This window comes from Anopheles funestus, chromosome 3RL (genome assembly GCF_943734845.2).
Source record: "Anopheles funestus chromosome 3RL, idAnoFuneDA-416_04, whole genome shotgun sequence".
Taxonomy (NCBI): Eukaryota; Metazoa; Arthropoda; class Insecta; order Diptera; family Culicidae; genus Anopheles; species Anopheles funestus.
In genome coordinates, this window is record NC_064599.1 from 19,473,719 (window position 1) to 19,752,929 (window position 279,211).

At 40.1% G+C, this 279,211-nt stretch overlaps 17 protein-coding genes and 2 long non-coding RNA genes across 28 annotated transcripts; 6 read left to right on the forward strand and 13 right to left on the reverse strand.

The window, feature by feature from the left end:
- Positions 1-989: 989 nt before the first annotated feature.
- LOC125772427 (uncharacterized) lies at positions 990-11,002 on the reverse strand. The gene is made up of 3 exons (XM_049444131.1): positions 10,443-11,002; positions 6,830-10,366; positions 990-5,527 (listed from the first exon to the last, which is right to left on the reverse strand). Exons 1-3 carry the CDS (start codon positions 10,457-10,459, stop codon positions 1,984-1,986), a joined length of 7,098 nt encoding a protein of 2,365 aa, XP_049300088.1. The 5' UTR covers positions 10,460-11,002; the 3' UTR covers positions 990-1,983.
- Positions 11,003-11,006: 4 nt separating this feature from the next.
- LOC125772428 (protein artichoke-like) lies at positions 11,007-15,028 on the reverse strand. The gene is made up of 2 exons (XM_049444132.1): positions 14,681-15,028; positions 11,007-14,610 (listed from the first exon to the last, which is right to left on the reverse strand). The coding sequence occupies exons 1-2, from the start codon at positions 14,698-14,700 to the stop codon at positions 11,007-11,009; spliced, it is 3,624 nt and encodes a 1,207-aa protein (XP_049300089.1). The 5' UTR covers positions 14,701-15,028.
- Positions 15,029-15,319: 291 nt separating this feature from the next.
- LOC125772432 (uncharacterized) lies at positions 15,320-28,378 on the reverse strand. Its single transcript, XM_049444135.1, has 6 exons — positions 28,150-28,378; positions 24,160-27,815; positions 23,911-23,923; positions 23,556-23,663; positions 20,504-23,486; positions 15,320-16,062 (listed from the first exon to the last, which is right to left on the reverse strand). The coding sequence occupies exons 1-6, from the start codon at positions 28,164-28,166 to the stop codon at positions 15,442-15,444; spliced, it is 7,398 nt and encodes a 2,465-aa protein (XP_049300092.1). The 5' UTR covers positions 28,167-28,378; the 3' UTR covers positions 15,320-15,441.
- A 683-nt stretch (positions 28,379-29,061) lies between these two features.
- On the forward strand, positions 29,062-30,309 carry LOC125767748 (uncharacterized). Its single transcript, XR_007418818.1, has 3 exons — positions 29,062-29,188; positions 29,283-29,472; positions 29,555-30,309. It is a non-coding gene; the product is annotated as an uncharacterized LOC125767748 (long non-coding RNA).
- Positions 30,310-61,924: 31,615 nt separating this feature from the next.
- Positions 61,925-68,248, reverse strand: LOC125767733 (origin recognition complex subunit 4). Of its 2 annotated transcripts, XM_049434577.1 has the most exons (3): positions 67,976-68,248; positions 66,720-67,903; positions 61,925-62,071 (listed from the first exon to the last, which is right to left on the reverse strand). In XM_049434577.1, exons 1-3 carry the CDS (start codon positions 68,165-68,167, stop codon positions 62,065-62,067), a joined length of 1,383 nt encoding a protein of 460 aa, XP_049290534.1. In that variant the 5' UTR covers positions 68,168-68,248; the 3' UTR covers positions 61,925-62,064. The 2 variants fall into 2 exon arrangements, with proteins under 2 accessions (XP_049290534.1, XP_049290535.1); XM_049434578.1 differs by lacking the exon at positions 61,925-62,071 and having other exon boundaries at positions 66,605-67,903.
- LOC125767742 (uncharacterized) lies at positions 65,391-66,459 on the reverse strand. Its single transcript, XM_049434598.1, has 2 exons — positions 66,071-66,459; positions 65,391-65,991 (listed from the first exon to the last, which is right to left on the reverse strand). The coding sequence occupies exons 1-2, from the start codon at positions 66,248-66,250 to the stop codon at positions 65,554-65,556; spliced, it is 618 nt and encodes a 205-aa protein (XP_049290555.1). The 5' UTR covers positions 66,251-66,459; the 3' UTR covers positions 65,391-65,553.
- Positions 68,249-70,045: 1,797 nt separating the features above from the next.
- Positions 70,046-72,640, forward strand: LOC125767743 (uncharacterized). The gene is made up of 2 exons (XM_049434599.1): positions 70,046-71,608; positions 71,729-72,640. Exons 1-2 carry the CDS (start codon positions 71,209-71,211, stop codon positions 71,827-71,829), a joined length of 501 nt encoding a protein of 166 aa, XP_049290556.1. The 5' UTR covers positions 70,046-71,208; the 3' UTR covers positions 71,830-72,640.
- Positions 72,641-72,738: 98 nt separating this feature from the next.
- On the reverse strand, positions 72,739-84,175 carry LOC125767724 (uncharacterized). The gene is made up of 12 exons (XM_049434561.1): positions 82,885-84,175; positions 80,475-80,907; positions 77,550-77,619; positions 77,415-77,472; positions 76,945-77,344; positions 76,398-76,470; positions 75,884-76,130; positions 75,482-75,784; positions 75,226-75,398; positions 74,695-75,135; positions 74,545-74,619; positions 72,739-74,475 (listed from the first exon to the last, which is right to left on the reverse strand). Exons 1-12 carry the CDS (start codon positions 83,251-83,253, stop codon positions 73,986-73,988), a joined length of 3,132 nt encoding a protein of 1,043 aa, XP_049290518.1. The 5' UTR covers positions 83,254-84,175; the 3' UTR covers positions 72,739-73,985.
- Positions 84,176-88,735: 4,560 nt separating this feature from the next.
- Positions 88,736-94,315, reverse strand: LOC125767734 (probable inactive tRNA-specific adenosine deaminase-like protein 3). The gene is made up of 2 exons (XM_049434580.1): positions 94,077-94,315; positions 88,736-91,906 (listed from the first exon to the last, which is right to left on the reverse strand). Exon 2 carries the CDS (start codon positions 91,806-91,808, stop codon positions 90,639-90,641), a length of 1,170 nt encoding a protein of 389 aa, XP_049290537.1. The 5' UTR covers positions 91,809-91,906; positions 94,077-94,315; the 3' UTR covers positions 88,736-90,638.
- Positions 94,316-94,415: 100 nt separating this feature from the next.
- LOC125767737 (E3 ubiquitin-protein ligase RNF113A) lies at positions 94,416-95,722 on the reverse strand. Its single transcript, XM_049434592.1, has 3 exons — positions 95,572-95,722; positions 94,790-95,504; positions 94,416-94,717 (listed from the first exon to the last, which is right to left on the reverse strand). The coding sequence occupies exons 1-3, from the start codon at positions 95,639-95,641 to the stop codon at positions 94,552-94,554; spliced, it is 951 nt and encodes a 316-aa protein (XP_049290549.1). The 5' UTR covers positions 95,642-95,722; the 3' UTR covers positions 94,416-94,551.
- A 97-nt stretch (positions 95,723-95,819) lies between these two features.
- Positions 95,820-97,753, forward strand: LOC125767732 (iduronate 2-sulfatase). The gene is made up of 3 exons (XM_049434576.1): positions 95,820-96,219; positions 96,284-97,493; positions 97,565-97,753. The coding sequence occupies exons 1-3, from the start codon at positions 95,998-96,000 to the stop codon at positions 97,699-97,701; spliced, it is 1,569 nt and encodes a 522-aa protein (XP_049290533.1). The 5' UTR covers positions 95,820-95,997; the 3' UTR covers positions 97,702-97,753.
- Positions 97,742-106,698, reverse strand: LOC125767726 (H(+)/Cl(-) exchange transporter 3). 4 transcript variants are annotated; one of them, XM_049434562.1, is made up of 13 exons: positions 105,439-106,698; positions 102,706-103,066; positions 102,242-102,277; positions 101,579-101,742; positions 100,673-101,509; positions 100,390-100,604; positions 100,114-100,322; positions 99,909-100,049; positions 99,732-99,841; positions 99,559-99,659; positions 99,314-99,477; positions 99,025-99,238; positions 97,742-98,947 (listed from the first exon to the last, which is right to left on the reverse strand). In XM_049434562.1, the coding sequence occupies exons 1-13, from the start codon at positions 105,544-105,546 to the stop codon at positions 98,857-98,859; spliced, it is 2,751 nt and encodes a 916-aa protein (XP_049290519.1). In that variant the 5' UTR covers positions 105,547-106,698; the 3' UTR covers positions 97,742-98,856. The 4 variants fall into 4 exon arrangements, with proteins under 4 accessions (XP_049290519.1, XP_049290521.1, XP_049290520.1 ...); XM_049434564.1 differs by lacking the exon at positions 105,439-106,698 and adding an exon at positions 103,790-105,405; XM_049434563.1 differs by lacking the exon at positions 102,242-102,277.
- A 1,106-nt stretch (positions 106,699-107,804) lies between these two features.
- On the forward strand, positions 107,805-109,009 carry LOC125767744 (pigment-dispersing hormone peptides). Its single transcript, XM_049434600.1, has 2 exons — positions 107,805-108,074; positions 108,278-109,009. Exons 1-2 carry the CDS (start codon positions 107,973-107,975, stop codon positions 108,485-108,487), a joined length of 312 nt encoding a protein of 103 aa, XP_049290557.1. The 5' UTR covers positions 107,805-107,972; the 3' UTR covers positions 108,488-109,009.
- Positions 109,010-109,238: 229 nt separating this feature from the next.
- LOC125767740 (bax inhibitor 1) lies at positions 109,239-111,719 on the reverse strand. The gene is made up of 3 exons (XM_049434596.1): positions 111,428-111,719; positions 110,724-111,177; positions 109,239-110,288 (listed from the first exon to the last, which is right to left on the reverse strand). The coding sequence occupies exons 1-3, from the start codon at positions 111,487-111,489 to the stop codon at positions 110,082-110,084; spliced, it is 723 nt and encodes a 240-aa protein (XP_049290553.1). The 5' UTR covers positions 111,490-111,719; the 3' UTR covers positions 109,239-110,081.
- Positions 111,720-114,087: 2,368 nt separating this feature from the next.
- On the forward strand, positions 114,088-171,958 carry LOC125767735 (G protein alpha o subunit). 3 transcript variants are annotated; one of them, XM_049434581.1, is made up of 9 exons: positions 123,443-123,615; positions 133,428-134,031; positions 135,967-136,009; positions 137,515-137,656; positions 138,395-138,555; positions 164,285-164,413; positions 164,492-164,621; positions 165,351-165,504; positions 165,609-171,958. In XM_049434581.1, exons 2-9 carry the CDS (start codon positions 133,914-133,916, stop codon positions 165,794-165,796), a joined length of 1,065 nt encoding a protein of 354 aa, XP_049290538.1. In that variant the 5' UTR covers positions 123,443-123,615; positions 133,428-133,913; the 3' UTR covers positions 165,797-171,958. The 3 variants fall into 3 exon arrangements, with proteins under 3 accessions (XP_049290539.1, XP_049290538.1, XP_049290540.1); XM_049434582.1 differs by lacking the exons at positions 123,443-123,615; positions 133,428-134,031 and adding an exon at positions 114,088-114,614; XM_049434583.1 differs by lacking the exons at positions 123,443-123,615; positions 133,428-134,031; positions 135,967-136,009; positions 137,515-137,656; positions 138,395-138,555 and adding an exon at positions 153,032-153,112.
- On the reverse strand, positions 138,674-153,055 carry LOC125767731 (probable cytochrome P450 49a1). Its single transcript, XM_049434574.1, has 11 exons — positions 152,940-153,055; positions 148,691-148,954; positions 142,671-142,917; positions 141,358-141,474; positions 140,588-140,664; positions 140,046-140,241; positions 139,769-139,934; positions 139,501-139,670; positions 139,352-139,430; positions 139,041-139,274; positions 138,674-138,932 (listed from the first exon to the last, which is right to left on the reverse strand). The coding sequence occupies exons 2-11, from the start codon at positions 148,929-148,931 to the stop codon at positions 138,819-138,821; spliced, it is 1,641 nt and encodes a 546-aa protein (XP_049290531.1). The 5' UTR covers positions 148,932-148,954; positions 152,940-153,055; the 3' UTR covers positions 138,674-138,818.
- Positions 171,959-172,219: 261 nt separating the features above from the next.
- On the reverse strand, positions 172,220-174,184 carry LOC125767739 (cyclin-dependent kinase 5 homolog). Its single transcript, XM_049434595.1, has 2 exons — positions 173,292-174,184; positions 172,220-173,208 (listed from the first exon to the last, which is right to left on the reverse strand). The coding sequence occupies exons 1-2, from the start codon at positions 174,010-174,012 to the stop codon at positions 173,060-173,062; spliced, it is 870 nt and encodes a 289-aa protein (XP_049290552.1). The 5' UTR covers positions 174,013-174,184; the 3' UTR covers positions 172,220-173,059.
- Positions 174,185-174,540: 356 nt separating this feature from the next.
- LOC125767721 (dnaJ homolog subfamily C member 13) lies at positions 174,541-186,209 on the forward strand. 4 transcript variants are annotated; one of them, XM_049434551.1, is made up of 15 exons: positions 174,541-174,634; positions 175,532-176,447; positions 176,516-176,656; positions 177,459-177,659; positions 177,969-178,817; positions 178,887-179,669; positions 179,736-180,301; positions 180,380-180,548; positions 180,630-181,757; positions 181,837-182,034; positions 182,107-183,443; positions 183,513-184,932; positions 185,008-185,130; positions 185,193-185,451; positions 185,529-186,209. In XM_049434551.1, exons 2-15 carry the CDS (start codon positions 176,253-176,255, stop codon positions 185,660-185,662), a joined length of 7,503 nt encoding a protein of 2,500 aa, XP_049290508.1. In that variant the 5' UTR covers positions 174,541-174,634; positions 175,532-176,252; the 3' UTR covers positions 185,663-186,209. The 4 variants fall into 4 exon arrangements, with proteins under 4 accessions (XP_049290508.1, XP_049290506.1, XP_049290510.1 ...); XM_049434549.1 differs by having other exon boundaries at positions 174,576-174,704; XM_049434550.1 differs by lacking the exon at positions 174,541-174,634 and adding an exon at positions 175,030-175,364.
- Positions 186,210-206,850: 20,641 nt separating this feature from the next.
- Positions 206,851-211,563, reverse strand: LOC125767747 (uncharacterized). Its single transcript, XR_007418817.1, has 3 exons — positions 211,445-211,563; positions 207,513-207,749; positions 206,851-206,991 (listed from the first exon to the last, which is right to left on the reverse strand). It is a non-coding gene; the product is annotated as an uncharacterized LOC125767747 (long non-coding RNA).
- Between the last annotated feature and the right edge of the window lie 67,648 nt (positions 211,564-279,211).

Genomic DNA, 279,211 nt, shown 5'->3' on the forward strand with positions numbered 1-279,211 from the left:
TTACACGCTAAATTGTTATTATTCTCAATACCAATAGTAAACATTCGATGCTACCATAGCATTGGTTTCTGTTTGATTTAGTGTACAATTGAATAAATTAATTTCGATTTCTGTTTAAAATATATCTTGCACGGCTAAATTTTTGTTTTTCTTTCAATCTTACATACTGTAAATATGTAGCTTTATCGAGTTATCGTTGAATAAATTTTCAAAATGACCGTGATTGAGATTCTGAATATCTCCCATTAATATTGTTGATACATCTGACATTATTGAACTTTGTCAGCTGTGCCTTATCATAAATGATTTAATGATATGACGTTATGCATTCATAAGTAGATTCGTAAAAAAATTATCTATACAGAGTTATGTATTTATTAATACAAACGAACAGAAGGCAGGGATCTCTTCGTTTGGGTTGAAAAACAGAAATAAATTTTTGCTAAGTTTCGTATTATTGTTAAACATTTCAGCTAATTTTTAATCTGTTTTTTGTTTTAAACGGAGAAAATGCATTTTTTCTTCATTTTTGTAAACCAAAGTAAACCAAAATTATCTAAATAGTCTACCTTATCTATACAGCAAAACATGTTCTTATCCTTACGATTTACCATAGTAAAGAAGGAGGAGGAGGAGGATAAAAGTCAAGAGAAAAGTAAGAGAACAAAAATATATCCCAAACTTAGCGAACAATATTTCTCACCATGTAGCTATTGGCGTTGGAAGAACTCCTAAAATTCCAAGAAAAAAGAATGGTTGACGCGTAATTTATCCCACAAAATAAGAGGAAAATCTTACACGGTAAATAGTGCAGCGGGAACCAGTGCAGCGAGAACCAGTAGCTACAAATCAGCACACACGTTCAATATGTCCAACAGAGGAAAAAAATCAAAAGAAGCATGCAAGCACCCAAAAAACACTGCTCATAATTATCCGTCCATAATCGTATAATAAATAGATGAATTATTATCGAATTTCTCAAACGTTTTTCTTTCTCGTGTCGCCCCATTACCTCAAGCTCGATGCCTATTTTCGGTGATGTTAACCATGAATATCCAATCTCTTCCAGCATGGTCTGGCCATTGCATCCGGGACACCTGCCAGGCATCCAACAACATTACACACGGCCTAGACATCGGCATGAATCTTACCTTAAGCTCCAGGGAAGGTACCATGTTTCTACGAGCCAAAAATTCATGCGCAGCATCGTACCGTAAAATCAATTGTTTCATCAGTTCGGTTCGGATTTTTATTTCCTACGGGAATGAAGAAAGACAGAAGGGGAGGTAGTTCACATATTCCTCTTCACCTGCTGGCTACTGGAACTGAAATGGCACCGCACTCCATTCATAAAACGATGGACCACACGAATGGCGGAGCGCTCGCAACCTTACCACAGGGGAGTCACAACATTGGCGATCAGCAAGGGTGGTTCCATTGGTGAGTTCGTTTTCTTGGGACGCTTTCTTCCTTCTTTAAAGAAGGTATTTTTAGCCCCAACATTCTTCCCGCATTTACAAACGCGCTACGGGAACCGTGATACAACACAGATTCTTCACCGAACGAGACCGATCAAGCGGCAATAGTAATGACCTGTCAATAATTAACCACCAGCGGCTAGGCCAGGGGGGATGAAATATTCGGTGCTTCCGCTTCAGTAGCGGAACGATCGCCAATGAAAAATATGATGAGAAATTTTGGCATCATGTTAATGTGTAGCAGAGGAACTTGTGAAAATATTTCAAAATAACTACCGACTATTACGCGACATATTTGAACAAAAGATATAACCACAAAAGCTTACTTTCAGTAAAACAATGTCCATAACTATTATTTTAAAATATTCTCCACCAGCACACTTGATACATCGTGCAAAACAGCATATCATTTCTAGAGAACAAAAAAGAATTATATTTGCATTTCGTCCATTTTACATATCCATTTCATTAAGCTTGATGATGTCCACCGTTCCTCGATTTCAGTTCAATTTCCAAATCCACTCATGTTTGATCTGGAAACGTTAACCTTTTGTTCATAGAACGACTTCAAACCCAAACCATCCAAATCGATCAAACGAAGTTTCGGGAACTTGTCAAACAACTGCAACATCTTTGTCTCCTTCACAGGATTTCCACCCAAAGCAAAGCTCTTCAGCATCGGAAACTGTCCCATCTTGTTAAACTCAACCTGCGTAAGTGTGTTGTTCGACAGATCTAAATGTTGCAATGCCTTGTGTTCGTAAGTATTCACCGCTCGTCCCAACGACTCGATGCCTGCCACCGATGCATTGAACACAGTCAAACGTTGGAACTTTTCTGCGATTATCGACAAATCCACTTCAGCAATTCTGTTCAGTGTCACATTGAGCTCAAGCAACCGATTGAAACGGTACATGGATTCCAGTGAGGTGAAGCTGTTGTTTTGCACCGAAACTGTTGTCATGCGATAGTAGTCCGAGTCGGGTCCAAGTTGTAGCGTAGACAGCTGGTTATCGTCCGCTGTAAGAAACTCCAGATTTGGGGAGATCTTCAATGAACTCAACTCGTTCGTATCCAAATTAAGGGTGATCAGTGTACGTTCAATACCCATCTCATACAAATCAAAGGACACAAATCGATTGTTTAACAAGGACAACTCCTGTAAAATTAGCTGTGAAGCAAATGTACGAACATCCAGAGCAACCAACTTGTTGTATGCCAGACGGATCTCCTTCAGTCTCGGCATGTCTGCAAACAGAAATGGATCGATATGTTCAATCGAGTTGTTGGAAAGTTCCAGAAGGCGCAAGGAGTAGAGTTGTCGGAAGGTGCCATTGCTTAAATTTGCAAGGTAATTGTTGCTCAAGTATAACTCTTCCAACTTGTACAGTCCATCAAATATTCCAACAGGAAGTTCAGCGAGCGAAGTGTTTTCCAGGTCGAGCAGCGTCAAACCAATCACATTCTGGAACACATTTACATCAAGCACTTTGAGCGGGTTGCTCATCAGGAACAGTTGATGCAGGACAGGTGTACTCTCGAACAGGTCTGTTGGTAGTTCGGAAATGTTGTTGTATGATACATCGAGATAATCTAGATATGGTAGATGCTTGAACCAGACTGGTTTCAGTACAGATAGATTGTTATCGATCGTGAGCGTGGTTAACTTCCGGTTATTCCAGAAGAAATGATCCGGCAGCGTGGTAAAGTTCATTTCCTTCAGATACAATATCTTCAACTCTACATTGCCTTCCAGTATGTCCTTCAAATCTCCTCGATATGGACCAATGTACAGCTCGGTCAGGTTCCTCAGGCTTCGGAAAGCATTTACACTTATCGATTCTAGGAACGTATCCTGAATGTCCACGGAAACTAATCCTGGTGCTCCCGCAAAGAAATGCTCATCAATGGATGTGTTCTTATTACCCGTAATGCTTACAGTTTCCAAGCTCGAAAGTGACTGGAAATAGGTACCATTAAAGCTGATTCCGGTATTACTCAAATATAGCTTAGTCAGGTTCTTCAAGCCAGCTAAGAATGTTGGATCTACTCCTGCCATAGGATTTGTACTAAGTGACAACAACTGCAGATTCTTCAATGAATTGAAGCGGACACCATTCGTTCCCGAATAATTCGTTTCGTACACGAACAGTTCTGTTAGATTGGGTAAATGGGCGAACAGATCGTTAGATTCATAAACCGGCATGTTATTTACATATGCCAGTTTGTTCAGAGATATCAACCCACGGAAGCAGTCTTGTTCCATCCTTTGTATCATATTGCCGTCCAGGTCCAATGTGAGCAGATTTGTCATTCGGCTAAATTGTCCAGCCTTCAGCTGTTTTATATAATTACGCTGAAGACCAAGGTATGTTAGGCTGGTGGTTTTGTTGATAGCTGGCGGGACGTCCTCCAAGAGATTCGATTCCAATTTTAGGGTGATAAGATTGGGCACTCCTTCCAAAGCGTCTTCATTCAATTCTTTGATAGCATTGTGCGACAAATCAAGGTACTCGAGACTCGTCAGATTCAAGACACCTCCATCGATACGATCGATTTGATTGCTATCAAGATACAGTTCCAATAAACTATCCACCATACTAAAGGTATTCGGCTTTACTTCCTTCATCTGGTTCTCTGATAACACGATATACGTCAGATTGGTTTGTTTGCTGAAAAGCCCCACTGGAATATCCTTGATGAAGTTATTTACCAATGAAAGAGTTTCTAACAGTGGCGCATCGTCTAGGAAATTTTCATCGATGGTTGTTATCTCATTCATGTCCATGTTCAGTATCTGTAGCTTTGCCGCTCCTTCTAGCGCACCCGCCTTAAGGTGTTTGATCTGATTGTCATACAAATAGAGTTCCTTCAACTCACTGCAATCCTTCAATAAACCTCCCTCGAAGGATGTGAGCAAGTTGGTTTTCAGATGCAACTCTTCCAAGCGTTCCATGCCATCAAAAGTACCGGGTTGTATCTCCTTCAGAAAGTTTCCCGTTAACCATATACGCTTGATTGCCGAGTTGTTCGCAAACAGTTGCACATCTAACTCGCGCAACAGGTTGTGCTCGAACGAGAACCGCTCCAGATAACTGAGATTCGCAAGTAAGGCTGGCTGCAACGCGGTGATTGTGTTATTATCCAGATTTATGTACTCCAAATTGGGATTGCCCCCGAACAACGTATCATCGAGTTGAGAAAGAAAGTTCTGCTGAAGTTCCAGAATCTCCAAGTCGAGCATAGGCCTGAAGACACCGTCGGGTAGGGACTTCAAGTTGTTTTTACTCAAATTCAGCTGCTTTAGGTAAAGTACAAATTGAGCAAACGCTTGAGAATCGATCATCTCTAGACGATTGTTTTGCAGATATAATCGATTCAAACCCAACAATCCGTCGAATGCATCGGCCTCCAAAATCTGCAAAAAATTACTGCTCAAATCCAATTCTTCTAATGATGTCATGCCAGAGAACGTGAATTTATCCAGCTGCTGTAGAAAATTGTCCGCCAGTGATAACTTCTTCATGCGACCAACATCAGCAAAGATACCTTGTGGGAGCGATCGTAGCATGTTACCGGAAAGATCCAACTCCAACAGACTATTTATTCCCAAAAACATTTGCCGATCGATCGTTTTGATATGGTTGTTCGCTAGTCGGAGATCTTCCAAACGCTTTGCCCCGAAAAACATGCCACCGTATATATTCTCGAGTCGATTGTTGTCGAGGTAGAGATACTTAAGGTCCGTTGCGTCTCGGAACGTTTTCGGTAGAACCTCGTACAGGTCACATCCCGAGATGTTGAGCGTTCGAACACCGCTATCCTTCGCAAACAGGGTCAATGGTATGATAGGAAGGGTCGAGTTTTCGAAGTACACATCACTGAAATATTCAGTGTCGAAAGTTATGGTCAGAGCGTTCGTATGCTCCTGTGACGCGAATAATAATCCGTTGTATCGACATGTCGACGGTTCACAGGTTAGTTTTATTGGTTGTACGGTGCTGTACACTTTGTGCAGCATCGCAAGCAATAGCAGAAAGCCCCACACACTAAAATGAAACATAAGAATACACGTCTTAACCATTTCTGCTGCAAAACCACAAAACACTACCGGTTGAAACGTACCTACGCTCGAGCCCCATGTTCTACACTGGATTCAACCAACCAACTACTGGGACACACGCAATTCAACTGAACGCGACGAGTCCTCCGTTTGCAGATTTTATTTCGCAAACGTGCAGGTTTCTGCTGGGTCAATGGACCATTTTGTACAAGATTACTGAATTCGATTCAACCTCTAACTGTCCTACAATTTCGGGTATTATGCCAATCATCACAAAGCCACGTCGACCGATTGCGCCTTATCAGCATTTATTTTATTATGCAATGGGCACCAAATGCATGGCATGATTTATGCAACAAAAGGCGAATGTGTTGTTTTGATACAGTGTTGAAAATTCCACCGACCCCGCATGATAAGGCACTAATCTCGCAAAATATTGTAAAACAATTTTTTGCTTGCTGGAAATGATCGTCCAGTGTCAAATGTCAAGGGTGTGATGTTACGGTCAATTCGCAATTTTTGGGTTGCAATCAATTGGTGATTGCCTGCATAATATTTATTTATATGACATATAAAAGTAGTTTTAAAAAACATATTTAAATTCCCATATTCGGAAACATTTTCGTAGAACGTTTTAGTTAAGGCCGATTCGTCAATGAAGAAGACAAAAAAAACTGTGCTTTACCGGTTCAGTACAATATTTTTCTCCATATTTGTGATGTCTTGCTACGTGTAATAGCATCTCAGTTATATTATAATAGATCAAATATCTGATCTTTGAAAAAAAATTACCTACGTACATATGAATCTACACAACATTGAACAAAAGAGTATAAATAAATACTTAGAGTATTGATTAAGTTTACAATCAAAATTTAATGTGTCCTTAACGAAGACGGGTACCATAAACCAGGCAAATGTAATGACAACCTATTACAATTTGAAACTTTGTGTAAGTTTAGAAATTGCTAAGTAACGTGATATTTCTTGTAAAAAACAACTAAAAATCATACCTTATCGAAATTTATTCAATTATAAAAATTATAAGCTCATGTTATAAATCCACTATTGATTCGCTATTCACCTACCAGAAAAAAATCGTTTCATAGTTCTTTCAGAAACTCAATTCATTTTAAAAAATCAGAGACGTAGTTTTAAATATTTTCCAAAGATATATCATTCATATCATTTCTAGAGAACAAAAAAGAATTGTATTTGTATTTCGTCCATTTTACATATCCATTTCATTAAGCTTGATGATGTCCACCGTTCCTCGATTTCAGTTCAATTTTCAAATCCACTCATGTTTGATCTGGAAACGTTAACCTTTTGTTCATAGAACGACTTCAAACCCAAACCATCCAAATCGATCAAACGAAGTTTCGGGAACTTGTCAAACAACTGCAACATCTTTGTCTCCTTCACAGGATTTCCACCCAAAGCAAAGCTCTTCAGCATCGGAAACTGTCCCATCTTGCTAAACTCAACTTGCGTAAGTGTGTTGTTCGACAGATCTAAATGTTGCAATGCCTTGTGTTCGTAAATATTCACCGCTCTTCCCAACGACTCGATGCCTGCCACCGATGCATTGAACACAGTCAAGCGTTGGAACTTTTCTGCGATTATCGACAAATCCACTTCAGCAATTCTGTTCAGTGTCACATTGAGCTCAAGCAACCGATTGAAACGGTACATGGATTCCAGTGAGGTGAAGCTGTTGTTTTGCACCGAAACTGTTGTTATGCGATAGTAGTCCGAGTCGGGTCCAAGTTGTAGCGTAGACAGCTGGTTATCGTCCGCTGTAAGAAACTCCAGATTTGGGGAGATCTTCAATGATCTCAACTCGTTTGTGTCCAAATCAAGGGTGATCAGTGTACGTTCAATACCCATCTCATACAAATCAAAGGACACAAATCGATTGTTTGATAGGGACAACTCCTGTAAAATTAGCTGTGAAGCAAATGTACGAACATCCAGAGCAACCAACTTGTTATCTGACAGATAGATCTCCTTCAGTCTCGGCATGTCTGCAAACAGAAATGGATCGATATGTTCAATCGAGTTGTTGGAAAGTTGCAGAAGGCGCAAGGAGTACAGTTGTCGGAAGGTGCCATTGTTTAAATTTGCAAGGTAATTGTTGCTCAAGTATAACTCTTCCAACTTGTACAGTCCATCAAATATTCCAACAGGAAGTTCAGCGATGGAGGTGTTAGCCATGCTGAGCAGCGTCAAACCAATCACATTCCGGAACACATTTACATCAAGCACTCTGAGCGGGTTGCTCGTCAGTAACAGTTGATGCAGGACAGGTGTACTCTCGAACAGGTCTGTTGGTAGTTCGGAAATGTTGTTGTATGATACATCGAGATAATCTAGATATTGTAGATGCTTGAACCAGACTGGTTTCAGTACAGATAGATTGGAATCGATCGTGAGCGTGGTTAACTTCCGGTTATTCCAGAAGAAATGATCCGGCAGCGTGGTAAAGTTCATTTCCTTCAGATACAATATCTTCAACTCTACATTGCCTTCCAGTATGTCCTTCAAATCTCCTCGATATGGACCAATATACAGCTCGGTCAGGTTCCTCAGGTTTCGGAAAGCATTTACACTTATCGATTCTAGGAACGTATCCTGAATGTCCACGGAAACTAATCCTGGTGCTCCCGCAAAGAAATGCTCATCAATGGATGTGTCCTTGTTACCTCCAACGCCTACAGTTTCCAAGCTCGAAAGTGACTGGAAATAGGTACCATTAAAGCTGATTCCGGTATTACTCAAATATAGCTTAGTCAGGTTCTTCAAGCCAGCTAAGAATGTTGGATCTACTCCTGCCATAGGATTTGTACTAAGTGACAACAACTGCAGATTCTTCAATGAATTGAAGCGGACACCATTCGTTCCCGAATAATTCGTTTCGTCCACGAACAGTTCTGTTAGATTGGGTAAATGGGCGAACAGATCGTTAGATTCATAAACCGGCATGTTATTTACATATGTCAGCGTAGTCAGAGATATCAACCCACGGAAGCAGTCTTGTTCCATCCTTTGTATCATATTGCCGTCCAGGTCCAATGTGAGCAGATTTGTCATTCGGCTAAATTGTCCAGCCTTCAGCTGTTTTATATAATTACGCTGAAGACCAAGGTATGTTAGGCTGGTGGTTTTGTTGATAGCTGGGGGGACGTTCTCCAAGAGATTCGATTCCAATTTTAGGGTGATAAGATTGGGCACTCCTTCCAAAGCGTCTTCATTCAATTCTTTGATAGCATTGTGCGACAAATCAAGGTACTCGAGACTCGTCAGATTCAAGACACCTCCATCGATACGATCGATTTGATTGCTATCAAGATACAGTTCCAATAAACTATCCACCATACTAAACGTATTCGGCTTTACTTCCTTCATCTGGTTCTCTGATAACACGATATACGTCAGATTGGTTTGTTTGCTGAAAAGCCCCACTGGAATATCCTTGATGAAGTTATTTACCAATGAAAGAGTTTCTAACAGTGGCGCATCGTCTAGGAAGTTTTCATCGATGGTTGTTATCTCATTCATGTCCATGTTCAGTATCTGTAGCTTTGCCGCTCCTTCTAGCGCACCCGCCTTAAGGTGTTTGATCTGATTGTCATACAAATAGAGTTCCTTCAACTCACTGCAATCCTTCAATAAACCTCCCTCGAAGGATGTGAGCAAGTTGGTTTTCAGATGCAACTCTTCCAAGCGTTCCATGCCATCAAAAGTACCGGGTTGTATCTCCTTCAGAAAGTTTCCCGTTAACCATATACGCTTGATTGCCGAGTTGTTCGCAAACAGTTGCACATCTAACTCGTGCAACAGGTTGTGATCGAACGAGAATTGCTCGAGTTTACTCAGATTCGCAAGTAAGGCTGGTTGGAGCGTGGTGATTGTGTTATTATCCAGATTTATGTACTCCAAATTGGGATTACCTTCGAACAACGTATCATCAAGTTGAGAAAGAAAGTTCTGGTGTAGCAGAAGAGACTCTAAGTTTCTTAGCGTTCCGAAGACACCAGCAGGCAATGTCTTCAAGTTGGTCTTACTCAAATTAAGTTGCCTTAACCATCGTAACTGAGCAAACGCTTGAGAATCGATCACCTCTAGAGGATTGTTTTGCAAAATTAAGTGGTTCAACCTTGATAATCTGTGAAATGTGTTGGCCTCCAGAAATCGTAAAACATTGCCACCCAAATCCAATTCTTCTAATGATGTCATGTTCGCGAACACTGATTCCTCCAGCTGCTGTAGAAAATTGTCCGCCAGTGATAACACTTTCATATTACTCTGCTCAGCAAAGATACCTTGTGGAAGCGATTGTATCAAGTTTCCCGATAGATCCAACTTTTCCAGGCTTTTTAAACCCATAAACATCTGTCGATCGATCGTTTTGATATGGTTGTTCGCTAGTCGGAGATCCTCCAAACTATTTGCCCCCAAAAACATGCCATCGTATATCTTCTCGAGTCGATTGTTGGCAAGGTAGAGATATTTTAGGTCTGCTGCGTACCGGAACGTTTTCGGTATTATCTTGTACAGGTCACATCCCGTGATGTTTAGCAATTGAACACCACTATTCTTCGCAAACAGGGTAACTGGTATGATAGGAAGGGTCGAGTTTTCGAAGTACACATCACTGTAATAGTCAGCGTCGAAAGTTATGGTCAGAAGGACCGTGTGCCCTAGCGATTCAAAAAATAGCCCGCTGAATCGACATGTCGGCGGTTCACAGGTTAGTTTTATTGACTCTGCGGAGCTATGCACTTTATGCAGGATCGCAAGCAATAGCAGAAAGCCCCACACACTAAAATGAAACATAAGAATACACGTCTTAACCATTTCTGCTGCAAAAACACAAAACACTACCGGTTGAAACGTACCTACGCTCGAGCCCCATGTTCTACACTGGATTCAACCAACCAACTGCTGGCACACACGCAAATTAACTGAACGCGACGAGTCCTCCGTTTGCAGATTTTATTTCGCAAACGTGCAGCCGACTGATTGCGCCTTATCAGCATTTATTTTGTTATATAATGGGCACCAAATGCATGGCATGATTTATGCAACAAAAAACGAATGTGTTGTTTCGATTCAGTTCTGAAAATTTCACAGACAAATGCATGATAAGGCATTAATCTCGCATGATAATGTAAACAAATGTTTTGCTTGCTGGAAAAGATCGTCCAGTGTCAAATGTTAAAGATAACGCAATGAACATTACTGTTTGACTGGTGCCAATACGTTGTTTGCCTCTGCCAAATTTTAATGTATTGTATGACACACATTTTAACAATTGTATTATATTACCATTTATTCTGATTGTTCGGAAAAAAGCAACTTATCATAAACTTGTTAATAAAACAAACTATAAAACTAAAAATTTGCAGTTTCTTCATAACTGTTTCTTTATTAGCTACATATTTCACACCTTATCGCTCACTTTATTCGCAGCAAATACCGTCGACCTCCTTCGAACACACATCAGCAGCACTATCGTATTTTTCATCCCGTGATTTGTACCAAAACTCAACATGAACCTTCTGTACTGACTTCTTCAAACTGTTCAAAAAACCACACTTCCAGGTCGTACCTTCCAGGCCGATTGTTTTCAGATACTTGAACGTCCTTATCAGATCGGACACCGAAAATGAATCGAACTTGTTGCCTCCTAACACAAAGTTCTCCAGATTCTGGAACACTGCGAAGTTACCTACGTCCAGTGTCGTAAGGTTGTTGTTTGAGATATCTAGATGCATTAGGGACGTCGGTGATTCAATGCCATCGGTCTTGATACGCTGCACGAAGCTGTTCGATACATTCAACATATATAGGGGTACTATTTCGTTACACAGTTTGCCTAGCTCCAACTCGGCAAACCTGTTGTAGGACACGTCCAGTTCGGATAGCATTTTGAGCTTGTAGAATGTTTCGAGGCTGCTGAAATTATTGCCTACAGCCGAAATGGTCGTGAGTGTGCTGAATGCTGCCGACTCCGTCAGTTGCACCTCGATCGTAGACAATTGGTTGCCATCGATGTACAGCTTCTCAAGCGTAGACGATACCTTCAGCGATGTAAGAGCATTTCTTTCTAGTCCCAGAATAAGCAGCTGATCGGCAAACGCCATCACACTCTCGTCGAAAGAGGTGAATTTGTTTTTCGAAAGATCAAGTCCTTCTAGCGGTAGTCCGGCAAACAGCTGAGGATCCAAGGTGCTCAGCTTGTTTCCAGCCAGATGTACTCTTTTCAGCTTCTCCATACCATCAAATAGAGCCGGTTCCACCTGCTCGAATAGATTGTTATCCAGCGAAATGATTTCCAGTGAGTAGAGACGACGGAAAACACCGTTCGGAAGCGTTTTCAGCTGATTGTTGCTCAGATCAAGCTCGTTCAGTGCGTACAGGTTATCGAACATTCCAACGGGCACGGTGGATAGATTTGCATCAGCTAGTCTCAAGCTTTTCAAACTGTACGTCTTTGCGAACAAACCTTCTGGTAGCAACCTGATCGGATTTTCCGACACATCCAACTTCTCTAGTAATCCCAAGGGATCGAATACTCCCGTCTCGAGAGTAGATAGACTATTTTTCAGCAAAACCAGCTCAATCAGATACGGCACATCCGCGAAGAAATCTTTTGGAAGCTTCACAAACTGCTTATTGTCGGAGATTGATAGCTTTTTGAGCGATCGCGCTGAACGGAAGAAGTGAACCGGTAGACTCTTGAACATACTTCCCTGTATGAAAAGCTCTTCAAGATTCGGTTTGTTTTTCAGCAACGCTTTTGGTACGATCACGTTTTCATACGAAAGTGACATCGATTCTAAACGTTTCAGTCCCACCAAGCCGCTCAAGTCATCGATGCTTACAAGGTTATCATTGAGGTAGATTTTTTTGAGCATTCCATTATTACGTAGAGCCGGCGCATCAACGTTGGCCAGCCGGTTCTCCGATAGATCCAACTTTTCCAGAAGCGAAAGAGAAGCAAACGATAAATTACTGAGTCTAGGGAGACTGATATTCTTTAGCTTTAAATCTTCCAGACTTACTAGCCCTTGGAACGTTGCAGGTGTTAATAACCCCAACGCATTGTCACTTAAAGTAAGTGTTTCCAGCTTTCTAAGAGGGGTGAAAACACGCTCCAATGGACCGGAAAGACGGTTTCCAGATAAATTTAACTTCTTCAGCTTAGTATTTTTGGCAAACGTAGATTTCGACAAGCTGTGGAGTAGGTTATTTTCCACAAATAGCTCCTCCAGCTTGGGGAATTTTTCTAACTGAAGAGAACTTATTTTATTGTCGGCCAGGTAAAGTTCTTTTAGTTGCATGTTTTGCGTTACAGCAGTAGATTTAATTCTGTTTTTCTCGAGGGTCATCGCTTTCAGCTTTGGAAGTCTAGTTACTGCACGTGGAATTTCTGTCAGTTTGTTGTTTTCGAGGTTAATCTTTTTCAGTTGTTTCGTATTCGCGAATGCATTGTCCGATAGGCTGCGGAGACGATTGCCCGATAGATCCAGTACGTCAAGCTGGGGAAAATTTGCTAAGCTGGTCGAAATATTTTGCAACCGATTCGCGCTGAGATCCAACTCAACTAGTCGCTCAAGTGGCCGGAACGTTTCCGGATCTAGCTCGGACAGTTTATTGCCCTCCAGGGAAAGTAAACGCATAAACTTTTGATTAGCAAACAGATTTTTTGGTAAGGTCTTCAGCCCACACTTATCCATCGTCAACAGTGTCAATTGAGGGGTCTGTAGAAATGCTTCGTCGAGCGTTCGAACCGGATTATTATCTAGATGGATTTCTTGAAGTTGATTAGCACCATCCAAACATTCGCTGCTTAGCACGCTGATAAGATTATTGTTCAGGTACAGCTTTTTCAAAAATCTCAAATCCCGGAACAGACCTCCTTCAATCATCATGAGCCCGTTGTTATTCAAATTTAACTGTTCGAGCCCTTTCAAAGGATCGAAAGTTCCTGGGAAAATGTGACTTATCTGGTTGTTTTCTAACAACAAAAACTCCAATTGTTTAAGATTTCTAAATAATTCCGCTTCCAGGGATTGTAGCTGGTTGTTCGCGATATGCAGTTCTGATAACATCTCCACACTCTCAAACAGATCGGGATGCAATTGGGTAAGAGAATTATTGTTCAGCATCAGTGTCTGCAACACTACAGCATGTCGGAACAGATCTTTCGGAAGCTCTTTCAAGCGGTTGCTGCTCAAATCCACAATAAGCAACTCCGCCTGGGACAGCAACGTTTCTGGTGCAAGGTTAGTTAGCTTATTTGCTTCCAAGTCAAGAAAATTCAACTCGATCAACGGTTTGAAAGCATCCGGGTGAATTGAACTAATGCGGTTATTGTGCAGTCTCAGCTTACTTAGCTTTGGCATCCCCACAAAGCTATCTTTTTGAATCTTCTCTATGTAGTTAAATCCCATATACAGTTCATCTAGCATTGATAGATCCTCAAACAGTCTATCCGGCAACTTCACGATACGATTTTGAAAAAGGTGCAGATCCGTCATTTGGCTCAAACCGGCAAACAACTTCTGTGGCAGCAATTCTATTTTGTTGTTTCCCATTCGAAGCACCTTCAAATTTTCCAACCCTGCAAACGTAAACTCTTCCACCACATCGATGCGGTTGTTTCCGAAGTAGATGTACTCAAGATTGGTGGCATTACGGAACATGTAGTTATGCAGCTTCGAAATACGATTCTCGTGCATCAGTAATATTCGTAGCACGGATACTTCACCGAAAGTGTCGGGTTCGACGCGTTGTACATCTGCCCTGTACATATTCAACATTTTCAATTTATGTCCGTAGTCAGCGATCAGGGACGGTGGAACAATCGATAGACGCGATCCATCGAAACTTACGTCAATGGTAGCGCTTTCGTCAGTGAGATTAAACTTGTACGAGTGTATGTCCTCTTTCAAACTCCGTTCATCCAACTCAAATTTGCAATCATCGTTGTTACAGCTAAAAACCTTTTCACCTGTTGTGCTGACAACCAGAAGGAGCACCGCCACCACTTCTAACATACTGTAAAAACACACACAACAAAACATTCTTATCAGTTGTTATTCTTTAAATATTCGCTACGCCACACTACCTTCTCCAGAAGCTTCCCATCCTATCCGATAGTTTGTCAAAATCTTTAAAACACTGGCACTTGCTCGGCTAGCTGCCGAAACGGAACTGAACCGTCTTCCAACATCAGCAGTGCCATAAATATGCAAGTATCGCGCATATGATTTTAAACAAATATCTGTTCAATTTTGACCGATTTTATGTAACCAATACTTGGTCATTATTATCAATAGTTTCGGATTGCTTGCTTTTTGATCCACATGCTTTGAACTGATCAAGAGTCATCTATCTGTACTGGTCTTGTTTTGACTGAGACGATTATTTCGAACCTGTTTTGGGAGTCGAAACACATCTTAACGCTTACCAGGTCATCAGCAGCTGTAACCCTTTGATATTTGTCCAAACGAGTTCCATTTACCACGGCTGTGTGTTACGTTGACGTTCTGTATTTATGAGCGATATAGAAGAATTTATTTCTTTCTTTCCGATCTTTTTCAACTCAGCCGCGATTACTTCTTACATAACTCACTATTATTTATTCTACATAAACACGAACTGTCGGTTCGTGATCTCTTTCCGCCTAATAGGTCATCAACAAACCAGCTGATTAACGCTACAGTATCACAAAAAAAACTGCAGTATCATGAAAATTGTTTATTTATTCATTCAAATGTTAATTTCTTCTCTCTCTCTCGCTCTCTCTCGCTCTCTCTTTCTTCCTCTTTCTCACTTCTCCATATCTCTTTCTCTTTTGCGCTCGCTCTCCCTCTGCATGTTGTCTCTTCATTCGCAGCAAATACCGTCGACCTCCTTCGAACACACATCTGCAGCACTATCGTATTCTTCATCCCGTGATTTGTACCAAAACTCAACATCGACCTCCTTCATTGACTCCTTCAAACTGTTCAAAAAACCACACTTCCACGTCGTACCTTCCAGGCCGATTGTTTTCAGATACTTGAACGTCCTTATCAGATCGGACACCGAAAATGAATCGAACTTGTTGCCTCCTAACACAAAGTTCTCCAGATTCTGGAACACTGCGAAGTTACCTACGTCCAGTGTCGTAAGGTTGTTGTTTGAGATATCTAGATGCATTAGGGACGTCGGTGATTCAATGCCATCGGTCTTGATACGCTGCACGAAGCTGTTCGATACATTCAACATATATAGGGGTACTATTTCGTTACACAGTTTGCCTAGCTCCAACTCGGCAAACCTGTTGTAGGACACGTCCAGTTCGGATAGCATTTTGAGCTTGTAGAATGTTTCGAGGCTGCTGAAATTATTGCCTACAGCCGAAATGGTCGTGAGTGTGCTGAATGCTGCCGACTCCGTCAGTTGCACCTCGATCGTAGACAATTGGTTGCCATCGATGTACAGCTTCTCAAGCGTAGACGATACCTTCAGCGATGTAAGAGCATTTCTTTCTAGTCCCAGAATAAGCAGCTGATCGGCAAACGCCATCACACTTTCGTCGAACGAGGTGAATTTGTTTTTAGAAAGATCAAGTCCTTCTAGCGGTAGTCCGGCAAACAACTGAGGATCCAAGGTGCTCAGCTTGTTTCCAGCCAGATGTACTCTTTTCAGCTTCTCCATACCATCAAATAGAGCCGGTTCCACCTGCTCGAATAGATTGTTATCCAGCGAAATGATTTCCAGTGAGTAGAGACGACGGAAAACACCGTTCGGAAGCGTTTTCAGCTGATTGTTGCTCAGATCAAGCTCGTTCAGTGCGTACAGGTTATCGAACATTCCAACGGGCACGGTGGATAGATTTGCATCAGCTAGTCTCAAGCTTTTCAAACTGTACGTCTTTGCGAACAAACCTTCTGGTAGCAACCTGATCGGATTTTCCGACACATCCAACTTCTCTAGCAATCCCAAGGGATCGAATACCCCCGTCTCGAGAGTAGATAGACTATTGTTCAGCAAAACCAGCTCAATCAGATACGGCACATCCGCGAAGAAATCTTTTGGAAGCTTCACAAACTGCTTATTGTCGGAGATTGATAGCTTTTTGAGCGATCGCGCAGAACGGAAGAAATGCACCGGTAGACTGCTGAACGTACTTCCCTGTATGAAAAGCTCCCCGAGCTTCGTTTTGTTTTCCAGCAGCGCATTTGGTACGATCACGTTTTCATACGAAAGTGACATCGATTCTAAACGTTTCAGTCCCACCAAGCCGCTCAAGTCATCGATGCTTACAAGGTTGTCATTGAGGTAGATTTCTTTGAGCATTCCATTGTTACTCAGGGCTTGAGTATCAACGTTGGCCAGCCGGTTCTCCGATAGATCCAACTTTTCCAAATCCGAAAGGGAAGCAAACGGTAAATTACTGAGTCTAGGGAGACTGATATTCTTTAGCGTAAGATCTTCCAAGTATCCCAACCCTTGGAACGTTGCAGGTGTTAATAACCCCAACGCATTGTCACTTAAAGTAAGTGTTTCCAGCTTTCTAAGAGGGGTGAAAACACGCTCCAATGGACCGGAAAGACGGTTACCAGATAAGTTTAACTTCTTCAGCTTAGTATTTTTGGCAAACGTAGATTTCGACAAGCTGTGGAGTAGGTTATTTTCCACAAATAGCTCCTCCAGCTTGGTGAATTTTTCTAACTGAAGAGAACTTATTTCATTGTCGGCCAGGTAAAGTTCTTTTAGTTGCATGTTTTGCGTTACAGCAGTAGATTTAATTCTGTTTTTCTCGAGGGTCATCGCTTTCAGCTTTGGAAGTTTGGTTACCGCAAGGGGAATTTCTGTCAGTTTGTTGTTTTCGAGGTTAATCTTTTTCAGTTGTTTCGTATTCGCGAATGCATTGTCCGATAGGCTGCGGAGACGATTGCCCGATAGATCCAGTACGTCAAGCTGAGGAAAATTTGCTAAGCTGGTCGAAATATTTTGCAACCGATTTTCACTGAGATCCAACTCAACTAGTCGCTCAAGTGGCCGGAACGTTTCCGGATCTAGCTCGGACAGTTTATTGCCCTCCAGGGAAAGTAAACGCATGACCTGTTGCTTAGCAAACAGATTTTTTGGTAAGGTCTTCAGCCCACACTTATCCATCGACAACAGTGTCAATAAAGCCGTCTTTAGAAACTCTTCGTCGATCGATTGAATCGGATTATTATCTAGATGGATTTCTTGAAGTTGATTAGTAACATCGAAAGATTCGCTGCTTAGCACGCTGATAAGATTATTGTTAAGGTACAGCTTTTTCAAAAATCCCAAATTCCGGAACAGACCTCCTTCAATCATCATGAGCCCGTTGTTATTCAAATTTAAAAGCTCGAGCCTTTTCAAAGGATCGAAAGTTCCTGGGAAAATATGACTTATCTGATTGTTTTCTAGCTGCAGCACGTTCACTTTTTTAAGATTTCTAAATAATTCTGCTTCCAGGGATTGTAGCTGATTGTTCTCGATGTACACTTTTGATAGCCTCTCCACACTCTCAAACAGATCGGGATGCAATTGGGTAAGAGAATTATTGGTCAGGTACAGTTTCTCGAGCGATTCAGTTTGTCGGAACAGATCTTTCGGAAGCTCTTTCAAACGGTTGTTGCTCAAATCCAGAATAAGCAGCACTGGCTGCGACAGCAACGTTTCTGGTGCAAGGTTAGTTATCTGATTCGAATCTAGTTCAAGAAAATTCATTTCGATCAACGGTTTAAATGCATCCGGATGAATTGAACTAATGCGGTTATTATTCAGTTTCAGCTTGCTTAGCTTTGGCATCCCCACAAAGCTATCTTTTCTTATCTTCTCTATGTAGTTGAAACCCAAATAAAGTTCATCTATCATTGATAGATCCTCAAACAGTCTATCCGGCAACTCCACGATACGATTTTGAAAAAGGTGCAGATCCGTCATTTGGCTCAAACCGGCAAACAACTTCTGTGGCAGCAATTCTATTTTGTTGCTTCCCATTCGAAGCACCTTCAAATTCTCCAACCCTGCAAACGTAAACTCTTCCACCACATCGATGCGGTTGTTTCCGAAGTAGATGCGCTCAAGATTGGTGGCATTACGGAACATGTAGTTATGCAGCTTCGAAATACGATTCTCGTGCATCAGTAATATTCGTAGCACGGATGCTTCACCGAAAGTGTCGGGTTCGACGCGTTGTACATCTGCCCTGTACATATTCAACATTTTCAATTTATGTCCGTAGTCAGCGATCAGGGACGGTGGAACAATCGATAGACGCGATCCATCGAAACTTACGTCAATGGTAGCGCTTTCGTCAGTGAGATTAAACTTATACGAGTGTATGTCCTCTTTCAAACTCCGTTCATCCAACACAAATTCGCAATCATCGTAGCGACAGCTAAAAACCTTTTCACCTGTTACGCTGACAACGAGAAGGAGCACCGCCACCACTTCTAACATACTGTAAAAACACACACAACAAAACATTCTTATCAGTTTGTTATTCTATAAATATTCGTTACGCCACACTACCTTCTCCAGAAGCTTCCCATCCTATCCGATAGTTTGTCAAAATCTTTAAAACACTGGCACTTGCTCGGCTAGCTGCCGAAACGGAACTGAACCGTCTTCCAACATCAGCAGTGCCATAAATATGCAAGCATCGCGCTTATGACCTTGAACCGACATCAGTTTTATTTTGGCCGATTTTATGTAACCAATACTTGGTCATGATTAGCAACAGGTTTCGTCTGCACGGCTTTTGTTTCTCTTGCTTTGTACTGATCAAGAGTCATCTATCATTTATGGTCTTGTTTTGACTGAGACGATTATTTCGAACCTGTTTTGGGAGTCGAAACACATCTTAACGCTTACCAGGTCATCAACAGCCGTAACCCTTTGATATTTGTCCAAACGAGTTCCATTTACCACGGCTGTGTGTTACGTTGACGTTCTGTATTTATGAGCGATATAGAAGAATTTACTTCTTTCTTTCCGATCTTTTTCAGCTCAACCGCGATTACTTCTTACATAACTCACTATTTTTTATTCTACATAAACACAAAGAACTGTCGGTTCGTGATCTCTTTCCGCCTAATAGGTCATCAACAAACCAGCTGATTAACGCTACAGTAACACAATAAAAACTGCAGTATCATGAAAATTGTTTATTTATTCATTCAAATGTTAATTTCTTCTCTCTCTCTCTCTCTCTCGCTCTCTCTCGCTCTCTCTTTCTTCCTCTTTCTCACTTCTCCATATCTCTTTCTCTTTTGCGCTCGGTCTCCCTCTGCATGTTGTCTCTTCATTCGCAGCAAACACCGTCGACCTCCTTCGAACACACATCTGCAGCACTATCGTATTTTCCATCCCGTGATTTGTACCAAAACTCAACATCAACCTCCTGCATTGACTCCTTCAAACTGTTCAAAAAATCACACTTCCAGGTCGTACCTTCCAGACCGATTGTTTTCAGATACTTGAACGTCCTTATCAGATCAGACACCGAAAATGAATCGAACTTGTTGCCTCCTAACACAAAGTTCTCCAAATTATGAAATGCTTCCAAGTCATCTACATCCAGTGTCGTAAGGTTGTTGTTTGAGATATCTAGATGCATCAGGTGTGGGAATGTATCAGAGTATTCGTTCGTGATATGCTGCACGAAGCTGTTCGATACATTCACCATCTGGAGGTATCGACTCGTATAACATAATTTACCCAGCTCCAACTCGGCAAACCTGTTGTAGGACACGTCCAGTTCGGATAGTCTTTTGAACTGAAAGAATGTATCGAGGCTGCTGAAATTGTTTCCTACAGCCGATACGGTCCTCAGAAAGCTATCCCAGCCCTCCAGTTCGAAGTCGATCGTAGACAATTGGTTGCCGTCGATGTATAGCTCCTCAAGCGTGTAAAATACCTTCAGCGATGTAAGAGCATTTCTTTCTAGTCCCAGAATAAGCAGCTGATCGGCAAACGCCATCACACTCTCGTCGAACGAGGTGAATTTGTTGTTAGAAAGATCAAGTCCTTCTAGCGGTAGTCCGGCAAACAGTTGAGGATCCAAGGTGGTCAGCTTGTTGCCAGCCAGATGTACTCTTTTTAGCCTAACCATACCATCAAATAGAGCCGGTTCCACCTGCTCGAATAGATTGTTATCCAGCGAAATGATTTCCAGTGAGTAGAGACGACGGAAAACACCGTTCGGAAGCGTTTTCAGCTGATTGTTGCTCAGATCAAGCTCGTACAGTTCGTACAGGTTATCGAACATTCTAACGGGCACGGTGGATAGATTTGCATCAGCTAGTCTCAAGCTTTTCAAACTGTACGTCTTTGCGAACAAACCTTCTGGTAGCGACCTGATCGGATTTTCCGACACATCCAACTTCTCTAGTAATCCCAAGGGATCGAATACCCCCGTCTCGAGAGTAGATAGACTATTGTTCAGCAAAACCAGCTCAATCAGATACGGCACATCCGCGAAGAAATCTTTTGGAAGCTTCACAAACTGCTTATTGTCGGAGAATGATAGCTTTTTGAGCGATCGCGCAGAACGGAAGAAGTGCACCGGTAGACTGCTGAACGTACTTCCCTGTATGAAAAGCTCCCCGAGCTTCGTTTTGTTTTCCAGCAGCGCATTTGGTACGATCACGTTTTCATACGAAAGTGACATCGATTCTGAACGTTTCAGTCCCACCAAGCCGCTCAAGTCATCGATGCTTACAAGGTTGTCATTGAGGTAGATTTCTTTGAGCTTTCCATTGTTACGTAGAGCCGGCGCATCAACGTTGGCCAGCCGGTTCTCCGATAGATCCAACTTTTCCAAATCCGAAAGGGAAGCAAACGGAAGGTTGCTGAGTGCAGGGAGACTGATATTCTTTAGCGTAAGATCTTCCAGACTTACTAGCCCTTGGAACGTTGCAGGTGTTAATAACCCCAACGCATTGTCACTTAAAGTGAGTGTTTCCAGCTTTCTAAGAGGGGTGAAAACACGCTCCAATGGACCGGAAAGACGGTTACCAGATAAATCTAAAGTTGTCAATTTAATGTTGTTTACAAATGTAATTTCTGATAGGCTATGCAGTAAGTTATTTTCCACAAACAGCTCCTCCAGCTTGGGGAATTTTTCTAACTGAAGAGAACTTATTTCATTGTTGGCCAAGTAAAGTTCTTTTAGTTCCATGTTATCCATCACGGCAGTAGATTTAATTTTGTTTTTCTCGAGCGTCATCGCTCTCAGCTTTGGAAGTTTGGTTACCGCAAGGGGAATTTCTGTCAGTTTGTTGTTTTCAAGGTTAATCTTTTTCAAATGTGTCATATTTACGAATGCATTGTCCGATAGGCTGCGGAGACGATTGCCCGATAGATCCAGTACGTCAAGCTGGGAAAGATTTGCTAAGCTGGTCGAAATATTTTGCAACCGATTCGCACTGAGATCCAACTCAACTAGTCGCTCGAGTGGCTGGAACGTTTCCGGATCTAGCACGGACAGTTTATTACCCTCCAGGGAAAGTAAACGCATAAACTTTTGATTCGCAAACAGATTTTTTGGTAAGGTCTTCAGCCCACACTTATCCATCGTCAACAGTGTCAATTGAGGGGTCTGTAGAAATGCTTCGTCGAGCGTTCGAATCGGATTATTATCTAGATGGATTTCTTTAAGAAGAGTAGCGCCGTTCAAACATTCGCCGCTTAGCCATTCGATAAGATTATTGTTAAGGTAAAGCCTTTTCAAAGCTGTCAAATTGCGAAATAAACCTCCTTCAATTAACCAGAGCCTATTGTTATCCAGATCCAACAGCTCGAGCTCTGTCAACGAATCGAACGTACCGCGGTGAATGGTACTTATTAAGTTGTTCTCCAGCAGCAGCACATTCAGTTTTTGAAGATTACTAAATAGTCCGTCTTCGAACGTATTCACCCGATTGTTCTCGATATGCAGTTCACCTAGCTTCACCAAACTCTCAAACAAACCGCGAGGCAGCTCCTCAAGAGAATTATTGCTCATTCGTAGATCTTCCAGTTCAACAGTTTGGCGGAACAGATCTTCCGGAAGCTCTGTCAAGTTGTTCACACTCAAATCCAGATAGCTTAGTTTCACCTGTGACAGGAACGTTTCCGGTGCAAGTTTAGTTAATTTGTTTGACTGTAGATAAAGATTGTTCAAAGCTAACAACGGTTTGAACGTTTCAGGTTCGATCGATTTGATGCGGTTATTTTGCAGCGCTAGAATTTTTACTTTGGGGATCCCAACAAAGCTATCTTTTCTAAGTTTCTCTATGTAGTTAAAGGCCAGATACAGTTCATCTAGCATTGATAGATCCTCAAACAGTCTATCCGGCAACTCCACAATGCGATTGTGATCGAGGTGTAGGTCCGTTAGTCGTTTCAAACCGGCAAACAACTTCTGTGGCAGCAATTCAACCTTGTTTCTGGACAGTCGAAGCACCTTCAAATTCTCCAATCCTGCAAACGTAAACTCTTCCACCACATCGATGCGGTTGCTTCCGAAGATGATTCTCTCGAGATTCGTTGCATTACGGAACATGTAGTTATGCAGCTTTGGAATGCGATTTTTCTGCATATGCAGCATTCGAAGTACGTATGCTTCACCGAACGTGTCGGGATCGACGCGTTCTACATCTACCTCACGCATATCCAACACGTCCAGTCTGTGCCCGTAGTCAGCGATCAGCGACGGTGGAACAATTGATAGACGCGATCCATAAAAATTTACGTCAATAGTACCGCTTCCTTCAGTGATATTAAACTTATACGAGTGTATATCCTCCCCTAGGCCATGCTCGTCCAACACAAATTCGCACACATTGTAGTCACAGCTAAACACCTTTTCACCTGTTGTGCAGACAACCAAAAGCAGCACAGCGACCACTTCTAACAAACTGTAAAAAAAATCCAACAAAACACTCATATCATTCACAACTCTGCTAACATTCGTCGTATAACACTACCTTCTCTTGAAGCTTCCCATCCTATCGGCGACTTCCTCCAAAACCTTCAAAACACTCGGGCACTTGCTCGGTTCGCTGCCGAAACGAAACTGAACCGTTTTCCCACATCAGCACTGCAATAAATATGCAAGCATTACGGTTATAACCTTGAACCGATATCAGTTTTGTTTGGCAGATTTTTTGTAAGCAATATTTGATCACGATTAGCAACAGGTTTCGTTTGCTTGGGTTTTGTTCTACACACGCCGGCCTGTCATGGGCCATTTATTATTTATGGTTTTATTTTGCGACTGAGACGATTATTTCTATAGAAACAAAATACAACGTAACGCCTAACAGGTCATCAGTGTATTACCTTTGACATTTGTCTAAACGTGTTCCGTTTACGGGATGTAGAATGCGATTAAAAGTTGTGTGTTTATGAGCAAGCAAGAAGAATTTATTTCTTTCTTTCAAATAATTCCCAGTTCTACCACCATCACTCCTTTTATAGCTCACTGTCATTTATCCAACATAAACTTGAAACAAAGAAGGTTCTTATTCAGTATATTCATCCCAAAGCGATCTTCTTCGTGTCCTCGTTTTTCCCCTCCATATTATCAACAAAACAGCTGACTAACACGAGCAATGGTACATGTTGGACTCTCGGTACTTCCATGATGCCAAAACCGGACATCTCTGTCCTGTATGTAGCTTTCCAGCTCATCCAGAAAAGCAGGATCCCAAGCAGTACCATCCAGTCCTATCATTTCCAAATCCTTAAAACTGTTCAACACCTCCTCGATGGAGAACTTTTCGAACGCATTTCCTCCAAAGATAAAGCTTTCCACGGCCGGGAAATATCGGTAGGCATCCATCTCCAAACTGCTCAGCTTATTGCCGGACACATCCAAAAGCTCCAGGAACGCGTGTACTTCTATTTCCGCCAAATCCAATTCGTCGATAGCGCAGTGAGATACGTTCAATACCTCCAATACCGACATCGTTTTCGATATTCTGCCCAACTCCAGTACTCGAAGCTCACCATTGTACGATACGTCCAGCTCCTCGAGATTGTTGAACCGGTACAGCGAGTCCAGTTCAGTGAACTTATTGTTCGCAATCGATAGGCTGTGCAGATTGTACGACGGAGAGTTGTCTACCTCGATCGCCATTAGCTGATTGTTTTCCACATACAGTTCCTCCAGATCTTCTGTTACTCGGATCGAAACGAGCTGGTTGTCGTCCATGTCTAGCTCAACTAGCGTCTTGGAGAATGTCGTTTGCTGAAGATCGAATGTGGTGAATTTGTTAGATGAGAGATCCAACAGTTCCAGATCGAGTGAGTCGTGGAACAGTTGAGGATCAAGACTAGTCAGCTCATTGCCGCTCAAATCAATCGTGCGCAGATTCTTCAAATCATCAAACAATACCGTATCGAGCGTTTTCAGATGATTGTTATCCAGCGAAAGAATTTTCAGTGAGTACAGATTTCTAAACACACCATTCGTTAATCCATTTGCTAACTGATTCTCGCCCAAGTCCAAGTTTTCCAGATCGTAAAGGTTGTCAAATATACCCATCGGAAGGGTACGCAGCTTCATGCTTGAAAGGTCCAGCACCTCCAATCCAACAACCTTGGCAAACACGTCGCGATCCAGCTCTCCAACCGGATTGCCCGAAAGGTAAAGTTCATCCAACCCGTCCAACGAATCGAAAATGCCCTTCTCAAACTGCGTCAATCCATTGCGCATGAGCACCAGCCTTTGCAGGTTAGATAGATCCTTAAACCACTGTTTATTCAGCACACCCAGCTTACTATTATTGACGATCGCCAACGTTTGCAGCTTCTTGTTGAAATGGAAAAATCTACCAGGAATTGGGCTAGCAACACAATCGAACAAATACAATTCCTTCAACCGTTGGTTGTTCTGTAGCAAATCTTCGGTGAAATCGATTGCGCCAGGTCCGATAGAGATGGTCTTCAGATTACCCAAATGTTTGAACGTGTTCGTATCGATGCGCGATACCGGGTTGTGATTGATGTACAACTTTTCCAACATTTCCAACCCTCTCAGAGATGATCCCTCGAGACGCTGAACACTGTTTTCGTCCAGATCTAGTTTTTCCAGCGAGGACATACCATAGAATGGACTACCACTTACATCGGCCAGACTAACGTTCTCAAGCGACAGTTTCTCTACCTTCCGCAAATCACGGAAGCTATTGGAATCCATTGTAACTAGCGGATTGTCCGCTAGCTGAAGATCTTTCAGTTTCCACAATCCAGCAAAACTGTTTACCAACGGTCCCTCCAAATGATTGCTGGAAAGATTTAACTTCTCCAAATTACCATTACGTGCGAACGTGCTCGCAGGAATGGTATGCAAATGATTCCGGTCGAGATGCAATTCTTTCAGCGACTCCAACCGCTCGAAGCTTTGCGGAGTGAGCACTTGGATGAAGTTCTCCGACAGATACAACTCCTTCAAACGCTGCATCATGCTCCAGCTCTGCGGGTCGATATCATGCAAACGGTTACGTGTGAGCGAAAGTATGGACAATCGTAGCAACGATCGCAATGCATCAGGTACGTCATCGATCATGTTACCATCCGCATACAACTCGTGCAATTGTTTCGCCTTGCTAAACATATCGTCCGGAAGATCGCGAAACTTATTATCGGATATGTCGAGCAGCTCCAAGCGGGGAAGATCGAGTACGGCTGGTGATAACTCTGACAGATCGTTATCAGCAAGATAAAGCTCCTCCAGACAGGTGGAGATTGCCGCAAACACTCCATCCGGCAGTTGCTGGATGTTGTTGTTTTCCAGCGAAATTTCCTTCAAACTCTTCTGATTAGCAAACAGCTTAGCCGGTATCTCATCAATAAGGTTCTCTTCTAGTGACAGTGTACGCAACTGAGTCGTATCGTCCAGGAACCGCTCATCAATGCGTCTAATGATGTTTTGCTCTAGCTCCAACTTTCTCAACCGCTCCAGCCCCTTCAACGTACCCGGTTTCAGTTCCTCAATCTGGTTTTCGTTAATGTACAGCTTTTCCAGCGATGATAAACCGCTGAACAGACCTCCCTCAATCGATGACAAACTGTTATCCTCCAGGTCTAGCGTCTCCAACCGTTTAAGGGTATCAAACGTGCCCGGGATAATCTTATGAATAACGTTTCCCTCCAACTGGAGCACCCTCAGACTGGTGGCACTTTTCAGCAGGTGCTTATCGAGCACCCGAATTTCGTTATGCTGCAGTGATAAATCTTCCAAGTTTCTCAAGCTGGCCAGCACGGCAGGCTGCAACTCCTCGATGGAGTTATTGTTTAGCTTCAGTATCTCCAGGTTGATGTTGCCCGCGAAAATTCCATCATCTAGCCGCTCGATGTAGTTGTCAGCAAGGACAAGTTCACGTAGATGTCCGAGCGGAACGAACGTATTCGGTGATAGGAGCTTCAAATTGTTTCCTTCGAGATCAAGCTCGGTGAGTGCGACAAGCGGTGCAAAGGCTTGTGGATCGATCGATATCAACTCGTTCTCTTTCAGTATCAATTTTCGCAGGGCCGTCAACCCGAGGAACGTGTTACGCGACAACCCGGACAGATAGTTGTGATCTAGATGCAACTCCCTCAGTTGTCCCAACTCTTCAAACAACCGATCCGGTAACTCCTCCGCGTGGTTGTGATCGAGATTAAGCTCCGTCAGCTGATGCAATCCGACGAACGTTTTGCTCGCGAACTGAGCGATCTTGTTTCGCGACAGCCGTAACGTTTCCAAATTATCCAACCCACGGAAGGCAAACTCACCGACCGTAACGATCCGATTCGCACCCAGGTTGATGCGCAGCAGCTTCGATGCACGTACAAACGCATCATCCTTCAGCACCGTCAGATGGTTCTTCTGTAGCTGCAAGTACTTCAGCTCGTGCGCATCATCGAAGGTGCTCGGTTCGAGCAGCTCCACATCACAATCTTCCATCTTGAGCGAGACCACATTTTCGTTGTCGCTAAACAGTGACTGCGGGATGATCGGTAGCGACGAGTACGCTATTTCAACCTCGACGAACGAACCGCTACCATCGCCACCGGTGTTGATGAGCGCCTCGGACACCTCGTCCGGTGTGTCCAAGTAAAGGTTCCACAGCTTGCATTCGCGCCCATGCCGATGGCAGCTGAAGGTGGACTGCCCCGGGAGAGCAGCTGTCACTGTGCCCGCGAACAGCAGCAACAGAACGATCAACCGTGGTACACCTACTGCAGATGCTACGGCGTTACTGCAACGAGACGGTAAGAACGGGTAAAAATAGAAAGCCATTTCATCAGTTGAAATTTCTTTTCCTTATTGCACAATCGGAATAATTAGATTTTCACCATTTCACTTTGCATGATATGGCACGGCGGAAAAAACAAACGGTGCATACAAGTTCCCAACAGGATCAATGTTCGTAGTTGATTGGAAATATTTGCAAAAACGAAATCAATTTACATGAACTAATTTTTTTTACATTAAAGCATTATTAAAATTATACTCAATTATTGTTATACACAAAATTACATGCACAGAAAATTCCATCTTGTTTGTGCTTAAGATTACCACCAACAACGTACTTTTGCTTGAAGTTCATCTTTATCCACTCATAATAAAAAAAAAATCCTCAAAAGTTCACTTCTCTCGGCAAAATTACGCTTCACTTTTGATACACCCTTCTAATGTCTGCTTTTACGATGCTCGTTTACCGAGCATCAGAACGGAACTGAGCGGCCACAGTTGATTTTGCTAGCATTGTAGCAAAATATTTTGTCACCATATCCCAACAGGAAAACACAATCGAGTGTCTGCAGCTGACGACGGCCACAGCCAGCGCTACCGTGGTTTTATTTTAATCACCATCTCATTTCGCATTTTCAATTTTCTATCATACGTCGCGAGGTTTTGTTTTATTCTGGTTACCTTTCCTGTGCGGACGGTACCTCCTGCTAGGCGTGTGCGGTGCAGTGAAAGTACAACGGACCGCGTATACCAAGCGACGCGTTACGAAAATTGGCTAACTGCATGAGACATTTTTGCGTTGTTTCGTGTATTTATTGTTGTTGCCAGTTTGCCATGAAGGCAAGCGGCTGTCCCCACAGCTGTGTCAGTATCGTTGACCTTTTCGTACCGGATTTTAGCAAAATTGTGCGTCGACAGTGATACATTTTTGTTGATCAATCGGTCAAGCTGCTTCCGCGTCAAGTGTTACGTTCCCGTTGCGTCCCAGGCTAACGCTCAAAATGGTGCATGTTTGTAAATAAATGGACCAGACGTTTTGGGGTGGTTTTATACGCACGTACCAGAAACCCTCGCCCAGGGGAAGTTGGAAAGCACAAGCAGGAAGACAAGTGTAAAGGTGTAATGCGTTATTTATACTCACTAACGCCGTTGTTCTATTTCGGGCCGGATGGGATCAAAGCCGTTTATTCGCATGGCCGGTACGGTTTTAATGAATGCAAACGCGTGCTAGGGTAATGTTTGTTTGCCAAAAAATGAATAAAATAAAAACAAAACCCAAAACGACTTGTCCGTCCAACATCTGCCACTAATTATCTCCCGATTTAGGGTTCTAATGCACTGCTACTAAATGGGAAATTGTTGGAACAGAGGTGGACTGTAAGCGATGACTTTATTTGAATTGACATTTCCTTAAAATATTCTTACAAAAAATAATTAAAATCTAATACGATGTCTTACATTCAACGCACAGCCATTGTCATTAGCGAAGAAAACGATCATCTAAACGATCAAGACAATGATGATGAAGATCGTGCGTTCCTGTCGCGATGAAGATATTATTTCCTTTTCGCTTAAAAACAGCACCAAAAAAAATGCGAGCTTTCCTCCCAGTTCCTCACGGATTTAGAAGGAAATGATTTGTGTTTTGAGTGAAGCGATGGGTAAGAATTGAATCAACACGATTTTTTTTTCTTTTATTTCATGCGTAACACCCTTTTGCTCTTGATTGGTTCCTTTGCAAAGCCCCAATCGGTCACTTGAAGCCATCCTACCATCAGCTCAACCGTTCGTACAACCCGGTTGGACATCCTCTTCGGGACATAACCATCAATAATGGGTGCCCGTAAATCGTCAACAGCATAAAAAAAAAACCCTAGTAAGGCTTCACTAGCAGCGGGGCACAAAACCAGAAGTGGGGTCAAAGTAAAAAAAAGGCGAGACGATCTGATAAATGTGTTCCACCGTGTCCAACAGCAACTATCCGGTCAGCTTTGCACGATTAGAGGCATCGCATCTCCCCCGTCGTTTCTGCCAATGGGGCCTCAACGATTCAAAATCATCATCATCATCATCATCGTCACGGTGCAAACTAGCCAGCCATGGGGGTTTTTTGAGAGATGAATAGAACTCGCGGCAAGCATCACGCGCACACCGGCAAAAGGGTACTATTAAATGGTTCACCGTCTAGGCCCAAAAGGGGCACAAACACAACCACGCAAACAAAAGAAAGGGAGGCTGTAATTTCCCGGTAGCTACCGTTTTCGTTTTGGGGTCTAATGTTTTATCGTTCAGTAATCGAAATCCATCATCAAATCAAAGAGACTCCATTAGGAGCTAGGACGCTCGCACATGGGTTCAAGTTCACCGCTACTGTTCTTATTGCGATTGATGAGAATGTTGGGTTGAATGTTTGAAAATAGGACTGTTTGAATGTTACACAAGTTTTTGAAAAACAAATTTAATTTCGTTCCGGAAAATAAAACAAACTTTTAATACAAAACGATAAGAAAAATTAGAGAAATAATACTTTCATCAATAAATAATAAAAATACTTTCAAATAATACTAAATAATACGAAATAATACCTTCAAAAGACATTCTGTTTTTTATTTTTGTTTTTTTTTATTTCAATTTGTTGTCTTTAAATATATTTTGATAGACTTTTGAAAGATTTTCTCTCTGCTATTAAAATCCTTGCCGTCTCCCAACATTTGGGTGGATACGATTTAAATCCATGAAGTGACCTTTTTGGAACAGTAGCCAGTTGGGTCGTCAACCGAGTTGTCCTGCTACAACTCGCAATGGCCACTAGCGTCTGTCGATGGTGGTGTACACAACCGTAAAGCATCCATTTTCTGTCGACTCATGCCTGTAACCAAAGGCACCCATTCTAGGTTTTACCGGGCGAACTCCTTCATGGCACTCACATTCGTTCAATCAATTACCCGGACCGTCCGATCAGTTCGTTCGCATCTCGTCCTTCCATGTTCGGCGACCAAACTCAAATCCTCCCCCGCCTACGGCAATATCATTCCCTCACCAAAAACCCCTTTAACTCCTTCTTCCCCATTACAGCCATGATGCACTGATTTTCAATACTTTCCCAACCTGGCGACGATGATTTATCATCGTGGCTGCGATCAAACTCGCTCGCTTTTTGGCTTTTCTTTTCTGCGATCAACATCCCCCTCGCTTTTTCCCCCCCATGCATACCGACACGTTACGATTAAACATGAATGAATGTAGTGCCTTCTCTATCCACCTTCTTCTGTTCGGTTCGGTCGAAAGAAAGATCGAGTGCCTGATAGCGCGATAGCTCTACCATCGATCGTAACGAGCGTGGTCGTGAATGAAGCCCACCATATCGAAGACAACGACGATTGGTTTGGCTTTGGGACTGTTCCTTTTTTTATGTTGCTTTTATTTTATTTCCCCTGTGCCTTCAAACAGGGAAAGAGGCTGCCTTTTATTTGTTGGTTTCTTTCTTTATTAATGGAACGCCACATTTTCCCTACAGCCGATGGGCGAGGTCGTTAAGTGACCGGAAATCGTCGTCGTCGTCGTCATGGTCGTCGTCGAAGTGTTGGAACTGTTGCTGCAACGTCAGGAACTTCTCACTGCATCGAAGATCATCCCGCTGACAGAGACTGTACGATCTGATCGAAGATGGCCCTGGCCGATCACGAATGAGTCGCCGTCCATGATGAGTTAGCGCTTTCTTAGGACTACCAGAGAGAGTGAGGGTGAAAAAAAAATGAAGACAGACACCCTTTCTGTCATAATTGAGCAATCGATGGCGTTTTGTCCTGCTGATGGAAAGATGAGAAATAAGGTAGTCCTTTCTTCCGGTGCTATGGTGTCTAAGAAAGGAAAGAATACTTGAATCAATCACAGCAAAATGCTAATACATTATTGTCACTACATTTGTAGCTTATAAAGACATTGAATAATTTAGAATTCAGACTTCAATGATTTCTAACTACATAAAATCCAGTGCGGCAATAGTGATCCGTGTCCTTGAACTTATCATCTCTTTTGCATGCCGCATAGCTTCAATTATACTTACATTTCACAAAGAAAATATTACTACAACTTGTACAATATTCCGGTTTAGACCCAAAGGCGGAAACGGCAAACATTGAGCATAGCAGTGTTGCGCGGAAGAATCTTTTACCTCCGGCACACCACAACGAGACAGAGAGCGAAAAGCAACAAGCAGAAAAAAAGTAGTGCGCAACCGAACGAACGATGCGGATTCGACTTCCGGCGTGCCTTTGCTCAGCTGAAATCAATTAAGTGTAATTTTACTGAATTTCAAGTTCATTATTTTTCCTTTCATTCATACGATACCCAACCTTCGCCCGGTTGACTCGTACGTACGAGCGGTTTTCGTGCTGGATGATGGAGTGGTTCTTTCCATTTCCCATTCACCAAACAGTACGTTGTGGCGTATCAGTGCCGACCACAACCTTCGGAGAACTGTGCGCCGGATCGTGAACAGGACGGATCTGCCAAACGTCACTCAAACGGTTTTGCAGATCCTTGAAATGAACTGTTGACTGTTGTTGGAGGCGAAAGGAACAAAAAAAAATAAAGAACAATCAACTACAAGTACTGCGATGCAATACGGGGAAAAGCGATGATTCGATTACTCTGTCTCGGGAGCACATTTTTTCACCACGATCAACTAGTCTGTCTCGGGTTCAGACAAATCGGAATCCAAAAGGTAGCTTATCTTTTGTTTCCCCTCGCTTTGCTACCAACTTAACCGCGTACCTTGTATGTGGATACGGGGCGCTATGTTCCGGAAATAGCAAACCAAACCCGAAAGAACTAACCTCCAATAATTCAATCGCTTCGAACGATTCCACCATCACGAAACACACCGTGCACAAGTTCACAGCCACTAAGCAAAGCGCGCGGAAAGCGTCGTGGTCATCCAGTAGCAACCGAGAGCGTCAGCGTCCAGGCCTGGCTCTTTTTATGCATTATCATTAACTTTAAACTTCTGAATCAAAATATACCGACTTTGGCTCATCATCATATTTAATTGATTAAAAGAAAACTTCAAACTCCTGGGCTTCCGCCCCTTTCTGCTGCAATCCGGCAGACCGGCCGTGATCTAGGGAGCTATGGTACGTGGTCTTTTCTCTTACCTATGCCAGCTTAATTTTGTTGCAGACCTTGTGCCCACTTGGACGCCCCCTTTTGGCCGTGCCTTCAGCTAGTACGGTCAGGCCGGCCGTACCAGCATCTGTCGGTGAAGTGCCAGGTGTGATCTGTGGTGGAAGGATGAGGAGGAACTAGTGGTAGGGAGGATGAGAAGGAGCACCATTCACGGTTTGTGTAGTGGATGAGCTGTGAAAGAAGCTTTTGCTGCCAATGAAGTAAAGTGGTAATACACTATTGCTGCATTTAGAACGCAATGCAACTCGGTTGAGCATTTGTAGCTGACTGTTCAGTAATAATATTTTTTTATTTTGCTTAAAAACCTTTGTTATCTAAAGATTTTATTTACACACATTGTATTCAAAACATAAAGTTGACTTTTTAGGAATAAATTCTGAATTGTATCGATTTTGTATTTTGTTAAATTTTACATACATACAGGTAGCCGCCGAGAGACAGTATTAAAGCGGACCGCGAAAATCCCGAAAAATCCTCGTATATTCAATATCCGGTACAATTTCGCTGAAATTGATATTTTTAAATTCAGCATCAAATTAAATTTAAACTTATTTCCTTGCATTTAACGATATAAAATCACATATAAAACCATATTGATATTTTTAATTTCAGCTTCAAATAAAATTTAACCTTATTTTCGTAACTCCGAGAGCAACTCCACCAAGATGCGTGGTGTGACAATTGTGGCTCTATATGGACTAATCCTACTTAAGACCATCTCATTTCGATATTACAGTTCATTCGAAATAGCATTTCGCTTTATCATTTACTATAAATTTCAATAAAATTTGCACCAATTTTCTTTTTTTTTGTCGTTAAGAGCCAAGACAAGAGAAAGAGAGAGAGAGAGAGTGATGTCGTAATCAGTGTCCTGAAATTGGTCAAAAAAATTTAATACTATATGCTATAAACTTTTTTGCTCTCCAAAAAAATGAAAGACCGAACAAATAAGAGTTACGTTTTAGTTGTAAAAAGAAATGTTGTTGATAAAAATTCAAAATTGATGACACAAGATCACTGATGACACAAGATCAGTCAGTTCGACTTCAACCTGCCAATTTCACATTTTCACATTTCTACATTCCATCTCGATCTCTTTCCCTCATTCGTCATAACCATCTTAACTACCTACCAATCAGCACTATATCATAAATCTCTCCTTCCCTAATTATTCAGCCTACACTTTGTCTGCAAGAACATTTGAAGACAAATAAAATAAAAAAACACTTAATCTCTTTGCTTGTGACTTACTTACAGAAAAAACTGGGTACCAAAAGTTCAAACACGAATGACAATAAGAGTCTAAGGCCAAAAACCCCATTTCAAAATAGACTTTTTTCTTGCTGAATATTTCAAAAGTTCAACCAAGGAATAAGACATCAAGAGCATTCAATATTCATGTACCTTATTCAAATTGGTAATTGATGTTTTTTTTGAGAACGGTTTCTTTACGTTTTGTTACAGCATTTGAACGAATATACCGAGATTAGGGGATCTAACTTTGACAAGAACAACAGCATAACAAAAACGACTAAATGATCTTAGAACAAATTGAAACTTCCATTGAATCTCTAGTCGTAGATTGCCTTTAAAAAATGTTGTAACTCTTTTAACACTCACAAGTCGAAAGAAATGTTTTGTTTGTCTGTTTGATTGTTTGTTTGCAAACATGGCTAAAGCCATGCGCTAATCTTGACCCAATGTTACGACCCCAAAAAACATACCAACTCACCCAATTATCCCTGCAAATCATTTATCAAGCGTAAATTATCCTCTTTACCGTTCCGCGCAGGACCTAGCACACTGGTACCCTGGCCGATCATTGAACTTCCCAAACCCTTTTTCCGTTGCCCACCGCAAAAGCCCGGAAGTACCATTCGGCCTGAACCTTTGAGCAAAACCTTCCAAAAGAAAAAAAAAGTACCGTTTGACGAGCAACGGGGGTTCGGGTGCGCAATCAGCAAATTACGATTGGTTGAAGCACGGGGCCCCGGCTATCGATCGATTGGCGCAACTAAACGGGTGCAAAGCGTGGGAAAATCGTCCCCAGATTTCGAACGTAAAAAAAGGCACACAGAAACACTTTTTGGGGCTAAAATTGCGTCGAAAAATCTGTTTCGCTCTGTACTGAGGAAACCCCCTACCCAAAAAAAAAAACACCAAACTACACACCAACCAAAATTATCGATCAATTCCGGAGGCCCTTGGCCCGGGGATCAGTTGAGCTTTTGGGAAATTTCTCCTCTCCACCTGGTATCTCCTGGTATGGAGTAGAGGGATTTCCCATCCATTTTTCCCGACACCACTAATTGAGCCTGCGCGAGGGCCAACTGTTCCGTGCGCTTAGGCCCGTTAGTCGAAAGAAAAGTACGTCCACAACGGTGGGCGTACCTTGGGCAGGATAGAGAGAAGAAAAGCGCATCTGGAACAAACGCCAAAGCATCATTTCTCACCCAAAAATCATCTGCCACATCGCGCTATACATCTTCCTATGGGTGTGTGTGTGTGTACGCACACATCTTTTTCTCCCCAAAAAAAAATCATACGGCTGGTTGGGGTTTTTAGTGATTACTGGAGCTGCTTAGTCCGTACGCAGATGGCATTCGGTTCCATACTACTACAGCACTAACCTTACAAGACTTTTCTTTTTTTTTTTCGCAACCACTCTCACTCATCCGAATCTCACTGCTACGAGCCAGCAGCCATCCACGGAAGCAACAGATTTAACCTAATTGATCGAATTGGTGCAGAAAATCGCTAATAAATAATTCATGACAATCGAACAATCGGTCGGTACGCATGGGTAGGGTGCCCGTTCGGCACGACTTTCGTTCGACTTTCGTGCGCCTTGTTACAATGTGTTATCTGGTTGATTGCTTTCTTCACTGGCAGCAGTAAAAACACCACCACCAATTGACTACAACTTCGTTCGTGGACGGCTCACGAGGAGGATGGAAAATCACCCCAAAAGAAGGGGAAGGTTCCCTACCAATGGTGAATCTGGTTAAGCAAAGACAAGCTTCCCTTCTTCGTTCCCATTCATTCATGGTAAGAGCGAGCGCCCTGTTAATACTGCACGACTTCTAACATCGAAATCGTACATCCGAACACTCAAAAGGTGTTTTTGGAACGGCAACAAACCCTGAAGAGGTAGCGCTTTTTTGAAACTTGAAAAAAAGTCTAAGAAGCTGGTTCGGTTCGGTTTCTCGCCTCGTTTTTTTTTCGGGACCACAAGAATAAAAATCGCTAATTAAATCAATTTTCAAACGACGACGGTGGGAAACATTTTCTCACGCACCGTTCGCCTTCATGCGCCCGGGCAAATTACGCGCCCGTCTATGCGTTCCGTTGCGTTTTGGCGCTTTGCCACCATTTGCTGACATTGGATGCTACTGTGCGCGTAGAAAGAGAAAGACATTCGTACAGCAGTGTACCTTTTTGAGACGTCGAGCAAGATGAGCAAACGAACGAGTGGTGGAGAAACCGTGCTTTCCATTATTGTGACTTGTGAAAATGTCTGGTATTGGTCGGTGGCTAGAGTCTCGAAGGTGAGATGAATAAGACGAACAGGGTAAGGCTACTGACGAAGGTGTACTGAGGCGGGTCTGAAGCTTCAAGAAGAAAAAAAAGGTCAAGAGAACCGATAGTGATTGAAAAGTCAAATCAACCAACAAAGCGCAAGCTAACATCTCGCAACATTCGAATGTGATGGGGAACGGTTGGTTAGTCTGTAAAGAACGGTCCCCGTACTACTCGACGCTGACCCGAGCGGATCCGTACGGCTGGCTGGCGACGATAATGTGCGACTACGACATGCTGAAACCCCATTGCGAAGAGCTGTACGATTTGTTTTCGTATCGACACAAGAGCCCACAAAGAACGGGTAAGTAAGTGGAACGACTGGTGGCAAGAATGGCTGCGTGCCGTGGTTCCGAACGAGCCGAGAGCGAACCTGGGGGCACAAGCGACAAGAAACAAGAGTCATTCTACGGGCTTTACGTAGTTCCGTACTGATTTGGATTTTCACACGTTGGTACACCAACGAGCCGTCCGGCGGCCATCGTCATCGTCGTCCTCCGGTTCCGTCATTGTTGCCGAGGGACGGTTTGCTTTCGAGCAATTTTCGAATGGGACCGCCACTCCGCACAATTGTCTGCTACCATACTGGCGCCACGGAAAAGTGTTTTCAGTTCAATGCTGCTCTTTCGTATGTTGTTGTATTTTTTTTCTGTTATTGTTATGTTTGTCTGTTATTGCCTCCAAGCTTGTAACTTCGTACTTATTCCATTGGTTGTGGAGTTGTTGCTGGCTAGGAGGTTTTATCCAGTGTATAAGGTATTAAATTTTCTTGGTTTGTCGGCTTTGTACAAAATATGTCCACTTATTGTGGTTCTCTTGGACTATTTAATGAAGGACCTAGCTTCTAGCCTCATTTATTGGCTTACGGATAAATTAACAACTGAAAAAGTACATAAAAACTAAAATTCCAATTATAACTAAATAAAACTCTAAACCAAACCTTCTTAATAATCTATCTTCCTCTACTTTTCTATCTGGAAATGACCATCCGGGATCATCTTTTACAAGTCAATCTAGACCATCCAAGCATACGATCGCCATCATTGGTTTACGACTCTCCTATGGTATGACTGCTTATCAGTGGATTGAGCAGCCAGTGTAAAACCTTGGATTTGAAATTAACAAGACAAAAACCAACTTGATGGTGGCACCATTATCTCCCATTACTTACGTAGGGCTGATGTACAGGTGTGCGGTGATGTGACCGCACTTTTAAAGTCGCAAAATAACCTCCCTTATCTTTAGTCATAGGTCAGAAATGACAATAACATTGAAGATATTTCTAAAATGTGAGAAAACTTTCCAACTCAAAATACGTCTCGCGACGATTGAAGGTGGGACTGTATAGAACCTATATAGTTCTCACATACCTGTGAGAATATAGAGAACTCTCATAAGACTCTGAAACATAGACTTGAATCTAAAACTCATAAAGCCTCCAAGACACGTTCGAGAGGACGATGCTCAGAAGGATGTTTGGCTCCATAGGGTAATGAAGGAGACGATGATACGATGAGCTCACGATCGTACAACGAATGAACGATCGCTAGGTCCCGGTTGTCATGTCATGCGAATGTCACCAAGCTAGTAAAGTCCCTTTTGGTCGCGATAGATGAGACGTGGTAGGCTCAAACTGAGATAGAGTGACTCCAGTTATCTTTTTCATAAAATATTCATAATTAATGAATGTGTTTCTAAGTATAAATGGACAGTAAATACAGTATAAAGCAACACCAACACATCCACATAAGAGATTTTGTGTTTGAGGTGTCTTGTCGATCTTTTTTTTACATTGAAGATCGTGTATGCAATCTCATCTACACAGGTTCTTACTATCTACTGATTAACCATTCGAATTCTCGATAAAATAAATTGTAGTCAGTATTCTAACTCTAGTCGTATCGCATCTGTATCCTTTTTTTTGCTTCTGAAACAGTCGATTTGGCTGCCATGTATCTAAAGATTTCAAAGTTCAAAGGATAATACATGGAAGATAGAATTTCTCATCCCAAGAACTTGGCCCTCTTTTTGACCAGTACTGTTTCAAAAGCTCTTACATTCTCTTCATACAAAAAAGGAAATTTAAATGGATTAATCCATGATCCTTTTCTCTTTGGGTTCTTGAAATAGTTTCTCCAATTAGATGCTATTTTATTTCAAAAAAAGACTGTGAAAAACTTTATCAAATGCATGTAGAAGCACAGTACCATATGCTTAATATCACAATCTATTACACTTCTTAGTCTTCGGTTTATACAGAAAAATCTAAATAAATAAACAACCACACATATAACGCATTTGTGTGATTATTTCTCACTGTACTTTAAATCTTACACTCCAGCCCTACTGTCGTTTTGTTGCTGCCAATAAAAAATAATTCGAATCAACCATCGAATATGATTGATCATCTCCACTATCTACCAAGAATGGATCACATCCTGTAACCTGCACTCCATCTATCCACCAAAAAGGATCATAAAACAACCTTTCACTAATGAATCACGCAACCTAGCGCGCCCGGTGTTGCACCACAAGTGCTTACGGCACTCCACGATACACCCGATTCCCATTCATTGAACAAAAGATTAATGAAGATTTGCTTTGTCCAAACAAATTCGGTTTCTCGTTTCGGTTGCGGAACGATACGGCTGTAAAGGATTAGAAGCAATCGTCGAAAATCTCGCCGCCACGGTTCGCATACGGGTGCACCGATCCGCGACGAATTGCACGTGTTGATTGATTTGACTTCTGAAAATCTGTATTTCCTTCCCGATCAATCGTAGCAAAAGCAACAAAACAACCACAAAAAATCCAAGGCTCGAAACAAACGGGAAAACCCGTGACGGTCTTTCGCGTCTATCGCGTTAGATTCTTCACGCGATCGGATCGCAACGGCAGCTGGCCGATAATAAACTTCATGAAAAGCGTGAAATTTTGAGTACAAAAGTTTCAAACCATTATTAATGATCATCGATTCCCCGATCGCCCTGTGCCACCCTCGATGTGAGGGCTTTCCTTGGTGCTTCTGTTTACGCCCGAATGCTCCAAAAAAAAAAACGGGTCCAAGACCGAAACCTGGCAGGGGGTTTCCATTTCTAACCGAGACCAACGTTTCGTCTATCGGATGGAGCGATCTTTCCCGAGCCGCGATGTCTTCCGCCTGATTCGCTCTGCCAGTGGCAACTGGATGCTTGAAAAGTTACTACCCCGTTTGATGCTTGCCACCCCAAAACCCTTCATAATAAGCTGGACAGCGTCCAGCCGGTTGATGGTTCCTTTGGGGGCAGGCGATGCTGAGCAGCGCTAGCCCATCCATCCGCAACCACAGCATCCGGGTGTTCGGATTTGTTTTTACTTATCGCCCCAAGTGCTCCGGGGAAATCAAATTACCTTTTGCGATCCCCGTGGTGTGTAGCCTCCGGACTCGATCACTGCCCTCGCGTTCCACCCCTTCGTGCTGGAAACGTTCCCGCTTCCTTCCATTAAATGGGAAACCTTCTCACTATCGACGATCGCCAGCTAGGGTTGGGTTTCTTCTTTCCTTATTGCTGGTGTCCTTTCCAGCTCCCGTCCATTCTTGAAACCCCGGGCAACATCACATCACAGGGAGTATATTTTACGAAAAACCCACATCACTTTTCGCCGTTGGGGCGAAACAGTTTGAGACACGCCACGAAATATGTTCTAGCACGGATTGAAACCTTCCATTTTTTTTTTCTACTTCCAAATTTGTTTTAGCCCATTTTAAGGGGTTTCTTCCTATTTCTTTTCTTCCTGAACAAAAAAAATCTCCCTCCAGTGCAATGGCGACGTAACGAGTGAAAAGAAATCTAAATTACAGCTTCCGGTGAGAACGCAACAATGTTTGAAATAATGAAGCAGAGTAAATCTGGTTTTATTATATTCTGACCAGCTTGTCGAACTTGTTTTTTGGTTATTTTTTGATCGTGCGAAAGCTTGTGGAGAAGAAGAAAAAAAAGGAAGATTTTTTTTTGAGAAGCCGATGGTGTTAAATCTAACAGGTTTTGTAGAATTGTTTTTGTTATATATGTAAATTATTTGTACTTGAAAAGTTTTCATAAGTTTAAACAATTTTTTATTGGTTTCCTATAAATTAAGTTCACTAATTTATCTTTTTTCAATTCTCGATCAAAAGTGTCATAACTTTCTCACGGTTTATTTCATTTTTTTCTCTTTTCCTGTCAAACTAAAAACTCTGGTGTCGAAAATAAAAACCCTCTTTCCTTTTGCACTACGTAACATAAATCTTCATTTGCCAATAGTGAAACCCCTTTCCGATAAATCGTACCGTAAACTGTATAGAAACGATCATTATTCATCGGCAATGACGATCGCTTCGTTCGCCTTCTGGTATAATCTTCATCAATGAAGTTTTCCATCATCAAACTGCTCCCGGTTTCGGGAGGAAAAATCTTGAACAAAATCAAAAGCAACAAAACAAAGAACATCGGCCCGGGTCGTCCGGGTGGAAGAGCAACGCTAATTGCGAATAGACGGTGCAGAGCCTAAGTTTTTGTCATAATCAAACATGGATATTAAAAGGTAATTATTCTTCCCATTCAAGGAAAACGCAAACGTCCGTAGCTGGACGTTGGATGGGCCGGGTAATTGGGAACGGTAGGGCTCGACCGCGTACGAGTAAAGATCGTTCATTCATTTTGTGTTCATTCATAAACGTAAGCCTTACAATGGGACTTGGATGAAGAACAAAAAAAAGAGCACGAAAGGGAAATTTGTTCTATCCTCATTCGCGATATTGGCTTTATTTTCGTGCCTAAAGACGTTTTGCGGTCAAAACCCCGAAAGGCAAACTACATTAAGGTGAAGCAAACCTATCGGTTAATGATACGCACCGAAACGGTTCGAGAGCATAACTTTGCCGAGGGAATGAGTACGCACAGGAGTGTTGTTAATTGTATAATATTTCATTCTTATGATAAGCAATTAATCCTGCGCACTGGCTAAGAAAAGAAAGTCATTAGGAAAGAAATGGAAATCTTTCACAACAAATCTTTTCACTCGAGCGTTAAAGAAGCGCTTTGGGGCATCTTGTTGTGCCGTAACAACTGCAATTGCTGTCTACTTTTATTAAGGTAGCACATCAAATAGGACATCATCTAAAGAAGGGCCGCCTTCTTAGCCAAACCAACGTACAGGTCTTTTGATTTCAATCCATCAACACGATCTATCTTCACGAGCATACAGCGATCGAATGGGTTACCTTTTCGGTGGGCATTGAAATCTTCAGTGACATCGCAACAAACAAACATTGCTCCATCTGAGGAGCAGTTGTCAAAATCGAGATCTCTTCCTTCACGTCTGCTAGAGTGATCCAAACGTGAAGAGGTCGTGATCGTTACCATTACAAACCATTTTTTTGCTACAATGTTTCACCATCATTTGCTGCGGAACGAGGGAAGTCACCGTTGGTTCGAACGTTACTCTTGTACATCAAACTGTAGAAGCAAAATCTTTCCAATGACAACATTCTTGACGATTGCAGAAAGCGTAGGTGCACGATCACGACCCACAGATGGATCAGAGTGACATTTGAGACATTGTGTCATAGCAGATATCAGTTCCCGCTTGTCAAGATCGTAAGCTGGTGGATCTGAGTGAACCATTTCAAGAGAGCATTAAAGATTGAAACCATTTTCAAAAGAAGTCGTTATTCATAGTAGCACCTTCTTATGCCTGTACATTACTATGTGATCTCAGCAAAGATACCCAAAGTAAAGATGTCCAAACTTTAAAGACATTGTATATCCTTCCGAGAAAAAAACCGAATCTTGTTTGGACACTACAGTAGCAAACAATTCATTTCAAATTGCTTATTCCTAGCAATTTACTGTCCACCTTGCCATAGTGAGACACCCCACACGAGAAACACATTAACTCCCGCTGATCTCAAGCGCCAGCGGGATTTCTGCAAATCATGTTCACACGATACGACACTTCCCATTTCCCAAGTGCCATTTGCTCATCGAACTGAAATCGTTCAATCACCAACATACAGCAGAGTCCAAACCAAAAACCAGCATCACCGGCATACCCATACCGACCGAACGCTGACCCCGGTTCGGGTCATAAACATTATGGGCGGGAATTATCTCGTAAACAAATTGTAAACGTGCCACACTTACCCGGTTGTCTAGTTTTACGGTCCCACATTACACTAAGATGCACACAACCTGCAAACGACCGGGGTGCAATAAAATCAGTGTGAAGTATCCATTAAAATACCATTTTTCACGAAAGCGCACTAATAGCTGCGGGCCCCTCGGTAGGCGTGTGTGTGTCTTGTCGGGGAACAAACAAAAAACCAGGGGTTCACCCTTTACAGCACGAGGCACACACGCTTCGTACAGGTGCCGGCAGGTGTCCTACGTGGCAAGGTCACAAAACAGGGCGCCGGTACGGTCAGATCCGCTCTAATCGTACCCGTATGACAAATGACGATCGGATGACAGTGTAAAAATTTCCTTTCCATCAGCAGCTTCAAGAACCTAAGCTGCCTGGCAAAAACCGGATCCGATTTCACACCGATCGATCGTCGCTATCGTGTTGGTCGGTTGTAAATCAATCAAAACGTAGCTGCAAGACTACGATGCTACTGGAACTGAAAACAAGCTCAATCAACACGAGCTCCCTGAAGTCCAAAACCATGACGTTGCAGGACCACGATCTAGGTTTTGCCCTTTTTTTTCAAACGCTACTCAAACTTTGACTTGCTTGGGTAAATATTGATTTGTGTGCTAGCGAGAAGCCGTAAGCAAAAAATCTTCATCAGCTAATGATCGTACCGGGGAGATGAAAGCTGGCAGTTTTATGGTGCATAAAGTTTTACGATCGGACATAATAATAAAGAGTCGGTATCGATATAAGGTATGACAGAATGATCTTAGCATAGTCACGCTGTAGATGCGATTTCACACTCGCGTGCGATGAAGTTGACGACATTTGGTTATGTTTCGAATTTGCAGTAAGCTTGATTTTTTAAAGACTTCAAAAATATAGTTCCAATTTCAAGGATTCTTAGTCTATTATTAATCAATATTCGAAAGCAGAAGACACTTGGACACCATGCGATAGTGAGGCAGAAGTGGCAATCCGAATTCAATCATTTCATACAAACACACTTCACTCAATTCGATTACGAATGATGATCGTCTTCAAAAAAAACTACATCCACTTTCGCGACATGTAGTGTCTGATGTCTCTATCTCGTTAGCACACATCCCAAGTGTCTAGGGTAACTCAATCGCCCAAAAGGTGATGTTTGACAGCACCGAAACACCGGCGCATGTGTGAACTTGTTGAATGTCAAACAACCGAACGCCGTGCAATCGGGAAACCGTTACAGGAGTGTGTGTACACACTTCAGGCTGCATATAAGGGGACTCATCTGGTACGTCAACATCCCCGTGAGCTGTCATGTAGCACATGTAGGGACAAGACAATGCGCTCGAGAGTGCTTCTGGGGTTATTTCTTGATCGGCTACATTGTTTGTCTGTGTCACTTGAAAACCAATCGAGAGGCCTGTTTGAAGGTGTTGTTGAAGAAGTGAAGTGCACCCGGCCCCGTCGGTTGACGATCGTGGTCTAGCGTCCACTAGAGTCTTTATCCAATATGGGAGAGAGCTTCCCTGTAGCGATCGAAACGACACGATAGCAACGGTATGTGAAGGATTTGAAAACACGGACCATTGACGGTCCAGTCCAGTTGACCTTATTCCCGATAAATGATCAAAGTGCTTGCAAAAACTGTACCAGCTCATCCGTGCGTGGCATTGGAACCGAAGAAGATTACAAGGCACCGCGGGTTTTGGGTTCAGGAAGCACACAACAAATCCCTTACCGGTCTATGTGTGAGCTCGTGCTTGAGATCCCTTTAGAACCGAAACCCGAAACACAGAGAGAAACGATCGAGAGGTTTGTTACTTCCTTCGTTCTGTACTACCCTCGCACTCCACTCTACGCCTCCAGCTTTAAGCCGATCGATGGAAAGGATTCGGAACATCAAACACGGCTTCATTCATCTACCACCAGCGGAAACGATTCTAAATTCTAGAACGATGCGCAAAATGTAGATCAATCTATGGTGTCGGCACAAAGCACGGCCTCTTTTCTCTAGCTCTATCGTTCCGTTCGCCAGTATCCCTTTCAGAGTCGACCGACCGGGTCGAGTCGTGTCGGTAGGTCCCTTCCATCTCCGTGTACGTACCGATGCCGTGATGATAAATTAGCTTTTAACAAACTATGAAAAGATTAATGAGCGAGTATTTGCTCTTGAAACCGAACAGTCTTGGTGTAAGATTTGATGTGTTTTTTTTTCGATCTTCTTACGCACGGTTAGAGTGTCTCCGGCAACTCAGCTAATATGGGGATTTTTTTTGTTTTCATTTGATCATGTTCAAACTAAACCACCGGTCATTGCACCGAACCGAGCTCAACTTAGGTTAGTGATCTTAATTAAGTGATCAATTTGTAGCGTAAAACCGTCCGTGCTTTGTTTGGTTCCATTAGCTTCGTTTGATTTATTTCAATGCTTAAGGTTATGGAGGAAAATATTTGATATTTTGCACTTTAGTTTGAGAATGTAATTTTAAGTCTTCTAGACATGATTTTGAATTTAATATTCCATTTTTAATGTTGTACTTGGGAGTATTTCGTAAACGCTATGACATCAATATAAGGTAAAAATACTTAAATCAAATCAGCATAAGCTTACACTTTATTAATAGCATCTTCCATGATCGTTCTGATTATGGCAGATGTCTCTTTCTAGAACTTCTCCAACAGAGGAAAATGACAGCTCAGTTTTCATTTCGGCATAAACTTATTTGTAGGTTCGATCTACACTCCAGTCCAGAAAACGAGAAGATCTTTAATCTTAACACAGAAAATTGATCGACTATACGTAAGTTTGCAATTTCCAAATGACTTAACTTAACAAATAGATAATAATAATAACATTAAACCCTAAGAACATGTTGACTTACAATAAGCACATTCTTCTCAATATCCTCTTGTATAATGCTTACACTGCTCTAAACTAGCATCGAAATTACTCAATCAAGTTGGTTACGATCATCATAATTATGCTCGTTAAATGTGAATGGACGGAAAACAACGCTGTGTACGACCCACGTCCCACATCCCAAATTCACCTTGGTTTCGAATGATCGATACAACACCGGTTTTCGTCACTCTACGTAGCATCATTTGTTTTGGATCTACATAAAACGTACCGATCGGCTAGCGAAGACTTCCATTTCGATGTATGCAAGGTCCTTTTGCGGTGGAAAGTAGTAATGAAACACAAAGCGCCACATGATTTACATCGCGCCCCTTGTCTCAAACGTACCGCGATCGCGACGCGTTTCCCATGCGCCTTAAATCTTCCGTACCATTGCTACAAATCATAAAAAGGCACCCAAACTCATCTACCAACCGCACTCTCGCCGCACTGAAGGAATCATTAAGGAAGAATAAACCCCAAAAACCCGTACGCCCAAAACGCAAGGAAAACGGAACACGGAACGGAAAAGATTCTTTATCGACGCACGGGCGCATCAGTTCGTTTGCTAGCCTTACCGCAAACGCTAGTTGTTTCCTTGTTTTGTTGGTATCGCGAGCTAGTGATACCCTTCCTACCCGTCCTAGTGTGCCGGCAAGCACCTGAGCCCGGTGTCCCGGAGCCAATGGCGCCAGGGATCGGCTTTGTTTCTTTGATAAATCTTTCAAATCGTACCCTCAGGAAGAGGGGCCGGTAATGGGATGAGGCCGGCACAAGGAAAAAGATCGCCGCCCGAAAAAAAACCCCGAGCCGAGCGATCGCATCGCTCGTTCCCTTTTAGCACCGTAGGGCATACGGGCCGGAACACATTAAACGCAATAAAGAGTGACGAACGGATTATCCCGGACATATTTTGTATTACATTTGGATAAGGTTTAGCGCAAATGCGATAAATGCTTGTAAATGTTTTAATTGGTGGTAAATTAATTACCATTTTCGGAACAAAAGTTCCAAGCAAATGAAAGTCATCTTCTTGTGTAATAATGGTTATAAATGTGACATTTAAATAGGACCAGTGTGCATTATTATTATTCCCCTCAGACAACCTTCTTCATGACCTTGAACAACATCGAAACCAACCTTAGGCTGAACGGGTACCGGTGCGAATGTTTTGTTGCCGTTTCTTTTCATCTTCATTTTCTAATTTGCAGCAGTTTATGCACACCATCCACTATTAGCCAGCTAATGATGGCTAATCTGATTAAGAGATCATGAAATTGACTACACGAAGCGTGCTTTTTTGTTGTTGCTTCCATACTCCACCGTACAGTATCGTGCACTCGCAGGAAAGGGAGTTAGCAGATGGTAAGCAGTGAAACAACTCGACATTGCACGGCGTCAACGAAATGAACATCTCTCAATCGAAAGAACATGCGCTACCGTGTATACGCTGCAAGATATCGAACGATCGATCTACTCACCCGATAGAACCTACCCCACTAGTCTCTGGCGACCAAAGTGTTCGAGCGCACCGTCCGAAGAAAACGGATCCACCACGACGGAATGATCAGGCAAACGTTTTGTAGCTGTATGCTTCGTACGCTGCCGTCTCATCAGCATAAATTTCCATATGTTGTAATTTATATGATACTTACTAATCACAGTAATTTACTAGATTTAATTGTATCTATAGAGTGCTACTGGTTCTGCGGGATTTCTCTCTCACTCTCTCTCTCTCTCTCTCTCTGACCCAAGACCAAGTCTGTTTCCACCCGTCCGTAGCAATGGGAATGGGAAGAGGGTAGCCAAAGGGGGCGAGGGAGAATTGGAGGATTGGAAGAAAGAGGTAAAGAAGTCGCGCGGGTGTGCCGGTGAAAACAGCGCAGCCAAATATCGCATAGTCATGCATGCATGTAAAAGCTTAGACACGTCTCTTCGAAACCCCTGTTTTTTTACTTACTCAAACGGCTCCGTTCGAACCCCCCTTTTAGGTAGTGAACGATGCTACGTTACCTACGGCACGTTTACAGAACGAGAGCGAGACAGCGAGTGGAATGGATTAGGCGCTACCACAAGTACAACCTGACCGCCCACTCGCGAACGATGGTATCGATCAATCGATCGGTAAACCTTCGCAACCGGACCATCTCTCTATGCCATTACCTAGGCCGGAGATTTCACGATCGGATCACGATCGTATCGAAAACCCAATGATGCCAATGTTTCGTTCACCCGTAGCAAGCGCATGTTGCTTCTCTCGTTTTACTATGCACCGATCGTGCTATGAAACGAACGACTTCAATGCGCACCCGTTCCAGCAAGCGACGAACCCCCCGCAGCAAGTGTGGAAGCTGGTTTGGGAAGTGTTTTGTATCGGGTCGCTTAGATACAGGGCTGCTGAAAAAAAAGGGATAGAAAAAAAAACTCCAGTAGCCAAACACAGTAGCATTCGTCGGGTGGCAGAGTATTAAGTGTTGCGGTGTACGTTCGCAAAAAGGGCTGAAGGGTTTCATTCGTCGCTGTGTCGTTAACTATGTGCGGCCCGGTACCAACACCAGGCGGCTAATTTATATTTTTATGAATATTTATGGATAATTAAAATCAGCACAAAAACAGCTACTGGTGGGGTGTAAAAGTCGTCTCAAAAACCCGCCCGTACACATTCCCGGGTTTAAATGCAAAAAAGTAGTGATTCACTGTTTGATGCACAATTCGGAATAGAAAATTAAATTTTACCATTTAATTGTCCAACCCAGCCGGTGTTGCCAGTGCGCGGGAAGAAGCGAAAGTGTAAGAGTAGGCATTTGAAAAAACAATGCCGTTGAGATGGGTCAACTTTTGTGATGAAGTAAAAAAAAACAACCATAAAGCCAACCTGCTCGAATGCAACCTGCATCGCTTAGCATCGAATGCTCATTAGAACATTTTATTGGTGGCCATCGTGTAGAAAACTAATTCCACAGCTTCTTTCATCATTCGTTCGCGCAGCGACAGTTGCAGTCGGGGGGTTTTTCTTTTTGTTGTTTCGGTGCCGAAACAAATTGTTCTGATTTTAGGCTACATTTTATCACCTCAACTGCCCGAAGCGTTCGATGCGCCGTTCTTTGGTGGCCGTAAAGTCTCACTGTGCCCTCCAAAAATTCTACCCATAAACGTGGAGTTATCATTAAAAAGCATGCCTGGTAGGCGTCGCTGCAGCATGTAAAAAGGAAGTAGAATGGCAATGTAAAGCAATTATATTTGTGTTTTATGATGCAGCGGAAAGCTCACTGTTTATGTGCCATTTTATTGCTAATTTTAACAAGTTTTTTTGTTTTTTAAACTTAAACAAACGATTTATGTTTTAAAATTAACACTAGAAGGTTAGCACTTGCTTGTTAGCACGCAAATCCAAGGGCGGAAGATGCAATGTTTCGTTTGAAACCGACGACATTAAACAAATCCTTTACAAATGTTAACCGATGCCCCGAATGTTGGATCTTTGGGGCATATTTATCTGCAGGTAGACTACAAAATTTTGCTCAAATCTTTTATCCCCTACAAATGAACGAACACAAACGCTGTCTGTGTCCATTATAAAAATGTATGAAAGCACACAACTCCGGTGCCCCGTCACGCCCAGTGGCGCCACCAACGGAGGGCTTTTTTGGCTGCGGCTTTCCCGGAGGCTTTTGGCTGCCGTCCGACGCAGTGTCTCGGTACCAGGGAGAGAGAAGCTAGAAACCCAGCACCACAGCTCCAGTTCCTTGCGGGCTATCCGGGCAGACGAATTCGTGGTTGCCCGCGGGCCACCCGAAGAAAGAAAACGATCCTAAAGTTTGTGACTGCCGGCGATGCCGACCGATGGTTCACGGTTGTGGCCTAATGATCGCCGTTTTCTTACCGTACGGTCGCTCACTTCTGCATTACACACCTCGCGGTCTTTTCGCGCCAAAAGCAAAGCATCGCCACCTAATGACGGCATGGATATATGCAGGACCCTCGGAGCAAAGAAAAAAGAAAAGGTACGGCGGTACCGTTAGCGCGCGATTGAGATCGAACCGGTCCGAGTGTGAAACCCATTTCCGGTCACCGGTATAAAGTTTTATCAATGAAATTTCCCCAACGTCACCTTTGCTGTATAATTCGCTCGGCTTTATGCATGAATGTTAGCGCGTGCTCGGGCACCCGCACACAGACGCACACACACAGGCGTGGAATATACATATTTTTAAAGAATTATAAATGAAGAAACGCGAAACCTCCTCCAAAAACGCTAACGATGTGGGGAAAGGTGTGCGCAGAAAGCAAACCACAAGCTCGTTGCACGCTTCCGCGAAACAGGGAAATAAAAACAAAAAACCATCCCAGAGCCAGATGAAACACACCTCCCACCAAATAAGAAAAAAAATAACCACAAAGGTCCACGGTTTGAAGTGTATCCTAATTAAAAAATTACAAACCAAACGAAACGCCGCAAAACGCCGACGGTTTTGCCGAGAAGGATAAATCAGAATTATTTAAAACACGGTCAGAAAATGCCGCCACATTGCGCCACCAGCGAAGATTTGATCGGGGGAAGCTAAAGACGGTTTTATGACGGCTGGAATGATGTCTGTAGCGGTTTCCGTTGTGCCTTTTTTATTGGTTTTGCTTTAAATTATAACTTTACAAACTGCTTATGTTGCAGCAAAGGAATTAATGCTTTTGAGAAGTTTGTAATAAAAAGAACAAATATTCATAGAAAAAAATAGAAAGATTTTTCAACTTTCACATCTCTTTAATATTTATTTGTTATATTAAAAGTTTGGTATTATTAAATGTGTATACGAATCTTTTGGAATAGTTACTAATTATTTATATTTATTAACTAAAAATTGTTCATTTCTCTTACAGAAAACAAATTTAGGAAACATTTTTTGCAATTAATTTTTATAAGTTCCTTAAAAGGAAAAATTATTTTGAAAATTATTTCTTACATTTTAAAATATCATACTCAAAGAAAATACAGTTCGCTGAACAAAAGTTGTTGAAACATTTATAATGATTACAATATTTGTTTTGTCGCACATTAGAGTAAAGCGCACGCAACGTTTATAACGAAAAATTTTAAAACATCAATTATTAAGCTATTAGAAATGCTGACAAAACCAGCCAATCAACGGCTGTATTAAAAAATTATCATTTATTAACCCAAAGTAATCAAATTTGCGAATGTTTTATTCCACTTTACGATCACGATCGTTCGACACTCTCATTATCTTATTCAATCTTTACGATTGTTTTAATAACACTTGTGCCATAACACACTTGCTTAAACCCTGTCATTTTTCGCTTTATTGATTAAACCCCAACGTACCGTCGATCGGATACAGGGGTTTTTCTCCATTTTGCACCCCTGCCAAAACCTGGCTGTGTTGATCTATCTCGAAAGAAAAACAACAAATCGTAAAAGATCCCATTACCAACACCGTTTTATGAGCAATTCTACCGCTACTAGATAGGGGGAAAGCAAAGAAGCCCTATTTACAATCGTAAATAGCACTTTAATGATCTCATGAAGAAACCAACTTTTGCCGTTTTGACCCTTCGCGTATCCGTTCGGAAAATCATGATTTCAGGTGCATTAAAACAAAAAGTCAACTGGAAAAAAGGTGTTCAATCGATCGAAGCTGTTGCACGTGAAACGGATTTCGATCGGATCCCTTTTGTTCACGGGAGGTATCGGGCGCGGGAAGTGTATGATCTACGTTAGATGCGTGACAAATTCTAACGCCTGAACGCTCGTTCTTCCCTTCAGCAATAGACCTTTCTCATCGGTCAGAAAGGACAAAGAGCGCACGCAATGAAACGGGGCGTATGGTCGTCACACCCGAGGACACGAGTACTCGACTGTCGGTGGGACGGAAAAGGTAATCTCATCGATTACAAATTATCGACCGTAGCCACCCAGCTAGTCATAAACTTCAGTGAGAATGTAATATTTTACTTCACCAAGCTGGGTTTGGTTTTCTTTTTCGTTTTCCTCCCGCTATAAGGCAGAATTATCCTTATTTAGCCAACTCAAACGAGCTTATTCTTCTGCCGGCAGGTTCCACGCCTTTAGCCGGCTAAAGCGTCTGGTGTCCCTGGGAAGGAAACGAAAGTGTCAGCGATCCATCATAAAATATATCGCCTAGGAGAGTGTTTTTTTCTCGCTTTGTTTCGTAAAAAAAAGTATAATACAATATTTTACGGAAATTAGAAATCATTCTTTGTCCACCCGTTTCTTTTGGTCTGTTGAGTCTTTCGTATAAGCGACGAACCTCGTGAATTTTATGAAGCTTTTTTTTAACTTTTCGTCTCATTTTTACCTGATCGTGTAAAGCCTCTAGGGAAGGTGGGTAAGACGTTTCTTTGCCTTCCCGTGCCACAGGATACGAAGATTAGCAGCAACCGGGTGAAAGCACACGCATTGGGAAGAAAAACACGCAAGCAACCGAACAAAAAAAAACAACGAAACCATGAAGACGTGGTGTACTTGAGACATCTCGGTTTCCCGATAGCAGGTCGCCGTACACATCCTGCCGTTCGATGATGACCGAAAAGTAGATTTTTAGATTAAAACCCAAACCGGGCACGAAAATGAGAAACACGAAACGGACTGGACCGGGCAATGTGAAAACGGGAAATGATGAGGGGAAAACTTCACAAAAACACAACCCGCTGGTTCCAACAACACTTTAATCGGATTAGGTGTTGTTTTTACCTTGTTGCGAAGCCGTTCATTGCATTCAAGCAAAACAACACCACCGGAGACATTGGATTGGTTATGGTTTTGATTGATTTTTGTTTTGTTTTTTTTCTTTTCCATTTTTTTTTTTTGCAAATGTCACTTTGCGTCAGGGTCAGACCAGGACCTCACGCAAGTTTCCTTTTTAATATGATTTTTTTACCATTAAAAAAATGTTAGCATATTTTCTACTTACAATAAACACATATTTATTTCGACTGTTTCTTTTACTTCGTTTCTGAGCCATAAAAATGGCTAATGGTAAATGGTAAATGGTAATGGTAAAATTTGTGTATTATTTTTTTTTATTTTAAACACTAAAGCCATTTTATTGAACTGTTGAGAATAATAAAAAAATTGTATGTTTAAAGTTTTGTAAAAAAAATATTTACTATTAAAGGACGAACAGAAAATATTGAAATATTTTAATAAATAAAACTAGTAAACTAGAAAGCTTAAAAAGAGATAAATAAAAACTATAACCAAATATCAATCATGATTCCTTTATCCTTCATCACATTTAATTTCGATGGCGCCTTACACGCTTTTCTTCTGTCAATCGAAAATTTCCAGCCTTCGTTTTTTTATAAATTTTCTCTCCTACCATCACCCGATGGAAGACGCTCGCATGATAATTCGTTCAATTAAGCACTAAAATTAAATCCCTTTGCTAGCAGACACCTGATGAAACAACCTGCTGAAGCAACTACCACCCGCGTGGATGAGCATCCCAACACTGCACTATGTAACCTACGATCACGATCACATGACACTGACATGATCGGTTGACTGCTGTTTTTGAACTACACCGACATCAATCACATGATCGTAAAGAAAGATCCGAAGGGTAACAAATATACCAACACCCAACAAAAAAAGGAAAGGAGCTAAACAACAATTAAAAGAAATTCGTATGAGAGGAAACACTACGTTACACAAATTGTAACAAATAAAATGTCAATGTGCCACCGGCTCAAAGAAAGGATCACCCGACGGTGTGAAGGCGCCAACCATCAATCTGATTGTTTCGGAAAGCTTTGACTTCAAATTGTTCCTCCTTTTATGGGCCGATTGTGCCGCTCATGCTGCCCAAAAGGACGAGCCGTATTGGGAGCCGAACGACAGAAAAAAAACCTCGTCAGTCGGTCCTTTAAATTAGTCCTGTCAATCAATCAATCTCTTTGCGTACGGCTTTTTTTGCATCAACGTACAGTGACCGTATTGTGTGTATCTCTCTTTGCTGTGCTTTCTTTCTGCTCACACTGACCATTAAAATGCAATACGTTCGCAATAATAAACTACGATGTACCTGACCGATTTCCGTCCCTTTTCCCCCGTTACGCCTTGAACGCCGTAGTAAGGCACCGAAAACCAAAACACTTGAACGGTTTACACTTCACAATACAAATCCTCCAAAAAAGAAACCCATTCACATCAAGGATGCTGAACTGTATCTAATGATAGAAGGCGACCGGATGGTACCACGTTAATCCGCACTCGAAATCGAAAATCCTTTTGGCTGGACGCAGTCAAGGATGGCGTCACGTCGAGTGGATATGTTTTAGCTTCCTTAAGAAAGTGGTCCGACCGGCCGGATGGGGTGAACGATGATGAGCATAAACGATCAACTCGTTTTGCCCGTACACAGCATCCACCAGTGGTGCTAACAACACTAGCCGAAAAATTTGTAAAATCATTTCAGTTGTTATAGGATTTAATGTTCGGGAAGGAATAGGATTATTGTGGGAAAGTATGAGGCATCTAAAAACCCGCAAAACAGCCATCCCCGACCGTACTAAAAATGTATGGCCGTACCTTTCCCTTATTGACTGCAAAGTAATCAAATAAAAATGCAAAATTAACAACCGCCCGTCGTCATCATCATTATCACCCGTACGATCGTTTCCAAATCGATCGTTTATGTCAAAAAAAACCCACCCCGTAACCTTATAAAACGCTCATTAAAAACGTCAAAATTCGCCGAACCATTTCCAATGGAGGTTCGCTAATATTGGGCGCATCGAAGAAAATGATCACATCAAAAAGATGCGTCAGAAAAAAAACTGCACGCGTTGCAGTGGTGTTATTATTTAATTTTATTCTATCAATCCTATGCGCATCCTACGCTCCTTTTCCCGATGCACGCCGGTGCAGCGAACCTTAATCGATTTAATGTTGATCGTTACGGTCGAGCTCCGTCTTTTTCCTGTCCAGATTGGAGGCTCAACCGACCCTGCTTGCCGTCAGCCGCTCGGCTAACGCCTAGCACCGATCACAGATTTCTAGCCGCCGTTAAGCTGTTTTCAATTAAAATGTACATGTTACGGGGAAAAAAATAATGAGCGAACCGTTTTGTGCATATAAACGATCTTATTTAAATTTTACAACATCCCTACATGCTGGGTAATCAGTGGCAGGATGGATGGAAAAACCGTTCCATTTGGGGGGAAAGGTGATGAAATACAACGAGCAAACAGGGCTTTGGAAAGGGTGGAAAAGTACGCTTCCTATATGCTCCCTCTGTGTTGTCTGTTCCCCGGTACAATGGAAAGAAAAATCAATTTCATTTTATGTTTTATAACGTGAAACATGCATCCTTGCAGTGAAGGATGCAGCGGCCTGTTTGCACCTCACTACATGAAACATGAGAGAGAGAGAGAGAGAGAGAGAGAGAGAGAGAAATAAATTAAATTCACGATATTTCCTTATCAAAACTCATCATTTGTTTTGTTTGCGATTTAATTTCTAAACGAAAAGCAACGAACCTTCAACGGTTAAAGGCCCTCTAGCGGCGAGTAGCGAAACAGATAGCGCCCTCTATTAGATGTCTGCTTCAACTAACTTTGTGGACTTTTCGAATTTAAATTTTCGAATTTTTGGCAACGATTATTTTTTTTAGTTTATTTTAGTGCTAAAACAATAAGTGCTATGATAAAAAAAATTATTTTATTTGAAAACATTAATTTATTTCAAAAGATTCAAAATGTTCCTAGCCGCAACGCACCACAATCATTGTTTAATTTGGTTTTAGTTTTAATTTTCAACATCATTCTCAACATTTGTGTTACAGAAACTTCCGCGACAGGGAATAGTGAACCATTGCGTTACCAAAGAAAACTTACCGTTCAGTTTGCGTGATATGTGCCCGTTAATGCAACGAAACCGTTTGAATCGTTGTTCTCGTGAGTGATATAGAAAAAAAACCCCAGCGGATCCTTGCCCATTATTGCAGCTGGTACGATGGTCTCTCCGCCATACGGTGTTCGATTCCAATCAAATTAAAACGAGCTGCACAACACAAAACAACTGCAACCATACAACGCACCTCACGTTACCTGATATTGGCTTGGTGCAGAATGGTTCCCCAGATGTCTATGGTTGGTGGTACCTTGCTCCACCAGTGTGGGTAGCTCCATCCTCCATAAAAGGGGGGAATTTTCCACGTTTGCACGTACCGCCCAAGGAACCGGTTCTTTCCAACGCAAAACTGATATGATAGATACGATAAAGGACGGAAACCTTCTTACATACTACTGACGCAAAAACTCGCTTCCTTGCAAACCCATCCATTACTCCATATGAAACCATCGTTTGTGGTACTAAAAAAAAACGCCACCCCAATTCCCCATCCCTCTATTATTCACGCCGAGCCGTCTCAGGAAACCTGGGCACAGGTATTCGATCCTGTACGTAGCCGGGAGTTTCCGTAGGCACTTTTGCCCACCACAAAACGGGGCGAATGACGTTGAACATAATTATTATTTTCGCACCACGCACCACACAGTACGTCTGTGACCTGTGCGGAGTAACCGTTGGCAACCCAGTACAAACCGACGACCTACACCAAACTGAAACGCCTCAATCTGGACGCGGACGGGTGTATCTTATCGTCCGGAATCGTGTCCGCATATACTTGTTTCTTTCTGCTTTATCCTACGCACTACGGGTGGTGAGTGATGCCACGAATGGTTCACCTCACGCTGTCGATGGGCATCCGTATCCTTCCTGCAGAATGTGCACGTTGGCGGCCATGTTTTTGGATTCGTCATGCAAATGGTGTTGTTTTGCTTTAAAGAGATTTTGTTTCTTAATATTGTTACAGTTTTCTTGTTGAGGGTATAAAGTTATAATAAAAAGACAATTTTTTTAAACAGAATTATCTATATTATGAGTCTAAATAAATATTTTAGTATGTTCAGTACAACTACTGTAAAATTTCCTTTAAATGGTGGAAATTTCAATTTAAATAATTCTTTTGTCAACACTGTTGGCAACTGGTACAGTTTTGTGCTAAACCCGGATCTTTATTCCTATCGAATTGGTGTCTAAAACAGGTTACAGGCGTATGCTGTAATTTCCTTTATTTCACGTTTTTCTGAGCGATCGATGGGACCTTTTCCTATGATAGGGATTCCTTAATAATCTTCTAACCGGAATCCAGATTATGGCGGCGTTGATCTTCACATCAACAGATCCGGTACCAAATTCAATCACAAAACAAAACAAAATCAAAAAATGTCAGAAATAGGCATGTCCGTAGACTTACTGCGGTTGTTGGGCTAAAGACCTCAAAGGCCTCAATAGTTCCTAAAATAATTTAAAATGTGGATGTATTTATCTAGATTTACTGTATAAGTAAAAATATCATATCACGACAACATTTTCATAACATTTCTACTTGACAAGTAAAACCCTGAGAGGACAATGATTTACAATATCTAGGAGTTCCCGTAACAATAATTCGAGCATCTTGATTAGTTTAATCATTGAAAATTATCTTTGTTATGGTAAATAGATTTTTTCAATAAATTGTTTAATGCAATCGTGACATCGAAGGTATTCTAAAAAAAATAGAAACACAAAGCAATTATCTCCCTACATGGACATATGTAAGTCTTCTTACAATCAAGGATATATATACTTTACAGTTTCTATATCATTAGTTAGTATAAGACATCAATAAGATTGATAAACAGGAATCCAAGCGTTTTAAAATACCTATTTCAAAGTTTTTGTCAAAACGAAGGGTATAAATCAATTTTTTTATTTATAATTAATAATTAATAATAATTAAAATAAATTTCCCAACGTTTTAATTCATTAATAAATTATGTTCAATATATCCGCGTTATGATTAAGCGAGACATTCTTCGTTTTTTCATTTTTATTTATTTCAATTTATAATAATTCGCTCTACCTAAACCGCGTGTACTTCACCCCCACCGGGGGTTGTACTCCCCTTTTTTGGTATTTTCCATCTTTGAAAATGGCCGCAAAATCTTGCCTCGATCCAGCACAACAAAACACGGTGCTGCAGCAGGTCAGCAATGGCAGCTTTCTTACCGTAAAGGCCGTCGTGCGTACGTAGCCTCAGTTTCCTCAAGGCACAACCTTTTTTTTTGTTGTTGCAAAACAGGCGATATGCTAATTTGTTTCCTACCCTGCCCCCCCCCCCCCCCCCCCCGGATACCCTCCCCAAACGGCGGGGGAGATTTACTGGACGGTTGTGCGCAAGCCCTTCGATTGGGCGGTTCACGCTCTAGCGTTTGCATTGGCATGGACCCCGAACTGCAGTTTTCCCGCTTCAGCACCTTCAGCAACGGTCGGCTCGATAGCGTATCATTTACATATTTGATAAGACCTTTTCTGCTGCGTGTGCAGCGCAATTGCATACACATCGGTACACACGCTAAGATGGAATGAGGAAGGAAGGACGGAGGGAATGAGAGAATGGAGGACTCGTTCTAGGTTTTAAGCTCTTGCCTGGTGACTCCTCGTTGGTACCCCAGAGCAAATGGCGAATGAAATCGAAAAACGTCTTGAAAAAAAAACATACAACGAGAATGTATTATCGTTATTGTGCCCCTTCGTCACTTTTAATGCCAAAAGGGGTTTAAAAATTACTTTTATGTACTATTTTTTTCTCTTACTTTCAAGAAAGATAAGATGGTGCTGATTAGATTTTTGTGCTAAAACGCCAAACGAGGTACATGTTCTGGTTTATGGTTGTAAAAGCAAAAAGAAAAGAACCACAAATGAAACATGACGCAGTGGGATATCTTTGCGATTTAAATTGGAAAACAGTTGAATTTAAATTGTGATAAGTGAAGAAAACATTCAGTTACTTTTTAAGTATAAGATATAAGCGTTATTTAATGGCATATTTTATCACTTAAAGGGTTTTATGTCCTTAAAATTTCAGCAGAATTTTAATCATCAAATTCTCTAAAACTCTCGTCTAGAGATATCTTTTTCGTCTCTCAAATACTTTTGTGACTATATAAATATGATTCGATAAAAATATTTACAGAATTGGAATTTGAAGTATTTCTAAACAATACTTGTAAAACTATATCTACAGAACTCCACGCTTCTGCTAGCTTCTTTAGTACGATAAACATCCAATTAAAAAGAGTCTTCCATACTTTTGCAAGAAATCAGAAAAATTAAACAATTGTGATCAGTGTACAATGAATGTTTAGTAAACTTTCACCAAGACGTTATTTTTAATCTGTAAATTTTTATACATTCCAAAAAGTACGATATATAAGCATTGTGTTAAACAATCTTCGGCTTGCGTGAAAATTGGAGTTAAGCGGAACGAATTTGTCTTCTCAATCTCCGACGGTCTTGGCTTAAGATAAGAGAAGGTGCCCTTTTCACGGTTCGGACAAGTAAATGCCTGCCAACCACTGTCTTCCATCAATTGTAGTTCAGGTTAAGTTATAAGCAAATATGCTCTGGATGTACTATATGAAAAAATAGACAATCCCAACTTGGCATTGTAGGTCCAAACTGAGACGAATTTTTGGTACGTTTCGTGAAGAAGTCTGTCTTATAAATACTAACAACGGAGAAATAAATTTGAAAAGTACAAAAAAATAATACATTAGAAAAAATCTTTACATTCGAATGAAGTGATTAAAATTATCAAATAAATTGAATTATCTAGTAAGAAATAATTATGTTTCCGTCTTTCACAAAAAAATATATTTTATTATACAATGATTTGGGAGCTAATACTAATAATTATTCATTATTTTTTCATTATTCTATTCTTCGAACTGTATGATGCGTTTCTATTTAAATGTTTTCTTTTCTAATATTTATGTCTTTGTGTTCAATTTTAAATGTTGCTCTTCTTTTTCAAAATCATACTATTATACATTAAAAATGAATATTTTTTCTTCCACTGTATCAAAAACAAATCTTCTATTCATAATATTAATCCCTTTTCGCTTTCACTTTCGTTAGGTTATAACACTGGACTATTTTTATCGAAACCAAAACTGATCCAGCTAATAAACTTCCGAAAAATATCAAACCCCGTACCTCAATATGCATCAATATGCAACACATATACGAATTTTTTTTAAAGAAATAAATGCAAAAATGCACACAAAAAGCCCCTTTCATCACCAAAAACAAAAACCATCAACACACGCATTCTTCCGAAATCCGAACGATGCATCTCGTTGTTAGCTCACCTTTGAGCATAACCTCCCGATGCCCCCAAAAAAACCATTGAAGGGAAAGAAAGCAAATTTTCTACCGAAAAAAAACCGTACACTGATCGGCAGCTCACGTCAATGCCGGAACACACCAATTTGGTGCCCAATGTTGTTTCTCCATTCCCAGAATCCGAAATCGAAACGAAACGATAATGATATGCTGCATAGAAATGGCTTGCACGTTTTGGTTGCTACTCACTTTTTCCTCCTCCCTCTGCAGGCTCAGGTGGAATGTTTGACCCGTTTTTGTTTTGTGTTTCAGAAGGTGAATATAAAAACCTAAAATAAAACATAAGTCTACCAAACATTCTAACTGATACACCTTTCACAACGAGCAGCAGCAGCCAGAAGCCCTAGAAGTCTAGACGTTCGGCTTTTGGGGTAGCATGTTTGTGGATGAATGTGATTTGCATGTTTTGCTGTTTCAAAACAGCTTTCTTTGAAAACATGAATAAACACGGTGAGTTGGGTGTTTTTTTCGTGAGGATTTTCGAAACAAATTAGCTACCAATAGACTGTGCTCCAGTTCTTTTTCATCTTTCTATTCTAATTTTGTTTTCTTATAGCTTTAACTTTAATTATTGCTTCTAATTTATGGATTTTCTAAAACATAAAATCTAAAATTCATAATTATGGACTTTCTGTTAGTTAATTTCATTTAATTTTTAAAGAACTTTAAGAATTTTTAAGCTTTTTTTTCCTCTATTCAATTTTCTTTCATATCAATATCCTTACCATATGTTCCATCTCAAGCCTTACACACGCTCGGTTCGTGCAATGGAATCGTTTAATCGTTCCCAACACTTTCCACAATTCATTGACACGTGTTTTTTGACTGCCGAACAAAAAAACCGCAGACTTACCACGTGCCGGTTCCAAACAAAAAAAAAATGCATTCCGAATAGCATTTCTTTCTTCCCTTTCGAAACATACCTCCTTATTTAGCCACCCCGTTCCCAACATTACGAACGGTAATGATCGAGCATGATCGAAAGGACGGAATGGTACGGGCATTCAACGAAAACCGAACGATCCAAACAATCGTGCCGCTGAACAACTATCATTGGCAGCATAAACTATCGTCGTTTACCATAAGCGATCATCAACGGGCGGCTGTACGGAATGGCAACCCCGGCAGCCTACCAATTCCGCACGTAATCACATTCAATTTCGTACTAATAAATGTCGATCGTTTTTGCATTAAACGGTGGTCATCGGCGGTGAAACATCCCCATTTATGAAGCACCTTACGATCGGAAGAAGCGGCACAAGGTTGAAGTGCTTCAAACGAAATGGCTTAAAAACCCGGCGCATTAATCGCACTACCGAAACAGGATAATATTGCATTGTAAAATGCGTTTTAAATAACACCAGCAATTGGGATGGTGTTAAAAACACTTTTTATTCTCCCCACCCTCCAGTGAAGATGTGTTCTTTTTCTCTTCTTTATGTTAGGGTATGTTTGATTGAAGTATGATTTACGGTTTAGTTGATGTGATTTTTTTGTTGCTGTCAACAGTGTTGGTTTTTGCGGTGAAGCTGATAAATACATGTAGATATATAATTCCCCTACACAATTTGCTGAACAAAGACAGCTGTTACCGCAAGAAAAGAACTGTGCGTTAAACCACAACGTTCAATTAACGTTAAACCGAAATCATTGCTTCAATTACTTAACGAAAAAATGGGTCTGTATTATAGGGTAAGGATTAAATTAAATCTTCATTTTCACCTTTTTGGTAAAACAAAGTTAATTGTATATCTTCATAGTCACGTGTAATTGAACAGTGGATAATAATATCATAATCTTTAATTTTGCAAATTTCCATTGCATTTTTTTTTTTGTAATCAATTGTTTGTGAAAATTACTTTTATTTACTTGTTCTTTAAGTTAGCACGTTTCACAAAGAAACGATGCATGAATGTGACCATGAAAGGGAAAATCATTTTTATTGAAAAATGATTGATTGAATCCCTTTTTTCTATTCTTAATTTACTACTAGAAAGTGGCTTTTTGTTTCTATTTTGAAATGAATGTTTTTTTTTATAGTGAGTTAATACCTTTTGAAACAATTTAGACATAGATAGTAAAAATAGAAATCTACTTACTTAATTTGTTTTCAGTTACTTACATACTTTACTTAATTCTAGTCCTACGACATGCCAGGCGTCTCCATTGTTGCTATCAATTTCTGTTGAGTGATAAAAGTACAAGAGAAAGGTTTTGTTATAAACAGTAAACCAATTTGAATATGACAATTTAATTTTCATGTAAAGGAATACAAAACCCAAAGGAGTTTTACAAATTATTTGAATTCCACTTAGGTTAGGATTATCCGAAATGTTGCATTACTGTATTCATAACACGTTTTATTATCGTTCGTTTTCATAACCACGATTATAAATAAGGTAAGTTTTAGTAATATTCTTAAATGTTATAGAACTTAGATAATTTTGGTTTACATTTACTTATTCTTTATATTTATTAAAAATTTACTACAATAATGTAGCTATGTATTACAATGCTGAATAAAATTGCAGTATGTTGAATTGGATTAATATCGTGTCTTTCTTTATTTTAATCCTTTATCTTAAATGTGAAGGTGAAATCAACCTCGCAGCCGACGGAACAATTCAGCTTCAGCGAGTCATGTGATATTTAGTACAAATGAAAATTTGCAGTAAAAATATGAAACCAACAATAAATATTTGTAATTCCTGAATTAAATTGCAATAAAACTATAAGTGGGAACAAAATATCTGTAAAGACTTGCAGGTGATTGAGAATAAATTAATCAAAAATATGATTATTGTATTTATTGATTAATGAGCTTCAGTGAATAGCGCAGAATAGCATTTTTTTAAATTTCATACAGTACAGAAACTGTCTATACTTATGTAACTAATAAAGTTAAAATCATGTTTTTTTGTATAGTTTACTACTACTTTCAATTTTTAGTCTTCTTTAATCACATAAAATATATTAAAACCATCTTGTTTAAACAGCACACAACGTAATTTGAATGTGGCACAAATACAGTATTTATAAAATCTTCTTAAACTTCACTAGAACAACGAAGAAACCAAGCGCTTTCTTACGCACGTGTGTTATAACTACGACGGTAACTGTAACCGTAGTTCATTTTGTATACAAGCCACGCCTTCTTTTCCAAAATGTTTCACCACTTACAGCTCTTTTGATATGCATTTTACAACGCGGAAAAATATGGTTGGGATTATTGTAATTTATCGATTTTATTACTACAAATCATTGCTATGATATTATACTTTTAGCATTCTTACATGTTAGGATATAATTTAACAAAACTTATATTCATTCTGAGCTGTAAAATGAAGATTAGTAAAATTTCCAAACCGGAAACACGCTTTAAATATTTTAAACGAATGCCAAATGCATTACTCACAAAGTTCTAAACCCAAATATATTGTTTTCTTTCCGCCATTCTAGAAAAGCCAAGAACGAACGCACACTCTTTACGGTAGACAATTTGTCTGAGCCCATCGGGGTAACATGACTCGGTCACTTCAAGGCAATTGGTCAGCTTTACCCTGGCAGCTGTCACAGTTCGCGTTGGTACGGGTCGCAACGCACTGCACCAACCGTGCTTAATTGCAAAATCAGTGCCCCCCGGGCAATAATACCGAGAACCTTCCCCCTCGACTGGATCTGGATTCTACGCGACGCTCCACTGCCACAAACCTAACCAATTATAGACCCTGGTCTGCGACGACTGGTGACCGCGTCGGCAGTAGCACGGCCAACCGTATTTGCCTGCGGGGTGCATTTCTGTGCGGTTTCCGAAATCGTCGCAAAAACCGGAATGGGGAGTGCATAAAAAAACACAAACTCCATCTTACTTCTTGCGGCAGCATCAGGTTTGTGAAGAATCGGTAATGAAGCAAAAAGCAGGAACAGAAACAACAGCAATGTGTGCTCATGTTGGTGGTTGGTGGTTAGCGCCGTGGCTGCTCGGGGCGGTCTAGTGGATCCGTCCGGGCGCGCTATCGGGAGCAACGAATCGACACGGCACCGATGACAGTGACACTTGGGTGATCGTGCCATTCGGAGGACCCAGCGACAAGAACCCAGAAGGGGCAAATCGTTCTGTACAGTTCTCATGACCAGCCAGACCTAGAGAGCCGGGTCAGAGAGGTGGTAAGTTGATACAAACGGGCCAATTTTCTGCAGAAACAACAAAAAAATGGAACATTTTTTTATTCCTTTCTTCCTCGTCACTCGTCACAGTTCGTGCAAAACTGTCCATTCGTCAGTTTTCTTAAGCTACTTGCATAAACCCGTGTCAAACACGCCACAAATTGGCTATCGATTAGATAAAAGGATGTTACGAGAAAATTAGACAGTTCATTTGATTGTAATGTATTATTTCTTGATGGTACTAATTCCACAGTTTATCGTACAGTAGAATGGTTTGAATCATTCAAATAGTCACAATCAATCAACGAAGTGCAGGAAGTGATGTAAGGACAGTTGCGTCACTACAATTTCAAATAAAAATTGTTCAATTAGACTCTTGTTGGTAAGACCTTTACTTTAAATAATTCATTTTGTGTACTTCTTACCGTTTGCAGCTTATATAACGCATCGAAAATAAATAAAGAGCAACAACGGTTAACAATGGTTAACGATCATGTGGATGTGAATACACTTCGACCACTTTCGATAGTCGAACCAGAAATTTTGATCAATTTAGTTATACTTTTTCAAGATAGAGGTATTGATCAGTATGGGAGTTTCATTTGTAATTGTAAAAGAGTTATTTACCAAAATTTTAATGAATTATAATGCGTATGTTGATCGTCTCACTTCTATAATAGTATACACCGATCATCTTGCGATCAAGTCTAACCAAATGATTAGACAAAATCTACAGATTCTAGTTACTAGATTCTAGTTACATCAAGCTGTTCCGGATGTGCGTTAGTACGTAAGTCCATGTGAGCGTGAGAACGTGAGTACGAAAATCAGTGTGAGCGTGAGAATGAGAGTGCGTAAGTCCGTATGAGAGTGAGTGCGTAAGAGCGTGTGAGCGTGAGAATGAGAGTGCTTAAACCGTGTGAGCGTGAGAATGAGAGTGCGTGAGACCGTGTGAGCGTGAGAACGTCTTAGTAAGTAAATCCGTCATAACATGAGTACGTAAATACGGAAATCCTTGAATGTGTGAGTACGGGGATGCGTGAGCACGTGACTACGCTCCAACAATTATTTACAGTGGATGACCTACACTTTTGACGGCCCTAATAGGACGTTTGGAGTGTTGATTGTTTAGTTTAAAATGTGTCCTCTGTACCAGATGGAATCCAGGGTCTTATCCAAAAAAAAACTAAAAAAAACTGATGAAACGATGTAAATATTAATATTTTAAACGCGAGATGATTTATATAAAAGGTTAACAAGAAGTATATAATTTTTAGTAGAAGCTGCATGAACAATATGTCACCGATTTAAATTTATTATATAAGTATCTCGTCTTTATGCATTGAACAACACGATGTATCTTTATTCAACGTACACTCATACACACACACAGTAAAATAGTATAATGTTCCGTACGCCCATCCGGTGCATTTCTAACCATTCCATTTCGTGTGATTTATCCACTCCAATTTGACATTCGTTTTGACCGGTGATGGTTTACTGCTGATACTCGATACGTTCCTTGTTCGGATCCGATCTATCCAACCGATACATGTAAGCACGGCTGCTGGCCGCATTTATCTCGTTCCGATCGAGTGGAACATACTGGATCAACTCATCGCCATGCTCACCGAGCATCTTTTTCAGCTGCTGCACCTCCTTGTCGCGTGCGAGTGAGCCAAGCTTTTGCAACAATTCGGGATCTTCTTCGAGGGCTTCATCCAGTACCTCCCAAGAGATGAACTTTAGATCGGACCCAAAGAACAGATCATCCGACAGGATGTCAATGATGTGGTTGAGATCGAGCGGACGAATCTTTTTGTACGATTTACCCATATCGTCCGGAGTAAGGGAACCTGCCGTGGGACGCTTGGACGTTTTCATGTACCGCTCGAACCAACTCGATCCATTCTCGTCGGGGGTTGATGCTTCCATCTGGAATTTTTTGGAAGTGAAACAAAGGAACATAAGAAGACGCCAAACTGAGCACAACAGTACCATCCATCGCACGTACGTGAAATCCTCCTGCACGTCGACCAATTCTTGGCACACTTTTCGACTGCTTGAGGAAAAAGTTTTCCAAATCGCCACGCCTGCCAATGCGGGGCACACTTTTGGAAAGTTTGATAAAGAATCCGGGCGATTCACTACCGAATGTGCAGTAGATAAGGGCAAAGAAGATAAGCAGCTTCATTGTTAAAATGCCTTTGCTTTCCGAGCCAGAGTTGCACGAATGGCCCTACAGTAAGACTGTCTATTCAACACACCATCGGAATTGTATTTATATCCTCCTTTCTGTCCACAACCAACAGTTCATCGTTCCGGGCCCGTATCAAATTATGCGGATGCAAATGAGCTGCTATGCCCCGGTGCAGTCGACAGACGCTCCTTTTTTTGGATGATACAAGAGTTTCCTATGCGTAAGCATGTTTTTCGTGTTATATCGATTTTCAACTCTTCACCAGACGATTACAAACGCCATTAAAACATATGTATCGATTAATCTTTCGTTTCTGTGCCATTCAGCATTCATAATGCGTTTCCTTCAATAAAACAAATTAAATTCTTATTTCTCATAAATTCTTGAAGCGTTTCCTTACTGTTCTTGTTGCATTGCTAATAAATAATGGTTTATAATTTATTTCAAACGATTTCACACTTACACGAGCGAACTCTGTTCCCACTGGCTGACTTCGGTTGGCAAAAGCTGTGTACGCTGGACCGCCTGATGTATTTGTCCGTGCGTTAGCAGCAATCGATGAATCTGGTATTCCTTCTGTACCTTCGATAAGCTTCCACCCGTTGCCAGTGCGATAAATTCCAGCTGTTTCAAGTGTTCGAATGCTTTCAACACAACTGGTCGCTCGATCCCTTTCATGCTCGAGCTACTGTTGGCCCACTTTGCAAAGCGTGTAAGAATCATCTCAAAGTTAAATGGTTCTCGATCATAAATCTCCGAATGGTGCTTCATTGCAATGATCAGACACATCTCGAGCACTGATAGTCCCGAAAGCAGTTTCACTTTATCGTCCGACTCATAGTTCTCTCCTAGTTGCTGAATTGATTCAACGGTAATACTGGGATGTTCCTCATCCAGCTCGTCAACCAGCTCAAACAGGAGCGTTCGAAAGGGTCCTTCTAGTACATCGTATTCATACATCCGACGCAGCACCGTTTGTACATTATCATTTTTCACAAGCTTATCGATTTGTCGATTCCATTGCGTAACCCATTTCGATTCAAAGCTAAACTGTCTCGGATTAAACAGATTGCGCAGCAGTGTGAATTCCTCATTGTTAAGTGCCTCATCTGGAATGGATGGATGTTCGGCGTCAAACTTGCGCAACTCCTGCTCGGTGGGAAGCTTTAGCAGACTTTCAAACAATTCCAAACGTCCATCGAAATCATCTTCATTCGGGAGGAGAAATATTTGCCGATGAGAGAAGCGTGATTTAACACGTTTTTCCAGCAACTCGACCACATCCAACCGTGCCGTAATGCCAAGCACACAGATCGGTGCCTGGGCGGACTGTGCAACATCGAACAAGTTGTACAGCAACGTTTGGTTGTGATGCGAGCAGAACAGATCAAATTCTTCCAGCAGGAAGATGACACTTTTCGATTTCTTCCTATCACCCGCCTTGAGACACTCGAGTAAGAAGGCTAAATTTTCCGCAAATGATCCAAACACCTTTCCGTCCACGGCATTTTCGAGATTCATTTGTGCGGTTGCAGATTTCAGGGCTAGACGATCGTCGATGTGAATCAATCCGTTCAGATACACGATCAAGCTGTTGCGGTGGAACGTTTTTGTAGCAAGCAGCTCGGCCAACACGGATGTTATGAGCTAAAGTTGGGAAGATACTTGTATTATTGCGTTTCCTCTCAAATAAACCATTGCTGGTAGATGTATACTTACGGTAGTCTTTCCGATTCCTCTCGGGCCCAACAGTAACGCGCTGTTCGATTCACCATGTTCTGCGGTGCGCTCTAGCAGATCGTGAATATTTTGCCTTTCCGCTTCGAAACCGTGAAACGAAGCACGATCGGTGAGAAGGCGTGATTTGAGAAATTTGCGCGTGTTTCCCACAGCGTCTCTAGCGTCCGGCATTGCTTTTTTTGTGCGTTTTACTGGATTTGTGTATTTGATTTCGTTTTGCTTGTAAACAAACCTACGGTCGTTGTGACATTTGGCGCCAAAATGTGATTTTCGTTCAAAAATGAAATGACAGTGGTTTCGTTAAAATTTTCAAAATGCATTTTCTGGTGCATTTTGTTAATTACAATACCAAGTACTTGCAAGAAAGCTTAATAATAAAAGGATTATGTACATAAAACTTTATGGAAGTAATTTACGGATTCAAGAAACCTAAATAAAGCTATTTGTTATTTGAAAAACAAAACAAATTCTTTCGATGAGTTCTGTCGGAATAACAATTCTATTAAGTTTTCAACCCGCCGGTATATCCACCTTAGATCTCCAACGCATCATTTGACAGCCAACGTAGCAAAGAAAAAAAATAGAAAACATTTTGTCTACGTGTTTTGAAAGCGTAATCTTATCAACAACGGCAATATCAATCGAATAATATCGAACCGTAAACAAATTTCTGTGCTAGGTAAACAGATACCGTTTCTTAAACATTGATCAGCCGGTCATATCCACTTGCATGAAACGTTAGCAATAATGTGCGTCTCTTTTCCTGCAGCCGATTCCGTTTGGACCGACAGCAAAGAGCATCAAGTATTAAACAATGGTTGAACTCAGTTCCAGCACTGATCCGTTCCAGCATGGATTCCCAAATGCTGTCTTTATCATCCCGGCAATTGTCGTGGTGGGACTTGGTGGTATGTACCGTACAAATAGTTAATAGTTGCGTCTAGATCTACTGCACGGCATGTCTCAGGTTAATGTCACTATTCCGACCGGTGTATCATTTAGTGTGGGCCGGTGCAATAGTACAATCTTCAATGCACCATTAAAACGTGTATTAAACATTGGTTAATTTTAGTCCGAATAATTCCTATCGAGTAGAATAAGTACACTTAGTAAGTCATCAAAGCTTATAGAACTGAATATGGAAGACGGAAGGGTCAAACTAAAGTGTATCTAATCGGTGTAATTTGCTATTATACAGTACGGATTATCTTTATCTCAAAATTAAACAATAAAATAGAGCTGGTAGATAAGATTTAATAAAAAATAATCCAACATACCGCTCGCAAGGTTGAAATATTAATGTTAAGTTCACTTTTAGCATTAATTCAACTCATTAAGTCGATGCGCTTACAATTACGGTGTACGCACTGACCTTGAGAGTATAACATATTGTACAAATGGTTCCTTCCGATGCACCTAAGATAGTCGTCAATATTCTACGCATCCCTCCAGCATTACCATGATTAGCGCTTCAATGATGCAATTGGTACCACATCATCTGCTCGTGTGCTAAGTCGCCGTACACAAACGAAGGTAATTGTTATCAGCTTCGAAGGCTCCATTTCTGCTTCAACCTGGACCCATTGCTTTCGGTCGCCCAATGCCTTATCTGAGCAGTAAGCGTTTGCCATTCGATCCATTAAAACCTCCTGCCGGCGAGAGATCTCCGTCGTTTTTTTTGTTTTTACCGATTTTTTTTGCGTATCCCGGTGTACCTTGTGAAGTTCGGCCAACATGGGAGACGTGGCAGAAGAACTGTTTAACGCGATGGGTTCCGAAGGTGCTGTACCGGCCGATGGTGCAGTACCCGGTGCGGAGAATCCATTCAATCCGGATGATTTTAAAATGCCCACCATGGAAGATTTTCTCAGCATGCTCGATAGCATGGACAATCTGTCGGATGAGGAAAAGGAAGAGCTAAGAGCCGGCGTACTACAGAATTCGATGCGTCGCAAGCTGCAAGCGGGTCTGTCCGATTATTTCGTGTTCTTCATAATGATTTCGATCATGCTGGCCGTTTTCGGTAAGATATGTACAAATTCTTAATTTGACTGCAACTGAGATCGTCGCCCCCGAGTCATGTGCGTTTTTTGTGTGCTTGTGTAGTTTCTCTGGAAGCAAAGCAAATACAAACTGTTTAAACAACAGTCGAACCTTTTTTTTTTGGAGACAAATCGCAACCGAATGAGAGTTTGAAGCAGGTCTGCTAGTTTGATTTTAGTAACCGAATCGGTTACCTCGGGTAGTGAAATAATAAAACAAAGAAACAAAACCCGTTCAAACAATGGAACCAACGAAAGCTTCGCCCGATCTTAATCTGAAGGAAATTCTTGCCAGCGTGACACCAGAGCAACGGGCAGAATTTTTAAAATCGTATCAACAATTGCAAATGCTTCCCGGTCTGATAGAAAAGATGCGTGCAAAAGCCCTGAATGATCAACTGTTTTACAGAAACGTCTTTTTCTTCGGTGCCATCTTCATCGTGCTGAGCGTGTTCGGTAAGAAGTAATGCGAATGTTAACGAACATAACAACAGAGGCGTACAGACAGAGGAAACCTAGCAAATGAAACACGTTCAGCGTCTGGTCACATTAGCTAATTTGCTTGTTGCCCTGGTAGACTTGGGGTAGTTTTCCAGCAGGTTCCCGGCTTTAGTTTCAAGTGTGGCTTTCGCACGTTTGTTATCTGCGATAGTGCAACGTCGCTTTATATACATGATGGGTACGGTGCGTTCCGAACACGCGGTGTGACACGTTAGCACCTTTCGTGAATCCACTGTCGGTCAATATTTTATTACGGTTAAGGAAATTCCCATCGGAAGGGGACAAGTGTGAAGGTGGTGATCGTGTAAAGGGCAACGCGTGGTCTCTAGCTTGGAGATACTCACTTTGGCCACGTCACTCACACGACGGGTGACGACTTATCGAGTGATAAGCAACGGGTTTTTTTTCCTTTTTTTTTCGCTGCTCTATTGTTGATTGTACACTATCGCGCGTTTTTTTATCTTCATCATCTTTACCATCATCCCCACCCGACGGAATCGATGTTGTCGGTGGACAGTTTTACCAAGCTTTTGCCACCTGTTTATTAGTGTACGGGTGGGTCTGCTACTGCTGTGAAGGTTTGTAGCAAACGAACGAGATAACGAACGTGTAACGTGCGCTTTATCGTGGCAGTCGTCCTTAGTTCTTGTTCTGCTGCATCTCATCAACATGACGGCAGCCGACTATGAGGAAAATCCTTTCGTCGAGGCACTTACATCCGATGCACTCAGTGAGCTACTGCAGGATGATGAGAAACGATCGCTGGCACAAGAGTTTCAGGACAATTTGCGAACACTGTCCGAAATGTTCGTTAACCTGTCGGAGGACGAGAAGCGCCAGTTTGCGAAACAGTTTAAGCGCAAGTTTGTGAAATCGTTATCACAGTTGAGCGAATTTTCCAAACAGAAGAAGATCGTTCAAAGTGCACTGGGGAAGGATGATGAACCAGGCACGGTGGTAGAAACGATTGTCAAAAAAGTGCCCTTGATGGATATACTTTGGACCGAACAGTTCGGACCAACGCCCTTAGGGTATGGGCTTATGGCAGGTTTACTTACACTCGTAATTGGTGAGTTGCGTTCGGATTGGGGATGAAGCAATTGTATCGATCGACGATAAGAACTTGATTAAGCGTTAAATGAAGGATCGGCAATTACAATTACTAAACCGCTATACCCTTTCTTTGCAGCATTCTTTGGCTACAAGCTGTACCTATCGCTCACGGAGAAGGAACGCAAGCGCGAGGAAAAGCTAAAGGCAAAACAGGAAAAGGGCAAAAAGAAGAAATGATTCCCTGCCGTTGGGAGTAACACAACCACTGGCGGCAACAGTGATCGCGCATCACGTCGAAATCATCAGAGCCAAAAGCAGCAGCTGGAGCCGTCAGTGAAGCACAAACATTCCAGAGGAAAAAGACTTGGCAAGGCCTAGCGAATCCATACCGCGTAATAATTCAAATCGGGCACGGGCACGAGGAATAGGAAAACAGAGCAAGATAAAAAAAACAAGAAGAGAAAACACTATATTTATCGACCGATTGTTAGTCCCCGTTTTGCAACAGATATATGTATATTTACTCCGATAGCGATAGTGATCATTCCCTTTTAGCCCGAATCCCCCTGGGAGCGACGTTGTAGTTTCCGCTTTCCCGGGAAGACTGTCCCGTTTTTTTTTTTGCCAGCAAATCGTTCCCTTACTAAGGTTTACTCCAAATCCTGTTCTTCAGTACTATTGCCGTAAAACACAATCTAGTACAACGTTCTAAGTAGCAGCTATAAGTGTGTTCGACATACCGATCAATATATCTTCTTTAGCCCAACGACACAGGCAATCATAACCTGTCTGTCAATACAGATACAGATCCGCTAACCGTTCCGATCATTCAATTTGTAGAACAATAGCGAAGGGAAACGCTTTTTTTAGTTTTGAATAACAGATTACTGCAAGGGACAATTGCGACATTTCAATTTACAATCCTTCTGACACAGTAGTAGCAGTGGAATACGAAACGCAATCAAGTTGTGTGTGTTTTCTCGTTTATGTGCAAGATAATATATTTTATATAGAGAATGGAGAATGCGAAGAAGCAGAACAAGGTAATCACTACGTTTATATTGAAGAAATATAAATAATGTTTCAATGAACAACATTGTGGTTAGACGTTTTGTGGCGAAGCAAACGCAAAAAGAAAGAACCATCTTTACAATAAACAACAATATTCTTTATTTACAGAACATTTCCTAGTCGTTTCATTTTGTCAACTTCTTTCCCTACGAATAAGTGTTTTGTTTTGTTACAAAAATTGCACAATAGTAGCATTGTAAGGCACCGCTTTTCATCGATCGAACGCGTTCAAACGATTTTTTTCGCTTTTCATTTGCAAAAGCAAACTGTCCAGCTTTACGTTGTGAAAGATCTTTTTTTTCTTCTCTAAATAGCCACACCAAAAATGGTTTGTTTTTCTGATTGTTTTTTTTTAAACGTTTTGTTTCTCTATAAAATAGGTAAATCATTTTAACATTTTCATTGCCCTGTACGATCATTGACACCATGTACGATCGTTGCGCTCTTTAACTTATACGATATTACGTTTCGTACACGAAACACGTGTTTTTTTACGATTCAATAATTAGTTATAATGTACATAAAAACGACAGTTAAGCAAATAGTGTCATAACGTTAAAAATGTTCCGGACCTGCATGTTATCGCCTTCAACTCTAGACAAAAAAAAGAAAATAATCCAAACTACTGACTAACTAAGCTGCTTTGTACTAATGTAGTGTTTATGGATTTTGTTGTATGTAAAACAAACGCATCCGATATTCTTCTACCAGTGCAAATATCGGTGCATTATAACTCGATCACGTTTCTTGCACTTTACCACATACCACAAACGCAAGTGTATCTTCAACTCCCACTCCTCACTGTGCTAAATGCTTTGAGTGTACGAACCAGTCGTAGATCTTATGTTCATCTTTTGCTTCACATCCACATCACACGCTGGATGATGGGTATAGTGGATGAAAGACGTAATGAGTAGTTGAATAAAACATTCATTACAGTACACGACCCCTGAGTGGTGTCTATCCGCAACGCTACGATCGCGCTTACCACCGTCTATTCCTCTTCCTTTTCAGCAGTACCGAGCAATATCATGCTTACGGATTTATGATCATCCATTTCCCAATCCTAGAGGGCTTGTTTCTCTCTATTCACCTTTTTGCACCATACATACACACTATCACTAGGCGCTGCCGTAAACGACTTAACCGAACGTAGATCCAGATTAAAATATAGCATACGAAGAGAAAAAAAAACATATACCTAAATGATAACCTTTAAAAATAGGTTACTCTACAGCTAATGGGTAAAGTTGTCCGCTTCACTAAACAAACAAAAAAAAAAGCTCTTATCCAATATTCTCTCTTACATACACGCAAACCACTCAGTTCGCATCGTCATCGATCGAACAATCGCCTGCAGTCCCCGTTACACTGTGGACGGCTTTCATCAGTATGTTTCCGTTTGGTTTCAGCTCGAGCTGAAACAGTGTCTCGTCCTTGATATTGTTCAGCACATCCTCCGTCAGCAGCACCTGTATGCCGTTCGGGCCCTTAATAAGCAGCTGCAACTTTGCAATGCCCGATGAGGACGAGATTGGTGACGAAGGGGATGGTACGGATAGCTGCACACCGGAACCGGTACCATTGGCGCCGGGATGTTTCCCACTAGTACGTGTACCAAATGTGCCACTCCACAGTGCCGCATCGGACGTGGTAGAGTTGGGCGTATTGAGCGCATTGATTGCTTCTAGAAAGCCGGGAATTTTCGACAAATTTTGCACCAGCTCCGGGATGGTGTTCGAGTGCAGATAGATGGCATGGTAGATGTTAGTTTGGAAGCTTACGTAGATGGTCAAACGTGGCGTTATGGCTCTGTGGAAAGGGGAACGCTGTTAATTAGCAAAAATTGTCCTCACTAAACGCACGCTTCCAAATACTCACTTCGAATGGAGAATGTTAAACATCCGTATACCATCGGCAAGGCCACAAATTTTGCAAAGATCCTCCTTGGACATTCTGTTAAATAGTGAGATAAGATAAAGGTTAAATATGTTGCTGTTAACTTCGTAACTCTAATTATCATCATCTAACCTTAACAGATCCGAACCGGAAAACTGTGCGAATGTTTTCGCGTACGCCGACAACCGGTGGACGGCCAACCATTGGGCCAATGTCCCCGGGCTCGTTTCCTTCGTAATGGTCGGTACGTAATCGTCCAGTTCGCTCGGTTGCTGCGGAGAAAGCACACCACCCATCGGCTGATCGCCCAGCGGCGATGCTTTGCAGAGTCCGTTCGTTGAGCTTACGTTACTGATCCCAACCGGATTGCTCTGTACACCGGCGGCGGCAGCGGCTGCCGCAGCAGCAACAACCATTGCGGCCGCTGCCGTCGTTGTCGTCGTCGTAGGGTTTGCCCCGGGGCTAACAACGTTACCACCGTTACACAGCACACTCGACATAATGTTTTCGAACTTGTTCAGCTGCCCCGGTGAGCTTGGACCGGCCAACAACGGCGACACGTTACGCTTAATGCTGCGAAGAAACGACGAGCGAGAAAGAAAATGTTTATCACCATTATGTTGTGGTTTGTCTGTCTTAGGGCTGATGTATTGTTACACTTACTGATCGGGACTGAAGTTGCCACCGAGCGGCGTAATGACTGAATCGGTCGTAATATCCGTCAGTATTGTACAGTCACAGCTGCGCTGATATTTCTCCTGCTCCGCGACCGGACGCTTGAGTATTTTCTCACGATCCTGTTTGTGTTTACGATCGGCTCCTTTTAATTTGAACACCTGCGGGGGGAGAATTTCCAATTTTAGCAAAGCAGCTATTCCGGCATTGTGTGGCGAGTTTTGTTGTCCATCCCGACCCTTACCTTTATTTGACAAGCCGCCGCATGGAGTGGTCTAATACCGTCTTTATCGTCTATACCACCAGCCACCCCATTGCTGTTGCCATTATGAATCCCATTAGTATCGATGTACGTTTCTACCTGTATCCGGAACGGGACACCCTTCTCGCCGCCGTGCTTTTTGGGGGTAAATTCCGTTGAAATGCAGTTCACCTTTACGTACACGCCGACCTCCTTCATCGGGTCCCAAAACACCTCGATCGTGTTCAGCAAGTTACTGCTAGTAGGCTGAACCTGCATCAATCCATACGAAAGAGGAATGTCGACCTGTGTGTGGGTTGGAAAATAAAACACCAAAAACCAGACGGAAACTCATCAGCTTTTCAGGGGTGCGACAGAAATAGTAAATACGGCGATCGGGCTTACATCCAAAATACGTTCCCCGGGTCGGGACGCTTGCCACAGCTGCATCTGTTCCCGCTCCATGTACTGTAGCCGACGCTCGTGGAAGCATATCTTGATAATACTCTTCAGAATCTTACCCCGGAACGGGGACAGATCGCCAAGCTTCTTCAGCTTGATCTCGTAGCTCTGGCCCTGGTTAAGGTAGGTGAGAGATTCTTCGTTGTTTTTCGTTGCTATCGAGGTCGCGGCTGCTAGCACGTACTGGAACCTGTTTTTGGGAAGGACAACTAGCTTTAATACAGAAATGATCGACACAGTGTGCTAGGTACGATTGCAGTTGATCGTAACACATTTGCATACGAGATACAAGGCTATGCAGAAAAAAAGTCGTTGATGAAGAAAGAGTTATTGATGAAAGTGTAGAAAATGTGTTTTGATTTTCGTTAGCACGAGCTCGTCACAAAATTGTTCAATCAAATACAAACATAATGTGGCACATAAGTTGGTGGTGATGACTATTTGTACGTCTACGTACCGATTGTGATCGTCGTGTGTTTTGTCACTGCGTACCGTTGATAGCGCACCATCCTGTTGCAGCTGCAAAATGCCTGCAAATGTAGATACAAAAAAAAACATCAGTGATTGATACTCAAACCAAATGAAATGAAGCTTCCGAAGGTTATTAGCACCGATGAAGCACCTACAAAACCTGTCTAATGAAACGTGTACACACATACATGTGCGCGTTCACTTAGGTGCTGCTCAAGCTCGGCATAATCCATTATGTGGTATAATGTGGGATTTGAATTAATAAAGAAAATATCTAACACCTGACAACAACTGCTAACAAATGCTATCGTAACCGGCTCCTGCCCTAGCGCTTGAGCGATAATTTACATGTGCGTGATAACTTGTCAGCTAATCGAGATTGAGTGGTACATGGAGTGTATGTCACTGTTTGTGCATAGTTTCTAAATTTAATCTTCTAACAAATCGGAAAACGCCACACACGCCGTATCAAACTGGGTGCGAACGTGGTGGCTTGGTGTTTGTGAAAGTGTTAATGCCGAATTTCCACATACCTCCACCGGTAGGATCATTTTCCAATCGGTTGCTTTGCAGGAAGCTCTGAAGATTGCTCAACCCGGCACCGATAGGCGTTCCGTGATGATCGCTGCTACTCATCAAACTCTGTCCAGCACCGTTCATAGAGCTTTGACCCTGCTGTTGCTGATGATACTGAACCACCTGTTGTTGTTGCTGCTGTTGGTGAGTGTTTGCACCATTTCCACTGTTGGTAGGATTATTGACACCACCACCTAACGATTGTTGCAAACTGGAAGGTGCGTGGTGTTGCGTTTGCTGCGAATGATCCTGAGAACTTGCTGCTTGCTGATGCAGCGATTGCTGTTGGTGGAGCTGATGCTGCTGCTGTTGATGAGCAGACTGTGAGTGTTGTTGCTGCTGTTGAGGTTGTGGAGGCTATAGGAAGATGAAGAATATGTTGCCATTACTCAGTACATCATGAATGGTACGGTTCCTCTTCACTTACCTTCTGTGGAGGTGATGGTAGTTCTTGTTTGAACACTGGAAAATTCAACAGTGAGTCACTGCGAAGAGAAAGAGTGAAGAAATTATGCATTAGAATCTAACAACTTGTCAGTAATCATTGCAACCTAATACCTACCTAATATATCCGTTACTGGACAGCTCGTTACTGAGGTCCAAATCAAGATCATCTGCCCATCGCATACTTCCTGTGAGGTAGAAACATTGGAGAAAATAAACATTAGTATTACTGCTATCAGACAACGTTTCACCGGAGTGCTAATCTCTATATGTCTGAGGATCCTGCACGATCGGGAGCAAGAAAATCGTATGATCACCTAGTTCATTGTTGTTGGTCGTACCGTTACAGGTGGTGTTTGTGCCGAGATTATTACCATTGCCGATGTCGTTCCCATTGCTGGTGCTGTTGAAGCACTTTAACCGTTTCCGGACGTAATCTTTGTCCATTGTATCGCCACCGAACCCGTACGTTTCACACATTTCCGTAACCGACGCGGCGTGATCCTCCACCGAGATGGATGTTTTCCCTCGCGAGGAAGAAGCTGACTGAAGGTGTCTCTGTATGCAAGCCCGGAGAACTCACGTTGTGTGGCACGGAACTACTATAGGCTATCATGAAAAAGCATCGACGCATCGAGAGTATTTCCACTGTTCGTTCCAGGAGGCACTCACACTTGACTGGCGCTTAAATGGTGGCAGGCTTACGGAGCACGACAGCAGTGTGCGGTTTACACGTCCAATTCAGGGAGCAACTCACGGCACAGCAACAGTAGTGTGTGCTCCCGTTTTCAAGATGTTAGGTTCACTTTCGTCAACCTCAATCCTGCCACCACACAGATATGGGGTGGGGACAGTAGGCAATCGCGAGCCCTTGTTAATCCACCATTACCAGTGCTGCTCGCCGTGTTTCGCTTGCGTACATTCTTGTCGGTACACAATTTTGCCGTTCAACTTCATCACCCGGTGTAAATGTGATGACGCGATTCCCGAACCTCTCGTTGATATGGCTACTACTGGAGTATAAACAACGAGCGCGCTGTTGGTTGGTTAATCCCATAGGCAAACAGTAAATATTCCCCGGACCATTACAAAGATCGTAACAAGGTTGTGGCAATCTTTCAGCCTTCGTGTACGTCTAACCAGCGTGACAATGGATCGAGCAGCTTGAACAGATCAAATGGCTAACAACTTCCTGCCAATAGGCACACTACTGGAACCTGGAATTCTAGTACTACTGTCTCACATGATCTCAGCTGATCTTAATTAACATATGATCACTTTCGCGATCACATCACTCACTTCCACCGGATTCGATTGGTCGCTTTCACAAACAAAATCTTTGCGCCATGTACGATTGCGGACAGTAAGCACAAATACACATCACGGAGTAGACTCATACTACACTTCCTACAGCTTCTTATCGATCGTACACGATCACACAAAGTCAACGAGGATCACAAAATGGAACGATGATATTCTGTTAGCGATGCACACAAATACACACACAGAAAAACATCCCTTGCTGGCAGCACTATCAATCGTCCAACGAGGGACAAATCACTGTTACAGTGCGTTACCTCGTCTTGTACGTAAAGCGTCGCGTTGTTCGCATTGTAGGTGTATGGAACTCATCCCCGCGGGTCGGCCAAATTTCAAACACTCCCTCCTTCCACTCCGTGGGGCAAAAAAAACCGGACGTGGCCAGGTCTCGCACTGTCGCAGCTGTTTGTCGAAATACTTATCTTGATAAATTTACACTTTATCAACAGCAATAAATAAATCAAAAACACACTGCCTCGGGGCGGACCTGGCTGAGGGTAGGCTTACTACGAGCAGGTTCCTCCGTATGTGCTTGCTTCCCTTAACATGAGTAAAATAACAGATAGATAGATACAGCCACAAATGGTTTCTCTGCTCATTTGAAGCAAAGCAAAGCTGTTTGAATTGAGCCTAGTTTTTGGTTGCAAACAATTCAATCCGACATTGAGGATATTGTACACTTAAGCAATAGCAGTATGTTTCGGGGGTTCTTCATTCGTTTCACTTTGTTATTGTATTTCGTACCACTCGTCTAGACGAAAAACTCCACCATAGTAGCACTCGAGTGGCAGTGGCACTCTTGACTGAGGATTCGAGTGGTCAACGTTTGGAGCAAATCATCAACGCCATCGTTATCAGCTGCTGGTCCCAAGCAGCACCAACCGGTGCGCTAAGGCGGCTGTCAGCGATGCCTTCATGACGTAAAGTTGACCTTTTGCATCCAAAAGAAGAGGAACGCATTACTTCCTTGCTGTGTGTTAGTACTATAGGCTTGTACGCTGTTGTTTCTTCTATTGCTTCTACACGCCGATCATATTTGCTGCACAACCGTACCAACATATACACGCGCACAAATCATCGTAACCTTCATCAAGCAGAGCGAGTGGATGAATAAAATTTCCTGCTTCCAATGGCTTATCGGGGGTAGATTAAGATGGTTGCCCCAGGGGTCGAGAAGAAAATAATGGCAACTCATTCCCGTCCATCACACCGGTCATCCGTTGAAGCGTAATCGGATGTTCATCCGATTCATTTCGGAATCGAAAAGGGATGCTTCTAACACGATCATGTACAAGATCATCTATCTACTATACATCGATCGATCATAGCTCATTCAGGTACAACAGAAATCAACACGGTGGTGATTTCTGTGCGTCAGCACACATATTTGCATACATTACGCTACAATGAAATTTTTACTAACCGGTTCTATATGGCTATCCTCCTATCGACAAGCGGTTACCAGGCCCTAACACGGCACTCTAGACATCATAATAATGGTGCTATTTTATTCCTCCCTCATATGAATTGACTCGAGACCAATACAAATAAAAATAAACGATCATCAGACTAGTCACCTATCTCATACTCGATACTCATTCAGAAACGCACTAGACGAAACAGTGAACGGCTGTTTTATCTTTTATCATACCTTTTTTCCCCGATACAATGCTTAATTAAAAATAAAATGAAATAATTACCGCACAGTGGACGTGACACTTACCCTTGCGACGTGCGTCACGCTCCTTATCGATGTTGGCGATCTTCGTCTCGGTTCCATCGGTGTCCTCCTCCTGGGGTGACATCCATTCCATCCGACGCTTCCGGCTGGGCAGTATGGCGTTGTTCATGTACATGCCGCCATTGTCCTGTTGCTGCGGCTGCTGCTGTTGTTGCTGCTGCTGTTGAGATGTTACTGGAGCAACAGCTCCAGCCGCTCCTGTAGCGACGGCGACTGCCGTTACGGTCGTCGACGCGTTCGTCGTATCGTTGGCACCACTGCTCGTAGCGATCGTGGTGTGCATCTTGTTGTAGTCGATCGGCCACGGTTCCTTCGAATCGGGCGGCGAATCGACAAAGTTATTCTGGTAATCCTGGAAGTTGTTCGGCGATCCACTGTACGTGTCCTCGTTGTCCAGATTGTAGCCGGGAGAAATCTGTACGACAAAAGCAATAAAAGGTAATTAGTAGTTCTCTTGCAAGAAAAGCTGGGAACACTTTCATACCGGCATGCGATTAAGAGGTATATTAAAACGATATCAGCTGATCGCGCTCCCAATAGGTTATTGTGCAAGCAATTCAAACAATCGATGCTTCGTAGTTTTGTTTGCAAAATACAAACGCTGAATTCAATCCCAACCGGTTCTTACACAATTTGACACTAGGTCAGTAGGAATCCAACATATACCTGTCTGTTGGCGATGAGAAAAGTAGGATATTGCTTCTGTTTTTTTTATGACCTTATAAGAGAATATTGGTACAGCTGATGGATTTGTGCTAATCCTATCGCTGGTAGAACATTCTACGTCGAACTTTGAAGCGGATAAATGGGGGTTGATTATACAGCTGGCAGTAACTGTGTTAACTCCATAAGATCCATATCCGGGTGCTGCCCGTTTACGTGAATTGTACTTGCAGAATTACTTATTAAAAATTTGATTTCTTTTACTACCGTCATTGGTCAGTATTTCCACAAATAATTTCTACACATTGTTAAGCCTAGTGGCAGATATATGTATTAATAAATAAATAATTAAATAATTTAAAAGACGGCTTTTGTGACTAATTTCATGCCACGGTATCGCGCCCAGTTTGTATATTTTCCTATTTCGTACGAGATGACAACCATTCCGCAGCACAAATGCTCGTATTGTTCGTGTTCCGATATCAAGGCCAATTTGTGTGTGCTACGACTGATAAGCTGCCTAATTTATGACATTCTGAACTTGCGTTTATTGACCTGTTTCCAGTTTGTCAAGTTGTTTGTTCTTCTTTACCTTCAATTTTGCAGAAAAATGAGTGGCCAATCTAGATATAGACACGGGTGATTTTTCTTTTTTTGGCGAACATTATCAATGGACCGATACTGTCAAGATTATGGTACTGTGAGATGCGATGAATCTAGATGCTTCTGTAAGCACATTTATGGAATGCGCAAAAATGGGATTGATGTAACAATTTGTGTTGGAAAACCGAAATCGATACCGTGGTTAGAAACAGATGAGCACAGCATTTTCCATTGTCGCTTGAATTGTTGTTCAAAGGCGTAATGAATCATTGACAGTGAAGTGTCCTAGTCGTACTGTCTATTGCATGCAGTATGCGATAGCGGTATCGACCAACAAAAGGAACCAAATAATCAGCATTCTACGCTGAAACCACACCGGAAACATGCACTCCACATATTTTTCTCACTCTCTTCTCCAAATGTTTGTGTCTGGTCATTTCTGTTTCAGCAAACACAGCAAGTACTGTGATTAGTAGGACTTTATTTCGAATGTTACAGAATGGTTCTGAGTTTCGAAACAAAACTTTCACGCAAATAACGCATTCTTCAACATTGTCTTCATCCCGATCGTGGTTAGTTTCAAGCCATAGGCGTTGACAGTCCTAATCTCTTGCCACAAATAACAAAAGACCTAAGATAAGATAGGGCTCACGCCATAATGAAACCTCCATTTAGACTGTTGCAATGGGCGGATGAGCAACCGAGGTGTAGTAGCAAAAGAAATTAAAAGAAGCGAGAAAAAATACTGCATGTTGGCGTTATGAGGGCCTTGGTCAAATATAATGATCGATTAAATGAGAATCAAGGATAGGGTGTCGGTGTGCTCAAGGAGTAAAAATAACCAAGAAGAATTAGCAACCCTATCAGAGCATGAACAAGGCCACAAGAGAATTATTAATCAGATCTATGCAGACCTTGAAACGATCGTTCATTTCACATGCAGACGATCTTGCGAGCTTGTTGTGCTGTCTGTACGATCATCTGATGTCCTGGAGACATCTTATTCTCCCCACGTCCCAGAAAAGGGGGTCCATCGTTCGCTTTATGGTAAGCAACCATACCGTCGAAGGATAGCAGGCTCCCCCACCCAATACCCTTAGCAAAGCGAAATGTCGTCTTCGGTTACCTGCTCGAAATCCTGCTGTCCCTGACGCCGGGCCGGTTGTTGCGGTGGCTGCTGCTGATCGTGCTGCTGTTGGTACTGGTAGGGACCGGAACTTCCGGAGTATTCCATTTGTTCGAACTCTTCCTCGAGCGTGCGGCTCAACAGATGAAAATCTAACGCGTCCAGCTGTTGCTGATGGTGGTGCGTTACGTCGTTACGGGTTCGCCCACCGCCGCCGGTTCCGCTGTACCGTTGCTGTAGCGTTTCCGGTCCCTGTCCGTACGCGGGAAAGAGTAGCTGTGGCGGATGATGGTGATGATGGTGATGACTATGCTGTTGATCGAAGGGACTGTTGCATGGATTGCTCAACAGTGATATGACCGTCGCCATTCGCGTAAATCAACGCAAAAGCTTATGATTTTTCGAGCTGTCCAATTGACGATCGTGTGTAGTAAAATCTTGTTTTACGTTCCAAATTTTACCTTCACAAAATGAACGGAAGTTCAGCACGATCTACAGCTTAACAGATTAAAGTTGTAAACTTCAAATTGGTAGATTTTTGTTCGCCCCTCAGGTGTCACTGCTAGCATCTACATCGTGGCCATGTACACAGTATACTTAAAAGCTAACGATCGCAAACACCGGCACTGCGTAACGCTTTGTAACGCACTCGCGTTTAGTAGGCACACGCACCTTAGTAACTCGCGTGCGAAAACTGCAGCTTGAGGCACAGAATGTCAAAATAGGGAAATGCCCTTTCGTCGATCGCTCGACTGATCGTGAGTGTGCGTGATGTTAATGTTACGTTAGTAACGCAACGAGAGAACCGCAATTTGATGCGACTGAATTTAGCTGACACTACCGAGACGTCTTCAATTATGGATGTTGGACTGATGGGTGGTAAAACTTAAGCAAACACCGTTTTACGCATTAACACATCTAACGTTAAATTTAAAACAAAATTGTTCCCACTCTATTTCTTTTCAGTTTCTTTTTTGTAACTGCACTACGATTGTTTTTTTTTTTTCTTTTCCTTTACCGCAACTAGATCTCGTCGTTTTAGCGGCAGCGCATTAGTGTATGTTTTGTGTGTCAATATATATATTGAGGTACATATATGTTTAATGGCGAAGATCGAACAGAACGGAAGGGCAAAGCCAAAAAGGATGCGTAACGGACATCCGGTTCGGGGACATACACGAACTAAACACACATTCGCACGCTTGTTTTTCCGCGTCCACACTTCGGCACATTTACAGACACACGCACACACCCAGGCACGGCCGCGTGCGGTTTTCCTTCCCGTGGGCGAGTCAGTTAGAACATAACGAAGAACGAATTGTACAGCTTCTTGATGCCGGTGGTTTCGCGCTGACGGTGACTCTGGAGCAGTGGATTCTCAATCTCTATCAGCATCTTGTTGACCATGTACGATGGTACGATGCTGCACGGTCGCTTAATGATATCCTGCTCCATAAGGCACATACACGCGCAAACGAGAATTACTGCTGGTTAGTTGGCGAATTGTTCACTACTGCTTTGGCCACTCCACTTTAAAACCCGGTCCTCCGGTGAGCTTTTCCTCGGACGCAATTTTCGATTCGCGACTGTAAACGGTTTGCACCCCGAAATGTTTGCTGCCACGTTTCCACCCAACAACGTGGAAATTCGGTTTCTACGGTACACGCACACTTTACCAGCTGAACGATCGTCGCGGTTAGCGATCGAGCTTGTCACGGATTTTAATAACTTTCACCCAATCGATGTGGGACACACTTTTTGGACCGATAGTCGCATTAAACAGGAACACAACCCACACGCTGCTATGCTTCACTTCCCAACCAATGCCTGCGTATCGTTTGCCGATCAATCTGAATATGTAGCGCGAGCGAAAAATAAACGCGCCTGCACGGGACGACGTTTGTTTCGTAACTAAAAAAGCGAACGACCAGCAACACTCGACCGGTCCGGCGAGACCATTAATAGTTGTGTGACTGCCGTACAGGGTAGAAATCGTCGATGAAACTCGGCTGCTTGATACCGCGACCAACACGACCACTAGGTAGGTAAATGTGCGTCGTCGAACCTGTTGTCGTCCCAAACGGTACGCCGATCAATTAACGCGTACGCGACGATCGCTTCTTCTGCTTCCTGCCCCTGCGCTGCAACACCAGTTCTGTATGGGGATGAAACGAGAACAACAAGAAAGCATTACGCGACTGTAGCATACGACTTTATTATACGGGTGTCGGTGTGTATAGCAAACAAAAAAAAAAAGATCCCCCATCGGACACGAATGTGTTTCACTTCACAATCGCTATACTTACTGCGTATCGTCGACTATTGCTGTCGCTGCTGTGCACACAAATACGCACACAGTTTGATTGGTTCGCGAGACAAATTCTGCGCTTGCGAACGCGTGCGCAAGATTAACGCAATCCGTGCGAGTAAATTTGAATTCGATTCGGATGCTTTACGCACACTATAAAGCTGTACTCACACACAAACACAAGTGCTTTGTGCGAACAAAAATGTGATAAGCGTTGACGCGCAAATCATCTGTAGTGGACCGGTGCCGGTCCCTTCCCCAGCGCCTTGTTACAGGCGGCGGGTGCCGTTTTTTTCCAACAAACTTAACACTCCGCTTCGTTGATAAATCTGTTCTTTTTCTGGTCGGAAGTAAATGGGGCAAAAAAAACAGTCCTTCTCGTAACACTAAGCACTAACAACCGGACACTAGGATCGCGAGGTAGGTGGATCTGGAGGTACAAGTCCTTTAGCCTGTGTTCCTGCCTGCCACGCAACAGCAGGCTACACTAGTCGTTAATGTAGTACTCCTGCACGGGGCTGTCACTATCCATAATCACAGTCGTTGTTGCCTGGACGGCCTCGGGAACAGGATGGAAAACAAAACCGGACAGGTGCTGCTCAAAACCGCCGCCCCAACAAACTCTCCTCCTGCGAGGTAGACTTCTTGCCACGAGAATAAAAGCTTTCACAGCTTAATAATCTTCCACACTCCCAGGGCTTTCTTCGTTTCTGTACAGAGTAACGCTTTCGTAATTCCTTCCCTTTAGCCACACCGTTTACTAGTGTCACGCAATCACCACCAACAATGTGTCCTTTAGCTTTTGGGGGAAACTTATTCCCATTCGAAACAAGTCCCGGTATCACTTAGCACGATGACGATAGGGAACGCACGGCCTCTTCTCGCGACAGTACGGCACGGTTTGTCAAACGATAGCAAGCGTTCACCGAAGACGACGATATTTTCGGCATGTTATCTCGTCCAGTACGTAGCGCACAATGGGACGACCCAAACCGGCCGACCATCGGTCAAACTAGTCACAAACCATCGGACGTTTGTCGTGGAATCGATCGCGCAAGCAGGTAGTGAGGTAAGGATGGAATTGACCCTTGTGCGGCTACCCGTCCCTTCCCTCGATGAGCTGCTAATTTCACTGACGTCGTCGGACTGTGGTCGGTTGCTTCTCCCGCTATACGACGGCCGCACATGATCGCACCGGGGAAGGACAACTTCACCGATGGGTGTACCAACACACAACGCAGGTCTGCCTGCTACTATTAGCACTGGACTGTCCGGGAATTAGTACGCGGTGCTACTGCCACTGCTGGATCTTCTCTCCCGGGTGGCCGTATCTGCGTTGACCAGCGTCGGTCAACAATCAAGCGTTGTTTTGCTTTAAATTGAAATTTATTGAACCCAATAAACATGCCCCGTCAGCTCCGGGTTCCACCCCCGGGGAGGGGGAGTATGATGAGTCCTGGCGGGTTTGTTTGCGGTGTTGTGTCTTATTTCTTCTCACTATCACCAGGGCAACCACGTCACAGCGTGTGTCTGTGCGCTTTTCGCACACAACGTCAGTCCTGTAAATCCTTTCCGTAATCCTTTGCTTCCCGGATTGTAGCGAGCCGCGTGACGAAACGTGATTGCACGTGGCGCCATCTCGTAGCAATGCTACCGAACTACACTACACTTGGCGCAAGTTTTACAATGCTGTAACGTGTTGCTAATCTTCATCTAGATCTGAACAGCACAAAGCACAATCATTTCTTGTTATGCGTAACAAACAACCCTTCTCGATCAATCGTTGCTTCCTTCCGTCATCTTTTTTTTGCTGTTTTCTTTTAAATTCATGTCACGTTTTCACCTCCGAAAGCTGATGATTTCTGTGAAAAAGAGAACAAACAACGGCCAAGAAAGCTCTAATTAGTGTATGAACGATTAATCCCTTTCACGGCACCAACACATGAATCATCGTACGATTCAATTGGGTAAATTGAAGTGAAAATTAATGTTAATTAATTCACCTTACACTGAAGAACAAAATACTAAACGGACAGCATCTTACTACGCCTTTTTGTCTGACGTCACGCTGTAGCCGTTGCGCCCGATTCCGATGTGATCGATCCACGAGGATCAACGTGACTGTGTACAACGGGAGATAACGGCTGGCTGGGATGACTCCAGCTACGAGCTCTACACAACGGCCACACATCGATTTCCAATAGAGTGATAAGTTTATTTACCTCTGTAGCAATAACCAACACCGATTTAGGGGAGGAATGGGACGAACCAAAATGATGAAAACAAAACGATTCTTTCATGTGGCTTAGCTCAGCTCGTAGTGGCTTTAACGTTTACACTACACGACCGGGATGAGCGTCTTCCCAAACGGTTTCGCACAACCTGATATCGGACGCTGGTTGATAACGCATCTGTGTCTGGCTTAAAAATTCACACACGCGTCATCAAATTAACACCTTCTGCGCTGTCCTGCTCTACCTTCGTGTCGTTTGGGGCCTACACGATCAAGGGGGCTATATTTTGATTCCACGGGGCAAGTTTTTTTGTTTTGTTTTTCAGGCATCATTAACAATTCACACAAATTGGAAATAGAGAAGGAAACCCCCCGCCCAAAAAAAAAAAGAAACCTCCAACTTCTACAACATTCTTTCGTCGACAACTGTGCCGCGTCATCTTTTAATCGGTCACGTGATCTTAAAAATTTGCTCACAACACCCGGGACCACACTAATCGCGTGGGGTTGTCGTTTTGTAGCGCTAATTCGATTTCACTCGTGACGAGTATTATTATTTCGTAATGATGTCCTCACACCCAACCACCTGCCTCCGCAACCTGCCTTGCTTTGTGCATTCCCCAAAAATCCAAGCTTGAATGGAATAAATAATGACCTGACACCCGAAAAACTGGAATACACAACAGCTACATACAGTCGTAATGAGCTAGTGTACAAAGAGGGGAAGAAAAAAAACTTTCCAATGTGATTTGTAATGTTATTCAGTTCTTCCTTCCTCCTCCCCCCCGGCGGTGTAGTGATTGTGCCCTAAAATGACCTTTCCATTCCTTCGACCATTAATCAGCCAAATTTTCGTTCCGATCCTCTGCTATATATGCACAACCCGCAATCCATGTTTTTATTTCGTTAGAAGTATGGTTCCACCGGTTCCAATATTGGATTCGTCATGTTCCGCGTCACTTCACGGATATCTACACACAGGCCAGTAGTTGACAGCGTGTATGGCCCTAGAGAAACGAGAAAAACAACTCACTTTACATCGCAAATGCTTATACGGTGGTTGAAAACCTGCTGCCGGAGCGACCCCTTGGAAAAGGGAAGGGACCAACGGATACCCTCATCCACCTTCAATCGGTTTACTGGTACTTCCCGTGGACGAGATGGTATATCGGTTTCGGAACCTGTTAGTGAACGACGGAACACGTAAACAACGCACAACATGCAAACGGCGGGAAATACCAGCTTTCAGGTTTCCACTCGAACACGTACACGCACCAGGAGCTTGGGTGCGAGACCCGTGTGAATGCATCTGAATATTGGGTCGTCGGTGGGATCCTTCTCCACCGTTTTCACCGCGCCACTGTGACCGGTTCGGCAACGCCGGGGGAAAAAAACACAGAAACAGCATTGTCAATATCTCTAAACCCGCATGCGCTATGTTACCAAGTTGAACCAAAAAAATAACACACATCTTCATTAGGTGACACCGGGGACATCTTCTTGCCCGAATGTACCGAACCATCGGCAAAAATTGTTATCATTTTTCCCTCTTTCGAAGGTGCAAACGGGTGGCTTTCGCCGAAATAGACTGGATTATACTGGATCTTCATATTATACCTACTCTACAGATATACCTTTACTGTGTCAATCAATCAAATCATTGTTTCTCAATCAATTTGCATACGATAAGCTATATTAATTGTAACGCTTCGCTTTGTGCTATTGTCTCATATACATGCTAAAAATTCTTTCTATAAATAACAAGGTACAAATTTATAGACGAATTCAACCAACAGAATTCAACGTCTGCTCCAGATAGCTTCATCAAATGTAACCGATTGCATACAACATAAAAAAAAACGAAAATAAACTCATCAAACCGATTGAGATGAATACGCAAAATTAGAAATAATGGCACACCGAAAACTATAAATTCATTCACATCGTAATGACATTATGGTTCGATCGAATTGAAAGATTTTATCAAACATCAAAAACCCATTCAACCGTTCCGCCATATTTGCAATGGTCAAGTTCATTGTGAGATAAAAGATCCCGGACCGCCTTGAGAGCCTTGAGATCGTGGTCTTACTGTAGCGCACATTGAGCCGTATTCTTGCACCATTTCGGAAGGGATTGGGAGCAGTTAGTTTCACTGTCAAATAAATTTCAATACAGTTTTGCGCTTCCCGACAAACAACCACCTCACACAGCAAATTGGCTATTGGTTGCTGCCACTTAGAACGCCACCAATGTATCCATGGGCTGGACAGCCATCCGATCGCGATCGCACCCCAGTCCCCGTGGAAGCAAACAACATACAGTGAGTAGCGTTGAAAGTGTTACCAGAAAATTCAATAAGCAAAATAATATTGGAAATGTTTTATAAGGAAAGGTAAATATTTTACCATTTTTTTTTACCTACAATAAGATGCAAATGAAAGATAATATTATACATCCACTACCACGCACAAGTGTAGCGTTAATTGGTTTTGCTTCGATTCCTTCCTTCCTTGTGCAGGGCAACAGTTTATCGTTTAGTGTGCTCAAAACTCTTCACGATCGTATGCTCCCGCTGCTGTCTGCTCTTTTGCCAACCGTGTCTCGTGTTGAAGAGTCTCAATAAAATAAACGATGATGAACGGACCCCGCATACTTTTTTAAACAGTTTGTCTCCCTTTAGCTGCACACCCCTCGCGCTTGGAAACCGCACCGCAAACGAAACGGGCACGGATCTGCCCTGTCCAATTGACCTCAATCGAAAAGGACGCGTGATGATGACTGGCGATCGGACAGTTTTGCCAGGCGACCATCTCCAAACCGCACCGGGGTCCAATGGGGGGTTTCACCGCCACAAGTGTGTGCGTATAAGAAACGCCTTTCAATGGGTGAACATTCTTACTACATCGCCGCAGATGGCGAACGATCGTTTGTGAATATCACGTGTGGGATTCGCGGGACTATCAACGACGATATTTTACGCTGCAATTAGGCTTAAGCTCAAAAAATCCCCGGCTAAAACAGGTTCCGAAAGTGTCGACGATCATCGACATTGCGAACTGAAACTAAAGATCACGAAACTTTTGCATCGAACAAAACAACTTACGGAGTTTGGAGATGTATATTTTTTGCTTTCTCATTTTTGAAGACTGGGTTTTTTTTTCTTATCATCGATACAATTCATGTTAACTACCATACAGCTTAAGAGTTGCATTAAACAATCCGGAACACCTCGTAGTGATGGTTTAAATCCTTCACCGTGTGCAGCTTCATCAGCGTCCCCAAAGCGCCTCGCGCCGTTGGATGATGATAGAATACACGCCGCACCCGACTATGTACCAGGGCCATGGCACACATTATGCAGGGTTCGTGTGTAAGATAGACATCGTACCCGGTACACAGATATGGTCCGTATTTGGCCAGATTATCTTCTGGTATCGGTACACCCCCATCCATTGGTCCTACACGGTCGGATGTTCCTGTTCGTGCCGGTTCGGCTCCAAGGCAAACGATTTCACCATAACGATCGCGAATAAACCGCTCAAACTGTGGGTCGATTCCACCGTAATGAAAGCCATCCTTCCTTAGTGCGCTAGTCTTGGGTATATCCTTACACCGATCGTTTGCCTTTCGATGCCATATGCCACCGTTCTGCGATACGGCTACCATGTCGATCAGTACCATCGGGCAGTGCCAGATTGGATGCTGTTCACTGCGTCCCGTTCCAATGGCTACAATGCGTGCCCCAAGTTGTGGGTTCACGCACACACCGAATGGGTGACCTTCGAAGTGTTCTGACAGCTGTAGACAGATTTCCATTACCCGTCGGTGCACCGTTGCTTCCTGCGGTCCGAATAGTGTGTCCGTGTAAAGTGCCTCATTGTGGTGGTTCGGATGAAATCTACACGGCCACCTCCGATTCACCGTTTCGTACTGCCACCGGAGCAGCGGTAACACGGCAGCAACCGAAACAATTCTTAGGCTCTCGCAAAGCCCATCAATCACTGGCGGCTCTAAGCCGTTCGATGTTAGAAACCTTGAAAGGCGTGACTCGACCGAATCAACTTCTTGGTCATCTTTGCCAGATAGATGCTGCAATAACTTATCTACCGATGCCAATATGATCGTTCCGTCGCGATTAACACGCTTCAGATGCTGCAGTTCATCGATGGGAAGTATTCGCGAGAGTGCCGGCACCAGTTGGGAAAGTTGCCGTTTCTCTTTGACGCTTCCTACGTACACCTCAACTAGTGGTGTTGGATTAGTATATTCATCCCCCAGGATCGAATGTATACGGATAAGATGATCGGCATCCCGCACGATGGTTGGTGATTCCTGTTCTTCAGGAAACTTCGGACGCTTTGCTTCCGGTTCATTCGACATGGTGAAAGGTGCCTCACACAAAGCAAACCTTCACACACTTTGGGCTCTTTATTGAACACTGATCCACATACACACAAAACCCTCACAGGTGGTACGATCTGCAATAACATAAATCAGAAGGAACACAACTTCAACTTGTTTATTTGGCGTTTTGTTTTTGGGGTATATCAATCTACCATTTTAAGCTACATTTAAATGCTAATTACCTTTGCTAAATGATCATCGTACAACTCTCGTACCAATTCTCATAAACGCTTCAATGCTTACAGTATCTGATCGAAGATCTTCAAACTCAATGATCATACTATCTTTTACAATTTTATCAGTATCTTTATTGCAGTGTCTTGTACTTTCAAATGCAATTGGGTGCAAAAGCACTTGGAGTTGTAATCCGTTGCCAATCTAATGACGTAACGCACTCAGGAGATCCTGGGAATTCCCAAGCAATCTCCAAACAATAAGTGGCTTAGTAGACTTATGCCTACCACTTAGCCGGAAATTTGTAAACTATGGATAAACTGAAGGATCGGGAAGTTTTTATTTGAGACTCAACACACGATCTCCAGTATATTCGACTGAGCGTCAAAGAACGACGCCATGGGACCACACGGTTTAGTACTAATCGTCTAGCGGTGAATATCCTGTCGGATTATCTATTGCGATCGTATTGGAAGATGTCCTTTTTTAATTTGAAAAATTATATTTTACAAACAGCCAGCTTTGCTGTTCATCATCCATTCACGCTCATACTACTATCGTATCGGACTATGGTTGACCCTCATTATCAAACACCCATTCCTTCATATCGCTAATGGAACTCGTATCTGTTTGGGAAGCATTTTATTAAAAATGTGCAAATATTTCTATCGCCCAGATAAGAGGGCTTACACATGCCTAGAGCTCTATTGATATGAGGGATGATTCCAACCGCGCCATCATATCTTCGTTCATTCAGGGAACAGCAACGCACATCACACCTATAGACCTATAGAAGTATCAGGCCGGCACATCAAGGTTATTTCAACGCCGAGAGTGCCAGAGGGATGAAATTGGGTCAAGGTGTTTATTTTTTCGTTTGTTCTTTTTTCTTTTCGAGTCTTGCACGACAGAAGGGTGTTTCAAATCTCATCCCTGAGAGTAGGATTGACTGACCGAGTGCGGGTAATTGAAGTCAAGGAGTGTCAGAATGGCAGGCCAAGACCTCCTAACTTAAGAATGTTGTGCCACATAAGCCGTTATTTAACAGGGTCATTCTTAGTAACCATTCCTGTTAGAAACGTACTAAAGGATCATCTTCGAAATAGGATCTTCTTGTATCTATGTAAGTGTATAATTACTTCCGTACTAAATTCAAATTTATAGCATATTAACGACCTTCACTATCTACTTATGAAGAATTGTGTAAAATATTTCATTTCATGCATATGATCAGAAGCTTCTTAACCTCGTCATACACACGATCGCATACGGAGAGGTTCGTTGACTGAAGCTGCTACACAACACACCCTTACACCGGTTGTGGCACGCTCGGGTTGGCATCAATTAACAGCGAGGCCAATTTGAATCAATTCCCGATTCATTAGCAATCAGCAGCAGCAGTAGCAGCAGCATCCGCCACCGCGAGACTATGTATTGCTGCTGGCCTGTTGATGTCCTTCTGCTTGCGCCACCAATACGCGAACCATTGCCAATCGATCGGTAACGGCATGCGTGTGCGTATTCGTTTCAGCTAGATCGCGAACCCGTTTGGCCACCACGCATACGCCGACACTGGAGACGCGTATCGGGATGGGGAAATGTCTTCAACGTACGCTAGTTGATGTTTCATGTTTGCGCGCAAGGTCTCGCCAAAGTGGTAGCAATTTCGGATAGCAACGCAACAACATTCTACTAGGAAGGAATGTTTGTGACGTTCGCACACTCCCCACCCTCTTAGTTGGCGCATTATGTGAGAGCAAGCGGACCGTATGCGTTGAAACGTTTGGTAGGATGCTGAAGGTCATCAGAATTCGCTACACAGTGCATTCCGCAACTGAATCGCACACTGTGATGCTGCCCGACGCTGCCACGATTACCACCACGGTAAAAGTGGTTGATCGTTCCATTGTTTACGGCACGCACTTCGCGGACACAGTTTGTGATTGTTGTTGATGCGTATTTTCACCGTCACCGATTGCGTGTACCCCTTTTCCCGACAGACAGGCAATAGCGCACGAGGTAAAAGAATTCAAAACAAAGGCGATAAGAGCGGCCAGACGGCAGACTTACCGGAAGTGTGTATCCGTCTGCAACTGGGAGGAGACATTCAAGTTAAACTATTTCACGTGTCACAGTGGAATCACGACGGATTTACGGTACTACCTTGAGGCTTTTAAGGCGAGGATAAGATCAAATTAAAAACGATCAGTGCGTGTTACGATCGTATTACGCGGCTATTTTTACATATGGTTAGTTGACGTTTTGTTTTTTTTTGCTTTTTCGCAATTTGTTATCAAACTTTTGACAGGTGGGATTTGTTGTGATTTTTACTTTTTCGAGCAGATTGCTCACTATGGGTCAGGTGGATGTGGACATAGCGAAGATTGTAAATATTTTATGCAGTAGATATTTTTAAATTAATAAAATTACTGAGTCTCGTTTATTTGCTCTTCCACATCCTTTTCCGTTTAAGTGATCGTACACATCGGTACAATCAGTTCGAAATCATGCCTTCGTGGTAAAACTGTGCAAAAGCAGCTCGATCTTAATCGCTATCCGAATCATGTTCTTCCATCTCTCTAGTTTTCAATCGTGCGATCAGCTCTTTCGCTGGATTAAACATTCCATTCGTCTGTACCCCGCAGATCGCACAACGGGTAGATTTCTTATACTGTGCCAAAGCACACCGTTCACAGAAGTAATGTTTGCATCTAAAATAGAAAAACATTTGTTGTAAAACGATCGTACAACTACCGTGCACTGCACATGCGAATGTTACTCACTTTGTAATAATTGGATCGACGAAACTTTCCCGACAGATGTAACACTTGAACGGTAGCTCCTCATCGTCCGAGTGGATTTCGTACTTGGTGTCATCTCCATCGGAATCTTCGTCGCCATGGTTGTGTCCCGTACCCGGCCCTTCCTGCTCCATCTGCCAGCCGTGCTTGTAATCGCTTCGATCGTGCAAAAACTTACAGCTATCACCGAACCCGCAATATCCTGTTTCCTTGTAATCTTTGCAAATGTCTGGCTGATAGTCCCACCGCACGGTAGAACGAATGTTGGCCGGTGCTCGTATCGGTCCTTTACGCACCATCCCAGATGCCGCATTACCCTGGGCACTGTCTTTCTTCTTGTAAAACTGTGTGTAATTGTTCAACCCTCGGTACACCTTGTCATCCTCCTTGCCCTCCAGCTCTTTATTGATGTCGATGCTCTTCTGGTAGATTGCTTGCGCATCACGATCCTTCTCGGTTTCGATTTCCAGTTCCGCCGTTGCACCCTGATCTCGGGGTCCTTCGGCTTGGGCAGAACGCTTTGATTTGTAGCTGACAACAATGCTTTCCTCGTCCTCGCTCGAGTGAGATGAGTCGGGGTTTGATGATTGATTTTGCCTTTTCTTCAGTGCCGAGGTACTTTGAACGTTTGGATTCGCTTTCTTACGCTTATCTTGAGTAACAACAACGGACGAGGCTGCTTCTTGCTCGGCTTCATCTGTGAAGAATACAATGGGGAAAATACAATGCTGTCCGATTGCACTATCACTCCGTATGTACCGTACCCGAGTCTGATGACTGTTTGCGCTTCCTCGCGCCCTTGTTTTTGATATTTCGTTTAATAAAAGTAGACATAATACGCGATTAATTATGTGATACCGCTGCGCGAGCCAAACCACTCCGTTGCCAGTATTTTGTAAACAAACCGCATTCGAGCAGCTTGTTTGACATCTGCTCGAATTATTTGACAGTCGAAAAAGGCTGTCAAATTTGAAAATAATCCGTTGCAATCCTTTCAAAAAGGTTGAAAAACAGTTGCTTTCTCAAAATTTGTGCTCCTTTCCTGCATAATTCATTACATACGAGGGATGATTGTGATATGATAAAGAAATTGAGCATGTTTTATACCACAAAATCCGCTGAATGACAGCAAAGTTTTCCTGCGATCGCGCCAACCACAAACCTTGCCAGTTGTAATCGGAACGTAAACAATGTGGTGTAACAAAGTGCCGTTTCTTCTGTTCGTGTTTTGTTTGATAATTTTAACGAATGAAACTCAAACACAAATCGTTGATCGCCCTAACGTATTGCTGATAATTTTGGACGACTTCCGGCCAGCCATCAACTATGGTTACGGCGATGTGAAAGCCATCACTCCGAACATAGATCAGATTGTTAAGAATGGGTACTTTTTTGAAAATGCCTTCGCACAAGTAAGTGAAATGTATTGGAAAAAGTTGCTTGAAAATGTAACTGGATCGTTTTCCATCTCCCTAGCAAGCGCTCTGTGCGCCAAGCCGTAATTCGATGCTTACGGGTAGGCGCCCGGATACGGTGCGCTTGTACGACTTCTATAGCTATTGGCGCCAAACATCCGGCAATTACACCACTCTTCCGCAGTACTTCAAACAGCAAGGTTATCGTACCCATTCCGTGGGTAAAGTATTTCATCCCGGAGCTTCATCCAACTTTACGGACGATTTTCCTTTAAGTTGGTCCGAACCTGCGTACCATCCGTCGACAGATGAGTACTCTAATGCACCCGTCTGCATCAATCTGGTAGATGGTCAACTGAAAAGAAATCTTCTGTGTCCCGTGGTGCCCGAAATGCAACCGCTCCACACTCTACCGGACATAGAGAGCACTGAGGAAGCGAAACGATTTCTGCAAACTGTTGGACAGGATCCATACTTTCTGGCCGTGGGCTATCGGAAGCCTCACATTCCGTTCCGAATCCCGATCAAGTATCTTGATCAGCACCCGGTATCGAAGTTTAAAACACTCGATCTTGACTATCCACCGTACGGTTTACCCACTGTCGCTTGGAACTCTTTTCTTGATGTGCGCAATCGTGACGATGTCCAGCAGCTTAACATTAGTTTTCCTTTCGGGCGAGTTCCGGATGATTTCAAGCTGCAAATACGCCAACACTACTATGCCGCCGTCACATATGTGGATGATTTGATCGGACAGTTGCTGAAGGCAGTCGATCAAAGCCGGACGATCGTTGCACTAACGGCCGATCATGGTTGGGCACTGGGAGAACATGGCGAGTGGGCAAAGTATAGTAACTATGATGTAGCCGTACGAGTGCCGCTTGTGATTAGTGCTCCGGCACTACAAGTGCGCAACGATCATCAAAAGATCGAGAATGTCGTTGAATTGCTGGACCTTTTTGCAACGCTTGCAGACCTTGCGGGACTTCCGCCGTTACAAACGTGTGACGTTAAACGACCACACAAAGCTACAACGTGCACGGAAGGGAAATCTCTCCTGCCTCTATTACTATCAAATTCTTCAGAGTACAACGATCGTACTGAGTGGATCGCTTACAGCCAGTATCCTCGCCCGGGGGTATATCCCACGATCTTCCCAAACAGTGACGAACCGAAGCTAAAGCATATAAAGATTATGGGGTATAGTATGCGCACGGAACGCTTCCGATACACCGCATGGATAAAGTTTGATCCGGCAAACTTCAAAAGAGGTATGGAAACATATTTAGCGATTCAAAATGGTACATATATAATTTGTAATCTCACGTTATTACTCTTTTAGACTGGAGTACAATATACGGCGAGGAATTGTATGATCATTTGATCGATCCACAAGAAAACATGAATCTCAGCGATCGAACACCTCTAATGGAGATAAAGGACTTTCTACGAATGAAACTAAAGGAAAAGTTTCCATAATACGACCATGAACGTACCCTCCAATCGAACTAACAACACCTTTTACAAGAAAATTGTTTTATTACATAAATATACAATTTTATTATAATGTTGCTTCCACTTTCTTAAACTCTTTCCCTTTCCATTCGCTATCCGTTTGTTCGCTACTGCGTCCGTAACGTCGATGACGATCGAAATTCCTACCACGTCCATAACGTTAATTACGATCGAGTAATGTAATTTGCCTATTTGTGTTGTGTATGTGTGTCTGTTTGTATTTTTTTTTCTTTCCAGCACTATTAGCACTTATGTTGCATTTCCCACTGCCGTCGGTTAGATTGCACATTGTGTAAAAAATAATATGATACCTATATTTCATAAGTCCTGGACGAGATAATATAGAGTCAATTACGTGATTTCTTGCACCATGATAACCGTGACACAAATTTCTCGAAGTCTATGATATTTCCTCAACCCAACTATCTACCGGGTTGGATGGGACACTGTGTTTAAACTTCATACTGGTTAGCTCTACTTTCCGCAACTTCCAACGCGGTAATCACAAAATTAAAGCGCGAGATAATACAAATATTAATAACAGCTTCGCGTATAAACATAATCGTTCGTATGCAATTATTTCATCATGTTAATTTGTTCTATAACCGTGTTCGATATTGGCCTGTTCTGTCTAGTGGCTAGCTATCTGGTGACTTTAATTACTTCTATCTGGATAATCTTGTATATAGTGGCACACGGTTCAGTGTACAACTCTACTCAGAATCGAAAAATCCAAAGAATAAATATCCAAAAAAATGATTCAACGAATCGAATAAGCTCCACAAGAAATTTTAATACCCTCATCGCTATTTTCAATTGACTATTGCTGTCTTGCAAAAAAAATGATTCTCTCAATTGTATATCCCAAAAAAAAGTAATAATAATATTGCACGGTAATACTATTGGTTTCCGAATTGTTAAATAATTTTGTCTTTTTTCTTTATCACCTCTCTAGGCGCGGGGCAGAATGTAAACACAGCGGAAACCTAACTTTCAAATAATATTTACCTACATCGAACCCAACAGTACAGAGTTGAACAGGGATGATACGCTGCGAAGGGAAGGGGAAAGACAGAAGGGAGGCCAGCATAATATCTATCATTATAAATAGCTAAGCGCTTAGTTAAACAAAACAGTATTCGGGTCTTCATTGTCCATCTGTTTCACGTGCCTCAGGACATCTTTTTTGGTTATTACACCGAGTAGTCGCCTGTGTAGGATACAACAAAAGATCGGTATTAGATCGTTTTCCACACTCATTTTTGCAAGCAAACTTTCCCCACTTACCCATTGTGGGTGACCAATGTTTGCCTCAGGCCCAGCTTGCGGAACATATCGACGACCGTTTCCATCGGTGTCTGATCCGTAACGGTGATCGGGGCCATATCGAGAATTTTCTTCAGCTTCAATGGCGACGGTCCGAGGTTTTGGACCGGTTGGGCCGAGGTGAATATCACCAACGATTGGCCAGTGATACCATCAATGATGCGCCGTGCGTTGGCTGTAAAAAAGATTGAAGTTGATGTAAGAAAAACTAATGGCATATCAAACTCATTGTAATGTGCTGTATTCATACCCAATGCTAGGTTAAGATCCCTTCGCAGCACAAAGCCAACTAAATATTGATTCTCCTTAGACACAACCACCGGATAGCCGTTGTGTTCAGTCTCTTTGAGTAAGGTCTCAATGTCGTCTACCGTCATCGAGTCCTGAGTGATCACCGCTAGTGTTTCATTGCGTCTAAAAGGAACGTAAAATAAACGAAGGGAAATATTTAATTTCGTTTCACTGTCACACTAGTTGCTGAAGGAGTAGGCTTACTTTGGCTGCATCACATCCGCCGCCAGTGTTGTGTGCTGGAATTCATCCTTGCTGTCCAAGAACGGATACCCATTAAGCGCTATGTGTGCATCGTAGATGCCCTGTACGAAGCAGATATAAATGAAAGTTTTAATATTTAAACCCGTAACACGGTGCAGTAACATCGTTCTTACCTGTCTGCCTAGCGCATCACCAACCCACTTCGATGCCATGGCCGCCGCCATCAGCGGGACGATATATCGGACACCACCGGTTAGCTCAAACATAATAACCACAAGGGACACTGAATAGGGAAGCAAAGAACGTGTTAACACATGGAACCATTGTTCATTCTACGTTGCAAACGTTACCAGTCATTCTTGTGACCCCTCCGAGCACGGCAGCAGCACCGACCATCGCGTACAGCCCAGGCGTAATGCAATTGTCACCAGTCGAACACTCACCGGAGAAGATCCATATTTTTGGATAGTTGTACGCCAGCTGTTCCATTCCTGAAAATAAATTAGTTAAGTGATTATTTCCTTACGAATATAACTGCTAACGCTGATTTCTTACCAATTCCAACCACACGACCAGTGATCGCACCCAGCGCCAGCGAAGGAATGAACAACCCGCACGGTACCTTCATGCCGAACGTGAAGATCGTCATGACTAACTTCATTGCCAGCGCTAGTATGAGCAACCAGACGGCTTTATGAACGTTGGGACCGGCAGCCGCTATTTCTATGGCCGAATTGACATCGGTAAAGTTCCGATTGTAGTCGCTGAAACCAATCGAACGCAAACAATGAAAACATTTTCCCCTAAACGGCCAACAGCTGGTACACTTACCACAGTGGATCTTGATTGGAGATACCGCACTGGCTGAAGAGGAGATAGATTAACTCGCTCGTGTTCATTCGCGTGTAGGGATTGGGATACGCAATAACCGCGGTAATGAACGTTACGATCAACACCTCAGTTACGGGGTATTGGCCAAGCTTGCTGTACTTGCGGAACCGACACCACCAAAGGTTTGCCTTGATGAAAAAGGTTGCAATGAAGCCCTGTGAAATAGCGAAGAAAGAATTACTATTTGTCCCTCCCATCAATTTTGGATGTGTCCCTCACTTACCCCTATAATACCCAATCCGATGAACGGTACAAGCTCGAAGAAAATCCACGGTTTGTTGTATTCCACGTAGAACAGTACCGAATGCTCGTTACCGAATGGATTAATCGATCGCAGAATGAACGCCGCAATCAATGCACAGAAGAACGATCGCCAGAGTGTCTTCAGCGGGAAATAGTATGACACCTCCTCCAAGCTAAACAGCACACCACCGATCGGTGCCCCGAAAGCCACCGACACACCAGCAGCTGCAGCGGCCGATAGGATTTCCCTCTTTTTCGCCTCATTACGGCCATACTTCGGGAAGAGATAGGACAGTATGTTGCCGATGCAGCTTGCAATATGCACCATCGGGCCCTCCTTACCAAGGCTCAGGCCCGCCGACACCGACAGCATAATGCCCACCGATTTGATTATCAGCGTCCACTTGCCCAGATAGCTGCGGATGATGAACCCGGACAGTATTGTTTTGATCTCCGGTATACCGGAACCACACGCGTACGGTGCGAACATGCGTACAAGCGATGCGGCCAGCAGCGCAAACAGCATCGCCCACATGATGTAGAAGAAGTACGATATCACGTACGCACCGAACCCTTCCCGGGAGGAGGTAAAAATCTCAGACCATGCGTACCACTGCGAACAGTTGCCACTGTCGAAGGAGGTTTCGTTCGACGACCAGCAGCACTGCTCCCGGTTTAGCCAGAACGCTTGTGGACAGATGCCGAACTTTAGGTCCGTCATCCAGCTCGCACCGATATCGATCACACCGGCTACGCAACCGGTAAACAAACCGACCAACAGTACGCACACCCATCCGGACCAGGCATCATGTGCGCCCTAAAATGAAGTAACAAAACGGCAAGTTTTTAAACATATTTCTTCAACACAACGTGAAGTGATTCATACCTTTAGAAGATCCCAGAACGAGTCCTGCCGCTTTTTGACGATGTATCGATGACGCATACGATCGCGCGCAATATCACGCTGCCAGTCAATTGTGTGGAAATCATCGTACTGCCCGATACCGGGAATGTCGTCGCTTGTGTCCGTCATACCGGCAAATGAGATACCTTTTTACCGAAGGGGGAATAATATGGAAAACATGCAATATTAGCAATTCTTAAAATTTTTTAATAAACACATCATACAGGAACGTACACACAACAACATAAGTTAAGAAAAACAATATTCCAAACAGTGTTCCACAACAAGCAAAATACATTAACCGCCGTTTGTTTTTTTAAAAATACTTTTCTATTTTTTGTTAATCATTTGTTAAGGGTTTAATGGTTCAAACATGCTTATTAATGTCATAGGAATTCAACCATAGGGTTTAGATTTAAATGGTACATTTAAATATTATTAGCACAACCCACGTAGGAAGGGAAGGTGTCGTTTCTGGTGTTAGCCAAGCCGCTTACACTAAGAGTACCGATCAGTTAGGCATTAAAAATATAAAAAAGGTTTCCATCGAATTACACGCACACAACATACACAAAGCAAAAGGGGGCATCCTTAAGAGGCCGCTTCAATAAAAAAAAGTACGATAAAGAAGTACAGTAAAGTTACCTTCAATTTTACCGGAAAACGAAACGGTTAATGTATCTGTGTGTGATCGACAAAACAAGCAGGAGTTAATTAAAGATCTTTCGTTTGTTTAGTAAAACAATTGCAATTAAAATTTCTGACTACAAAAGACTACATAGGCAAACAAAAGCAGAAGAAAGATAAGATAGTATGATAGAATAAGTAATTTAACAGATTTGATTAATTTTTTTTGGGAAAATTAATTTCTAACTGGGTTTTAAAGCATTTTTTGTATTTATATTTAGTTTACTTTACTTTTTTTTAACTAAAATGGTTTCTTTAACCGTAGAACTACTCTACCATCTGGATCTTCACGCTGGTCGGGAGGAAAGTTTGACCCCCAAACCCACACACACACAAAATCAGTGGTTTGTAGAGGAAACGTGGTTTCACAAAACATAAGGACACTCAACAACCAACGTGGAGGAACGCGACTTTTCCATTACCTTCATGATCGGAGTGATGAAAATCGCGTCCGAAGCGTGTATGCGTGGGTGACGATATGCCACCACCGTCTCCACCATTACCGGCGGAAGTAGCAGCACCAACAGCAGCAGTGCCAGCAGCTGAAGTAGCCCCCGTTCCTGCACCACCGTTGTTGCCACTGCTGCTCGGTGCACCGACACCATCCTGTCGGCCACCATTCGCTGCATATGAGTATGGGTAGTTCGGGTTGGTTAGGCCACCATTACCGGGCGTAATGTCGATCATGCCGTCCTCGTCCGCCTCGTACACCGGCACACCCGGAGTCGTCAGCGAGGTGGTGATACGTTCCGATCCGGACGATGAGGAAGAACCTTTACCGGTCTACCCGCATTCCATACGGGTAACGAGAAAGAGAGCACATAAGACGGGAAAATCAGTGTTTTATATGTCACAAAATTTTGTTGCTGGCTTTTTTGCATTTCGAAATACAGTGTTTAACGCGACCGGAAGCCGGAGAACAGACATGGAAATGTGTTTAATTGAACCTAATTTTGTTTTGCCTGCAATTTGATTTGGCAAATATTGATGGTTAATTAATTCGTCGCGCGGATGTACACCGTGATTGGCACTACCATAAGGCGTGCAAAATAAAGCGACTTGGTAACCTTTACCCACTTTGGACAGACATGGCACAAATCGTCGGGAGTGGTTCATAACTCACTACACTCTCTCAGCTGTTAGCCAAATTGACACTAACGAGTGACACATTTTTTTTTTTTTGGTACAAAAAGGGATTGATAAGCCCACGATAGAATAACAGCAGAAGCAGCAGTTTGCTACGATGGGAAACTCTTTCCTATAGGTGTATTGTTTTGTGGGTGTTGTTATGTACTTTCAAACAGCCTACTGCACACTTCATATTCCAACGAAACAGCCATGACGTCAAACGTTGTCACGCTGTTATGAAGCGCAATGCACGCACATTGAAAACACATTTCGCTACACTAATCTTCCAAAACCATCTCACTAATCCACCCCGAAAATGAATGCCACTGCCGATGGGTTTCATCCGGAAAATGGTCACATCGGGTATTATCCACTAACCCTCTAGCCACGGGACAAATCGTTGATGCTGATAGTGCAGTTGTGTGTTCCGGCCAGCGACTGGGTTTGCTGGGTTGGCAATGTACAAGCGCGATGGTACTAGAAATTGCACCACACGCACACACCCGATACGGGGACGAAATGCTCTAGTGGTTTCGCGGACGGTCACACAAAAATCAATCCCAAACCGGCAATTGCGCATGATCATGATTCAATGATAGAGAGAAGAAGCGAACTGAGAGCCAACAGCAACAGCATACATCTTGACCGCTGCAATCGAGAGATGAGAATTAGATCGCTACCAACAGTGGATGAGGATGCAAAGGGGGAAGACCAGGAAGGGATCAATCCGAATCGGCTGTGATAGGGTTGTGCGCGTGTGATAGAGCGCGCAAACCAATAGTAATGCGTGATGTTTTAAAGGATGAAGCAAGATGCAGACAAAACAGAGCATATCTCATCGGAAGCACATGTTTGTAGTGAATAAATTCTTTTCTTTTTTTTTTTGCTCGATAAGAACAGAGTAAGGTGGGAGTGTAAAACAGCAAACCAACAACAGATACCAAAAAGAGATATGACAGTGAGGGTGGGACATGAAGAGAACTTTTTTGTTTATGCATAATAAAAGTGCATTCGATGCAGCATAAGAAATGCATTTGCTTCACTTCTCAATCTACATTATTATTATGAATTGAGTGGAATGTTTTAAAGGTGTTATTTACTGTTTGATGCTAACTTTTCTTTACTTCTTTACCAAATGCATTAGTACGTTCCGGACCTATGGTAAACTATATGGTTAAACATGTTATTTGTTTATTTTTGGTAACCCAACAACATTCTGAGATGGAATTCTTATATCCTTTAAATATTAAATAAACAAACAAATAATTATTACACAATATACTAAGTTTGAAATACCCCTTTTTAGTAAACTTATCTGACGACTGTAAACATCTTCCTCGTTTACTTACTATTAACTGAAGCACTAAGCAGCTATTTATCTACAATTTATTCAATTTGAAAGATAAAAATGGCAACACCCAAAGCGAATTATGTCCAATTACATTACACATTTGACTACCTTTCTTGTTAGTTTGGCATGGGTTGTAAATTAGCGCTTAAGCTACAGCTGGAAAATTTTACATTGCTGATAAAGCGAGAAACGGAACAGTATCCCTACCATTGTAACCACTTTCTGATAAGCGGGAACAATCGGTCTTGTTTTGTACCAAAGCCGACAGACATGTCTTACATACTGTATCTATCAACATCATCATCTGCCGTACGGTTCTGATCTAGTAGGCATCATTGCACGAGTTAACAAATGGAATGCTTTGTATGCTGGGTAACAAACACACATCCAAGCAGGGAGGGTTTTTTACCCCAAAAAAGGGAAACGAGAATATAAGTAGGTGGGGGTTTGGGGGGGTTTTTTGTTTGCTCACGGATGCTTCTCACTTCACCGCCTTCTTCGCTAATGATTGCAGCAAACACCATCGTTTCTCGTGCATGAAGTTATCATCCGGACAAACAGACGGAAAGCACCGCTTTTCGGTGTGTGTGATCCGTACCGGAGGATCATTCCCTTAATAAATCGCACGCTGATACAAACCTACAAGTAAAAAAAAAAGCGGAGAAAATGACCTTACCTTGCTTGCAACTGACTGATAAGACGTGTGATCAGCACTCAGTGGATGATTCGTGACTGCGGATGATATCGGAAGATTGCTGGTGCCTTTGAGGGGAAACTTTTCCATACTGCGGTCCGGCAGGCCGGTGTCTCTCGTTTGTTTGTGTGCGGTGTGGTCCGGGAGAATGGCCGCCACCGCTTTCCGCTCGATTCTACACTATAATAACAGAAATCCGCTGCCACGTCACAATACGACGATCACACGCGCGAACAAAATTGCCACCGCACAAACTACAGACAGGCGCTCGCGCAAGCCCTACGGGAAGATCGACCTGTAAAGCGTGTGTGCGTGTGCGTTACGCTGTTTAGGGAATTATGTTCCTGTGTTCCTTCCGGTTTGCTATGGTTCTCCTTATGAGTCACACACGAAAGATGATGTACGCCCTTAACTCTTCGTTCGCGCGGGATACTCTTCGTTTACACGCAGAAACACTCGACGGCAATCGTAAACATCGTAATTCAGCGATAACGCCCCTGACCGATATATTCTAGCCAAACAAAAGCACGTATAGTGCACCTTCGGTTTGTTGCTGCTCGTTGGAGCTCGTTGGAACCACAAAAGAAAGAAACTTCTCCCACTTTGAGTGAATCTTTGAAAGCAACAAAACGAAACAAACTAATCACAAAACAAGGAAACAAAAACTACCCTATACCACATTTAATGATGAGTCAATGGACACATTTCACTGCCAACTGAAAATTCGTTCACGTTCGATCAAAGAAGGCCGTCGGATTACGCGCTGATGATGATTGTTGTTGCGCGTAGCTGGTATCAATTTCGTTTCATTCTAATTGCACTTTGGCACACGAATCTGCGCTCGCGAACCTGATCGGTCATTGACGATAATGAAACCAAGCTGATGGGTGCATTCTGTTGCACCTGTAATAGATGCAGGACGCGAGGAGATGATAGGGCGTAAGAACGATCGGATCTCGCCCTCAGAATTCCATCACACACTAGATGCAACGACAGCGACGCAAGTGCTGGAGAGTAATGGTAGCGCGCTCAGCAGGTGGTTTCTGCATGTCCCTGTTTTCGGTCACGTTATTAAACGAATCTTAAGCACTACGATCTAGCGAAAGGGATCCGCTTATGCACACAAAAATCCGTGCCAAATTCCGTGCAAAATTTCCACGACGAAAGGTTTTCTCCTTTGCTTTCGCGTTGATCGAAGTGCCTCTGTGCAGAGGTGACGAAATTAAGAACCGTTTGACGTTTGGTTCAATTGACAGTAGGGCACCAGTAGGGGTGGTTGTTTACATTTTGAAACACGCTCAGGGTGTATTTGCACCTGTATGGAGATTAATTTGGCTTGAATAAAATTTAGTAAACGGTATACTAATTTAACATCGGTCGACGATAGGAATAGAAACGAAAGGATAGTGTTCTGCATCGAAGATACTACGATTTAAAAATGCGTTTAATTTGAAATTATTCCTCGGGGTGCAATAAAAGCCTTTTTTTAAGGATAGGATGCAAACCACCCATACCACCTACACTTGCTTTTCGTTCACAAATCGATTATCATATTTAGTGACGCAATGGAAATTAACTCCAATTCCATCATAAAGCACGAGAAATTTCTTCGATTGCGTCAATTCCTATCCCCAAAATTGCATAATGACGAACGGGTTTCTTCGTTTCCGGTCTATTTTAGTACTGTCTTCGCCATTTCTTCGCCCAACTCTTACCCTCCCGACGAACAGACCGAACCGAACGACCCCCCACCGGCTGATGGAGCCTTTTTAACGGTCTTTACGCGAAACCGAAATTGGGTGAATTTATGGACCCATTTGTTGTATGTAGATCCCATCTGCTGTGCTGAAACCGTTACACGTTCTGCCTGTGGTCGATTTTACCAGATACCTTATCGATCCTAAATAACTGATCCGATATGATTAAAATTGTGGTATTACACAGGGTGTAAATCGGAGCGCCTGGGAAAAAAAGAAAAACCAAATTTAATGTCCAACAGCTAGAGTATTTACCTTCTGCGTGCTTATACCTTCAGGACGAAACGATGTTGCCTGCAATTGACAATGCTAGATGAGCGCTGGGAAATTACCTTTTTCGCAGGCAAACACAATATCTTGCGGTCCCCGTACCATGGCAATAAAATTTGCGCGCTCACAGCAGGACTTCGACTACAACTTGTTGACGAGTCGGTTTCAACTGGTATTCACAGTGTATGGTGGCTTGTGTAGAATCGGGCCCGTTTCAGGACCAAACTGAAGGACACTGGGTGGTGGAAGAAATTGGAAGATGCGTCAGGGCAGATGTGCCAGATGCGTAGGATAACGCCAGATGCTGTACGGTGCTATATAAACGTGGTATCTAAACGATTAATACCATCAGTTCTTGCAGTACCAACAGACCATACAAACCTGTGCAGCTTTGTGGATATTTAGCAGGATTAAAACACAGAACACAGAAAGGATATACAAACGGTTTAAGCTATTTTGAACAAATTGTTACCAGGATTACCGTTAACCATGGCTAAAATCGGTGCAGCATGTGTTCTGCTGGTTTGTCTGTGGCTCAGAGCGAGCTCTGCCCTACCAGCTTTTGAAGATGACCGGGATTTGGATAAAGAAGTGAGTTTAAAAGTGACGCTGTAAACAGAAGCTAAAGTTCTCGAAATACTAACTACAGAAATAGTGTGATCAAACAATTTGCAGTGTTAGTTTAAATTAAATTAATTTAAATTAAAATAGTTTAAATTTTCAAAAGCATGCAAATAAGATTTTGTTGAAAAGTACCATCTTTACTAAGTGATCGATTTTTTTTTCATTCTCAGCTCTATATTCGTCAGCTTGCCGAATGGCTTGCTGATCAGTCGACGGATTTTCTGAACGATCTGACCAACTTCCCACCTTGTAGACCGTGTAGCTACGAACACAGGCAGCCCATAGCCGTCGTCCCGAGGGCAACGTACGCAAAACGTAACTCCGAGCTAATAAACTCGCTTCTAAGCCTTCCGAAAACGATGAACGATGCCGGCAAGTAAAGTGGCCACTAGGCCACATGGAAAGGAGGCTTACTGCCTGTCGGAAGATTTACTCGATGGAGCAATGCAAATGATACGAACAGTACTATCATCATATCCTTCCTTTCATCGGTGCATACGACGTGGGAACGATTTCTTTTTTTCCAACAACCCGTAACGAAGTGTTAAAACAGTTTTCTTCCCAACCTTTTTGTTCCGTTCCATCTCAATACATGCCGAACTTATTACTGGGGACCATAGAAACATAACAAAAAATTGATGAAAAAAAAAACAATCCATATTGATGTTACCGGAGAGTTGATGGTGAAATATAAGTGATTTGCTTCTACTACTACCTAACCTAATCACTAACTCATCACTACTATCTATAAAACATACTGATATCCGCAACACGCTAATAAGAGCGATGCGTTCGTTTATCCTTTTGCTTTTGCAGCGATTTCGCGTGGACACACACAGAGAGAGAGAGAGAACGTTGTTTGTAAAAATAATAATAAAAAAAGAACGATGGTTACAGTTGAATCCGAGTGATGTACCTTCAATTAAACTGACCTGTTACATCCATCCAGTCCAAATATAGTAACAACGACGTATCTACCGCCCAGCGTACTCCACCACATTGCGTAGGCTTAAATGGAAACCTAATCGGAAATGATAAATTTATCTTCGAAAAATCTAAAATTAATCATTCGGTATTATTAACGACCTTTTTTTGTTTTCTTTCCGCATCTTCGCGTTCCGTACGCATCTATTGAAATTAGTAAAATATTTTATTAATCCATAAGCGGATTCCATCGAACAACATGAACTTACATCTATTATGATCCAACACTGACGGACTATACGAAACTCATCCACCAGTTAAGTTTGCCCTTGAAATGTTACAAATACTCCACACCGCTTGAGCACGTTTCCCTATAATTGTTTGGATCCCTGACGCCTTCGAAAAGGAGGGGAAACAATGCTGAATCTCGACTGCATCTCCAAAACACTGCGATTGAAAGATATTCCATTCACGGTTTCACGCACTCAATTCAACCTGATGGAGATGAACTTTGCCCAAAAACGTAAGTGAGCTGAAAAGTGCACTAACTGTTTTAGCCAACAATAATTCCTTGCCACAACTAACGAATACATATGTTTGCGAATTTTATGGGTGTACACATATATTAAAACGTGCACGCAAGATAGCTTCATCGTTTCGTGAGATCTTATCTTTCTGTTTTAACACCATTTTAAATGATTCACGTGATAACCACGAGAACGAAACAAAGGGGAAAATATGAAAACATATGTAAAGCTTATGTCGATCTCGAAAGTATACCAGTATTTCACAATATTGCCAAATCGAAAGTAAATATGACCTATTGCATCCAATTTTGCTAAATTATATTGTGAACGCTTGAATAATGCCACCATTTTAATTTAAAGCCAAATAATTGCAAAATAACGATATCTGCCGCTGCTCATCACGTATTCGGTTGACAGTGGCAGTGCAAGATATACCAAAACAACTGGCCCCTATAACTTAGGCGAGAAAGTAGGCTATTGGCCATGCTTTATCGTGGCGCCTCCATCGACAATGGATGAGTTTTTAGTTCTTTCGCTTTCTGCGCTCGTTGTTGTCCTCTCGCTGTGCAAGAATAACCAGCAGACGGCGGAAAATGCTAATCACATCATAGAACAGGTCCAGGGAATGGCCGATGAAATCTTTGCTTCCCATGCGATGCTTCTCCATGATCATGTGTGTGTCGAACAGAACAAAGCCGGCCATCACAATCAGTCCGAGGTAGAGGGAAATCTAAAAGGATGCGAACATTAGTCATAGTTAATTTTTCAGTACCTTTGTTTAATTTTTAAACTATTGAGGGAAAAAGTTTTTAAGGTAAATTTCAAGATATGAATCCTATTAACAAACAAAAATGATTTGTGATTTGCACAAAACAAACAATAAACAGTTTGAAGCAAACAGCGGAACTAAGCGCGCCTACTAAGATCCAGAAAAGAGATATATTGTTGCATCAGCTCTTTTATAAACATGACGTGGTGCTTTCCAATTGAGACGTGAAGGCCACATAGGTACACAAGACACTTTACTTTACGACGTCAAGCAAGAAGTTTTAGAAATCAATGAACGAATCGATGACGCATTTTCTTTTGTTTAAGGTGCCTCAATTATTTACCACCGGGAACCAAACAGATGTGCAGTGCGGGTGATGGGATGGGGTTTACTTACGTCTTGCACGATGTAGGAGCGGAAGAATAGATTTCCCAGATTGATCAGAGCCATCGTGCTGAGAGCGCTCATTAGAATGCCACCGAGGTACAGGTACTTGCCGCGCTTGGCGAAGAATGCGGACGCCGTCAGGCAGGCAAAGATTGTCGTTGTACCAACAAGCGCCGTAACGACGATGGCCGGGTTCATGTAAATAACCTGCTCCAGCAGCAATCCCAACGAATGTCCGGTGAAGAGTCCAATTCCCATTAGCATGCTAAAGCGCAGTGCCAAATTTTTGCCATTGTCTGGTGTGAAAACCATTCCAAGGATGAGCGCCAGGGAAGCGATGGCGCTCAGCAAACCCGCCTCCCAGATGCCCGACAGATGGATCAGCGAACCGACGGTGGCTGTGGTGCATGTTGCAGCCAAACATCCGTACACCTTGGACAGATGCTGGCGCAGACTTGGATCCCTGTGGAAAGAAATGTGGTAATACAGAACCGATCAGTGACATTGTTTATATACGCTTTTCAGCAAACACACAACTCCACACCCATCACAAGACCTTGAGAAAGCTATCCAGACGGAGGGTCAAATTGATTAGGATAGATTATCAAAACGAAATGAAAAACACACCACCAACCGGTGCCAGATCATTCGAGATCTTTCACTAATTTACAACTGGTACGTCACGGTGTGTGAAGTAACGTATGTGTACTTACAATTTTGCACCCATTTGTTGCGATAGTCGCTCGAACGAAAAGTTTGCAAATGACGTGGCCATAGTGGGAAAAAATTACCACGGATCGACGATTGAACTGTACTCAAATTTCAAAACCAAACCACTCTTCGATGTACTCTTGGATGAGGTTGCTTTGATAACGATTCTTGCAGTAAACTTGTGTGTTTTGGCTTTTCAGGCAGAAATGTTTTCGACTCGAGAGTTCACGGACAATTACGTCTTTTCACTTCCTTGGATGGGCTGTTTCAATGTAAGCAAAGGGCAGGTTGCACCACAACTGCCCTCATTCGTCAAATTGCAGTGAAGGGTGACGTTGACAGTTGTACGCAATGTATAAAATCGGCAGCATGCAAACAACTGTTTGTATTTAACACTGATGAATTGTTACTTAAATTTTTACAATTTAAAGCTTTCTGACAAGCGAAAAATATTTAACAAACAACTTATTTAATAATTCCTGCATTCAGATGGCCTTTATTTAACGAAAGCAACTGTCAAATCGATCGATGACTCAACGAAGACCATTTTCTCCTTCTCCCGTCGCGCTTCCCGTAAATTTAAACTCCATATGTCAAACCATTTGTCCGCCGAACGTTATTGGTGAACGAGTTTTCCGAAACTTTCCGATGGTAAACCGAAGCAACAGTTCTACGGGTTGAGACACAACAAATCTGCAGAAAAACCTTGATTTTTGAAATGTAACCGTCTTGTTATCATTTTTACTGCTTTTCCTATACCACCAGCGAACGAAACAAACCAAAATCTCGTCCACAAGAGAGGTCTTGTATTGGTTGCATAGGAAAAGAAAAACAAACGATCGGTGTGTGAAAGTGTGATTCTGGTGAATTTTTGTTTTATCTGTGAAAAATGTTCCTTTTTATGAATCATTGATGAAATGCAAGTGTAAAGTGCGTGTCTGAGTGCGAAATATAGTGCATTTACGTATTGTAACGTGGATCAGCGGGAGTAGAAAGGTAAAACATATCTTAAAAGTAATGCATACAGTTGTTTTCCCCCTAGAGCGTCCCAAGAATGCATTCGGTGCATAGCTACCGTATCTGCCGCAATTTCCCACCGTATGGTGCGGTTTGATTTAAACATTCGTGGTGTTGCGTTTGATTCTATTCTCATTTTAGAACAGGAATATATGCGAACTTTTGGAAATAAAGGTTTGTTTGATATTTTCATTCGAATCAAAGGAAAAACATTTGCGTACCTCACCCCCGCTGAGAAGTAGGCGGATGTAACATTCTGGCGTACGCAAAACCGTGAAGGTTAAGCGATAGATTAACCCGTGTGGAGTCGGCGTAAGAGGGTAGGGTTAGTGAAAAGGCGATGGAGAATCTGCTGCACATGCAACACCGCCGCACACTCTCGGTTCGTCGTTCACTAATCGTGAGAATGATTCAATCGCGCGAATCAAGGCTAATTGTCGTGAGAACAAATCAAACCTCGCTGCGTGCACTGGAGAGCGAGTGATTAGCATTTTGCTTCGTCTATTTCTTGACCCAGCTTTCCTCCCCATGATACACCACCCTGATCGGTGGTAAAGGTGGGCGGATCATCCACGTGGCCATCGGTGCAGTTGCGTACGGCGATGAAGCATGGGCACGATTTGTTTTTCCCCGGTTCTCGGACAAAATGCATCAGTTAAATTGATTGACTGCAAAGGAAACCTCATTACGATACTTAACGACAAGCATCGTGATAATACGAATGTTGCTACGGAGGTAAATTAAAAGAAGCATAGTAGGCTGGTTGATTAAACCCCAAACTCGTATACAGCATAGAACAGAAACAGTTAGCTTGGGGTGAAACACTTGTACAAACATCGATGCCGCAATTAAACCGGCAAAATTCTTCTTTTAAAATGTATAATTTTCAACTTAAAAATAGTTCTCAAACTAACTTGCAAGATATGATGATAAAAGATGAGCAGCTTTCCATTGCCATGAAAACAGCATTTCCCTCCACCCGACTGCTAGATGGCTTTGCACATAAAATGCAATTAGTGGTCAGAATACGAATTGCTACCAACCCCCAACAGGCTAATGACGGAGTTGCTACCCGTAGCCCGTAAAAGAAAGGTCGTAAGAAATGAGAGAGAAAAAAACCATCTAATATCAAACACCCACGGTTGGGGCCGAATGAACACTGTGTGTGAACTGTCCTCTATTCGTATCGACCGCATCCCGGCCTGTTGGTGTAATATGTAACAAACCTCCAAACCACATGTATTTGAGGGGTGCAAATAAGTTATGTGAAACATTCGTTGTATCACCGGTTTGTTTATTAAAAGTTACTGTAACAGAATTATGCTATTTCGAGGCGATCAATTAACAATTCCGTCCAATATTTGCTTTCGGTAAGCAAGCTGTCCACTGTATGCTTTGTCCACTGTTCACCACAACAACTTATTTATACACCCTAGCATTAAACTCCCATACACAAATTCTAATGATTTTTACTGTCCTCTCTCATTTTTGCAGCTTCACAATAGTCCAGCCCGACCACTATTGCTGTGTTTGAGAAGGGTTTTGCTCCCGAGTGGTAACCCTACAAATGTATCTGTTGGTCAGCTTCATTGAATCCGTCCCTTACAGCAAAGCATGAATGATAACCACATTGATGGTTGTTCAAAACCACCCACTTACACAGGTGATGGAAACGTGATGGGTGAAAATGGTGTAAAATGATGATAAATAAATAAGATTACCGGTGCGCAAGAAGGAAGTGAAAAAACAAAAAAGCAATAGCTGCGCTACAATTTCCATGAAGTTGAAGTAAAGTGTAAATTATAACAAAAATCAGTTTTGAAAGTGAAAATTATATTTTTAAACCTTGTTTTAATCGTTTTTTATTTGCGTAGTAACTATTTACGCGATAAGAAAAAACCGAAACAACTTTTACCCTGTGACAACCATTGTGTAGAAGATCCTATTGTCCTTCTGTGGTTGTATCAAACCGACAAGCAAACAATTCGCAACGTTTCACAAACGGTGGGACCAAAAAGCGCAAGTGACCAACATTTTTTTAGAAACAAAACAAAATGGGCTGCACGTCATCGGCAGAGGAACGGGCTGCCATTGCCCGTTCGAAACAGATCGAGCGCAACCTGAAGGAGGATGGCATCCAGGCGGCCAAGGACATTAAGCTGCTGCTGCTCGGTAAGTCGTTTGCCTGTGGTTTCTGGTACCACTATTTACTAAGCCATATCGTTTAACATCTCGCACGTCCTTCGCGGTACGATGCCGAACGGAGCGAAAGCGAAACTGTTCTGCTGCTGATATCTGTTTCCATAAAATCGGACGACGAAGAGTGTTCGGTGTACCGGTTGAATCGTATCGAGATAAGAAGGAAAGGAGGCCCCCATTTTGCAATGGAAGGAGCACCTAACTCACCAAGGGGAGCGGGTCTGGCCTCTAGTTACATGTTTCCACCCCACTGGGAATAGTGGTGGACGGAGGATGTTGTGAAACCATAATCGATCTACGGTGGCAATAGGCTAGAACGAGATAAATGTCGCTCAGCTTTTAGACGATTGTGTGGAGAACGTACAATGAACCTGAAATATTCATACGCGGATTCGGAGCTGTAATACATAATTGGAACACTGATTTATTAAAGCACTAAAACCTGCTACCCGCCTGCAGCAGCGTTTATTTGAATGGTTTTAAACAATCCTATCTTGCACGGTGCAGGAGGAGGATCCACAAGGCTCCGTCATTTTATCATTACTTTAGCGCAACGTTTACGATTACGCTGTTTATTCGTTTATCGTTTTGCAAATGAAATTGGACTGTTGGAATTACGATTCGAAAAAAGTGAGCTTATCTGTATGCTGACACACCCATATGGTTTTTGTTTAGCTTGTATATTACAATATTTATTTGTCCTTTTAGGGGGATGTTTCGCAGTGAGAAAGGTTTGCCCAAAATTGTGATATCGGGTTATTGATCGGGTTTTGTCGTCGATATAAACATACGAATTTCTGTGTTCAATGAAAGGTGATAACGATTTACGAATGTATGGCCTGTTTTTTATATGGTAATGCAAACACAAGGGATGCTTTTATCTTGAAGATCAAGTAGAACAAAGATTGCTTTTTATATCATGTTTACATCAGTAAACTAGTACTTCAATTACAATTTGTCTAGATCCGGTTCTTTTGATGAATTGTTCAATTTCACGTGTTTAAATTCTATATCGTGTATTATTATTCATTTTATCATTTTTAATATTGATCCAAACCATTCTAATAATTGCATATGTGTTAGCGAGAAATCCGGGTATCAAATCCAATACCGTTCCTCCTTAAAAAGGGCTGACTTTCCGGTTACTTGATAGAAATAAGGCGATAAAGGTCTGGCATGACATTCGAGTAGTTGTTAAGCTAAAAAAAAAAGAAGCGAATTATCTATTTATTTATTTATTTATTTACCAGGTAACAACTGGTTTAATTCTCTTATTCTTTTCTTTTCCAACATTGACTAAACTTGTCGTTTTATTTCATGTAATAGACTTGTAACATATTTGTTATTATTGGGTGTACAAGTAACTTCCCAACTTTTTTTCATCAATGTCTAATGCTTTATTGTAAAAAAAGTTTTAAATGCATCGCAAAGTTTTTTTTTTCTTTTTCAAATTTTTAGAAAATTATGAATTCCAGACTAAAATAAATTCGCGTAATTTTTGAGCAACAAATTCTAAATAATAAATCCTTATTCTAAGGATATATTATTCAAATAGTTTTTGATTGTGATGCAAAGTTAGTGACTTGTGTTTAATCTCATATTCGGAAAAACACATTCTCTCTTCCCCGCCGAGCCGAGTGCCGCTCGAGATCGCTTAGATGTTTTACGCCGGGGGCCATATTTATTGAAGTTTCATTTGTTTGTTTAATGTTTCTGAGCAAATCGCAATCGATCGTGAACCCCCCCACACCATGCGGCGGCGGTGAGTTAGCAAAGTATGCCAAACAAATCAATCCATCTACATGTTGATCTTACTCGCCTGACTAAACGGACTGCTGGTTCACGTCGTGCATATTGCACCTTCCCTGCTTCGTTGCCTCTTTGCTTCGCCTCTCGCCCTCTTTTGCTGGATGCATCGGCAGACATGTTGCAAATTGCATCGCCACAAGTTTGGTGGTTGCTGCTGAAATATCGTCCTACACGTCAACCAAACCTTTTGAAGCAGTTTTTTTTCCTCCTTCTCACATGTCTGTTTTGTTTTTGTTCGTTGCTGTCTTTATGGATGTTTGTTGGATGGCCAAGCCATCGTCGGCCTTGTCATCGCCTGGGTAGACAGATATCAATTTCATCGTGCTGCATTTGATACGATGCAGCGATGGTTGAGTTTTTGTTTTATTGTTTTCTATAGATTGTGTTCTTTAAGCTAGCGTTAAGTCTTTAGATCCCAAAAGCATAAAGGCAGTTATGAGAACCATATACGTCTGGAGGGGATAAAAATTGTTGTGTCCTTTTGCATTTGTTCAGCGAGGTTTTAATTTAAAAAAACTGGAAGCTGTTGATACTCTCACTCGCAAACAAAAACCCTTTAAAGCTTTACTCGTTTAAATAACGCCTAAACTGACGGGGGGAAAATCGCTTTCCATGCCATGTACAACACCAATGAGTTAGTGTTTGGCAATCCGCCACCCATCCGTAATGTGTTTTTCATCCTGCACATGGAGAATTTTCAAACGGGAACGGAAAAGTCGTTCGAATGTATGCAGCTTGTTGCATGTGCTGGATTGTTTTTTTTCCACAATCAAATTATCGTTAAACAGTGGAATGCCGTGTCTCCTCACATCGCCTGGTGGTCTGGCATAAAACGGAAAAGCGCCACACCAACAGAGTTCCAAACAAAAGGTTGTCTCAACTGGCCGTAGATCACTATCATCAGGATGGTGTTTTTTTCTTCTTCTCCATTTCAGCCAAGAATTTGGGTTGAATCCAAACAAACTTTAGCGAAAAAAAAAAAGAACACAGTAGTAATCTCATTCCTATCACAAATTATGCAGAAAGTTGAATAATAAGGGTGAAAAAAATTGGGAAATTAGGGAAACACCGGGGTTTTTTTTCAGCCGCTTTAGTAGATGAGAGCACTTCTTGCCCGAAAAGTGGCACCGAAAAATAGTTTACCACAAAGAAAAAAAAATACACATTTCGCATAACTTCTAGTTGAAGCATAATTTTGTCTTGTGCCGCTTATTTTACGATCGCATTTATCGCAAAGTTTTAGTGTCGTTTTAAGTTGGCAATTTTTGTCCCCCAAAGGGGGGTGTCTACTTGTTGATATTATGTTCCACCGGTTGTTCCGGAAATAGTGTCGTAAAATTTGTTCAAGCAATGTGTGTGAGAATATGAATATTAAGCTCTAACAAATTGGGTTAAAATAAAGCATAAATTTAGAATAATTTTTCATCGTTTCGTAGGTGTATACATTCCTGTAAATTTGTTGGTTTTTTCCCCCTTTTGCTTTGTTTGATGATTGACTCATCCACTTTTGTACACATCCACTTGCCACATCAGTCACGCCTGCGGGTTATGATCATAGCTAGTTTATCTTTCAATCGATATCATTAATGGGAAGCTATTAATGGGTGCTTTTATAAAACTGCTTGAAATGCAACAGAAAAAAAAAACATGATCACGATAACCTGTTACAGTTTTATGGTGGCCTCAAATGCTACTTCAATTGTATGCCTCAAGAGAGGGTTTGATAATGTTGCACTTTTGCAAGTTTATTCCTACTTAAAGCTGTTAATTTTTTTTTTAATGAACGAAAAGTGAAGCAAAACCTTCAACAATAAGATCTTCAGTTCCATTGCCGGGCAGACCTGATTCTCTTCTTCGGACACACTTTTCTATTCCTCACGCCGTATATCATTCCAGCTTTCTCCATCCGCATTGTGTATGTGTGTGTGTGTATGATGTGTTTGCTGAAAGCTCCCACCGTTTATGGAAACCCCCCTGTTTTTTTGGCTAGCTGAGGGCACAATCAGAATAGTTCTTTTTCTTTATATAGCTCATCACCCCGAAATCGTCTCAAACGAACACTTTTGGTGGTGGAAACCCCTGATTTGATTCACAAATTTCCCGGCACCGGCTGGCACCGGGGAAAAAATGAACAAGAGAGTTGCCGCATTGCCGGTTTGTGTTTTGTTCGTGTTAGACCAAAACAAAAACCAAAAAAAAACGCGATCTCCATCCTCTCTGGTTCCTATTCCTAAACGCCCCAAAAAGGTGGGCTCATGGCAGTTTCTTTCGTATCGTTTTTTTTTATGCCACTGATGATAAGCCATGTTTCGTGCTTTCCAAGACGCAAGAAAAATGGTTTAAAGAAGATCCAAGTTTGTGAGTTTGCTTGCATTTAGGGGACTTTTTCTCATTTGCTGCTTTTTTTTCATTTTCCGAATAGAAAAGAATAGATATTTCAACGCTTAACAAACACTGTAACACCGGTAAAATTGTAACATCCAATTCGACGGCTGTTTATATTTACCCGCCAGCCTGCCAGATGGCTTGACGGAAATTGTCGGTACGATCGCGGAACATGTCGCACATTTTTCCCGGTCGCCGGTACTTATGCTGTACCCCGCGCAGAAAGCATCAAACAACAATCGCAACCGGAGGAAGGTAAGGTTAGGAGCGGTGTGCATCCGAACCCAGAAGGGCCATTTGCCTTATCTCAATTGCTCTGAAACACACACACACAAACAGAGCAGCAAATCCGACTCGCGGTTCACCCACAATGGGAGGTGGGAAAGCGTCATCCAAGAGGCATCCCGGTTGTGCGTACTTTCGTTTAACCTTCGCGCAACAAACACAGTGATTGTTCTAATATTGATCTAATTACCTACTGCACGGACGCCGCCGTCTCACGAAATCCGGGGGGGCTGGTATATACTTTTTTATTGGTGTACGAGTTCTCACAGCGAAGTGAGCGTTCCAGCTCTCGCATCTGTAACATTGCACGTTTACGATCACACTAAAATGTGATCGAGTAATGAAAGAAAGTTTATAGAGCAGCAATGGTGAGAGGAAGGTGCGATGCAATAAAAGTACTAAAATCATAACCAATATTACTTTCTTTTCGAAATTTGGTTAGGTTCTTCATGCTTGTAGTTGCAATGCTTTTACTCTCGCCACAACTGCACGACTGGAGAAAATTAATATGCAAGTGTGCAAGCTGGGAATTACGTAATCGGTAGAGATCTTGATCATTTGCAGTTAATGAGGACGTAAGTAAATTAATTACACATGATCCAATAAGAGATCTCCATGTACAGTGATTCTTCTGTTGAAGATACTCACCATTTATCACGGTTATTATATTATGTTTCTCAAGGGTCAATCGAGACGCTACAGTGATCACAGAAGATCACGAGATCGAATCTAATTCGGTGTTGGGTAAATCTGATTCTCAATCTCTAAATGAATCTTCGAACTCTGAAAATGAATCATGAATCATTTCACGAATTTTCAATGATTCAATATTATTGTATCTTTGAGGATTCTTGAATCTCCGAAGATTCATGAAACTATGAATGTTATTTTCAGATTGATCAAATTCTCAAAGAGTCATTCATCTCTAAGGATTCTTGTTTTTACGCCTTTTTTACTTCGACAGCTAGATTTGTCGACTAGACTAAAGATCCTTTACATAACCCTCCTTTGAGACTCTTTATTAAAGGGTCATATTAATGACACTTTTTCTCAATCGCTCTTTTCTAATTGCTCTCAAAACTATGAATAATATAATGAATAATATTTAATCATACTAATGCTTAAAAGGATATTGTTGCAATGCGGATTGCATACTTTACAAATTTTTCTGCAATGTATGCAATTTGCGTCACAAGATACGCATGTTTAATGCCCAAAAACCTGTTACTAAATGCTGTGGATTTTATTAAAAACTAGTTAATAGGCCCGGTTACATGGCTACACAACAGATCTACGTAATGCCGAGGTATATTCTATGGAGTTTTCGTCACATCTGCCAAATTGCTAACCCCTTACCGATAACAAATCAGATCAGTTTAACGCAGTATATTAATGGATGTTTTAATGGTTTTTCAAAATTTGCAGTGGTCAATGGTGGCCCGGTGGCCCGGTCCTGGCAATATTATCCAGCTTTTGACTTTTTTTTTACTATCCAGCCATCTTCACCAGCTTTTGACTTGAGGTACAACTTGAAGAGGTCTTGGCCAGCCATTGCTAACTTTCCTTGGCTTTATAAACCCGTAGCGAGACAGTCTGTCCTGCGTACGTAAGTTTAGCCCGGAAGGGATTTGATCGCCCGTTCTGTGGTGTACAAACCCGCGCCGCTACCATTCAGCAATTCCCGATCAGCAATTAAAAATAACAAATCTTCGTTGAATTGCTTCAAACTAATATTCTGCTGTTAAAATGTAGTTAATTTTGCATTCTTGAACTTTTGCTTAGGTATTTTCACTTGACCAACACACTCTGGAAACAGTACCACTTGTACCATTTGTTGAGCCAGCCTACTACGGAATATTAAGCATCGTCCTACCTGAAACCATCGTTCTGAGCATTTAATCGTATCGATTCACATTTCTATAAGTTGAAGTAGGCTTAGATCCTGTACAACAACCAAAAAACGACACCAATCTAGTGAACATGCAGGGTTTGTTGATTGAGCTTTCATATTGGGCAAATTAAAGTTTTACAACAGTGGCTTAGAAAAACCGGTATACCAACACTGCAGTAACGCTGCGTTACTGCACGAGTAGAATTTATATAGCGATTTTATTACTAAACAAAACTGTTTACTGCAGTAAGTAAACCTCGTAAATATCTCATTTTGTTCCACTTGATTAAATAAATACTGATTTTTAATGTCAAAATATTTTCTCAAATGATTTTTTTTACGATCACCCCACCCTCCCGGAGTATGTTGTGAATGAATCTGCTTGGGCACGGTTTCTGTCTGTCTACTCTCTACATTCTGTGTACATTGCACATCATCATGTCCATTGGACTGACGAAATGCTGGTGCAATTGTGTTGATAGTGAATTAAAATAGGGTGAAATCAAAGCGGAATTCCGTTCACCGGAGATGGCAGCAAAGCAACAGCCCCGTCACCATAAACCGTGAAAGGTGTTGGGGATTTGGCTGTGCTTGATACTATTGCTGTTGGTGTGCCGTAACTTGAGTAGACTTGGCAGGGCAATAATGCAACCAGATGTGATCGTTTGTTTGGGGGTAGTTCATACACGACAAGAGCAAAACAAAAAACTGGAAAATATTTTGTTTTTTTTTGTCGTATAAAATATTTTTTTAAATATTAAAATTCATAATGTAAACATTTTTGTGAAAATTGTATCACAATCATTTTGTTATAGGAAATGAAATTATTTACTCGGTGCGGATAAAAACGGTGACGCACTGTGCCTATTAAGAGCTACTGGGGGTGCAATAAGGGCCACCCAGCTTACTAGATAGGAGGTTTGCTGCTGCTGTTGCTGCTGCTGCTGCTGCTGCGGTTCATGTGATTCATCCCGCTTCTTCAGACCTTTCCCTCCCCCCTGTCTCCCTCACAACTTGTCCATCTGTGTCCTCCGACCGTACGACTTCCGTTCGTGAGCACCGTTTCTGCCCTTCTCATTTCACGCTCGCATCTCGCAATGCGATATCCGGCTTGTTGAAGGAGTATTTGGTTAGTGAAGATTGTTGATTTTGTTGCTGTTCGCCTGTATGGTGCCCGTATGTGTGTATTTGCGCTGTACTTGCGTGTGTAGCGATAGCCTACTTTGCAAAAATAAAATAAAAATTCACCGTGAAAGGTATCCAAAAGGTGTTCCCTTCTTTAAAAAGTGTGTGAGAGAGAGAGAATATGTATTTGTGCGTGTATTGGAGGGTAGTGTACTTCCGTTCACCACCTTCCAGCATTGTTCAGTCCGGTTCCCGCTTGGTTCCTGACCGTAGAAAAGCGGTTTGTGACACTGCAATTTTGGTGCGTTGTGAGCATGCGCGCAAAACCCCCCCAAAAAAAAATGAGCGGAAAACTCACTTTTCCGGATGATGGTGGACCGTTTTTCCGGGAGCGTGAACGTGGTTTTCGAGCGAGCATGGGAATAGTCGAGATGAGAGTTTAATGCCAGCTAGTTCGGAGGCAATGTAGATAGTGTTTCGGAACATTGCGTCAATGCGTCACGTTGGACAGAATGTAAAAAATCGTTTGCCAAAGCTTTCTCCGGAGGAAGAAAACAGCAAACTGGGCTCATTTGGAGCTAAATTTTATGAGCTTATTAAATGTTTTATTTTATTCCCAAAAAGGGGACATCTTGTCACCACAAAAATGTTGATACTAACCGGTAGATATTGCAGACATCATTGCAGAAAGCTGGAAATTAGTGTTCTCCCACTGTCTACTCCAATATTTCTGTAGTACATATGAGAGGAGAGTTTCACAGATCCGGAGAGAAGTCTGATGATTTTGGGGGAAGATTTTTCTAGTGCGAGAGAACGAACTACCCCCACACAAACACACACAGACGGGGAGATTAGCACGAGAGGACATTTGTTGAATTAAAACGGCATCCGTTTGCCTACCGTACGGGCGTGTGTGGTCGAGCAGGCGATTTTCCTGGAGAGGATTACTCGGGTCAACTGTAGTCGATTTTCTTTTAGTGGCAAGTGATGTAGTATTTATATTCTTTTATTAGTGATTGTTTGAAAAAAATAATTCTGATAAAAGGATTAGTGTTTTTAAAACTGTTTCTCCAAACGTAACGTGAAGGGGTTTGATAAAAAGTTATCACATACAACAGAGGCACGGCGTTATAGAAGAGCGAGAGAATGTGCACAATGGACAAAAAAGATTCCAACAGAACACAGAACCACCAAAATGAAGTGTTTCAAAAATCAAGGGTTTTTTGGAAAATAAAGGGGCCCTTTTTACTCACCGCGAGAGCGTTGAGCGTTTTGTGGCCCGAAGTGAGAGAGCATCACCTTTCGTACTCATCTCGCTCTCGGGGTTTTGGGTGCGCTTGTTTTCAGTGGGATAACGCACACTTGGTGATTGTTGGCGATCTGTGCCGTGCCCCAAAAGTCCCCAGTGTGGTTGATGAGCGCAGGAACGAATGGTACCAATTTTCTCAACCAGCAGCTCCTCTGGGTGGTGGTTCGACGGTGAGCTTTTTCTTTCTTCCAGCAGGCCAAAAAAGGGCGGCTCCTGGGGCACATTTCTTTTTTGCGCGTGTGTGTGATGATCCTTTGAAAAGTGTTTTGTGAAATTTGGCTATTTTGGTTTGTGACAAAAAGAGTGACGTGAAACATCCTGGTGAAGGGAGCAAAGAAAAAAAAAACACCTTCCACCGGAAGCGAAGGAAAAAAAACGCACACACTAAACCAACGCCTGTTCTCTACGCCAGTAACGTTCGCGTAACGCTTTCTCCGTGCGTTACGCGCCCGTTTGTTTGTGTGCGCGCGCGTGCCTGCGCGCACGTATGTGTGTGTGTTTTTGGAGGAAAATTTTGCACAGAATCAATGTGATTATTGCCTTCATCGTTTATCGTTTCGTATAGACCGTGTGTGGTGCAGGTGTTCAGCGTGCAGCGAACCAAATAACCATGGAGTGAATTGGAGGTGTGCGTGTGTGATTCATAATTTTCCAGATTTCCATCCACTTGTTTCTTCCCTTCCCCAAAAAAAACCCCCCACAACTACCCTGGGTGCGCTGTTGCTTGTGAAAACAAATCTGGAAAAAAGGCAACACCTTGCTCATACGGCACACATACCCGCCCGTTTCTGTCTGTGTGGTCACGCTGGTGGTTGTTGGTAGTGTTGTGCCTGTGCTTGGGTGATTTTTCATCCCAATCCCTAACGCGTGTGCCGTGCGTGAAAACACCCCCCTCTCGTGACGTGAAACGTATGTGCGTGTGTCTCGCTGTATTTTCCGTTCACACTACGAATTAGTGTTCTACTTTTCGTAACGCTTATCATCATACGCACAATGATGGCAATGATGATGACCGACTTCTCTAAGTGACAAATTTTCTACACCCCTAAAGGAAAAAAAATAGCAAGAGAAAATTCGTGGAAAATAGAACCGCTTTTGGGTGGTGGTGTGTGCAATCATTAGGGGGAAGGGGGTTGGGATGTCCATCAACAACCCCCTTGAATGCAGAGGAAAATTTAACGGTCCAGAAGCGGGGTCTGGCAGCGTAAAGATGAAGTGCTAATGATGCATAAGACATACGGATTTATAAGAAGCTGTAGTTAATTGTGGAAGGATGAAAAAAGAAGCAAAAAAAACACACACACACACAAAGCGTATGCGTAAATGGGGTGGAAAACCGATGATGAAAAATTGTGTTGTGAAAAGGAGCGCTACTGTGGAAGCATAATGAGGAAAATGCGTTACTCTACGAGTCAGTTTGTTAAGAGGATGGTTTGAAAAAAAACATCGAAGCAATCTGGTGTGTTAGTGACCAGCAAGTATGTGACAGTGTGCGTTATTAGTGCATTGTAGCCAATGCGTGTGTGTGTGTGCTATTTAATTTTGCTTTTGCAAGTCAAAATGTGTAAAGTGCAATATTTGCTACTATAAAATACGATTTAAACATAATTTTCCAGTGTATCCCGTTGTGTGCCAATTTCTCAATTAACGCGCCTGTGCTTGCGTGTGTGTTGGTGTGTATGTGTGCGCGGTTTTTGACGTTCCCCACCATCCCGCAGCTTTCGACGCGCACAGCAGCCAAAACGCAGGGCCAGACGCAGACAAGGGGGGATACGAATCATTCCATCTTTGTGCCTGTCTCGCTGTAGGCTGGTGTGTGTTGGTGTGCGAATAAATGTGCGCGCAAACGCGTCGTTCTGCCACCCCCTTTTTCCACCCCAAAAAGAAGAAGAAGAAGAGGAAAATACGAGGGCTTTGCTCCTTCACAATCAAGGAGACACAGATACACACACGCGCGCGCGATTTTACTTGTATGTGTGCATCAGGAGCGGTGAAAAAGCGGATGAAAACGAAGTAGCTGGAACATTTTTAGTGGTTACCTTAGTAACTTAACATTCACGCACACACACACAATGCTCATTGTGGTATTGGGGTTTGGTTCCAATAAAAAAAACATAACCACTGAAACAATCGGACTGGATGATATCTTGATAAGAATCTAGTGTTAACAACATAATTTTTATCTTCACGTACACACGCACACAAATACACGTGTGTAAAATGTTTCATTTTCTACAAAGCTTTTGGGGTGGGTTGGGTTGGGGGGTTATATCGATTTTTCCGCTCTTCTCAACACACTACTACATCCATGGTAGGCAATGTTTCTTCTCGTGGACTGCCAGTTATTTCTTGCGCTCTTGAAGCTTCCGTCATCTGAATCCGGTGTTGCCACACAGTTACCTCTGGTGTGTGATGCTGCTGCTGCTGGTCCAGAGCATTATTCGCTCGCACTACTGCAACATTCTTCACAAACACACACACAGATACACTCCAATCGGGGTGGTGTGTTATCGCTGGTGTACAGCCCTGGAGCAACAGCATCGATGGTTTTTGGGGACCGAGTCCTTGGTGTGCTGTGGATTCTTGGGAAGTAGGCACTGTGACGTTCAAATGCTGCTGATAGCAGAAGGATACTTTTGAAGGACGCACAGGATACTCTGATAAGTTGCAAACTAACGTGCAATGAAGGTTACTGGAAAGTGCAGCCATTGCTCCAGATGATACTAGATCCGGAAGAAACCTTGGGAATGCCTTATCATGTCCAATTAGCTCTTGTTTCTCCTCCTAAGGGAGATATGCACAACATAAAGACACCTTATCTTTTTTATCAAACATTTCTCAATATTTGGACTATTAAAGAAAAAGATATTAATTTGTAGCTGAAAGTTCTCCTGGAAATAGTAAATGAGAATTTTTGAGTAATCCACGATTAAACATTGAACATATCCGTGTTTGCATGGGGATGAGTTGAATGTAAGGGCAATACCTTGGAGTCAGATATTCCTGAGACCTTCCTGAGAAAATGCACATTCATATACAATTCTATCTCTCTGTAAGACGAACCATGGCTTTACCCTGCCATGTCCAACTACTTTCGTATAGGGCACTTCTCCATGAAATCGTAATACGAACGATGACTCGTTCTTCTTCTGGATACACTAGTGCATTCAGCAAGGAAACTCAACTTCACACCATTAAATCCAAACGAGAACTGACGCTGATGAATGATGTCTGTAGGAAATGGTACCGAAAAAAAAACCTAATCTACGGAATTTCCTTTCCAAGCTAATTTTTCAAGGATTGAAGACAATTCTTCAAGAAAATGTACTTGAGGAAATAGAAAATTAAGTTTTGTGTTTTGGGGAGGTTGTGTACTACCTTAATTGAATAAGTTCCTCAAGTCCTATTTTTTTAGATTTGAACATATTGCAATTACTCAACAAATACAAGGGTACAATTTTCATGAATATTTTATTTCCATTTTTGCCTCCAAACTAAAGAGGTTACTCTGGAAAATCCCAATGGGATTCTTAAGTGCAAATTGTAGTTACTATTCTACAGGTAAAGATAACTCAATTTACTAAAAAGATTTAATGAAAAAAAGCAGCAGCAGCAAAAAGAAAACAACACACCCAGGAAATAATTCATTTAAAATATCGACTAAAACAAAATGTAATTGCTTCCGATGTCGAGTGAGCAATATAAAAAGGGGTGGGGAGGTTCACATTTTACACTTCCCACTGGCCATTTTGCTTAGTTATTTATTTATAAATCGTCTACCCACGTGCATCGTGCAATAGATTGAATTTTGTCTCCAAAGTGCACAGCGTAATCGATTTTCCGGTGTGTTGTTTGTGTGGATAAAAATTGCTTTTTGCTAGCAAATGTTGACCCAACAGCCAGGGAGCGAGCGTGACGGTCGATAAGCTGAGATACCCATGCTTTCACCACCAGTTTGTGATAAGGTGTGGCTCTGCTCCAAATTTCCAAACGCCGTGCAATGTTCCTGTTGCATTTGCCGTTTGGTACATTTTCACCTGTAGAGGAGGTCGTGTGGACGAAAGGCGACGAAGGGTACATCCGCTGTCCGACATTGTCCAGAACCACAGACACGTACATGGCGACGTGAAAAGACGACTTCCGCTCCGGAGGGTGTTTTGTACAACGGTGCAGTGGCAACCAGTGTCCAGGGGCGGCTGGCTCGTGTGTGTGTGTTTATAATCGTTTCGTTGGTCAGGTTATCTGTTTCGTAGTACGGGTCGGTGCATCTTTTTGTGTTGCTTTTTGAAATGTGCAATGCAACAGGAACATGAGTTCGGTGCCAAAAACCGATAGCGCTTTGACGACGGTGTGTTTTGCACCTTTGCCAGAAACAGGCTAAAGTGATGCTTTGTTTTTGGATTAATGCAATTGATTCAATTCTGTATCAGAGTGTGATCCTTTAATTTGTGACTCTGGATCACCGATGGAAATATTATGTTTTTTTATACATTATATATTATGAAATAAAATCTACGTTTTCGAAGAAAAAAACATCAACTCCACTTTCCACGAATAAACGATGAGTTCAAGGTTTCCTCCCTATTTCCACGTTTGTTATCTGTAATGGAAGCGCACAATTTTCTGGAACATTTAGTTGCTTTGGCAACATACTACACCGTAAGCGAACTGTGCTCAACCACCAGTACCAACCAGAGTGGACGAATGTTGTGTGGAAATTCCCACCAGAAACATTCATCTATTGCGCTTGTTAAACGTCGCCATTCCCGTTACTGGTTCCGAGCTATTTCCCTGGAATTTGGCGTCGTGGCACCAAATCGCGACAGATACGCAACACCTGTTGTACGATGTACGGGAATCGTTGACAACATGATGGTTTTTGTTTCATTTGCTCGACCATTGGTCATCAAATTGCAGATCATTTCCATGTGATGCATGACTGAGTTTGATATCGTTTCTGTTGAACGGGTTTCCTTGGTGGTAATTGCCTCTGCTATTTTTGTTCACGAAACGTTTCTCTATTCTATTTTATATCCCTTTCTCACTTGTGTAATGATTTTTCTATTTAGTCTTTTTTCTTCTTTCTAAAAAAATCTTTCAGAATAAGAGAGAGAGAAAAAACTCTAAATGATATTCATCTGCAGAGATTGCTGAAAGTCGTTTTAAAACATTCGTTTGTTTATCTTTTCAAGCCGTAAATCGAATACCCGTACCCGTAAAGATCTGATCCCAAAACATAAAGACCCCCCATTATTTGGACCCTTCCATTTTTGTTGTTCCCCCGCAAACGGCCAACCCTTTTCTAGTAGCTTAATCGTGTACCTACAGACCGTTTTGTTCTAGATGGATAAAATAAACACACACACAAACACACAGAAGCACCGACGACAATGTGTGTTTGAACCTCCGTACGGTGTGTGATTCGTTGGGTCGACATCGAAAGCGTTGTTAGAATGTACTTGGGTCCAAAAATTTGTCCGTTTAACCCCAAAAAAAAGGGGTTCTTGTAAGGGAAAATTTATCTGTGTTTGTTCTAGGGTTTGTGATATCAAATCACCAAAGGTATACTAAATTCGTTAAAGCAAAAACTGATGTTGAAAATGTCTCACAAAACTAAAGATTTGGACAATAAACGAGAGCGATATGGATGTGTCTTGGAGAATGAGAGCGAGAGCGAAATAGAGAGAAGCATTTTCTTTTGGGATGCTGCTGCTTTTCTGAAGGCTATTACGTGGGATGGTTTTTCCACACTGTGAGTCAGAGATTTTGCTGTAATGAGATAAAAAGAAGTACTACAAATACACACACGCACCCCTCAGCTCAGGATGTTGTTGCGCTCGTGTGCGTGTGTCTGTAATGTGGAGTTTGAGGGGGCGAAAAAAAGCTCACACAACTTTCACTTCCATGCTGGTTTCGTGTATACAAGCGTCTGTGTGTGTATGTGGGTTTGTGTGGACATTGGCTTTGGGACTTCGTCCTTTGAAAGTAGTTTCACTTTATTGGTTTAACTCCCGGTGCTCTCTGCTCATCTCTTGTTATTTCTTGTTATCGTACATCAGCAGAGCAAACATGGAAGTGGTAGGGGGGTAAGGTAATTTTCCTTTCACACCAGCATCCCCCTCATCCCCCTTTCACCCAAAAGTTCCATTGTGCGGAAGTTCGCCCTTCCCAAAGGAAATGCGTCCTGTTTATCCCATTTACGCACACCTCACACGGTTCCAATCACTTGCCACACAGCAGGGTGGATCAGCATCGGTTGAAGCAAAATGAAAGCAAAAAAAAAAAGGAAAGCTTTTCACACGCGCAGACAAAGTTGTGAGTTCTTGTACTGGCAGCTCAAGGTCAAAATTGAAAGGCATGTTGCGTTACTTCTTGGGAAGCCGAGAAGAAAGTTTCGTACTGCTACAATGGTGGTTTTCATACCTGGTTTAGCGTTTCGAATTGAAATTTGCACACACTTACGCATGACCTTTACGTACGGCACTCAAATTTTATAGTGTATCCATTTTCACCTTGAGCAGAATTCGCTAATGATAAGAAGCAAACGAACAAACTGTACCCAATTTCGGTTCGGGGGTTTCATTTCTGCTTGATTACGCGGTTGCTTCCCACCGTTGTGGGATCCTAAAAATAAGCTCACGGTGGTTACTTTTGTCCTCGCAAAGAGTGTTCCGTGAAAGCTCCACCACCACCACCACCAACGATAAATGCTGCAGTCGTAATAAAACGGAAGCACTACGCCACTGGCCTACGAAGATGCCAAAGGAAGCGAACGGTGGCTGCTTACATGAGCAGCAAATTATGTGCGTCTTACTTTACGCGTTTGTATATGCGGTCCGTTTTTTTTTTTAAATAAGTTTGGCTTCGAGGGCGATGCCCGCAGGAAGCAACCGTGTATAACGCGCCCGAACACAAGCACAAAATACCAAAGCACAAGTACCAGCCACCAAGCGTCTCCATCTGCCAGGGTTGGAATAAGGTTGGGATGTATTTTTTTTTGCATAATTTATTATTAGCGCTTCTTGATGCTGCGATTGGTACCCGAGCGATTAATTTTACAAATTGAGTTCGTACCGGCATATCTTGGGTATGGATTTTAGAAGTAAACGTAATATTTTTCTTCTTCTAATGCAGCTTCGATTACCCATGATAATTGTATTTGTAAGATGTTTTTTTGTGATAATGTGTTTATTTTTAATTATTATTATTTATTATTTAATATTAATTATTAATTATTATTTAATTATTAGACATTATTAGATCGCAATTAATTTTTAACTCCTAATAGAAAATTTAAATGTGGTCCCACCAACATCCTTTAACTTGAAAACCTTTTTTAAATCATACTTGTATTGTAAAACCTCACTGTTTTATATACATATCTACGTAAAATGAAACAAAAAAATACTAAATGCACCAAAAATAAAACATCCGACATAGCGGATGAAGATCACACATATCGGACAAATCACCAGCATTATTGTAGCCTTAAGATACCTTCATCCTTTCGTGTTCTTACGAGTCCCCCCCGGGGGTTGTCCAATTTGACCCACTAACGTCAGGTATGCGACGCACTATTAATAACTTCATAACCTGCCAATCAATACCAAGCGACTAACCGACCGGGAGGGCTCAATTCGATCTATAAATGGAATAGCTTACGAATTGATCGATGAATTAATATTAATCAGTTTGTGCTATTAGTGTTTTGGATATGGAAAAAATTGTTCTCACAAAAAAAAAACATTTTTCTGTCTCAAATATTGGAACGTAAAAAATCAGAATAAAATTTTTGGTTTTTGTTAATAAATAATACTAATTTAATAATACTTGCCCAAATACTTGACCAAATAATTCTTCATATTAGCATTGTTTTTTTTTCAACTCATCTTACTGCCGGCGTCAGAGTATCGATACCTTTGTGTCTGTGTATATGAGAGAGAGTTTGTGGTGCTGTTGGAAATATAAAACTCCCGTTTGGCAAAAATTGCAACGTTCATGCGCAGTAGAAAGGCAACGGTGGTGTGAGCCGTTTAACCGAATAGAATAGACGACGGGGTTCACTTGTTTTATCGTTTCTCGCACCTTAAGCGTGGTTGGGGGATTTTTGGGGAGCAGAAATGAGAAGAGAACGGTGAATAAGCGACAAAAATATGAATTATATTTGCATGTCGTTGGGTCCTTAGTAGTGCCGTGAAGAAACATCAACGTTTCTTCTGGACCGACCGGAGAACCTAACCGATGAATGGATGGGTTTTTTTTTCGGGTTGCTCTACTTTTTATACCGTTTTTTTTTTTTTCATTCTTCTCCATTCAGTACAATTTTCAATTGGAACCAACAAAAATAATGAGCCTTTACAAATTTATGCCCCCAACAGCTCCAATTTGGGGGACGACTTCCCACTCCGGACGAAAATGTGGCGTGTTTTGGTGTCTTTTGCACGCGAAACGGGTTGGGTTTTGTGGTGACTTCTTCTGTCTGTCAGGGTGTATGTGTACGTGGGTAGTTGTTTTAGGGAAAGGGTGACCCCTGACGGGTGAATAAAGAACTCGCCCTAAAATCATTATTGATTGAGTGAAGTTTTTAGGTTAAACGAAACGATGAAGGCACGACATGCTAACGCCTGGTATACTTAATGCGGTAAAGCTAGTAGGATGCTTCAGGGTTGTTTTTAATTACTTTTAGTTGTAGTATTTAATTGTAAGCAAGAAAAACACACACATAAAGCATGATCAAGTATTTAAACAAAAGCTGAGCTCTACTGAGCGAAAACAAATAAATTCGCCAATTGTTTTATATTTCTAAATGGCGAAGCAAAATTCCTTCTCACCCGAGATAGAAGAAATCGAAAGCATACTCCATCATCATCAACAAACTCCCCCATGCCTTCCGTTAATCGATATCGCACTTGAGATAAAAGCCCGTTTTTCCTTTTGGGACGGATTTCGTATTTCTGACACCGGTCCGTCAAACCATATACTTGCTCTCCTGTTCGTTTCTTCTCTCCATGCGGCCATTTGGATTGGGACATCAATAAATCATTCATTAATGGCCACATGCAACCGAAAAGAGCCGGCAGCAAAAAGGATCTGTTTTCGTGGTGGTTTTTTTGTTTGGTGGGAGAGGGAGATTTTGTTTGATGGCTACTGTTGACCGGCTAGTACGGGGAGATCATTTTCGAGCAGAGTGGCAAATTTTCCGACAGCATTTCATCACATCATCGTCATCATTTTACGGCTTCACCGTTTGCCAATATGGTCCGGTGTCCAGTGACACCCATAACGTTGGTGATGGGTTTTTTTTCCTCTCAACACAGTTGCGTACGAACTCACTGACCACATAACGCGTGCTACAGGAGCATATGGACGAAACATCGGTTTACAGTGAAGTGAATATATTGGCGAACATTAGTTTTGCTGACGGTGGTGTACAAATCATAATCTTTCAAAGATGAAAAACAGTTTACTTCAGTGGAGAGGGGGGAGAAAGTAGGAAAAACAGTTTTCACAAAACAAGGAACAGACCCACACACAAACACATTGGTATCAAATATCGTCCTTTTCTGTATGCCGTCTGAAGGACATCAAGAGTGCTCGGTGTATGTGTGCAACGAGACAAGAGAATGTTTTTCAGATTTTATGACAGCTCAAGTGTCCGTGTTCGATCGTTAAATATGGTGCAGGATCTACAGAAGGGTGTTGTACCTATTGGGCAGCAAATGGGAATGTTTTTTGTGTGTTTTAAAGTGTCATAAAACATTCCCTTATTTGCTATGTACTTTCATCATAGTTGAGAGAGAGAGAGAGACTTTATAGCTAAGCAGTGGAATAAAAGATTACCTTAAACTTAGATGAATAAGCAATGCAATTTATGCAACTGTGGAGTATTCTGTTTGTAACTTTATTTTGAAGCCCAATTAAATTACTTTTCCAAGCAATACTTGCAATATTTATCTAATTTAAACACATTTTTTCCCTGTAGAAAATTGTAGCTCATAACAAAACACGGCGCCGGTTAAAGTGAAGCGAACAGATCGACACGTGCGCGGTGTGTGCGATCGTAGGAAAGTGTTCACTGGCAGAACTCTCACGGTTTTGGGGGCCCCGGCGTGCCTAGCATATAAGTCCTTCGGTGTAGCAGTTACAGTGTCGCCACAGCACGGGTGTTGGGTGGTGCCTCGTGACATATTTAGTGTAGCTCCGGGTGTGGTTAAATAATAATAAAAAAAATATATCTACACGACGCAACAATCCCGTCGCAACTTAAGCCGGCAATTTAAGCGATCGAAAGTAACGTGTGTACGTGTGCTCGAGCGAGCGTTTAGAGCGTTTAGTGCCAGCCTGCGGTACAACCGGGCGGTATACATAAGTTTCCAAATTTCAAAGCTGTGATTTTCGTTTGGCCAAACCCTTTTGGCCGAACCGACAACAAACCTTCAAAACGTTCTGCACGGAAGCGATACGCATTATGGGGTGCGCACAGTCGGCTGAGGAACGGGCTGCCGCCGCTAGGAGCCGCCTGATCGAGCGTAATCTCAAGGAGGACGGTATCCAGGCGGCCAAGGACATCAAACTGTTACTGCTCGGTAAGAAAAACGAGAACGTGTGCGAGCGGTAGTGGCCACCGACGGCTGTGTGTGAATATTTTATAAAGTTTTCCATTTTTTTTTTTACTTATGTTTCATTGTTGAGATGGAATCTCGCTATATAAAAGAAAAAGGAGCATGAGACCATCTCGTAACCGTGTCATAATTAATGTACTTTGAATTAGTTAACATCCTTGTTTGGCTTGTGGCCAATATTTATTTTAACAACATGGTTGAAATTGGGGAAGAAAAGAAGTTCTCAGGCCACGTTCACACGATACAATGTGATCACAAACTATGTTTCCATCACTTTATACCCTGTTCAGTTTATTCGCAACCAGTGTCGAGTGGATTACTTCCAATCGAAATGGAACGATTTGGTTTACGGGAGGGATGAAAATCGTGATCTCAGCTCCCCCAGACCTGGGAACACCCGGAGACGGTTCCCGTTTTCCACTCCGCACCCGGACGGGCAGAAAGGTTTATCCTCATAAACATGTTCGATGCATTGGTGAACAGTGATTTTCTAAATATAACCCTAACCCCGAATATATATTGAAACGATCGGTTTGCTGATGATTCGTACCCTCGAGCTACTGTTACTCTTCTCCCCCTTTTTACTGCGGCACACGCACCCTTTATCGAGGAATTGGTCTCTCCAGACTGCTTCATTCAGAGCTATTGTAAACAATTTGTACTGCGGTGTTTTTGGTATTACTCGGGTCCTCTACCAGTCGATGTGGAGTTTCACAATTGGAAAACACTTACAGCTTCCCCGTTAGCTAACTGGGTTATCGACGCAGCTCAATACCCACTTCAGGGCAAAGGAAGGAATACTTTCACCTACTCAACACGCTACAGTTTTTTTCCCACTAGATGGCGCTGACGATTAAGAGCAAATTTTCTTTCACCCAGCATAGTATTTGCACCCCCCAAAAACTGTTGTCGGTTGTTGTTTTTATATTGTTTTTCTTGCTGGTGCTTGTATTGTGTTACTATTATTGCTGGCCGTGGCGAAAATGTCTGTTTAAATATTTATCTCAGCTCACTCTCCCGCGTCTCCTGGTAGTTTCGGTTAGGTGAACCGGTATCACTGTGCCGGCCGCATTTGATCGCATTCATTTCCCGGACCGGTCTTTTCGGATGCTTGTGCTTTGGCGAAACTTTTCATCCCACCGTATGAATGGGAATGCTGGTAGTCACACATACAAGCTCCATTTTAAGTAAAAGGTATATCGGAAAACGGCGAGGAACTCCGGAGTGGAAAATCGAACCATTGATCAGCCATTGAATGACGTCAATTCGGGTCGTTCGGTTTCATTGGATTTTTCTTCCATGCACGGGAGTTATTTATTGTTTGAAGTAAAATTTGTAATATACACTTTACCCCGTGTTCTGGCACTTTGGTTTACGATCACAAATTCAAGTGCAATCACAATGCGTGCGCGAGATAAATATTCGTTGTTTTTCTTTGGTAGCTACACTGGAATAGATTCTTTGGAGGCTTGATTTTTTCAAAAGGTTATTAGATGTGGTATATATGTAAAGGGAAAATTTTTCATCCCCCCTCAGTGAGGGGTTTTTCATATCTTGTTGCTCCCATATTAACTCACTTTGGCTTGGAAGCTTTATTGCGCACTTACGGGTGTTAGTTTTAATAATGTAAAGCATTCCAACATGCGCTGTGCGTGGGTAGCCACGAGTGTATGTTGCCGGTAGCGGGGAAAACATGTAAATTGGATTGTTTCTAAGATATTTTTAAAACCAGATACAGTGTAATATCGAGCGAAGGAAGCAATCATGCTTCCATTAGGTTGGGATTAATAATTTTCGGTTCATTATTCGTTAGTTAAACGAAGCTTTTTTAATTTTAAATAATTCCCTCTGTAATATGTTTTATTCTAATTCGCTTTGTTTCCACTAATATATTTTCAGGCGCTGGTGAATCGGGAAAAAGTACAATCGTTAAACAGATGAAGTAAGTATTAGCATTTGAACAATTTAAGTAAAAAATAAAAATATTAAGTGTACCTCCGTCCATCTCATTCACATTCCATTTTTTGTTTTGTTTTGTCGTTGAATCTATAATGAGCTCTTTCCGCACTTTATATCCCTTTGTCGTAAAGAAGGACTTTTTTTCTTCCTTGCTTTAGTTTACCAGTACCAAACATTGCTTTGTCTTTACACTCTCCCTTGAACCGCATATAAACTATTACTCCCCCTTTTGCTTTATGTCAAGTGAAGCAAAAAATGGCACGAGTGAATATGATTCACATGCGATCGTATATTACACCCCGCCACAAATGTTCAACGGACCTAGGTCCCCGCCATGCTTGTTATTCTGTCTGCCCAGGTTCAACCATGGTCGCTGAATATGGAATATTTAACGTAACTTGTTTCGGTGTTACATTGAAGCAGTTACCGCCGGAGGAAGGCAAGTGTAATGCGGGGAAAGAAGAAAAAAAAAACACAATCAAATAAGGAAACAACAATCTTGGCTCCCGGGTGCCGTCGCAAAATGGTTGTTTTTATCGATTTTAGCATGCAACACCCTTCCATCCCCTTTTCCGAGAGTGGCCAGAGTGTGTGATGGTGATTTTTTGCTTCCGTTTTTCCAACGTTTCGTTCCGATGTCAAAGTTCGCACAAAGAAGAAACCTTTGTTTTGTTGACTTGCTGCTAAACTGTTTTTTTTTGTGTCTTTAGGACTTTTCCGTTTGTTTGCCCCTCTATACCCGCTCTGACCTGCATGTCCTGTCATGCAGTAATGGCGCGACGATTCCACCCGGCTTCCATTTCTATTCCGCTGGATCGTACTCGATCAATGGCGGGTGGGTGTGTTTTCTTGTCATGTTCATCTTCATGCAGCGTACCAGGGAGTTGTGGTTTACTGCTTCTACGATCTACTTTCTAACTTCTATCATCTCCAATCGTGCGCTTGTGTCGAGAGCGCTTGCATGAAAAAGTCGTCCAGTAGAGATAGTTCTTGAACGGTCTCTCGCCCATCCGCCAAGAAAACCCCACCTGCTTTTAAAACATAAACTACACCACCCTTCTAAGCTACATTTTCAAGCTTTAGCCACCGAAGGGGTGAGCGTTTTTTTTTCTTCTTTTCGTTCCTTGTTGAAGGACACTCCATAAGTAGTTACGTTGTTGAGTGTGCAAACGAGCAAACAAGGCTACAATCTTTCACTTGGGATGGTGAAAGTGTTTAAACAAAAGCATTTTCCCCGCGTATCTATGCTGACCTCTTGAAATGGTATACCCTCCCATCGTGCATATATATATTATTTTTAGCTAGCAATAAACCGACACATCCTTCGTATGAGATTTTGATGAACACATTTTCATCCCTATCACAATAAATTAAGCCTCGGCTGAAGTAGCTGTCAAAGGCGTGCATGTAAAAACCCCGTGTTATTAGCTTTTTGAGTGACAAATTTTCTCACACCTTTCTTTCCCGTCCTTCCTTTCTACTTTGCAGAATTATTCACGAAAGTGGCTTTACGTCAGAGGATTTCAAACAGTACAGGCCAGTAGTGTACAGCAACACGATACAATCACTAGTTGCAATACTGCGAGCGATGCCAAACCTTAGCATTGCGTTCGGGAATAACGAACGAGAGGTAAGGCGTTTGTATTTTTGGTTAATCATCTAATGTTATTTTCGTACCATAGTTTTTAATTTTAGCGATATCCATCCATCCATGCTTCATCCGGTGAACGGAGCGGTTTAGCGGTCACATGCCGTTCCCGTCATTACAAATCAATCATTTTGATGCCCTGTGACTTCAGCGTGTTGTAAAGGACACATTTTTGATTGTACGTGATTTCCAATCGGTCGCTACTGTACTGTGTACTTTACGCAGTGTTCTTCTCACGATCATGCAAACGATAAAGACTCCGCGTGAAATTGGAATCCCGTCGCTGCGGTTATTGCTAGGTGCTGCAAACCAACACCGTGTCGTGTGCCAACAGAACGGTTGATTGCGCTTCAGTTGTATACGGTGGCAGAACGTCAACGCGCGAGTACGAGTTGGTCGAGTACGGTTTTGTGGTTTTTCACCTCGCCCGTAGATGGTGAAAGTGAGGGCAGCAGGAAATCGATGCACCGAGAAGATGCGTTCGTGACCGTCGGAACACGTGGTGCGCGCTGCATACGTTTACCGTTTAACCAATGCGTTTATCCTTCGTGCGGCTTGGAACTGGTTCGCCTAGAACCTAGTGGTGTTGGGCCACAAGTTCGTTCGATGTACGCGGGGACGTTTTTTTTTTGTTTTCTTCTCTCAAGTGACGAAAAGCCTAAAATCTTGTCAATTCTAGACACTAACGATTGTTCCCCACGTCTCAATTTCTCTGCACAGTGTGACGCAAAGATGGTGTTCGACGTAGTACAGCGGATGCACGACACAGAACCATTCTCGGAGGATCTGCTATTAGCGATGAAAAGACTGTGGTCGGATTCTGGCGTGCAGGAGTGCTTCTGCCGCAGCAACGAGTATCAGCTGAACGATTCCGCAAAATAGTGAGTACAAAACAGTGACATTCTTCCTGAGATATGATACCTTATCGACTCGATCCAAGTTACTACATAGTTTTCGTTTAATGTAAAACACTAATGGAAAATGGTCACGCGTCAAGTGTTATCATGTCTTATCGTACTTTATTTAACATTTACCGGTTTATGTACATAGGCTTAGATTAATGTTGAGCGTTCCGGACGGAATATTGGATCACATGTTTTTTTTTTCATACTGGCATGCATTCCGATACTTCCTGTTACCTTTCCTAGCTACTTCGCTCGGTTAGCTTAAATTTCAGCGGTTTGTCGGGAATGTAGGTAGGATTCACCTTGTACGTAAGCTTCTCATAGTTGTACTCCACCTGGTACCGCCGGAACAGCTAAAATGAAGCGTTTTAAAGAAAATCGCCCAAAAGTAGGCAACCCGCAAAACAGTGTCTTCAGCATTTGTTTCTTCAAACGAATCGTAACTTGCGCACGCCACTTACCTTCGAGAGCAGTATCTGTAGCTCACATTCAGCAAACCGTCGACCGATACAGGTCCGCCGTCCGTATCCGAACGGCAGGCTCACGTACGGATGGATCTTCTGGCCGGCGTGTGGGCAACCGGAATGTTCTTTAAGTTCGCCCCGCTTTAACCATCGCTCCGGAATGAATCGATCCGGTTCGGGGAAATACTGTTCCAGATTCGAAACGACCAGATGAGGAAATATGACGTGCGTCTGAAGCGAGATTATGTGTGTTTTAATAGCAAAAATTAGTCTCCTTAGCAGCAAAGTGTATGATATGCTTCCCTTACCCCCTTCGGTATATGGTAACCACCGATGACGGCATCTGTCTGTAAGCTGCGCCCATTTCCGATAACAACCGGATACATCCTATGGAAAGTGACGATAGTGCAACTTTATTTTATAGAACGCAAGGATGTGGCGTTGAAAATCCACTTACCGCAGCGTTTCCTTGATGCAGGCTCTGAGATAAGGCATGGTTTCGAGCATCGATATCGTAAACTTTGTGTCCGGCGACGGCATGCTGCGCTTGATCTCGTTGAACAGGATCTCCTGCTTGTCCGGGTTTTGGCTGAGCTGGTAAATCGTAGATGTCGCCGCAACGGATGTCTGGCAAACGGAAAATGGGAACACAATCAAGTATGGTTTCGAAGCAGAAGACGAACAAAAAAAACCATTACCCATTACCCATCCACTTGACTGCTTACCGTATCTACGCCAACCATAATCAGATCGAGCGCAAGCACTGCCGCTATCTTCGGATTGTTTGTCTTTTGTAGAATTCGTTCGACGATCGAAATACACTCTTCGCTCTTCTGTTCGGTGCTGCTGTTCATCTTCTCCATGGCGATATTGATGTGGCGCATGCAAAGTCTGGTTTGAAAACGAAACGATACACGTTAGAGGGCGTTTGGTACAGTACATCAGACACACAATCTCGGGGTGTGTGGGCCGATCAATTAGGGGTGGTTGGATGCGACCTACTCTCGGAATGTATCCAAAGCACCGATGTAGTTTTTGTACGACGTTGTCTCGTAGATGCGCCAGATTGGCATCCGCAGCTCGACCTCCGCCACCGTCCAGAAGAAGGTGTTGATGGAATTAATGATGCGTTTCGACTCGTCGTTCCCATCCTTCGACACACAGCCGAGACGTGTGTCGAGTGCCACTCGTCCGATTGCTGTACCGGGCGATAGAACAACAGTAAAACTATTAGCTATAAGCACTTTTTAATAAACAAGCCAGAAAAGTGTTAATTTCGCTGCTAATTTAGTAAGAATGAAGCAGCTCAGGGGTAATATTGGCAAGCTGCGAAGTTAGTTGTTTTGATTTACTGCCGGAGATGTGTAGGATGCAAGAAATCTGAGCAAATTGCAGGAAAGTCTGGCGTAATTAATCCTCCTATTTTGTTGTTGTTGCTTTTAAGCGTGAGAAGGCTAGCGGGTGTGTTGTGTGTCCCTGTTTGAATTAGCTGTAGCCTATTTTAGCCTCAAAATCGGATAATCGAAGCGTAATGGGATGCTTACACTCTAGCGCCCACTTGTACAGCTCGTGCAGAAAATCTCCCGGCAGCTCGTTATTTTCGTCACGCATCTCTTGGATCCTGCCGGGAAGGAAACGGAAGCATGGAAACGAAACGCAAAGGGAAACTTAATTATTCATACGAAAGAAATTCGCAAACAACTTTTGTGCATATATGTTTTCGGCTGAAAGTGATGAAATGGAAACGAATGGTAGAATGGAGCAGAATTAAGAATAAGATTTTTATAATGCCAGATAGATGGTTTTTGCGAGAGCGAAAAACTTGTACAACTTTTGTCCAAAGTCGCAAAACTCGTCATCCGCCTGGGATGGTTAAAACAGGTTTTAAAAAAGGTAGACATTCGTAAAATTCATTTATTTAAATTGTACCGTCGTGTTAAGGCCGCGTTGTGTGTGTGTGTAGCTTATGTCATTGACGTCAGACTAAAGAAAAAAAAACTAGTTTTCCTAACGATAGCATAAAACAACCCAACATAGTTGTCGTCATCTCTTTTCTTCTAAAGGCTCGTTTAACGCTGACTACGCTGTGTCTTAGTGTGGTAACATTTAAAACTTGCCGACTTTGAGACCTCTTCCAAGGATCATCAAGGTATGACCTCGAGGGTATTTATACGATCACTCTTTTGGGGGTTTCTTTTTTCTTTGCGAGGCATGCGAAAGATCTTCGCAAACTTATGACACGATGAAGCGTTGTCCATTCAGCACGCTCTATCTAGACTTTGGACGTCAAATGAAAAAAAAAATAGATTCTTACCTGTCCATGAAATCACATGATATCTCATCTAATGGTGCGATGTATTTTTTCGCCGTAGATGGTTGCAGCATCACCTGCTGAACCTGTGCCCGAAAAGCATCCCATTTTTCGCCGTGACTATTTACAAAAAAAAAGAGAAAACAAATTTAATGGAGTCGTTGGAAAGGAAGCGTAGTCCAGATGAGAGATGAGAATACTCACTCTTTTCAAAGAGTTGAAACAGAGTGAAAGAGTGGTTATAAAGATTTGAAACATTTACTCACTCTTTTGAGAGTCATAAAAATATTATTCTAAACTAATGTGTTGATTATTCCTTGGCGTTTTTACTCACTCACTCTCTCTGCCGACTAATGACTCACTCCTTGCCGTTTTACTCACTCACTCTCTCTGTCGACTAATGACTCACTCCTTGCCGTTTTACTCACTCACTCGCTCTGCCGACTAATGACTCACTCTTTTGCGTTTCAACTCACACAATAAGAGTGAGTAAGTGTTTTGTTATTCTTTTTGACTTTAAATCAGTCAATAAGAGTGATTAAAAATGTTTTGTTATGCTTTTGGATTTAAATTACTCAAGAAGAGTGAGTAAGTGTGTCGTCTCTCTTTTTGGATTTCAATCACTCTACTACAGTGATTAAAATGCAATTTCGTATGAAGCTAATTTATTTGAATTTAATTATTCGAAATTATGTATTACAAGTTTGGCTGTAAATTGTTTGGCGTAAAACATATTTAAAAGTAAACAAAAGTTATGTTGGAATTCATGAAATATGTTTTACGCCAAACAATTTACAGCTAAACTTGTAATACATAATTTCGAATAATTAAATTCAAATAAATTAGCTTCATACGAAATTGCATTTTAATCACTGTAGTAGAGTGATTGAAATCCAAAAAGAGTAACGACACACTTATTCACTCTTCTTGAGTAATTTAAATCCAAAAGCATAACAAAACATTTTTAATCACTCTTATTGACCGATTTAAAGTCAAAAAGAATAACAAAACACTTACTCACTCTTATTGTGTGAGTTGAAACGCAAAAGAGTGAGTCATTAGTCGGCAGAGAGAGTGAGTGAGTAAAACGGCAAGGAGTGAGTCATTAGTCGACAGAGAGAGTGAGTGAGTAAAACGGCAAGGAGTGAGTCATTAGTCGGCAGAGAGAGTGAGTGAGTAAAAACGCTAAAGAGTGAATAAAAGAGTCATAAAAACTCCTTTTGCTGAGTTGAAACCATAAACTCCTTTGCAGGATTAAACTCACACACTCACTCTTACTCAGTGTGCACATCTCTAGTCCAGATGGTAATACTTACACACCGATCAGCCCCATATTGTCACCGAAGAAATCTTTCCGCAGCTTCGATTTGTAATTCCGAAGCGAAGGCATTGCCGGCCGGTGTGGTTGTACTTCCTCCTTCTTGAACGTGTCCCGTATCAGATCGGCATCAAACACAAACAGCAGGTCCGGATGTCCGATCAGTCCGTTTACCTTCGCGATACGTCCATACTGCCGGTGAAGATCCTGCATTACCTTGTCCAGATCCTCGATCTTGTACTGACCTGCGCGGGTGGGAGCACCGTGAATGGAGAATGTTTAGATGCGGGGGGAATTTCATTGAAGGAGTGGCCACTTAATGCCACACACTCCTAGCGCATGGTTTCACTATTTTACTTTCCTCCTCAACAGCTCAGTGCCGCGGATGGAAGGTAAAGTGTTTAATTTGCTAAAGTATTTGCACTCTTCCTTCTGTGAAGCGGGCTCGTTGAAGTTTACAATGGTCATGAATCATCTTCAAAGCGACAGCCGTAAAAACTTTGCTTTATGCTACTTTATCATCGCCACACGCTTAACGAGCGAAGAAGAACCGAGTCGTGGCATAGGATTTAAGCACGTCTAATGATGCGATCAAGGGTTGAAGCACAAGATCATTTACCTGATACCTTCTCATTAAAGCAACTCGCTCGAGATTAGAACAATTACAGCTTTTTTCTATTTTTTAAACCTACCAATAGAGCATCCTCATAGGGGGATTGCTAAAGTGTCCGGTAAGTACTTCCAGGTCGCGTGACATTGTACGATAGCGAAGTACGATCACATTATGAGTGGCAGAAAAACGAGGCGTTGGATGTAAACTACGTGCGCCGGGTTTAGTATTCCACCGGCATTATGCTAATTAATGCGTGTTTGTGGTCGCGACCACAAATTGGAAATCTAAACCCGCACACAACACCTGGCACATCGTGAGACACACAATGAGTATTCCGGCATTAAGTATTAAGACCGTGGGATCATCACTCCGCAGCGAAGTAGCTAGCATGAGCACCACAGGAAGCAATGTTGGTCGTATGTACGCCGGACACGAACATGCTCGACTAGTTTGGTCGTACCCTAACGCCAACCAAAAACGGGTGGTCATTTGACACATAATATTTTGGAAAATAAACTATACGCGCCGGTATGTGTGTTGTCGGGCGGGACAAACCCGAAAAGAAAGATTCGCCCATTTTTGATGCCCTTCGCCACGCATGTTATGCCACCGGCAAAAAAAGGGGCACAATTGTTTGTGGCAACAATCATTTCTTCGCGATGGGGTGTTTTTTTGTGTGTGTGCTGCAAATATTATTAAGCCGTGCGTGGAAAGAAGGCGTTAATACCGTTTTCCGGCAGGCTATCCGTTTTAAAATTTGGGTGCTAAATGGCGGGTGCAAATATGGAATTGAATTAAATGTCTTCCCCACGCGGGGTGTCCCGGTTGGACACGGTTAAAACATGCTAACTGTGTTGTAGTCAATTAGTTGTCTATTTGCGTCATGTTTGCTGTTGAAACTAATGTTTCAAACTATGTTCGGAAAACTTCTCTATTTTGTCCATGAGCCATAAGTTCACCGAAAAATCCTGATGATCGCTTTGCAATTAGAAACTAGTTAGAAACTGTGTGCGAGAATTATGTAAGCGAAAAAAAAGAAGACAAAACTCATTAGATGAAGTAATTTTTCGTTCGTAAAAAGCAATTAGTTACTAAAACAACAGCGATAGAAAAAAACACCATTTCTGCCAACTGATATATGAAAAAACCCCCACTTCGGGCTAGTTAAATCTGACGCAAGAACGTGGCTAACATTCATAGATAGTTGGTGTGTGAGGTTTCTATTGGCTTTAAACAAAAATCATAAAATATGCCAATCCCGTGGGCAGCATTGGCAAAAGCATCGTACCACAAGAGGAGTAGTACGTACCAAGTGGAGCTTCTTGCCGTCTGTATGCAGTGGCTAGAGAGACAACAGACCACAACAGCGGTGACACACCTTTGCTTGCCGCGAGTGCTTAAAAAGATTGAAGTGTTGTGCCGGAGGGATAGAAGTAACCATTCCGGTGGTGTGGTCTTTACAGATAATTGCCAAATGCCACCACCGCCCTGTCTCGCACACTATAAATGCTTGTTGACACGGTGGGACTGTGCGATAGTAAACACCCGTACCTTCAAAAAGACTTGTTGCCACGTGTTGAGGTTAGGGTTCTGCTAATGGTGCTTTTTAAACAGCTTCTTTGCTCTAACGCCAAGGTAATTGTACACGACTCGTTTTAGGATGAGGTAAGAATATGGCGTATTTAACACATCTGCTTTCTTTAACGCTGGTGTACTTGTTTGGCGATGTGGTAGAATTCTGTAGGTGGTGGCGTGATAGTTGAGGTGCGAATTAGAAGTTCCGGCATCGTACTGTAAGCTAATGGTCACTTTTGCCAAAAACCATTGTTTGAGATATGCTAAACAAATTAAAGAAGAGTTCCTAAAAACAGAACATTAAAATCTCGACGACACCCATTGCCGGAGATACTAGAATTAATTCTTCAAAGTGTTACAACGACAATGGCGCAGCTCAAAATTTGTTGCTCGTCTAATTACGTAACATTCAGTTAAATACCACACACACGGTACCTGTGTGCGGTAACTAAGCGAGCACAAAATCCGTGGACTGGGTCTTGGAACGAGGACATATCAGCTACATTAGGCCACTTTGCCAACCCGTTCATTGATTTCGTCAAATGCCGGTGGCAACATTTCGATTTGAGAGCACCACGGCAAAGTTTTGCACGAATAGCCGAGAAAGAACTGAAGTGGGTTCACTCTCACTTTCTTCATGTGTTATGCCCATTTGACCCCTTAACGTACATCGCCGATGACTTCCAGAGATGATGGCGACATTTGTACGTCACCCATCCAGTGGAAGAGGCTTTGGTAAGAGAACTATATACTTTTCCAGGCGCTTTCAAATCATTGAAGCTCATAACAGTCCCATTTCGAAAGAGGCGTCAATGAGCTAGCTAATGTGTGATGAGTTAAAGATAATGATGATGTCTTGTCGGGGAACACCGTTCGCACCTTTCATTGATGGGTTATGGGTTCGTCGGAACATCGGTGACCTGCAGCGACCCTGGTTTGTGCATCCGACGAAGATGGTCACAAACCAACCTGTCACTGATGTTATATGGTTCCCGCCAATCCTCAGGATATCTTGGCAAGGGTAAGATTAATCGATAACAAATTACGCTACCGGCATCGTTAGCCCATCGGGGAAACTGTGTCATTGGGACGCACGGTATGTGTACTCGACCCCGAGCCCAATTTACCGTACCACCCGGCACTGACTGATTACATGATCCGTGTAAACAACGCGCAGCCACACAAAAGAAGAAATTGAACGCATCCCCGCCTCGAACAAAGAAAGGACGCAGCTCAGCTCCAAATAAAGCGCGCAGTGTAAGATGTTTGGCCGATTCCTCGCGGAACAGTGCTTACCCCGTGGGCCCCGCTCTGTTTGAACAAAAATTCGTCAAGAAATTATGTAAACTGCTTCCCATTGTAAGTGCACCGACGGGGGTGACGGTGGGGTCACACGTAAACGGTACAGAAGGCTCTCGATCCGGTGGCACATTTCACAATCACCGGTGGAACTTTGCGGTGTGCATTTCTTTCGGTCTCCCGCAGTCTGTCCCCAAATACCCCTCTGCACAACGCTTTATGAGTGGTTTATTTGTGACAAACCACTCGTTGAGTTATTATGCCTTCAACACCATCTGTTGCGGGTGCCGCCGGGTTGGCACATGCCCGGGTCGTAATGTCTGACATTGTTCCATGACCAAACCATGACCACGGCATTCTACTGATGGAGGAACCGCGAGACCTCGTTGACGCCTTTTGATGCGGGTTTTTCTTTCAACTCCTTCTGCTGCTCCACAAAATCTCTTCAGGAGGCAGCGCCACCGACAGTGTGCTTGATGCTGTCACCTTAAGTAATAAAAGCGATAAATTTGTCCAAATGGAGAAAGAAACTGAATAACAATACGTATGGAGGTATACTACATGGTGAGTAGTTAGGGTTTTTAGTACATTATTTAGTACAGCAAAGAGAAGAAAGCTTAATAAATTCATATGTTGTGGTGTTTTTTTCTCGTTGCGATGCACGCTTTTGTATGCAAGCTGTCCATGTAAACATCACTTCCACAATGTCGAAAACCAGACCCCAAACCAAACACAGTGCGAAACATGGTTCGCACGGTACTTCATGCTCTGCCCCACGCTGCACGCTGTTATCTCATCGATCGTTTGAAGTTTTACTTCGGCGGTGTGGGATAGCGAATCGTTCCGTTACGGGAGACGCTGTGACTAACGTGTGGTTTCTTTTGTGAGGCGGTTGTTTCGTACCTTATTTGCCTGTTGCTTAATTTTCTGCAAATTGATTTGCCAAGTTGACCGCACCAACAAAAACAGCGGAATTGAAGCTAATGGGAAGGGAAGCTGTTAGTGAAGTAGTTTGACATATTCCTGATGATAACCGAACTTAACTTTCGCCGGTTTTTCTTGCGTATTCCTTGTTTGTAAAGTGATGGATAGGGAAAGGATTACTGTAATTTTTACTTTTTTTGTGTGTTAAACAAACAAGAATGCATTTCGAAATGTCGAAATTAAAATGCAATAATCACTAAATTCAAATGATTGCCATCTTGATCGTTGTTTGTGCGAGTGAACTTCTTAATTGTCTGGGCGCAATTTGGGAAATTTTGTACCAAAATTCACCTACGAATCGAATGCTGCATTCAGGGCAATGGCACATGTGTTTCGGTGTGCATACCTACATCCATACGCACATCCCCATGTCGATGTAATAACGCCTGAATCGTATTGTGAAATGAGCTCAGTCGAAACTGACTGCGTATGGTAATCAAATGAAATGGATCATATTTTCCTCGATGATGATGGTGGCGCCCACCACTGCAAGCATGCACAAAAAGAGTAGGCAAAAACCACATAACTAACTCGTTACATGAGTGCAATCGAACGTGTGGAATCAAACGTCCCAGGTTGGTGCAGTCCAAAAGAGGGGATTGGGTAGGGTTTGTTTGCTCGTTGTTGTAGCATTTTCTACCATTACGACTACGACTCGGATGCATTTTCCGGTGCGGTGTGCTGGATTTTCCACCCACCCGATGTGTGATCGTGTGATTGCAAAATCGAAACCACCCACCCTGGTAACTTCCATCCAAAACAAAAGCGATGAAATAAAAAACAGCACACGTTTCCTTGCGAACGGTGGACAGACAGACCGGCGCCAGCGATTATTTTGCTTCCTCCCGAGCCGGTTGCATACGCTGGTTGCAACGGTTTTCGTGCTGCATAGTTCCGTTAGAGCCCGTGGAACACACACACTTTAGTCTCACTTTCTTTTGCGACTTTCTCGTTCGTGTAGCACAAACGAATCACAAGATGGCAAGATGTGGACGGAACAAACCAAATGATTACGAGATGGTGTGTGGTTGATGGTGACCATGACCTTGGGCACATGGTTTTCATTTTTTTTTTAAATAAGGTACCGGCGAACTGGTAGAAAATAATTTTACACGAAATATCCGGTTTTGTTAAGGTGCACCTTTGTTAGTGGATCACTTTTTTTTGGGCAAACAAAACCCGTTTCCTATTTAGATATGGATCGGTGTCATCTATAGCCTTCTTTATGCAGGCGCTTGTTTTTTATTTGTTATAACACATTCTGGATTATTTTCTCAAAATTGAGAAATTTAGATTGAATAAATAATGACCGGTTTTTTGGCTACCAACAAGATCATTGAAGTTGTTGTGAATTAAATGAATTTTAATTAATCAAAATTCTAAAAATAGTCAATGTTTTAGTTGATACACTTCTTGAGGTCCACAATGTGCACAACACAAAATCTTCTAAGACGATCGTTTTTGAATTGATCTTTTCCTGTGATCAACTTCCAAAATGTCTAAACAAAATTCCAAAACATCCTTTTTGTACCAGTTGTAACACTTACCAATAATTGGAGCAAAGCGCCACGAGTTCCCGATCATCGGCAATCCCTTCGGGCCCGGCACATCGGTGTACGGTCTGGAATGGGAGAACTGTTCATTAACCGCCTGCTGCTGCTGTTGCTGCTGGATCGTGGGCTCTAGTAGGGCGGCCGTAGCCGTGGTCGCCTCATTGGGCAGCACATTCAAAGCCGACGAAAAGGCGGATCTCTTCAGTAAAGAGTTTGCTATTCTCTGCCCAACCATATTGTACGCGTCAGAGGATCTGCCTGTCAGCGAAAAAAAAAAAGGGAAAATGAATTACTGTCCGTGAAATTGATAAAACTGTGGGCGACGCAAAGTTCATACCCGAAGGAAAGGCTAATCGAAAGAAAGGTTAAAAGAAGTGTAGCATAAATTAAATCCACTCTCCATCTCCGGCATTGACCTTCGCCGTGGATTTGACATTCCCCACCGTGTTGTGTCAGTCGCCTCGGTGGCATTGCAGATCTGCAGCCGATTGATTCGAACGTCCGACCGGTTTAAGACGATGTTTTGCTTCATTTTTTTTCCCGCCCTGTGTCTCACGAAATTCGTATTTCGAACATTTTTGGATGAAAAATGAAAGCTCCCACGGGTTGTGTTTGGCAAGCGAGTAGGAACGTGATTTGTGACGCTTTTGAGCTGTTGTGAAAATGGGAAATCATTCATTACCGATCTTCCGTCTCGATGGTTGCCATTGATCGGTTTTCTTGCACTTTTCTTCGTGCTTCATTGCTTTGACCCTCGGCAGATATTATGAAACCATCGTCCGGCAAAAGGCACCTTATGATCGATGGCGTATAAAATAGTACGAATGGTTGTGTGAAGAAGTAGCAGAAAAAATGCTAGAAACATTCAGACGTTCGTGTTTACTACGATAAATCATGCTTTCCTATCGGCAGCCGGGTATCACGCCTATTTGTATAGATATTGACCGGTTCGTTGCCGGCATGTTCTTGCCATCTTCCTTCATAAATATTCTGCTCATTCATGTTTCTAATTTAATATTGAAAACTAGCCAGCCTCACTATGAGGTAATCGTAGTTATTCTTCATGTATTTTTTTACACAGCAAATTATACAAAAGGTTTTAAGGAAAATAAAAATGAAACTGATTGAAGCAAAAGGTTTGATGTCTGCAGGGAAAAGTGAGTTGCTTAGCTTCACTCAGTCCAGCTGCAGGATGTTGTAATTCGAGCGATCGGTTTCCGTTTTGTCGGCAGTCAATAATGATATTTCACGCATTTTTTTGTAAGACGAAGGTTTGAATTAGCGGTTTATGTGATGGTACGGCCATTACTGAGCTTTTGATTGTTCACGATTGCGGCTGGGAGCTCCCTTAAGTTCCTCTGCACGAAATTAATAGGCATTCCTAGTTTTCGTCTTCGGGCGATTGTTATGTAAATCTGTTTATTGCATGGCAGATTCCAAAGATGTGAAATGTTAATGTCAATCAGCATAAAACTGGTGTGAAGTATTGCGTTTTGTAAACCTTTAAATCACTATAATATGTCATTTTGATGAGATATTCGTGCAATTAATTGCCCCTCGAATGTAAGCGTTTGGCGAAGAGATAAAAATTATAATTTTAGATTAAGAATATTTTTTATAACATTAATTAGTGAAGAACAAATCATGTGCGAAGTTGCCTATCATAACCTGTCATGCATATTTTTTTTAATTTAAGCTGTGAGAATGTTATCTCTCAACCTTGACAGAATTTATCTTATCCATATGGATATCATTCAGAAATCTATCTTTAGAATGTAAATGAAAAAAGCGCATCGTAAAGTTGCTGCTGAATTTGAAGGTCTTTTGAAGGAATAAAAGAATGAGCAATAAATTAACCTTAATTTTTGTTGCCAAATATCACTAAATTGCTTCTCCGTGATTATGCACCAAAAAGTTAAAACTTTTTTAGTTGATTATTTATCTTACAATGCTTGATTCAACTTACAGATTTTTTGAAGGTCCGCACATAAATGCGGGTTAATTATGTTCTTTAAAGGTCGTTTGTAAAAGAATGGAAGATCTTTTGTTTTAAGCTGAGATTTGGAACATTGATAACTTATAAAAACCCGATTTCGATACCGTGCTCAGTAGAATAAATAAATGCAATAGTTTTTGGGGTTTGTTTTAATAATCAAAACACAAGACGAAATTCACCAGAGATTTAAAAAGCAATAAAATTTTAAATAGTCCCCGAGAGGGTTTGAGAAAAACATCACGTTTGGAGCACAAACTTCCCCATTCAGCGAAAATATCAACTGTCGGCGAAACATTCCATGAATATACCAAAGCTCACACATTACCCTGTTTCACGGTTTTATTCCTTTCCCAAAAAAAAAGATCCCCAAGACGATTTCAAGTTTGCGTCACCGGTGGGACGGTCGGAAATCGAGAGTCTAAACGAAGCCCTTTTCAACATCTTTTGGCACGGAGACAACGACACATCATCACACCCGTGCGTACACAATCCGGGCGCTGTGTATAATGCTTGGCCGGGACCCTTATTTCGGCATTCGGACCAAACCCTGGAAAAGCAAACAAAACAACGCAAGAATCCGTACGATGTTGTGTGGAGAGAAAGTTGTCGTTTCGAAAAATGTTGGGAATATGTTGGGAAAATTGAAAGGAGGAGGTTTGTGTTGGAAGCCCTCTTTCGGGCAACGGGTAAGGACCGAAGGTAAAGTTGGAAGGTTGCCGAATTAGCCGAGCCGGTAGACCAAAGTTCAGCCGGTAAACTTATTCACCGCTCGGATGGCCTCGAGATACGAGGTGGGAGAAGTTTTTGGACGTTTTATGTCTAAAATATGAAAAGCTAAAAACAGAAAAACACACACCCAAAACAACGATACATTCACAAAACTAAGATGAATGTCTGATGGCATTGTACGTAAAAGTTTACCAACCGGTATCTCGTTATAAGACACTAGCCTTTAATTGAGCTAAAAAATGTGCAACAAAAACCTAGGACAAGTTGTGCCACATGTTGTGAGCGGATAAATCTAGACGTGTATGTGGACGAATTAAAACTGAACCTGACCGGCTCCCGGCAGTTCCCAGTCGGACAGCAAGGCAAGAGATCGTACGTGCGGGGCTTGTTTTACATTTTGCGAAAGTAACACAAGACTAGCTTGATGGCAGAAACACTAGCTGGCAACATAATTGCCCTGGCACTGTCTACTATTTTTGTTTTTCGTATTTCACTAGTTTTGTTTTTGTTTTTACAACTCACGGTGCCGTTTAAACAGGATTAGCAAGATCACGATCGAGTGCTCCTAGAGTGCGTCGTATATTAGCTTGCATCTGTGTGTATATTTGTTCACCACCAACACCACCCTAAAGCAACCCAGACGAGACAGGTGTTTAATGCCATTTTGGATTATGATACGACTATTAACTGCATGCTAACGTCGATGTTATACGATCAACCAATCAACCTAGACCTCGAACTGTCACGGGGAACTGGTTTGATGTATCGGCACCACCACAACGGAAGATCGAAGCGACGTAGCAAACGGACCGTTTTGAGATGATTCAAAGCACTCCTTTGTTTGGACAGCTTAAATCTTCGTATTAGGTTCGGGATCGTCTCATCTCTCTCACTCTCGCTCGCTCGTAAATTTCAGTTTTGGTTCGATGACGGATGAACGGCATTCTTTAAAACATCAAGGCTTGCCGAGGGCCACTTCGATTGCGTAACTTGAAGTTTGATCTACAATTTCACTTTCATCGTAACCCGTTATAGGTTTGTTTCCGTTACTATTTTGTGGAGTCTATCCTTCCACACGTGTTCGTTTGCCGCATTTGAAGGTGTTGAAGGTTTCCACACATGTGATTAAAACAATGCCAAAAACCAAGGTCTTTATAAGCAAAAAAGCACATTGAAACAATGAGTTCTCAAACTAGAAAGATGAAAAAATGGTGCTAGACATTCCTCGTACTCATCTGATACTTAAGCTTAAACGCTTAGAGATGCTTTTCAAACATTGGCATTGCTATCGGGTGGGAAAATAACATGAAGCAGTACCAGCCTCACCCTGTTCTCATGTGGGCTCAACAACTCTACCCCATCTAAAGCATATATGACGCCATGTTTGAAGGTCAATGAAAAAAAAAAGACTTGAACCAACGATAATCGAAAGCCACCCTTTAAATACAATCACATGGAAACATACAAAGAAAAGTCACACAAACACAGCAAAAACGGTTTTGATTGTCGTTAACTTACTTCCTTATTTTGAATACACACACGACGGTACACAAAGACACAGACGCTGCAAAATACGATCAGCACCCCGAAACGCACTCGCAAAACGGAAAACTCGTCTACGGCTAAAAGGCTATTGTTCGGATAAAATCGTTTCGGATGGGATGGATCGGTCGACTTGTTGGTGGCTTCTGGTACGTACTTTGGTTCACAATCGAACGTAGTGACAGTAATGCGCTTTTTTTTACTCTGTATGTGCTTTATGCCGCGCCTTAACGATGCAAAGTAAATGCTCAAACACCACGGATGTCACTGAGCACTATTTTTTTTTCTCTTGGGCTCTCACTCACGAAAAACTACCCCGTGTTCCTGTGGGTTGACGATATCCGATCACGACGCAGAGAACAAAATCGTACGGGTTTTTATGTGACTCTATTATCGATTTATTAACACTTTTACTTCTAACCGTATATTGGACTCCTTCGGATTGGAGCAAAACTTCAAGCTCGCAAACGTTTCAGTTTCACTTTCGCAGTTAAACCGTTAAAAGACGCACGAAATGTTTGAATTGGATCTGCACACAATCAATCCCCAAGAACACTTTTCCGTGTGAAGCAACCGAAGCGCGAGCTTTTGATGATCGTCGCGCCGAGAAGATAGCTGTCCCGAAAACTAAACCAGCCACACACCACCGTTCGCTACGAGGTACCGATTTTAATTGAAGGCGAAAATGGTCACGATCTTTTCTGCGATTGCTCGCAGCCGAACCACCAGCAAGAAAATGCCGCCGTTCGTCTTCGTAGAGGGGGGTAGTTTCGTGTGTCTGGGGGTACAAGCGTTTGCTATACCGGTCGTCACGTACTTGTGGGCGCTCGCGCAAAATCAACCCCTCCCCCGTTTGGTGGAAGGGGTTAAAGGAAACGGTGCGACTTTGGTGACGATTTTGGGCCTTATGCTTTGTGGTGTTTATGTCGATGCGTGACAGTCGTTGGCCGCGGCGTTGATGGGGCTTTGCGAGCGGTTGAAGCAGATGTAACGTTGCACGATCGAGATGATGCGGCAAAGTGTGTTGATCGTTCGTTGATAGTACTTATCAAAAGTAGATCTCATTAAATGAACTTTGATGCAAAATTTTCCAAAAATTCTACTAAAATCATGAATAAGTTAAACTCTCTTAGAATCAACTCGAGATAAAAAGAAATAGAGATTAAAAAGCTCACACACAGCCTTCAAAAACTGGCCTGTCCGGTTTGAGACAAACAACGCCAGTCGAGAACTGCATCACCATCACCACGAAAAATGCCTTAACCAAGTCTCAGCATCCGAAGGTCTGAATGCCGGTTCTAACCAACCAGAGCTATGTAACAGTGTTGGGTACATTCTATTTTTCCCCACACGAAGATTGTTGCATTTTCAGATAGCTGCAGTCAAGTGTGCACACATTGGTGCAGAATATTCAGCAAACCGGTTTGATGTTATTTCGCGAATGAATTTTTTTTGTTTTTTTCTGTCTTGTTTACTGACAAATATTTGATGCACCAATTTGGTTTTCAAACAACCTTTGTTTTTTCATATTTTTTTGTTGCAATAACTGGTAATATTTTGCAATTTTTTTCCAAATATTGATCCACATTTTGTTTATGTTATTAACATGAAAGTTGAAAGGTGAAAGAAAATTTTGAATTACATGAATAAAATTGTTAAGCATTATTGTGATACAGGAGTATTTGTTAGATGATAGAACAATCGCAGTGGATGACATATTAATGATATGTAGAAGATCATATGACGATCGATTCAGGCATAGGAAAGTGAAAGCACTTAATAGCATAATTGAAGCATCTACAATACCAATGGAACTAAAATCAATAAATCGAACAGAGTTGGTTTAGTTTTAAGCGTTGTTAATAATCGGGTGATCGAAGGGGTTTCATAGCCTAGCGCTTGTACGCACGTTCTAACACACCGGATGCCAGGGATCAAATCTCATTTCATCTCTTAGCACAAGGACTTGTGTATATACATTAGAGATGTGCAAAGTGAGTAAGAGTGAGATAGTGAGTTGAAACGTTGTTTTTGAAGGAGTTTCGTTCACTCACCACTAAGAGTTTGAGCGACTCTTTTTTCACTTACTAACTCATGAGTGTAAGGATATAGCCGTGGTGAGTCGAGTTGCAAAAAGAGTAAATATGTGAGTTGAAACGAAAATGTGCGAGTGAGTTGAAACAAAAATGAGTTGAAACGAAACGATTGATACACATGAGTTGAAACGGAATACATGTGTACAATACCCAAACTAACCAAATGATTATACTGCTCGCTCTGCCTAACTATCAAAGCTGCATAAGCGAACAAACGGGCTAGTCTGATCGGCATCGGGATTTATTAAAATAAATCAATTTATAAAATGTTGCTAAATTACTCAAAAAAAAAGCTAAGGCTATAGCCTTAGAAAATTTTCAATTTTTTTGTTTTATTATTTTTTTTATTATTTTTTTTATTTAAAGCATTATTTGAGTGAAAAGAAACTTATTTCAACCAATTCGCATTTAAATAAATCAATTCATATAATTTTGCTAAATTACTCAAAAAAAAAACTAAGGCTATAGCCTTAGGAAATTTTAAAATGTTTTAATTTTTTTAATGTTTTTAGTCTTTTTTTATTTAAATCATTATTTTAGTGAAAAGAAACTTATTTCAACAAATTCGCATTAAAATAAATCAATTTATAAATTAAAAAAAAAGTAAGCCTATAACCTTAGGACATTTATGCCGGGTTCTTTTTATGACTCCGAAATGAGTCGTTAAACGAGCTGACTCCTAATAACGACTCATTCACTCTCAGTTGATTCACTAAAAAGAGTTGTTATTCTCATCTCTAGTATATATGTACTGTTTGTTTGTTTGTTCGATTAGAACGGCCTGGCCGTATCAAGACTTATTTTAGCACATAGCAGGATAGTCAGTCCATACTACAGGGAAAATAAGTCTAAGAAAGCCAGAAGAATAAGAAATAAGAAAAATAAGTCTAGTAAGCCAGAAATGTCCGGCATGACCTTAGAGGACGTTAAAGCCAACAAGAGAGAGAGAGAGAGAGAGAGAGAGAGATGTTTATGAGGCATAAATCATTATATGATAAAAAAGTGATCTGTCAAATTCATAAAAAAATTAATGATTATTTAATTTTTATTTTTATTTTTTTAATTTTTAATTGTAAAATTTTTTATTTGCTAGTAATAGTTTTTTTAAAGAACTTTTTTTTGTAAGGCTATACAAGAATTTAAAAAACGTCCCTCGATGACATAATCCAAACACCATTTACAAATTGTTTTTCTCAAATGTCTTTGTTTGTACGAAAAAAGGGGGAAAAGTCAATTATACCCCGCCAACTCTATTTGTTACTCGTTTTCTACTATTATTGCGAAAGCAAACACGCGAAACACCATATTCTTCACCGCCTATTTTTTTTTTTTTAGAGTTGACCCATATATTGAGGATCGTGATTCCCACCGTGTAAAGGGGGGAAAGGTGAGGCAAAAAAAAAACCTTCGCACGACACCGGCAGATAGATGTTAGCCCATCATCATCGTCGTGGTTTGAACTTTGGAAAACCGCGCCAACCGACAACGTGGTCGTGAACGATGCACGCGACCACAACAGCACACAATCTCACCATCCGTTTTTCCCTGCTGTGCGGTACTGGTGGAAAATCAGCCGCACCGTGTCCCGTGCAAATGTGTGTCCGCAGTGTCAAACCGACAAATACACAAACCTTTTCCACGATGCACACGAAATGCACAACTGCTTGTTTCTTTATGGCATGTGTTACATTTTGCAATTGGACAGAGACTGTGATGTTCCCGAGGGGTTTTAGTGGGGGGAAGGGTGGTGGTAATGTAAGGATGGGTAACAAATCCGATAGGAGAATGCATTTTCTACCCCCCCACACATGGGTCGATTTGATTTAGCTTTATTGTAAGTGTTTGCAACGATTGCATAAGCGCGGGAAAGAAGGGCCACGAAAGAGGCTTACGATGGGTAATAGACAACAACAAAAAAAGAAGAAGCAACTGCAGTAACAGGCAAAGCCCTACAAACCTAAAAACAGTAGCGTTCGGGCATGACGAAACGGGGTGTCTACATGGGGGTGTGTTTTTTGTTTTTAGCACAGTACTCTACCATCCTCCAGCCAAAAGTGGACTCCGTCCATCCGCTTTTCCGCGCTAACTATAGACGTAATAAAATGCATACCTTTTATTAGCTTCTTGTGGCATTATTATTAACGTTCAGTAGCTATTTTTCCAGTAGTTAAATTATTTTCAATTTTCGTTTAGAAAAAACACCCCATCAACTTATAGTTAAAGATGATGAATGTTCACATCACTATTGTCCCATCAATTCAGCAGTCCATCATCGAACCTTTTTGCGAACCAAACAAGCGAATAGTTCGCTAGCTTTACGATCGCATGCAAACACCTTCGCTTTTCACGAGCATAATAACGCCAAACGGCAAACCATAATCGCAAATCATCCTTTACCCATCCTCGAGCCAGTGGCCGCGGAGACGCGGTGCATGGAATGGAAAACTGTTATGGAATGCTTTAGCACCTGTTTGGCTAAACCATGCATCAGCACACCGTGGCAATAGCTGGTGCGAACGTGGCCGGGATTGTGTCGCGGGAGAGGTAGGGTAATGTAGAATGTACGTGCAATATGCATTCACACCCCCGATATGATGCACCGACTGTGCATCAGACTGTGTACCTTGTGGGTCGGTGACGGTAAGGAAATGATTGCATTCTCGTAATAGCATTTTATTGCATACATTTGTTTGAAAGTTTATTAGCGCGAATGCGCGTGTGCTTTATTTAGCCGTGCCGGAGAGAATGTTGGAGAGAAAGAATTTTTCATTTAATTTAGCCATGGGCGCCACTATTATCCGAGTGATATCTGACTCACATCATGACGCACACGATTCGCCTATTTTTTTTTTCGTGAATTTTTAAATTTTCACATTTCAAAATGGCACTTTTAGGGAGATCCCGTACACATACACCAAAGGATGAAAGCAGCAACCCCCGGTTTTTTATCCACAGCTACTAACAGTGACAATTTAATAATTTAAACTAATAGGGAAACATCTAATTGAGGCGCTGTTTGCATACAGTTCCATTTGTGGGCCAGTTTTGTGGTAGCGTTCCGTGCGAGACACTTCGTTCGTTCCCCAACATTATGTCACGCGTATGCGGTACTACGCAATGCAGAAACACACAAAACGTACGTTTTAGGGACCCGCTCAAGGTTTATGTTTCTATGTGATCAGACCAACAAGGCAACAACAAAAAAATAACACCATCAATGCAGTGCACCCGGTGCCTTCTGGAACACCGTCGTATAGTGGGTTTCATCTTTTTCGGCAACGTGATAAACGCTGGGCAAACATTTGACCATGTCTTCAAAAAAACGGGACGTGGTTCGGTACGATATGATGGACTATGCTTTCCTTCTTGGTTTGGAAGCGGGTTTTCAAATAGTGAAACGGGGGTTTCAAAATTTGCACAAAACGTTTCGTGCCGAGGGTGCAATTACCGTATGGTTGCGGTGCCCGATTTACGTTCACTTTCATACGATGCAAATGCGAAAGTGTACCGAAAAAACTATCGCAAGTGGTGGCGAATAATGACTGAATGATTTCATCTAACAAAGTGAGGTTAGGAAGTGTCAACTTGAAGGATGGTGGGGGGTAAAACAGGGGGTGATCTTTATACTGTTTCCCATTTTTTTTCTCTTGTCACCGTAAAGAGAGAAAATCCTCCATGAAATGTAAACCGATAAGTGGCGCTAGAAAAAGTTCATTCAAGTCTCAACGTCAACCTTTTGATCATGCACCGTACGTACGTGTGAGCCGTCCATTATGCAAATAATTTTGCACGATCATCAGCGGTGTCGTTGTGGTGGAACGTGTGGCTTTTGCAAAAAACCTCTGAAGCTCATCGAACCGTAGGCTATAATAATCGGTACGATTTGTATTGGCAAGCATCCAATCCCCGTCCCCCTCTCTCTCTCTAGAGGTGGACACTAGTCCAAGGTCTTTGTAATATTCCGCACAACTTATCATGAGCTTGCAGGTTGCGGTGCACAATTAAAGTTGATACGGGTAGGGGGACATGGAGTCCAAGACCAACACCGACCCAATCTAATAGTTTAATCAAAGTCTTCGTGTTACCGGCATACGTGAAAACAAACCCCTCAAAGTCTACCCTCTAAGCTACCGACCACCGTCTATTGCATAATCTTCCTCAAGGGAGTCACTCCCATAAACACTCTCACCTTTCACTGTCACGGTTGTGCTCGGTAGTGGAAAAACAGGACACAGGCAAAAGGAAACTGACCGATAGACAACAATCACCTTCAAGAGGTATGTCTGCTTTTGTTGGGGTCGAGATTCGGTTTGCTGATCTTCTGTACAGAGCATCTAGGGGACTCCATCTGCAATGGGGATTAAGGCTGCCGATCCCTTAGCGCTAGACAAACGAGTCTTAGTTTGGAGTTTGATTTGTAAGGAAGCAAATGTAACTCCTTTCTGTAAAGTCTATTCGGTATGGGACGAAGTAAATGAAGGGCTATTGTTGAAGACGTCGTCTGGTTGAAGATCGTATGTGATCGATCGCGGCGACCATGTTACGATAGTCACATATGATCCAGATACGCCTCACCGTGATTACCCACTTGTCGGCTAAAGGTCTATTGTAACTGATCCTCGCACATTTAGGCGCCGCTGACAGGCGGACGGTAAAAGCACCTTTGAATGTGTGTCATGCTCCCCTACCGTTTTGTCTAATTGTCATCCGGCAGGTGGCAGATTGGGCGAGCGTGGAACGGTCTGGGGCTTCTGAGTATGAGCTCTCGACGACTCTGGCTCGTAAAGTGCGTCGTGCGAGGCGCAATTAAAGTTGCTCCTCGGGTGTGATATAACACATCACATTTTCTAAAGAGCCAGTGGAAGCGTTTCTTTCAACGGGTGCGTAGATATTTTCAATTAGTTCCACGTACATACCGTGCGGATCCCGACGTCTTGAGATCTCGCGTGCGTGATTTGGCATCTACCTCTGTTTCATTTTTTTTTTGCTGCAGGGGAATTAGTCGAGCCAGACATTAGACACATTTCGGCTGGAGGTGACTGGTACGTTTGAGTTTCCTAACGAAAAAAATAATTAGGTCAATGTTTGGGGTGACTTTTCATTAGTAGTGTTTATGTTTATAATGCACTTTTTGCCTGTATAACTTCAAACAAGTTGATGTTGAGGTGTATAAACAGTGTTGGATCGTGGAATTTGTAACATTTTAAGAATTCCTAAAATAATTTGGACATCTTGTATACAATGTCTAAGACCATCAGGAAAGACTAAATGTCCACAATTCTTGGATGCTTCCCATTGGAAACTCTCATAGCAGGCAAAAAATACAAAACATCCCAACCCGCATTCAAATGGCAAAATGTAACCTAAATTTTAGCCAAATGCAGCTCAACATTACATCAGTGAGGCCACAAGCTCAACACAGGTCTCCCTTTTGGGCAGCCACCAGACGAGACGGCAGTGCCATTATGAAACGACCATTAAGCGATTTGTCAGCAGCACTACTAACACAGTTGTGCTAAGCGCTCCGACTACTACTACGCTTCTCTCCGGCACCGTCGATTTATTACCCTCTACCTACCCAATCCTGTAACGCGCGTTTGCATCCCACAAAACGTCCCGCGGCTTTGTGGAGTTCGCAATTGGACAGGAATTAAAATTTTAGCCTCCATTGTACGCGAAAGAATGCAACGACAACAGCATCATCGCGCACCGTTGGTGGGTTTGTGACGTTGATGAAATTGGAGCCAACCGTGGGCTAGGTTAGGCACACAAACGACGGAACATCTTGAACATGGGCCTGTGCCACGCTCGTTGACACATTTTTCAACCTCAAAACTGTACCAGAGCACCAGAGTGCTGTCCCGCCGGTCGATGTATCAGTCAGTCTGTTTCATTATACGTTGCCCTTGCCTCCTCCCACAGAATTGCTGGCAGGCCACCATTGTAAGACGCTGGTTAAATTGCACTAATTTCCATTACGTCATAATGGATGCGGAATCACGGCGTGAAAATAAAAACGCTTAACCTCGCATCGTACCCGCTGATGGGGCACAGAATCTCATTCGAAACGGTGTATTAGAGACGCCAAGTAAGTATGTTTAATGATGTCGCTGAAACAGACATGCAGAAAGGCGACAAATGATGTCCTTCTATATTGGTGAAAAGCATCAATCTCCATCTCCGTGGAGCAGACATTGTGGACGGAATTGGGCGACTACGGTGAAGCGTCACCCGTTAAGTTATATAAAATAAAACCATTAATCATCTACAAGGAAGAGAATCGAAATGGAAATGCAATTCGCATTTTTTTTTAAATATTGAATTGCCTTTTTTGCGCGGGCAAAGTGCCAACCTTTTTTAAACAAATTGACTTCAAATGAGATTAAATATCAATTCAGTGAAAAAAAGATTGCATTGAGTATTGTTGATCGCACAACAAAATAAGAAAATTCTGTCCGAATGTCCTTGAACATGGAAGTCTTCTATTGATCTACTTTAAGCCTGCGATATTTCGCCTACAAATATTATTGATTCTGCTGATAGTGCTTATCAAGAACACCGTTCGGGCCCACTTAGCATCAATTTGAATTGCCCTGATAAATGGCCACGGGAAGTAGACTTGTGAATGTTGTAGCGTATTTTTTTTTAAAACATATTTGTACATGCTTAAAAGCATTCAAAGCTAAAAGTCTTCTGATCACACACATATCGATCGACACTGAATTCAGAAAACATCCTACGATGGGTTTTGGTTTGTTTTGTTAAACTTGGTTGAAGATCAACTGTGCGTCAAGGTAATTCCGGGAAGGAAAGCACACAAATCACCCACCGGCCAAGGTAAATGGATCGGTACTAACGGGGTGATGTTTGCATTGCTTCATGGTCAGGCCATGCACACCAACATGAAAGTGTTACGCATCCATCAGTTTACCTCTGGGATGTCCTAGATAAGGTGTTTCCTCTTTCCGTTCCAAGTGTCTTGCGTGCTCTTTGCCATGTAATGGTAAAAAAAAAGTTGTATTCCTCATTCGTTAACGTATTTCTACTAAGAAATCATTTTCTGCACCTCTTCAATTCTGACACCATTCTGAATTCTGTCACTGTGCTCCAGTAACACTGCTGAACCTGAACCGGCGAGTAAATTGGTAAATCGTAACTGGTCTAACAGCTTTTTGGGACATATATGTTCGACTTCGATGCCGGTTATACTACGTCCAGCCCGTACTATTCCATCTAATCGAACTAGGTTACCACTTCAACCGCCGACTGAAGTGGGAGCAATGAAAAATGCTACAATCAATTTCTCCATCGCGAAAGTGAAAAGTTGCCAAATCCTACGAGGTCTGTTTTTGTCCACCTTTCGTACGAAAGAGGTGTTCTAGAAAAAAACGCAGATGATGATGTCGCAATGTCCACGGTACGCAAATCTCGTAAAACCACAAACTCAGTGTGAGTATAGCCGTTGCTTAGGGCGTTGGAGAACTGACATAAAACAAAAAACATTGCAAAACATTGAAAAACGAAACATGCATGGAACCGTGGGTCTCCAACAAACGACGAACCTGTCCACAAAGTGAGAGCAATAGAAAACAATCGTTGGGAAATTAAATTTTATAATCCCCTTTAACAACTTGACTCTCTGGGCGCCCTCTCCTTCAACCTTCTATCCGGTGGCTCCCCCGGATGCAAAGTAGCGCTTCGGGAAATTTTATCGTTTATCGATCACAACCAGCTGTAAAGCGTAATTATGGGCAACCGTTTAATGATAGATGGACTGCATGGAAGAGCACACACATTGGTTTGCTGTTGTGCAAGAAACGGTGTACCGGCGAAAGGCCAAACAGTAGATCTTTACGATCGAGTCTACCGACGATATTTTACGACCCCGTTCCGCTGGAGTCAGGTGTGGCATCGATAAGCTTGCATATTGCTCTGAGTCAGCACTGAGCTAGCACTGAATAATATACAATTTTTTGTAAGTTTCTAAATAATGTTTTGACATTTTCTAGGCAATAAAAACACCTTTCAAACATGCAAAGTTAATTCCATGTCAAGTTGTCACGTTTTGATGGAAAATGAAAGTTAAAAAAAAAATGCACCCCAGATTCCAACACTCTCCTTTTCCTGGCTAATCTCTCACTCTCCCTGTCGATGTCATGCATCATGCTTTGGAGTAACTGAACTTGATTAGCCCAGTCGTTCCACGGTGTTCGTGTACTTCACCCGTTTCCTTCGGATTCTTTTCTTCCCCATCTGCAAACCGATTTTTTTGTGTCATCGTCGTCATGTCGTCGTATATGTTCAGTGTGCAGCAGTGGGTCGTTTTTTTCCTCCTTTTTTCTAACCCCGTTCCCGTGACGGACTCGTTTTTTTTGCAAATCTGATAACTCGTTTTTTCCCCCTCATTACCAGGAGACCTCACGTTAGGCGTTGAAAAAGGTTGGAGAAAGAATCTTGAACCTCCCCTTGCGCTGAATGGCGTCACGCTAAAACGAACCTACTGTGGCGGCTCGTTTACAACCCGGCCCCTTCAGTTGGTTTTGTACAGTCCGATGCCATCTCCATGTCCTCGTTCTTTGACGTAAACGATTTCATAAGTGCGCCTTCCGTCGTACGTCCTCCATTCCTCGCCGGTGGTCGATGCATCTGCGCAATGCACCAAAGCGCAACCTGGGAGGGTTTGTCCGGTTCCAACTGGCTGGTTCGCGGTTAAATAATCCATCCAGCTGGCCGTACAGCCCACCAGCACCAGCAAGGGCTAAGAATGTACCGGCACCGAAAGCGTACCAATGTGCAGATGATGCGTGTGCACGCTCGGTTGTCCGTAATCCAACTCACCTATGCACCACGCACCGGTTCATTACTGCCAGTCAGTCCATCGTGTGGAGTTAGTGCGCGAGACATACTTGGAATGAGTCGCGATTTGTTGAATCATCAGCCTTTTGCAATGTCTCCTCGCAAGCTTCTCCGATGAACCGTCCCAAAAACGGACCTAGTGCGTTTGCAGAGAAACGTTTTGCAAGTTACAAACCTAATGATCTTTATGCTAGTTGTCATTAACAATTACTGAACGAATTCCTAAACTTCTGTGTGGGAAAATGAGTTGCAAATGTACCATCAGGAAGATAGACGAGCCTGTCACAATCGTGAAAATAAAAAATGTATGTGAAAAAGAAATATTGTTCTAAACGCATTTTGTTCGCTTCTTTCTTACTCACTGTCTAGTTTCCTGGACGACCTTGACCGATTGGGCGCCAAGGACTATCAGCCGACGGAGCAGGATATCCTACGGACACGTGTCAAAACCACCGGTATCGTTGAGGTGCACTTTTCCTTCAAGAACTTAAACTTCAAGTAAGTAGTACTATCGGGCCATCGCCATCGATTAATCGGCACAATCTAACGCTAATCATCCGTTTCGCTAATTTGTAGGCTGTTCGATGTCGGTGGTCAGCGATCGGAGCGAAAGAAGTGGATCCACTGCTTCGAGGATGTCACCGCCATCATCTTTTGCGTGGCCATGTCGGAGTACGACCAGGTGTTACATGAAGATGAAACCACGGTAAGAGCGATGCGGCGGGGAAACTCTGTGCCGTTGGCCAGTACTTATGTAAGCGGGATCTTATCCATTACATTAATACGTGCAGTATCGGTACATAGGGGTGTTTAATTTGACGTCACAACAATCATTCTTCATTGAATCGACGTTAAGCAGTTGGTGGTTAAATATTAATTTATCTTTTTCTCTGCCACGCTCGGTGCGTGCGCCCGTGCCCAACTTTCGGTGCAGTCAAACTTCGAAATTTATGTGCATGATCTCCCGTTGGTTGCATATAAAGTAGGTCAGGTGGTGTGCATGTACACGTCGCCTTTTTTTTATTTGGTTTTGTTTTAGATAAGTGTGAACTTCAGTCCGTCGCGGTACTGATCACCGTCGGACAAACTGAACTCAACTGAACGGGCAATTCCGAGGGTGCGGTTGCATAACGGAAGGATACGTTTTAGTTGGTTTTATTTCCTCAAAAAATCAGGAACTGGTTTGGCGAAAAAAAGGCTTTATGTAATCGGGCGTATTGCTCAACGGTGCCAAGTTTCACCAGAAATCCCTTTGACCTGATTACGTACGCAGAATTATGTACCGGTTGGATGTGAAATGCCGTGTTAACAATAAGTGAACTAAGGATTCACGCCGTTGTCTGGTGGAATGGGGTCAGAACGCGGCGAAGGGTGCATTCGTAAGGGGGAAAAACAGCACCGCATTTAATGGTCATTTTTATCTCTCTTCCCACAGAACCGTATGCAAGAGTCGCTGAAGCTGTTCGACTCAATCTGCAACAACAAATGGTTCACCGATACCTCAATCATTCTATTTCTGAACAAGAAGGATTTGTTCGAGGAGAAAATCCGGAAAAGTCCGTTGACAATCTGCTTCCCGGAGTACACGGGTACGTGTGTTACCGTTGTGCTTCTCCGTCACAAATGAGAAGACAAAAGAAAAGAAAACTTTACCTTTTCATTCTTCCCCCTTTCCGTTCGTTCTTCTCCACAGGTGGACAGGAGTACGGTGAAGCGGCAGCTTACATTCAGGCACAGTTCGAGGCTAAAAATAAGTCCACATCAAAGGAAATCTATTGCCACATGACATGTGCAACGGACACCAACAACATCCAGTTTGTGTTCGACGCCGTCACCGACGTTATCATAGCGAACAACCTGCGCGGCTGCGGTCTGTACTAAACACGGTGAACGCGTTGTCCCCGAAAATGGGAACCGCCCATTTATATGCGGGGAACCCCATACACTATTAATGGATGCGATGTACATCGAAACGGTCGGTGAAAGATTGGGTTTTTGCGCGAAAGGAAGCTGGGTGAAGCGGAGATTGGCCACGGCACATGTACGTACCGTGCTATCCATCCCTCCCATCTCACCCAGGTCCAGGACTTCCGGCCGCCACGGAAGGCCGCGTATTGTTGTAGCAGAGAATTTGCGTTTTTTTTTTCAAATATTTTGTTTCGTTTCTATTCATTTCACAATGGAGATTAACATCTAGCCGCGCTAGGAGAAAATTCGTCGTGTTGCTTTTCGAGCGCTCTATCCGATGAGCTCTAAACTACATTTATGGATCATCCGGTGTCATATCGATCCTGCCGGAACACTCTGGAAGTGTTTTTGGAAGGGAACAACAAAAAGAGACAGAAGGAGAACAAACGCGACATGTTTAGCCACTAGTTTTTGGGGACGCGGATCGTTAATCATTTAAACACTGACAAAAGATCGGTATATGACATACAATAGCACTAAAGGAAACAAAACAAAACAAACAAACAAAAAAATAATTACAGCAGGGAGAGTGGCAATAGGAGGTTTACAATGTGTTCAAAAACCGTGGTAGTATCGTACTTTTCACAGGGCGAGTACATGCAACACTCTCGATCGCGTTTACTTTGCAACCGTGTCTACGGATCGAGAATGACAGATGTGACAGGAGTAGTAGTGTACTCTACCTAATCCCCATACGGACAAACATAGAGACATGCAAAAACAAACACAGATTAGTGTATCGAACAACTGTTCTTGATCATTTGAGCCAGATGAACGGGACATAGTTGGTTTATTAAAAAAAAAAAAGAAGGATAGTGAATTAAATCACGTCGTAGCGTAAGTACGTTATCTATTGTGCGCTATTCGAAGTCGTCTTTACTGTTGCCATCATGACGAAGTGGGAAATAAGAGGGTGCGTACAGTTGAAACATACCGTTCAGCAACTAATCGATCGTTATCGTATCTCGTGTGCAGTAATAGGTAAAGTTTTGCTAGCAAGGCGCATCCTCGCCATTAACGTCACCTGCATAGTCTCGGGGCAGCCACTGTTGTACAAATGCAGCATTTCTTTGCGTTCTATTCCCTTACCATATAGCACAATAATTGCCGCTTACAGTACGAGATCCGCACAATCATGCCACGCCGCATCAACAGAACTAGATATTTAAATACGGGGAAATAGTACGAATGCTAGCTTTTTGCATCAGTGAATCGTTCAGCCAATTTACGCACATCCAACGAAGGATGGAATGTAACGCACAACTCAGCGCTTATTTTTTTTTTTAATTATATTTTCTACATGTATTAAGAAAAGGGGGATATGTTTTGAGGTGAAACAGTAACACTACGACCTGAACTAAGAGAGATAAGAGCATGAAATTAGCGAGTATGCACACATCCATTATATATTTTTCTGTTATGTTTTGTTTTTGGCTGTTGAGGATGGTGAGAACGAGGACGGGAAACATATTTATTATTATTGCTATTGAATTAATATTACTATAATTATTCTTACTGTGTACGTTATTAGCCAGTGGTGTAACTGTTTGGTACGATCCGCTGCCATACGTGTGTCGCAGGTTTGTGCTGCAGTCAGCAGCAGCACAGCCCCGCAGACAAAGTGTTTGGCTAAACAGCACATTCAAAGAGTAACAAATCACGCACCGGTCAACAGGTTAATACTAATGGACCTAATGTTTTTGGGACGATCGGTTAAACGATAAACGCACAAATGTAACATGTAATCGAATCCATACGCTCAGTTACAAGCTTGGATCAGTTATCGTTAAGGCAAACCGAAAAAAAGGTGTAGAATCAGCAAACGCATATATTTATTTTCCGTTAGTGATGGGCCGAGGCCACATGGGCGAGAGTGGCAAATCTATCGCAAGCAAGCAAGCAAGCAAACGAGAACGAAGTAATGCGGGTTACAAACTCTATTCAGTTTTATCTACATTCCTTAACGTGGGTATTTCTTAATGATTATTTGCTACTATTTTCTCCCTATCCTCTTGTGGTGTTGCCCCTTTCGAGAATGGGTGAGTGTTGTGTTTAGCTACCGGAGTATTTTCCCACAAACGCCAATGATAAACGCTGTAGCACGAACCTGTACAATCTGTAAGAGATTTTCTTCTTTCGTTCGTACTAGCAAACGAAGTGTACCGGATGTTTAGTTTTCTTGTTTTTTTTTCTGTATAGATCAATCATTAGAGAACCATCAGCACAACGTTCCCGCTAGTGGGATTAAAAAAAGAAAAAAAAAACACACAAAAAACGTTAGCCGTCGTACTCGTGCTCTTTCTTCTGCCTTCGCAGCTTTGTGCCAACGAAACGAAGATCGATGTTTTTCTCTGTCTTTGCTACATTTAAGGAGGTTTTCCGTTTTTCTCTGTGGTTGTGAAGATCAGGCAGAAATAGGATGAAGGATGCCAGGAACAAGCGCGTACACCTTTTTCATTCATCTACTTATCTACGCTGACAGCATCCCTGTACACGTTCGACCAGGGTGTTCGACAATCCGACGGTATCAGATTTATGTATTTTTATCAACATACGTTTACCGATAATAATCCAATTAACAATCTTTAGTATAGTACAAATCTATTTCGCTAGCGCGCCTCTCTTCGTTTTGTTTCTGTTTACGTAATTCGCACAATAATAACAAATCAAGGATATACGGTAGCGTAATAGTTGCTATCCGATGGTATTCGATGAAAGATGATCACGCAACCCACAGCACACAATTACCGCAGGCTTGTACAGTTAAGAAGATCTACTACATTCACAACACGCCCTTGTCCGTTATACTTTAAATGTTGGCTTACCGGCATAGTTCTAGTCCTAATCAAGCAAGGAATCGGCTGGGCGCATAAAATTGGCAAATTTCTGATTGATAAAATCAAAACTATGAATGCAAAGCATAATGTAGACGTTTTGCAGCAGCTTTACCGGCAAACCGTGCACAAACTGACCAAACAAAACAATGAAAAATCCAAAGAACCTTCAACCAGACACAAGGACGCATTGCGGAATACCAGTTGGAACCACTGAACAAATTCTCGCCGGTTCAAAGATACAAAAACACTACCAAAAATTGGTGACACTGTGTAGCGCAGAGAAGAAGTAGAAGTACTGCAGCGTGAATGTGAAAGAATGATTCTACTTCTATTTTTGATATAAATAATTTTTAGTATTTTTTCTACTCCTATTAAAACCAAATGAGCATGCTACAAAAAAAATAAATAAACTAAAAAGGCAACCCAACGCACACGACGAAAGCGTTTTTGGGGGATGGAGCACACATAAAGTTGGTAACGCAACAAACAAAATGGCCACACTTGCATGTCACCGAAACTAAACACATACACCAGAAAACAGGCGATTCGTTTTACCACACAATAGCATAAATATAATATTATGTACTAAGAAATATTTGCAAAAAGCAAATGTACGTACGCATGGGGAAAGTGTGCTTTTCTTTCGACTCTACTTTCATAATCTGACTAGCTACACTTTTGCGCACTTGTTACCTTACCTTGCTAGCAGGAAATTTGTGTAACAAACTGTTCAACTATTTTGGCATCTTCAAAAGTATGATCAAAAAACAAATCCAAAAAAAACAAACAAACAAAAAAATCTGGATAACTAACAATTTCATCCAAACCATTCTCTTTTCCTTCCTTTTCCCCCCCTTGAATGCAATATTGCAATCTTGAAAAAAAAGTATCAACGTGCTACAATCAAACACAGAAAATGGCTGCAACAACTCCATAGGAGAAAATAGCAGAGAATAGAAATAGATAAAAACAAACAAAAAACATAATGTGTAAACCGAACCTGCGCTATGTTTCTTTCATGGCAAGATAGCAAGGAAATACTGGAAGAAAATTATCAGGTGGAGCACAAAAATGGCGACCAGAGTGGAAAGGAACAGAAGTACTACCGCGTACAAGAAGTAAACTTATATCCGCTTTAGAATACAAGAATAAGTATCTTTTTTGAGAAATGAGTAAAACAAGCGAAAAAAGGGACACATTCACAAAAGGAAAACAAATAATCTAAACCAATACTATAATATTTGACGATAAAAAAAAGAAGAAAAATGAAACCCTAGAGAACGAAACAAACTCACACTGTGGCATAAAGAGTTGAGGTTGAAGCAGGATCAAGGAAAGAATGGAAACTATTAGTAGGAACAAATGAAATTGGTAAGCATGCAAAGTTAATAAGAAAGTAACAGAAAAACTACCAAAAACTAAAAAAAAAACACTCACACACAAATACGACAAAAAAAACCAACAAAGAATAAACCTAAAACAAAACTAGATTAGATTGTTACGTGCGGAGAAACTGGAACAGAAGAAAATAAGAAAGCAGCAGATGCTTTGCAGTGGAAGAAATGATAAAGTAGCATCAATAGTGTATACACGATTCTCATGAAAACCAGCAAAATCAATAAGCAGCTGCAGCATACAAATCCCGAACGCTCTTAGTTATAACATTTAACATCACCATAGATTGAAAACTAATCACATCATGAAAAGGCTATGGCGAAGAAGTGATGAACATGGCGCCGGGCATGCAGCATGTTTTCTGTTCTGAAGGCAATTCGTTCGACACATGCAAAAGTAGTGTCGGATCGTAACGCGTTCGTTTTGCGCTACCACCAAAAACTCCAATAAGTAGCGAACACAGTTCTAGCATTGTGCAGTATCGTTCAGAATGTATTGCTTACTAAATAATAGATTCATTCAGAGTTGCAAACTAAAATTTCCCTCAAAAAAAGTCCACATCCCGGCTGTCGGGAATCGGGTCCCCAACCTTAAATAGACAAACATATACAATACGTTTGTCCTCCTCGTGGACAAACGAGAACGTTCCATTTGTCATCATTTTCGCTTGTGATTGCGCTTATAATCATCATCATCATCATCATTCGGCTTCTCCTGCACACCTTATCGACTCATTCACACAAACATACACACGAACACAAACCTATCCACACAAAGAGTGGCGAATTATTTGATTACTAAGAGTTAAAATCAGAAAACATCCAGGTGAAAGTATATGGCACCATTAATGCTTACCACCAACCAACGGGAAAGAGTTGCTGAAAGGTTCAAAAAGTTCTAAACAGTGTGCAACTTACAGGTTTGGCATTGATTTGGTAAAAAAAAGAGAAAGAAAAATGCCGCATGCAATTGGTAAAAAGGATGGGAAAAAAACACCTAATCTCCAAATGCATCACAAAATATAACGGTAGAAAATCTGGAAAACCAAGGAATGATAAACTCGATTGTAGCTATATAGCAAGAGGAAACAAAACATGAAAATCCAAGAAAGTATATATAAATAACAAAACTATTAGAAACTGTAAAATGAACAAAAGGAAACAAAAGTTAGAGAGAAAGAAAACAGAAACATGCAAAACGAGCAAACGTTAAATAAAGTAACAAACTTAAGGCTAGAAGCATTGAAGCATGTGCGTGCGCGCGAAGTTAATAGTAAAGCAGAAGCAAAAGAGCAAGGCCATAAGGAGCGCCCATCTGTACCCATCGGTACCAACCTGCTTCCAGTGAACGGAACATAAGTTTGCTTAACATCATCCCCAAGCTTGTGTGTGAAGCGTATATAAACATGGTTGAAAAAAGGGGCGCACAGGAACGCAGAATGGCCGGTAATGGCTCTACTAGTAACTAGTGAAAATACTATTGCTGGGAAACAAGGAAAAGAAGCAGTAAAAACCCAAGGATAATACTACTTTGCGGCACATATAACAACCAAATCACAAACTCTTTCTCTGGTGGCATACACAAACGTACATCACATTATAAAGGCGGTAGGCTGGTAATACACATTCATTAAAAAAGAAACACACAGAAGTAAAGTGGCAGGACGGTGTGAGAAATGTGAAGAGGAAGAAGAAAAAAAACCACACACACACACACAAAAGGACAAAAAGGAACAAACAAAAAGGTAAACCAAACATATATTTAACTTAATGTGTATGTAATTTTATGTGTGATGTAAAAATCGGAGAAATAAATGCGTTTTAGCCACTAAAGTCATAAGAAATACAGGTGTGTTTTGCTATTTTTGTATTTTCTTTTAATTGTGTGTTTTTTTTTTAATTTGTATTGAGGTTGAAAATTCTTCACTTCTTCTTGCCAATATATAATAATGATGATGGGGACAGTCGGACAAATATGACGTACCTGGCCAGACTTGGAAATCTAATTCTGCAACACGACTACGTGTAAATATATATTACACAACGTTCATTTCGCCGCTTTGTCATCTTTTCTCTAATCGAAAAGAATTTTTTTACTACAAAAATCGGGTGTTCACTACTGACTCTAATTGTTATATATTTTATTATAATTTACATACAAATGGCTTTGGATTTGCTGTACCTGATATTACATCAACTAGTTGTAAATCTGAGCAAAAAAGAACATTCCTTCTTCCTTTTTCTCTCTCTTGTTTGTAATTGTTTTCTCATTCATTACAGAACCAATCAAATGCGATAAAAGAAAACAGAAAACTAATTAAGAAAGAAACATAGGAAAGGAAAGCAACGTAAAGTAAAAATAAAAACTTATCACAATCTAGCACAAATCAGTTCGATATTGCATATTACCACAATCGTACCGGAATAACGTAATTCGTTGAGGGAAACTGTTGATTAAAACATATGATATTAACAGTTGATTACACGTTACAAATCACCGGCCATTGGGACGTTATGGAAACCCTTATCTTTTTAAGTCAAACGCTAGTTTTTGTTCTTTTGTTCCTTCTTAGTTGTCCTCAATATATATATATACGAAATCACAATACAAACGGGAGAAGGACAGCCCATTGAACGACGCATCTTGGTAGAAAAGAACTTATGTACTGTGTTTTGTGACTAGAAACTGGAGGAGCTTCCTGGCCCTAGGAAGCTGGCCTGTGTTTTCATTCGTTGATAGTTTCTAGTGGGGTGGAGGAGTGCACGTCGTTCGTTTGGCATGCGGCAAACGGATTCCTCAATTCGTCGGAATCGTCCTGCCTGTCCACGTCTTCGCATATCAGTACCTCCGGTTCCGATGCAGACGTAGTAGTAGTGGCCGGTGGTGAAGGTGTTCCGGGGGATACTTTGGTCGTCAGTAGCGCCCGTAACTGCTAGAACCGCTTTCAGTTTTCGGTAAAGTACGGGTGAGACATTGCCTGTTCGGCGCTTAGTCTCAACAGTGGACGGCAGACGAGCAGCTTTTGCAACAGATCTCGTCCTTTGGAGTTCAGTCGCGGTACCACCTGGCTCCACGATGTTGTCGGAGGGTACACTGTGGGATGGAACAAGACGTATAAGATACTCATTAGCATTTAGATTAGCATTGTCTAGCAGTATTTTTCTCCGTATACATACAGGGGAAAGGTTTGTAGTCCGAAAGCTGTGTTATACCGGGCCAATTTTCTTCTTCCGGTGTACCGAGCAGCTTGAATATTCGCTTCAACTGATCGTCCACATCCGACCCGGGAAAAAGAGGCCGGCCAGCATTCGCCAACTCCGCAAAGATACACCCAGCGGACCACATGTCGATGCTGGTCGTGTACAGTTTGGCACCGAAGAGAACGTCCGGTGGCCGGTACCACAGGGTGACCACCTCTGCCGAGTAACACTTCACCGGTATACCGAACGCACGAGCCAGCCCAAAATCGGCCAGCTTCAGTTCACCGTTCTTGTTAATGAGCAGGTTCTGTGGTTTCAGGTCCCGATGCAACACGTTGTGACTGTGGCAGAAGGCAAGACCACGCAGCAGCTGATACATGAAGCTTTTCACCACATCCGGATCAATCTCACCGTTCAAGCTATCGAAGTACTTCTTCAGATCCTGATCACAATGTTCGAATACGAGCGTTAGCTTCTTGTCCGAGTGCAACACGTCGTACAGCCGGACGATGTTTTTATGCTTCAGCTCCTTCAGCAAACATATTTCCCGCAGTGCCGAACTTGGCACACCTTCATCGTCCTCATCGAGCCGGACCCGTTTCAGGGCGACGATTTCCAGCGTGTCGCGGTTTTTACCCTTGAACACGGTACCATACGTGCCTTCGCCTATTTTCTCTAGCTTTTCGTATTTCTGCATAGTGGAATGATGCTGATACTATGGGGAGAGGGAGCCGATATGTTCTAGCTGAAAATAATGATTATTTCTGTACTACACAAAATATACGCGACTGACGAAAAACAAATGCGTGAGAAATTGTTTGTGAATATTTTGATTGTTGATATTTTTGACAACTCTTGCACTATAGGACAATCGTGGTGCAAATGGACATTTATGTTGCATTTCATAAATTAAAACTTCGAGATTTTTTTCTATATTCTTGATCTGGAAACATTTTTTAAAATAACGTAATTTTTGTATACTTCATATTCCTCGATATGAGTTCCGTTACGATTTGCCACTGCAAACGAAACGAATCGAATTGTGGGTATTGAAAGCGATCACTGTGCAAGAGTATTTCACCTTCCACCGGCAAATATGGAGCAAATCAATCGTGGTAATACTGATATATCATAAGAAAAAAAACGATCAGATCTCCTATTCAAACGATTATGCTTGTTCTGTATTAATTATGTGCTTAGCACGAAAAAAGTTACTCAATAACCATCGTTTTCTACTCACGGGTGCGTGAAATACACTTGGTCCATTCCATCGTCATCTGTCAAACAGATGAGCAATAAAAAATGGACAGCAATAAAGTGTAAGTTCGGCCCTGTGCGTACGGCGGAATCTTTTCTATAAATTAGCGATAAACTACTTGTTTTTCTAAGGTAAATAGTGTTTCCAACATTTCCCCGAAGTAACGTGATTCGTTTGTGACTTTCATCGATACCATTTGTGCGTATTTATCATCGCAATTACTCAATCTTTGTCTACCATTCGTGGGTGATCCAGAGTGCGTGTGTGCATGTGCCTCTGTGTGTGGAGTGGTGAGAAGAAGAAAACAGTGGCGAATCGGAACGAAACAGCGAAATGAAATTCTTCATCACAAAGCGATAATATACTCCCCTTTTTCAGCGTCTCGGTTTCAAGAGCAGTTCAATTATCAAACATCCCCGGCAATGTGAAGTGGGGAGTTAAAGATGTAGTGTGTGTATGTGTGCTTTTTTCATATGTTTTGCTTATTACAATGTTGAGTCACCCTATTCACCATCACTGCCCCCCTGACGTAGTGATGATTCTCGTACTATCGCGTTTATGCGTGTGTTGCATCTTTCAGGAGGCGTGTGCATAAGGCAAAGTTATGTGGAGATGGTTACCAACTTAATTGTTTATAGCAGCAGATAAGGCTTCTTTCCCGAGACCTTCTCTGCGGTCGCCCGTTTATGTGTGATACGACCGAAGGATCGTGTACCGTTCGCTGCGGATGTCCCAATCATCCGTAAATCTTGGTGTTTCACGATGCAATAGTTTCGTAGCGAACGAGATTGGTACGAACAATACACGCTTTCATGTAGCCGACATCTAGCAGGCGGTGTACAACACTACTACGCTGCTAAATGTGCCAACATTATACTCGGCTTAAACAATCGGCCAGTGTTATTCGTCCAGTTATTCTTGAAGCTAATGGTTTTTATCTTCTTCCGTGTAATTGCAGATCACGTACCACATTGTAGCGATTTGGCGACATACGATTTTTTAGAAACTTGCCATCCACCGAATCGTACTTTTCGGAAAAGAAAAAAAACCCAGCTGTGAAAGTACCATCATGCACCTTGCGTTCATTCCACCACTGTCCGTTGGATAAAGCAGAAAATATAACGCAAGCAATATAAACACGCGAGAAAAGAAACAGTGCATCCGGGAGCTGTCGTCGTCGCGTTCAATAATTGTATCCAATTACCACCGAAAAATAATAGCCCTGACGTGTGTGTGTGTGCTCGTCTGGGTGTGTGTGGCAACGAGTCTACATTGGCTTCCTGCAGAAGGAAATAATATTTGGAAGAAGTTAACTCGTGGCCCCCAATCATTGGTTGTGTGTTTTTGCTACACGAAGGTGTACGATATTAATCATTAAAAAAGCAGCGGTGTAAGCCATTTGGGAAAAAACGGCAAAGAAATCGCGACGTTTGTCAAAAACATCCCACATGTCGGTGACCCACCCCTGACGGTCAACGGACGTCGTTGGTCACCGTTGGTGAGCTGATAGTGTTTCATGTTTGTGGTTGCTGCTGTATGTCCCAGTTACGTTATCCGCCTGCCTATGCTGTTTCGCTTATCAGTGGTACGACAACGACAGCACTAAAAAGGTCAACACAATCCTCTCATCATCATCATCATCATTATCCGGTTGAGGTTGAGCCGGTTTGTCAGCAAAAATGGCAAACGCAACCGAAAACGGAATCGATTTGGAATGTTTCCTCGTGACAAAACACTCGTGGAAGGGCAAGTACAAACGCATCCTGTCCATCGGATCGACCGGCGTCTCGACGTACAATCCGGACAAATTCGATGTTACCAACCGGTGGCCGTACGGTGAGGTGATCAGCGTACTACCGAACCGATCCGGCAATGTAAGTTTCATTCACCTTCACCTTTGCTTAATTCACATTAATCCAACTATTTTCCATTCCGATTGCAGACGGCGTATGAATTTGTGCTGAACCTACGCAAGGACAAAAAGATTGACACGATCAAGCTATCATCCGAAAATCGCAACGAAATACTCACATCGTTGCTTAAATACCACAAAGAGTTCGCGGAGAAACCGAAACAAACGCTGGTAAGCATTGCGGACGACGATCGGGTACACTCACCTCATCCTCTACTAGTTTTACGTATTAACTCAGGCCTAGGTTGTTGTTTTGTGTTGTGATATGTGTTTGTGCGCATTCATGTGGTACTGTTGATGCGTTTTTTGTTATGTTTTTGGTCATCGTTGTACGTGTCCAACTGTTATGTTTACTTCATTTGCATCATGCCTAAATTGAGGAAGATGGATTAAGAGTTTGTTCGTGGTTTTTACGGTTTAAAACATGTTCATGAAGGTTTTTGCGGTTTCCTAACTTTAATCTTTACATTTAATTCGACTTTAATTAGTAATGGGTTCATAACTTAAAACATCGAGCAGATTAAACATTTGATGAAAACATAATTCTTTGTTCGTTGACATAATTGAATACTTTTTTTTTAACTGTAACATTGTACTGCACTAAAACCAACTTCGGTCTCACCGGTATCTAACACAAGTGGGTCAGATCATTCTCTTGTGTCAGCACGGCAACAGCAACCCGTTAATGTGGAATATGCAATGCAGAGCAACACGGTCATTTAACCTTGTCCTTCGTGTATAGTACTTAACCATTTGCGATTTGATCGTACCTCTTAGATGGCAAATTCGTTTCAAGTTTGCCATTTTATTCTGATTATGATTGAATTTACGCTAAAGTTCCTATTTAAAAAAAACGACCAAATACAACCTTGGACACTTGTCATATCCTTTCTCATCCTTTCTCCCGTTTTTCTTGTCCCTTTGCCATCTGCACACATTTGTTCATGTTTGCCGTTTCTGTTGTTGTTTCCAGGATGATGTAGAAAGTCCTGTCGAGTCGTTCTATTCGTCATCTTTCCCATCAGCTTCATTGCATTCCTCCACTCCCGCTGACCGGGAAGAAGCGGGTAGCAAGCGGGTTGAGTGGACATGGTGGTTAAAGACAATTGTTGCATCATTTCTACCGCTGACACCACCGGTTCTGCCATGTTTGCCGTGCTGTACGGTGCTAAAAGTGAGTGTCTAACCCCGTTTTTTTCCGCCGAACGTTCGATTTTTTTTCTTCGACAAGAGAGTAGCTTCATTGGACAAGGGTTGTTGTGAGTTGGTAGAGAAATTCAAATTTGTTTAGATAAGGCAGGATGTATTGTAGGTTGGATGTAAATAAGGTAGTGTAAATATTTTTTTATTTTATGTGTTATTTCATATTATGTTGTGTCAAAATTTTGTTTCAGTTTTATTTTCTTTGTTCGTTACTATATTACTCATTGTAAAAGAGCAAATTTAATGTAATATTTATCATGTTCTTTGTTTTTGTTTCTAGAAATTCAATGCCTACAAACATCATTGGTCTGGTACGACACTACCAACGGTGTTGGAAGTTACGCCAGCTTCGTTGGATCAGCTAGACCCTACCACCAGTACAGTCCTAGCCAGCTACAACTACAAGGACATCGATGGAATCATTGGCATTCAGGACTATCCGAACGGTATCGTACTGGCGTACGGTGGTCACAGTCGGTTACATCTGTTTCGCGTGGAAAACAATCACGAAGTGGTGCAAATGATTGTACAGAACGCGCAGCAGTATCTCGGCATCGACATCAAGGTGCTGAAGAAACAAATCTCTCTCGAGCAGTTCGAACAGCAGCGCTTCGGTGCGTACAGTGGCGATCAGCATCAAACATCAATGTCGGAGTTTACCGTGCAGAAGATCACCCCTCGTCATTCAGAACCGATGCGACGCATACTGTGCCTAACCGATACAACCGTTCTCGAACGTGATCCGCAAACGTACAGCATCTGTACGTTGCGGCCGCTGGACAATGTTTACGCGCTTGTACGGCATGCGGACAACATACAGAAGTTTTCGATCGAATACAAAAATGGGCTCGTACGATCATACATTACAAATGATCGCGATTCGCTGCTGGCGACGCTGCTTGATGCGGTGCGATCGTTCGGAAATCAGGATGTGCACGTGCGCATCTCGAACACACCGCGCGGTAAGAGGGTCGGTCCGCTGACGGTGAGTGTAGACGAAGAAACGGAAGCAAATCTGCTGCGATACATCATTAGCAACTATCAGTATCCGGTGAAGCGTATTGATGTGATGGAGCGATTCAATGCGAACATTCCGTACAGTGGTTTAAACTACAGTGTAACGCAAGATGTAAGTAACAGTAATTTTGTGTACTGGTACCACAATTGCTCATCATTGCTTCCGCTTCTTTCCTTGTAGAGTCTGTTTGCCGAAAGTAAGGAGCGACTGATAACGGGTGCACTGCAGGCCCTAATTGGCAGCAAAGAAGATAACGCTCAGCTGAATAACACTGAGCTAGAGGCTTCATTTCACGTGCTTCGCCGGCTGCTGGCAAGTAAGGTGGGCTTTGCCGCCTTTACGAATCTCCCTGGCTTTCGGGAAGCGATCGGGCTAAAGGTGGTGCACGCTCTCAAGCGCAACGATCTTGCAGTCACGTACGCCGCCATTGATATGATCAACTCGCTCATGCACTCCGATCACGATCTGAAGCAGGAACAGCTGAACAAATCGTCACTGCTGCACACGAAAGCCTTTCTCGAGCAGCTGCTCGATATGTGGAGCAAACATGTGAACCTTGGCAGTGGAGCGCTCGTGCTATCGGCAATGCTAGACTTTCTGACGTTTGCTTTATGCGTGCCGTACAGCGAAACGACCGATGGCAAGCAGTTCGATTTGTTGCTCGAAATGGTTGCATCGAGGGGCCGAACATTGTACAAACTGTTCCAACATCCTTCGCTGGCGATTGTCAAGGGCAGTGGATTGGTAATGCGTGCCTTGATTGAAGAGGGCGATGCACCCATTTCCACGCAAATGCAAACGCTAGCGCTGGACGAGGCAGCCCTTTGTCGGCATTTGCTGGTAGCGTTGTACACGCCCACGAACGATTCCACTATGATCACACATCGGCAGCTGTCGAGACATCTGGTTGGGCTGTGGATAACGGACAGTGATGATGCAATGAATCTTTTAAAGCGAATATTCGTAAGTTTCCGAATGCATGTTACAATTAGTTCGATAGTTTAATGTATGGCCAAATGTTACTTTTAGCCGGCTGGATTGCTCTCATTCCTGGAAAGCGAAGAAGCCGTCCCGAAAGAAGATGTCGAGGAAGATAAGCTGAACTTTCGAGATAATCTGAAGCTGGCGGTACAACATTCCGGTAACAATAGCAAACAGCGCCTGAACTACTTAATCGAAAAACATCTCGAGGGCATCAAGCACTGGGGTATGAATCTGCTCGATGTGCGCCAAGAGAAGCTGCAGCAAACGCAGAAGAACCGACCGATTGTATTGCGCAATCGGCGCCAGAAGAAAAAGGTTGGCGAACAGGTGGTCAATTTGCCGCTGTTTTTCTATCAGTTTGGTAAAAATCATGCCATGCCAAACTTGATCTGGAATCATAAAACACGCGAGGAACTGCGATCGGCGCTTGAAAACGAATTGCGTCAATTTACGGCAGATAAGGATCTGGCGGGTAGTATGCTGGTGGCATGGAACTACGACGAATTCGAGGTACAGTATCAGTGTCTGGCGGACGAGATTAAGATAGGTGATTATTACATTCGTTTGTTGCTGGAGCGGGATGATTGGCCGCAGAATTTGGTGAAAAATCCGTGAGTAATCCTTGGTCGCGAACCTTTTCCGTTTCTGAGTGCCATAACGCTTTTATTTTCCTTTCATTGTACTCTTAGCATCGAGCTGTTTAATGCATTATATCGGCGAGTTTTGTGTCGGAACCGGTTGAATGATGATCAGCTTACGGTGACTTCGTTGCAGGCGCTTGCAAAAGTGTACAAACGGTACTACGAGGAGATTGGCTACTTCAGTGATATGCCGTACATACTGCAAATGTTAGATAGGGTAAGCAGCTGAACAAAATTGTACTTTATATGCAACGGAAGAGCATAATACTTAATTTGCAATTTTCATATCTCGTTTCAGTGTCTTTCTCCGGCGCTTCGTGACGCGTTGATAATATTGATAAAGAATCTAGTGCTGCACAAATCAAACTGTCGTCCGCTGACCGATCATGTCAACTATCTGGTGGATTTGATCACGCTCGCACACCTGCACAAAGGACGCGCTACCTTAAACACCAAAACGAACGTCATCGAAGCTGGTCCGAACATGAAGCTACACGAGGAGAAAGACTGGTATTATAATGTGGAGCGCGAGAACGAAAAACCGGAACGCTGCGGACCGGTAACATTCTCCGAGCTGAAGGACCTCTGGTCGAAAGGCGTTTTAACGCCGCGCACGCGCTGCTGGGCGGTAGGAATGGATGGGTGGCGTTCGTTGCAACAAATACCTCAGCTAAAGTGGTGCCTCATGGCCAAGGGCACACCGCTGTTTAACGAAACAGAGCTAGCACAACACGTGCTGGATATCCTTAACAAATGCACCAGCTTTTTCCCGAGCCGTGCACGCGACGGTGAAGCAGTCCTTATTCCCGGTCCCCGATTGTCGCGCAAACTGTCCGAATTTATCTGCCTGCCGCATATCGTGCAGGTGTGCCTGACGCACGATCCGGGCCTGCTCGAGCGTGTGGCAACATTGCTGTGCCAGATCATGGAGGACAATCCGGAGATGTCGAAGGTGTACCTGACGGGAGTGTTTTACTTCATGTTGATGTACACCGGCAGTAACATCCTGCCGATCGCACGCTTCTTGAAGATGACGCACATGAAACAAGCGTTCCGCAGCGAAGACGGTAGCTCGCAGTCGGGAATTATGCACCGTAGTATACTTGGCCAGCTGCTGCCGGAAGCGATGATTTGCTTCCTGGAGAACCATAGTGCCGAAAAGTTCGCCGAAACGTTCCTGGGCGAGTTTGATACGCCGGAAGTGATATGGAGCTCGGAAATGCGCCGCATGCTGATCGAGAAGATTTCTGCCCATATTGCCGATTTTACGCCCAAGCTCAAAGGGCACACGATGGCCCGGTATCCTTACTTGGCGATACCGGTCATTAGCTATCCACAGCTGGAGAATGAGTTGTTCTGTCATATCTTCTATCTGCGGCATCTGTGCGATACGACCAAGTTTCCAAACTGGCCCATACCAGATCCGGTACGCCGAATGCGATTATTAGACGGCGGGTGTATGAGCATTTTTATAACAATGTGGTTCTTTGTTCTGTTCGTTGCAGGTACAATTGCTTAAGCACACGTTAGATGCGTGGCGGAAGGAGGTGGAAAAGAAACCTTCCGAGATGACCGTAACACAGGCGTACCTTGATTTGGACTTTGATGTTAGCAAAAATCCTCACCCAGAGGAATCGGCCATAAGGAAGGCTTACTATCGTCTGGCACAGATGTACCATCCGGACAAAAATCCCAATGGAAGGGTAAGATTTGAAAAGTTCAACTTAATACGGCATATAATTTACTGTTTTTCGTTTACATTTTCACACGAATAGGAAGTATTTGAGCGTGTCAATCGGGCGTACGAATTTTTGTGCTCCCGAAACGCACTCAACATCGATGGTCCGAATCCGAGCAATATTGTATTAATTCTTCGCACACAGTCGATTCTATTCGAACGCTATTCGGAAGAGTTACGGCCATACAAATACGCCGGATATCCGCAGCTCATCAAGACGATACGGCTGGAAACGAAAGACGATCAGTTGTTCTCCAAAACGGTTCCACTACTCAGTGCTGCGTCCGAACTGTGCTACCACACGGTACACTGTTCAGCGCTGAATGCAGAGGAGCTGCGACGGGAAGAAGGTATCGAGGCACTGCTGGATGCGTACTCACGCTGTGTCTCCATAATGGGGGTAGATTCAAAGCGTGATTCGCTGCATTACGAAGTGATTTCAAACATAACGCGCTGCTTCGATGTGGCCTGTTGCTTCGATAGCTGTCGCAAGAAGATTCTCGAACTGCCGCAGCTGATTGCGGATGTGTGCCGGGTAGTTTACTTTAAGCATTCGCTTTCGGTTAGCCTAGTTACGAGTTTGGCTGTAAATAACGTTGAGTTGCAGTGCAATCTCGTCCGCAACGGTGTGCTGTGGTCGTTGATGATGTTCCTGTTCGACTATGATTATACGCTGGACGAAAGTGGTGTAACGTCGGAGGAAAAATCCAACACACAACAGGTAGCGAACAATCTTGCCAAACTGTCGCTGCTGGCATGTGTCGCATTAGCCGGGTACAGTATGACGCTGCTGGACGATCCGAAGGCAGCCGTATTGAGGGCGACAACGGGACCCAAAACCAACAGTGGCAGTCCCGCGACGCTGCGCAGTGATTCACCGCAAACGGTTGCGACACGGCAAGCAAGCCAAACATATTCGCAAAATGCATCGAATTTAATACAGAATAACTCGAGCTTGATTCAATCAGTTGCCAATATTGATAAGGCATTGCAGGAGAAGAAAAGCAATGAATCAGCCGTTGTAGCTCACGCCGGTGAAGAAGCTGAACTACCGGCGGAATGTGAAAAAGGTTTGCAGAATAAGAAGTACAAAATAAGCAGCGTACATCCACCGGCGAACGCGGTGGTAAAACTCATACTGGACCAGTTACTAACACCGTACGTGGCGGGCAAGATGGTGTCGGATACTGAGCAGAATGTGCTGAAGATGCTGAACTCGAATACGCGCAATCCTTACCTCATATGGGACAATGGAACACGGGCACAGCTGACGGACTTTCTCGAACATCAGCGTACGGTCGCGGCAAGGGAGCAGTACGAAGATGTGTCGGAAATAAACGAGCTTGTGCAAGGTTTCTCATACGATGCACATCGGTAAGTTGAGTAAATGGTAACATACAGTGGATAATATATTACTAACCTTTCCATTTTCTACCGCTGCAGGGACGAGCTTAAGATTGGTGGAATTTTCATCCGCGTTTACAACGAAATGCCAACGTTTACGATCACAAATCCTAAAAGTTTCGTGATAGATTTGTTGGAATTTCTCAAACAAGGCTACAATCATCTGCACGGAGCAATGGTCCCGAATTCGAGTGCCAATTCGACACCAACAGGGGCTAACCAGGTTGTACCGGGTGGAATATTAGTTCCGACGAAAGCCTGGAAACCGATGGTTCCAGCACCGCCTCCAAAGCGTACTGCTGGTCTCCAGTCACCGGCAACTACCCCCGGAAGTGACATCAGTGCCGTGTTGAGTGAATATGCCCGGTCAAAGCAACGCAATCAGCTGGAACGCTCTTCCGGTAGCCTCGATGCGGGTGCCATCCATCGGTACGATTTCTCCAGCAATCCGCACGCCGTTAAACACATGCTAATGGCACTGCAGGCCCTTATCTCGGTAATCAAATCGAATACGAACGTCGAAATTCAATGCATTGGACATTTCGAGATGCTGTTCGGGTTACTGTCCACGAGTGAATGTGGACAGGATAGTCGTACGATGAAGACACTCGCCCTCGAGGTGGTCTGTTTGGTGTCACGGAACAAGGAATGTGTAACGGAGATCGCAGCATGTGAAATCGTAGGCCGCTATCTAATCGTGCTGAAGGATCCGGATTTGCGCGAACATCAACCGCGCGTACTGGAAACACTGTCCGGGCTGCTAAACGTTCCTAAAATGATTAAAGAAGCACACACTAAAGGTGCGGTTATCTATCTGCTGGATCTGTTCTGCAACTCGAACAATCCGACCATCCGGGAGCAGTGTGCCGAACTGCTGGCAAAGATGAACGCGGACAAACTGAGCGGTCCGAAGGTGCGCATCACGATGTGCAAGTATCTGCCGCTCGTATTTCTGGATGCCATGATCGATTCTACCTCGGTAGCGGTACAGATGTACGAATCGATCCACGAACATCCGGAGCTAATATGGAACGATGAAATCCGAGCGAGCGTATCCGATGCGGTGCGTGATGCGGCGGACAGTTTCTACGCGCAGCAGAAGCGCAACCACAAAGCGGCATGGCGAGATCCCGAGATATTGCCAGAGTTGCTCTCCAACGAGCTGGTTGTGTCCGGCGTTTATCTGCGACTGTACGTGTCGAATCCGGGCTGGACGCTGCGCAAACCGAAACAGTTCCTGGCCGATCTGCTCGACTTCATTGTGGACAGTATCAGCCGCAGCGGGATGGATAAGGATGTGTTGGATCTGGCCACTACGGCACTGGTGTTGCTGCTGAACGCTCAACCCAACCTTGCCGATTCAATACCGGTTCTAGGGCACATACCGAAATTTTTCCGCCAGCTTTCCGTTCAGCCAAAGAGTGCCCTCACAGTATTGCATCAGCTTTCCCTGTCGGAGGTAAGAGTTTGGTGGTTGGTAGATGAAATGTCGGTACCTTTGCTAACGCGATATTCTCCTTCCGTTCTCTTCCAGATATGTGTCAGCGCTATCTCACAGACGGAATGTATACCGTCACTGAAATCTTGCATGGAACATCATCGAGATTTGACGGCGACTGCTTGCGAAACGTTGAGTCGATTGTTCAAATGTCAACATGTACGTATGCACTGAGCGCAAGTAAATAGTAGACCATTAACCTTTCGCTTTTGTCTTTTCAGGATTCACTAATACGTCAATCACTAGAGTGTCAATTAATCCCTTATCTGGTCGCATTGCTCGACAGCCGACTCGTGTTGGCGAACAATCCGGCCATGGTAAAGGCACAGATTGTTGCCGCACTGAAAGCGATGAGCGCGAACCTTACGTACGGTGATAGGGTCACACATCTGCTCAACCAGTACCCGATCTGGGCGGAATACCGTGATCAGAAACACGATCTCTTCATCACCGATACGGATGTGCGCGGATATCTTATGGGTACGCATACGAGCACGGTCACGAAGCTACGAACACAGGCATTCTAACAAAGTTATTTACATTGTCTTTCACTACAGGCGCACCGAATACGACGGCCGGTTATTTGACGCAAGGTCCGGCTAAAAATGTTGAAGTGCTCACATCGCCACCACCGATCGATCGGGATGATCCACTGTTTGCGCGTAGCAACAGCAGCGGTGGCAGCGTGTAGTAGTATCTCACATCCAATTCGACCTTATGCCGATTAGTTATCGATCGGTGCGAAGTTCTGGTTCCGGTCGCTTTCATTGCCAGTGGTAGTGCATGTGTGAAAAGCAAGAGAAGATGGTATGAAACAAACATGACGTCGTATTTCATTATACGATGGGTAGTATAGAGAGGTGCACTACATTTCTAGCAACACACAGCAACAACCAACACTCATTTCACACTTTATTTAATCACCCTTAGCTGTAGCTTATCTTCGTTTCTTCCCTCTCCTCTAATTCTGTTGTAATGTGATATTTTATACTAGCAAAGAGAAAACTGAGAAATTATATTGAAAACCGCAAAGTGAAGCAAACACAAAACGATACAAAGCATAACAGTTCGCGCATACTAATTGCAGTAACGAAACGTTGTAAAAATATTAACGATAATCCTGTTCGTAGAAGAGAGAGAGAGAGAGAGCAACATAAAAAGAAGGCGGACAGCAGGATTGTATATGACAAAAACCATGTTCCAAGAAAACGGAAATAAAAGAAATGTTGCTGAATATATTAACGTGAGTTGTAAAATAACGAAACCGTTTGAAGATGGAAAGAAAATCACGTGCCGTGCGTTGGATAAAAACGAATGTAAGTAAATTTTGAAATGGGGTTGTAATTAATTTAATTACAATTTACAAGGTTTTTAATTGTTTTTTTTTGTCTTCTTTCTATATACTAGAACTTTCCCAGTTTCCATAAGATCGAATTTGTACGGATGTCGAAGGAGAAAATTATGTTCCGCTAGCAACGACAAAATGCTCCAGAAACGGTTAGTTCAATCATTTCACCTACTAGTAAATAATCCATTATGAAACTTCGTCTCTCTACTAGCATTGAAATCTATTACCGATTATATAAAGTAATCCATGCGGCATTATTTAAAAAATGGGTTCGGCATAAGGTTTCGTCTCTTTTCGATCATTGAAATCACCGTCGGTTGTGAGAAAACCTTTTATAATAGGATAATTACATTATTTCGATTATTCATTCAGGGAAGAGGCAATACTGACTATCATCCGGAAACAAATCGCTATAACAAAAATTTCAATCAAAAAGTTGTTTCGTCTCTTTTCAATCGTTTAAATCTTTTTCGAACGCGTCGAAATCAGTTCGTATGCTAGGAAATCATTCCCAAAGGAAGTGACCCTAGACAATAGAGATTAGAAGGCAACATGAACGTATGAATGAGAGGAAAGAGATGAATAATTTATACATAAAACTAGCTTACCCGCCAAACCCAGCTTTGCCGTTAAACATGCCTTTTGTAATTAAAGCAAACATTTTGAGTGTTCAATCTTGATTTGTGTGGTATTATTAGAGTGGCGATTAGATATCGTTGATTAATTAAAAATTCTTAAATTATTGCCATTCTCAATCCTCAAGATATTCCCAATCAAAGCAATTTCTTCTGCTTCTGTTGTGGCACTTCTTGTCCTTTTTTGGCACTTCAGGAGGTATTTCTGGCTTTCCTTGACGATTGGGATTTAATACCTGGTACTTCCGCGTAAGGCGCCGATTCCACATGTACCACCGAGCCGCAAATGACTAAATAGCATTTTTTAATTATTCACACACTTGCTTTTTACTTCTTTATCACTCACTTTACGCTTTCATGAATAAAATTGCACAAATAAATCGTCATGTGTACCTACTTTGATTGATTTATTCGTTAAAACTTTTTTGTTTTGAGAAGTTTTCAACATTATTCGTGTTGAAAAAATGGCTACGCCTACTTGATAACTCCCGTAGCAAAAACAGAAAAGAACTTATAATATTGGCCAGTTGAGCTGTTTAAAAGGAGTTTGCACACTAACACCGCGACACGAGAATTTTATATATAAAGATTAAAAAATTATAAAAATTTAAAAATTTCATAAGACTCATTTTCGCACCAAGTTTTGCCTATAACTCGGTCGGTATCCAACGGATCGCCAATCTTTAACCTGTGGTCTTTAGATGGCACCAATGGCTACATTTTCTTCTTGGACAGCCATGCCCTCAGATGTCTGTGCCAGAAGTTATTCGAGGAACCAAGTTCCTTACCCTGTTTGAGAAAATGGAAAATTTTCCTCATTTTTGCACCAAGTTTTGCCTATAACTCGGTCGGTATCCAACGGATCGCCAATCTTTAACCTGTGGTCGATAGATGGCACCAATGGCTACATTTTCTTCTTGGACGGCCATGCCCTCAGATCTCTGTGCCGGAAGTTATTCGAGGAACCAAGTTCCATACCCTGTTTGAGAAAATGTAAAATTTTCCTCATTTTTGCACCAACTTTTGCCTATAACTCGGTCGGTATCCAACGGATCGCCAATCTTTAACCTGTGGTCGATAGATGGCACCAATGGCTACATTTTCTTCTTGGACAGCCATGCCCTTAGATGTCTGTGCCAGAAGTTATTCGAGGAATCAAGTTCCTTACCCTGTTTGAGAAAATGTAAAATTTTCCTCATTTTTGGGCAATGTAGCAAAAATTTTAAATGTGATATATTTTGATGGGAATTTGTTGCAATAAGTTTCTTTTCACTTAAATAGTGCTTTAAATTAAAAAAAGAATAAAAAATCAGAAAAAAATTTCAAAAAAATTTTCCACTCGAAAATTTCATAAGGCTTACCCCTTACGATTTTTTTGGGAAATTTTGCAAAAAAATTAAATTGTTTTATTTTAATGCCAATGGGTTGCAATGAGTTTCTTTTCACTCTAATAATGCTTGAAATAAAAAAAAGAGTGAAAAATAATAAAAAAATCAAAAAATTAAAAATAAAATTAAAATTTTCCTCATTTTTGCACCAACTTTTGCCTATAATTCGGTCGGTATCCAACGGATCGCCAATCTTTAACCTGTGGTCGATAGATGGCACCAATGGCTACATTTTCTTCTTGGAAAGCCATGCCCTCAGATGTCTGTGCCAGAAGTTATTCGAGGAACCAAGTTCCTTACCCTGTTTGAGAAAATGTAAAATTTTCCTCATTTTTGCACCAACTTTTGCCTATAACTCGGTCGGTATCCAACGGATCGCCAATCTTTAACCTGTGGTCGATAGATGGCACCAATGGCTACATTTTCTTCTTGGACAGCCATGCCCTTAGATGTCTATAACAGAAGTTATTCGAGGAACCAGGTTCCTTACCCTGTTTGAGAAAATGTAAAATTTTCCTCATTTTTGAGCAATGTAGCAAAAATTTTAAATGTGATATATTTTAATGGGAATTTGTTGCAATAAGTTTCTTTTCACTTAAATAGTGCTTTAAATTAAAAAAGGAATAAAAAATCAGAAAAAAATTTCAAAAAAAATTTCCACTCGAAAATTTCATAAGGCTTACCCCTTACGATTTTTTTGGGAAATTTTGCAAAAAAAATTAAATTGTTTTATTTTAATGCCAATGGGTTGCAATGAGTTTCTTTTCACTCTAATAATGCTTGAAATAAAAAAAAGAGTGAAAAATAATAAAAAAACAAAAAATTAAAAAAAAATGAAAATTTTCTTCATTTTTGCACCAACTTTTGCCTATAACTCGGTCGGTATCCAACGGATCGCCAATCCTTAACCTGTGGTCGATAGATGGCACCAATGGCTACATTTTCTTCTTGGAAAGCCATGCCCTCAGATGTCTGTGCCAGAAGTTATTCGAGGAACCAAGTTCCTTACCCTGTTTGAGAAAATGGAAAATTTTCCTCATTTTTGCACCAACTTTTGCCTATAACTCGGTCGGTATCCAACGGATCGCCAATCTTTAACCTGTGGTCGATAGATGGCACCAATGGCTACATTTTCTTCTTGGACAGCCATGCCCTTAGATGTCTGTGCCAGAAGTTATTCGAGGAATCAAGTTCCTTACCCTGTTTGAGAAAATATAAAATTTTCCTCATTTTTGGGCAATGTAGCAAAAATTTTAAATGTGATATATTTTGATGGGAATTTGTTGCAATAAGTTTCTTTTCACTTAAATAGTGCTTTAAATTAAAAAAAGAATAAAAAATCAGAAAAAAATTTCAAAAAAATTTTCCACTCGAAAATTTCATAAGGCTTACCCCTTACGATTTTTTTGGGAAATTTTGCAAAAAAAATTAAATTGTTTTATTTTAATGCCAATGGGTTGCAATGAGTGTCTTTTCACTCTAATAATGCTTGAAATAAAAAAAGAGTGAAAAATAATAAAAAAATCAAAAAATTAAAAATAAAATGAAAATTTTCCTCATTTTTGCACCAACTTTTGCCTATAACTCGGTCGGTATCCAACGGATCGCCAATCTTTAACCTGTGGTCGATAGATGGCACCAATGGCTACATTTTCTTCTTGGACAGCCATGCCCTTAGATGTCTGTGCCAGAAGTTATTCGAGGAACCAAGTTCCTTACCCTGTTTGAGAAAATGGAAAATTTTCCTCATTTTTGCACCAAGTTTTGCCTATAACTCGGTCGGTATACAACGGATCGCCATTCTTTAACTTGTGGTCGATAGATGGCACCAATGGCTACATTTTCTTCTTGGACAGCCATGCCCTTAGATGTCTGTGCCAGAAGTTATTCGAGGAACCAAGTTCCATACCCTGTTTGAGAAAATGGAAAATTTTCCTCATTTTTGCATCAACTTTTGCCTATAACTCGGTCGGTATCCAACGGATCGCCAATCTTTAACCTGTGGTCGATAGATGGCACCAATGGCTACATTTTCTTCTTGGACAGCCATGCCCTTAGATGTCTATAACAGAAGTTATTCGAGGAACCAAGTTCCTTACCCTGTTTGAGAAAATGTAAAATTTTCCTCATTTTTGAGCAATGTAGCAAAAATTTTAAATGTGATATATTTTAATGGGAATTTGTTGCAATAAGTTTCTTTTCACTTAAATAGTGCTTTAAATTAAAAAAAGAATAAAAAATCAGAAAAAAATTTCCACTCGAAAATTTCATAAGGCTTACCCCTTTTTTTTTATGCTATGTTTGTTTATTTGGCGTAAATTTACAGACATTGCCGCGGTTTTACATATATGTTAAACACGATACATAGGACACGCAAGTACAAAGCATCAATTCATAAATAAACAACTCCATTGCCGGTGGCCTTCCCGTACGAAGGCGTAACCACCGACAGCGATGGCGTCCCTATCTACATAAAGTAAGGGCGCGCGCCTCCCTATCTGATAAGCAAAATTAACTGCCGCAGTCTACCACCTAGTTCGCTTTGGCGTCCGGTGCCGGGTACAGCTCACATATCACCCTCTGCAACCGTACGCTGCAATGCGGTGTGGTCCTCCACACCGGATGCAGCTAACAGCACTGCTGCAGTTGGCCGCCCGATGGCCAGTAGCTCCGCAGCGGATACAGCATTCTCTGCGATCTGGTCCGACGCAGTCAGCCGCCAAATGCCCCCTCTCCAGACACCGGAAGCAACGGCGCTTTGCCGCTTCCAGCCTGGGGGCCTTCTCCAGCTGGCAGGAGGAGTAGTCTATGAGCAGATGGCTTCTGCTCAGAATAGCATCGGCCTACACCCGCGGTAGACGCACTCGTGCTCGCTTTGTTGCGTCTGCTCTCTCCCACATCTTTATCGAGGCCACCGCTGGCTCTTTCGCGAGTGCCCCTCTCAGCGCCTCCCGGATGGTCTCCTCCTCCGTCAGGCTGTCCACATTCTTGAGGACCACCTCCGCCATCTCGGTCAGGACCTTTACAGTACCCAACTCGCCCAGTGCGGCCTGGATGCGTTGACACAACGCCTCGGAGTCCGCGTCCCGCGCCAGCTGCATCCGGAGATTCCCCTTCGGTGTCCGCTTTCCAATGCGGATATACTGCTGAACGTCCCGTAGTGCCGGACACGTCCGGACGGGCCGGTACATCTGCGCGAAGGAGACCCCCGCTGCTGGGACGACCAAAATGGCGTCTGGTCGTCGACGTGTGGCCGGCCGGTCTGCCTGAGCGGGGCGCTGGATCGCTGCCGGAGGTTGCGGCCGTTGCCGCTGCTGGGGTGCGGCTGAAGGCTGGGCCTTTTGCCGCTTTTCCACCACCTGCCATCCGGATACCATGGCATCCCGGTACGATTGCTGCTGCTGCTTCTGCCCCTGCTCTTCCGCGATTTCACGTCGCAGCTGCTCCTGCAGCTCCAGCAGACGCTGCTGGGCAGGACCCTGCGACTGGCGTGCTAAAGCTCTCTCCCTCTGTGCTTGGCGCCTAAGCGTCCTCTTGCTGGGCCCGGACTTGGTCGTGGCTTGGCTTCCCAAGCACACGCCAGCCACAGAATCTTCCAGCTGCACCACCGTACGTATACCGGTCCGGTATAGTTCCAGTTCCGCCCGGAGCCTCGCGTTCTCCGCCTCGCTTCTCTCCAGCCTCTTATCCAACTCCTCCAGCTTTTCCGCCAAGCGCTCATAAAGACACGCCTGGTCTTGTGGCACGTTTGCTGGCGGTAACGGGTTGGCTTCACAAGCCAACGGGGAGGTGTTGCCGACGTCCTCTGCCAACGGCGATGCGGCTGGGGCCAGCATCTCTGGAGCAACCGATCTCCTTGGTGACGGCGTAGGGGCGGTTCGCTTCCATGCTGCCGTTTCCGGCTCTCCCAATGTCTCCGAGGTCTTCCTCGGCGCTGGCGTGGGTGCCACTTCCGTCGCCTCCGGCGTGCTCCTTAATAACTCCAACGTTGCTGGCGATAAATCCAGACGCGTCATCATCACCCGCGGAGACATGCTCATTTGGAACGATTTCCTCTTCCTCGGCCTGATGATTTCGCGAACCTCCGCGTCCGCCGAGCCATCACTGAACACCTCCATCATTGCTGCGGGTCCGGATAACACTTACCCCACCTGATGCCGAAATTCCGCATCGAACGACGGTTTTCGGGCCTTTTTCACAGTTTTTTGGCAATAGCTGCTCCACTTCCGGTCTGATCGACTTCCGCTGATTTTTCTCGAATGCGCGCTTCCAATACGCGTCGAATGGTGCGCTTTTCACCTCGATCGGTGGAAAACTCTAGGAGTTATGGGCGGAAAACCGATCCGCGAAAAACTCCTAGGTTTTTCCGGCTTCGCGGAAAATTTTCGCGGAAAACGTTTTAGCCCCACGATTCCGCGTCGCACACCAAGAATCAAAATCCTGGCCCCACGGATTTGGCCGCAATGTTCGTTTTCCTGATTATCACCGCACAACACTGCGTACACAGAAACACTCGGTGGAACAAAAAGTGCCTTCCAGGCAGCACTTTAGCCAAAGTGTTACACCGAATTTAACACCTGGTGTTGTTTTGATCGTATTCACACGCGGCGACAACGCCACATCGGGCACATGGACGGCAACACACGCGGCGACACCAGACACCAGCTGTGGAAGCCGCCACGCACCGTTTGGGATTTTGTCGCAACACCACGTGTGTCGGTTTTTTGTCTGTTGTTCACGTGTTTTCACTTCGATTTTTTCGCACGAGGTACCAATCGATGCGTAATCGCACCACGCGTCGATTGGTGCACTTTCCACTCCGATCGGTGGAAAACTCAGGGAAAACTTCACACACACTAGGGAGCTACCAAAACACGTCCGTTCGCAACGGTGGTTCGCTCAAGCCTATATAAGGCTTACCCCTTACGATTTTTTTTTTGGAAAATTTTGCAAAAAAAAATTAAATTGTTTTATTTTAATGCCAATGGGTTGCAATGAGTTTCTTTTCACTCTAATAATGCTTGAAATAAAAAAAGAGTGAAAAATAATAAAAAAATCAAAAAATTAAAAAAAAAAAAAAAAAAAAAATGAAAATTTTCTTCATTTTTCCACCAACTTTTGCCTATAACTCGGTCGGTATCCAACGGATCGCCAATCCTTAACCTGTGGTCGATAGATGGCACCAATGGCTACATTTTCTTCTTGGAAAGCCATGCCCTCAGATGTCTGTGCCAGAAGTTATTCGAGGAACCAAGTTCCTTACCCTGTTTGAGAAAATGTAAAATTTTCCTCATTTTTGCACCAACTTTTGCCTATAACTCGGTCAGTATCCAACGGATCGCCAATCTTTAACCTGTGGTCGATAGATGGCACCAATGGCTACATTTTCTTCTTGGACAGCCATGCCCTTAGATGTCTGTGCCAGAAGTTATTCGAGGAATCAAGTTCCTTACCCTGTTTGAGAAAATGTAAAATTTTCCTCATTTTTGGGCAATGTAGCAAAAATTTTAAATGTGATATATTTTGATGGGAATTTGTTGCAATAAGTTTCTTTTCACTTAAATAGTGCTTTAAATTAAAAAAAGAATAAAAAATCAGAAAAAAATTTCAAAAAAATTTTCCACTCGAAAATTTCATAAGGCTTACCCTTTACGATTTTTTTGGGAAATTTTGCAAAAAAAATTAAATTGTTTTATTTTAATGCCAATGGGTTGCAATGAGTTTCTTTTCACTCTAATAATGCTTGAAATAAAAAAAGAGTGAAAAATAATAAAAAAATCAAAAAATTAAAAATAAATTGAAAATTTTCCTCATTTTTGCACCAACTTTTGCCTATAACTCGGTCGGTATCCAACGGATCGCCAATCTTTAACCTGTGGTCGATAGATGGCACCAATGGCTACATTTTCTTCTTGGACAGCCATGCCCTTAGATGTCTGTGCCAGAAGTTATTCGAGGAATCAAGTTCCTTACCCTGTTTGAGAAAATGTAAAATTTTCCTCATTTTTGGGCAATGTAGCAAAAATTTTAAATGTGATATATTTTGATGGGAATTTGTTGCAATAAGTTTCTTTTCACTTAAATAGTGCTTTAAATTAAAAAAAGAATAAAAAATCAGAAAAAAATTTCAAAAAAATTTTCCACTCGAAAATTTCATAAGGCTTACCCCTTACGATTTTTTTGGGAAATTTTGCAAAAAAAATTAAATTGTTTTATTTTAATGCCAATGGGTTGCAATGAGTGTCTTTTCACTCTAATAATGCTTGAAATAAAAAAAGAGTGAAAAATAATAAAAAAATCAAAAAATTAAAAATAAAATGAAAATTTTCCTCATTTTTGCACCAACTTTTGCCTATAACTCGGTCGGTATCCAACGGATCGCCAATCTTTAACCTGTGGTCGATAGATGGCACCAATGGCTACATTTTCTTCTTGGACAGCCATGCCCTTAGATGTCTGTGCCAGAAGTTATTCGAGGAACCAAGTTCCTTACCCTGTTTGAGAAAATGGAAAATTTTCCTCATTTTTGCACCAAGTTTTGCCTATAACTCGGTCGGTATACAACGGATCGCCATTCTTTAACTTGTGGTCGATAGATGGCACCAATGGCTACATTTTCTTCTTGGACAGCCATGCCCTTAGATGTCTGTGCCAGAAGTTATTCGAGGAACCAAGTTCCATACCCTGTTTGAGAAAATGGAAAATTTTCCTCATTTTTGCATCAACTTTTGCCTATAACTCGGTCGGTATCCAACGGATCGCCAATCTTTAACCTGTGGTCGATAGATGGCACCAATGGCTACATTTTCTTCTTGGACAGCCATGCCCTTAGATGTCTGTGCCAGAAGTTATTCGAGGAACCAAGTTCCTTACCCTGTTTGAGAAAATGGAAAATTTTCCTCATTTTTGCACCAACTTTTGCCTATAACTCGGTCGGTATACAACGGATCGCCATTCTTTAACTTGTGGTCGATAGATGGCACCAATGGCTACATTTTCTTCTTGGACAGCCATGCCCTTAGATGTCTGTGCCAGAAGTTATTCGAGGAACCAAGTTCCATACCCTGTTTGAGAAAATGTAAAATTTTCCTCATTTTTGCACCAACTTTTGCCTATAACTCGGTCGGTATCCAACGGATCGCCAATCTTTAACCTGTGGTCGATAGATGGCACCAATGGCTACATTTTCTTCTTGGACAGCCATGCCCTTAGATGTCTGTGCCAGAAGTTATTCGAGGAATCAAGTTCCTTACCCTGTTTGAGAAAATGTAAAATTTTCCTCATTTTTGAGCAATGTAGCAAAAATTTTAAATGTGATATATTTTAATGGGAATTTGTTGCAATAAGTTTCTTTTCACTTAAATAGTGCTTTAAATTAAAAAAGGAATAAAAAATCAGAAAAAAATTTCAAAAAAAATTTCCACTCGAAAATTTCATAAGGCTTACCCCTTACGATTTTTTTGGGAAATTTTGCAAAAAAAATTAAATTGTTTTATTTTAATGCCAATGGGTTGCAATGAGTTTCTTTTCACTCTAATAATGCTTGAAATAAAAAAAAGAGTGAAAAATAATAAAAAAACAAAAAATTAAAAAAAAATGAAAATTTTCTTCATTTTTGCACCAACTTTTGCCTATAACTCGGTCGGTATCCAACGGATCGCCAATCCTTAACCTGTGGTCGATAGATGGCACCAATGGCTACATTTTCTTCTTGGAAAGCCATGCCCTCAGATGTCTGTGCCAGAAGTTATTCGAGGAACCAAGTTCCTTACCCTGTTTGAGAAAATGGAAAATTTTCCTCATTTTTGCACCAACTTTTGCCTATAACTCGGTCGGTATCCAACGGATCGCCAATCTTTAACCTGTGGTCGATAGATGGCACCAATGGCTACATTTTCTTCTTGGACAGCCATGCCCTTAGATGTCTGTGCCAGAAGTTATTCGAGGAATCAAGTTCCTTACCCTGTTTGAGAAAATATAAAATTTTCCTCATTTTTGGGCAATGTAGCAAAAATTTTAAATGTGATATATTTTGATGGGAATTTGTTGCAATAAGTTTCTTTTCACTTAAATAGTGCTTTAAATTAAAAAAAGAATAAAAAATCAGAAAAAAATTTCAAAAAAATTTTCCACTCGAAAATTTCATAAGGCTTACCCCTTACGATTTTTTTGGGAAATTTTGCAAAAAAAATTAAATTGTTTTATTTTAATGCCAATGGGTTGCAATGAGTGTCTTTTCACTCTAATAATGCTTGAAATAAAAAAAGAGTGAAAAATAATAAAAAAATCAAAAAATTAAAAATAAAATGAAAATTTTCCTCATTTTTGCACCAACTTTTGCCTATAACTCGGTCGGTATCCAACGGATCGCCAATCTTTAACCTGTGGTCGATAGATGGCACCAATGGCTACATTTTCTTCTTGGACAGCCATGCCCTTAGATGTCTGTGCCAGAAGTTATTCGAGGAACCAAGTTCCTTACCCTGTTTGAGAAAATGGAAAATTTTCCTCATTTTTGCACCAAGTTTTGCCTATAACTCGGTCGGTATACAACGGATCGCCATTCTTTAACTTGTGGTCGATAGATGGCACCAATGGCTACATTTTCTTCTTGGACAGCCATGCCCTTAGATGTCTGTGCCAGAAGTTATTCGAGGAACCAAGTTCCATACCCTGTTTGAGAAAATGGAAAATTTTCCTCATTTTTGCATCAACTTTTGCCTATAACTCGGTCGGTATCCAACGGATCGCCAATCTTTAACCTGTGGTCGATAGATGGCACCAATGGCTACATTTTCTTCTTGGACAGCCATGCCCTTAGATGTCTATAACAGAAGTTATTCGAGGAACCAAGTTCCTTACCCTGTTTGAGAAAATGTAAAATTTTCCTCATTTTTGAGCAATGTAGCAAAAATTTTAAATGTGATATATTTTAATGGGAATTTGTTGCAATAAGTTTCTTTTCACTTAAATAGTGCTTTAAATTAAAAAAAGAATAAAAAATCAGAAAAAAATTTCCACTCGAAAATTTCATAAGGCTTACCCCTTTTTTTTTATGCTATGTTTGTTTATTTGGCGTAAATTTACAGACATTGCCGCGGTTTTACATATATGTTAAACACGATACATAGGACACGCAAGTACAAAGCATCAATTCATAAATAAACAACTCCATTGCCGGTGGCCTTCCCGTACGAAGGCGTAACCACCGACAGCGATGGCGTCCCTATCTACATAAAGTAAGGGCGCGCGCCTCCCTATCTGATAAGCAAAATTAACTGCCGCAGTCTACCACCTAGTTCGCTTTGGCGTCCGGTGCCGGGTACAGCTCACATATCACCCTCTGCAACCGTACGCTGCAATGCGGTGTGGTCCTCCACACCGGATGCAGCTAACAGCACTGCTGCAGTTGGCCGCCCGATGGCCAGTAGCTCCGCAGCGGATACAGCATTCTCTGCGATCTGGTCCGACGCAGTCAGCCGCCAAATGCCCCCTCTCCAGACACCGGAAGCAACGGCGCTTTGCCGCTTCCAGCCTGGGGGCCTTCTCCAGCTGGCAGGAGGAGTAGTCTATGAGCAGATGGCTTCTGCTCAGAATAGCATCGGCCTACACCCGCGGTAGACGCACTCGTGCTCGCTTTGTTGCGTCTGCTCTCTCCCACATCTTTATCGAGGCCACCGCTGGCTCTTTCGCGAGTGCCCCTCTCAGCGCCTCCCGGATGGTCTCCTCCTCCGTCAGGCTGTCCACATTCTTGAGGACCACCTCCGCCATCTCGGTCAGGACCTTTACAGTACCCAACTCGCCCAGTGCGGCCTGGATGCGTTGACACAACGCCTCGGAGTCCGCGTCCCGCGCCAGCTGCATCCGGAGATTCCCCTTCGGTGTCCGCTTTCCAATGCGGATATACTGCTGAACGTCCCGTAGTGCCGGACACGTCCGGACGGGCCGGTACATCTGCGCGAAGGAGACCCCCGCTGCTGGGACGACCAAAATGGCGTCTGGTCGTCGACGTGTGGCCGGCCGGTCTGCCTGAGCGGGGCGCTGGATCGCTGCCGGAGGTTGCGGCCGTTGCCGCTGCTGGGGTGCGGCTGAAGGCTGGGCCTTTTGCCGCTTTTCCACCACCTGCCATCCGGATACCATGGCATCCCGGTACGATTGCTGCTGCTGCTTCTGCCCCTGCTCTTCCGCGATTTCACGTCGCAGCTGCTCCTGCAGCTCCAGCAGACGCTGCTGGGCAGGACCCTGCGACTGGCGTGCTAAAGCTCTCTCCCTCTGTGCTTGGCGCCTAAGCGTCCTCTTGCTGGGCCCGGACTTGGTCGTGGCTTGGCTTCCCAAGCACACGCCAGCCACAGAATCTTCCAGCTGCACCACCGTACGTATACCGGTCCGGTATAGTTCCAGTTCCGCCCGGAGCCTCGCGTTCTCCGCCTCGCTTCTCTCCAGCCTCTTATCCAACTCCTCCAGCTTTTCCGCCAAGCGCTCATAAAGACACGCCTGGTCTTGTGGCACGTTTGCTGGCGGTAACGGGTTGGCTTCACAAGCCAACGGGGAGGTGTTGCCGACGTCCTCTGCCAACGGCGATGCGGCTGGGGCCAGCATCTCTGGAGCAACCGATCTCCTTGGTGACGGCGTAGGGGCGGTTCGCTTCCATGCTGCCGTTTCCGGCTCTCCCAATGTCTCCGAGGTCTTCCTCGGCGCTGGCGTGGGTGCCACTTCCGTCGCCTCCGGCGTGCTCCTTAATAACTCCAACGTTGCTGGCGATAAATCCAGACGCGTCATCATCACCCGCGGAGACATGCTCATTTGGAACGATTTCCTCTTCCTCGGCCTGATGATTTCGCGAACCTCCGCGTCCGCCGAGCCATCACTGAACACCTCCATCATTGCTGCGGGTCCGGATAACACTTACCCCACCTGATGCCGAAATTCCGCATCGAACGACGGTTTTCGGGCCTTTTTCACAGTTTTTTGGCAATAGCTGCTCCACTTCCGGTCTGATCGACTTCCGCTGATTTTTCTCGAATGCGCGCTTCCAATACGCGTCGAATGGTGCGCTTTTCACCTCGATCGGTGGAAAACTCTAGGAGTTATGGGCGGAAAACCGATCCGCGAAAAACTCCTAGGTTTTTCCGGCTTCGCGGAAAATTTTCGCGGAAAACGTTTTAGCCCCACGATTCCGCGTCGCACACCAAGAATCAAAATCCTGGCCCCACGGATTTGGCCGCAATGTTCGTTTTCCTGATTATCACCGCACAACACTGCGTACACAGAAACACTCGGTGGAACAAAAAGTGCCTTCCAGGCAGCACTTTAGCCAAAGTGTTACACCGAATTTAACACCTGGTGTTGTTTTGATCGTATTCACACGCGGCGACAACGCCACATCGGGCACATGGACGGCAACACACGCGGCGACACCAGACACCAGCTGTGGAAGCCGCCACGCACCGTTTGGGATTTTGTCGCAACACCACGTGTGTCGGTTTTTTGTCTGTTGTTCACGTGTTTTCACTTCGATTTTTTCGCACGAGGTACCAATCGATGCGTAATCGCACCACGCGTCGATTGGTGCACTTTCCACTCCGATCGGTGGAAAACTCAGGGAAAACTTCACACACACTAGGGAGCTACCAAAACACGTCCGTTCGCAACGGTGGTTCGCTCAAGCCTATATAAGGCTTACCCCTTACGATTTTTTTTTTGGAAAATTTTGCAAAAAAAAATTAAATTGTTTTATTTTAATGCCAATGGGTTGCAATGAGTTTCTTTTCACTCTAATAATGCTTGAAATAAAAAAAGAGTGAAAAATAATAAAAAAATCAAAAAATTAAAAAAAAAAAAAAAAAAAAAATGAAAATTTTCTTCATTTTTCCACCAACTTTTGCCTATAACTCGGTCGGTATCCAACGGATCGCCAATCCTTAACCTGTGGTCGATAGATGGCACCAATGGCTACATTTTCTTCTTGGAAAGCCATGCCCTCAGATGTCTGTGCCAGAAGTTATTCGAGGAACCAAGTTCCTTACCCTGTTTGAGAAAATGTAAAATTTTCCTCATTTTTGCACCAACTTTTGCCTATAACTCGGTCAGTATCCAACGGATCGCCAATCTTTAACCTGTGGTCGATAGATGGCACCAATGGCTACATTTTCTTCTTGGACAGCCATGCCCTTAGATGTCTGTGCCAGAAGTTATTCGAGGAATCAAGTTCCTTACCCTGTTTGAGAAAATGTAAAATTTTCCTCATTTTTGGGCAATGTAGCAAAAATTTTAAATGTGATATATTTTGATGGGAATTTGTTGCAATAAGTTTCTTTTCACTTAAATAGTGCTTTAAATTAAAAAAAGAATAAAAAATCAGAAAAAAATTTCAAAAAAATTTTCCACTCGAAAATTTCATAAGGCTTACCCTTTACGATTTTTTTGGGAAATTTTGCAAAAAAAATTAAATTGTTTTATTTTAATGCCAATGGGTTGCAATGAGTTTCTTTTCACTCTAATAATGCTTGAAATAAAAAAAGAGTGAAAAATAATAAAAAAATCAAAAAATTAAAAATAAATTGAAAATTTTCCTCATTTTTGCACCAACTTTTGCCTATAACTCGGTCGGTATCCAACGGATCGCCAATCTTTAACCTGTGGTCGATAGATGGCACCAATGGCTACATTTTCTTCTTGGACAGCCATGCCCTTAGATGTCTGTGCCAGAAGTTATTCGAGGAATCAAGTTCCTTACCCTGTTTGAGAAAATGTAAAATTTTCCTCATTTTTGGGCAATGTAGCAAAAATTTTAAATGTGATATATTTTGATGGGAATTTGTTGCAATAAGTTTCTTTTCACTTAAATAGTGCTTTAAATTAAAAAAAGAATAAAAAATCAGAAAAAAATTTCAAAAAAATTTTCCACTCGAAAATTTCATAAGGCTTACCCCTTACGATTTTTTTGGGAAATTTTGCAAAAAAAATTAAATTGTTTTATTTTAATGCCAATGGGTTGCAATGAGTGTCTTTTCACTCTAATAATGCTTGAAATAAAAAAAGAGTGAAAAATAATAAAAAAATCAAAAAATTAAAAATAAAATGAAAATTTTCCTCATTTTTGCACCAACTTTTGCCTATAACTCGGTCGGTATCCAACGGATCGCCAATCTTTAACCTGTGGTCGATAGATGGCACCAATGGCTACATTTTCTTCTTGGACAGCCATGCCCTTAGATGTCTGTGCCAGAAGTTATTCGAGGAACCAAGTTCCTTACCCTGTTTGAGAAAATGGAAAATTTTCCTCATTTTTGCACCAAGTTTTGCCTATAACTCGGTCGGTATACAACGGATCGCCATTCTTTAACTTGTGGTCGATAGATGGCACCAATGGCTACATTTTCTTCTTGGACAGCCATGCCCTTAGATGTCTGTGCCAGAAGTTATTCGAGGAACCAAGTTCCATACCCTGTTTGAGAAAATGGAAAATTTTCCTCATTTTTGCATCAACTTTTGCCTATAACTCGGTCGGTATCCAACGGATCGCCAATCTTTAACCTGTGGTCGATAGATGGCACCAATGGCTACATTTTCTTCTTGGACAGCCATGCCCTTAGATGTCTGTGCCAGAAGTTATTCGAGGAACCAAGTTCCTTACCCTGTTTGAGAAAATGGAAAATTTTCCTCATTTTTGCACCAACTTTTGCCTATAACTCGGTCGGTATACAACGGATCGCCATTCTTTAACTTGTGGTCGATAGATGGCACCAATGGCTACATTTTCTTCTTGGACAGCCATGCCCTTAGATGTCTGTGCCAGAAGTTATTCGAGGAACCAAGTTCCATACCCTGTTTGAGAAAATGTAAAATTTTCCTCATTTTTGCACCAACTTTTGCCTATAACTCGGTCGGTATCCAACGGATCGCCAATCTTTAACCTGTGGTCGATAGATGGCACCAATGGCTACATTTTCTTCTTGGACAGCCATGCCCTTAGATGTCTGTGCCAGAAGTTATTCGAGGAATCAAGTTCCTTACCCTGTTTGAGAAAATGTAAAATTTTCCTCATTTTTGGGCAATGTAGCAAAAATTTTAAATGTGATATATTTTGATGGGAATTTGTTGCAATAAGTTTCTTTTCACTTAAATAGTGCTTTAAATTAAAAAAAGAATAAAAAATCAGAAAAAAATTTCAAAAAAATTTTCCACTCGAAAATTTCATAAGGCTTACCCTTTACGATTTTTTTGGGAAATTTTGCAAAAAAAATTAAATTGTTTTATTTTAATGCCAATGGGTTGCAATGAGTGTCTTTTCACTCTAATAATGCTTGAAATAAAAAAAGAGTGAAAAATAATAAAAAAATCAAAAAATTAAAAATAAAATGAAAATTTTCCTCATTTTTGCACCAACTTTTGCCTATAACTCGGTCGGTATCCAACGGATCGCCAATCTTTAACCTGTGGTCGATAGATGGCACCAATGGCTACATTTTCTTCTTGGACAGCCATGCCCTTAGATGTCTGTGCCAGAAGTTATTCGAGGAATCAAGTTCCTTACCCTGTTTGAGAAAATGTAAAATTTTCCTCATTTTTGGGCAATGTAGCAAAAATTTTAAATGTGATATATTTTGATGGGAATTTGTTGCAATAAGTTTCTTTTCACTTAAATAGTGCTTTAAATTAAAAAAAGAATAAAAAATCAGAAAAAAATTTCAAAAAAATTTTCCACTCGAAAATTTCATAAGGCTTACCCCTTACGATTTTTTTGGGAAATTTTGCAAAAAAAATTAAATTGTTTTATTTTAATGCCAATGGGTTGCAATGAGTGTCTTTTCACTCTAATAATGCTTGAAATAAAAAAAGAGTGAAAAATAATAAAAAAATCAAAAAATTAAAAATAAATTGAAAATTTTCCTCATTTTTGCACCAACTTTTGCCTATAACTCGGTGGGTATCCAACGGATCGCCAATCTTTAACCTGTGGTCGATAGATGGCACCAATGGCTACATTTTCTTCTTGGAAAGCCATGCCCTCAGATGTCTGTGCCAGAAGTTATTCGAGGAACCAAGTTCCTTACCCTGTTTGAGAAAATGTAAAATTTTCCTCATTTTTGCACCAACTTTTGCCTATAACTCGGTCGGTATCCAACGGATCGCCAATCTTTAACCTGTGGTCGATAGATGGCACCAATGGCTACATTTTCTTCTTGGACAGCCATGCCCTTAGATGTCTGTGCCAGAAGTTATTCGAGGAATCAAGTTCCTTACCCTGTTTGAGAAAATGTAAAATTTTCCTCATTTTTGGGCAATGTAGCAAAAATTTTAAATGTGATATATTTTGATGGGAATTTGTTGCAATAAGTTTCTTTTCACTTAAATAGTGCTTTAAATTAAAAAAAGAATAAAAAATCAGAAAAAAATTGCAAAAAATTTTCCACTCGAAAATTTCATAAGGCTTACCCCTTACGATTTTTTTGGGAAATTTTGCAAAAAAAATTAAATTGTTTTATTTTAATGCCAATGGGTTGCAATGAGTGTCTTTTCACTCTAATAATGCTTGAAATAAAAAAAGAGTGAAAAATAATAAAAAAATCAAAAAATTAAAAATAAAATGAAAATTTTCCTCATTTTTGCACCAACTTTTGCCTATAATTCGGTCGGTATCCAACGGATCGCCAATCTTTAACCTGTGGTCGATAGATGGCACCAATGGCTACATTTTCTTCTTGGAAAGCCATGCCCTCAGATGTCTGTGCCAGAAGTTATTCGAGGAACCAAGTTCCTTACCCTGTTTGAGAAAATGTAAAATTTTCCTCATTTTTGCACCAACTTTTGCCTATAACTCGGTCGGTATCCAAGGGATCGCCAATCTTTAACCTGTGGTCGATAGATGGCACCAATGGCTACATTTTCTTCTTGGACAGTCATGCCCTTAGATGTCTATAACAGAAGTTATTCGAGGAACCAGGTTCCTTACCCTGTTTGAGAAAATGTAAAATTTTCCTCATTTTTGAGCAATGTAGCAAAAATTTTAAATGTGATATATTTTAATGGGAATTTGTTGCAATAAGTTTCTTTTCACTTAAATAGTGCTTTAAATTAAAAAAGGAATAAAAAATCAGAAAAAAATTTCAAAAAAAATTTCCACTCGAAAATTTCATAAGGCTTACCCCTTACGATTTTTTTGGGAAATTTTGCAAAAAAAATTAAATTGTTTTATTTTAATGCCAATGGGTTGCAATGAGTTTCTTTTCACTCTAATAATGCTTGAAATAAAAAAAAGAGTGAAAAATAATAAAAAAAAACAAAAAATTTCAAAAAAAATGAAAATTTTCTTCATTTTTCCACCAACTTTTGCCTATAACTCGGTCGGTATCCAACGGATCGCCAATCCTTAACCTGTGGTCGATAGATGGCACCAATGGCTACATTTTCTTCTTGGAAAGCCATGCCCTCAGATGTCTGTGCCAGAAGTTATTCGAGGAACCAAGTTCCTTACCCTGTTTGAGAAAATGGAAAATTTTCCTCATTTTTGCACCAACTTTTGCCTATAACTCGGTCGGTATCTAACGGATCGCCAATCTTTAAGCTGTGGTCGATAGATGGCACCAATGGCTACATTTTCTTCTTGGACAGCCATGCCCTTAGATGTCTGTGCCAGAAGTTATTCGAGGAATCAAGTTCCTTACCCTGTTTGAGAAAATGTAAAATTTTCCTCATTTTTGGGCAATGTAGCAAAAATTTTAAATGTGATATATTTTGATGGGAATTTGTTGCAATAAGTTTCTTTTCACTTAAATAGTGCTTTAAATTAAAAAAAGAATAAAAAATCAGAAAAAAATTTCAAAAAAATTTTCCACTCGAAAATTTCATAAGGCTTACCCCTTACGATTTTTTTGGGAAATTTTGCAAAAAAAATTAAATTGTTTTATTTTAATGCCAATGGGTTGCAATGAGTGTCTTTTCACTCTAATAATGCTTGAAATAAAAAAAGAGTGAAAAATAATAAAAAAATCAAAAAATTAAAAATAAAATGAAAATTTTCCTCATTTTTGCACCAACTTTTGCCTATAACTCGGTCGGTATCCAACGGATCGCCAATCTTTAACCTGTGGTCGATAGATGGCACCAATGGCTACATTTTCTTCTTGGACAGCCATGCCCTTAGATGTCTGTGCCAGAAGTTATTCGAGGAATCAAGTTCCTTACCCTGTTTGAGAAAATGTAAAATTTTCCTCATTTTTGGGCAATGTAGCAAAAATTTTAAATGTGATATATTTTGATGGGAATTTGTTGCAATAAGTTTCTTTTCACTTAAATAGTGCTTTAAATTAAAAAAAGAATAAAAAATCAGAAAAAAATTTCAAAAAAATTTTCCACTCGAAAATTTCATAAGGCTTACCCCTTACGATTTTTTTGGGAAATTTTGCAAAAAAAATTAAATTGTTTTATTTTAATGCCAATGGGTTGCAATGAGTGTCTTTTCACTCTAATAATGCTTGAAATAAAAAAAGAGTGAAAAATAATAAAAAAATCAAAAAATTAAAAATAAAATGAAAATTTTCCTCATTTTTGCACCAACTTTTGCCTATAACTCGGTCGGTATCCAACGGATCGCCAATCTTTAACCTGTGGTCGATAGATGGCACCAATGGCTACATTTTCTTCTTGGAAAGCCATGCCCTCAGATGTCTGTGCCAGCAGTTATTCGAGGAACCAAGTTCCTTACCCTGTTTGAGAAAATGGAAAATTTTCCTCATTTTTGCACCAAGTTTTGCCTATAACTCGGTCGGTATCCAACGGATCGCCAATCTTTAACCTGTGGTCGATAGATGGCACCAATGGCTACTTTTTCTTCTTGGACAGCCATGCCCTTAGATGTCTGTGCCAGAAGTTATTCGAGGAATCAAGTTCCTTACCCTGTTTGAGAAAATGTAAAGTTTTCCTCATTTTTGAGCAATGTAGCAAAAATTTTAAATGTGATATATTTTGATGGGAATTTGTTGCAATAAGTTTCTTTTCACTTAATTAGTGCTTTAAATTAAAAAAAGAATAAAAAATCAGAAAAAAATTTCAAAAAAATTTTCCACTCGAAAATTTCATAAGGCTTACCCCTTACGATTTTTTTGGGAAATTTTGCAAAAAAAATTAAATTGTTTTATTTTAATGCCAATGGGTTGCAATGAGTTTCTTTTCACTCTAATAATGCTTGAAATAAAAAAAGAGTGAAAAATAATAAAAATATCAAAAAATTAAAAATAAAATGAAAATTTTCCTCATTTTTGCACCAACTTTTGCCTATAACTCGGTCGGTATCCAACGGATCGCCAATCTTTAACCTGTGGTCGATAGATGGCACCAATGGCTACATTTTCTTCTTGGACAGCCATGCCCTTAGATGTCTGTGCCAGAAGTTATTCGAGGAACCAAGTTCCTTACCCTGTTTGAGAAAATGGAAAATTTTCCTCATTTTTGCACCAAGTTTTGCCTATAACTCGGTCGGTATACAACGGATCGCCATTCTTTAACTTGTGGTCGATAGATGGCACCAATGGCTACATTTTCTTCTTGGACAGCCATGCCCTTAGATGTCTGTGCCAGAAGTTATTCGAGGAACCAAGTTCCATACCCTGTTTGAGAAAATGTAAAATTTTCTTAATTTTTGCACCAACTTTTGTCTATAACTCGGTCGGTATCTATCGGATCGCCAATCTTTAACCTGTGGTCGATAGATGGCACCAATGGCTACATTTTCTTCTTGGACAGCCATGCCCTTAGATGTCTGTGCCAGAAGTTATTCGAGGAATCAAGTTCCTTACCCTGTTTGAGAAAATGTAAAATTTTCCTCATTTTTGGGCAATGTAGCAAAAATTTTAAATGTGATATATTTTGATGGGAATTTGTTGCAATAAGTTTCTTTTCACTTAAATAGTGCTTTAAATTAAAAAAAGAATAAAAAATCAGAAAAAAATTTCAAAAAAATTTTCCACTCGAAAATTTCATAAGGCTTACCCTTTACGATTTTTTTGGGAAATTTTGCAAAAAAAATTAAATTGTTTTATTTTAATGCCAATGGGTTGCAATGAGTTTCTTTTCACTCTAATAATGCTTGAAATAAAAAAAGAGTGAAAAATAATAAAAAAATCAAAAAATTAAAAATAAAATGAAAATTTTCCTCATTTTTGCACCAACTTTTGCCTATAACTCGGTCGGTATCCAACGGATCGCCAATCTTTAACCTGTAGTCGATAGATGGCACCAATGGCTACATTTTCTTCTTGGAAAGCCATGTCCTCAGATGTCTGTGCCAGAAGTTATTCGAGGAACCAAGTTCCTTACCCTGTTTGAGAAAATGTAAAATTTTCCTCATTTTTGCACCAACTTTTGCCTATAACTCGGTCGGTATCCAACGGATCGCCAATCTTTAACCTGTGGTCGATAGATGGCACCAATGGCTACATTTTCTTCTTGGACAGCCATGCCCTTAGATGTCTGTGCCAGAAGTTATTCGAGGAATCAAGTTCCTTACCCTGTTTGAGAAAATGTAAAATTTTCCTCATTTTTGGGCAATGTAGCAAAAATTTTAAATGTGATATATTTTGATGGGAATTTGTTGCAATAAGTTTCTTTTCACTTAAATAGTGCTTTAAATTAAAAAAAGAATAAAAAATCAGAAAAAAATTTCAAAAAAAATTTCCACTCGAAAATTTCATAAGGCTTACCCCTTACGATTTTTTTGGGAAATTTTGCAAAAAAAATTAAATTGTTTTATTTTAATGCCAATGGGTTGCAATGAGTGTCTTTTCACTCTAATAATGCTTGAAATAAAAAAAAGAGTGAAAAATAATAAAAAAATCAAAAAATTAAAAATAAAATGAAAATTTTCCTCATTTTTGCACCAACTTTTGCCTATAATTCGGTCGGTATCCAACGGATCGCCAATCTTTAACTTGTGGTCGATAGATGGCACCAATGGCTACATTTTCTTCTTGGAAAGCCATGCCCTCAGATGTCTGTGCCAGAAGTTATTCGAGGAACCAAGTTCCTTACCCTGTTTGAGAAAATGTAAAATTTTCCTCATTTTTGCACCAACTTTTGCCTATAACTCGGTCGGTATCCAAGGGATCGCCAATCTTTAACCTGTGGTCGATAGATGGCACCAATGGCTACATTTTCTTCTTGGACAGCCATGCCCTTAGATGTCTGTGCCAGAAGTTATTCGAGGAATCAAGTTCCTTACCCTGTTTGAGAAAATGTAAAATTTTCCTCATTTTTGGGCAATGTAGCAAAAATTTTAAATGTGATATATTTTGATGGGAATTTGTTGCAATAAGTTTCTTTTCACTTAATTAGTGCTTTAAATTAAAAAAAGAATAAAAAATCAGAAAAAAATTTCAAAAAAATTTTCCACTCGAAAATTTCATAAGGCTTACCCCTTACGATTTTTTTGGGAAATTTTGCAAAAAAAATTAAATTGTTTTATTTTAATGCCAATGGGTTGCAATGAGTGTCTTTTCACTCTAATAATGCTTGAAATAAAAAAAGAGTGAAAAATAATAAAAAAATCAAAAAATTAAAAATAAAATGAAAATTTTCCTCATTTTTGCACCAACTTTTGCCTATAACTCGGTCGGTATCCAACGGATCGCCAATCTTTAACCTGTGGTCGATAGATGGCACCAATGGCTACATTTTCTTCTTGGACAGCCATGCCCTTAGATGTCTGTGCCAGAAGTTATTCGAGGAATCAAGTTCCTTACCCTGTTTGAGAAAATGTAAAATTTTCCTCATTTTTGGGCAATGTAGCAAAAATTTTAAATGTGATATATTTTGATGGGAATTTGTTGCAATAAGTTTCTTTTCACTTAAATAGTGCTTTAAATTAAAAAAGGAATAAAAAATCAGAAAAAAATTTCAAAAAAAATTTCCACTCGAAAATTTCATAAGGCTTACCCCTTACGATTTTTTTGGGAAATTTTGCAAAAAAAATTAAATTGTTTTATTTTAATGCCAATGGGTTGCAATGAGTTTCTTTTCACTCTAATAATGCTTGAAATAAAAAAAAGAGTGAAAAATAATAAAAAAAACAAAAAATTTCAAGAAAAATGAAAATTTTCTTCATTTTTCCACCAACTTTTGCCTATAACTCGGTCGGTATCCAACGGATCGCCAATCCTTAACCTGTGGTCGATAGATGGCACCAATGGCTACATTTTCTTCTTGGAAAGCCATGCCCTCAGATGTCTGTGCCAGAAGTTATTCGAGGAACCAAGTTCCTTACCCTGTTTGAGAAAATGGAAAATTTTCCTCATTTTTGCACCAACTTTTGCCTATAACTCGGTCGGTATCTAACGGATCGCCAATCTTTAAGCTGTGGTCGATAGATGGCACCAATGGCTACATTTTCTTCTTGGACAGCCATGCCCTTAGATGTCTGTGCCAGAAGTTATTCGAGGAATCAAGTTCCTTACCCTGTTTGAGAAAATGTAAAATTTTCCTCATTTTTGGGCAATGTAGCAAAAATTTTAAATGTGATATATTTTGATGGGAATTTGTTGCAATAAGTTTCTTTTCACTTAAATAGTGCTTTAAATTAAAAAAAGAATAAAAAATCAGAAAAAAATTTCAAAAAAATTTTCCACTCGAAAATTTCATAAGGCTTACCCCTTACGATTTTTTTGGGAAATTTTGCAAAAAAAATTAAATTGTTTTATTTTAATGCCAATGGGTTGCAATGAGTGTCTTTTCACTCTAATAATGCTTGAAATAAAAAAAGAGTGAAAAATAATAAAAAAATCAAAAAATTAAAAATAAAATGAAAATTTTCCTCATTTTTGCACCAACTTTTGCCTATAACTCGGTCGGTATCCAACGGATCGCCAATCTTTAACCTGTGGTCGATAGATGGCACCAATGGCTACATTTTCTTCTTGGACAGCCATGCCCTTAGATGTCTGTGCCAGAAGTTATTCGAGGAATCAAGTTCCTTACCCTGTTTGAGAAAATGTAAAATTTTCCTCATTTTTGGGCAATGTAGCAAAAATTTTAAATGTGATATATTTTGATGGGAATTTGTTGCAATAAGTTTCTTTTCACTTAAATAGTGCTTTAAATTAAAAAAAGAATAAAAAATCAGAAAAAAATTTCAAAAAAATTTTCCACTCGAAAATTTCATAAGGCATACCCCTTACGATTTTTTTGGGAAATTTTGCAAAAAAAATTAAATTGTTTTATTTTAATGCCAATGGGTTGCAATGAGTTTCTTTTCACTCTAATAATGCTTGAAATAAAAAAAAAGAGTGAAAAATAATAAAAAAAATCAAAAAATTAAAAATAAAATGAAAATTTTCCTCATTTTTGCACCAACTTTTGCCTATAACTCGGTCGGTATCCAACGGATCGCCAATCTTTAACCTGTGGTCGATAGATGGCACCAATGGCTACATTTTCTTCTTGGAAAGCCATGCCCTCAGATGTCTGTGCCAGCAGTTATTCGAGGAACCAAGTTCCTTACCCTGTTTGAGAAAATGGAAAATTTTCCTCATTTTTGCACCAAGTTTTGCCTATAACTCGGTCGGTATCCAACGGATCGCCAATCTTTAACCTGTGGTCGATAGATGGCACCAATGGCTACTTTTTCTTCTTGGACAGCCATGCCCTTAGATGTCTGTGCCAGAAGTTATTCGAGGAATCAAGTTCCTTACCCTGTTTGAGAAAATGTAAAGTTTTCCTCATTTTTGAGCAATGTAGCAAAAATTTTAAATGTGATATATTTTGATGGGAATTTGTTGCAATAAGTTTCTTTTCACTTAATTAGTGCTTTAAATTAAAAAAAGAATAAAAAATCAGAAAAAAATTTCAAAAAAATTTTCCACTCGAAAATTTCATAAGGCTTACCCCTTACGATTTTTTTGGGAAATTTTGCAAAAAAAATTAAATTGTTTTATTTTAATGCCAATGGGTTGCAATGAGTTTCTTTTCACTCTAATAATGCTTGAAATAAAAAAAGAGTGAAAAATAATAAAAATATCAAAAAATTAAAAATAAAATGAAAATTTTCCTCATTTTTGCACCAACTTTTGCCTATAACTCGGTCGGTATCCAACGGATCGCCAATCTTTAACTTGTGGTCGATAGATGGCACCAATGGCTACATTTTCTTCTTGGACAGCCATGCCCTTAGATGTATGTGCCAGAAGTTATTCGAGGAACCAAGTTCCTTACCCTGTTTGAGAAAATGGAAAATTTTCCTCATTTTTGCACCAAGTTTTGCCTATAACTCGGTCGGTATACAACGGATCGCCATTCTTTAACTTGTGGTCGATAGATGGCACCAATGGCTACATTTTCTTCTTGGACAGCCATGCCCTTAGATGTCTGTGCCAGAAGTTATTCGAGGAACCAAGTTCCATACCCTGTTTGAGAAAATGTAAAATTTTCTTAATTTTTGCACCAACTTTTGTCTATAACTCGGTCGGTATCTATCGGATCGCCAATCTTTAACCTGTGGTCGATAGATGGCACCAATGGCTACATTTTCTTCTTGGACAGCCATGCCCTTAGATGTCTGTGCCAGAAGTTATTCGAGGAATCAAGTTCCTTACCCTGTTTGAGAAAATGTAAAATTTTCCTCATTTTTGGGCAATGTAGCAAAAATTTTAAATGTGATATATTTTGATGGGAATTTGTTGCAATAAGTTTCTTTTCACTTAAATAGTGCTTTAAATTAAAAAAAGAATAAAAAATCAGAAAAAAATTTCAAAAAAATTTTCCACTCGAAAATTTCATAAGGCTTACCCTTTACGATTTTTTTGGGAAATTTTGCAAAAAAAATTAAATTGTTTTATTTTAATGCCAATGGGTTGCAATGAGTTTCTTTTCACTCTAATAATGCTTGAAATAAAAAAAGAGTGAAAAATAATAAAAAAATCAAAAAATTAAAAATAAAATGAAAATTTTCCTCATTTTTGCACCAACTTTTGCCTATAACTCGGTCGGTATCCAACGGATCGCCAATCTTTAACCTGTAGTCGATAGATGGCACCAATGGCTACATTTTCTTCTTGGAAAGCCATGTCCTCAGATGTCTGTGCCAGAAGTTATTCGAGGAACCAAGTTCCTTACCCTGTTTGAGAAAATGTAAAATTTTCCTCATTTTTGCACCAACTTTTGCCTATAACTCGGTCGGTATCCAACGGATCGCCAATCTTTAACCTGTGGTCGATAGATGGCACCAATGGCTACATTTTCTTCTTGGACAGCCATGCCCTTAGATGTCTGTGCCAGAAGTTATTCGAGGAATCAAGTTCCTTACCCTGTTTGAGAAAATGTAAAATTTTCCTCATTTTTGGGCAATGTAGCAAAAATTTTAAATGTGATATATTTTGATGGGAATTTGTTGCAATAAGTTTCTTTTCACTTAAATAGTGCTTTAAATTAAAAAAAGAATAAAAAATCAGAAAAAAATTTCAAAAAAAATTTCCACTCGAAAATTTCATAAGGCTTACCCCTTACGATTTTTTTGGGAAATTTTGCAAAAAAAATTAAATTGTTTTATTTTAATGCCAATGGGTTGCAATGAGTGTCTTTTCACTCTAATAATGCTTGAAATAAAAAAAAGAGTGAAAAATAATAAAAAAATCAAAAAATTAAAAATAAAATGAAAATTTTCCTCATTTTTGCACCAACTTTTGCCTATAATTCGGTCGGTATCCAACGGATCGCCAATCTTTAACTTGTGGTCGATAGATGGCACCAATGGCTACATTTTCTTCTTGGAAAGCCATGCCCTCAGATGTCTGTGCCAGAAGTTATTCGAGGAACCAAGTTCCTTACCCTGTTTGAGAAAATGTAAAATTTTCCTCATTTTTGCACCAACTTTTGCCTATAACTCGGTCGGTATCCAAGGGATCGCCAATCTTTAACCTGTGGTCGATAGATGGCACCAATGGCTACATTTTCTTCTTGGACAGCCATGCCCTTAGATGTCTGTGCCAGAAGTTATTCGAGGAATCAAGTTCCTTACCCTGTTTGAGAAAATGTAAAATTTTCCTCATTTTTGGGCAATGTAGCAAAAATTTTAAATGTGATATATTTTGATGGGAATTTGTTGCAATAAGTTTCTTTTCACTTAATTAGTGCTTTAAATTAAAAAAAGAATAAAAAATCAGAAAAAAATTTCAAAAAAATTTTCCACTCGAAAATTTCATAAGGCTTACCCCTTACGATTTTTTTGGGAAATTTTGCAAAAAAAATTAAATTGTTTTATTTTAATGCCAATGGGTTGCAATGAGTGTCTTTTCACTCTAATAATGCTTGAAATAAAAAAAGAGTGAAAAATAATAAAAAAATCAAAAAATTAAAAATAAAATGAAAATTTTCCTCATTTTTGCACCAACTTTTGCCTATAACTCGGTCGGTATCCAACGGATCGCCAATCTTTAACCTGTGGTCGATAGATGGCACCAATGGCTACATTTTCTTCTTGGACAGCCATGCCCTTAGATGTCTGTGCCAGAAGTTATTCGAGGAATCAAGTTCCTTACCCTGTTTGAGAAAATGTAAAATTTTCCTCATTTTTGGGCAATGTAGCAAAAATTTTAAATGTGATATATTTTGATGGGAATTTGTTGCAATAAGTTTCTTTTCACTTAAATAGTGCTTTAAATTAAAAAAGGAATAAAAAATCAGAAAAAAATTTCAAAAAAAATTTCCACTCGAAAATTTCATAAGGCTTACCCCTTACGATTTTTTTGGGAAATTTTGCAAAAAAAATTAAATTGTTTTATTTTAATGCCAATGGGTTGCAATGAGTGTCTTTTCACTCTAATAATGCTTGAAATAAAAAAAAGAGTGAAAAATAATAAAAAAAATCAAAAAATTAAAAATAAAATGAAAATTTTCCTCATTTTTGCACCAACTTTTGCCTATAATTCGGTCGGTATCCAACGGATCGCCAATCTTTAACCTGTGGTCGATAGATGGCACCAATGGCTACATTTTCTTCTTGGACAGCCATGCCCTCAGATGTCTGTGCCAGAAGTTATTCGAGGAACCAAGTTCCTTACCCTGTTTGAGAAAATGTAAAATTTTCCTCATTTTTGCACCAACTTTTGCCTATAACTCGGTCGGTATCCAAGGGATCGCCAATCTTTAACCTGTAGTCGATAGATGGCACCAATGGCTACATTTTCTTCTTGGACAGTCATGCCCTTAGATGTCTATAACAGAAGTTATTCGAGGAACCAGGTTCCTTACCCTGTTTGAGAAAATGTAAAATTTTCCTCATTTTTGAGCAATGTAGCAAAAATTTTAAATGTGATATATTTTAATGGGAATTTGTTGCAATAAGTTTCTTTTCACTTAAATAGTGCTTTAAATTAAAAAAGGAATAAAAAATCAGAAAAAAATTTCAAAAAAAATTTCCACTCGAAAATTTCATAAGGCTTACCCCTTACGATTTTTTTGGGAAATTTTGCAAAAAAAATTAAATTGTTTTATTTTAATGCCAATGGGTTGCAATGAGTTTCTTTTCACTCTAATAATGCTTGAAATAAAAAAAGAGTGAAAAATAATAAAAAAAACAAAAAATTTAAAAAAAATGAAAATTTTCTTCATTTTTCCACCAACTTTTGCCTATAACTCGGTCGGTATCCAACGGATCGCCAATCCTTAACCTGTGGTCGATAGATGGCACCAATGGCTACATTTTCTTCCTGGAAAGCAATGCCCTCAGATGTCTGTGCCAGAAGTTATTCGAGGAACCAAGTTCCTTACCCTGTTTGAGAAAATGGAAAATTTTCCTCATTTTTGCACCAACTTTTGCCTATAACTCGGTCGGTATCCAAGGGATCGCCAATCTTTAACCTGTGGTCGATAGATGGCACCAATGGCTACATTTTCTTCTTGGACAGCCATGCCCTTAGATGTCTGTGCCAGAAGTTATTCGAGGAATCAAGTTCCTTACCCTGTTTGAGAAAATGTAAAATTTTCCTCATTTTTGGGCAATGTAGCAAAAATTTTAAATGTGATATATTTTGATGGGAATTTGTTGCAATAAGTTTCTTTTCACTTAATTAGTGCTTTAAATTAAAAAAAGAATAAAAAATCAGAAAAAAATTTCAAAAAAATTTTCCACTCGAAAATTTCATAAGGCTTACCCCTTACGATTTTTTTGGGAAATTTTGCAAAAAAAATTAAATTGTTTTATTTTAATGCCAATGGGTTGCAATGAGTGTCTTTTCACTCTAATAATGCTTGAAATAAAAAAAGAGTGAAAAATAATAAAAAAATCAAAAAATTAAAAATAAAATGAAAATTTTCCTCATTTTTGCACCAACTTTTGCCTATAACTCGGTCGGTATCCAACGGATCGCCAATCTTTAACCTGTGGTCGATAGATGGCACCAATGGCTACATTTTCTTCTTGGACAGCCATGCCCTTAGATGTCTGTGCCAGAAGTTATTCGAGGAATCAAGTTCCTTACCCTGTTTGAGAAAATGTAAAATTTTCCTCATTTTTGGGCAATGTAGCAAAAATTTTAAATGTGATATATTTTGATGGGAATTTGTTGCAATAAGTTTCTTTTCACTTAAATAGTGCTTTAAATTAAAAAAGGAATAAAAAATCAGAAAAAAATTTCAAAAAAAATTTCCACTCGAAAATTTCATAAGGCTTACCCCTTACGATTTTTTTGGGAAATTTTGCAAAAAAAATTAAATTGTTTTATTTTAATGCCAATGGGTTGCAATGAGTGTCTTTTCACTCTAATAATGCTTGAAATAAAAAAAAGAGTGAAAAATAATAAAAAAATCAAAAAATTAAAAATAAAATGAAAATTTTCCTCATTTTTGCACCAACTTTTGCCTATAATTCGGTCGGTATCCAACGGATCGCCAATCTTTAACCTGTGGTCGATAGATGGCACCAATGGCTACATTTTCTTCTTGGACAGCCATGCCCTCAGATGTCTGTGCCAGAAGTTATTCGAGGAACCAAGTTCCTTACCCTGTTTGAGAAAATGTAAAATTTTCCTCATTTTTGCACCAACTTTTGCCTATAACTCGGTCGGTATCCAACGGATCGCCAATCTTTAACCTGTGGTCGATAGATGGCACCAATGGCTACATTTTCTTCTTGGACAGTCATGCCCTTAGATGTCTATAACAGAAGTTATTCGAGGAACCAGGTTCCTTACCCTGTTTGAGAAAATGTAAAATTTTCCTCATTTTTGAGCAATGTAGCAAAAATTTTAAATGTGATATATTTTAATGGGAATTTGTTGCAATAAGTTTCTTTTCACTTAAATAGTGCTTTAAATTAAAAAAGGAATAAAAAATCAGAAAAAAATTTCAAAAAAAATTTCCACTCGAAAATTTCATAAGGCTTACCCCTTACGATTTTTTTGGGAAATTTTGCAAAAAAAATTAAATTGTTTTATTTTAATGCCAATGGGTTGCAATGAGTTTCTTTTCACTCTAATAATGCTTGAAATAAAAAAAAGAGTGAAAAATAATAAAAAAAACAAAAAATTTAAAAAAAATGAAAATTTTCTTCATTTTTCCACCAACTTTTGCCTATAACTCGGTCGGTATCCAACGGATCGCCAATCCTTAACCTGTGGTCGATAGATGGCACCAATGGCTACATTTTCTTCCTGGAAAGCAATGCCCTCAGATGTCTGTGCCAGAAGTTATTCGAGGAACCAAGTTCCTTACCCTGTTTGAGAAAATGGAAAATTTTCCTCATTTTTGCACCAACTTTTGCCTATAACTCGGTCGGTATCTAACGGATCGCCAATCTTTAACCTGTGGTCGATAGATGGCACCAATGGCTACATTTTCTTCTTGGACAGCCATGCCCTTAGATGTCTGTGCCAGAAGTTATTCGAGGAATCAAGTTCCTTACCCTGTTTGAGAAAATGTAAAATTTTCCTCATTTTTGGGCAATGTAGCAAAAATTTTAAATGTGATATATTTTGATGGGAATTTGTTGCAATAAGTTTCTTTTCACTTAATTAGTGCTTTAAATTAAAAAAAGAATAAAAAATCAGAAAAAAATTTCAAAAAAATTTTCCACTCGAAAATTTCATAAGGCTTACCCCTTACGATTTTTTTGGGAAATTTTGCAAAAAAAATTAAATTGTTTTATTTTAATGCCAATGGGTTGCAATGAGTGTCTTTTCACTCTAATAATGGTTGAAATAAAAAAAGAGTGAAAAATAATAAAAAAATCAAAAAATTAAAAATAAAATGAAAATTTTCCTCATTTTTGCACCAACTTTTGCCTATAACTCGGTCGGTATCCAACGGATCGCCAATCTTTAACCTGTGGTCGATAGATGGCACCAATGGCTACATTTTCTTCTTGGACAGCCATGCCCTTAGATGTCTGTGCCAGAAGTTATTCGAGGAATCAAGTTCCTTACCCTGTTTGAGAAAATGTAAAATTTTCCTCATTTTTGGGCAATGTAGCAAAAATTTTAAATGTGATATATTTTGATGGGAATTTGTTGCAATAAGTTTCTTTTCACTTAAATAGTGCTTTAAATTAAAAAAAGAATAAAAAATCAGAAAAAAATTTCAAAAAAATTTTCCACTCGAAAATTTCATAAGGCTTACCCTTTACGATTTTTTTGGGAAATTTTGCAAAAAAAATTAAATTGTTTTATTTTAATGCCAATGGGTTGCAATGAGTTTCTTTTCACTCTAATAATGCTTGAAATAAAAAAAGAGTGAAAAATAATAAAAAAATCAAAAAATTAAAAATAAAATGAAAATTTTCCTCATTTTTGCACCAACTTTTGCCTATAACTCGGTCGGTATCCAACGGATCGCCAATCTTTAACCTGTGGTCGATAGATGGCACCAATGGCTACATTTTCTTCTTGGAAAGCCATGCCCTCAGATGTCTGTGCCAGAAGTTATTCGAGGAACCAAGTTCCTTACCCTGTTTGAGAAAATGTAAAATTTTCCTCATTTTTGCACCAACTTTTGCCTATAACTTGGTCGGTATCCAACGGATCGCCAATCTTTAACCTGTGGTCGATAGATGGCATCAATGGCTACATTTTCTTCTTGGACAGCCATGCCCTTAGATGTCTGTGCCAGAAGTTATTCGAGGAATCAAGTTCCTTACCCTGTTTGAGAAAATGTAAAATTTTCCTCATTTTTGAGCAATGTAGCAAAAATTTTAAATGTGATATATTTTAATGGGAATTTGTTGCAATAAGTTTCTTTTCACTTAAATAGTGCTTTAAATTAAAAAAGGAATAAAAAATCAGAAAAAAATTTCAAAAAAAATTTCCACTCGAAAATTTCATAAGGCTTACCCCTTACGATTTTTTTGGGAAATTTTGCAAAAAAAATTAAATTGTTTTATTTTAATGCCAATGGGTTGCAATGAGTTTCTTTTCACTCTAATAATGCTTGAAATAAAAAAAAGAGTGAAAAATAATAAAAAAAACAAAAAATTAAAAAAAAATGAAAATTTTCTTCATTTTTGCACCAACTTTTGCCTATAACTCGGTCGGTATCCAACGGATCGCCAATCCTTAACCTGTGGTCGATAGATGGCACCAATGGCTACATTTTCTTCTTGGAAAGCCATGCCCTCAGATGTCTGTGCCAGAAGTTATTCGAGGAACCAAGTTCCTTACCCTGTTTGAGAAAATGGAAAATTTTCCTCATTTTTGCACCAACTTTTGCCTATAACTCGGTCGGTATCTAACGGATCGCCAATCTTTAACCTGTGGTCGATAGATGGCACCAATGGCTACATTTTCTTCTTGGACAGCCATGCCCTTAGATGTCTGTGCCAGAAGTTATTCGAGGAATCAAGTTCCTTACCCTGTTTGAGAAAATGTAAAATTTTCCTCATTTTTGGGCAATGTAGCAAAAATTTTAAATGTGATATATTTTGATGGGAATTTGTTGCAATAAGTTTCTTTTCACTTAATTAGTGCTTTAAATTAAAAAAAGAATAAAAAATCAGAAAAAAATTTCAAAAAAATTTTCCACTCGAAAATTTCATAAGGCTTACCCCTTACGATTTTTTTGGGAAATTTTGCAAAAAAAATTAAATTGTTTTATTTTAATGCCAATGGGTTGCAATGAGTGTCTTTTCACTCTAATAATGCTTGAAATAAAAAAAGAGTGAAAAATAATAAAAAAATCAAAAAATTAAAAATAAAATGAAAATTTTCCTCATTTTTGCACCAACTTTTGCCTATAACTCGGTCGGTATCTAACGGATCGCCAATCTTTAACCTGTGGTCGATAGATGGCACCAATGGCTACATTTTCTTCTTGGACAGCCATGCCCTTAGATGTCTGTGCCAGAAGTTATTCGAGGAATCAAGTTCCTTACCCTGTTTGAGAAAATGTAAAATTTTCCTCATTTTTGGGCAATGTAGCAAAAATTTTAAATGTGATATATTTTGATGGGAATTTGTTGCAATAAGTTTCTTTTCACTTAAATAGTGCTTTAAATTAAAAAAGGAATAAAAAATCAGAAAAAAATTTCAAAAAAATTTTCCACTCGAAAATTTCATAAGGCTTACCCCTTACGATTTTTTTGGGAAATTTTGCAAAAAAAATTAAATTGTTTTATTTTAATGCCAATGGGTTGCAATGAGTTTCTTTTCACTCTAATAATGCTTGAAATAAAAAAAAGAGTGAAAAATAATAAAAAAAACAAAAAATTAAAAAAAAATGAAAATTTTCCTCATTTTTGCACCAACTTTTGCCTATAACTCGGTCGGTATCCAACGGATCGCCAATCTTTAACCTGTGGTCGATAGATGGCACCAATGGCTACATTTTCTTCTTGGACAGCCATGCCCTCAGATGTCTGTTCCAGAAGTTATTCGAGGAACCAAGTTCCTTACCCTGTTTGAGAAAATGGAAAATTTTCCTCATTTTTGCACCAAGTTTTGCCTATAACTCGGTCGGTATACAACGGATCGCCATTCTTTAACTTGTGGTCGATAGATGGCACCAATGGCTACATTTTCTTCTTGGACAGCCATGCCCTTAGATGTCTGTGCCAGAAGTTATTCGAGGAATCAAGTTCCTTACCCTGTTTGAGAAAATGTAAAGTTTTCCTCATTTTTGAGCAATGTAGCAAAAATTTTAAATGTGATATATTTTGATGGGAATTTGTTGCAATAAGTTTCTTTTCACTTAATTAGTGCTTTAAATTAAAAAAAGAATAAAAAATCAGAAAAAAATTTCAAAAAAATTTTCCACTCGAAAATTTTATAAGGCTTACCCCTTACGATTTTTTTGGGAAATTTTGCAAAAAAAATTAAATTGTTTTATTTTAATGCCAATGGGTTGCAATGAGTTTCTTTTCACTCTAATAATGCTTGAAATAAAAAAAGAGTGAAAAATAATAAAAAAAATCAAAAAATTAAAAAAAAATGAAAATTTTCCTCATTTTTGCACCAACTTTTGCCTATAACTCGGTCGGTATCCAACGGATCGCCAATCTTTAACCTGTGGTCGATAGATGGCACCAATGGCTACATTTTCTTCTTGGACAGCCATGCCCTTAGATGTCTGTGCCAGAAGTTATTCGAGGAACCAAGTTCCTTACCCTGTTTGAGAAAATGGAAAATTTTCCTCATTTTTGCACCAAGTTTTGCCTATAACTCGGTCGGTATACAACGGATCGCCATTCTTTAACTTGTGGTCGATAGATGGCACCAATGGCTACATTTTCTTCTTGGACAGCCATGCCCTTAGATGTCTGTGCCAGAAGTTATTCGAGGAACCAGGTTCCATACCCTGTTTGAGAAAATGGAAAATTTTCCTCATTTTTGCATCAACTTTTGCCTATAACTCGGTCGGTATCCAACGGATCGCCAATCTTTAACCTGTGGTCGATAGATGGCACCAATGGCTACATTTTCTTCTTGGACAGCCATGCCCTTAGATGTCTATAAAAGAAGTTATTCGAGGAACCAAGTTCCTTACCCTGTTTGAGAAAATGTAAAATTTTCCTCATTTTTGAGCAATGTAGCAAAAATTTTAAATGTGATATATTTTAATGGGAATTTGTTGCAATAAGTTTCTTTTCACTTAAATAGTGCTTTAAATTAAAAAAAGAATAAAAAATCAGAAAAAAATTTCAAAAAAAATTTCCACTCGAAAATTTCATAAGGCTTACCCCTTACGATTTTTTTGGGAAATTTTGCAAAAAAAATTAAATTGTTTTATTTTAATGCCAATGGGTTGCAATGAGTTTCTTTTCACTCTAATAATGCTTGAAATAAAAAAAAGAGTGAAAAATAATAAAAAAATCAAAAAATTAAAAATAAAATGAAAATTTTCTTCATTTTTGCACCAACTTTTGCCTATAACTCGGTCGGTATCCAACGGATCGCCAATCTTTAACCTGTGGTCGATAGATGGCACCAATGGCTACATTTTCTTCCTGGACAGCCATGCCCTCAGATGTCTGTGCCAGAAGTTATTCGAGGAACAAAGTTCCTTACCCTGTTTGAGAAAATGGAAAATTTTCCTCATTTTTGCACCAACTTTTGCCTATAACTCGGTCGGTATCCAACGGATCGCCAATCTTTAACCTGTGGTCGATAGATGGCACCAATGGCTACATTTTCTTCTTGGACAGCCATGCCCTCAGATGTCTGTGCCAGAAGTTATTCGAGGAACCAAGTTCCTTACCCTGTTTGAGAAAATGTAAACTTTTCCTCATTTTTGAGCAATGTAGCAAAAATTTTAAATGTGATATATTTTAATGGGAATTTGTTGCAATAAGTTTCTTTTCACTTAAATAGTGCTTTAAATTAAAAAAAGAATAAAAAATCAGAAAAAAATTTCAAAAAAATTTTCCACTCGAAAATTTCATAAGGCTTACCCCTTACGATTTTTTTGGGAAATTTTGCAAAAAAAATTAAATTGTTTTATTTTAATGCCAATGGGTTGCAATGAGTTTCTTTTCACTCTAATAATGCTTGAAATAAAAAAAAGAGTGAAAAATAATAAAAAAAACAAAAAATTAAAAAAAAATGAAAATTTTCCTCATTTTTGCACCAACTTTTGCCTATAACTCGGTCGGTATCCAACGGATCGCCAATCTTTAACCTGTGGTCGATAGATGGCACCAATGGCTACATTTTCTTCTTGGACAGCCATGCCCTCAGATGTCTGTTCCAGAAGTTATTCGAGGAACCAAGTTCCTTACCCTGTTTGAGAAAATGGAAAATTTTCCTCATTTTTGCACCAAGTTTTGCCTATAACTCGGTCGGTATACAACGGATCGCCATTCTTTAACTTGTGGTCGATAGATGGCACCAATGGCTACATTTTCTTCTTGGACAGCCATGCCCTTAGATGTCTGTGCCAGAAGTTATTCGAGGAATCAAGTTCCTTACCCTGTTTGAGAAAATGTAAAGTTTTCCTCATTTTTGAGCAATGTAGCAAAAATTTTAAATGTGATATATTTTGATGGGAATTTGTTGCAATAAGTTTCTTTTCACTTAAATAGTGCTTTAAATTAAAAAAAGAATAAAAAATCAGAAAAAAATTTCAAAAAAATTTTCCACTCGAAAATTTTACAAGGCTTACCCCTTACGATTTTTTTGGGAAATTTTGCAAAAAAAATTAAATTGTTTTATTTTAATGCCAATGGGTTGCAATGAGTTTCTTTTCACTCTAATAATGCTTGAAATAAAAAAAGAGTGAAAAATAATAAAAAAATCAAAAAATTAAAAAAAAATGAAAATTTTCCTCATTTTTGCACCAACTTTTGCCTATAACTCGGTCGGTATCCAACGGATCGCCAATCTTTAACCTGTGGTCGATAGATGGCACCAATGGCTACATTTTCTTCTTGGACAGCCATGCCCTTAGATGTCTGTGCCAGAAGTTATTCGAGGAACCAAGTTCCTTACCCTGTTTGAGAAAATGGAAAATTTTCCTCATTTTTGCACCAAGTTTTGCCTATAACTCGGTCGGTATACAACGGATCGCCATTCTTTAACTTGTGGTCGATAGATGGCACCAATGGCTACATTTTCTTCTTGGACAGCCATGCCCTTAGATGTCTGTGCCAGAAGTTATTCGAGGAACCAGGTTCCATACCCTGTTTGAGAAAATGGAAAATTTTCCTCATTTTTGCATCAACTTTTGCCTATAACTCGGTCGGTATCCAACGGATCGCCAATCTTTAACCTGTGGTCGATAGATGGCACCAATGGCTACATTTTCTTCTTGGACAGCCATGCCCTTAGATGTCTATAAAAGAAGTTATTCGAGGAACCAAGTTCCTTACCCTGTTTGAGAAAATGTAAAATTTTCCTCATTTTTGAGCAATGTAGCAAAAATTTTAAATGTGATATATTTTGATGGGAATTTGTTGCAATAAGTTTCTTTTCACTTAAATAGTGCTTTAAATTAAAAAAAGAATAAAAAATCAGAAAAAAATTTCAAAAAAAATTTCCACTCGAAAATTTCATAAGGCTTACCCCTTACGATTTTTTTGGGAAATTTTGCAAAAAAAATTAAATTGTTTTATTTTAATGCCAATGGGTTGCAATGAGTTTCTTTTCACTCTAATAATGCTTGAAATAAAAAAAAGAGTGAAAAATAATAAAAAAATCAAAAAATTAAAAATAAAATGAAAATTTTCTTCATTTTTGCACCAACTTTTGCCTATAACTCGGTCGGTATCCAACGGATCGCCAATCTTTAACCTGTGGTCGATAGATGGCACCAATAGCTACATTTTCTTCCTGGACAGCCATGCCCTCAGATGTCTGTGCCAGAAGTTATTCGAGGAACAAAGTTCCTTACCCTGTTTGAGAAAATGGAAAATTTTCCTCATTTTTGCACCAACTTTTGCCTATAACTCGGTCGGTATCCAACGGATCGCCAATCTTTAACCTGTGGTCGATAGATGGCACCAATGGCTACATTTTCTTCTTGGACAGCCATGCCCTCAGATGTCTGTGCCAGAAGTTATTCGAGGAACCAAGTTCCTTACCCTGTTTGAGAAAATGTAAACTTTTCCTCATTTTTGAGCAATGTAGCAAAAATTTTAAATGTGATATATTTTAATGGGAATTTGTTGCAATAAGTTTCTTTTCACTTAAATAGTGCTTTAAATTAAAAAAAGAATAAAACATCAGAAAAAAATTTCAAAAAAAATTTCCACTCGAAAATTTCATAAGGCTTACCCCTTACGATTTTTTTGGGAAATTTTGCAAAAAAAATTAAATTGTTTTATTTTAATGCCAATGGGTTGCAATGAGTTTCTTTTCACTCTAATAATGCTTGAAATAAAAAAAAGAGTGAAAAATAATAAAAAAAACAAAAAATTAAAAAAAAATGAAAATTTTCCTCATTTTTGCACCAACTTTTGCCTATAACTCGGTCGGTATCCAACGGATCGCCAATCTTTAACCTGTGGTCGATAGATGGCACCAATGGCTACATTTTCTTCCTGGACAGCCATGCCCTCAGATGTCTGTGCCAGAAGTTATTCGAGGAACCAAGTTCCTTACCCTGTTTGAGAAAATGGAAAATTTTCCTCTTTTTTGCACCAAGTTTTGCCTATAACTCGGTCGGTATCCAACGGATCGCCAATCTTTAACCTGTGGTCGATAGATGGCACTTATGGCTACATTTTCTTCTTGGACAGCCATGCCCTTAGATGTCTGTGCCAGAAGTTATTCGAGGAACCAAGTTCCATACCCTGTTTGAGAAAATGTAAAATTTTCCTCATTTTTGCACCAAGTTTTGCCTATAACTCGGTCGGTATCCAACGGATTGCCAATCTTTAACCTGTGGTCGATAGACGGCACCAATGGCTACATTTTCTTCTTGGACAGCCATGCCCTTAGATGTCTATAACAGAAGTTATTCGAGGAACCAAGTTCCTTACCCTGTTTGAGAAAATGTAAAATTTTCCTCATTTTTGAGCAATGTAGCTAAAATTTTAAATGTGATATATTTTAATGGGAATTTGTTGCAATAAGTTTCTTTTCACTTAAATAGTGCTTTAAATTAAAAAAAGAATAAAACATCAGAAAAAAATTTCAAAAAAATTTTCCACTCGAAAATTTCATAAGGCTTACCCCTTACGATTTTTTTGGGAAATTTTGCAAAAAAAATTAAATTGTTTTATTTTAATGCCAATGGGTTGCAATGAGTTTCTTTTCACTCTAATAATGCTTGAAATAAAAAAAAGAGTGAAAAATAATAAAAAAATCAAAAAATTAAAAATAAAATGAAAATTTTCTTCATTTTTGCACCAACTTTTGCCTATAACTCGGTCGGTATCCAACGGATCGCCAATCTTTAACCTGTGGTCGATAGATGGCACCAATAGCTACATTTTCTTCCTGGACAGCCATGCCCTCAGATGTCTGTGCCAGAAGTTATTCGAGGAACAAAGTTCCTTACCCTGTTTGAGAAAATGGAAAATTTTCCTCATTTTTGCACCAACTTTTGCCTATAACTCGGTCGGTATCCAACGGATCGCCAATCTTTAACCTGTGGTCGATAGATGGCACCAATGGCTACATTTTCTTCTTGGACAGCCATGCCCTCAGATGTCTGTGCCAGAAGTTATTCGAGGAACCAAGTTCCTTACCCTGTTTGAGAAAATGTAAACTTTTCCTCATTTTTGAGCAATGTAGCAAAAATTTTAAATGTGATATATTTTAATGGGAATTTGTTGCAATAAGTTTCTTTTCACTTAAATAGTGCTTTAAATTAAAAAAAGAATAAAACATCAGAAAAAAATTTCAAAAAAAATTTCCACTCGAAAATTTCATAAGGCTTACCCCTTACGATTTTTTTGGGAAATTTTGCAAAAAAAATTAAATTGTTTTATTTTAATGCCAATGGGTTGCAATGAGTTTCTTTTCACTCTAATAATGCTTGAAATAAAAAAAAGAGTGAAAAATAATAAAAAAAAACAAAAAATTAAAAAAAAATGAAAATTTTCCTCATTTTTGCACCAACTTTTGCCTATAACTCGGTCGGTATCCAACGGATCGCCAATCTTTAACCTGTGGTCGATAGATGGCACCAATGGCTACATTTTCTTCCTGGACAGCCATGCCCTCAGATGTCTGTGCCAGAAGTTATTCGAGGAACCAAGTTCCTTACCCTGTTTGAGAAAATGGAAAATTTTCCTCTTTTTTGCACCAAGTTTTGCCTATAACTCGGTCGGTATCCAACGGATCGCCAATCTTTAACCTGTGGTCGATAGATGGCACTTATGGCTACATTTTCTTCTTGGACAGCCATGCCCTTAGATGTCTGTGCCAGAAGTTATTCGAGGAATCAAGTTCCATACCCTGTTTGAGAAAATGTAAAATTTTCCTCATTTTTGCACCAAGTTTTGCCTATAACTCGGTCGGTATCCAACGGATTGCCAATCTTTAACCTGTGGTCGATAGACGGCACCAATGGCTACATTTTCTTCTTGGACAGCCATGCCCTTAGATGTCTATAACAGAAGTTATTCGAGGAACCAAGTTCCTTACCCTGTTTGAGAAAATGTAAAATTTTCCTCATTTTTGAGCAATGTAGCTAAAATTTTAAATGTGATATATTTTAATGGGAATTTGTTGCAATAAGTTTCTTTTCACTTAAATAGTGCTTTAAATTAAAAAAAGAATAAAAAATCAGAAAAAAATTTCAAAAAAATTTTCCACTCGAAAATTTCATAAGGCTTACCCCTTACGATTTTTTTGGGAAATTTTGCAAAAAAAATTAAATTGTTTTATTTTAATGCCAATGGGTTGCAATGAGTTTCTTTTCACTCTAATAATGCTTGAAATAAAAAAAAGAGTGAAAAATAATAAAAAAAACAAAAAATTTAAAAAAAATGAAAATTTTCCTCATTTTTGCACCAACTTTTGCCTATAACTCGGTCGGTATCCAACGGATTGCCAATCTTTAACCTGTGGTCGATAGACGGCACCAATGGCTACATTTTCTTCTTGGACAGCCATGCCCTTAGATGTCTATAACAGAAGTTATTCGAGGAACCAAGTTCCTTACCCTGTTTGAGAAAATGTAAAATTTTCCTCATTTTTGAGCAATGTAGCTAAAATTTTAAATGTGATATATTTTAATGGGAATTTGTTGCAATAAGTTTCTTTTCACTTAAATAGTGCTTTAAATTAAAAAAAGAATAAAAAATCAGAAAAAAATTTCAAAAAAATTTTCCACTCGAAAATTTCATAAGGCTTACCCCTTACGATTTTTTTGGGAAATTTTGCAAAAAAAATTAAATTGTTTTATTTTAATGCCAATGGGTTGCAATGAGTTTCTTTTCACTCTAATAATGCTTGAAATAAAAAAAAGAGTGAAAAATAATAAAAAAAAACAAAAAATTTAAAAAAAATGAAAATTTTCTTCATTTTTCCACCAACTTTTGCCTATAACTCGGTCGGTATCCAACGGATCGCCAATCCTTAACCTGTGGTCGATAGATGGCACCAATGGCTACATTTTTCTTCCTGGAAAGCAATGCCCTCAGATGTCTGTGCCAGAAGTTATTCGAGGAACCAAGTTCCTTACCCTGTTTGAGAAAATGGAAAATTTTCCTCATTTTTGCACCAACTTTTGCCTATAACTCGGTCGGTATCTAACGGATCGCCAATCTTTAACCTGTGGTCGATAGATGGCACCAATGGCTACATTTTCTTCTTGGACAGCCATGCCCTTAGATGTCTGTGCCAGAAGTTATTCGAGGAATCAAGTTCCTTACCCTGTTTGAGAAAATGTAAAATTTTCCTCATTTTTGGGCAATGTAGCAAAAATTTTAAATGTGATATATTTTGATGGGAATTTGTTGCAATAAGTTTCTTTTCACTTAATTAGTGCTTTAAATTAAAAAAAGAATAAAAAATCAGAAAAAAATTTCAAAAAAATTTTCCACTCGAAAATTTCATAAGGCTTACCCCTTACGATTTTTTTGGGAAATTTTGCAAAAAAAATTAAATTGTTTTATTTTAATGCCAATGGGTTGCAATGAGTGTCTTTTCACTCTAATAATGGTTGAAATAAAAAAAGAGTGAAAAATAATAAAAAAATCAAAAAACTAAAAATAAAATGAAAATTTTCCTCATTTTTGCACCAACTTTTGCCTATAACTCGGTCGGTATCCAACGGATCGCCAATCTTTAACCTGTGGTCGATAGATTTCACCAATGGCTACATTTTCTTCTTGGACGGCCATGCCCTCAGATCTCTGTGCCGGAAGTTATTCGAGGAACCAAGTTCCATACCCTGTTTGAGAAAATGTAAAATTTTCCTCATTTTTGAGCAATGTAGCAAAAATTTTAAATGTGATATATTTTAATGGGAATTTGTTGCAATAAGTTTCTTTTCACTTAAATAGTGCTTTAAATTAAAAAAGGAATAAAAAATCAGAAAAAAATTTCAAAAAAAATTTCCACTCGAAAATTTCATAAGGCTTACCCCTTACGATTTTTTTGGGAAATTTTGCAAAAAAAATTAAATTGTTTTATTTTAATGCCAATGGGTTGCAATGAGTTTCTTTTCACTCTAATAATGCTTGAAATAAAAAAAAGAGTGAAAAATAATAAAAAAAACAAAAAATTAAAAAAAAATGAAAATTTTCTTCATTTTTGCACCAACTTTTGCCTATAACTCGGTCGGTATCCAACGGATCGCCAATCCTTAACCTGTGGTCGATAGATGGCACCAATGGCTACATTTTCTTCTTGGAAAGCCATGCCCTCAGATGTCTGTGCCAGAAGTTATTCGAGGAACCAGGTTCCATACCCTGTTTGAGAAAATGGAAAATTTTCCTCATTTTTGCATCAACTTTTGCCTATAACTCGGTCGGTATCTAACGGATCGCCAATCTTTAACCTGTGGTCGATAGATGGCACCAATGGCTACATTTTCTTCTTGGACAGCCATGCCCTTAGATGTCTGTGCCAGAAGTTATTCGAGGAATCCAGTTCCTTACCCTGTTTGAGAAAATGTAAAATTTTCCTCATTTTTGAGCAATGTAGCAAAAATTTTAAATGTGATATATTTTAATGGGAATTTGTTGCAATAAGTTTCTTTTCACTTAAATAGTGCTTTAAATTAAAAAAGGAATAAAAAATCAGAAAAAAATTTCAAAAAAAATTTCCACTCGAAAATTTCATAAGGCTTACCCCTTACGATTTTTTTGGGAAATTTTGCAAAAAAAATTAAATTGTTTTATTTTAATGCCAATGGGTTGCAATGAGTTTGTTTTCACTCTAATAATGCTTGAAATAAAAAAAAGAGTGAAAAATAATAAAAAAAACAAAAAATTAAAAAAAAATGAAAATTTTCTTCATTTTTGCACCAACTTTTGCCTATAACTCGGTCGGTATCTAACGGATCGCCAATCTTTAACCTGTGGTCGATAGATGGCACCAATGGCTACATTTTCTTCTTGGACAGCCATGCCCTTAGATGTCTGTGCCAGAAGTTATTCGAGGAATCCAGTTCCTTACCCTGTTTGAGAAAATGTAAAATTTTCCTCATTTTTGGGCAATGTAGCAAAAATTTTAAATGTGATATATTTTGATGGGAATTTGTTGCAATAAGTTTCTTTTCACTTAATTAGTGCTTTAAATTAAAAAAAGAATAAAAAATCAGAAAAAAATTTCAAAAAAATTTTCCACTCGAAAATTTCATAAGGCTTACCCCTTACGATTTTTTTGGGAAATTTTGCAAAAAAAATTAAATTGTTTTATTTTAATGCCAATGGGTTGCAATGAGTGTCTTTTCACTCTAATAATGCTTGAAATAAAAAAAGAGTGAAAAATAATAAAAAAATCAAAAAATTAAAAATAAAATGAAAATTTTCCTCATTTTTGCACCAACTTTTGCCTATAACTCGGTCGGTATCTAACGGATCGCCAATCTTTAACCTGTGGTCGATAGATGGCACCAATGGCTACATTTTCTTCTTGGACAGCCATGCCCTTAGATGTCTGTGCCAGAAGTTATTCGAGGAATCAAGTTCCTTACCCTGTTTGAGAAAATGTAAAATTTTCCTCATTTTTGGGCAATGTAGCAAAAATTTTAAATGTGATATATTTTGATGGGAATTTGTTGCAATAAGTTTCTTTTCACTTAAATAGTGCTTTAAATTAAAAAAGGAATAAAAAATCAGAAAAAAATTTCAAAAAAATTTTCCACTCGAAAATTTCATAAGGCTTACCCCTTACGATTTTTTTGGGAAATTTTGCAAAAAAAATTAAATTGTTTTATTTTAATGCCAATGGGTTGCAATGAGTTTCTTTTCACTCTAATAATGCTTGAAATAAAAAAAAGAGTGAAAAATAATAAAAAAAACAAAAAATTAAAAAAAAAATGAAAATTTTCCTCATTTTTGCACCAACTTTTGCCTATAACTCGGTCGGTATCCAACGGATCGCCAATCTTTAACCTGTGGTCGATAGATGGCACCAATGGCTACATTTTCTTCTTGGACAGCCATGCCCTCAGATGTCTGTTCCAGAAGTTATTCGAGGAACCAAGTTCCTTACCCTGTTTGAGAAAATGGAAAATTTTCCTCATTTTTGCACCAAGTTTTGCCTATAACTCGGTCGGTATACAACGGATCGCCATTCTTTAACTTGTGGTCGATAGATGGCACCAATGGCTACATTTTCTTCTTGGACAGCCATGCCCTTAGATGTCTGTGCCAGAAGTTATTCGAGGAATCAAGTTCCTTACCCTGTTTGAGAAAATGTAAAGTTTTCCTCATTTTTGAGCAATGTAGCAAAAATTTTAAATGTGATATATTTTGATGGGAATTTGTTGCAATAAGTTTCTTTTCACTTAAATAGTGCTTTAAATTAAAAAAAGAATAAAAAATCAGAAAAAAATTTCAAAAAAATTTCCACTCGAAAATTTTATAAGGCTTACCCCTTACGATTTTTTTGGGAAATTTTTCAAAAAAAATTAAATTGTTTTATTTTAATGCCAATGGGTTGCAATGAGTTTCTTTTCACTCTAATAATGCTTGAAATAAAAAAAGAGTGAAAAATAATAAAAAAATCAAAAAATTAAAAAAAAATGAAAATTTTCCTCATTTTTGCACCAACTTTTGCCTATAACTCGGTCGGTATCCAACGGATCGCCAATCTTTAACCTGTGGTCGATAGATGGCACCAATGGCTACATTTTCTTCTTGGACAGCCATGCCCTTAGATGTCTGTGCCAGAAGTTATTCGAGGAACCAAGTTCCTTACCCTGTTTGAGAAAATGGAAAATTTTCCTCATTTTTGCACCAAGTTTTGCCTATAACTCGGTCGGTATACAACGGATCGCCATTCTTTAACTTGTGGTCGATAGATGGCACCAATGGCTACATTTTCTTCTTGGACAGCCATGCCCTTAGATGTCTGTGCCAGAAGTTATTCGAGGAACCAGGTTCCATACCCTGTTTGAGAAAATGGAAAATTTTCCTCATTTTTGCATCAACTTTTGCCTATAACTCGGTCGGTATCCAACGGATCGCCAATCTTTAACCTGTGGTCGATAGATGGCACCAATGGCTACATTTTCTTCTTGGACAGCCATGCCCTTAGATGTCTATAAAAGAAGTTATTCGAGGAACCAAGTTCCTTACCCTGTTTGAGAAAATGTAAAATTTTCCTCATTTTTGAGCAATGTAGCAAAAATTTTAAATGTGATATATTTTAATGGGAATTTGTTGCAATAAGTTTCTTTTCACTTAAATAGTGCTTTAAATTAAAAAAAGAATAAAAAATCAGAAAAAAATTTCAAAAAAAATTTCCACTCGAAAATTTCATAAGGCTTACCCCTTACGATTTTTTTGGGAAATTTTGCAAAAAAAATTAAATTGTTTTATTTTAATGCCAATGGGTTGCAATGAGTTTCTTTTCACTCTAATAATGCTTGAAATAAAAAAAAGAGTGAAAAATAATAAAAAAATCAAAAAATTAAAAATAAAATGAAAATTTTCTTCATTTTTGCACCAACTTTTGCCTATAACTCGGTCGGTATCCAACGGATCGCCAATCTTTAACCTGTGGTCGATAGATGGCACCAATAGCTACATTTTCTTCCTGGACAGCCATGCCCTCAGATGTCTGTGCCAGAAGTTATTCGAGGAACAAAGTTCCTTACCCTGTTTGAGAAAATGGAAAATTTTCCTCATTTTTGCACCAACTTTTGCCTATAACTCGGTCGGTATCCAACGGATCGCCAATCTTTAACCTGTGGTCGATAGATGGCACCAATGGCTACATTTTCTTCTTGGACAGCCATGCCCTCAGATGTCTGTGCCAGAAGTTATTCGAGGAACCAAGTTCCTTACCCTGTTTGAGAAAATGTAAACTTTTCCTCATTTTTGAGCAATGTAGCAAAAATTTTAAATGTGATATATTTTAATGGGAATTTGTTGCAATAAGTTTCTTTTCACTTAAATAGTGCTTTAAATTAAAAAAAGAATAAAAAATCAGAAAAAAATTTCAAAAAAATTTTCCACTCGAAAATTTCATAAGGCTTACCCCTTACGATTTTTTTGGGAAATTTTGCAAAAAAAATTAAATTGTTTTATTTTAATGCCAATGGGTTGCAATGAGTTTCTTTTCACTCTAATAATGCTTGAAATAAAAAAAAGAGTGAAAAATAATAAAAAAAACAAAAAATTAAAAAAAAATGAAAATTTTCCTCTTTTTTGCACCAACTTTTGCCTATAACTCGGTCGGTATCCAACGGATCGCCAATCTTTAACCTGTGGTCGATAGATGGCACCAATGGCTACATTTTCTTCTTGGACAGCCATGCCCTCAGATGTCTGTTCCAGAAGTTATTCGAGGAACCAAGTTCCTTACCCTGTTTGAGAAAATGGAAAATTTTCCTCATTTTTGCACCAAGTTTTGCCTATAACTCGGTCGGTATACAACGGATCGCCATTCTTTAACTTGTGGTCGATAGATGGCACCAATGGCTACATTTTCTTCTTGGACAGCCATGCCCTTAGATGTCTGTGCCAGAAGTTATTCGAGGAATCAAGTTCCTTACCCTGTTTGAGAAAATGTAAAGTTTTCCTCATTTTTGAGCAATGTAGCAAAAATTTTAAATGTGATATATTTTGATGGGAATTTGTTGCAATAAGTTTCTTTTCACTTAAATAGTGCTTTAAATTAAAAAAAGAATAAAAAATCAGAAAAAAATTTCAAAAAAATTTTCCACTCGAAAATTTTATAAGGCTTACCCCTTACGATTTTTTTGGGAAATTTTGCAAAAAAAATTAAATTGTTTTATTTTAATGCCAATGGGTTGCAATGAGTTTCTTTTCACTCTAATAATGCTTGAAATAAAAAAAGAGTGAAAAATAATAAAAAAATCAAAAAATTAAAAAAAAATGAAAATTTTCCTCATTTTTGCACCAACTTTTGCCTATAACTCGGTCGGTATCCAACGGATCGCCAATCTTTAACCTGTGGTCGATAGATGGCACCAATGGCTACATTTTCTTCTTGGACAGCCATGCCCTTAGATGTCTGTGCCAGAAGTTATTCGAGGAACCAAGTTCCTTACCCTGTTTGAGAAAATGGAAAATTTTCCTCATTTTTGCACCAAGTTTTGCCTATAACTCGGTCGGTATACAACGGATCGCCATTCTTTAACTTGTGGTCGATAGATGGCACCAATGGCTACATTTTCTTCTTGGAAAGCCATGCCCTCAGATGTCTATAACAGAAGTTATTCGAGGAACAAAGTTCCTTACCCTGTTTGAGAAAATGGAAAATTTTCCTCATTTTTGCACAAACTTTTGCCTATAACTCGGTCGGTATCCAACGGATTGCCAATCTTTAACCTGTGGTCGATAGACGGCACCAATGGCTACATTTTCTTCTTGGACAGCCATGCCCTTAGATGTCTGTGCCAGAAGTTATTCGAGGAACCAAGTTCCTTACCCTGTTTGAGAAAATGGAAAATTTTCCTCATTTTTGCACCAACTTTTGCCTATAACTCGGTCGGTATCCAACGGATCGCCAATCTTTAACCTGTGGTCGATAGATGGCACCAATGGCTACATTTTCTTCTTGGACAGCCATGCCCTTAGATGTCTGTGCCAGAAGTTATTCGAGGAATCAAGTTTCTTACCCTGTTTGAGAAAATGTAAAATTTTCCTCATTTTTGGGCAATGTAGCAAAAATTTTAAATGTGATATATTTTGATGGGAATTTGTTGCAATAAGTTTCTTTTCACTTAAATAGTGCTTTAAATTAAAAAAAGAATAAAAAATCAGAAAAAAATTTCAAAAAAATTTTCCACTCGAAAATTTCATAAGGCTTACCCCTTACGATTTTTTTGGGAAATTTTGCAAAAAAATTAAATTGTTTTATTTTAATGCCAATGGGTTGCAATGAGTTTCTTTTCACTCTAATAATGCTTGAAATAAAAAAAAAGAGTGAAAAATAATAAAAAAATCAAAAAATTAAAAATAAAATGAAAATTTTCCTCATTTTTGCACCAACTTTTGCCTATAACTCGGTCGGTATCCAACGGATCGCCAATCTTTAACCTGTGGTCGATAGATGGCACCAATGGCTACATTTTCTTCTTGGAAAGCCATGCCCTCAGATGTCTGTGCCAGCAGTTATTCGAGGAACCAAGTTCCTTACCCTGTTTGAGAAAATGGAAAATTTTCCTCATTTTTGCACCAACTTTTGCCTATAACTCGGTCGGTATCCAACGGATCGCCAATCTTTAACCTGTGGTCGATAGAGGGCACCAATGGCTACATTTTCTTCTTGGACAGCCATGCCCTTAGATGTCTGTGCCAGAAGTTATTCGAGGAATCAAGTTCCTTACCCTGTTTGAGAAAATGTAAAGTTTTCCTCATTTTTGAGCAATGTAGCAAAAATTTTAAATGTGATATATTTTGATGGGAATTTGTTGCAATAAGTTTCTTTTCACTTAAATAGTGCTTTAAATTAAAAAAAGAATAAAAAATCAGAAAAAAATTTCAAAAAAATTTTCCACTCGAAAATTTCATAAGGCTTACCCCTTACGATTTTTTTGGGAAATTTTGCAAAAAAAATTAAATTGTTTTATTTTAATGCCAATGGGTTGCAATGAGTTTCTTTTCACTCTAATAATGCTTGAAATAAAAAAAGAGTGAAAAATAATAAAAATATCAAAAAATTAAAAATAAAATGAAAATTTTCCTCATTTTTGCACCAACTTTTGCCTATAACTCGGTCGGTATCCAACGGATCGCCAATCTTTAACCTGTGGTCGATAGATGGCACCAATGGCTACATTTTCTTCTTGGACAGCCATGCCCTTAGATGTCTGTGCCAGAAGTTATTCGAGGAATCAAGTTTCTTACCCTGTTTGAGAAAATGTAAAATTTTCCTCATTTTTGGGCAATGTAGCAAAAATTTTAAATGTGATATATTTTGATGGGAATTTGTTGCAATAAGTTTCTTTTCACTTAAATAGTGCTTTAAATTAAAAAAAGAATAAAAAATCAGAAAAAAATTTCAAAAAAATTTTCCACTTGAAAATTTCATAAGGCTTACCCCTTACGATTTTTTTGGGAAATTTTGCAAAAAAAATTAAATTGTTTTATTTTAATGCCAATGGGTTGCAATGAGTTTCTTTTCACTCTAATAATGCTTGAAATAAAAAAAAGAGTGAAAAATAATAAAAAAATCAAAAAATTAAAAATAAAATGAAAATTTTCCTCATTTTTGCACCAACTTTTGCCTATAACTCGGTCGGTATCTAACGGATCGCCAATCCTTAACCTGTGGTCGATAGATGGCACCAATGGCTACATTTTCTTCTTGGACAGCCATGCCCTTAGATGTCTGTGCCAGAAGTTATTCGAGGAACCAAGTTCCTTACCCTGTTTGAGAAAATGGAAAATTTTCCTCATTTTTGCACCAACTTTTGCCTATAACTCGGTCGGTATCCAACGGATCGCCAATCTTTAACCTGTGGTCGATAGATGGCACCAATGGCTACATTTTCTTCTTGGACAGCCATGCCCTTAGATGTCTGTGCCAGAAGTTATTCGAGGAACCAAGTTCCTTACCCTGTTTGAGAAAATGGAAAATTTTCCTCATTTTTGCACCAAGTTTTGCCTATAACTCGGTCGGTATACAACGGATCGCCATTCTTTAACTTGTGGTCGATAGATGGCACCAATGGCTACATTTTCTTCTTGGACAGCCATGCCCTTAGATGTCTGTGCCAGAAGTTATTCGAGGAACCAAGTTCCATACCCTGTTTGAGAAAATGGAAAATTTTCCTCATTTTTGCATCAACTTTTGCCTATAACTCGGTCGGTATCCAACGGATCGCCAATCCTTAACCTGTGGTCGATAGATGGCACCAATGGCTACATTTTCTTCTTGGACAGCCATGCCCTCAGATGTCTATAACAGAAGTTATTCGAGGAACAAAGTTCCTTACCCTGTTTGAGAAAATGGAAAATTTTCCTCATTTTTGCACCAACTTTTGCCTATAACTCGGTCGGTATCCAACGGATCGCCAATCTTTAACCTGTGGTCGATAGATGGCACCAATGGCTACATTTTCTTCTTGGACAGCCATGCCCTCAGATGTCTGTGCCAGAAGTTATTCGAGGAACCAAGTTCCTTACTCTGTTTGAGAAAATGTAAAATTTTCCTCATTTTTGAGCAATGTAGCAAAAATTTTAAATGTGATATATTTTAATGGGAATTTGTTGCAATAAGTTTCTTTTCACTTAAATAGTGCTTTAAATTAAAAAAAGAATAAAAAATCAGAAAAAAATTTCAAAAAAAATTTCCACTCGAAAATTTCATAAGGCTTACCCCTTACGATTTTTTTGGGAAATTTTGCAAAAAAAAATAAATTGTTTTATTTTAATGCCAATGGGTTGCAATGAGTTTCTTTTCACTCTAATAATGCTTGAAATAAAAAAAAGAGTGAAAAATAATAAAAAAATCAAAAAATTAAAAAAAAAATGAAAATTTTCCTCATTTTTGCACCAACTTTTGCCTATAACTCGGTCGGTATCCAACGGATCGCCATTCTTTAACCTGTGGTCGATAGATGGCACCAATGGCTACATTTTCTTCCTGGAAAGCCATGCCCTCAGATGTCTGTGCCAGAAGTTATTCGAGGAACCAAGTTCCTTACCCTGTTTGAGAAAATGGAAAATTTTCCTCATTTTTGCACCAACTTTTGCCTATAACTCGGTCGGTATCCAACGGATCGCCAATCTTTAACCTGTGGTCGATAGATGGCACCAATGGCTACATTTTCTTCTTGGACAGCCATGCCCTCAGATGTCTGTGCCAGAAGTTATTCGAGGAACCAAGTTCCTTACCCTGTTTGAGAAAATGTAAAATTTTCCTCATTTTTGAGCAATGTAGCAAAAATTTTAAATGTGATATATTTTGATGGGAATTTGTTGCAATAAGTTTCTTTTCAATTAAATAGTGCTTTAAACAAAAAAAAGAATAAAAAATCAGAAAAAAATTTAAAAAAAAATTTCCACTCGAAAATTTCATAAGGCTTACCCCTTACGATTTTTTTGGGAAATTTTGCAAAAAAAAATTAAATTGTTTTATTTTAATGCCAATGGGTTGCAATGAGTTTCTTTTCACTCTAATAATGCTTGAAATAAAAAAAAGAGTGAAAAATAATAAAAAAAAACAAAAAATTAAAAAAAAATGAAAATTTTCCTCATTTTTGCACCAACTTTTGCCTATAACTCGGTCGGTATCCAACGGATCGCCAATCTTTAACCTGTGGTCGATAGATGGCACCAATGGCTACATTTTCTTCCTGGAAAGCCATGCCCTCAGATGTCTGTGCCAGAAGTTATTCGAGGAACCAAGTTCCTTACCCTGTTTGAGAAAATGGAAAATTTTCCTCATTTTTGCACCAACTTTTGCCTATAACTCGGTCGGTATCCAACGGATCGCCAATCTTTAACCTGTGGTCGATAGATGGCACCAATGGCTACATTTTCTTCCTGGACAGCCATGCCCTCAGATGTCTGTGCCAGAAGTTATTCGAGGAACCAAGTTCCTTACCCTGTTTGAGAAAATGGAAAATTTTCCTCATTTTTGCACCAACTTTTGCCTATAACTCGGTCGGTATCCAACGGATCGCCAATCTTTAACCTGTGGTCGATAGATGGCACCAATGGCTACATTTTCTTCTTGGACAGCCATGCCCTCAGATGTCTGTGCCAGAAGTTATTCGAGGAACCAAGTTCCTTACCCTGTTTGAGAAAATGTAAAATTTTCCTCATTTTTGAGCAATGTAGCAAAAATTTTAAATGTGATATATTTTGGTGGGAATTTGTTGCAATAAGTTTCTTTTCACTTAAATAGTGCTTTAAACAAAAAAAAGAATAAAAAATCAGAAAAAAATTTCAAAAAAAATTTCCACTCGAAAATTTCATAAGGCTTACCCCTTACGATTTTTTTGGAAAATTTTGCAAAAAAAATTAAATTGTTTTATTTTAATGCCAATGGGTTGCAATGAGTTTCTTTTCACTCTAATAATGCTTGAAATAAAAAAAAGAGTGAAAAATAATACAAAAAAAAAACAAAAAATTAAAAAAAAATGAAAATTTTCCTCATTTTTGCACCAACTTTTGCCTATAACTCGGTCGGTATCCAACGGATCGCCAATCTTTAACCTGTGGTCGATAGATGGCACCAATGGCTACATTTTCTTCTTGGACGGCCATGCCCTCAGATGTCTGTGCCAGAAGTTATTCGAGGAACCAAGTTCCTTACCCTGTTTGAGAAAATGGAAAATTTTCCTCATTTTTGCACCAACTTTTGCCTATAACTCGGTCGGTATCCAACGGATCGCCAATCTTTAACCTGTGGTCGATAGATGGCACCAATGGCTACATTTTCTTCCTGGACAGCCATGCCCTCAGATGTCTGTGCCAGAAGTTATTCGAGGAACCAAGTTCCTTACCCTGTTTGAGAAAATGGAAAATTTTCCTCATTTTTGCACCAAGTTTTGCCTATAACTCGGTCGGTATCCAACGGATCGCCAATCTTTAACCTGTGGTCGATAGATGGCACTTATGGCTACATTTTCTTCTTGGACAGCCATGCCCTTAGATGTCTGTACCAGAAGTTATTCGAGGAACCAAGTTCCATACCCTGTTTGAGATAATGTAAAATTTTCCTCATTTTTGCACCAAGTTTTGCCTATAACTCGGTCGGTATCCAACGGATCGCCAATCTTTAACCTGTGGTCGATAGATGGCACCAATAGCTACATTTTCTTCCTGGACAGCCATGCCCTCAGATGTCTGTGCCAGAAGTTATTCGAGGAACCAAGTTCCTTACCCTGTTTGAGAAAATGGAAAATTTTCCTCATTTTTGCACCAACTTTTGCCTATAACTCGATCGGTATCCAACGGATCGCCAATCTTTAACCTGTGGTCGATAGATGGCACCAATGGCTACATTTTCTTCTTGGACAGTCATGCCCTTAGATGTCTATAACAGAAGTTATTCGAGGAACCAAGTTCCTTACCCTGTTTGAGAAAATGTAAAATTTTCCTCATTTTTGAGCAATGTAGCAAAAATTTTAAATGTGATATATTTTGATGGGAATTTGTTGCAATAAGTTTCTTTTCACTTAAATAGTGCTTTAAATTAAAAAAGAATAAAAAATCAGAAAAAAATTTCAAAAAAAATTTCCACTCGAAAATTTCATAAGGCTTACCCCTTACGATTTTTTTGGGAAATTTTGCAAAAAAAAAATAAATTGTTTTATTTTAATGCCAATGGGTTGCAATGAGTTTCTTTTCACTCTAATAATGCTTGAAATAAAAAAAAGAGTGAAAAATAATAAAAAAATCAAAAAATTAAAAATAAAATGAAAATTTTCCTCATTTTTCCACCAACTTTTGCCTATAACTCGGTCGGTATCCAACGGATCGCCATTCTTTAACCTGTGGTCGATAGATGGCACCAATGGCTACATTTTCTTCCTGGAAAGCCATGCCCTCAGATGTCTGTGCCAGAAGTTATTCGAGGAACCAAGTTCCATACCCTGTTTGAGAAAATGGAAAATTTTCCTCATTTTTGCACCAACTTTTCCCTATAACTCGGTCGGTATCCAACGGATCGCCAATCTTTAACCTGTGGTCGATAGATGGCACCAATGGCTACATTTTCTTCTTGGACAGCCATGCCCTCAGATGTCTGTGCCAGAAGTTATTCGAGGAACCAAGTTCCTTACCCTGTTTGAGAAAATGTAAAATTTTCCTCATTTTTGAGCAATGTAGCAAAAATTTTAAATGTGATATATTTTAATGGGAATTTGTTGCAATAAGTTTCTTTTCACTTAAATAGTGCTTTAAACAAAAAAAAGAATAAAAAATCAGAAAAAAATTTCAAAAAAAATTTCCACTCGAAAATTTCATAAGGCTTACCCCTTACGATTTTTTTGGGAAATTTTGCAAAAAAAATTAAATTGTTTTATTTTAATGCCAATGGGTTGCAATGAGATTCTTTTCACTCTAATAGTGCTTGAAATAAAAAAAAGAGTGAAAAATAATAAAAAAAACAAAAAATTAAAAAAAAATGAAAATTTTCCTCATTTTTGCACCAACTTTTGCCTATAACTCGGTCGGTATCCAACGGATCGCCAATCTTTAACCTGTGGTCGATAGATGGCACCAATGGCTACATTTTCTTCCTGGACAGCCATGCCCTCAGATGTCTGTGCCAGAAGTTATTCGAGGAACCAAGTTCCTTACCCTGTTTGAGAAAATGGAAAATTTTCCTCATTTTTGCACCAACTTTTGCCTATAACTCGGTCGGTATCCAACGGATCGCCAATCTTTAACCTGTGGTCGATAGATGGCACCAATGGCTACATTTTCTTCTTGGACAGCCATGCCCTTAGATGTCTGTGCCAGAAGTTATTCGAGGAACCAAGTTCCTTACCCTGTTTGAGAAAATGGAAAATTTTCCTCATTTTTGCACCAAGTTTTGCCTATAACTCGGTCGGTATCCAACGGATCGCCAATCTTTAACCTGTGGTCGATAGATGGCACTTATGGCTACATTTTCTTCTTGGACAGCCATGCCCTTAGATGTCTGTGCCAGAAGTTATTCGAGGAACCAAGTTCCATACCCTGTTTGAGAAAATGTAAAATTTTCCTCATTTTTGCACCAACTTTTGCCTATAACTCGGTCGGTATCTAACGGATCGCCAATCTTTAACCTGTGGTCGATAGATGGCACCAATGGCTACATTTTCTTCTTGGACAGCCATGCCCTTAGATGTCTATAACAGAAGTTATTCGAGGAACCAAGTTCCTTACCCTGTTTGAGAAAATGTAAAATTTTCCTCATTTTTGAGCAATGTAGCAAAAATTTTAAATGTGATATATTTTGATGGGAATTTGTTGCAATAAGTTTCTTTTCACTTAAATAGTGCTTTAAATTAAAAAAGAATAAAAAATCAGAAAAAAATTTCAAAAAAAATTTCCACTCGAAAATTTCATAAGGCTTACCCCTTACGATTTTTTTGGGAAATTTTGCAAAAAAAAATAAATTGTTTTATTTTAATGCCAATGGGTTGCAATGAGTTTCTTTTCACTCTAATAATGCTTGAAATAAAAAAAAGAGTGAAAAATAAAAAAAAAATCAAAAAATTAAAAATAAAAAGAAAATTTTCCTCATTTTTCCACCAACTTTTGCCTATAACTCGGTCGGTATCCAACGGATCGCCATTCTTTAACCTGTGGTCGATAGATGGCACCAATGGCTACATTTTCTTCCTGGAAAGCCATGCCCTCAGATGTCTGTGCCAGAAGTTATTCGAGGAACCAAGTTCCTTACCCTGTTTGAGAAAATGGAAAATTTTCCTCATTTTTGCACCAACTTTTGCCTATAACTCGGTCGGTATCCAACGGATCGCCAATCTTTAACCTGTGGTCGATAGATGGCACCAATGGCTACATTTTCTTCTTGGACAGCCATGCCCTTAGATGTCTGTGCCAGAAGTTATTCGAGGAACCAAGTTCCTTACCCTGTTTGAGAAAATGGAAAATTTTCCTCATTTTTGCACCAAGTTTTGCCTATAACTCGGTCGGTATACAACGGATCGCCATTCTTTAACTTGTGGTCGATAGATGGCACCAATGGCTACATTTTCTTCTTGGACAGCCATGCCCTTAGATGTCTGTGCCAGAAGTTATTCGAGGAACCAAGTTCCATACCCTGTTTGAGAAAATGGAAAATTTTCCTCATTTTTGCATCAACTTTTGCCTATAACTCGGTCGGTATCCAACGGATCGCCAATCCTTAACCTGTGGTCGATAGATGGCACCAATGGCTACATTTTCTTCTTGGACAGCCATGCCCTCAGATGTCTATAACAGAAGTTATTCGAGGAACAAAGTTCCTTACCCTGTTTGAGAAAATGGAAAATTTTCCTCATTTTTGCACCAACTTTTGCCTATAACTCGGTCGGTATCCAACGGATCGCCAATCTTTAACCTGTGGTCGATAGATGGCACCAATGGCTACATTTTCTTCTTGGACAGCCATGCCCTCAGATGTCTGTGCCAGAAGTTATTCGAGGAACCAAGTTCCTTACTCTGTTTGAGAAAATGTAAAATTTTCCTCATTTTTGAGCAATGTAGCAAAAATTTTAAATGTGATATATTTTAATGGGAATTTGTTGCAATAAGTTTCTTTTCACTTAAATAGTGCTTTAAATTAAAAAAAGAATAAAAAATCAGAAAAAAATTTCAAAAAAAATTTCCACTCGAAAATTTCATAAGGCTTACCCCTTACGATTTTTTTGGGAAATTTTGCAAAAAAAAATAAATTGTTTTATTTTAATGCCAATGGGTTGCAATGAGTTTCTTTTCACTCTAATAATGCTTGAAATAAAAAAAAGAGTGAAAAATAATAAAAAAATCAAAAAATTAAAAAAAAAATGAAAATTTTCCTCATTTTTGCACCAACTTTTGCCTATAACTCGGTCGGTATCCAACGGATCGCCATTCTTTAACCTGTGGTCGATAGATGGCACCAATGGCTACATTTTCTTCCTGGAAAGCCATGCCCTCAGATGTCTGTGCCAGAAGTTATTCGAGGAACCAAGTTCCTTACCCTGTTTGAGAAAATGGAAAATTTTCCTCATTTTTGCACCAACTTTTGCCTATAACTCGGTCGGTATCCAACGGATCGCCAATCTTTAACCTGTGGTCGATAGATGGCACCAATGGCTACATTTTCTTCTTGGACAGCCATGCCCTCAGATGTCTGTGCCAGAAGTTATTCGAGGAACCAAGTTCCTTACCCTGTTTGAGAAAATGTAAAATTTTCCTCATTTTTGAGCAATGTAGCAAAAATTTTAAATGTGATATATTTTGATGGGAATTTGTTGCAATAAGTTTCTTTTCAATTAAATAGTGCTTTAAACAAAAAAAAGAATAAAAAATCAGAAAAAAATTTAAAAAAAAATTTCCACTCGAAAATTTCATAAGGCTTACCCCTTACGATTTTTTTGGGAAATTTTGCAAAAAAAATTAAATTGTTTTATTTTAATGCCAATGGGTTGCAATGAGTTTCTTTTCACTCTAATAATGCTTGAAATAAAAAAAAGAGTGAAAAATAATAAAAAAAACAAAAAATTAAAAAAAAATGAAAATTTTCCTCATTTTTGCACCAACTTTTGCCTATAACTCGGTCGGTATCCAACGGATCGCCAATCTTTAACCTGTGGTCGATAGATGGCACCAATGGCTACATTTTCTTCCTGGAAAGCCATGCCCTCAGATGTCTGTGCCAGAAGTTATTCGAGGAACCAAGTTCCTTACCCTGTTTGAGAAAATGGAAAATTTTCCTCATTTTTGCACCAACTTTTGCCTATAACTCGGTCGGTATCCAACGGATCGCCAATCTTTAACCTGTGGTCGATAGATGGCACCAATGGCTACATTTTCTTCCTGGACAGCCATGCCCTCAGATGTCTGTGCCAGAAGTTATTCGAGGAACCAAGTTCCTTACCCTGTTTGAGAAAATGGAAAATTTTCCTCATTTTTGCACCAACTTTTGCCTATAACTCGGTCGGTATCCAACGGATCGCCAATCTTTAACCTGTGGTCGATAGATGGCACCAATGGCTACATTTTCTTCTTGGACAGCCATGCCCTCAGATGTCTGTGCCAGAAGTTATTCGAGGAACCAAGTTCCTTACCCTGTTTGAGAAAATGTAAAATTTTCCTCATTTTTGAGCAATGTAGCAAAAATTTTAAATGTGATATATTTTGGTGGGAATTTGTTGCAATAAGTTTCTTTTCACTTAAATAGTGCTTTAAACAAAAAAAAGAATAAAAAATCAGAAAAAAATTTCAAAAAAAATTTCCACTCGAAAATTTCATAAGGCTTACCCCTTACGATTTTTTTGGAAAATTTTGCAAAAAAAATTAAATTGTTTTATTTTAATGCCAATGGGTTGCAATGAGTTTCTTTTCACTCTAATAATGCTTGAAATAAAAAAAAGAGTGAAAAATAATACAAAAAAAAAAACAAAAAATTAAAAAAAAATGAAAATTTTCCTCATTTTTGCACCAACTTTTGCCTATAACTCGGTCGGTATCCAACGGATCGCCAATCTTTAACCTGTGGTCGATAGATGGCACCAATGGCTACATTTTCTTCTTGGACGGCCATGCCCTCAGATGTCTGTGCCAGAAGTTATTCGAGGAACCAAGTTCCTTACCCTGTTTGAGAAAATGGAAAATTTTCCTCATTTTTGCACCAACTTTTGCCTATAACTCGGTCGGTATCCAACGGATCGCCAATCTTTAACCTGTGGTCGATAGATGGCACCAATGGCTACATTTTCTTCCTGGACAGCCATGCCCTCAGATGTCTGTGCCAGAAGTTATTCGAGGAACCAAGTTCCTTACCCTGTTTGAGAAAATGGAAAATTTTCCTCATTTTTGCACCAAGTTTTGCCTATAACTCGGTCGGTATCCAACGGATCGCCAATCTTTAACCTGTGGTCGATAGATGGCACTTATGGCTACATTTTCTTCTTGGACAGCCATGCCCTTAGATGTCTGTACCAGAAGTTATTCGAGGAACCAAGTTCCATACCCTGTTTGAGATAATGTAAAATTTTCCTCATTTTTGCACCAAGTTTTGCCTATAACTCGGTCGGTATCCAACGGATCGCCAATCTTAACCTGTGGTCGATAGATGGCACCAATAGCTACATTTTCTTCCTGGACAGCCATGCCCTCAGATGTCTGTGCCAGAAGTTATTCGAGGAACCAAGTTCCTTACCCTGTTTGAGAAAATGGAAAATTTTCCTCATTTTTGCACCAACTTTTGCCTATAACTCGATCGGTATCCAACGGATCGCCAATCTTTAACCTGTGGTCGATAGATGGCACCAATGGCTACATTTTCTTCTTGGACAGTCATGCCCTTAGATGTCTATAACAGAAGTTATTCGAGGAACCAAGTTCCTTACCCTGTTTGAGAAAATGTAAAATTTTCCTCATTTTTGAGCAATGTAGCAAAAATTTTAAATGTGAATATTTTGATGGGAATTTGTTGCAATAAGTTTCTTTTCACTTAAATAGTGCTTTAAATTAAAAAAGAATAAAAAATCAGAAAAAATTTCAAAAAAAATTTCCACTCGAAAATTTCATAAGGCTTACCCCTTACGATTTTTTTGGAAATTTTGCAAAAAAAAAAATAAATTGTTTTATTTTAATGCCAATGGGTTGCAATGAGTTTCTTTTCACTCTAATAATGCTTGAAATAAAAAAAAGAGTGAAAAATAATAAAAAAATCAAAAAATTAAAAATAAAATGAAAATTTTCCTCATTTTTCCACCAACTTTTGCTATAACTCGGTCGGTATCCAACGGATCGCCATTCTTTAACCTGTGGTCGATAGATGGCACCAATGGCTACATTTTCTTCCTGGAAAGCCATGCCCTCAGATGTCTGTGCCAGAAGTTATTCGAGGAACCAAGTTCCATACCTGTTTGAGAAAATGGAAAATTTTCCTCATTTTTGCACCAACTTTTCCCTATAACTCGGTCGGTATCCAACGGATCGCCAATCTTTAACCTGTGGTCGATAGATGGCACCAATGGCTACATTTTCTTCTTGGACAGCCATGCCCTCAGATGTCTGTGCCAGAAGTTATTCGAGGAACCAAGTTCCTTACCCTGTTTGAGAAAATGTAAAATTTTCCTCATTTTTGAGCAATGTAGCAAAAATTTAAATGTGATATATTTTAATGGGAATTTGTTGCAATAAGTTTCTTTTCACTTAAATAGTGCTTTAAACAAAAAAAAGAATAAAAAATCAGAAAAAAATTTCAAAAAAAATTTCCACTCGAAAATTTCATAAGGCTTACCCCTTACGATTTTTTGGGAAATTTTGCAAAAAAAATTAAATTGTTTTATTTTAATGCCAATGGGTTGCAATGAGATTCTTTTCACTCTAATAGTGCTTGAAAATAAAAAAAAGAGTGAAAAATAATAAAAAAAAACAAAAAATTAAAAAAAAATGAAAATTTTCCTCATTTTTGCACCAACTTTTGCCTATAACTCGGTCGGTATCCAACGGATCGCCAATCTTTAACCTGTGGTCGATAGATGGCACCAATGGCTACATTTTCTTCCTGGACCAGCCATGCCCTCAGATGTCTGTGCCAGAAGTTATTCGAGGAACCAAGTTCCTTACCCTGTTTGAGAAAATGGAAAATTTTCCTCATTTTTGCACCAACTTTTGCCTATAACTCGGTCGGTATCCAACGGATCGCCAATCTTTAACCTGTGGTCGATAGATGGCACCAATGGCTACATTTTCTTCTTGGACAGCCATGCCCTTAGATGTCTGTGCCAGAAGTTATTCGAGGAACCAAGTTCCTTACCCCTGTTTGAGAAAATGGAAAATTTTCCTCATTTTTGCACCAAGTTTTGCCTATAACTCGGTCGGTATCCAACGGATCGCCAATCTTTAACCTGTGGTCGATAGATGGCACTTATGGCTACATTTTCTTCTTGGACAGCCATTGCCCTTAGATGTCTGTGCCAGAAGTTATTCGAGGAACCAAGTTCCATACCCTGTTTGAGAAAAATGTAAAATTTTCCTCATTTTTGCACCAACTTTTGCCTATAACTCGGTCGGTATCTAACGGATCGCCAATCTTTAACCTGTGGTCGATAGATGGCACCAATGGCTACATTTTCTTCTTGGACCAGCCATGCCCTTAGATGTCTATAACAGAAGTTATTCGAGGAACCAAGTTCCTTACCCTGTTTGAGAAAATGTAAAATTTTCCTCATTTTTGAGCAATGTAGCAAAAATTTTAAATGTGATATATTTTGATGGGAATTTGTTGCAATAAGTTTCTTTTCACTTAAATAGTGCTTTTAAATTAAAAAAGAATAAAAAATCAGAAAAAAATTTCAAAAAAAATTTCCACTCGAAAATTTCATAAGGCTTACCCCTTACGATTTTTTTTGGGAAATTTTGCAAAAAAAAATAAATTGTTTTATTTTAATGCCAATGGGTTGCAATGAGTTTCTTTTCACTCTAATAATGCTTGAAATAAAAAAAAGAGTGAAAAATAATAAAAAAATCAAAAAATTAAAATAAAAAGAAAATTTTCCTCATTTTTCCACCAACTTTTGCCTATAACTCGGTCGGTATCCAACGGATCGCCATTCTTTAACCTGTGGTCGATAGATGGCACCAATGGCTACATTTTCTTCCTGGAAAGCCATGCCCTCAGATGTCTGTGCCAGAAGTTATTCGAGGAACCAAGTTCCTTACCCTGTTTGAGAAAATGGAAAATTTTCCTCATTTTTGCACCAACTTTTCCCTATAACTCGGTCGGTATCCAACGGATCGCCAATCTTTAACCTGTGGTCGATAGATGGCACCAATGGCTACATTTTCTTCTTGGACAGCCATGCCCTCAGATGTCTGTGCCAGAAGTTATTCGAGGAACCAAGTTCCTTACCCTGTTTGAGAAAATGTAAAATTTTCCTCATTTTTGAGCAATGTAGCAAAAATTTTAAATGTGATATATTTTAATGGGAATTTGTTGCAATAAGTTTCTTTTCACTTAAATAGTGCTTTAAACAAAAAAAAGAATAAAAATCAGAAAAAAATTTCAAAAAAAAATTTCCACTCGAAAATTTCATAAGGCTTACCCCTTACGATTTTTTTGGGAAATTTTGCAAAAAAAATTAAATTGTTTTATTTTAATGCCAATCGGTTGCAATGAGTTTCTTTTCACTCTAATAGTGCTTGAAATAAAAAAAAGAGTGAAAAATAATAAAAAAAAAACAAAAATTAAAAAAAAATGAAAATTTTCCTCATTTTTGCACCAACTTTTGCCTATAACTCGGTCGGTAATCCAACGGATCGCCAATCTTTAACCTGTGGTCGATAGATGGCACCAATGGCTACATTTTCTTCTTGGACAGCCATGCCCTTAGATGTCTGTGCCAGAAGTTATTCGAGGAACCAAGTTCCTTACCCTGTTTGAGAAAATGGAAAATTTTCCTCATTTTTGCACCAACTTTGCCTATAACTCGGTCGGTATCCAACGGATCGCCAATCTTTAACCTGTGGTCGATAGAAGGCACTTATGGCTACATTTTCTTCTTGGACAGCCATGCCCTTAGATGTCTGTGCCAGAAGTTATTCGAGGAACCAAGTTCCATACCCTGTTTGAGAAAATGTAAAATTTTCCTCATTTTTGCACCAACTTTTGCCTATAACTCGGTCGGTATCTAACGGATCGCCAATCTTTAACCTGTGGTCGATAGATGGCACCAATGGCTACATTTTCTTCTTGGACAGCCATGCCCTTAGATGTCTATAACAGAAGTTATTCGAGGAACCAAGTTCCTTACCCTGTTTGAGAAAATGTAAAATTTTCCTCATTTTTGACCAATGTAGCAAAAATTTTAAATGTGATATATTTTAATGGGAATTTGTTGCAATAAGTTTCTTTTCACTTAAATAGTGCTTTAAATTAAAAAAAGAATAAAAAATCAGAAAAAAATTTCAAAAAAAATTTCCTCTCGAAAATTTCATAAGGCTTACCCCTTACGATTTTTTTGGGAAATTTTGCAAAAAAAATTAAATTGTTTTATTTTAATGCCAATGGGTTGCAATGAGTTTCTTTTCACTCTAATAATGCTTGAAATAAAAAAAAAGAGTGAAAAATAATAAAAAAATCAAAAAATTAAAAATAAAATGAAAATTTTCTTCATTTTTCCACCAACTTTTGCCTATAACTCGGTCGGTATCCAACGGATCGCCAATCTTTAACCTGTGGTCGATAGATGGCACCAATGGCTACATTTTCTTCTTGGACAGCCATGCCCTCAGATGTCTATAACAAAAGTTATTCGAGGAACCAAGTTCCTTACCCTGTTTGAGAAAATGGAAAATTTTCCTCATTTTTGCACCAACTTTTGCCTATAACTCGGTCGGTATCTAACGGATCGCCAATATTTAACCTGTGGTCGATAGATGGCACCAATGGCTACATTTTCTTCTTGGACAGCCATGCCCTTAGATGTCTGTGCCAGAAGTTATTCGAGGAATCAAGTTCCTTACCCTGTTTGAGAAAATGTAAAATTTTCCTCATTTTTGAGCAATGTAGCAAAAATTTTAAATGTGATATATTTTAATGGGAATTTGTTGCAATAAGTTTCTTTTCACTTAAATAGTGCTTTAAATTAAAAAAAGAATAAAAAATCAGAAAAAAATTTCAAAAAAATTTCCACTTGAAAATTTCATAAGGCTTACCCCTTACGATTTTTTTGGGAAATTTTGCAAAAAAAAAAAAATTGTTTTATTTTAATGCCAATGGGTTGCAATGAGTTTCTTTTCACTCTAATAATGCTTGAAATAAAAAAAGAGTGAAAAATAATAAAAAAATCAAAAAATTCAAAAAAAAAAATAAAATTTTCCTCAGTTTTGCACCAAGTTTTTATCCAAGGGATCGCCAATCTTTAACCTGTGGTCGATAGATGGCACCAATGGCTACATTTTCTTCTTGGACAGCCATGCCCTTAGATGTCTGTGCCAGAAGTTATTCGAGGAATCAAGTTCCTTACCCTGTTTGAGAAAATGTAAAATTTTCCTCATTTTTGGGCAATGTAGCAAAAATTTTAAATGTGATATATTTTGATGGGAATTTGTTGCAATAAGTTTCTTTTCACTTAAATAGTGCTTTAAATTAAAAAAAGAATAAAAAATCAGAAAAAAATTTCAAAAAAAATTTCCACTCGAAAATTTCATAAGGCTTACCCCTTACGATTTTTTTGGGAAATTTTGCAAAAAAAATTAAATTGTTTTATTTTAATGCCAATGGGTTGCAATGAGTTTCTTTTCACTCTAATAATGCTTGAAATAAAAAAAAGAGTGAAAAATAATAAAAAAATCAAAAAATTAAAAATAAAATGAAAATTTTCCTCATTTTTGCACCAACTTTTGCCTATAACTCGGTCGGTATCCAACGGATCGCCAATTTTTAACCTGTGGTCGATAGATGGCACCAATGGCTACATTTTCTTCTTGGACAGCCATGCCCTTAGATGTCTGTGCCAGAAGTTATTCGAGGAACCAAGTTCCATACCCTGTTTGAGAAAATGTAAAATTTTCCTCATTTTTGCACCAAGTTTTGCCTATAACTCGGTCGGTATCCAACGGATCGCCAATCTTTAACCTGTGGTCGATAGATGGCACCAATGGCTACATTTTCTTCCTGGACAGCCATGCCCTCAGATGTCTGTGCCAGAAGTTATTCGAGGAACCAAGTTCCTTACTCTGTTTGAGAAAATGTAAAATTTTCCTCATTTTTGCACCAACTTTTGCCTATAACTCGGTCGGTATCCAACGGATCGCCAATCTTTAACCTGTGGTCGATAAATGGCACCAATGGCTACATTTTCTTCTTGGACAGCCATGCCCTAGGATGTCTATAACAGAAGTTATTCGAGGAACCAAGTTCCTTACCCTGTTTGAGAAAATGTAAAATTTTCCTCATTTTTGCACCAAGTTTTGCCTATAACTCGGTCGGTATCCAACGGATCGCCAATCTTTAACCTGTGGTCGATAGATGGCACCAATGGCTACATTTTCTTCTTGGACAACCATGCCCTTAGATGTCTGTGCCAGAAGTTATTCGAGGAACCAAGTTCCATACCCTGTTTGAGAAAATGGAAAATTTTCCTCATTTTTGCACCAAGTTTTGCCTATAACTCGGTCGGTATCCAACGGATCGCCAATCTTTAACCTGTGGTCGATAGATGGCACTTATGGCTACATTTTCTTCTTGGACAGCCATGCCCTTAGATGTCTGTGCCAGAAGTTATTCGAGGAACCAAGTTTCTTACCCTGTTTGAGAAAATGTAAAATTTTCCTCATTTTTGCACCAACTTTTGCCTATAACTCGGTCGGTATACAACGGATCGCCATTCTTTAACTTGTGGTCGATAGATGGCACCAATGGCTACATTTTCTTCTTGGACAGCCATGCCCTTAGATGTCTGTGCCAGAAGTTATTCGAGGAACCAAGTTCCATACCCTGTTTGAGAAAATGGAAAATTTTCCTCATTTTTGCATCAACTTTTGCCTATAACTCGGTCGGTATCCAACGGATCGCCAATCTTTAACCTGTGGTCGATAGATGGCACCAATGGCTACATTTTCTTCTTGGACAGCCATGCCCTCAGATGTCTATAACAGAAGTTATTCGAGGAACAAAGTTCCTTACCCTGTTTGAGAAAATGGAAAATTTTCCTCATTTTTGCACCAACTTTTGCCTATAACTCGGTCGGTATCCAACGGATCGCCAATCTTTAACCTGTGGTCGATAGATGGCACCAATGGCTACATTTTCTTCTTGGACAGCCATGCCCTCAGATGTCTGTGCCAGAAGTTATTCGAGGAACCAAGTTCCTTACTCTGTTTGAGAAAATGTAAAATTTTCCTCATTTTTGAGCAATGTAGCAAAAATTTTAAATGTGATATATTTTAATGGGAATTTGTTGCAATAAGTTTCTTTTCACTTAAATAGTGCTTTAAATTAAAAAAAGAATAAAAAATCAGAAAAAAATTTCAAAAAAAATTTCCACTCGAAAATTTCATAAGGCTTACCCCTTACGATTTTATTGGGAAATTTTGCAAAAATAAATAAATTGTTTTATTTTAATGCCAATGGGTTGCAATGAGTTTCTTTTCACTCTAATAATGCTTGAAATAAAAAAAAGAGTGAAAAATAATAAAAAAATCAAAAAATTAAAAAAAAATGAAAATTTTCCTCATTTTTGCACCAACTTTTGCCTATAACTCGGTCGGTATCCAACGGATCGCCAATCCTTAACCTGTGGTCGATAGATGGCACCAATGGCTACATTTTCTTCTTGGAAAGCCATGCCCTCAGATGTCTGTGCCAGAAGTTATTCGAGGAACCAAGTTCCTTACCCTGTTTGAGAAAATGGAAAATTTTCCTCATTTTTGCACCAACTTTTGCCTATAACTCGGTCGGTATCTAACGGATCGCCAATCTTTAACCTGTGGTCGATAGATGGCACCAATGGCTACATTTTCTTCTTGGACAGCCATGCCCTTAGATGTCTGTGCCAGAAGTTATTCGAGGAATCAAGTTCCTTACCCTGTTTGAGAAAATATAAAATTTTCCTCATTTTTGGGCAATGTAGCAAAAATTTTAAATGTGATATATTTTGGTGGGAATTTGTTGCAATAAGTTTCTTTTCACTTAAATAGTGCTTTAAACAAAAAAAAGAATAAAAAATCAGAAAAAAATTTCAAAAAAAATTTCCACTCGAAAATATCATAAGGCTTACCCCTTACGATTTTTTTGGAAAATTTTGCAAAAAAAATTAAATTGTTTTATTTTAATGCCAATGGGTTGCAATGAGTTTCTTTTCACTCTAATAATGCTTGAAATAAAAAAAAGAGTGAAAAATAATACAAAAAAAAACAAAAAATTAAAAAAAAATGAAAATTTTCCTCATTTTTGCACCAACTTTTGCCTATAACTCGGTCGGTATCCAACGGATCGCCAATCTTTAACCTGTGGTCGATAGATGGCACCAATGGCTACATTTTCTTCTTGGACGGCCATGCCCTCAGATGTCTGTGCCAGAAGTTATTCGAGGAACCAAGTTCCTTACCCTGTTTGAGAAAATGGAAAATTTTCCTCATTTTTGCACCAACTTTTCCCTATAACTCGGTCGGTATCCAACGGATCGCCAATCTTTAACCTGTGGTCGATAGATGGCACTTATGGCTACATTTTCTTCTTGGACAGCCATGCCCTTAGATGTCTGTGCCAGAAGTTATTCGAGGAACCAAGTTCCATACCCTGTTTGAGAAAATGTAAAATTTTCCTCATTTTTGCACCAACTTTTGCCTATAACTCGGTCGGTATCTAACGGATCGCCAATCTTTAACCTGTGGTCGATAGATGGCACCAATGGCTACATTTTCTTCTTGGACAGCCATGCCCTTAGATGTCTGTGCCAGAAGTTATTCGAGGAACCAAGTTCCATACCCTGTTTGAGAAAATGGAAAATTTTCCTCATTTTTGCATCAACTTTTGCCTATAACTCGGTCGGTATCCAACGGATCGCCATTCTTTAACCTGTGGTCGATAGATGGCACCAATGGCTACATTTTCTTCCTGGAAAGCCATGCCCTCAGATGTCTGTGCCAGAAGTTATTCGAGGAACCAAGTTCCTTACCCTGTTTGAGAAAATGGAAAATTTTCCTCATTTTTGCACCAACTTTTGCCTATAACTCGGTCGGTATCCAACGGATCGCCAATCTTTAACCTGTGGTCGATAGATGGCACCAATGGCTACATTTTCTTCTTGGACAGCCATGCCCTCAGATGTCTGTGCCAGAAGTTATTCGAGGAACCAAGTTCCTTACCCTGTTTGAGAAAATGTAAAATTTTCCTCATTTTTGAGCAATGTAGCAAAAATTTTAAATGTGATATATTTTAATGGGAATTTGTTGCAATAAGTTTCTTTTCACTTAAATAGTGCTTTAAACAAAAAAAAGAATAAAAAATCAGAAAAAAATTTCAAAAAAAATTTCCACTCGAAAATTTCATAAGGCTTACCCCTTACGATTTTTTTGGGAAATTTTGCAAAAAAAATTAAATTGTTTTATTTTAATGCCAATCGGTTGCAATGAGTTTCTTTTCACTCTAATAGTGCTTGAAATAAAAAAAAGAGTGAAAAATAATAAAAAAAACAAAAAATTAAAAAAAAATGAAAATTTTCCTCATTTTTGCACCAACTTTTGCCTATAACTCGGTCGGTATCCAACGGATCGCCAATCTTTAACCTGTGGTCGATAGATGGCACCAATGGCTACATTTTCTTCTTGGACAGCCATGCCCTTAGATGTCTGTGCCAGAAGTTATTCGAGGAACCAAGTTCCTTACCCTGTTTGAGAAAATGGAAAATTTTCCTCATTTTTGCACCAACTTTTGCCTATAACTCGGTCGGTATCCAACGGATCGCCAATCTTTAACCTGTGGTCGATAGATGGCACTTATGGCTACATTTTCTTCTTGGACAGCCATGCCCTTAGATGTCTGTGCCAGAAGTTATTCGAGGAACCAAGTTCCATACCCTGTTTGAGAAAATGTAAAATTTTCCTCATTTTTGCACCAACTTTTGCCTATAACTCGGTCGGTATCTAACGGATCGCCAATCTTTAACCTGTGGTCGATAGATGGCACCAATGGCTACATTTTCTTCTTGGACAGCCATGCCCTTAGATGTCTATAACAGAAGTTATTCGAGGAACCAAGTTCCTTACCCTGTTTGAGAAAATGTAAAATTTTCCTCATTTTTGACCAATGTAGCAAAAATTTTAAATGTGATATATTTTAATGGGAATTTGTTGCAATAAGTTTCTTTTCACTTAAATAGTGCTTTAAATTAAAAAAAGAATAAAAAATCAGAAAAAAATTTCAAAAAAAATTTCCTCTCGAAAATTTCATAAGGCTTACCCCTTACGATTTTTTTGGGAAATTTTGCAAAAAAAATTAAATTGTTTTATTTTAATGCCAATGGGTTGCAATGAGTTTCTTTTCACTCTAATAATGCTTGAAATAAAAAAAAAGAGTGAAAAATAATAAAAAAATCAAAAAATTAAAAATAAAATGAAAATTTTCTTCATTTTTCCACCAACTTTTGCCTATAACTCGGTCGGTATCCAACGGATCGCCAATCTTTAACCTGTGGTCGATAGATGGCACCAATGGCTACATTTTCTTCTTGGACAGCCATGCCCTCAGATGTCTATAACAAAAGTTATTCGAGGAACCAAGTTCCTTACCCTGTTTGAGAAAATGGAAAATTTTCCTCATTTTTGCACCAACTTTTGCCTATAACTCGGTCGGTATCTAACGGATCGCCAATATTTAACCTGTGGTCGATAGATGGCACCAATGGCTACATTTTCTTCTTGGACAGCCATGCCCTTAGATGTCTGTGCCAGAAGTTATTCGAGGAATCAAGTTCCTTACCCTGTTTGAGAAAATGTAAAATTTTCCTCATTTTTGAGCAATGTAGCAAAAATTTTAAATGTGATATATTTTAATGGGAATTTGTTGCAATAAGTTTCTTTTCACTTAAATAGTGCTTTAAATTAAAAAAAGAATAAAAAATCAGAAAAAAATTTCAAAAAAATTTCCACTTGAAAATTTCATAAGGCTTACCCCTTACGATTTTTTTGGGAAATTTTGCAAAAAAAAAAAAATTGTTTTATTTTAATGCCAATGGGTTGCAATGAGTTTCTTTTCACTCTAATAATGCTTGAAATAAAAAAAGAGTGAAAAATAATAAAAAAATCAAAAAATTCAAAAAAAAAAATAAAATTTTCCTCAGTTTTGCACCAAGTTTTTATCCAAGGGATCGCCAATCTTTAACCTGTGGTCGATAGATGGCACCAATGGCTACATTTTCTTCTTGGACAGCCATGCCCTTAGATGTCTGTGCCAGAAGTTATTCGAGGAATCAAGTTCCTTACCCTGTTTGAGAAAATGTAAAATTTTCCTCATTTTTGGGCAATGTAGCAAAAATTTTAAATGTGATATATTTTGATGGGAATTTGTTGCAATAAGTTTCTTTTCACTTAAATAGTGCTTTAAATTAAAAAAAGAATAAAAAATCAGAAAAAAATTTCAAAAAAAATTTCCACTCGAAAATTTCATAAGGCTTACCCCTTACGATTTTTTTGGGAAATTTTGCAAAAAAAATTAAATTGTTTTATTTTAATGCCAATGGGTTGCAATGAGTTTCTTTTCACTCTAATAATGCTTGAAATAAAAAAAAGAGTGAAAAATAATAAAAAAATCAAAAAATTAAAAATAAAATGAAAATTTTCCTCATTTTTGCACCAACTTTTGCCTATAACTCGGTCGGTATCCAACGGATCGCCAATTTTTAACCTGTGGTCGATAGATGGCACCAATGGCTACATTTTCTTCTTGGACAGCCATGCCCTTAGATGTCTGTGCCAGAAGTTATTCGAGGAACCAAGTTCCATACCCTGTTTGAGAAAATGTAAAATTTTCCTCATTTTTGCACCAAGTTTTGCCTATAACTCGGTCGGTATCCAACGGATCGCCAATCTTTAACCTGTGGTCGATAGATGGCACCAATGGCTACATTTTCTTCCTGGACAGCCATGCCCTCAGATGTCTGTGCCAGAAGTTATTCGAGGAACCAAGTTCCTTACTCTGTTTGAGAAAATGTAAAATTTTCCTCATTTTTGCACCAACTTTTGCCTATAACTCGGTCGGTATCTAACGGATCGCCAATCTTTAACCTGTGGTCGATAAATGGCACCAATGGCTACATTTTCTTCTTGGACAGCCATGCCCTAGGATGTCTATAACAGAAGTTATTCGAGGAACCAAGTTCCTTACCCTGTTTGAGAAAATGGAAAATTTTCCTCATTTTTGCACCAAGTTTTGCCTATAACTCGGTCGGTATCCAACGGATCGCCAATCTTTAACCTGTGGTCGATAGATGGCACCAATGGCTACATTTTCTTCTTGGACAACCATGCCCTTAGATGTCTGTGCCAGAAGTTATTCGAGGAACCAAGTTCCATACCCTGTTTGAGAAAATGGAAAATTTTCCTCATTTTTGCACCAAGTTTTGCCTATAACTCGGTCGGTATCCAACGGATCGCCAATCTTTAACCTGTGGTCGATAGATGGCACTTATGGCTACATTTTCTTCTTGGACAGCCATGCCCTTAGATGTCTGTGCCAGAAGTTATTCGAGGAACCAAGTTTCTTACCCTGTTTGAGAAAATGTAAAATTTTCCTCATTTTTGCACCAACTTTTGCCTATAACTCGGTCGGTATACAACGGATCGCCATTCTTTAACTTGTGGTCGATAGATGGCACCAATGGCTACATTTTCTTCTTGGACAGCCATGCCCTTAGATGTCTGTGCCAGAAGTTATTCGAGGAACCAAGTTCCATACCCTGTTTGAGAAAATGGAAAATTTTCCTCATTTTTGCATCAACTTTTGCCTATAACTCGGTCGGTATCCAACGGATCGCCAATCTTTAACCTGTGGTCGATAGATGGCACCAATGGCTACATTTTCTTCTTGGACAGCCATGCCCTCAGATGTCTATAACAGAAGTTATTCGAGGAACAAAGTTCCTTACCCTGTTTGAGAAAATGGAAAATTTTCCTCATTTTTGCACCAACTTTTGCCTATAACTCGGTCGGTATCCAACGGATCGCCAATCTTTAACCTGTGGTCGATAGATGGCACCAATGGCTACATTTTCTTCTTGGACAGCCATGCCCTCAGATGTCTGTGCCAGAAGTTATTCGAGGAACCAAGTTCCTTACTCTGTTTGAGAAAATGTAAAATTTTCCTCATTTTTGAGCAATGTAGCAAAAATTTTAAATGTGATATATTTTAATGGGAATTTGTTGCAATAAGTTTCTTTTCACTTAAATAGTGCTTTAAATTAAAAAAAGAATAAAAAATCAGAAAAAAATTTCAAAAAAAATTTCCACTCGAAAATTTCATAAGGCTTACCCCTTACGATTTTATTGGGAAATTTTGCAAAAATAAATAAATTGTTTTATTTTAATGCCAATGGGTTGCAATGAGTTTCTTTTCACTCTAATAATGCTTGAAATAAAAAAAAGAGTGAAAAATAATAAAAAAATCAAAAAATTAAAAAAAAATGAAAATTTTCCTCATTTTTGCACCAACTTTTGCCTATAACTCGGTCGGTATCCAACGGATCGCCAATCCTTAACCTGTGGTCGATAGATGGCACCAATGGCTACATTTTCTTCTTGGAAAGCCATGCCCTCAGATGTCTGTGCCAGAAGTTATTCGAGGAACCAAGTTCCTTACCCTGTTTGAGAAAATGGAAAATTTTCCTCATTTTTGCACCAACTTTTGCCTATAACTCGGTCGGTATCTAACGGATCGCCAATCTTTAACCTGTGGTCGATAGATGGCACCAATGGCTACATTTTCTTCTTGGACAGCCATGCCCTTAGATGTCTGTGCCAGAAGTTATTCGAGGAATCAAGTTCCTTACCCTGTTTGAGAAAATATAAAATTTTCCTCATTTTTGGGCAATGTAGCAAAAATTTTAAATGTGATATATTTTGGTGGGAATTTGTTGCAATAAGTTTCTTTTCACTTAAATAGTGCTTTAAACAAAAAAAAGAATAAAAAATCAGAAAAAAATTTCAAAAAAAATTTCCACTCGAAAATATCATAAGGCTTACCCCTTACGATTTTTTTGGAAAATTTTGCAAAAAAAATTAAATTGTTTTATTTTAATGCCAATGGGTTGCAATGAGTTTCTTTTCACTCTAATAATGCTTGAAATAAAAAAAAGAGTGAAAAATAATACAAAAAAAAACAAAAAATTAAAAAAAAATGAAAATTTTCCTCATTTTTGCACCAACTTTTGCCTATAACTCGGTCGGTATCCAACGGATCGCCAATCTTTAACCTGTGGTCGATAGATGGCACCAATGGCTACATTTTCTTCTTGGACGGCCATGCCCTCAGATGTCTGTGCCAGAAGTTATTCGAGGAACCAAGTTCCTTACCCTGTTTGAGAAAATGGAAAATTTTCCTCATTTTTGCACCAAGTTTTGCCTATAACTCGGTCGGTATCCAACGGATCGCCAATCTTTAACCTGTGGTCGATAGATGGCACCAATGGCTACATTTTCTTCCTGGACAGCCATGCCCTCAGATGTCTGTGCCAGAAGTTATTCGAGGAACCAAGTTCCTTACCCTGTTTGAGAAAATGGAAAATTTTCCTCATTTTTGCACCAACTTTTGCCTATAACTCGGTCGGTATCCAACGGATCGCCAATCTTTAACCTGTGGTCGATAGATGGCACCAATGGCTACATTTTCTTCTTGGACAGCCATGCCCTCAGATGTCTGTGCCAGAAGTTATTCGAGGAACCAAGTTCCTTACCCTGTTTGAGAAAATGTAAAATTTTCCTCATTTTTGAGCAATGTAGCAAAAATTTTAAATGTGATATATTTTGGTGGGAATTTGTTGCAATAAGTTTCTTTTCACTTAAATAGTGCTTTAAACAAAAAAAAGAATAAAAAATCAGAAAAAAATTTCAAAAAAAATTTCCACTCGAAAATTTCATAAGGCTTACCCCTTACGATTTTTTTGGAAAATTTTGCAAAAAAAATTAAATTGTTTTATTTTAATGCCAATGGGTTGCAATGAGTTTCTTTTCACTCTAATAATGCTTGAAATAAAAAAAAGAGTGAAAAATAATACAAAAAAAAACAAAAAATTAAAAAAAAATGAAAATTTTCCTCATTTTTGCACCAACTTTTGCCTATAACTCGGTCGGTATCCAACGGATCGCCAATCTTTAACCTGTGGTCGATAGATGGCACCAATGGCTACATTTTCTTCTTGGACGGCCATGCCCTCAGATGTCTGTGCCAGAAGTTATTCGAGGAACCAAGTTCCTTACCCTGTTTGAGAAAATGGAAAATTTTCCTCATTTTTGCACCAACTTTTGCCTATAACTCGGTCGGTATCCAACGGATCGCCAATCTTTAACCTGTGGTCGATAGATGGCACCAATGGCTACATTTTCTTCCTGGACAGCCATGCCCTCAGATGTCTGTGCCAGAAGTTATTCGAGGAACCAAGTTCCTTACCCTGTTTGAGAAAATGTAAAATTTTCCTCATTTTTGCACCAAGTTTTGCCTATAACTCGGTCGGTATCCAACGGATCGCCAATCTTTAACCTGTGGTCGATAGATGGCACTTATGGCTACATTTTCTTCTTGGACAGCCATGCCCTTAGATGTCTGTGCCAGAAGTTATTCGAGGAACCAAGTTCCATACCCTGTTTGAGATAATGTAAAATTTTCCTCATTTTTGCACCAAGTTTTGCCTATAACTCGGTCGGTATCCAACGGATCGCCAATCTTTAACCTGTGGTCGATAGATGGCACCAATAGCTACATTTTCTTCCTGGACAGCCATGCCCTCAGATGTCTGTGCCAGAAGTTATTCGAGGAACCAAGTTCCTTACCCTGTTTGAGAAAATGGAAAATTTTCCTCATTTTTGCACCAACTTTTCCCTATAACTCGGTCGGTATCCAACGGATCGCCAATCTTTAACCTGTGGTCGATAGATGGCACCAATGGCTACATTTTCTTCTTGGACAGCCATGCCCTCAGATGTCTGTGCCAGAAGTTATTCGAGGAACCAAATTCCTTACCCTGTTTGAGAAAATGTAAAATTTTCCTCATTTTTGAGCAATGTAGCAAAAATTTTAAATGTGCTATATTTTAATGGGAATTTGTTGCAATAAGTTTCTTTTCACTTAAATAGTGCTTTAAACAAAAAAAAGAATAAAAAATCAGAAAAAAATTTCAAAAAAAATTTCCACTCGAAAATTTCATAAGGCTTACCCCTTACGATTTTTTTGGGAAATTTTGCAAAAAAAATTAAATTGTTTTATTTTAATGCCAATGGGTTGCAATGAGTTTCTTTTCACTCTAATAGTGCTTGAAATAAAAAAAAGAGTGAAAAATAATAAAAAAAAACAAAAAATTAAAAAAAAATGAAAATTTTCCTCATTTTTGCACCAACTTTTGCCTATAACTCGGTCGGTATCCAACGGATCGCCAATCTTTAACCTGTGGTCGATAGATGGCACCAATGGCTACATTTTCTTCCTGGACAGCCATGCCCTCAGATGTCTGTGCCAGAAGTTATTCGAGGAACCAAGTTCCTTACCCTGTTTGAGAAAATGGAAAATTTTCCTCATTTTTGCACCAACTTTTGCCTATAACTCGGTCGGTATCCAACGGATCGCCAATCTTTAACCTGTGGTCGATAGATGGCACTTATGGCTACATTTTCTTCTTGGACAGCCATGCCCTTAGATGTCTGTGCCAGAAGTTATTCGAGGAACCAAGTTCCTTACCCTGTTTGAGAAAATGGAAAATTTTCCTCATTTTTGCACCAAGTTTTGCCTATAACTCGGTCGGTATCTAACGGATCGCCAATCTTTAACCTGTGGTCGATAGATGGCACCAATGGCTATATTTTCTTCTTGGACAGCCATGCCCTTAGATGTCTATAACAGAAGTTATTCGAGGAACCAAGTTCCTTACCCTGTTTGAGAAAATGTAAAATTTTCCTCATTTTTGAGCAATGTAGCAAAAATTTTAAATGTGATATATTTTAATGGGAATTTGTTGCAATAAGTTTCTTTTCACTTAAATAGTGCTTTAAATTAAAAAAAGAATAAAAAATCAGAAAAAAATTTCAAAAAAAATTTCCTCTCGAAAATTTCATAAGGCTTACCCCTTACGATTTTTTTGGGAAATTTTGCAAAAAAAATTAAATTGTTTTATTTTAATGCCAATGGGTTGCAATGAGTTTCTTTTCACTCTAATAATGCTTGAAATAAAAAAAAAGAGTGAAAAATAATAAAAAAATCAAAAAATTAAAAATAAAATGAAAATTTTCTTCATTTTTCCACCAACTTTTGCCTATAACTCGGTCGGTATCCAACGGATCGCCAATCTTTAACCTGTGGTCGATAGATGGCACTTATGGCTACATTTTCTTCTTGGACAGCCATGCCCTTAGATGTCTGTGCCAGAAGTTATTCGAGGAACCAAGTTCCATACCCTGTTTGAGAAAATGGAAAATTTTCCTCATTTTTGCACCAACTTTTGCCTATAACTCGGTCGGTATCTAACGGATCGCCAATCTTTAACCTGTGGTCGATAGATGGCACCAATGGCTACATTTTCTTCTTGGACAGCCATGCCCTTAGATGTCTATAACAGAAGTTATTCGAGGAACCAAGTTCCTTACCCTGTTTGAGAAAATGTAAAATTTTCCTCATTTTTGAGCAATGTAGCAAAAATTTTAAATGTGATATATTTTAATGGGAATTTGTTGCAATAAGTTTCTTTTCACTTAAATAGTGCTTTAAATTAAAAAAAGAATAAAAAATCAGAAAAAAATTTCAAAAAAAAATTCCTCTCGAAAATTTCATAAGGCTTACCCCTTACGATTTTTTTGGGAAATTTTGCAAAAAAAATTAAATTGTTTTATTTTAATGCCAATGGGTTGCAATGAGTTTCTTTTCACTCTAATAATGCTTGAAATAAAAAAAAGAGTGAAAAATAATAAAAAAATCAAAAAATTAAAAATAAAATGAAAATTTTCTTCATTATTCCACCAACTTTTGCCTATAACTCGGTCGGTATCCAACGGATCGCCAATCTTTAACCTGTGGTCGATAGATGGCACCAATGGCTACATTTTCTTCTTGGACAGCCATGCCCTCAGATGTCTATAACAAAAGTTATTCGAGGAACCAAGTTCCTTACCCTGTTTGAGAAAATGTAAAATTTTCCTCATTTTTGCACCAACTTTTGCCTATAACTCGGTCGGTATCTAACGGATCGCCAATCTTTAACCTGTGGTCGATAGATGGCACCAATGGCTACATTTTCTTCTTGGACAGCCATGCCCTTAGATGTCTATAACAGAAGTTATTCGAGGAACCAAGTTCCTTACCCTGTTTGAGAAAATGTAAAATTTTCCTCATTTTTGAGCAATGTAGCAAAAATTTTAAATGTGATATATTTTAATGGGAATTTGTTGCAATAAGTTTCTTTTCACTTAAATAGTGCTTTAAATTAAAAAAAGAATAAAAAATCAGAAAAAAAATTTCAAAAAAATTTCCACTTGAAAATTTCATAAGGCTTACCCCTTACGATTTTTTTGGGAAATTTTGCAAAAAAAAAAAATTGTTTTATTTTAATGCCAATGGGTTGCAATGAGTTTCTTTTCACTCTAATAATGCTTGAAATAAAAAAAGAGTGAAAAATAATAAAAAAATCAAAAAATTCAAAAAAAAAAAAATAAAATTTTCCTCAGTTTTGCACCAAGTTTTTATCCAAGGGATCGCCAATCTTTAACCTGTGGTCGATAGATGGCACCAATGGCTACATTTTCTTCTTGGACAGCCATGCCCTTAGATGTCTGTGCCAGAAGTTATTCGAGGAATCAAGTTCCTTACCCTGTTTGAGAAAATGTAAAATTTTCCTCATTTTTGGGCAATGTAGCAAAAATTTTAAATGTGATATATTTTGATGGGAATTTGTTGCAATAAGTTTCTTTTCACTTAAATAGTGCTTTAAATTAAAAAAAGAATAAAAAATCAGAAAAAAATTTCAAAAAAAATTTCCACTCGAAAATTTCATAAGGCTTACCCCTTACGATTTTTTTGGGAAATTTTGCAAAAAAAATTAAATTGTTTTATTTTAATGCCAATGGGTTGCAATGAGTTTCTTTTCACTCTAATAATGCTTGAAATAAAAAAAAGAGTGAAAAATAATAAAAAAATCAAAAAATTAAAAATAAAATGAAAATTTTCCTCATTTTTGCACCAACTTTTGCCTATAACTCGGTCGGTATCCAACGGATCGCCAATTTTTAACCTGTGGTCGATAGATGGCACCAATGGCTACATTTTCTTCTTGGACAGCCATGCCCTTAGATGTCTGTGCCAGAAGTTATTCGAGGAACCAAGTTCCATACCCTGTTTGAGAAAATGTAAAATTTTCCTCATTTTTGCACCAAGTTTTGCCTATAACTCGGTCGGTATCCAACGGATCGCCAATCTTTAACCTGTGGTCGATAGATGGCACCAATGGCTACATTTTCTTCCTGGACAGCCATGCCCTCAGATGTCTGTGCCAGAAGTTATTCGAGGAACCAAGTTCCTTACTCTGTTTGAGAAAATGTAAAATTTTCCTCATTTTTGCACCAACTTTTGCCTATAACTCGGTCGGTATCTAACGGATCGCCAATCTTTAACCTGTGGTCGATAGATGGCACCAATGGCTACATTTTCTTCTTGGACAGCCATGCCCTTAGATGTCTATAACAGAAGTTATTCGAGGAACCAAGTTCCTTACCCTGTTTGAGAAAATGTAAAATTTTCCTCATTTTTGAGCAATGTAGCAAAAATTTTAAATGTGATATATTTTGATGGGAATTTGTTGCAATAAGTTTCTTTTCACTTAAATAGTGCTTTATATTAAAAAAAGAATAAAAAATCAGAAAAAAATTTCAAAAAAAATTTCCACTCGAAAATTTCATAACGCTTACCCCTTACGATTTTTTTGGGAAATTTTGCAAAAAAAATTAAATTGTTTTATTTTAATGCCAATGGGTTGCAATGAGTTTCTTTTCACTCTAATAATGCTTGAAATAAAAAAAAGAGTGAAAAATAATAAAAAAATCAAAAAATTAAAAATAAAATGAAAATTTTCCTTTTTTTCACCAACTTTTGCCTATAACTCGGTCGGTATCCAACGGATCGCCATTCATTAACCTGTGGTCGATAGATGGCACCAATGGCTACATTTTCTTCTTGGACAGCCATGCCCTTAGATGTCTGTGCCAGAAGTTATTCGAGGAACCAAGTTCCATACCCTGTTTGAGAAAATGTAAAATTTTCCTCATTTTTGCACCAAGTTTTGCCTATAACTCGGTCGGTATCTAACGGATCGCCAATCTTTAACCTGTGGTCGATAAATGGCACCAATGGCTACATTTTCTTCTTGGACAGCCATGCCCTAGGATGTCTGTGCCAGAAGTTATTCGAGGAACCAAGTTCCTTACTCTGTTTGAGAAAATGTAAAATTTTCCTCATTTTTGCACCAAGTTTTGCCTATAACTCGGTCGGTATCCAACGGATCGCCAATCTTTAACCTGTGGTCGATAGATGGAACCAATGGCTACATTTTCTTCCTGGACAGCCATGCCCTTAGATGTCTGTGCCAGAAGTTATTCGAGGAACCAAGTTCCTTACTCTGTTTGAGAAAATGTAAAATTTTCCTCATTTTTCCACCAACTTTTGCCTATAACTCGGTCGGTATCTAACGGATCGCCAATCTTTAACCTGTGGTCGATAGATGGCACCAATGGCTACATTTTCTTCTTGGACAGCCATGCCCTTAGATGTCTATAACAGAAGTTATTCAAGGAACCAAGTTCCTTACCCTGTTTGAGAAAATGTAAAATTTTCCTCATTTTTGAGCAATGTAGCAAAAATTTTAAATGTGATATATTTTAATGGGAATTTGTTGCAATAAGTTTCTTTTCACTTAAATAGTGCTTTAAATTAAAAAAAAAAAATAAAAAATCAGAAAAAAATTTCAAAAAAAATTTCCACTCGAAAATTTCATAAGGCTTACCCCTTACGATTTTTTGGGAAATTTTGCAAAAAAAATTAAATTGTTTTATTTTAATGCCAATGGGTTGCAATGAGTTTCTTTTCACTCAAATAATGCTTGAAATAAAAAAAAGAGTGAAAAATAATAAAAAAATCAAAAAATTAAAAATAAAATGAAAATTTTCCTCATTTTTGCACCAACTTTTGCCTATAACTCGGTCGGTATCCAACGGATCGCCAATCTTTAACCTGTGGTCGATAGATGGCACCAATGGCTACATTTTCTTCTTGGACAGCCATGCCCTTAGATGTCTGTGCCAGAAGTTATTCGAGGAACCAAGTTCCATACCCTGTTTGAGAAAATGTAAAATTTTCCTCATTTTTGCACCAACTTTTGCCTATAACTCGGTCGGTATCTAACGGATCGCCAATCTTTAACCTGTGGTCGATAGATGGCACCAATGGCTACATTTTCTTCTTGGACAGCCATGCCCTTAGATGTCTATAACAGAAGTTATTCGAGGAACCAAGTTCCTTACCCTGTTTGAGAAAATGTAAAATTTTCCTCATTTTTGAGCAATGTAGCAAAAATTTTAAATGTGATATATTTTAATGGGAATTTGTTGCAATAAGTTTCTTTTCACTTAAATAGTGCTTTAAATTAAAAAAAGAATAAAAAATCAGAAAAAAATTTCAAAAAAAATTTCCACTCGAAAATTTCATAAGGCTTACCCCTTACGATTTTTTGGGAAATTTTGCAAAAAATATTAAATTGTTTTATTTTAATGCCAATGGGTTGCAATGAGTTTCTTTTCACTCAAATAATGCTTGAAATAAAAAAAAGAGTGAAAAATAATAAAAAAATCAAAAAATTCAAAATAAAATGAAAATTTTCTTCATTTTTGCACCAACTTTTGCCTATAACTCGGTCGGTATCCAACGGATCGCCAATCTTTAACCTGTGGTCGATAGATGGCACCAATGGCTACATTTTCTTCTTGGACAACCATGCCCTTAGATGTCTGTGCCAGAAGTTATTCGAGGAACCAAGTTCCATACCCTGTTTGAGAAAATGGAAAATTTTCCTCATTTTTGCACCAAGTTTTGCCTATAACTCGGTCGGTATCTAACGGATCGCCAATCTTTAACCTGTGGTCGATAGATGGCACCAATGGCTACATTTTCTTCTTGGACAGCCATGCCCTTAGATGTCTATAACAGAAGTTATTCGAGGAACCAAGTTCCTTACCCTGTTTGAGAAAATGTAAAATTTTCCTCATTTTTGAGCAATGTAGCAAAAATTTTAAATGTGATATATTTTGATGGGAATTTGTTGCAATAAGTTTCTTTTCACTTAAATAGTGCTTTAAATTAAAAAAGAATAAAAAATCAGAAAAAAATTTCAAAAAAAATTTCCACTCGAAAATTTCATAAGGCTTACCCCTTACGATTTTTTTGGGAAATTTTGCAAAAAAAATTAAATTGTTTTATTTTAATGCCAATGGGTTGCAATGAGTTTCTTTTCACTCTAATAATGCTTGAAATAAAAAAAAGAGTGAAAAATAATAAAAAAATCAAAAAATTCAAAATAAAATGAAAATTTTCTTCATTTTTGCACCAACTTTTGCCTATAACTCGGTCGGTATCCAACGGATCGCCAATCTTTAACCTGTGGTCGATAGATGGCACCAATGGCTACATTTTCTTCCTGGACAGCCATGCCCTTAGATGTCTGTGCCAGAAGTTATTCGAGGAACCAAGTTCCTTACCCTGTTTGAGAAAATGTAAAATTTTCCTCATTTTTGAGCAATGTAGCAAAAATTTTAAATGTGATATATTTTAATGGGAATTTGTTGCAATAAGTTTCTTTTCACTTAAATAGTGCTTTAAATTAAAAAAAGAATAAAAAATCAGAAAAAAATTTCAAAAAAAATTTCCACTCGAAAATTTCATAAGGCTTACCCCTTACGATTTTTTGGGAAATTTTGCAAAAAATATTAAATTGTTTTATTTTAATGCCAATGGGTTGCAATGAGTTTCTTTTCACTCAAATAATGCTTGAAATAAAAAAAAGAGTGAAAAATAATAAAAAAATCAAAAAATTCAAAATAAAATGAAAATTTTCTTCATTTTTGCACCAACTTTTGCCTATAACTCGGTCGGTATCCAACGGATCGCCAATCTTTAACCTGTGGTCGATAGATGGCACCAATGGCTACATTTTCTTCTTGGACAACCATGCCCTTAGATGTCTGTGCCAGAAGTTATTCGAGGAACCAAGTTCCATACCCTGTTTGAGAAAATGGAAAATTTTCCTCATTTTTCCACCAACTTTTGCCTATAACTCGGTCGGTATCTAACGGATCGCCAATCTTTAACCTGTGGTCGATAGATGGCACCAATGGCTACATTTTCTTCTTGGACAGCCATGCCCTTAGATGTCTATAACAGAAGTTATTCGAGGAACCAAGTTCCTTACCCTGTTTGAGAAAATGTAAAATTTTCCTCATTTTTGAGCAATGTAGCAAAAATTTTAAATGTGATATATTTTGATGGGAATTTGTTGCAATAAGTTTCTTTTCACTTAAATAGTGCTTTAAATTAAAAAAGAATAAAAAATCAGAAAAAAATTTCAAAAAAAATTTCCACTCGAAAATTTCATAAGGCTTACCCCTTACGATTTTTTTGGGAAATTTTGCAAAAAAAATTAAATTGTTTTATTTTAATGCCAATGGGTTGCAATGAGTTTCTTTTCACTCTAATAATGCTTGAAATAAAAAAAAGAGTGAAAAATAATAAAAAAATCAAAAAATTAAAAATAAAATGAAAATTTTCCTCATTTTTCCACCAACTTTTGCCTATAACTCGGTCGGTATCCAACGGATCGCCATTCTTTAACCTGTGGTCGATAGATGGCACCAATGGCTACATTTTCTTCCTGGAAAGCCATGCCCTCAGATGTCTGTGCCAGAAGTTATTCGAGGAACCAAGTTCCTTACCCTGTTTGAGAAAATGGAAAATTTTCCTCATTTTTGCACCAACTTTTCCCTATAACTCGGTCGGTATCCAACGGATCGCCAATCTTTAACCTGTGGTCGATAGATGGCACCAATGGCTACATTTTCTTCTTGGACAGCCATGCCCTCAGATGTCTGTGCCAGAAGTTATTCGAGGAACCAAGTTCCTTACCCTGTTTGAGAAAATGTAAAATTTTCCTCATTTTTGAGCAATGTAGCAAAAATTTTAAATGTGATATATTTTAATGGGAATTTGTTGCAATAAGTTTCTTTTCACTTAAATAGTGCTTTAAACAAAAAAAAGAATAAAAAATCAGAAAAAAATTTCAAAAAAAATTTCCACTCGAAAATTTCATAAGGCTTACCCCTTACGATTTTTTTGGGAAATTTTGCAAAAAAAATTAAATTGTTTTATTTTAATGCCAATGGGTTGCAATGAGTTTCTTTTCACTCTAATAGTGCTTGAAATAAAAAAAAGAGTGAAAAATAATAAAAAAAACAAAAAATTAAAAAAAAATGAAAATTTTCCTCATTTTTGCACCAACTTTTGCCTATAACTCGGTCGGTATCCAACGGATCGCCAATCTTTAACCTGTGGTCGATAGATGGCACCAATGGCTACATTTTCTTCCTGGACAGCCATGCCCTCAGATGTCTGTGCCAGAAGTTATTCGAGGAACCAAGTTCCTTACCCTGTTTGAGAAAATGGAAAATTTTCCTCATTTTTGCACCAACTTTTGCCTATAACTCGGTCGGTATCCAACGGATCGCCAATCTTTAACCTGTGGTCGATAGATGGCACTTATGGCTACATTTTCTTCTTGGACAGCCATGCCCTTAGATGTCTGTGCCAGAAGTTATTCGAGGAACCAAGTTCCATACCCTGTTTGAGAAAATGTAAAATTTTCCTCATTTTTGCACCAACTTTTGCCTATAACTCGGTCGGTATCTAACGGATCGCCAATCTTTAACCTGTGGTCGATAGATGGCACCAATGGCTACATTTTCTTCTTGGACAGCCATGCCCTTAGATGTCTATAACAGAAGTTATTCGAGGAACCAAGTTCCTTACCCTGTTTGAGAAAATGGAAAATTTTCCTCATTTTTGAGCAATGTAGCAAAAATTTTAAATGTGATATATTTTAATGGGAATTTGTTGCAATAAGTTTCTTTTCACTTAAATAGTGCTTTAAATTAAAAAAAGAATAAAAAATCAGAAAAAAATTTCAAAAAAAATTTCCTCTCGAAAATTTCATAAGGCTTACCCCTTACGATTTTTTTGGGAAATTTTGCAAAAAAAATTAAATTGTTTTATTTTAATGCCAATGGGTTGCAATGAGTTTCTTTTCACTCTAATAATGCTTGAAATAAAAAAAAGAGTGAAAAATAATAAAAAAATCAAAAAATTAAAAATAAAATGAAAATTTTCTTCATTTTTTCCGCCAACTTTTGCCTATAACTCGGTCGGTATCCAACGGATCGCCAATCTTTAACCTGTGGTCGATAGATGGCACCAATGGCTACATTTTCTTCTTGGACAGCCATGCCCTCAGATGTCTATAACAAAAGTTATTCGAGGAACCAAGTTCCTTACCCTGTTTGAGAAAATGTAAAATTTTCCTCATTTTTGCACCAACTTTTGCCTATAACTCGGTCGGTATCTAACGGATCGCCAATCTTTAACCTGTGGTCGATAGATGGCACCAATGGCTACATTTTCTTCTTGGACAGCCATGCCCTTAGATGTCTATAACAGAAGTTATTCGAGGAACCAAGTTCCTTACCCTGTTTGAGAAAATGTAAAATTTTCCTCATTTTTGAGCAATGTAGCAAAAATTTTAAATGTGATATATTTTAATGGGAATTTGTTGCAATAAGTTTCTTTTCACTTAAATAGTGCTTTAAATTAAAAAAAGAATAAAAAATCAGAAAAAAATTTCAAAAAAAATTTCCACTTGAAAATTTCATAAGGCTTACCCCTTACGATTTTTTTGGGAAATTTTGCAAAAAAAAAAAAAATTGTTTTATTTTAATGCCAATGGGTTGCAATGAGTTTCTTTTCACTTTAATAATGCTTGAAATAAAAAAAAGAGTGAAAAATAATAAAAAAATCAAAAAATTAAAAATAAAATGAAAATTTTCCTTTTTTTCACCAACTTTTGCCTATAACTCGGTCGGTATCCAACGGATCGCCATTCTTTAACCTGTGGTCGATAGATGGCACCAATGGCTACATTTTCTTCTTGGACTGCCATGCCCTTAGATGTCTGTGCCAGAAGTTATTCGAGGAACCAAGTTCCATATCCTGTTTGAGAAAATGTAAAATTTTCCTCATTTTTGGGCAATGTAGCAAAAATTTTAAATGTGATATATTTTGATGGGAATTTGTTGCAATAAGTTTCTTTTCACTTAAATAGTGCTTTAAATTAAAAAAAGAATAAAAAATCAGAAAAAAATTTCAAAAAAAATTTCCACTCGAAAATTTCATAAGGCTTACCCCTTACGATTTTTTTGGGAAATTTTGCAAAAAAAATTAAATTGTTTTATTTTAATGCCAATGGGTTGCAATGAGTTTCTTTTCACTCTAATAATGCTTGAAATAAAAAAAAGAGTGAAAAATAATAAAAAAATCAAAAAATTAAAAATAAAATGAAAATTTTCCTCATTTTTGCACCAACTTTTGCCTATAACTCGGTCGGTATCCAACGGATCGCCAATTTTTAACCTGTGGTCGATAGATGGCACCAATGGCTACATTTTCTTCCTGGACAGCCATGCCCTCAGATGTCTGTGCCAGAAGTTATTCGAGGAACCAAGTTCCTTACCCTGTTTGAGAAAATGGAAAATTTTCCTCATTTTTGCACCAACTTTTGCCTATAACTCGGTCGGTATCCAACGGATCGCCAATCTTTAACCTGTGGTCGATAGATGGCACCAATGGCTACATTTTCTTCTTGGACAGCCATGCCCTTAGATGTCTGTGCCAGAAGTTATTCGAGGAACCAAGTTCCTTACCCTGTTTGAGAAAATGTAAAATTTTCCTCATTTTTGCACCAAGTTTTGCCTATAACTCGGTCGGTATCCAACGGATCGCCAATCTTTAACCTGTGGTCGATAGATGGCACTTATGGCTACATTTTCTTCTTGGACAGCCATGCCCTTAGATGTCTGTGCCAGAAGTTATTCGAGGAACCAAGTTCCATACCCTGTTTGAGAAAATGTAAAATTTTCCTCATTTTTGCACCAACTTTTGCCTATAACTCGGTCGGTATCTAACGGATCGCCAATCTTTAACCTGTGGTCGATAGATGGCACCAATGGCTACATTTTCTTCTTGGACAGCCATGCCCTTAGATGTCTATAACAGAAGTTATTCGAGGAACCAAGTTCCTTACCCTGTTTGAGAAAATGGAAAATTTTCCTCATTTTTGAGCAATGTAGCAAAAATTTTAAATGTGATATATTTTAATGGGAATTTGTTGCAATAAGTTTCTTTTCACTTAAATAGTGCTTTAAATTAAAAAAAGAATAAAAAATCAGAAAAAAATTTCAAAAAAATTTCCACTTGAAAATTTCATAAGGCTTACCCCTTACGATTTTTTTGGGAAATTTTGCAAAAAAAAAAAAATTGTTTTATTTTAATGCCAATGGGTTGCAATGAGTTTCTTTTCACTCTAATAATGCTTGAAATAAAAAAAGAGTGAAAAATAATAAAAAAATCAAAAAATTCAAAAAAAAAAAAAAATTTTCCTCAGTTTTGCACCAAGTTTTTATCCAAGGGATCGCCAATCTTTAACCTGTGGTCGATAGATGGCACCAATGGCTACATTTTCTTCTTGGACAGCCATGCCCTTAGATGTCTGTGCCAGAAGTTATTCGAGGAATCAAGTTCCTTACCCTGTTTGAGAAAATGTAAAATTTTCCTCATTTTTGGGCAATGTAGCAAAAATTTTAAATGTGATATATTTTGATGGGAATTTGTTGCAATAAGTTTCTTTTCACTTAAATAGTGCTTTAAATTAAAAAAAGAATAAAAAATCAGAAAAAAATTTCAAAAAAAATTTCCACTCGAAAATTTCATAAGGCTTACCCCTTACGATTTTTTTGGGAAATTTTGCAAAAAAAATTAAATTGTTTTATTTTAATGCCAATGGGTTGCAATGAGTTTCTTTTCACTCTAATAATGCTTGAAATAAAAAAAAGAGTGAAAAATAATAAAAAAATCAAAAAATTAAAAATAAAATGAAAATTTTCCTCATTTTTGCACCAACTTTTGCCTATAACTCGGTCGGTATCCAACGGATCGCCAATTTTTAACCTGTGGTCGATAGATGGCACCAATGGCTACATTTTCTTCTTGGACAGCCATGCCCTTAGATGTCTGTGCCAGAAGTTATTCGAGGAACCAAGTTCCATACCCTGTTTGAGAAAATGTAAAATTTTCCTCATTTTTGCACCAAGTTTTGCCTATAACTCGGTCGGTATCCAACGGATCGCCAATCTTTAACCTGTGGTCGATAGATGGCACCAATGGCTACATTTTCTTCCTGGACAGCCATGCCCTCAGATGTCTGTGCCAGAAGTTATTCGAGGAACCAAGTTCCTTACTCTGTTTGAGAAAATGTAAAATTTTCCTCATTTTTGCACCAACTTTTGCCTATAACTCGGTCGGTATCTAACGGATCGCCAATCTTTAACCTGTGGTCGATAGATGGCACCAATGGCTACATTTTCTTCTTGGACAGCCATGCCCTTAGATGTCTATAACAGAAGTTATTCGAGGAACCAAGTTCCTTACCCTGTTTGAGAAAATGTAAAATTTTCCTCATTTTTGAGCAATGTAGCAAAAATTTTAAATGTGATATATTTTGATGGGAATTTGTTGCAATAAGTTTCTTTTCACTTAAATAGTTCTTTAAATTAAAAAAAGAATAAAAAATCAGAAAAAAATTTCAAAAAAAATTTCCACTCGAAAATTTCATAAGGCTTACGACCCCTTACGATTTTTTTGGGAAATTTTGCAAAAAAAATTAAATTGTTTTATTTTAATGCCAATGGGTTGCAATGAGTTTCTTTTCACTTTAATAATGCTTGAAATAAAAAAAAGAGTGAAAAATAATAAAAAAATCAAAAAATTAAAAATAAAATGAAAATTTTCCTTTTTTTCACCAACTTTTGCCTATAACTCGGTCGGTATCCAACGGATCGCCATTCTTTAACCTGTGGTCGATAGATGGCACCAATGGCTACATTTTCTTCTTGGACTGCCATGCCCTTAGATGTCTGTGCCAGAAGTTATTCGAGGAACCAAGTTCCATACCCTGTTTGAGAAAATGTAAAATTTTCCTCATTTTTGCACCAAGTTTTGCCTATAACTCGGTCGGTATCTAACGGATCGCCAATCTTTAACCTGTGGTCGATAAATGGCACCAATGGCTACATTTTCTTCTTGGACAGCCATGCCCTAGGATGTCTATAACAGAAGTTATTCGAGGAACCAAGTTCCTTACTCTGTTTGAGAAAATGTAAAATTTTCCTCATTTTTGCACCAAGTTTTGCCTATAACTCGGTCGGTATCCAACGGATCGCCAATCTTTAACCTGTGGTCGATAGATGGCACCAATGGCTACATTTTCTTCTTGGACAACCATGCCCTTAGATGTCTGTGCCAGAAGTTATTCGAGGAACCAAGTTCCATACCCTGTTTGAGAAAATGGAAAATTTTCCTCATTTTTGCACCAAGTTTTGCCTATAACTCGGTCGGTATCCAACGGATCGCCAATCTTTAACCTGTGGTCGATAGATGGCACCAATGGCTACATTTTCTTCCTGGACAGCCATGCCCTTAGATGTCTGTGCCAGAAGTTATTCGAGGAACCAAGTTCCTTACTCTGTTTGAGAAAATGTAAAATTTTCCTCATTTTTCCACCAACTTTTGCCTATAACTCGGTCGGTATCTAACGGATCGCCAATCTTTAACCTGTGGTCGATAGATGGCACCAATGGCTACATTTTCTTCTTGGACAGCCATGCCCTTAGATGTCTATAACAGAAGTTATTCGAGGAACCAAGTTCCTTACCCTGTTTGAGAAAATGTAAAATTTTCCTCATTTTTGAGCAATGTAGCAAAAATTTTAAATGTGATATATTTTAATGGGAATTTGTTGCAATAAGTTTCTTTTCACTTAAATAGTGCTTTAAATTAAAAAAAAAAATAAAAAATCAGAAAAAAATTTCAAAAAAAATTTCCACTCGAAAATTTCATAAGGCTTACCCCTTACGATTTTTTGGGAAATTTTGCAAAAAAATTAAATTGTTTTATTTTAATGCCAATGGGTTGCAATGAGTTTCTTTTCACTCAAATAATGCTTGAAATAAAAAAAAGAGTGAAAAATAATAAAAAAATCAAAAAATTCAAAATAAAATGAAAATTTTCTTCATTTTTGCACCAACTTTTGCCTATAACTCGGTCGGTATCCAACGGATCGCCATTCTTTAACCTGTGGTCGATAGATGGCACCAATGGCTACATTTTCTTCTTGGACAGCCATGCCCTTAGATGTCTGTGCCAGAAGTTATTCGAGGAACCAAGTTCCATATCCTGTTTGAGAAAATGTAAAATTTTCCTCATTTTTGCACCAACTTTTGCCTATAACTCGGTCGGTATCTAACGGATCGCCAATCTTTAACCTGTGGTCGATAGATGGCACCAATGGCTACATTTTCTTCTTGGACAGCCATGCCCTTAGATGTCTATAACAGAAGTTATTCGAGGAACCAAGTTCCTTACCCTGTTTGAGAAAATGTAAAATTTTCCTCATTTTTGAGCAAAGTAGCAAAAATTTTAAATGTGATATATTTTAATGGGAATTTGTTGCAATAAGTTTCTTTTCACTTAAATAGTGCTTTAAATTAAAAAAAGAATAAAAAATCAGAAAAAAATTTCAAAAAAAATTTCCACTCGAAAATTTCATAAGGCTTACCCCTTACGATTTTTTGGGAAATTTTGCAAAAAATATTAAATTGTTTTATTTTAATGCCAATGGATTGCAATGAGTTTCTTTTCACTCAAATAATGCTTGAAATAAAAAAAAGAGTGAAAAATAATAAAAAAATCAAAAAATTAAAAATAAAATGAAAATTTTCCTCATTTTTGCACCAACTTTTGCCTATAACTCGGTCGGTATCCAACGGATCGCCAATCTTTAACCTGTGGTCGATAGATGGCACCAATGGCTACATTTTCTTCTTGGACAGCCATGCCCTTAGATGTCTATAACAGAAGTTATTCGAGGAACCAAGTTCCTTACCCTGTTTGAGAAAATGTAAAAGTTTCCTCATTTTTGAGCAATGTAGCAAAAATTTTAAATGTGATATATTTTAATGGGAATTTGTTGCAATAAGTTTCTTTTCACTTAAATAGTGCTTTAAATTAAAAAAAAGAATAAAAAATCAGAAAAAAATTTCAAAACAATTTCCACTCGAAAATTTCATAAGGCTTAACCCTTACGATTTTTTTGGGAAATTTTGCAAAAAAAATTAAATTGTTTTATTTTAATGCCAATGGGTTGCAATGAGTTTCTTTTCACTCTAATAATGCTTGAAGTAAAAAAAGAGTGAAAAATAATAAAAAAATCAAAAAATTCAAAAAAAAAAATAAAATTTTCCTCAGTTTTGCACCAAGTTTTTATCCAAGGGATCGCCAATCTTTAACCTGTGGTCGATAGATGGCACCAATGGCTACATTTTCTTCTTGGACAGCCATGCCCTTAGATGTCTGTGCCAGAAGTTATTCGAGGAATCAAGTTCCTTACCCTGTTTGAGAAAATGTAAAATTTTCCTCATTTTTGGGCAATGTAGCAAAAATTTTAAATGTGATATATTTTAATGGGAATTTGTTGCAATAAGTTTCTTTTCACTTAAATAGTGCTTTAAATTAAAAAAAGAATAAAAAATCAGAAAAAAATTTCAAAAAAAATTTCCACTCGAAAATTTCATAAGGCTTACCCCTTACGATTTTTTTGGGAAATTTTGCAAAAAAAATTAAATTGTTTTATTTTAATGCCAATGGGTTGCAATGAGTTTCTTTTCACTCTAATAATGCTTGAAATAAGAAAAGAGTGAAAAATAATAAAAAAATCAAAAAATTAAAAATAAAATGAAAATTTTCCTCATTTTTCCACCAACTTTTGCCTATAACTCGGTCGGTATCCAACGGATCGCCAATCTTTAACCTGTGGTCGATGGATGGCACCAATGGCTACATTTTCTTCTTGGACAGCCATGTCCTCAGATGTCTGTGCCAGAAGTTATTCGAGGAACCAAGTTCCTTACCCTGTTTGAGAAAATGGAAAATTTTCCTCATTTTTGCACCAAGTTTTGCCTATAACTCGGTCGGTATCCAACGGATCGCCAATCTTTAACCTGTGGTCGATAGATGGCACCAATGGCTACATTTTCTTCTTGGACAGCCATGCCCTTAGATGTCTGTGCCAGAAGTTATTCGAGGAACCAAGTTCCATACCCTGTTTGAGAAAATGTAAAATTTTCCTCATTTTTGCACCAAGTTTTGCCTATAACTCGGTCGGTATCCAACGGATCGCCAATCTTTAACCTGTGGTCGATAGATGGCACCAATGGCTACATTTTCTTCCTGGACAGCCATGCCCTCAGATGTCTGTGCCAGAAGTTATTCGAGGAACCAAGTTCCTTACTCTGTTTGAGAAAATGTAAAATTTTCCTCATTTTTGCACCAACTTTTGCCTATAACTCGGTCGGTATCTAACGGATCGCCAATCTTTAACCTGTGGTCGATAGATGGCACCAATGGCTACATTTTCTTCTTGGACAGCCATGCCCTCAGATCTCTGTGCCGGAAGTTATTCGAGGAACCAAGTTCCATACCCTGTTTGAGAAAATGTAAAATTTTCCTCATTTTTAAGCAATGTAGCAAAATTTATAAATGTGATATATTTTAATGCGAATTTGTTGCAATAAGTTTCTTTTCACTCAAATAATGTTTTAAGTTAAATAAAGAATAAAAAATTATAAAAAAGCTTGCTTACCCGGCAAACCCAGCTTTGCCCTTAAACATGCCTTTTGTAATTAAAGCAAACATTTTGAGTGTTCAATCTTGATTCGTGTGGTATTATTAGAGTGGCGATTAGATATCGTTGATTAATTAAAAATTTTTAAATTATTGCCATTCTCAATCCTCAAGATATTCCCAATCAAAGCAATTTCTTCTGCTTCTGTTGTGGCACTTCTTCTCTTTTTTTGGCACTTCAGGAGGTATTTCTGGCTTTCCTTGACGATTGGGATTTAATACCTGGTACTTCCGTGTAAGGCGCCGATTCCACATGTACCACCGAGCCGCAAATGACTAAACAGCATTTATTATAAAATTGCACAAATAAATCGTCATGTGTACCTACTTTGATTGATTTATTCGTTAAACACTTTTTTGTTTTGAGAAGTCTTCAACATTATTCGTGTTGAAAAAATGGCTGCGCCTACTTGATAACTCCCGTAGGAAAAACAGAAAAGAACTCATAATATTTGCCAGTTGAGCCGTTTAAGAGGAGTTTGCACACTAACACCGCGACACGAGAATTTTATATATATAGAAGATAATATTTGAAACAGATACAACTTTACGATAAGCTAAAAACGTCTCACAAAAAAAAATACCGAAAAGATTGTAAACCATAATCGAAGATCGTAAACAAATTATGATTTTTTTTCTGTATCTTTATTATATAGTTTCAGACTTTTTTGTAACACATTTTCCCTTTCTTTTCTCTCGCACTATGCACGCATTTAGCATCTGTTTTGTCTGTTTTTGTTTTGCGCTAGATTATACTGCTCGTTCCGGGCACACGGGCCACGGAAGGAAACGTGCCACCGACTCAACCCGAAATGTTTTGCCCATCTAATGCTTCTCGTTCGTTTACAATTAGTCCTAAGGATGTTTGGTAACGGTGGAAAGGAGCTAGGAAAAATGGGGGAAAAAATGGGAATA

Bases quoted from the DNA above. Each gene is read 5' to 3' on its own strand.
- LOC125772427 (XM_049444131.1), bottom strand. The intron at 5,528-6,829 runs TTGAACTGAAAT...GTTTCATTTTAG, and splicing joins AACATGAGTGGATTTGAAAA to TGTGTGGGGCTTTCTGCTAT.
- LOC125772428 (XM_049444132.1), bottom strand. From the start codon at position 14,700: ATGGGAAGCTTCTGGAGAAG. The intron at 14,611-14,680 runs GTAGTGTGGCGT...GTGTTTTTACAG, and splicing joins ATGGGAAGCTTCTGGAGAAG to TATGTTAGAAGTGGTGGCGG.
- LOC125772432 (XM_049444135.1), bottom strand. The intron at 23,487-23,555 runs GTAGTGTTATAC...TTTTTTTTACAG, and splicing joins ATGGGAAGCTTCAAGAGAAG to TTTGTTAGAAGTGGTCGCTG. The intron at 16,063-20,503 runs GTATTTTACACG...ACATCGCTGAAG, and splicing joins ATGCTCTTACATCGCTGAAG to GTATCGTCTACGCTTGAGAA.
- LOC125767742 (XM_049434598.1), bottom strand. From the start codon at position 66,250: ATGAAGCTGCTTATCTTCTTTGCCCTTATCTACTGCACATTCGGTAGT. The intron at 65,992-66,070 runs GTACGTGCGATG...AAAAAATTCCAG, and splicing joins GACGTGCAGGAGGATTTCAC to ATGGAAGCATCAACCCCCGA.
- LOC125767733 (XM_049434577.1), bottom strand. From the start codon at position 68,167: ATGCCGGACGCTAGAGACGCTGTGGGAAACACGCGCAAATTTCTCAAA. The intron at 67,904-67,975 runs GTAAGTATACAT...TCCCAACTTTAG, and splicing joins GAGGAATCGGAAAGACTACC to CTCATAACATCCGTGTTGGC.
- LOC125767743 (XM_049434599.1), top strand. From the start codon at position 71,209: ATGACGGCAGCCGACTATGAGGAAAATCCTTTCGTCGAGGCACTTACA. The intron at 71,609-71,728 runs GTGAGTTGCGTT...CTTTCTTTGCAG, and splicing joins TTTACTTACACTCGTAATTG to CATTCTTTGGCTACAAGCTG.
- LOC125767724 (XM_049434561.1), bottom strand. From the start codon at position 83,253: ATGGCGACGGTCATATCACTGTTGAGCAATCCATGCAACAGTCCCTTC. The intron at 80,908-82,884 runs GTAACCGAAGAC...TTTGTCGTACAG, and splicing joins GACAGCAGGATTTCGAGCAG to ATTTCTCCCGGCTACAATCT. The intron at 74,476-74,544 runs GTGAGTATTTGG...CCCTTTCCACAG, and splicing joins TTTAACATTCTCCATTCGAA to AGCCATAACGCCACGTTTGA.
- LOC125767734 (XM_049434580.1), bottom strand. From the start codon at position 91,808: ATGTCGAATGAACCGGAAGCAAAGCGTCCGAAGTTTCCTGAAGAACAG.
- LOC125767737 (XM_049434592.1), bottom strand. From the start codon at position 95,641: ATGTCTACTTTTATTAAACGAAATATCAAAAACAAGGGCGCGAGGAAG. The intron at 95,505-95,571 runs GTACGGTACATA...TATTCTTCACAG, and splicing joins CAAACAGTCATCAGACTCGG to ATGAAGCCGAGCAAGAAGCA. The intron at 94,718-94,789 runs GTGAGTAACATT...TTTCTATTTTAG, and splicing joins GTCGATCCAATTATTACAAA to ATGCAAACATTACTTCTGTG.
- LOC125767732 (XM_049434576.1), top strand. From the start codon at position 95,998: ATGTGGTGTAACAAAGTGCCGTTTCTTCTGTTCGTGTTTTGTTTGATA. The intron at 96,220-96,283 runs GTAAGTGAAATG...CCATCTCCCTAG, and splicing joins TTGAAAATGCCTTCGCACAA to CAAGCGCTCTGTGCGCCAAG. The intron at 97,494-97,564 runs GTATGGAAACAT...TTACTCTTTTAG, and splicing joins TCCGGCAAACTTCAAAAGAG to ACTGGAGTACAATATACGGC.
- LOC125767726 (XM_049434562.1), bottom strand. From the start codon at position 105,546: ATGGAAAAGTTTCCCCTCAAAGGCACCAGCAATCTTCCGATATCATCC. The intron at 103,067-105,438 runs GTAAGGTCATTT...GAATGCGGGTAG, and splicing joins ATCAGTCAGTTGCAAGCAAG to ACCGGTAAAGGTTCTTCCTC. The intron at 101,510-101,578 runs GTATGAATCACT...ACTTCATTTTAG, and splicing joins CGTTCTGGGATCTTCTAAAG to GGCGCACATGATGCCTGGTC.
- LOC125767744 (XM_049434600.1), top strand. From the start codon at position 107,973: ATGGCTAAAATCGGTGCAGCATGTGTTCTGCTGGTTTGTCTGTGGCTC. The intron at 108,075-108,277 runs GTGAGTTTAAAA...TTTCATTCTCAG, and splicing joins ACCGGGATTTGGATAAAGAA to CTCTATATTCGTCAGCTTGC.
- LOC125767740 (XM_049434596.1), bottom strand. From the start codon at position 111,489: ATGGCCACGTCATTTGCAAACTTTTCGTTCGAGCGACTATCGCAACAA. The intron at 111,178-111,427 runs GTAAGTACACAT...TTCTTTCCACAG, and splicing joins CAACAAATGGGTGCAAAATT to GGATCCAAGTCTGCGCCAGC. The intron at 110,289-110,723 runs GTAAGTAAACCC...GCATCCTTTTAG, and splicing joins GCTCCTACATCGTGCAAGAC to ATTTCCCTCTACCTCGGACT.
- LOC125767735 (XM_049434582.1), top strand. From the start codon at position 114,497: ATGGGCTGCACGTCATCGGCAGAGGAACGGGCTGCCATTGCCCGTTCG. The intron at 136,010-137,514 runs GTAAGTATTAGC...TCTACTTTGCAG, and splicing joins ACAATCGTTAAACAGATGAA to AATTATTCACGAAAGTGGCT. The intron at 164,622-165,350 runs GTAAGAGCGATG...CTCTTCCCACAG, and splicing joins TACATGAAGATGAAACCACG to AACCGTATGCAAGAGTCGCT.
- LOC125767731 (XM_049434574.1), bottom strand. From the start codon at position 148,931: ATGGTTGGGCAGAGAATAGCAAACTCTTTACTGAAGAGATCCGCCTTT. The intron at 139,935-140,045 runs GTAGGTCGCATC...TTTTCAAACCAG, and splicing joins GCTTTGGATACATTCCGAGA to ACTTTGCATGCGCCACATCA. The intron at 138,933-139,040 runs GTAAGTGGCGTG...GCTTCATTTTAG, and splicing joins TACAGATACTGCTCTCGAAG to CTGTTCCGGCGGTACCAGGT.
- LOC125767739 (XM_049434595.1), bottom strand. From the start codon at position 174,012: ATGCAGAAATACGAAAAGCTAGAGAAAATAGGCGAAGGCACGTATGGT. The intron at 173,209-173,291 runs GTATGTATACGG...TCCATCCCACAG, and splicing joins GGACTACAAACCTTTCCCCT to TGTACCCTCCGACAACATCG.
- LOC125767721 (XM_049434551.1), top strand. From the start codon at position 176,253: ATGGCAAACGCAACCGAAAACGGAATCGATTTGGAATGTTTCCTCGTG. The intron at 181,758-181,836 runs GTACGCCGAATG...TGTTCGTTGCAG, and splicing joins ACTGGCCCATACCAGATCCG to GTACAATTGCTTAAGCACAC. The intron at 182,035-182,106 runs GTAAGATTTGAA...TCACACGAATAG, and splicing joins ACAAAAATCCCAATGGAAGG to GAAGTATTTGAGCGTGTCAA.